At 39.0% G+C, this 288,358-nt stretch overlaps 3 protein-coding genes across 15 annotated transcripts; 2 read left to right on the forward strand and 1 right to left on the reverse strand.

Moving 5' to 3' along the window:
• Positions 1 to 3,770: 3,770 nt before the first annotated feature.
• Positions 3,771 to 21,283, reverse strand: STX2 (syntaxin 2). 4 transcript variants are annotated; one of them, XM_080407039.1, is made up of 11 exons: positions 21,033 to 21,283; positions 14,990 to 15,061; positions 14,407 to 14,506; positions 12,854 to 12,928; positions 11,798 to 11,871; positions 11,490 to 11,598; positions 9,701 to 9,774; positions 9,456 to 9,593; positions 7,940 to 8,050; positions 7,320 to 7,392; positions 3,771 to 5,842 (listed from the first exon to the last, which is right to left on the reverse strand). In XM_080407039.1, exons 1-11 carry the CDS (start codon positions 21,060 to 21,062, stop codon positions 5,709 to 5,711), a joined length of 990 nt encoding a protein of 329 aa, XP_080263165.1. In that variant the 5' UTR covers positions 21,063 to 21,283; the 3' UTR covers positions 3,771 to 5,708. The 4 variants fall into 4 exon arrangements, 3 of the variants coding, with proteins under 3 accessions (XP_080263165.1, XP_080263164.1, XP_080263163.1); XM_080407037.1 differs by having other exon boundaries at positions 5,741 to 5,842; positions 7,265 to 7,392; positions 21,033 to 21,276; XM_080407038.1 differs by lacking the exon at positions 7,320 to 7,392 and having other exon boundaries at positions 21,033 to 21,271.
• Positions 21,284 to 24,344: 3,061 nt separating this feature from the next.
• Positions 24,345 to 29,119, forward strand: RAN (RAN, member RAS oncogene family). The gene is made up of 7 exons (XM_080407526.1): positions 24,345 to 24,490; positions 25,397 to 25,439; positions 26,332 to 26,416; positions 26,506 to 26,631; positions 27,642 to 27,829; positions 28,370 to 28,540; positions 28,635 to 29,119. Exons 2-7 carry the CDS (start codon positions 25,404 to 25,406, stop codon positions 28,677 to 28,679), a joined length of 651 nt encoding a protein of 216 aa, XP_080263652.1. The 5' UTR covers positions 24,345 to 24,490; positions 25,397 to 25,403; the 3' UTR covers positions 28,680 to 29,119.
• Positions 29,120 to 29,259: 140 nt separating this feature from the next.
• Positions 29,260 to 201,962, forward strand: ADGRD1 (adhesion G protein-coupled receptor D1). 10 transcript variants are annotated; one of them, XM_080405453.1, is made up of 28 exons: positions 29,260 to 33,844; positions 34,995 to 35,258; positions 44,565 to 44,824; positions 47,466 to 47,502; positions 51,457 to 51,540; positions 54,838 to 54,933; positions 57,806 to 57,928; positions 62,525 to 62,704; positions 63,930 to 64,184; positions 67,705 to 67,769; positions 68,550 to 68,705; positions 71,931 to 71,990; positions 73,252 to 73,369; positions 74,273 to 74,383; positions 76,075 to 76,150; positions 79,546 to 79,687; positions 133,851 to 133,924; positions 135,836 to 135,959; positions 151,482 to 151,585; positions 154,357 to 154,468; positions 158,469 to 158,622; positions 165,681 to 165,747; positions 166,773 to 166,839; positions 174,536 to 174,627; positions 196,497 to 196,623; positions 197,864 to 197,905; positions 200,608 to 200,700; positions 201,372 to 201,962. In XM_080405453.1, exons 3-28 carry the CDS (start codon positions 44,747 to 44,749, stop codon positions 201,465 to 201,467), a joined length of 2,733 nt encoding a protein of 910 aa, XP_080261579.1. In that variant the 5' UTR covers positions 29,260 to 33,844; positions 34,995 to 35,258; positions 44,565 to 44,746; the 3' UTR covers positions 201,468 to 201,962. The 10 variants fall into 10 exon arrangements, with proteins under 10 accessions (XP_080261579.1, XP_080261577.1, XP_080261581.1 ...); XM_080405451.1 differs by having other exon boundaries at positions 29,260 to 35,258; XM_080405455.1 differs by lacking the exon at positions 54,838 to 54,933 and having other exon boundaries at positions 29,260 to 35,258.
• Positions 201,963 to 288,358: the final 86,396 nt, after the last annotated feature.

Here is a 288,358-nt window from a genome sequence, read left to right on the forward strand (position 1 = left end):
TGTTTTGCAGTGATGCTTTTTTATTATTATGATTTTTAAAATCAACTCATACTTGAATTCAAATTGTTTTGAGTTTATACTCACCTGTGTGCAAATTGGTCCTTTCTTTTAAACGTAACTCAATTCACTTCCACGGCAAAAGGAGGCATTAGCCCATTACAAAATGAGGTAAGCAGAATCAACCTTATATATATATATTTATGTGTGTGTGTGGAATTAAACCTCACAAATGTTTTCTTGCTCCCACACTCATGTAGACAGCTTAATTTGCTCATTTTTTGAAGAGCTGACCTAGGTAGTTCACATTATAGTGAACCTGGACAAACTAGGAGTTAATCTTCCAATTCTACATGTAAGCAGAACGGTTCTGCAGTAGCTCTGGGGAGTCTTTGATTCTAGAGTGACCTACAAATAGGAGCCAAATAGAGCCTTGAACAGGCTTTCAAATAGTTGCAGTTCCTTCACTTCTACTTAGCAGTACCTGACCAGACAAAGATGCATTTGAGGTAGTACGAAACTACTCATATTGAAGAAACCACTGTCTTTGTTTCGAAATATCATAGCCAGTTACCCCTCCCACCACTCCCCTTGTCTAAAGCTCATATATTTGAGATATGACCTTCAAAGTAACTATTTATATCCTTCAGTTTAAGAGAAATTTATTCCACAAAACAGCCCAATGAAAAAATTATTCTCAAGGCCAGATTCTCTTCTTACTGATCTTAAGACTAGCAAAATGTTAATTTTGTTTGATGGACTTCCTGTAGAAAACCAATTAAATTAATCCATAGAATATTAAGAGATACTGTTCTACTATACAAACAGTCATGACATTAAAAGTTAGCATTTTTAAAAAAACAAATTCATGCTTATATTTAAAAGATTCAGTTAATCAAAATCAATGGTATTCAATTTTGTGATGTAGAACAGTATGAGAATCTGGTCTGATCTCACCCATGACACTGCTTTGAGCAGGCTGCACCAGATGACCTGCAGACATAGCTTCCAACCTGAGTTAACTCTCCAATTCTATGATATATAGATGTTCACCACAGGCTCGTATCACAAGTCAGCAAAGCAGCCAAAGATCTCCTTACAAGCAGCTGTCAGTATTATTATACACCTGTACACCTTCTCATCTACAAGCCTCCACATCTCATTTCAGAAATTTTAAATGCAATTCCCTTAACAGACTTACCCAATGTTAGAAACGTTGACTACGTAACAGCAGACTCAATAAAGTGTAACTAGAGAAAATAACAGTTCTGTGCAATACTACCAAATAACCTTGTCAAATATGTATTGAATTTGCTTCTTCATTTCCTGCAAGATTACACAAAAGGACTATGAAGCGGGCTGTTACGTAAATAGCACCTCTGCTGAGCCCGTATTCATTCTGACATATTCTCTAAATGGAGTTGCACTCTGTGTTAACATTGTCCAGCTCAGTTTACTTTCAAGTGACAGTAACTGGCATGGGCTGACCCAACAGTCTCACGTTCTCTCTGAATTATGGGCATAGGAAATAAAATTTTGTATGCAAAAGAATGTCCTTCCCAGCCCACAAAGTCTGCTCCACGTTGTTAGCTATCTGTACCATAACAACAATTTTTTAAGAACTGTTTACTGTTGAACATCAAAATCCTTCTTTCTGCCTATTTGCAGTAAAATAGATTCAAATGCAGCAGTAAAAGCAAACCTCCTGTACATCAACACAATTACTTTGTAATTACTTACCATTTCCATGTATTTCCCTTTGTAAAACCCTTTATTCCAGAAGTACTTTTCTTCTTCAGAACCTAGTTACAAGCTTACAAATTGCTTTTAATTCCCAAATGTTCATTTGTAAGTGCTTTACTACCTGCAGAAGGACTTGGCGCATTTGACAGAGGCAGCTAAGAGGGGCTGCGCAGAACCGGGCAGCTAAGCACTGTCTGTGACAGAGAAGACTGAGCTGATTCACAGGTGCAAAGGCTGACCCACTGACTGCAGTGGGAGGAAAAATGCCATGGTTATTTTCAGAAGTTGCATACAAGTGACATGAATTCATCAAATCGAATTTAACATTGGGCAAACAAAGTCCTTAAACCCCCCTGATCCCCCTCCGTCAGCCCCCCCCCCAAACCCAAGAAAACCCCACCCAAACCAAAACGCACACCCGAACTGTTCTCTCAATCTACATTAAGCACAGGTGTCTGAAAGGGTATGGGCTTTCACAATGTAATTTTTTTACAGGAAGAACCATCCTTCCTCATAGAGAGCAGCTCCCTCCTTTCCCCTTGTCTTCTAAATTTTATTTATCAGGCTTGTATCCATCAAAACTCATGTAGTGCTACGCTAAACAAATCCCCCACTGCCAAGAAACGTCTGTTCTGTGTTTTACACTACAAAGCAGAGAAGCAGAACAGAGAGAGATTAATTTTTGGAATGGCTTTAGTTCATTCTGTTGAGTTCATTTATGTTCAGATTTGGTGCTTTATCCACAGGTGGTATGGCACCACTGCGAGAAGCAGCAGCAACTTGCGCTTATGAATCATCTGAGCACTTCGGTTGCACAGTTCTTTCTAACAACAGCCATTTGACTTTTTCCTTACGCTAAGATTTTGCTTTTAATCCTTTCACCTTTTTATTTTTAAAAATACTTTTACTTTATCAAAGATTTTTACTTTTATTTTTACTTTTTTTTTTTTTTTTTTTTTAGCTTTGGTTTGCCTTTATGGACAAGCCTGCCTTCTTAACTGCCAAGTTCAACATGCGCACCCCCGTCCAATTTTTCCAATACCACAAAGAAGTGCCAAACTAAGACTAATTGCTCATTTACCTTAATTAGTCATAAGCTGGCCAATTTCCAAGTGGTCCACATGGATAGCCCCATTGGTGTTAGACTTACAAAAGTTGTAATGACAATTTATTTCTGTATAGATAGCACCGACTCAAATGAAAGCCAATGAAACCTTGGGCACTCGACCCGCCCTCCCCCCCCAAAGATGAGCACAATCAACACACACATACCCCCCAGTAGCACACTGACACTTGCATCACATTTGCCAGAGCACTGGCTGCATGAAAGGCTCTGTACCTTGATACGCGACGTGTAGAGGAGGAAGATGCAAGAGAAGAGACCCCAGGAGACAGCACCAGTCCCCATGCTGCCAGGCGCAGGGGACAGCTGTTCCCCCCCACCTCTCACCCTTGTGGCTGTCAGCTCCCAGCAGGCTGCAGTGGGAAGGAGCCAGCTCCCCCACAAGAGGACAGGTCCAGCATCACCACTGGTAGACCACCACCCAACGCTGTGCCAGCAGAAAGCTGTCAATGGCCATCTCAACCAAGTCTAAACAGCAGCACAGGGGCAACGACTGCAGTAAGCACCTGCACAGCAGAACCCTGAATGTGTTCCAGAAACTCCAGTTCTGGAGTAGGCAGGGAAGAGGAAGCTATTTTAATTCTTAGCGTGGAAGATGCACTTCTACGGGGAATGTTTGAGAATACATGAATGGCTTTATTCAAATAAATAATTCCTATAGTTTTCAAGTTTAATACTAAAGCAGAATTCCATGGACATAGTTTAAATAAATCAATCCCACTAATGTCTTCAGAATCATCTCTGCACCTTTTTTGGTAAGAAGTTTCAGGAAATACACTACCTTTACTCGAAGACCTAGGCATCAGTTGTTTGACAACACGTCATTGCGAAAACACACCAGCCTCATCCACTTACTGGAAATATTCACAAAGGTCACAACATCATGAATATAAAAACAAGGCACAAGTTATTTGCTTAGATAAATTTATTAGTGCATAGGTTAGAGATTTACTCCCCTCCAATATTAACAGAACAAAGAAATTCATGTGGAAAACAAGTTTTGTATTGTTCTAAAACAAACCCATTCAGGCAGCTATATAACATGTAAAAACCATGGAGTGGCCTATTGAAATACCTGGTCTTGATGGGCAAATTATTGCATTATAAATAAAATTCAACATGATGGGATCATTTTGGGGGTCTCTTTAGGCAACCAGCTGTCAAAACAGCAGAATGGATTCCCCCCCCCGTCTAATTTGTGTATCTGTATAAATATTTACTGACAAAAATCTAAAAAACTATAGAGTAAAAATACATTTTACCTAGAATGAGTACTAAGGCAACCAATCTTAAGTAAACTTCCTCACAAGCATCGATGAGTGTTCTGGACTTAAGAGGTAAAGCAATCTGTTCATTAATGAAGCCAAAATTTTTCAAGCTACTTCTTTATGGCTGACTTGCAAGACAACCAGTAATATTTAGGTTTTTTTTTTTTTGTTTTTAAATGTGTGACATCTGAATAGCTCTAGCACATTCACAGCATGTTCAGACACCAACACAGGAATATTCATACATACAATATAAATTGTAAACTTTGCTGGATTTCATCAAGTCAGACTGAATTATAGTTTACTGAGTAACTTGGATCTCAGACACTTTCAAAAAACCCTAAGTTTAAGTATTCTAACCTTTTAGGACCAAGTTATTGCAGTTAACATTCTAGTCGAGTACTAGGAAACATTGTCAACTGTAATTTTAGACTGTGTTTAAGGCAGCACACATCATACTTAATTTCTCTTACAGTGTAAATGTATCTACATATCTACAGGGATATCCTTAAACAATGAGAAGTCAAAAACTCAAGTTACAAATATTTTACACAAAATACAAAAATAACATGTAAAATTAAATGCAGTTATTTGGTTACATTGGAAGTCTTTCAAGCTTTCAAGTCCTGCAAGCTAGCATTACAACAGGTATGTATATACTAAAACACTTCATACTTGTTACATAACATATATTTCATAACATATCAGTGCCTTAGTTTGCATTATATTTCAGACTTTTCTCAGGGAGTTTATCCCCATGTGCTATATTCACATATCAACATTAGCAAACCTCTGACAAAGAAATCTTGACTTGGCTTTATAGAGAAAAAGCATGGGTTTTGTCATATTTATATGAACAATAAGGCTAAACTGATCTATCAGCTTCCTTTGCACAAGGGTTATTTGCAGAATTATCTGCTCAAGTTCAAATTCAGCGTGCATTCTTTTGTCAGAAACACTGCAACTTAACTTTTTATTAAAAAGGTAAGGAAATATTTAAGGCAATTAAACCTTAGTCATATTGACAGAAGTAATCAACCTGGAAAGTGTAAAAAAGCTTTTTTTTTCTTCTCAAGTGCAATGCAATAGGCAGATAGTTAAATAAGTAGTCTTTTCAGAATAAAATATTTTAGCACTTGTTGGAGAAAATAAGTATAAAGCATAGATAGGTTAAGGTGACAAAATAATACACTTGAAGACAAGGCTACATCTCAAAAACGTTCAAAAGAGTGCTAACAAAAGCAGCACTGGTAAGGTATTAAAATTCATAATTAGGATTGTATTAGCAGTAGGAAAAAAAGCCAAACAGTCAAAACTCAGTATTGTCTCTCAATTCCATATTTAAACTGTTTGTAACACTGAGATATGAAAAAAATCCTAAGTTACATCAGAACAATTAAAAAGCAAGTTTCAGCCTTACAAACATACAGTTTGAAATGAAAATCCATACATATCCTAATACATTCTGATCTTCATTTACGAGTAAACATCGAGTGATTTTTTTCTTTTTTAACCATTAGTGATAGGTCATCATCACGGGGTGGCATAAGGCATCATTTATTAAAAAAGGTTTGGTTTTACTCAAGGTGTATTTTGGAGTTTCTGAAGGTTCGTAACTCTTGGAATGTGCTTGCTATGATAGTGTTGTTGCTAGGATAATTCCAAGTATCAGAAGCAATACAGTTACACATATAATTATGAACATCAATTTCTGCAAAGAAAGAGAGAATAGTTGAGATTTAAATACCTTGTCAGATACAGAACGGTTTAAATACATGCAGATCTACAGAAAATTAATACTGACACTCCATCTGAGTGTTTGGATTTTCCTTCTCAAGAATGCTTACTGCCACAATTTCCTTTCATTAGTCTTTCTTTTCTAACACACATGTACCCATAGTTACAAGATGGAGCTATCTGTGTAACATTTTTGTATTTTGTTTCACTGAGTAATTGTTACTGCTGTACCCAATTTCTGTAAATGTAGTTACACATTGAAACAGTTGCAATAGCGAACATTTACTTAACAAGTCTAAGTGCAGCAACGTTGCTTACTGTACTGCCACCCTCCTTGGATAAATATTTGTAGCCTGCTCAAACCTTCACGATTACACACTTAGAATTCAATAAAAAGTCAGTAAGAATATGGTGTAGGTAATAGCTCAGAAGAGTCGCAAGGAAAAAAACCCAACAAAACCACAGAGACAGGTTCTACATAAATGCACCTAAGTCTGACATTAGGTTACGTATTTCTGACTATAAGCAATGATACAGTAAATCCTGTTATCTGCCCATAACCCAGAGAAGAAACTGTAAGATCAAAAAACTTTGATATAAGATTGTTAGTACAGAAAACTGAATTCCTGATTAGCTGCCTAAAATGACATCCCTCTCATAGCGCTTCGTATTTAGTTTTAAGATACCACATCTGTCTATTTTCTCTTGGACTCAGAAGACTTAACTGCTATTTTCTACATAGCCTGGCTAGGTGTTATATTTACAAGAAACGGTAGATTAGTACAGCGAAAATCTCAAGACTGAAAGAATTCTCAAACTTATGTCCTAAAATTCCAGTTGGAATCTGCAGACTGCTTTTACAAATACATTGCTATTTCCCAGTGTTTCACTTAGTCTAGTATTAATAAACAGTTTCAAAGTCAGAAGTTTTAGGATGCTCTGCAAAGCATAATCGCCAACTTTGTGTTTGTATTCTTCTACTTTCATGAGAACTCAAAACCACAGAAAAGTCCACTTGATAACGTTCCAAGTGTAACCAGTATTCCCTATCTTACTGAAGATTTGTTTCCTGGTGTGAACTTTTAGTGTTTAAAAAAATAATAATCATGGGACTGTGAGGCAATAATTGGATTTTTTGGCCTTGTTTCCTTCTTTTGTTGGAGTCTGACGTAGTAATTGCATTCTGCAAATTCAGCAGCTTACCACCAGATGTCAGCTTTCAATATTCACATGCAGAGTGCTGTTCTGGAGTATGCAGAGACAGAGAAGATCCACCAGTGCGGCTCAAGCCTACCCCCTACCCCCTACCTGTACTAACTGTAGATATTAAGGGTTAGTACAACAATATAAGCTACCGCAGCAAAACAAGAGAAAAATTAGTTGATTAGTTACTTACTGCCACAGTGGCAGGAAGTCATGCATGCTGAGGTTATCCAAGCATCACCGAATACCAACAGACAAACCAATAATTAGAGCAATTAAGGCAATTGACACCAATGACACAATGATAATTATCCACATTTTCTGTCAAAAAAACAAGGTATTATTTTAATATTAAGTACACTGAGACTTGCAATTACTTTCAATTTTTAAAACAGTTGTTAGATCCACACTAATTTTTATTGAAGCCTACAGTATTCTCAAATTAAGACCGATTTATCTGCACACTTTTGTGTACAAAAGTTTAAACACTTTTAAGTGCTTACATATAAATTATTGTGATTAGGACCTATATAGTTATCAAAGATGAGAAAATCATCATTTACAAATACATTTGAAAAATTATTTAAGTGTCAAAAGAACCTACTTAATGTAACAGCCATGTTATCTATATGTAGATTTTTGTTTTTGTTGTTTGTGTGTTTGTAAAATCCTTTGGTAAATCTTCCTCTCACATACTAATTTGTAACATTTTAAAATCTGATTTTAAATATCACAGCTACAAAAAAAGGCATGTATCAATCCTACCCTGAAGGACTAAATACAAGAAAAATTCAACTGAAATTGAAGGTTGCTTCATACTGTGCTAAATTAACATACTAACTGGCACAATTACAGAAAGACAGCATACCCTTCGTGCTTTACTTTGATATTTAACTGCTTTTTTTGTCTCTTCTTTTGCATGTTCCACGTAATCTGATGCGTTCATCACATTCTTCTCTATGTTGTTGACCATTTCACCCTTAAAAGGAAATGATGAATTAAAAAAATATTATTGGAATCACAGATCCCTGTTTAATGAACCTAAGAGAAGGATAGTACAGAACACTAACGATTATTTTAAACAAGTGAATAATGTACGTATTAGTGGCTGACATTTTTTCTGCTTTAATGTGTAAAGGAAAAAGAATGAAAAGCAAGGGCTCAAAGTTCTAAGCAAACAAGGAACATACATGGGCAGGGCAGGCGTATTTCTCCCTTTTGCAGAAACAAATAGTGAACATCTGAAAACATACCTTTGAATACGAGGCATGTTTTAACCACCAAAACTAAAACTAATATACTAAAGAGATCAGAAATCCCTGACGTGTCTGGAAGTAGAAAAGGGTATTGACAATTTTGACACAAAGTTCAACAGTTATCTAAGAAAATGCACACATATAATAGCAACTTCAAAACCCTCAGAACTGAAGGTTTCAAATGTAAATACATAACAAATTCAAAGTAACTATGATGAATGAAATTTGGTAACGAAATGGAGGATTGGTGAAAAATTACAGTAAGTTTATTACCTGTGTTTCTGTCCATCAGAAGAAATAATAAGCAGCAGTAAACAGCAAAGTGTTAAAGAATGATACACAAGTAATTTTGTTCACTTTAATTCAAAAGAAAACTGCTACCGATTTGCCTTGGTTATACATTTAATATCAAATCATCACAAGACTTCCAGAAAAAAAAAAACAATACAAAAATAAAATAGTCCTTTTCTGGCAAGCTTCTCGCCTGAACATTATTCTTTTCGCTTTCCAGCATAAGTCAAAGAACTTTAAGAACAGAAGTTAAAAATATTTTTATTAGATAACTGGTATATAAAGACTACAAATAGAACAAATATATGTAAATTTCAAGCGAGCTTATGAACCTATAAAAGACAACCTGAGTGACCTGTCAATGCCTTTACAGTCACATTGTAACAGTAGTCACACCTTTGTATACACTTACACACGTTGCATACATCCTTGTTGATGCACATCTTACTCTAGCACAGTAGCCCTTTCCCATGCCTGTGAGACTCCCATATTCCTGAGGTATTGGCCAACATTCTGGGAGAGAGTTGTTCTTAAAACATGCACAAAATCTTCAAGCATATTACAATGAAACATGTTGAAGAAACTAGTAAGTGCACCAGCTGGAAAGAAAGTCTATGTTCAGTTTTATTCGTATCAGAGTACATCTAGACTACCTTTGTCTACAACAAAATAAAGAGACCTTTAGTGATTAACCTTCATATATTCTAATCACAGCCAAACCCAAGGTAAGCCTGTATTATCTGAATATAAGTGATTGTTTCTGCATATTTTGAAAAGGAAGAACGGGGGGAAACAAAAATCCCACTTACATAAATGTGTTCGAATTTGTTCACTTACCTGAGTCTCAACAAACATCGCCATGTCTATAAACATTTCATGTAGTTCCCGTATGCTAGATTCCAGTTTCATAATATCCTTGTGACGTGACTCTATTTCATTCAGAGCTTGCCTAGTTATTTGAGAGTCTGATATAATCTTTGTGAGAATGAAAAAAAATACGGACGTAAGTATGTGCTGACACACTTCTAAATAGCAGAAGCAGCTAAAGAGAACACAGACATAACTGGACCAGAAATACATACATCAGAAGTGAAGATTGAAGGATTACCACTCTCCAACATTTCTTCCAGTTCCTCATCAGTGGTGGTCTTTCCAGCTAGGATAAAAACAACAGTACTTCACATAACATCACTTATTATTGAACATAAAACTTAACCATACCAGAAGGATGACAACTCGAAGAAAAACTCTTCTACTGAGTGTTTTTCAGGACAAAACAATGTAGCTTTTAGACATTACCAAGTGCCATTTATCATATAAAAACACTAGAAAATATCAACTAATAGTCAGAAAGCAAATGCAGATTCAAAGCTACAACAAAGAAATCCTGGTTAGTGGCGGGGGTTTGTTCATTTTGGTCAAACTGAATAGTTTTATCGGAAACATTTACGATGTACATAGGAGCCTTCTAAAGCAAAGTGCTTTTCAGAAGGAAGAACTTCAAATGCAGAGTATGTATATAACATTCAGTATTTACTTATTCAATCATGTCACACTGGCACCCAATTCAGTTACTCCCCACCACTGTGTGGGCAATAAAATCTTCACAGAAACTTGGTTTTGCCAACACAAGATTGCATTCATATTCCACATAGAGAAGATGATTACCCATCTTCTTGCATCCCTTCACTTCTACTTTTCATAGCACATCTAACAATTGATGTAGCTTATTATTGCACGTTTAAGCAAACAGAATCCTATTGATGACGCTGGTAGGACAAATGCAAGCATTATGAGTTCCACAATACATTCAAGTGATTTGTATTGTACAGTTTTAAAGATTACTTATAAAATCTCTGTTCTTCACATGTAAAATAAGTTGAGTATTTGTAATAACTTATACAACTCTGTCCTATCAGATGAAAGTTACAGTTTGAATACTACTTTTGATGTTAATACCAAAGAATGCTGCAAAATCTGCTTTAAAGTTTTTAGTGCTGAGGAAAAACTGAAGGCTTTAACTGGGTTATAGCAACACTAATTTCAAATGACCTGACTTACAGGGTCCCTTCCCTCAAACATATAGGTAAAGAACTTAACTGGCCTGATAAAACTTCACTGAAATGCTGAACTGAACCATTAGCATGACAGGCTTATGACAAATTTGAAAAGCCCATGAAAAGGAAAGTCATCCTATAATTTGCCAACTTTTCTGTTTGCATTTCTTATTTTAGCAATGTATGTACTTGCTTTTACAGAAGGCATTTAAAAAGGGTAATTCTAGGTGCAAGGTGTCATGGATGTTTTTAGGCACCTTCCAAGGCAGAAGCTGTGGTTCAGAGTAGTCAGGTACCTTTCTGAATACTCCTTTTAATAATCAATGATTAAATAAGTCAGATGTGAGTCAGTCAACAAATACTTAAAAAGAGCACATAAAGCAGCAGCACTGACTTTGTTTAATGTGTTCTTATTGACAAAAATAGCATAGCATAAAAAGAGACGTCCTGTTTAGCATGTTAATTTTGGAATGGCTTTTAATAACACTTGCTGTCTTCACAACACAGCTTTTTTTAATGTTTCATTTAAAGTTGCAACATCAGAAAAAATGAAACAAAGGAAAAAGATATTTTCTTTAATAATTTTCAACATAACATATTTAGCAAGTTGTCTCTATTTTCCTTACAGCTGTTCTGAAGAGTAGTAACAAAGAGTTTATGCCATCCAATAAAACTGATTCTTTTCTCTCACATGTTTCAAGATGTCCAAGATGTACAATGCTCTGTACCAAGTTTAAGCAGTAAGAAACAAGGTGGTACTAACACAATCTTAATTAAAAAAAAAAAAAAAAAGAAGTGTATTCAGGTAACTTACTTATCTCCAATTGTCTCTGTATCCGACATTTGCTGCGTTCTCGAAAAAGAGTTTGGGTCTCGTTGTATTCAGTCATGACCTCCACAAACTTGTGAGCTAATACAGAGTGCTGTTTTTTGAGGATTTAAAAATGTGGAACAAAAACATTTATTTTCTTTCTATATAGCAAACACTACTGCACAACTGAAAGCGGTATTTGCATTCCAACAAAACGGAACATGAGGTTCTGACAGTACTTCAGAAAAAGTGAAACTCATTCTCTGTTTTACTAGAATCCTTTCGTTTTCTTTAAACTTAAGTGATCATACCTGTGTTTTTCTAATCCTGAGGTCCACTGACGTCCGATTAGCATTCTCACCCTGATCAAAACTTTGTTCAATAGCTAAGAACAAAAAAAGAGTATTATGAGTCAAGGTTCAGTATAATTATTAAATACTGTAGCTTAGCCCAGTTACTTTGTAAATACTATCAATTATTACTTTTTTCATGTACTAGCTCCCCAGAGACACATTTAACATTTCAGGGGGAGGAGGGGGTGGCAGTGATACGTGTGTGTATATATATATATATATATATATATATATGTACACACACACACACACACACACCACCCCTAAAATAATTTCAACAATTTGTGCAGATCTTAAAGATTATTGGAGTAGTTATTGTGTGTTAACAGAGTCATACTACTGCCTATTACTCTGGAAAAATTTCAAAAGGTGTATCAAAACAGGCTGCTCTTAGAGTTTAAACAAACACCATACCCCAATGTTTATGAAAGACGAGAGCATATAGTAATTGACATATAGTAACATTGAAACACTCAATGTATTTCAAAACCTATGCTAAATAATTAAGACATACAACAGAAAGCCACAGCAAAATTAGGTAGTCTGAATACAACAGGTGCTCCAGAGCAATTCCCTTTGTAGACACATGCCATGGAGACTGCCTTTTTGCAGTTAATCTTCTTCCAGAACATCATGACCAAAACCCAGCTTTTCAGTTGCAGAATACATTTATACACAAAGGAATTACTTCCCATTGTAATTTTCTAGGTTAATTCTGAAGGCAAGCAAGCTCTTTGTCCTGTTCCACAAATTAGGTTGTGCTGAGACCCGGCATTTATCAATGGTGAAGTTTGCCAAGGAGGAATAAGTAGAAGATGATACTGTTACTGACATGGGCTGTACGTTAGCTGGCAAGGAAGTGGGTGTCTTTTTTTTAGCTGTACAATGCAGTTTATACAAACAGAATTCAGCTTTTAAAGTTTAAAAGTTCACCTGCAATGCTTAAGTTTGTAACACTGCTACCATCCTGAATCATTACAGGTGACAGTAGTTTTATTTCTCTTCACAACCTACCTTTTAACCTGGCTCGGATTTTATTAGCAATCTTCTTTATTTCCTCATTTAATTCTTCAAGTTCTTCCTTTGTTCCTAAAAAAAAATATATATATTTTTTAGAACAGTTAATTGTTGGTAATAGTAAGCCTGCAACCATCTACAACTCTACCTTGCAGTCTCATAACTGTATTCAATGCAACCATGCAGAGAAGTTTATTATACTCCCCGTGTACTTTAAATATGACTTTTATAACAGCACACTACCTGATTCCTGCTTTTTGTGTGAGGCCCTCACACTTGGGACATGTTATTACCAAGTCACCAACTAAAAACCAGCTCATAAAATATTCCACTTTTTTCCTTAACACAACACTTCCAGGCTAATATTCATTTGCTGATCAAAATGAAAGTTCACTGAAGTTTATCAAGTGAAAATACAGATCTAGCTCACTTTTTTTAGTTCTGTCTCTCAGACTCATAGCTTTTACCTTTATTAACCGTACCACGCACCACCTATATTTTTGAAGAATACTATATATAGAACTAATTGTTCACGAAGAACTTGGCTAGTTCTATTACAAGGTTTACCGAGGACACTAGATTAACAAGAGCAGACATCACTCACTTGTAAGTAACATCGTGTTCCTACACAATTCAGATGCATTACTGTGCACGTTTTTTAGCACAAACACAAGCTGATAAATAAGCTGAGAGCACAGATTTTGAACATTCAGATGAACCCGTATTATACCTGAGATTCACTGGCTCTATGACTGTTAAGACAAAAAGCTGTCTGCAAAATCATTGTTAAGAATACAAACATTCATAAACAAAGAAAACAGGGGGGAAAAGAAACACTTCAGTTTTTTAATCAACAAGAAGATAAATGTCAAGCTAGCATTGCAACACCCCACAAAAGTATCTCAGCAACTTTTCTTCCCTTTTCCTTAAACCCTGCCCCCAAATCCAGACATGTTTTGAAACACGAAGTGTTGAGAACAGAGAAGGTTCCATGCTTCTGGCTAAGTTCCCTAAACTTGTGAGTTTGCTGTTCAGAAAGCACATCCTGACTTTCAGCTTTGGGGTTACAGCCTCTAAAAATAGGGCTCCAGTGCGGAACGCTCACTGCCACTGTAGCAGCTGACTGTAGCATTAGTGTTAGACAGGATCTTGCCCCTGCTGAATAAAAAGATGATGGCTTTACTGTATGAGCTTCAGTTGACAACTTCAACATTTTCACTAATTATAAGAACTGCAAGTAGTCTCTTAAGTTTCTGAAGACAATCACTTCCACGATACGGTACTAAACTGAGTTTTGGTCTAGCAAAGGTTTGGACAATGCAACAGATATTCTGAGAATGTTTTTATACAAGCGAGACTTCAAAAAGGTAAAAGTAAGCAAACTAAAATATTAATTCAATACTAAATATGGAAATATTTAAATAAATTGTGTTACATTTTGCATTCTGAACACCTGAAATTCCATTCCTATAGACTGCTAAAACAATTAAAAGAATTATTTCGGAATATCCAGCCACACATATCTGAAGTCAAAAAAAGCAGTAACTCACTTCCTTCAGGATTTGGTGCCGACAGGATAATGCTGTGCTGCTTCTTCACTTCTTCCACATTTTGTGCTATTTTTGCAATGTTATTTCTAAGTTCCTCAACCTAGAGGAAGAGAAATACGGCCATGTAAACATTAAATTACTCAGGGCAACAATCTAAACAGAAATAAAAATTCCATTGCAAGATTTGTTAAGTATCTTACAGAAAACTCTGCAGAAATGTTGGCATTTTAACAGCTTGCTTTTTTTCCTCCTTAAGAAAAACACGGTATTCTTAATAGTAAATCTATTCTGCATGGCCAAAATCTTAAGTGCTACTATTCCTAATAAAAAAGATTTTAAAATTCTCTAAGCAAATTCCTTGTGAACAGGGAGTTAAAAACACTTCCATGCAGTAAAGACAGAAAATACCCAGAAATGAACAAACGCAGGCGTTACTGACATTTGATTTGTCATACCACTGCAAAGCATTCAGGCTGGTGGGGTGAGGTGTGTGTAGACGAATCATTAAACCTAACTACAAAAATTGAAAGGCATGAAGAGAAAACTGGAAGTCTTTAATGCATGGTGAAAACTGTAACTTTACCTGTTGGAAAAAGTCATCCATAAAATGGTCTTTTTCAACAATAACTGTCTCCCCATCCTCGGTTCCTTTATACTGTAAAAGTCAACAAAACAAATCTGTGAAATAAAACTCAGGATACTGTTCCAAAACAAAGACTTCTTCTGCATTGCTACTGCCTACACATTTTTGCCAACAGCCTGCAAATACAAAGAAGTGAGGACTACTCTAAAAACAAACAGAGGTCAAAGAATGTCACCTGACTACCATGAAATTATGAATGTTAAGGCATGTACTCCTCTAAACAACCTCAAGACAGGACAGAACCAGTCTGTAAGCAATGTCACAGTTTTCATTACCTATCATTAAAAAAAAAATAATACAATTTGACATGTAAATATTCTCTCACAGCATAAAGATACTTCCACAGTGAACCCCACGTGAACTGAAAGTAACATCAGGTTAACCGAGACATCATCAAACCCTGTCAAAGAAGCAACAAGGGGGTGTCAGAGTCACCTTAAGACATCTAATGAAAGCTACAACAAAAAGCTATCAACATCAGCTTACTGGTTTCGCCCTTGGGTGTTTTCAAGGCTGCCATTCCAGACCAGTTTAGGCATAATTAGCTGCACTAAACTACACATCCACTACATAATTGCTACACCCTCAGAAGGCAGCCCAGGAGGCAGGAGCTCAAGCTGACAGGGCTCACACACCTCCAGGGCACACGGCCCAATACTTCTGAGTGACACTTCCCTAACCCTTGAGCTAGTCCAGCAGCATCTTCAGATCTTGACAGTAACAGAAATTCAAATTTTATCAAGGGAAAAGAGAATCAGCATGCATCACATAAAGGCAAAGAGTTCCAGCTCCCATGTTCTCTAGTCCCGACTGCAGACTGTCTGAACTGCATTAAATCAAAATTGGAACAAAATACTATTCTACCATCTAGTCAGTGAGTTATCTGTTTGAAAAAACAAACTACAAGACAAGTATTATTAAGGGACTGTCGTGTCCAAGATGCCTTTTTTTTCTTACAAGCCCCTCTGCCTTTGACGTTCCATCACCCACTTTCTGCTCCTAGACCCTAATCCTATTACCCAATAAGCCCTTTGTTTCTGGCTTCATTAAATTAGACGAGATGTGTATTATTTGCATGACAATTCTGCAATTTAATTCTATGTCAAACACTGCTATTATCTAATAACAAAGGTCATACTCAATGAAGATCTAGGCACCAAAATCTAAGAATGCCACAAATTTCAAGGAACATTATTACTTATACTTTGTGACAGTTCCTTTACTGCAAATTCAGGGAGTGCACAAAGCCCTTTGACAATACGCATGTCAGGACATACCCGGTGTTTATGCTCAGGGGAAGCCATAATGCCCCAGATGAAACAGGAATTTATATGTCACTGCGCTCCTGGGCCACCCTCCCATCACTCGTAGTGCCGTCTGTCATTAACGACTTTTTGTAGTTACTCATTTTGGGGAGATGATTGCTAGAGCTCAGTATTAAATAATCTCTCCTTAGGGATTTTGATCAATTAACAGTTTTGTTAATACGACTATGTGACGAAGTCTGTGAGCACATGAAGTCACCCCACTTTTACCCATTCCTCAAACCACAGTGCTACAAAGTTACCAGTTGCAAGTTAACATTTAAGAATGAGCTACAGTTTAAAGACATTTAATTTCATCAGAACACCTTCTGCTGACACGTACCGAGTAGAGAATAGTTTTTCTGATTGTTTATTACCACATCCTACATTTAGCTAATTGAACTAAAAAAAAAAAAAAAAAAAAATAGTACCAGCTAAGAAATTCAGCATGTCAGCTTTTAGTTTGATCAGATGTTCTAAGTAAAATATTAAACACCTGAGTGAAACTTAATGAAAGATAAAGAAAAAAAAAAATCTTACTCTGAAGTCCCCTTTACAGATGCTAGGCTGGAAGGAAACAGTCATGATTCCCTACACTGCAGTCTGTTTAATTTCAGTTTCACATTTGTTTGCAATGCCACCCCTGACAGATCAATGGGCTGTCTGCTGATCGTTGCAGGGTTTATGGACAGCCTACTTTGGACATCAGCGCTTGAGGCGCCTAAGACTGGTCAGCCTCTGTTCTCTATGTTCTTGAATCATCACTTACCTAAATAAAATACATCTTATTTGCTAACTGTTCAACTTCAGTAATGCACCTTCATTTGACAAGCACACAATTCAACCAAGAACTGGCTTTTATCATCAAGTTCAGCAGAAACAAATTGTTTCTCCTAGACCTTACCTCCCCAATCTAAGCAGTGCCAACAACCAGAGCCATCTAAGGGTCTGTTTGCAGCTCATACCTTGACCTTGGGACTGAAAGCCTGGGCCATATGACTCCATAGATATTCATACACTATTTATAAAGTTCCCTCAGAAGTTTTTTTATATGACAGAATCCAGATATTCAGACAATATCAGTTCTCAGCTCCAAGTAGGAGCTACCCCTGATGGTTCATGAAACTTCTGACATAACCCGTATCTCAGAGAAGTGCAGAAACAAAATCTAGCTTGAGATATATTACCAAATTAATCACTGACCTTTGAAACTGAAACCAGCTTTTGACTAAAACCATGCCTATTTCTCTCCCTTGAAATTCCACTCAAGGTTAGTTATTTCTCAGCACAGATTACGTGTATTCCTCGGCAGGCTGCAACAGTAATAAATGACAGCCATCACCCCAAGGAGCAGGTTGCAGAGTGTGGGTTTCTCCTTACACCATCAGTGTTTCCAGAAATTCTTTTATATCAGAGTAGCTGAGGAGATCTGTCAGGCAGCTGCAGCAGGTCAATCATTAACGTGCATTTAGCAGCATTACTGTACAGCCAGAGAAATGTCATATGGTAACCACCTTCAAGAAATCACTTTATGTTGTTACGACATGGAAAACATACAGCTCATCTTCAGTAAATTCCATGTCTGAACAAAAAGACTAACTAAGAGGTTAACTTGGGGAGGGGGGGAAGAGAAGAAGAACTCAGTAATGTTTTCCTCCTTCTCAGAAGGTTTGTTTTGCATTTTTTCCACACCCCCCAATTCTACCAATTTTAACTTTTGTGACTTTGTGGTTCTTCACTCATTCATAAACCGTTCTGGGGGCACTAAGTGAACGCCCAAGAAACAGTTTATGAAAAATGTAGTTCTGTAGAAGTTACAAGTCCTTATGTTACAAAAAGAGAAAGCATATAAAAGCATATTTTCAAATGTTATGCCTATGACATCCTCAGAAACACCCAAGAATAAAGAAATACAAAAAGCACGTATTGAAAATGATTAACCAATCAAACAAGAAAAACTGATTTCACCAGACAGCTCTGCATCCATTTCAGCATAGAACAAGATGGTAATTTTTGAGCCACAGGAACAACGCAGCCCAAACTCGAGATATAAAACATCATGCATATGTGTAGAAGGGTTTACATCTTTACCTGGTTTTTAAATGATTTAACAATAAGAAAGAAGTCTGAATGAGTTTTATTAACAGACCTTTTAAAACGACATCAGTTTCCAATATCTGACACTAGCCAGAAGTGCTGAACTGAGTGTCTGAACACAGATCCTACAGCTCTTCTTAAGCCATTTTAAGATGGACTTGCACCCATGAACAGCAAACCACCGAATGCTAGGAGAATATTTTACAGTCATTGCTATATACTTGCTCTGTTGATTTTTTTTTTCTTCCCTAAATATCTCCTATTCACTGCTGAAAACAACATACTGGATCAGAGAGGACCTTTTATTCATCTTTTAATCTTACACTCATTTATGCTCAAAATAACTAAAACCAGTCTGGGATTTGACCAATTGCACAGTTAACCATATTAAAGGGTAATTCAAACAGCTGAAAGAAGTTCATTTTGCCTCAATTAGAATAACTTAAGAGTGACATTAAAATAATCCCCTAGAAGTGGACAAGTACAATTGCAGATGCTATCCTCTGAAAAAGCACATGCAAGACGTTTTCTAGCTAGAAAATAAGCAGCAGCAACATCATCTGAAGGCTGTATCATCTGCATGTCTTTGACTTCTTTCTCCAGCAACTGTTCGAGTACCGTTTAACTGCCTAAATACAGTGTATTAACAGAAGTATCTAAAAGTTATGATTTTATGTTAATGAAACACAAAACTTGATAAGTAACTTTTATCCCTCTCTATAAAGGGAAATCTATGAGAAGTATGAAAAAGCTACAACTTTTAATGACAAAATAGTTCGCTTGCTATCAAATAAAATCCAGGAATAGACAAATGAGGACATGTTAAATGAACTTTTCCGCTAAAAGGAATACAGTATTTAGTTAAAACAGGTCAGTGTAGTAGCAGCTAAAGTACTAGCATCTCTTAAACTAACTGTATACCACATTGGGTCTTTAGGGGAAATGAGGTGGATGGATTTCACATTTAAGGTAGAACCAAAGAAAGACAGAAGGGAATTCTTACGTTAAGGGAAAGAGGCAAGGCATGGTCATTCCTGAGTTTTGCAGGCGCAAGCCTGTTTAAAAACCACAACGTATATATCTATATGCTTGGCTCTTCGCTTCATGATACAGGCAAATAAAGTACAATGGAACCACGCTAATCAAACTGAAACAGTTTGGAAAACAGGCAAATAAATATTAATACGTTATTTCTCCCAGATTATTTATTCCTTTTCAAAGCAACCTTACCCATGTATGATCAAGGATTGCTGTTCAAAGCATTTATGCTAGTAAAGGAAAATGACTTCACAAAAACATGATCTTTTTTGATATTTCAGATGAAGATGGAAGTTGCTGCTTCTACAAGTTCCCTGTGGAAATCAAGTTTTACCGATGACACTTTTCAGTGATGAAACATAGACCAGATCATTAGTAACTCCTACCTTCATTTGATGTTTAAATATTTTCTTCTAGTTAGAAGAAAACTTTGACGTTTTAAGTCTCTAAGCTCTTTGTTAATTGTACAGACAGTGAAAATACTGGTGATGCACATATGAAGCACTTCATCAATACTGAGTGTCATGTTTAAAGAAGTCTCTTGCTGCAGGAATGTTTAAGGTAAAGTAGCTTGCTGCAGTATGGTAATCTTTTTGAATACTAAAGCTGCTTTAAAAATCCCTATGTACCGCTACTTTAAAAATTTTTAACAATGTCTAAGGGGGGGAGTAGGGTTTGGGTTTTTTGTTTTTAATTCACAACCCCATACAACAGACCAATGCTGCTTCACTTCAGTCACAAAGAGGCCTACGGGTTTAGGTTTGTAAATTAAAAAGCGAATTCAGACCTCCGTTTGCTGCTTCCTGCTTCTGGGAGGCGTGCACCGCCGCGGCACATACCCCCCAGCCCGGCCACGTCCACGGCCAGGAAGAGGGAAGCGGTACCCCTGGGAGAAGTTCCCTTTCCCCCCCGTAACTCCAGAACTTCTTTCCTGGTCAAGACACGGCGGTCTGACGCCGAGCACACGTTCCGGACGCCCACCCATCCATCGGGGAGGCCCGCGCAGGCCGCCGGTCCCCGCACCCCGCGCCGCAGCTCCTGGGCGGGACCGGCACAGCCGCGCGCGAGGGGGCCCGGCGCTGCCGCGCGCTCTCCCTTCCCGCGTCTTTTCGGGGCCGACGCAGGAGGCCGAACCCCCCGCGTGACGCTGCGCCGCGCGCAGGGCCGGGCCGGAGCCGCCCCCGCTGCCATCTTGCCCGGGGCCGCGCTCGCGGAAGCTCGCGCACTGCGCCACGCCACGGGCCGCTCGACAGGGCGCGCGCCGGCCCCGCGGGCCGGTACTGGCGGCGGGAGGGGGAGCCGCGGCGGGAGCCCCGGGCGCCGCCAGGTCCCGGCCGGGCCGCGCCCACCGCGGGAGGGAGGAAAGGGGCCGCCCCTCGCCCGCCGGGCAAGCGCCGCGCTCCGGCCCGGGCATGGCGCCGCGCAGCCCCGGTCCCAGCCCGCCGCCGCCCTCGTCACCTCCCGCCCGCCCCCCCCCCCCCAGAGCCTCCGCGCTCCCTGCACCCGCCCCGCCGTTCCCACCCGCCCGGGGCCCGAGCCCTCACCTCTGCCAGGTCGGCCAGCCGGTCCTTCATCCCCGCGGCGGCCCGGCGACGCCCCGAGACCTCCCCGACTGCTCCTCGCTCACTGCCGCCAGGGCCGCCTACCCCGCGCAGGCTCGCTCCGTCCCCCGCTGGGCCGGGCGCTGCGGGCGGGCCGCGCCGCCACCCCGCTGCCCTGCCGCGCCCGCCCGATGTCACGGCAACCGCGGGCCGCGCCGCGCATGCGGGGAAGGGGCGGGCGGGTGCGGCAGCCGTCCCCTGGGGGCGCGCTCCTCGCGCCGCTGACGTCACGGCGGGGTCGTTCACCCTCGTGAGGTAAACGCCTCAGCGGCGGGCGGCAGCGCTCCCCTTAGCGGAGCGGCGTGACAGAGCGGTCAGGAAGGTACGACTGAGCGGAGTGTGGCCGCGTACAGGTCCGAGGGGGCGCCCCAAAAGAGAAAGGATCGGCTTCGGGGAACCGAGAGGTCTGAACCGTACCGCAGGCACCTGCAAGGGAATTCCCGCCCTTGGAAGGGCCTGGAAGCAGTGCTGCCAGGCATATTCCAACAAGGAATCATAACACGCGATTTTGGGAGACTATTATGAGACAAAAAGTTGTAAAAAGTTGCGATACAGTTATTTTTAGTTGCATTTAATTCTTTTCTGGTATGTGATGTGGGCAGGCTGCCTTCTCTTTGCCTTTTCCTAATATTAAGCTATGGCTTGCAGTCCATTTCCCCCCCTCAGAGCAGCTGAGAGTGATGCATACCGTGACTGGAAATTAAAAGAAAGCTGTATCCTCCCACTCCACGAAGCAGAAGGTGACTAACTCTTCAAGGAAAAATGTTTAAGGTTCCAGTAAACCACCCTTCACTGGAGTCCTAAATCCATACAATAATAGATATGTGTTAAATGCCTGGGAGTTTCTAGCAAATAGAGCATGCACATACTGTGGAAGGCAGAAAATCTGCAGTGGTATTGTGGTCTTAGGTGCTTGCTAAGAACTGCTACTTCAGATGGCAATCAATTACCTGTAATAATTTGTATCTCAGTGCTATCATAAATAGACTTTATCTTCTAGACTACATGTTCAGCAACCACAAATTTAAAAAAAAAGTTACTTTTGGGTACTGAGCATAACAATGCAACGCATAATTTTCCTCATTTAAAGAATTTTATTCCAGTGATAGATCAGGAATTTAAAGATCCTGAATTAGTAATGTAAGCCACTTCAAAGGCACTAAATGGCTGAATTTTTGGTTTCTGAAAATACGTGTATCTGTATCAGCCCTTCATCACTGACCTAGTAAATGCTTATCTTCCAAGAGTGTAGTCTGCTAACGAAACCTAGAGTCAGACACATTTTAACTTGGTGAAAAAATGAGTAAAGTTTGTCTTTGGAATACATATTTTGATTGCATTTTGCTACTGTACAATCCATTTTACCTACCTATGCTGAAAGTGACTAGTTTCCTTTTCAAACCTTTCAGTGTAATTTCCAGTGTCGCCTTGAACGCCAGTGTGCAGATCTGCGTTCCTGCCAGAGCTTGTATTCCAGAGACGTGTCTGCAGCCGCTGCTTTAACTGGGAAGTACAAATATGGTCCTTTTCATTGCTTGCTTGTGAATGTTGTTACCTTCATTTACACGTTACAAAATGATCTTGCTTCCTATTAATATAGCAGTTGTATTCAAATATGTTGTTTAATTCTCTGTTTATCTCCAGTACTGCCTTTTACACCATTCCTCATTTGCATCTTCAGAGGCTTACTTAGTAAAGGCTGCCTTTTTCTTTGTGTATTTATCTGCCTCAGTGAGTTGCTAAGGTTGTTCACAGTTGACCTGAGTCAAGATTCAGGAAACTTAAAAGTAATTATTCTGCAAATCATCCAGTGATATCTATATGTACTCTTAGACAGTGATCTAAGGCAGCTGATGAGTGAGTGCTAAGAAGTGTTCTGTTGCCTTTGCTGAATGGGGTGGATGTTTTGTGGATCCTTTGAACTGAACACTTATACATGATGATAAAAAATAGATTCCACCTAATTTAACTTACCTCCGTAACAACAAAATAAGTATTTTCCAGGAGCTCAAATGCTATGATAGGGAACTTTTTAATTAGAAATCTATTTTAATTATTTCAAAATAAAGTATTATGTAGTGCTACTATTTGGTTTGCACAGAAAAAGAAGTAGTTTACTAGTAGATTTGTAACAATTTGGAGAAGTTTTTAAAGTAGACGAAGTGTGCTGTATGCAGTTGCAGATTATGCACCTTCCCCCCCCCCCCCCCCCCCGAAGTGTTTATAGTCTTAAAAACTGCCAAACTCCACTAATGCGGCTTTATGGGTTCCTATTTATAAATGCATGCTTATTTGTCGGGAGGCGGAATTCACAAGGGTTTTATAAAGATAGCATTGTGCTGTGAAAAACTAGATGAGTTGCATGTTCTGAAAAATACCCTTCCTGACACCTAGAGGTGATCAGCAAAAGTTCTCAACAAGCCACAAACCCAACTCATCCAAAAAAGTGAAGGCGTATTCAGGAAGCCAGTGATTTTTCCAAAATCTTATGCAACATTTGGATTGGCATTATGCTATCAAATAAGCAAAAATTAAGAGCATAGTGCAGCTATTGTAAAACTTTCCCTGTACGTTGTAGCTACGTCTGTAGAAAATGAACAAGAGAGATGTTTGTATACAAGACCTGCCATGAAATATTTTGTTAATTCAATCCAGAGATATTTAAAGAAATAATAATCCGTTATTTATTCTCGATTATGGGCTGCACCAAGAAAGATTATGCAGACCACACAGAACTTGTTTTCAGTATACTGGAGCAAGAAATACTGGAGACCTTAAAAGTCAGTTTGAACCCATGAACTTGGCATTTATAGACCTAGGCGAAACACTTAGGCTCTTTTGACAGCCAGTTTTTCAACAGCTTTGTTCCACTGAAGTTTGGGCTTGAGAGGTTGGAGAACTTCCAGGGCTCAGGAAACGGCCCTATTTTAATGAGCGCACTCCGGGGAGCGCAGTGCGTCTGTGCGAGGGGCTGAACAGCGGCGATGAGGGGCCGCAAAGGCAGCGCTGGCGAAGGCGCGCGCTCTCCCGGGTGCGGCTGCGGCCCCGCGCGCGCTCTGACGCGACGCGAAGGGTCGCGCGGGGTGGCTGCCGCGCGCCCCGGGCCCCTCCCCGGCAGAACCCGGGGCTCTGCGGCACCAGGCGCTGGCCCCGGTCGCCGGGCGGGCTACCCGCGCCGGGCGGTGCCAGCCGCGCTTCGCGACTCCCCCCGGGCGGCGGCCGGCGCGGCACGGGCCCTCGGCGCCGCGCGGCCTCCCGCCCGCCCCCGCCACGTGACGGCCGGCCCCTCCTCCTCCCCGCGGCCGCGCGGCGTCGCTCTCCGGGTATTTGAACCGCGCTTCCGCCATCTTCCTAGCGCCCAGTCACGGAGGGGAGCGACGCGGAGAGAAGCCTCGCGAAAGGTAATGGGGCCAGGGCGCTCTCCGCCTCCTTCCAGCAGAGAGCGCGGCCGCTCCGAAGGGCGTGAGCGGTGGGGGTGGCGGCCGCCCTTAGCCGGTGTCCGGCGGCGGGGCCGGGAGGCGGGTCGGGCCGCGGCGAGGCCGGGCCCGAGCGCGCGGTGCCGCCGCGTTACCCGCCCTGGGTGGCGGCCTGTCCCTGCCGCAGCGGGAGGGCGGTAGCCGTGCTCGGCTGCGTCCCGGGCGCCGGGACGGGGGAAGCGGAGCGGGGCCTCCGACGGCCCGGCCCCGCGGGGGGAGGGGAGGTGGTGCGCGCTGCTCAGTCATGGTGGCTCGCGGCGGGGAGCGCGCGCCAGGCCCGTCGGCGGGGGCTGGTGGCGGGCTGAGGCCGGGTTGGCGGGAGGTCGCGCCCGGGAGCCCCGGAGGATCCGCGCCGGCCTCCCCCACACCCCGCCCGGCCGGAGGGCGAGGTTCCCGCGGGGGCTGGGGCGCTGGGCGGGCCGAGAGGACTTGGTGCGGAGCGAGGCGGGGGCTGGCTTTCGCTGAGGTGCCTTTGGCGGCCCCGTCCCCGTCTCTGCTTTCCGGGGCCCGAGGGGCGGAGGAGTGCGGCGGCAGCCTGCCGTTAGCAGGCTGCAGGGGCGGGCGGGAGGGAGGTGCCGCCGCCATTGCCGCGCGCGCTCCCGCCGCGTGTGGGGAAATGTGGAGGCGCTTCCTGCCCCATGAATGGGCCCGGGACCACGCGCGCCGTAGTGCTGGCGGGCGGGGGGCGGTGTGGGCCCAGCCTCCGCGCCGGCGGCGCCGACTGGCGCGCAGGAGGCGATTTGGGAGCCGCGAACGGCGCCCGGCCCCTTCCGGCTGGGCCTTGAATCAGTTCGCCTGTTGTGAGCTCACATGCTTCCATTTCCCCTGCAGACCCAGCATGGCCGCCCAAGGAGAGCCCCAAGTGCAGTTTAAGGTAAGGGAGTGGTTTGGTGTTTTGTTTTCTTTTTTTTCTTCACGCACACCATCCACACCTGCCCTTCAGTAGAGAAGCAGCACGACTGACTCGAGTGCTAACGTGGATGGGAGGTTTCGTTTTGAAGTGATGGTCTTTCATTAACGGTGCAGTTTATTGTAATATGGCTGTAACCTGTAAAAAAATATTCTGTTGCACAGTGTCAATCTGATGTTGTTTGTAGTGTAATAAAACTTAAATTTCACAAGTGAAGTTCACAGCAAAAAGTGCTTAGAGTGCATTAGAATGGTCTGTTTTCTGTTTATTATCTACATGTCAATTGTTCGGCGAAGAAAACTTCCAAACGTCGTGGTGCAGAATTTTGTGGTGTGTTGTGTGGTGTTCTTTATTTTGCTGGCAGTCCTTAAGACTGCTTCATGAAAGGTTGTTACTTGTATTTCTTACAGTGCTTGGCTACAGTATTCTAGCTTTTAGTAGTACAGTTGTTTGGGGGCTTTTTGTGTGGTGTTTTTTTTATTAAAATGTAAGATTACAGTGGATTTCTCCAATTTAGGTGCTTAAATGAGCTCCCCTCAAAATATGGTCACATTCAAGTTGAAATTCCATATTATTCTTGATACAGTCACTTCTAGTTTAGTAGAACCATATTCAGAGTGCATTGGAGTTTTCAGCTACAGGAACTGGGTAAGTCTGAGTGGAGTTGTAGTACAATAGGCTTAAATTGGGTCCCAGTACAGTGAGTTGCTTTGTCAGGAATTCAGTCTTTTGTTTACAGCATCTTGTAGAGCTGAAGTCTTTGTAGTAGTAATTAGTATTTAACACTAACATGACTGATTAAATGTCTCTGCAAGTGTATTGCTCTGACTTCTTTTTCCCTTCGTCTGTCAAACAGCTTGTTCTGGTTGGTGATGGTGGCACTGGTAAAACAACATTTGTAAAACGTCATTTGACCGGTGAATTTGAAAAGAAGTATGTAGGTAAGTCTGAAGAAACATTAGAGATTCAGTATCAGTTAGCAGGCCATGAATTGCATCTCTAAGTGCACTGTTTTTTCTTATTACTACAGCAACGCTGGGTGTTGAAGTTCATCCCCTGGTGTTCCATACTAACAGAGGCCCTATTAAATTTAACGTATGGGACACAGCTGGCCAAGAGAAATTTGGTGGGCTGCGAGATGGCTATTACATCCAAGGTAAGATAAATGTATATGTGGGAATATTCTGTATCTTTTAGAGTTGAATCCTTCATTCTACTCATGTTGGCCACTTTGAAAGCTGTTAGTGTGGTTTGCAGTGATGAGCTAGTTTCTGGGTCTTCACACTTCTCATGTAGCTATGATAATTTCCTTTGCCATCCAACTTGTGCTGATGCAGGAACATCTTAAGATTGTATTTCACTATGCTCTTGCAGGCTTTGGTATTAATGAGGAGTAATGGTGCACCTTATTCATATTCATAATACTAACTTATTCAGTTAGTACCAATTCATATCTGTATAAGTGTACTGTGCTGAGGCAAGGACTTGAAACACACAAAACTGTTAAGATTTTAAATATGACAGTGAAGTTGTACATCTCCATGCCAGAGTCTAGTCATCTTTTCTAAAGGAGTATTGGTAGTGTCCCTTACTCTTCTTGGCTAAGCTCTGTTCTTTGTGTATTTCAGTCACCTTTCAAACTTTGCAAGGGATTACTAGTTTGACATCGTGGCTTTTCCTTTAGAAATGCCAGGATCGAGTCAAGCCCCCATGTTTGTTGAAGAACTGTTTGGGACAAGGGCATCCTGAAATGTGAACTACAAGCTCTCAACCTACTTGAAAGCCTCAATAGGGTGCCTGAGATTAGTTAAATAGATGTTAACTAATTCCAGGTATTTGTGTAAATCAAAGTTGACTCCTCTAATCCTTGTGTGTTCTCATACAATGCAACAGGGTTATGCAGTGGGACAGTTGCATTCATAGAACTGGCTGGTCTTTAAGACTGGGCATTAACAAAGTGAAATAGTGTGGTCGTGGGCTGAGTTCTGTGGACTTGTGTGTTGAACTTGTTAACAAAACATGGGCTCTCAAACTGTGTAGCTGAGGGGGAAAAGTTAATGAAGACGCTTAACCCTAATGTGGGATTTCTGTTGGTTTCTCTTCTCTCTCCAGTCTTAAATACTGCTTACTCTCCTGATGTAACTCTTGACTGTTATTTTCTTGCAGCTCAGTGTGCCATCATAATGTTTGATGTAACATCAAGAGTTACTTACAAGAATGTACCTAACTGGCACAGAGATCTGGTACGAGTATGTGAAAACATCCCTATAGTGTTGTGTGGCAACAAAGTGGATATTAAGGACAGAAAAGTCAAGGCAAAATCCATTGTCTTCCACAGGAAGAAGAATCTCCAGGTATGTTGGCATGAATTTGTAGGAATTGAATTTGTTGGATCCAACTGAAGTTGGGTTCTATGCAGTAATAGTGTTCCGCCTTTGTCACTGCGGGCTGTACTATTTCAGCTTTACATCCTGTTGGCTGTTTGAACCTAACTTCAGGGAAGGGGGAAGTGGTGATGTTAAAGATGATCACCTCTGGGCTTGAGCAGAAGCTATGTAAGTTCTTAAAGAGCTTGTGTGCATTTTCCTTCTGCTGCTCAGAATCTCACCAGATGACAGAAGCAAGACTAAAGTAGATCAAGTCACAGGAAAAAGATAGATGCAGTGTTGCCTCCTAAGAGTTCTGTCTTTGATCAGATTGGATACCTTTTCAGTTATTGCTGCTTATTTACCTGAAACTGTGTGTTTCTGGGCACATAGATCATGACTTTCTGAAAGCATAAACAGAAGTCATGTGGTCAAAAGAATACCAAGGTAAAAGTAGAGCTGATTATGTGTGTGTTAATCTTGGTATGCCCTAAATATCAGAGGTGTCTTTTATGTACTTTTTTGCAGTATTACGACATTTCAGCTAAGAGTAACTACAACTTTGAGAAGCCTTTCCTCTGGCTTGCTAGAAAGCTAATTGGAGATCCAAACTTGGAGTTTGTTGCCATGCCTGCTCTTGCACCACCTGAAGTTGTTATGGACCCAGCACTGGCAGCACAGTATGAGCAAGACTTACAGGTAAGTGAAGAAGGGCACAAAGGTCATATGATTGTTTGGGTTGCTGGGGCAAATAATTGAAGAACAGTTCTTAAGTGTAACTTATTTATTCCAGATTGCTCAAACCACTGCACTGCCAGATGAAGATGATGATCTGTGAGGGATGAAGCTGGAGCCCAGCGTCAGAAGTCTAGTTTTATAGGCAACTGTCCTGTGATGTCAGTGGTGCAGCGTGTTTGCCACTTTATTATCTAGCTGAGCAGAACATGTGCTTAATCTTTGGGATGCTGAAAGAGATGAATGGGCTTCGGAGTGAATGTGGCAGTTTAAAAAACAAAAAACAAAAAAACCACAAAAAAAACAACAAAAAAAAACCAAACAAAAAAACCCCCACCAAAACAACCAAACAAAACAAAATTAAAAAAGACCCCACCTTCATATTTTGGATCTGCATATTTAGCTGTTTCTTGGACTGCAATTACTTCCCCTTTTGAGTTTCAAATATAAGACTGCTGCAGTCACATCAAAGTGTTAAGTGTAAATCTTGTTTCTGTCATTCCCATTCTTTTTTGTTTAGATAATAAAGTTGTATTTCAAGTATCTCTAAGCAAGTGAACTTTCATGCATTGTTAGGAAAACTCTTCAAAGTGTCTTCTGCTCTTCAGTTGAGGCTAACACTCAGTTCTTAACTGCATTTCTCATTCTCTGTTCCCCTTCCTGCTTCTCATGTTATGCTCCTCTTGCTAAATCAGAGCTAATGGTTAACCTTCCCTTGATTTCCTGAAGCATATAATCTAAGCATCTGAGGAAAGCTGAACTAACTGCCAGGTAAAACTAAAGCAGTGAACACTTGGCTGGTAAGTGTGATTGAATCAATATTCCTATGCAAATGGGAATGTTTGTGGTCTGAAGGGTGTCTTGAGAGAAAAAAAAAAATCTAGTTCAGCTTGCATGTGCTACCATTAGATACAGTCTTGTCTTTTAGTAGGTTCTACGATAATGCCTTCACAGAGCTGTGTATTTCTAGTAGCCAGAAACAAATGGCATCTAGGTCTGTTAGATGACTTAAAACTTGTATCTTTGCATGGAACTTCATTCAGTAGACTTACAGCTGATGAAACAAACTGAGCATCTTAAAATTCACTAAGTAGAAGACAGTTGTTGTTTCAGCTACAAGAGCTCTTGGCTACAGAACGGCATATTAACTAAAACCACATTTATGTAAATATCTAGACTTAACTGTAGCTGCACCAAGTTCTTAATTTGAAGCTAGCTTATTACAGCCCAAATGGTGGAAGATGTCAGCTTTAACACTACCTTGTAGAGATAAATCTTGGTCTATTAGTACTGCTAGGAAACAAAACTAAGATAACATTTCTCAGTAGTAGTTGGGTACATGAAGCCTTGAACTCTTCAGTTTTGTGTTTTTTGGTTTCTTAATAAAGTGGAGCATTTCATTTATTTAACTTGCATGTTTGTGTACATAACTCCTACTTGGAATTTTCAACTGTTCAGGTACATGGTAGCCAAAAGTGAGCTGTGAGCATTACTTCTGCTATACTATTGTAAAGGAATTAAGTTGGTGCAGGTTGGAGTTATGTGGTTTTTGTTCTTTAGCTAGTCATTGAGAAGCTGAGTTGTGGTATTTAGGACCTGAAACTCATAAATGGAAGTAAGGAATGTTGTAGACATGGTTTGTAAAAACTCCTATGATAACACTCTGTTGAATCTTCTTGCTGCATCATCTTGCTTTTAAACTTCATATTGTAGGTTCTTGCCTGTAGTGTTTACTAATTTACCTGTGCATATCTTTGTTAATACTGCTAGCTTGGCTGTCTGCTGCTGCTTTACTAGGTGTGGTAGCTTTTTTTGTCTCAAGCTGTCTCACTTCTGAAAATGCACTGCTTAAAAACCCCAACAAATTGATACAGACAAACAGTAGTTCTACAGTATTGATATGCCTTAAAAAGAAAAAAAACAGCAGCACTGAAGCTATATTTGTATTGTTTCGTAGTGTATGGTGTCATCTTTACAACTTGCCTGCTACACGCAGGTACTAGCCTTAGTATGAATTCCTACAAAACAGCTGGAAAGATTAATGGAAAGTGTAATAGCTGTTGAGAGACTAGTACAAGCACTGTGAGCTTTGCTTTGTAATCTTTGGTGTTGCTTCCAAGTCCACAAAACCTCATCTCTAAAGTAGGCAGTAATACTAGTCCTGTAAAGTAATCTGTTAAACTTCATATGTTTTGAGAGTGGAGTTAAGTCCACCTGTTGCAGCGTACTTGGTTTGTCACATTTAGTTCTGGTTAGTTGATTACAAATGAGGTAGGTAGGCTTACTAGCCATGTGCAGATTCCTCGGTTGAAAGTCTTCACACACTTTAGAAGTTTTTCACTATTTGGGTTTAGGCAAAATTAAATCTTGTGTATTGGATCAAGTAGTGAGGAAAATAAAATGAGTTCTAAGAGCCTTTGTACTAAATAGTCACATCAGTCTCTACTAGAGCTCTACAGTTACCTGCACTGAATTGGTGAGACTGAAATCTGTTGTTGCAGTACCTGTTTCGTTCTACCAACTTGAGTTGCACAGTTAGATCAGATTAATTGTAGGAGTTCTTGTGTTCCCTGTGTGCCGTTTGGTAGGTCTTGCCACACTAAGATCTCTGGTTTCAGATTGGGTTTTAGTGGCTTGTCATTACGTATCATGCTCAGCTTTAGCTTTCAAAAATGGGATGAGATGCTGAGCTGTTTACTGTTCGTAGTTCCACAATAAAGCTGTGAGTTTTAAGTGTCAGAGCCCACACAGGGTTCTATTGGAAGAGTAGTTGAGAACTAGAGTGTGTGTGCAAAATAGGTAAGGCAAAAGCATTAGTTAAAGCAACTGGCAGAGGTAATATTTGCTACTTCTCACTGAACCTTTAAATGAAGGAGTGTTAAAGCCTTCCTTAGGAAGGCTGGATTTGCCCATGGATCTCAGGATTTCAACACAATTTTTTTTTTTAGAAACATTGGAGAATGCTTCTCTGCAACAACTGGAAATGTGTATGCCAAGAAGGCTGAAGTCTGTCTCTTGTGTCTGCAAGCTATGCTAAACCAAAATCTTTTTATTTTAGAAATGTGTTGTAGACATTTGTTGTTAATACAGTCTTAGTCTAAACTAGTGGAGAAAACACTGCCGAGACTGATTGTTCTGCCTTCACCTTTCTGAAAACAAACACCTGGCTTGATTGAAGCCAGTTTTCCCTGACCTGGACTGGTAGTACTGATGACTTTCTCTCACTTGAGTTTTGGCAACAGTTGGTTGGGCCCTCTCAGACCAGGATTAATAGCAATGTCTTACAAGTAACTGAAAAGCTAAATCTGCTTTGATCAGTTTGTTTTCACATTGGTGTATTAATTTATATGCTGGCTTTGTCTATGTCATATTTGTGCTGAGCTGAGAAGTTTTCCAAGTACAAGCTGCTATGTGAGCATCCCATGAAGGAGTTTTTCCTTAAGTGTCCCGTAGCACTTCCACTCATCTCTGCAAGTGGCCAGAATCACTGAATGTTTTCAGCTGGTGATTAACCTGCTGTCCTAGGCCAGTAGCTTTTTCAGGCAACACCCACTTCATAACGGTGGAAGCAGCTGTGGTGATGATTCTGAGTCTTCGTTGCCCTTTGCCTTGTTGGTAACTGTTCTGGTGGTACAAGCTATTGGCTCTAGCAAAGATGGCCTTCCTCTTCCTGATTTGGAGCTCACTTGGCTGCCTGGCAAATAATGTGAAGCTAAAGTTGGGGGAATTCTGTGCGTGAAAGGAAGGCTTAACATGATAATGTGTTTAACAGACTTGGTGGGACTTAATGAGCTAAACCTCTTCATGTATCTAGTTGATAACTGTAGGAATGCTGAAACATAAGGTCATGTTATTTATACCAAGGCTGTCGCACAGACCCTAAATCTTAGGTTACAGATTTGAGTGTACAAGGCAAACACTCCCATGTGAGTTGTGTGGGTAATTCTGCTAGTTCACAAAGTGACCAGATTGTTTAATGAATAAACAACACTTCCCCAGAATTCTAGTGTTTTGTAAGCTGCATCACTGAAGTAGGCCAGTGTTCATATTAGGGCCCTAGCTCAGTATAGGAATAGGCTGTTTGATTTGTATTTTATTTTTTTGTAGTTGGGTACCTGTCTTACTGCGATCCTGCAATTAAAATAACTTAATTTCCGTGTTTCTGCTACTTGCTTTGGGGGGAAAAAATTGCAAATATGATGACAAATTTCCCCAAATAATGTTACATAAAATACAAAATTCTGTTTATAATGTTAACAGAAGTTTTAAAGTTTTTCCTATTATCTCTGAAGTCATAGTTTTAATATATTTAATGGAAGCATTAAAAATTGAATTTCATCAATATAGTTCCAGGTTAATAGGAGGCAGTGAGCTTGGTTTACTCTGTTGCCTGTTTCTGTGTTGACACTTCATGAGTGAAGGACCAAAAAGGGCAGTTGAAACCAAAACTAGGTGTAAAGTAGGCTGTTAGGAGGCTCATATGGTTGTGATCAATGACATCAAAGTAGAAAATTTTAACCAGTGTCCTTCCTGTTGTGACAAAATGACTGACTATATTCTGAAGCCTGTCTTTCTTGATACAGCTATTTAAGTCTTCTGTACAAAGTATTAAGCTAAAGGTAGCAAATCAAATTACTAATATAAGTGGTTGTTCTTTGCTTTGAACTTCTTTTTCAGGTAGGAGCTTGCATGAGCCAGTATCACAGTCTTATTTTGCAGTTGTAATACTAATTCCTGTTCCTGCTACTTCAGAAGCTTTTCACCACACACAACCAGTAGTAACATGATGATAACTCTTCTGTGTCTTGGTGATGCTTGAAAGTAGTACTGGAGGGAAGCAATGTGCATTACACTGAGAATAGAAAAGAAAGCTAGCTTTCCCAATCACACTTTTTTGATGGATTACATCATAAACTGTTAAATCTTCCAGATCTCAGGTTGGGTTTGCAGGGCAGCTATTTAGGGGAAGAGGTCAAGCCAAAGAGCTTTGTTCCATTTATAAATAAAAAGGTGAGTCATAATAAACCAGAAAAGTGTAAGTTTTTTTGGCATTATTCATTGCCTTTTGATTCTGGATCTAATATTTTTATTTCTAATTTGTCTGGATATTTTGTTTGTGCTTGAATACCTAAACTGATCTCTAGTTACAAAACTTATTTCAAACTATAGCAGGTGAGAGACAATTGAGGTAATTCATCGAAGATGATGTATAAAAGAGCTTCTTGAGACCCATCACCTGGCAGGCAGAAGTGCAGGAGTTGTTGCCAGGTACGTGGTGCTTAAACCAGATGAGAGTAGTTCTTAGGTCATTAGCTTTTTCTAAAAAAAATAAGAAATTAAGGTGATGGAGTGGTTGCAGCACACTTCTTTTCTCTGGCTAGCTAAGCAGACTAGTATCTAGGGTCCACTTTAAGTAGACTAGTAATTCTAGGGTTCAGTGAAACTGCTTTTGTGGTACCAGTTTCAGCCACGCGGTGGGGCGCGCCGCCTGTGTAGCTGGCCGGATCGGGGGATACTGTGTTGCATCGAAACAGACCTGTTGGGGTTGCCCAAGTGTCGTGTATCCAAGGAGGCAATTGGATGCTTTTAGGTTTATTAACAGTAGAGAGTGGCTATAATGCATGTGCAGTGACAGATGCTAGTTGATAAAAAATAAAAACAAGTTTGTTCTCTTCTACGGTATTTATTCCAAAATACAATAAGTGTAACTGGACTTTTAACATGATTATTTTTTTTCCTTTAAGTTAAATCCACTAAAAGTGTGAAATAGACCAAGGCAGTGAGTTACAGGAGGATTTTTGTCATCCTAAAGCTATTAGCATAGCAAAGCTTAGGCACTCCTGTCATGTACTTTCATATCTTCTCCTGCTCTTCAATTTAGGTTTAAAAAAACCTGAAAAATTGGAGCTTACTATATGGAACCAGTCAATGTCTTGATAACTGGCATTGAGCTGAAGTATAACTTCACTGGAAAAAAAATCTGTGCATTAAGTGCTGATAACCTAACTTCGATGCAAAATCAAAATCTGGTGAAGGATCTACTTTAGCCCAATCTAGCGCAGTGTCACATCATTCATGGTTTGATGTTGTAGTCAAGTTACAGTATGAATAGCAAAAAACCAGAAAGCTTGAGGGATTGGTGTCCTGAGTATTATAGTTCCTGTTTTGCTGTAGAGAGACCATAAGTAAGGAAGAAAGGTGTTCCTCCATTCAGAGCTTCAGATTTGAAATTAGGGTGGCTGGAAGAATTGCTCCATGATAATTCTTTCTAGTTATGCTGGAGAATCCTGTCTTTAAAAAGTTCTTCAGATGCACTCTGCATATTTCATAAGTGATGAACTGCATCTATGCTGTCCAGCTGAGGTCTCCAGCTCAGAGTGCTGAATAAGCAAGTGACTCTCTCTCTCTCTCTCCACAGGCAGATTCCTAGCTGACCTAATGGCAGCTAGCTGGAGCTAATGACAGCTATTGCACCAGAGAAGCCTGGGCAGTGTGACACAAAACCAAAGTGTCATCTTCAGAAGCATAGCCTAGACTGTTGATAAGATAAAGCAACAAGCAAAATGTCACGCTAGGCAGTGAGTCGATGCCTCTTGTAGAGGGCTGAACCTTTGGGAAGGAATATGAAGGAACTCAAAAGCAGCACGAAGAAAGCATGCACAAAGTTGGGCTTCTAGCAAAGGTATGGAGAATAGATGAAGGAAGACAAATTATGACTAGAGCACAAAATGCTTATATGCTAATGTGATAATGATTAATGCAACACTCCAAAGCATAACTAGTAGCAAGTATGCTTAATGGAAGCCTGCTACTAGATATCAAACCAAATAGAAGAAAGCAGTAGGAGGAAAGAGATGCAGACTGGAGAGGGAGAGGAAATGCAAACTCTGGCAACTGAGAATTTCGCTAAATGGTTCCCCACCATGGGGAATTTAAAATAAGACCAGCTTGGCATCCAACAGATTGGAAGAACTCCCTGTACCCATGTGTGAGAGGCTGATCATGTACCTATGCTTTGCTGGAAAGCAGTTTAGGCAGTGCTGACAGGGTAGTATATCAAAAAACTTTACAGGGAAGAGATGAACCTAACAGAAAGTAATTGAGTTTGTCCTATCACTAATCTTCATTGTGCACAGGCCAGTTGATTTTGCTAGAACTTCTGTGATTTAAATGGAAACTGCTTGAGAAAATCTACCTTAACACACTGCAACTTGAAGATTACTTGTCAGGTAGAGTGTTTTGTCACTTTCTTGTAGGTGAATACCTTGGGTATTTCCAGATCGGGTGTTAATTTCATTGAACAGTAGGGACTTTTAGTAACTTGTAAAAGATAAATATGATTTAGGCATATAACATTCTGTGTCACAGTCTGAAAGACTTATGCGCTGGGGCAAGCATCTTTCTGTGACCTGTTTTGTTACCCCTTTCTGTTACTTCAGTTGGCTACTTTCACAAGTACTCGTTCAAGTGCTTTGGTTACAGGCTTTTAAATGAGTAGGTGCTCTCTTTTTGGTATGTGTGTATACGGTGCCTTGTACAACTAAAACCATGTCCTGACCTGGAAGCTTCAGTATAACACGTGTGAAACAGTACTTTTAATTTTCATGTAAATCTATATCCGCCTTGCAGACTAAATGCAAATGAAAATATACAGGTATAAAACCTTCTCTTCTGCCTTTGTAAAACTGGTAGAAAATAATGCTAATTATTTATTGCAAATTTGTTAGTTACACTTTCAAAATTTATTTGTATTTCAATTGCTGTTGACCTCTACTGAGTGGATACTTGCTACTAGTGGCTTACCACTAGCAGGGGACTAGTGCTTTTATCTCCTCTGAGCAATGGATAAACCCTACTTGCATATAAATGGCACGTATTACTGGCTATTTAAAATTTGACATATTAAGCTTTATAATGCCTTTCACAGGTACTAGCTTGACTACAGACCTGTTTCTTCCTTATTTAATTCTCTAGATGTGAATATTGGCATGGTAGCCATTCCTTGATGACTCTACCTCCTGCTTTTCACCCCAGATGACTTTGCATGTGCTAAAAAAGGCTTAGAGCCTAAGAGAAAGAAGGGAAATGCTTAATCTCTGAAAAAAAATCAGTATTTCTGACTAGTGAAAAAGGATCTGAATGAAGGTCACATCAATAGTCAGTCTTTAGTTGCAAGTGACATCTGAAAATGACAGTTACTTAAGAAGCCTGTGAAAAGCACTGCAAGACTGACAAATACTCTAGAAAAAGAAAAGGGGGGATTTTTTCATCCCCATATCCTATCTGTTCTCGTATTCAAAATCGCATTTTGAGTAGTTGATTTTATTTTAGTTTGCTTTTCTGTAGCATGCACTAAGAACAGTGACAGATACAAACAGGATTTTTTTGTGTATTGCTTTGAAAATATGTTTTTAGTCAGTTCCATGATTCCAGGGTGTGTCTTGTGATTTTTAGGATTTTTGGGATGGCTGTTGCAGCCAACAGATGTGATTTCTCTAGTCATGTTAAGCATTACTGCAGAATGAGGAACAAACCAAGAGGAGTCACAGTAATCAAGAGAGTGCATGGAAGAGAATTTATGCTAGGATTTGGTTTATGTATTGACACTCTTCTATCAATGAAGAGCTAAAATTCCAAGACTCAGTACTTGAAAGCATGGGGCTTAGTCTGGATCTTAATTCTGGAATACAGTACTTCTAAACTAATTAATAGGTTGCATTTCAAATTTGATGACTCCTCATTGCTTCATAAGAGTGCAGTTTTGGAAGCTACTGCCAGCATTTTAGCAAGCACTCTGATTTCTGCCCCCACCCTCTCATTGCTTTTGCCACTTAAATCTGAAGAAAGAAACTATAAAAGACAGGGACTGTGTTATTCCCCGCAGAATGAGAAGTCTTTAATAGGAACATTTAAGACTTTTATATATGTATATATTGAGAAGTAATTTGCATTGGCTTCTGGGTTTATTCTCCATTTCTACTATACACTTGTTTTACAAAGCAGTTGAATGAAACTGAATGAAAATGGAGTTGCTTTTACCCAAAAGGGCAAAAGAAAGTTTAGTAAGACTGTAAGAGGAAAAAATGGCACAAATTCCAAAAGCAAAACTTCTATCATTGTGAAATATTTCTGAAATAAAGAAAATCAGACTACCTGAATGATACCAAAACCCATGCAATTACAGGCAGTGGCTCTTTGCAAAATAAGATTTAGCTTAATCGTGTTTAAAAAAATTGCAGGTTTTATTTATACAATTATGCTATTTTATTTAAGCTTGACATTAAGGCTGAGATAATCAAAGTTTTGATTAAATTAAGTCTTCGGGATTTAACAGAAACCTAAACTGCTTTGCAGAAATCAAAAGTCATCTTCAGTGTATGGAGGACGACTTACCACAATACAGAAAAAGTCTCATGAAAGGATGATTCATTAAATACACAATAAAAAGAGTAATCTAATAACTGTTAGTGGGACCTCATAAAGAGAAAACTTAAATGTCTAATGTATTGTATGTTACTCACCTGTTTACTTAGTCTTTGAATCATCAGGCTCTTAATGTTTTCAGAAAGAATATATAAATTGAATCAGTTTAACATTACATACATAACATGATAAGGCTTAAGTCTTATTGCCAAAAAGCTGTATTTTGTTTTCTGGTATTGGCCAGCAACTTCTCATTTCCTTAATTAAAAAAATATTTTCCATGATAGCATTAGCCTTGTTAAATTAGCTCCAGGATTTTTGGTTTTTTTTTCAGTCCGAATTGTTCAGTTTGTGCTTTTCAGTATAGTCAACTCAATTTCATGCAATATTTTTTTGTGGTCTACTTTCTGACTAATTTTGCCAAAAGATCTTCTACTACTTGATGTATTCTGGGGACCAGAATCATGCAATGGCCACTGCCACCCTTTGATTGTTTCTTGTTAGATGGCATTATGAAAATTAGAATTTCAGGGATTACAGTTCCTTGTACAAAGCTTTCTTTCATAGCTTTTGTGGTTCTTTGCTGATCTGAGAGGAATGATGCTCATCAGCAGCTGTCTTTGTGCAGGTGATTCCTGACAGAGCTGGGGGCCCAGTGAAGAGCTCATGAAGTAGCTTGTTACATCACATCTGATAGCTGTTCATTCAACGTTGCATTTCACAGAATCAGAATGGTCAGGGTCAGAAGGGGCCTCTGGAGATGATCTGGTTCCACCCCCTGGTAAAGCAGGTTCTCCCAGATCAGGTTGCACAGAGTTATGTCCAGGCAGGTTTTGAGTATCTTTAGAGAAGATGACTCCACAACCTCTTTGGGCAGCCTGTTCCAGTGCTCTGTTACCTCCAAAGTAAAGTTCTTCCTCATATTCAGTTGGAACTTCTTGTGTTACAGTTTGTGCCTGTTGCCCTTTGTCCTGTCGCTGGGCACCACTGAAAGGAGCTGGTCCCAGTCCTGTTGACACTTGCCCCAAAGAACAGGCCCAGCTCCTTCAGCCTTTCCTCATCAGGGAGATGCTTCAGTCCCCTCGTCTGTGTAGTCCTCTGCTGGACCATCTCTGGTAGTTCAAGTCTATTTTCAACAGGGGAGCACAGAACTGCTATTGTGCAATTGAAGGACGCAACTGAAGCTGTGCTTGGTCAAGTATCATCCTATTGTTAATCACAGTAATAAAGATGTTAATAAAATATGTATTTATAACTCTCACACTAGACACTTCTATGTCCCTCCCATACCAAGCATTCTTTCAAAGGCAGTACTAGCTTCTATAGACTGAAAAAAAATAATCATAAGAAGGATAACAAATCCTTCCTTTCCCATAAAGTCAAGAAAGTCTTGATTTTATTCTTTAAAAAAAATTAAAGTCCTTTATAATGCCTTGAAGGTTTTTGTTTGGAGGTGTTTTTTGTTATGTATTGGAAATTCGAATTTACTTAAGAATTTGCACTGGAAAGCTTAGTGTTTATGCTAGACAAAGTTAATATTGTTTTATCATGAAGAAAAATTGAAAAAGAGAATATACAAATCTGTCAACTAGCTCAGAGGTCACAGAATCATGGAAAAATACAATTGGAATTGGCCAAAAAAACTAATGTAGCTCATCCTCGTGCTGCAAGGTAAGGCTGACTTTTCATAATCTCTGACATGTTTTTTCCAGCCTGTCCTTGAAGAAATCTAACAATGGAGATGTGACAGCCCTTTCCCTCCTTCACTCCTGCAATACTCTACACTAAGACCAAGCCTTGGTATCTCTTATTCCTCTGCAGTGAGCATGAAAAAGATTTGATTATTTTCACATAACCAAATCCTTCTGTACTTCCTGGCTTGCCACTCTTGACTCCTGTTCTGCTTGTGACCCCCTGTGGAGCATACTGATTTAAAAAACATTTTTTTCCTGTGTCTTCAGAAATGGCTTTAGTGATCTGTTTCTTACCCTGCATTTATGTAGTGAGTTGTGTGTAAATACAGAACAAATATCTATTCATTTTTATTATTTTGGCAGTTGTTGCACCAATACCCGAGACCCAGAAGAGACTGGTTTTGGTCTAGGTAGCGTATGAACCTTGGAAATTATGGCTCTTTTCAGGGAACTTCAGGCCTATGAATTTCTGATTGAACACCCCGCTCCCCACCTCCAAACCAACAAAAAGAGCCTCCAACCCAGCATCTTTGTAATAGATGACTTAAAGGTAGATAGGAAATGAAATTCTGTATACATTCTCAATGCATTTGAGTTTTGTAGCTCAATAATGCATTAAGTATTGCACAAAGCAATAAGCAAAGCTATAGCAGGCTTTGGCATAGTGTAGCAACTAAAACTGATTTGATGCTTGGATATAATAGATCATGTTTGCTGGCCTGTGCCACCCACAGTATTTTTGGTTTTGCTACTACAAGGGCTACAGCCACGCTTTTTATTGTGAAAACGTATCCTTAATTTCAGCTGTACAACCCTCTTCTTTTTCTAGTATCACACATGATTTATTCATTTCAAAGTTTAAAAGTAAATAGAAGCAACTAATGTTGTTGGCCAGATTTTGTGGTCCTAGAGAAAACTTATGAACCTAAAAAAATGTTCTGTTAAATTTTCTAGCTGTTTGGTTGGGAAAGTGCTAAAATAAAAGGGACCAAATACTTAAAATGTTTTTTAATATTATGAGAAAATGTGTACAGCATACTTAACTGTTCACTTGTAGGCATCCACAGTTCAGTGGATGCTTACCATTTAAAAGAATGTTACAGGGATCATAGGAAATGCTGTCTATAGAGAATTTAGTATGGTAGCATGAGATGATGGTACATCTGCAAGAATAAACACTAACAAACAGTTTTCAGATAACAAAACCCCCCTCAGTTATATATTTTGGGTTTGCTTAGAATTGCAGAGTCCTGAGTTATGAAAGCACAAGAGACTGTGCATGTTTTCCGTTTAAATAAAACTTAAGCATATCATAGACTAGATTTTCACTGGTAGTTAAGTATAGCCCCGATGCATGTTATGTAAGGGATAACAATGAAGAGGGGCGTGTAGTTGTTAAATGCCTGAGAACAGATGCCACATAATTCTTCCAGCACACAAGAAAAATTCCATAGTATGTTACCATAGCCATAGGTGCACTCCATCCCATGGGGAAAAGAGAGAATTTGTATGCTGGAAACATAAGGAAAGCAAGACTCATTTTTTACTGCCTCATCCCCATCTAATACGCTTTAATGATGATACCATTTAAAAAGTGCCAGTTGGCAACTTAAGCAACAGTCTTCTGTCTTTGAGTGAAATTTGTGTTCTCCTGCTTTTATTTAGAACTGGGGGGCTACAGTGTTATGTTTGTAAAGTGAATCTTCCATAGATACTTTGCCAATTAGTATTGCCTATTGCCTATCATCATGATTTTGTTGTATTACACCAAGGAAGAACACAGGGAAAGAAACTTACTCTCCAATTTCTTTGAAGGTGGTGCAGCTGGGAAATTACTCCCCCGCTCCCCAATAATTTGTTTTGGGCATCCTGGAACAGTGGCTATCCTTAGATGGTATTAAATCTTTACCTGGAGAAAATTGTCCTTTTGAGGAAGAGGAGGACTTATTTGCTGGGATTGAAACAAGCTGCTTTAAGAGCAGTAGTTGTTTTAAATGAGCAAAACTCGTGAGAAAAAACCCAAGTGTGTTGGAATGACTAACCAAAACAACCAATATGCAGTATTCTAGATAACCAGTTCACCTGCATGAGCAGTTCTCTTCAAATCACATAGCTTTTGCCTCTTGGAAGTTTTAATTTACAATATAGAGATAAATTACCCATGCTATAAAAATGAGAGCTAAACTAAGTGTTAAGTCTTTTGAGATACCTAAAAACATGGCATTACTTGCATACAAAATACTTAGAGTGAATTGACTGAAAATATTTCTCTCAAATGACAATTTTCAGTTCCCTTGCTCAAAGAAGAAATGAGAGGTTGGAAAAGGAAAAAAACCCAGCTCTTCATACTACAGTGCTTCTAAGTACTGCTAAATGCAAGATGGACCTGTCTGTCGTGATATGGGCACAGCTTCTTTTAAAAATAAAAGTAGATGTCAGCGTCTCAGTGAATTGGATAGAGCTGGTGTAGACTGAGCGTGATGGCTCCTTTGAAAGGCTGTAACGAGCCATACAATGGAAGAGACAGCCTTAGGTCTGCATGGCAGATAGATGCCCACAGTCTTCGAATACATGACGTAGCTAGTAGAAAGGAACAAGAGTTCTGAAATGCCTTTCTTGTTTATAAACTGCACTGTCAATTTATGGCTTGGTCCTGAGTGAGTGTTTGAACTGTGGTAAAGTGGCTTTGGTTGCAGCTGGTTAAACCTTAGAATGGGGCTGGTGGCAGGGAAAGGCTAATGAAGCAGCTGAGGGCACAGTCCCTGGTTTGGGAAGGTGACTGCAGAATCCAGACAGAGGTGGTGGGACAGGGATGCATAAGTAAAAGAAGAACCCAATGAATGACACAGATTGCTTTTCCATCAAATGTTGGTAATGCAGTTATCGGCAGATAGAGCTTCTTCACCTTGTATTTTGTGCTTGTACAGTAACTAGAGGGAGAGGACTGTTCACCAAGTCCTTCATCTTTCTGTTGAGTGTGAGCGCTGCAGGAGTTTCTAAATACACTGCCAACATGCTGCTTTGCTAGTAAATATATTGAACTTGGTCTTAGAGTTAGTGCAATACCTTCTTGTTGTTACAGTCATGTCCAAGACCAACTTAATTTGTTTAGGAATGACTTCTTTGTCATCAAAGTGAATGTAAAATACCCCAAAATTCCTCCTTGGTATGGGCTCACAGTTCTACATTGGAATAAGGTTATATAAAGAAAAGGTAATAAACTGTGTTAGAGGTGACCCCTTTACCTGTGAAACTGCTTCTGCTTTAGAGTTCTGTGAGTAAACAATTTATATTCGCTACAAAAATAAATTGTGCTAGTATAAAGGTGTGTATTGAGAAGACGGCAAGTTTAATACAGGATCTTGTTCTGGTTTCTTGCATATGTGCCAATCTAATCAAACTGCACCTAGGTACATCTGAGTAGTTCCAAGAGAGCTGGTAGAGCTGCCCTAGATGTTCCCTTTAGCAAAGGACAGCTGAATTAATTTACTAAACTCCATTTAATTAAATAATTTAATTAATTAACATTAATATTTATTTAATTTAAATTATTTAATATTAATGATTATTTAAATTACTAATGAATGTGAAATAAATACAATCAGTTCTACAACTACTTACCTTGGATGCCCATAAAAAGGCTGAAAAGTTACCACTAAAATTTCAAATTTAAGTGGATAGGTATTGATACATCAGCTGTAACCACCTTGTTAATAATTTCTATTACTGATGGAGAAATACTTGACCAGGAATTAATTTTAATCCTGAATATTTATAGGTGTATTAACAGAGACTGTGATACTAGAGAAGATTTAGGAAATCTAGCTGTTAGATTTATTCTTAAAATACTCCTTTGTAAGATGTTTGTTGTAACATTTTGATCCCAATTATGCACCAGCTCTCTTGTGGGAAGTTAATAATTCCAATGAAAACAGGAAGAAAACTTGTGTTCTACAGTGTAAAAACATTCTTTAAAGGATTATTCTCTCTGTTTGTATTTACATACCTAGCAATAAAGATTTTTAACTTGAGGTTATTTTTCATTTCCTGGTAAGTGTTGGTTATAGCATTTGCTAATTTTTTGTTTCAATAATATAATCATCCTTGGTGAACAAGGAAAGCTGAAATTTAACTTTAATTATTGCATGATAGGGCATACTCATGTTGCTGTGAAAGTGGTGTTGCAACTGATATCACCAAGATGTAACAGTTCATCTTTCTTTTTTGTTAAGCTGTTCTCTTCGAAAGCCCCTTCTACCTCTCCCTCCCCACCTGCCACCCCGCCAAAAAAAAAAAAAAAAAAAAAGGTGGCTAGGGGAGAAAAGAGAGAGAAGCCTGGCTGTGTCATTTCCCAGTGCTGTTTGCAAGCCTCTGATGGTTGCTGCAGGTCTTCAGGCTTTCTGTTCTGTTCAGGGAACTCATTCTACCTGTCAGTAAATGTCTGAGCTGCAGAGCAGCTCCTCCCTGGCCTTTTCGCTGCCCTACTTAAGTGGGACTGAAAAACCTAGAGGCCTTTCATGGACACCCCCCCTACCCCCAGGTACTGTAACACGTGGCTCACAGCTTTTTCCTTTTTCCTTTTTCCTTTTTCCTTTTTCCTTTTTCCTTTTTCCTTTTTCCTTTTTCCTTTTTCCTTTTTCCTTTTTCCTTTTTCCTTTTTCCTTTTTCCTTTTTCCTTTTTCCTTTTTCCTTTTTCCTTTTTCCTTTTTCCTTTTCCTTTCCTTCCTACCTTAGCAGGGCCCCAGGGCAGCAGCGTAGGAGAGCTGCACTGTGAAGAAACCACGCGTGGGCTGTCCAGTGCCCCCACGTGTGCAGACTTCGTGATTTTGTTGACATGCAAGTACTTTTAATGAACACTATTTCATCTGCAGGTCCTTCAAGAGCAATCCACTGTGATTACTTGTCTTCTGAGTGTTGGATCAGTTACTCTGGTTTGCATGTAAGGTGCCAAGTGCTGCCTTTGGTTTGCGGTGGAAGCAGTGTGGCTTCTCAGACCAGGTTTCCAGAGGATCACAGGAATAAATTCAGAATTTGTTTCTGCAAATAATCTCAAATGTCTGCTTGCAATTTGCTGTTTCCACAGAAAGTTTTGGCAGTGAACATGTTTGCTTGGATTCTCACAATTGTTTTGGTAAGCATATTCTTTCCCTTGACAGGCCCCTCTTGGCAAATATTTCAGATTCCTGTCTTTCTCTTTTTAAGTTTTGGCTGTTCTCAAGATTTTTAGCTGCAGCTCTCTATTATTTCTAAGGGTGGCTCTACTTTTCAGTAAGTGATGCAGAATTTGTAGGGTTTATACAGAATTCCTCTTCTTCCTTCAGGATATGGAGGAGTTTGTGGCTAACAGTAATGAGGGAAGGAGTCTAAAAAAACCTAGAGGGAAAAAAGTGAAAGTCAGACTGGTTATAACTAAATGGGAAGCTAAATTTTTGTAGGAACTGAAATCCAAATTTTTCAGAATTATTTTGTTGTAGACCCTAAATCAGCGTTAGAAACACAAGACACGCTTTATTTCAGTACTGAAATTTTGTAATAGTAAACTTTGGTAACATTGAAGTGTTCATGCAGCATGAATATCTTAAGGTTTCCAAAATTAATTTTGATCTTTTCAGTTCTCGGACCCTGAAATCCCATCTATTTGCCAGTCATCTCAAGGAGCTAGTTACCACCAGAAGCTTCAGAAGTTCGGTGGGCATCTGGGGAGCCAGCTGGGTAAAATCAGGGTCACAGCCACTACCAAGCTTGCTGGGCTTTCAGCTATATAACCTCTATGTAAAGTGTCAGTGGAAAACTTTCATCCTGAAAGTTATGATCAACCCTAGCTAAGAGTTTGGTGCAGAAGCTGCAATTAAGTAGTAGATAAGTAAGAGGGCTAATATACTGGAAAGAATAGAGCTAGGAAAATGAACTGGGCAAATACAGACTGATAATAGGTACATGAAGAAATGGGGCTAAGAATCACGGAATGGATGGGTGGGGAGAATAGCTAAAGGTCATAAGCTGAGTTGCAGAGGGGCAGTGGCATGCATGGAAACAAATGCATGATCATTTTTCTATAGATCACTATCTTGTGTGTCCAGTGATTTTAGGCAGAGAATGTTCTGCTGCACCAGTAAGCATCTGGGGCTGAAAGTAAGATCTAATCTGTTGATACAACTTTTGGCAAATGAAAAGGTAAATAAAATAATTTGAATTTTGCTGAGACAGTAACATGGTTTGATTCTGATTTTTAGTTTCTGATCTTGCCTACATCAGCTTTAAATGGCTTGTGTGAGGATAAAGAAGGGGTTGATATAGAAATGCGGGGGAGAGATGAACAGGGATGGAAAGCTTATCAAATTTTGTTTAAAATACTGTTCTTTCCATTTATTTCACTGCAAACAAAAAAGAACTTGGAGGGAACTGAAAACAAGATTTTACTGTAAAGGAGCAGATTAAATGAAGAATATCAACTAATTCTAGCTGCTATTTTTGTTTTACATATAAAATGATAGTTATTATATATGATGTAGTTCAGAGTGTAGTTGGGAGGCTTTTATAAATACTTAAATGCAATTTTTATTTTTAAGAAAGTGGCAACTATAAAGGTATTTTGCTGGTGCTTTTACTAGTTTTGTTGTGCGACTGAGCAAATCAGTGAAATGAGTAATGCCTCAGTTTCTCCTTGATACAGACATAGTAAAATTAATCCCTCAGAGTGCCATGTGATTTAAATCAGTATTTTTTATTTGAAGGTCACAATTTTAAAAACAGAAATACAATCTGTTATTTTAATAAATAGATCTTAGCTTTCCTACCAAAATTCCTGTCCAAAACCTGTTTTCTTTTTCTTAAGCATTCAAATTATGAGCACTTGTTCTGGCTTTCGTTCTTCTTTAAGCGTGCAGATTGCTAAGAGCAGTAATCTCTATTATCTGTTTGCTGAAGCACATTGACTTGTTTCCACTTGTTCCTAGCTGGCTGGTGTTAGGACCCAGAAAAGAGACAGCAGCAATGTGATATAAATAGAGTACCAGAATGGGACAAAGTTTGAGAAGAAAGCATGACATCACTCAGACTTGCTCTCCACCCAAAAAGATCTGGGATGGAGGTGCAAACATGAGCTGGGCAAGCAAGGAGTTAGGAACTCTTCTCAGCTCAGTTTCTGAGGAAATAGTGAGAGTTATATGCCTTATGCTATGAGGAAGTACATTTTCGTACTAGCAAAACTAAAACTGGCTTCAGATCTCTGACAACGTGAAAGTGATTGAAAAGAAAAGACAACTATAGGAAGAAAGTTGAAAACAAGATCTTTTCTTTTTGGCACAGATTGTAACAAATATTTGACTTCTTTCCATGGAACAGTACAGCTTTCGGATCTGATGCATGTTTCTTTTAATTTTCTTCCAATCATGGAAATTTATTTAGAGTTAAATGAAGAAATCAAAGTGTGAAGCAAGCAAATCCTACTTAAAGGGTCTGGGAGGATATTTTGCCATCACTGAAGGAGTGGACTTTTTGAACCTGCATGGAAAATGTCCCTTTTAACACAAAAAGTAGCAAAGGAAAACTTATGATTGAAATCTTACAGGAATTTGATTCCAGTTGTACTTTTAACCTTATATAGACCATGGAGAATTTACTATCTCTGCTATGTTGTCATTATTCTTTGCTGATTTTATTTCAGTACAAATATCAGGTAATGTTCTGAATATGGTCAGTACTGAGGTATATTTGGATTCCTCAGGAAATTTTACCTCAGTATGTCTCATTATGTAATGTTTTATGTGCAGGTGTATGGAAATTATTCCCAGCTGCCCAAACACCCAGGTAAGGAATGTTCTGTTTACTTTTTATGACATTGTGCTTAAATATATGTTTGCTTTTTGGTTTGCATTTTTCATTTTCTTAATAGCTCCAAAGAAACTGTGATCCTACATTTTAATGTCAGCTCTGTATTAAAAATGTAATGAAGTCTAAAGTATCAGACTGTCCCAGTCATTTTAAATTCAGTAACCTACTTACTAAATATTCTGCATAGAAATATATTTGGAGAAAAATGGCTTGTATTTGATATGTAGAAAAATCCTGTTTACACTGTTTTTTTTTTTCTCTGAGCATGAGTTTCTGAATCACGTCTCGACATAGACTATTTTCTACCCCCCCCCCCCAATGCCTTAGTGTTCAGCATTTTCAGTTCAATCATTTACAGTTAGATATGCCAACTTGTATACTTTGCAGTACTTTGGCATGGCTTCAAGTCATCTAGCCTCCTCTCAGCCTTTGTGCTGAAGTTTAAATCAATTATAGAACATATTAAGGGTTGCTCATCTGTTTTCAACGTAGAAAAAACTCAAAGCTTACTTGGGGTCTGTGTGTGTCACTGCAGAATTCTTGTGTTTATATAAATAGTTTAATTTCAAGCCTCATGGTGGTGTACAAGTACAATTTTACTGCTTTACCGATTCATTTATTGGTTTGTGCTTTTAAGTTTTAACCATAAGTAATTATTTTCAAATAAAATCCAGAGCGATGTGAAAAAGCCATGTTGTCTGCTATTGCAGTAGCTTCAGCCCCATTAATTTCTTTTGTTCTACCTTCACTCAAAACCGAAGAAATACAGTCTCATTTCCTATAGATGAGGTTCACTGGCTTCTAGTGGATGGAACAATAGGGGGAAAAAAGCCCTCCCACAATAAGGGGGCAAATTACACAACATACATTTTGTGTGTGTATGCAGAAGCATAACTGTGAGTGATGATTTCTGGATTTGAACTAGGCTGTAAACAAGTCCTGTGATTTTGTTCTAAACACTGCATGGTGTTGCCTTTTGAAAGGATATTGCAAGTGTAAGTTGAATTCAAGGTAGCAGGTATTGGTTTTCAGAGGTCTTTTCAGGGCTGATGGGCTGGTAGCGGAGTAACAGCATGGCTTTATGTAGTTCAGAACTGGGAGCTGGGAAAGCCACTGACGTGCATTGTGGCTCTAGGCAATTCGTTTTGCTATGTATCTGTTTCCCTTCCCCCCTTTTTTTTTTTTTTTGCCAACTTTTAAATGTAAGCTTGTTAAAATACATCTTCTCCTTATGAGTTTGATACCAACCATGGCAATGCCTTTGTCATGCTGCTGCTGCTACTACTACTACCAAAATAATTGTGCCATGTTGTGACACAATTGTTTGGTGTCATATAATTTTCTCCTGAGCTTTTTGTTTTCTATTTTTCTGAAATTTCTTTTCTACCACCTCTCTTAACTTTAACCCTTTTTTTGACCTTCTGCAAAAGGCAGATGTTAGTCCGAGCAAGAGATATTTGCATATAAGCACATTGTGAAACAGCAGGCATGTTCTGTGCTCTGCAAGATTGAACTGGTAGACTGAAGGAAGTTGTCTGGAGGTACATTAGCACATTTAGCCTATATGGATGCTCTTAATACCACAGAAATTTGTAACTCCATTTCTTCTGCAGCAGCCAGAATATGTTCTTTGAAGGCAGAACTAAGCATATACTCAGATATACTTTATGTACATGCAAAAAACCTTGTTCTTATATGCCCTTTCCTCAGTGTACTTTGCCATGCTCAGCTTCATTGAGTTTGGGTTGCTTGGAATTTTCAGATTGGGTTTTGTATATGCATATTCTGTGTCATTATTCTCTTATGTTGACAGTAGCTTTCTCTTTTTGTTAGCAGTTGTGCATTTCTCTCTATCTTTCAAATATTCAACTGCAAACATTTCTAGTTTGGTAGCCCAATTCTGCTCTGACCAAGATCCTGGACAATTATGAATCATTTGTTTAGTGTAATCTTTGGTGTAGTAGAGTTTGGAAGCAAGTTTGAATAGTTTGTATCCTCACAAGATGCAGACTTTCTTTTAGTTCCGTGCTCTGAGCTCTAGAATTGCTTGTTTTGATGTTCAGCAATTTTATTAACTCTGCACTGTTATTAAAAAAAAATGGTTTTTGGGGGGATCCTGTCTGTCACAGCTCTAAAACTACACCATGAGGATGCAGAATCAAGCTGATCTCCACTGTGTGGGCTAGGCAATTGAAGGATGCAAGTAAAATTGCTGCGTCTTCATATCTACGATAAAGAAATCCTGTTTGTATCAGGATGTTAAAATGATGGAGTAATTATCAAATAGGCAAGCTGTTTTGATCTCGGGAGTGAAGACAGGTGTAGGATAGACTGTAAATGTTATAGGACACTGCTTGTGATGTGTTTTAATTTGCACACTAGGTGTAGGAAGCTTTTGTATGGTGTGTAACAGCTGAAATGGTTTTTAACAAACTTAAATCTAGCAGCTTTGCACCTCCATGTTCTTGAAAGATTTCTTGGGAATGAAAAATGATTGTAGGGTAAAGAACTACAGGTATGGTGTAATATAAATATTTGCGCTCTCTGTCCCTGTTGTCTGTTCTGTCATTTACCCCCCTCAAAAAAAAAAAAATTCTAATAGGATGAAATACCATGATGGTGAACAAAACATGTTCTCATTGGCATTCACAGTAAAAATTCTGTGTCGGCCTTCTAAAACTTTCTTAATAGGAGATTATAAATTTATTTCATCACAGCTGGTTAAATTAATTATTTTGAGAATAAAGGATTTCTTGCAGCTAATAAGATAATAAAAATTACTGTTCATGTTTTCCTACATTATTAATGCTATACCATTAAACCAGAATTATTATCTTAACACAAAATTTGATAGTTTTGGGCAGCCTGCTTCTGGTCAGGTTTGAGTGCTCACATCTAAAACTTCAAAGTTGTCGGTCAGACTGTGCAGATAATCTGCCAGTGGAAACCAGCAGATGTTTTGTTTTTGTCAGCTTGTCCACCTGTTGCTAAGGAGGACATCTAGGAAAACAAAGTATTCTCATCAGCCACAAGGAGTTGTTCTGGTTTTGGTGTAGTGGAGAAGGTTATGAAGGAACAGTTAATGCTGTATGGGGAGGAGTGAACTCTTTATCCATGTGTTGCTTAATAGTCTGGATGGAACCCCTTCTCTTGAGGAATGTCAAATCTCTTCTGTTAAAGGAAGTTCTGATGACTTTGTTAAGGTGAGAGTTATCTGGAGATGTCAGGAAGACTAGACTCTGCAGGCATCTATGCTGTCATTCACATGGCAGGTCTTCCACCACTGAGCTTTTTTTCACCTTTGGTCTTCTATGGCTGACAAGTGTCTCTCCATGGAAGACCAAAAGTGAAAAAATGCTTGGGTTAATATAACCTGAAGGTGTTGGACTGGTTTTTCAGTGGATTTTGCAGAAAGGATAAGATTCCTGGTAACTCTTTAGCATCTTCCCCTACTCCCTTGAACTGAAGAGATCTGAGTTACTTATGGAGGAGTCAGAAGCAGTATGCTGTAGAGGATAAACATACCCTGTGCATTTCCTTCTTGGTGCTTTGTGTTATCTACCATGTGTTTAAAATCTCAGTAAAATCTTGAAATTACTCTTCAATGACTCCTTGACTGTTACTTCAACAAATGCTGCCTGATACGCTAGCAGAGATTTAATCAGAGATTATTATGCATTTTAAGTGCAATTAAAATAAAAATCAGTTGAGTTTTTAAAACAGCTGTTTTCTGCAATGGTCAGTCAGATGTGTGGCTTTAATCTACTCTGCTATTTTGATTTATGATCTTGCTTATGTGCTGTACTTGATTTACATAGAATATCTTGTTTTACTTAACCTAGTGACCTCCATTATTGTTTTCTGTGGAGCCTTGTTCCACTCCTTGTTGGTCCTTACTTTAATAACTTTTTCATGTGTGTTTCTTGAAAGGGTTCAAAGTTCTTGCATCAGCTTCCCATTACTGGCCATTGGAAGATGTGGATGGAATTCATGAGTTTCGGGATACGAATGGAGGTAGACAAAGGATTCATTGACAGTGGCAATAACATAAGTATTTGACATAAATATTTGTGGCAGTCTGTAAGTAGAAAGGGAGCAGGAGAAATGAAAAGGGTTAGTTTTTGTACCACAGCAGCTGAGATATTTTTTTTCCAGTTAATGTTTTTGCAGTGCTTCAATGTCCAAATGATATTGTATTTGTGAACTGATTTTTACAGAGTATTTTAAGATATTTTATGGGCTGTCTACACATTGTAAAGGTTATAAAGAGAAAAGGTTTATGATCCAAAGAGTCATTGAAATCACATTGTTATTAGTTGGTTTGATACATGCATAAAATGCACTAATGCACTCAGTGACTGAGATCCTTGGCTATGCCAGCAGTGAAGACGCCTGTTTCTTTTTGCTTTTTGGAAGGAGTTAAATGCCCACATTCTTCATGCACTTTTGAAAATTGCATTAGTATCTGTAGAAAGAGAAGTGTAAACCCTTATCTGAATGCTTTTTACTCATTTTTATGTGCTTTTGGGTATTTCCTTAAGAGCAGCATTGCAGCATTAGTTCAAATTCTTTTCTGATTGGGCAAAACAGAGAGAGGTTTGGTAAGGCAAAACTCTCACTAATTTGAAACACTCAGTTGTCAGGATTGCAGGATCCCAGAGGGAATGATATTAAAAGGCAGTCTGGTTGGATTTGGCAGCTTTCTGGTTCTGATGTTTCATATCAGGATCAAAAAGGGAGGTGGGGCTTCCCGGACATGTGTGGTGATGTAATTAATGAAGCTTCGACCAAATCACTGTATCCCATTGCAGCATTATGAACAGCATAAGGCCATTCCTTTTAGAAGAAATTTTTAGCTATGCCCTGCCTCCTTCTGAGACTCAAAGGTCCCTTGGTAATTTTCACATGAACTGTTTTTTCTCTTCTGACGTTTTAGCCAATTCCAAATTGGGCTGATGTATATTCCCTAGTATTTCTCACGGTATGGCTGAGCAACTTGGCAGTTGAGCTAAACTGTTTTGTACTAGTGCAAGGGGTAGCTGCTGTGTCACTACTGGTGACTGTAATAGCTTCACCTAGAAATATCACTGGAGAAGATTAAATCAGATGTTAGAGACCTTTACAGCCTTACATGAAAAATGTTACAAAAGCGCAAAGTTATTGCTGTTTATTACACAAAAATGTTCTGAAGTGGAGAAAAAGATCCATAAATATCTAAAGCCTTTTATTCCAGAGGTGTTCAAGTATTTTAAGCTTAAACTTTGACACATCTTTCCACAAAGTCTCTTAAAGGAATGAAATTGCCTGAACAGAAATAAATCTGGGCAATATTCTGGTCCTGTTAGAGGCTGATGACAGCGTTCCTATTGAGTTCAATAGAATCATAATTTGGCTTACAAAGTTACCATGTGAGTTCTCTAACAGTGTGTTAAAGTAATTTTCTGACACTGGACTTCACTTTGTATCAGGAAGAGTGAAGTACTCCATATCTAGCCCTGTTTTGGCACTCAGGTTACAACAAAGTTGTTTTGAAAGTGCTTGAAAGTGATACATAAAATGCAGCTCTCAGAAGAATGACAATTGATGTTAGATTGTTTTTCAGACTGTGTTAAATGACATTATTTCAGCAAAATTCAGAAATCTTTTCAGTAGTATCTTGGCAGAGATAGAAAGCAGAACACATACAGTTCCTAGTCCTACAAATCTTCACTTAAAGGAATGGGACTGGCTCACATGAGCAATCTTTGACTTGTACTGTGATGTTGTGTTAAATAACTTTATAAATGAGCCAGCTGCATGACTTTGCTGAAGAAGTTTGCTGGGCATTGTCTTACTATTATTTGCAGGGGATGCCAGTAGCAAAAAGTCTTTTTCTCTGCAGTGCAGTTATGATAATGATGAATTCTTTCCCCAGTGTTGTAGCGGGTAGTTCATGCTCTTCTCAGTTGCTCATATTGTGTCTTATAGCACACAGATCTTCTTATTTCAGCTGCCTCCAGCAGAGGTTTTATGTATCTGTCTGATATTTGACTTTGATATACAAGAAGTTTTCTATATGGGTGTAATGTAATGCAGGTGACAATTTGCTTGTTTTTGATACCATTCTGATTACACAACTCTTCTGTTTATTGCTAGTCTTTCTTATTTTTCCATTCGTCGTATCATGCGATTATTTTCATTCCATGTTTCTCCTCTTAAATTCTTGAGGCATCATACTCTGTTCATCATGTTAATCCATGTTATTTGTTGAAGTCATTGTGTGTGAAGCCAGATTTATATCTCTCAATGCATTTGTGTTGTGAGAGTGTCAGCAAATTAATTTTCTTTTGTTATCTCAGCAGTAGAAGCAATTGAAGGGAAACAATTAACTTAAAATGTAGCAAACAGAAAAAGATGTGGCCGTGTTCAGGTTTTTTATTTGACCCCTTGTTTTCCATGCATTTTTCTCTTGAGGTTTTTGTTTGGTTTTGGGTTTTTTTTGGTTTTTTTTAAGAACATTTGCCTTTCCCTTCTGTGAGCTCAGTTGGTCTAAAACCCAAATCGATGTGTCTCCATTTACTTTCATGAGCTTTCCATCAAGCTCTATTTGCCTGCCCAGGGTAAATAATTACAGTGCGTAAGATACTGTTAATTATCAAAATAACAAAATATTAGAGAATATAAATTTATTTTCAGATATAAAAAGTTCCATTTTTTATTATTTTTAAATGGAATTTCTTGTATTTAATTTGTGCCCATTGCCTCTTTTCTATTCACTGGATACAACTAAGAAGAGTCTGGTGCTATCTTTACACCTCCCATCTGGTGTTTATAGACACTGATAAGATCCCTCAGCCCTCCCTTCTCCAGACTGAGCAGTCCCAGCATTCTTAGCCTTTCACTGGACTTCCTCCAGTATGTCCATGTCTCTCTTGTACTGGGGAGCCCAGAACTGGACAAGGGATTTCAATTGCCCATAGATTTTGCACCAGTATAATGAATTTTGTTATAATTGCAGAGTTGCTTACCAGCATGGCTGTATTTCAGAGCCCTTCACCTGCAGTTGTATTTTTTTTATATTTTTTTCTCAGTTACTGTAAGGAAAAAAATGTTTTAGTGATACAGTATTTACTTAACTTGTGTAATCAAAGAATGTAACACTCACATGCATACAAGTCCTTGGGAGAAGGGGTTGTATGATAATTTTAAAGGCTGCTGACCAACATCTGTGATTTGTGCTATGTTGAGAGATATGAACTGGCCAATTCATTACTGATTGTGTTTATTCATTGTTTTTCTTATTTGCTTATTTTCTTTTGTTGTTCCACCCAGCTCTAAGAATCCACAACTTCACTGTGCTTACTTCCCATAACTCTACCTTTGTATATACCAATGACTCTGCCTACTCTAACTTCTCTGCAACTGTAGGTGAGGATTTACATGTTTTTTGTTCTGCATTTGTCAAGCTTGGATGGTTCTTGTAACACTGGATTAAAACTTAACATTGAGTTTAAGTTCAGATCATTAGGTAAAGATCTGTTTATACTTACATTGGCATATGTTATTGAAAAAGCACTCCTGCAATGTTATCTGAATTACTGTGAACTACTGGGAGAGGCATCCCCATGCTAAGCATACCATGGGAAGATGAGCCTCAGTGGTTCTCCAAAACGTAAAATATTTGAAATATTTGTATTAAGCTTAAAAGACACAGAGATGACACGTAAGAGGAACATGTAAGAACAAATAGGTTGATTTTTTTTCTTGTCTTTCAAGGTTATAAAAGGAAAAAGAAGCCATCTGTTTTTCAACATTTCATAGTAGTTTTTAAAGGACATATTAAGAAGGACACGTGCAAGCAAATTTGCAAAGCCCGGAAGTAAGAACTTGTCAATCATGACATATTTTGATTAACATGCCTTTTTTTCAAAAAAAAAAAAAAGGCAAGCAAAAATCTGCATATATATGTCCTTTTAATGGTATTTTTTTTTCACATCAACACACCAGGTTATAAAAGGAAGAACAGAAAATGACAACTCTCCAGGCAGAAACCTGACAGATTGGAAACTATTTACATCTACACCAGCATAAGTTTAAAGTCATTTAAGTCACTAGCATTTACATTTGTGTACGTACAATTGAAATATGACCTCTTGTCCACTTTACAGTTAGGTATTAACTCACATCTAGTTTGAAAACCTGACCTAAGAAGAAGGATGGAAACGGTCAAACTGTCATATGGGCTGCTCAAATACTATGAGGTTTCTATTAGAGTAGTAAACCCACTATTTTTCTACTCTTAACAGTAAAAGTTTGCTGAAAAATGGGAACTCTATTAATAATGAACTTCAAATGACCCTAATTCCTTACAATCCTTTCTTATCTGCTTTATAGAGCATTTGCATAGTTCTCACATAATAAGATATATTCATTATCAACATTAAAAAGAGTGACATCAGTGGCAAAGGAAATTCTATGGAAACAGAAAGGCGTTACTTTATGGGATTTATTCTGGCTAGATTAATTTAGAATTCAAGTGACTCCAGAAGAACATAGAAATCTTTGCTTCACTCCATAACACACACTCAAATTTTTGAAAGAAACTATATTTTATCTGTCAATTAGAGACAGAACTTGATGACTTCATGCTCAAAGGGAAAGGAAGACACCTGAAACCTGTGATATTCATCTTGAGATTTGGAATGGACTAAGAAAATACTTGGACATACATTCACTGAGGGCTATGCCATGCTGTTGCTGTTACATTGAGTGTTGTTACCCTACAGATGGGTCAGCACTATGACTGCTGTCCTCATGCCTGATGGTTGTCTACAGTTTGAAAATGAGATGCCCTTTTGCCCATGTCCCCATTGCATAAAGGGGTGCACCGTCTTGAAGCAGTGACAGGTATTTGTGATTATCACTGCAAATAGATGGTCCGTCCCTAGCACTGAACGTGCATCTTTGGTGTGATTTACACTGTGCTCTGCTGTGCAAAAGGCTTCTGTTAAGTCAGGTAGATATACAGTGATAAATACAGAGGGAAGTACCTTATGTCCCACCTTTTATGTGTTTTAGACCATTTGTGTGCCTTCCTTATTTCCTCTTATGTTCTCATTACATTTTTAAAAATATCAAGCAGCATCTAGCTGGCAATTTCTTCACCTCAGAGCAGGAAAAGACTGTATTCCCATTGTTGGTGTTTCCCTTAGAGCAACTACTAACACTTTCAGAAGAAATTATAGAGAAGGGTCTTAAACCCAAGATCCTGAACCTTCACAGTCCTAAGAAATGCCGTCACAAACAATGGTATTAACGTGAAATTCCAAACTGAACAATTAAATTTTGTCTGCTCAGAAACAGATGATAGAATATTCTTTGTTTTGTGGAATGCAGGCTTTTTAAGGCAGTGGATTTTTTTGATTGTGATTTCCTATTGTTTTCATTGCTAAAATTAATCCCTCTTTTTATCTTGGGACAAATGAGATCAACTTCCTGTCATCATCTGTCGGCTAGACTCTTAGACCTTAGTGAGGTTTCCTGTAGTAAACAAGGGTCATGTTTTTTTAGTATTAAGAAGGCTCATGTGCTTTAGCTAGTGGGAGATAAATCAACAGTCCTTTTCTTTAGGAGAGAACACAAGAATATCACACTCAAATCACAAGACAATTAGTCTTTATCCATGTTAGACAAAGAAATAGCCTTTCCAAATGACAGTGGTGCCATACCTAAGGATGTCCGGAAAGGATATATATTTCTGCCTTTTGACTATAGCTTGTCAAGTATATTTCATTGCATTGTATTTTTAAAGAAAAGTGGCTTTTGATCACAAAATTGCCCTTTCAAAAAATGAAAAGAAACCCCTTTATTCTGTGACATTTTTCATTTAAGAATTTCTTCATTAGCAACCTAACCGTATGACAGAAATACCTCTATGATGTGTCTGGTATTCAGGGCTCTGGAAAGCATAAGGTTTATTCAGATTACTTTGAAATAATGGGTTTTGGATGTATGGATTCTGTCAAGCAGTCTTAGTTAATCAAGAATCTGATGGATATGAGTGTAATTTTTGCAGTCTTGAAATGAAAGAGTTATGGGTATGATTCTTAAAAAAAACCTAAGACAAACCACCAACAAAACTCCCACAAAACCCAAAAAGAAAAACAACAAAACAAACCAAAAATAGCAAACCTATAGTTGGGACAAGATAAACATATGAGGTGTATGAATCTATTAAAATAATTTTTCCAGGATGTTTTGGTTTATATTAATGTTAAACTATATCTTGCTTTTCCTTTAGATATTGTAGAAGGAATGGTGAACAAAGGAATTTACGTCACTGAAAAGAAGGGAGTTACCTTTCTCTTCTTTGGAAGCTATCAAAATTCTTGCATTAGTAATCCAGAAGTCTGTGGACCTGAAGGTTAGTAAATTTATGAATTACTATTTACTTTTCTTTTGCTGCCGAATTACGTAATTCAATAATAGTTTCTTTCTTCATTGAAACAAACTCTTTTTTTCATTTTTTCCATAATAAGGAAAGCTTGACGTCTTTATTAACTTTTAAAACAATTGAGTGTTGATTGCTGAAAATTTAGTCTTTTCTAACTGCAATTCAAATTAGAACTAATCACCAACTACTCAGGTCAATGATCTACAGTATAATTAATACAAATAAAACCAGAAATAAGCTTACAGTGCCCAAAATCTTGCTTCTGGCATGAAGATTAATTCCTACAGGAATTGCAGTTTGACAAACAATGAAGTTGTCCTAACAGATTTCAAATTTATGAGACAGTTTTCTCAATGTGGCCTCTTAGCATGAATGGGGTTTTTTGGTGATTTTTTTTTTTTAATTTATCGTTGGAGATAACAAAATCTTTAAGTCTCTGGTGTCTTGGAATCCTGTTGGTCCTCGCAGGTGCTTTAAATCTCTTAATTTTATTTCTCTTCAGTTCTTCTTGGGCTATGGTCACAAAACGGGCTGTGTAGTAGGGGTTACAGATTTGACAATATACCAATTACAGAAGATAATTAAAACTCTATACAGCTGTCAAACCAGACATACAACTACTCAATAGCATAAAACATTCACTAGAGATTTACAATTTCATGGAAATGGAAGGATAAGTGGCAAATGGTGGCTTTCTTTAGTTGAACTCCAGTAGTCCCTAAACTTAAACAGTATTGTTACCATTGAATTTTCTGGCTTTTATTGATTTAGGCTGTTCTTCAAGTGGGTAACATTACTTGAAATAGGATTTATTTATTTTTTTAACTGCTAAAGCAAGAGCTGTGTACAAACTTTTTAAGAAAGTAGGAGAAACTCAAGAGAGCAGACGTTACGTGGCTGTTAACTGAGAGTATTAGAAAAACTGATTCAGTATCCTATTGTTGGTATATTTTCTGATACATGCTGTATCTTTTCATACTTTTTTTTCTACCACTGGGAAACAAAAATCGTAAGTCATATTATTTCTACATCTATAGTATAATATAATAATCAGAATAAATTATAGTACTCCCAGTATCTCTCAAACAAGAACATTAAAATCATAAAACACTGAAATGTTCAGCAGATAAAATGTGAAGAGAAAAATTCATATAACAATAAAGACTAAGTCACTGTAGCAGGGGAAAAAAAAAAGGAAAAAAGCCAACACCCCTTTATCTAAAGAGTGTCTTTGTTTCTGAATCAAATACAACCTGTAGCATTGATAAGATGTGATTTTATTCAAGTGTGCTATTGCTTAAACATCCCTTGATGTTTGTTTGTTGCATTTGTGCGAAACATATTAAGTACATTTAGGCAGGGAATGCTTTCTGAAACAATCTTGGGATACTTTTTAGATGAAGTATTACAATCTATGAAACAAAAATGCCATTATTTTTTCCTAAGATAAATTTAATAACATTTCAGAACTGTTATTTTGACTTGAGAAAACAAATTTGTGGCTTCTAGATGTTGAAACCTTCTTCCCTGCCTTCCTTCTTTCTTAAGTAATTTTTAAACAATGGTTTTCTGTAAGCAGTTTTGGGCATATTAAAGTGGCATTTTCAGTCAAAAGAAATCTTCATGAAAGATGCAAGAGAATGTTCTCTTAATCAGTAGTTTGAACACAGTAGGAGAAGTTGGATTTCGTCAACACATGCGAAATTGAAATTAAAAAAAAAAGGAAAAAAAAGCAGCTCTGTGCACAACATAGCATTCCATAAAGCTGTGTGTTGTGTGCCTTACTTGAATTTTTAATTTTAGTTTCGGCATTTCATGAACCAGAGTGCACATAAGGAGGATTTTGATCCACAGGTCTCTTGTGGCTACAGGATGATCAGTATCTAGAGGATAGACAGTCAGAAGATAGGGGAAAACATCTCCACTGCAGACATGCTGTATAACTTAGTCTCTCCGTCTACATCACTTAAACTTCATCTCTCAGCCCGTAAAGAAGGAATAGCAACACTTCCATGCCTTTCAGAGGTGTGGTGAAGCACTGGAAAAGGTTTTGAGACACTGACAGAGGAATTGCATTAGTAGTGGTAATAGCTTAACATTAACAAGGGCCTTGGTGGCCCTTTCATTGGGGTGGTGAAGGATGGTGTGCAGATACAAGGGAAACGTGGCTTTCTGGAAGGAGGGTTGGATCAGCGTTTCAGCCTGTTAGTGGTGTGGTAAAGAAGCTGAACTCAGACTAACTTGCTGCTGAAGGTATTGTAACTTGCTTACAACAGACCTCAAATCCTTCAGTTGGGAGTTCACAGGATTTGTAGCTTTAAACCCATATCTACTAAGATCAAGCAGACTGAGATTGATGATGTTCATATACTGATTGATTTCTAGGGGGCCAATGATAATTGATTAGCATTTCCGTGGTAGTTATTTTATCATGTATAAAGTGTTAAGGAATTGTATGTAGATCACATAAATTGATGGGTGTTGTCATCAGGATAAACAGAAAGAGCAGTTAGACAGGAAGATACTATATAGTTAAATTATTTATACTGCAATAATGTAATTTTTAATTTCTCTGTTAAGTTAACATGATAAAATTAATACGTGAAATAGTACAAAAAATATGTTCCAGATTAGTAGTGGGGGAATATTTCTGATGACTGTCGTGAGCTCTCTGAGGCTTTTCCATCTTTAATCATAAAATTATGAAACACAGAAAACCCTGTGGTTTCAGCAAGAATTGTACGTAATAGTTTGAGTGCTTCATTAATTACTGCTGGGCTATCTGGTAGCAAATTGGCAAAGTTCATACTGCCTGGTGGGCCTGAAGAACTGCTAACTATAAGATCACCTAGACATGTATTTTGACTACATGTGAAAAGAGCATGGTCAGCAGGTTAAGGGAAGTGATTATTCCCCTCTGTTCAGCACTCATGACAGCATATCTGAAGTGCGATGTCCCATTTTTGTCCCCTGATACAAGAGAAACTGAGAAGCCAGAGTGAGACCAGCAGATGATTTAGGGGGCTGAAAAATATGATAGGGGAGGGCAGGCTGAGGCTTTTCCTTCTACCATGAAGAAAAGAGAATGCGAAGGACTGTCTTCAGCTACCTGATGGGTGGTTATAGAAGCAGATGGAGCTAAACAATCTTGGAGATGTACAATGAAAATGTGACAGGCAACGCAGGCACATTGTAGCACAGTAGATTCTGACTAAATCTAAGGAAAAAAGTTTCTTTGCAGGATGGGTGGTCAAATATTGGGATGGTTTGCACAGAGAGGCTGTGTGATCTGCATCTGTGGTGACACTAAAATCTCAGCTGAGCTCTGAGCAACCAGATCTAGTTCTGATATTGGCCCTACTTTGAACAGGCAGTTTAGATAATCTTCAGGCTCATTGCCAAATTAATTCTCTATGATTTTTTTGTGGCAAAACCTTTTCCACTTCTATACATCATAAAGTTTTTCTCAACATGCTCTGAACTCAGATTTTTATTGTTAGCACTTTGTATCATAAATTCTGAGATGAACATTTTTAGGAGCTGTTCAGTCAAGCCATTTTCTTTGTAATTCTATCTGACTGCAGAACCTCTACAGCAGAGCCACTATGAATTTCCATTGTGCAAGGGAGGTTTGATTTGCTGCTTTTTTCAGTCAAGCCTTTTGAGGTAACCTTTATTAAAGAAACAAGCCATTTTAAAGAAATCATATTTCTGTATTAATGTGCAATCTGAAGAGCTCTTCAATTTTACAGTGTAATGGTAAAATTTACTGTGACTTGATCAGGATTATTTGTGGACAAAGTGAATCACGTGCACTTGCAGGATTGCACTTGTGTTTTGTGAAGAATTCTTTGATTTTTGTGTAGGTGGGAACCTCAGAATTTTGACTGTGGCTCTGCATATGTTGCTGTCCCTTTCTTTTACATTGATTCTTTGGTTTCAGTGATTATTGGAGCACTGAAGTGTGAAAACACAGGTAATAACATGCTTAGAAGAATTAAAGTGTAATTAGCAATGGATGCTACTCAATAAGCATGGGCATACTTGCAGCCAGTTAGCACATCAGTAGTTTGGAAGCAGCCAATGTACTGCTTCTGGCTGTGCTGGCATTTGGTGAACATCAAAAAAAAAAAAAAAGTAGATGCAAGTGGAGGATATGAGGTATGAAAGCAACTTGTCTTTTGAAATAAAATAACGGGAGGAAAAGGGAATCATGACAGGAGAATGAGAAGGGTCAGGAGACTGGAGGTATAAGGCAAAGGGAATGGAATCATAAATCTGTAAGAAATTCATTACTTTCGGTGCTCAAAGAACTTTAGTTTGTGAGAAGCTACTCAGGAAGCAATGATTACTACTCTGTCCTGTGTGTGTGATGTGAAACCAAGGAAAAGATGTTTATTGGGTTTAAACTCTCAGAGCATTGTTGATTTCAAAAATGCTGTCCTTGTTTATGCTAGTGGATGATCTGTCCTCAAAAGTATTCCCACTCTCTGTATTCTACAGTATTGGAAATTTTTAATTCCACTTGTTTTTTTTTATTAAAATCCTCTTACTTGCTTTCATCAGGAGTAACATTTTCATTTTTCTGGAAGACTCAAGACCAGCACGCTAAGTCTCTCCCTGCCTATGGTGGACAAGTTATTTCCAGTGGTTTCAAAATCTGTTCAAATGAAGGTGAAGGTTCAGTGGAATTTTATACCCGTGGGAATGCAATGATGAAGTGGAAAGCAAGCTTTAGTCCGCCAGGTAAAGTGTTTTTGTTTTGTTTTTTTTCTGTTAGTTTTTGGTTGGTTGGTTGGTTGGGTTTTTTTGGTTTGATTTTTTATTTTTTCTTGATTTCTTTGTTATATTTGTTCTTGCGGGAGAGATATAGTGGTAAGAGCACAGCTTCAAGAAAGCAGTGGATATATAAAAATAGCTACAGAGCTCTGTGCTTAAGAACTCTCTTGATGTGGAGAGAGACAAAGTACAAACTGAGAAAAAAGTTATATAGTATTACAGAACGTTTTCCATTTGTAGCAGTCCATGGACCCAAGTCTCATTTTTTTCCAAAGTGGAATTCTTATTGACGTGAATAGATAGATTGCTTAGATGGAAACATGAGTGAAGAATTAAGGTTAATCCCTGACAGTTCTCAGTATATTCTAAAACTAGATATGTATGCTGTCCCCTACTGCCTCCTAAATTAAGACTTTGTTTGGTAGCTATCTAACTGGATGTTTAGTGCTTTGGTCATTTTGTTATCTATTGAGAGTCAAGTTTTGTATGCCATGGCATAGTATTAATAAACACATTGGTATATCACATATCTTACTGCTTCTATCTAAACTGTGTATTGTTGGGGAGCAGTAATACCTAGCAACTGGAGCGAATTTAGGTCTTCTGGTAATGCCAATCACTTAATCTTTTCTTGCCTTATTTTGACTACCTGTACATCGGTAAAATAGGACTCTCTCACCTCATAGTAGCAGAGTTTTCAGAAATCTTATTTAAAGAGAAAAGCAGCTAAATGGTAAGAATAATTCACGCATTTATGGATTATCCAATCCAAGTGAAAATTAATACTATGTTTTCAGCATCTCAAGTGTAACAAAGAAACTGTGCCAACTTTTAGTCTATTTTCTTGTTCTCCAGTTCTTGCAGTCTTTATGCAGTTCTTGCTGAACTGAGTTTTGAGACAGTATTGAAGAGACTTCAAATCTTGGACAATAATACTTGGCAAGCATAATTTATGAAACTGCAGTAAGCCAAAGTAAGAGTTCAGACAAAAGCTAACAGGCATTCTGCCAAAGTGTGAGCTTCCCCATGGGTATAAAGATTAATATACATGACATCAGCATCCCATAATTCACTCTTAGCAATTCCTATACAGCTCTATAGCGTTGTGCAAGTCAGCAAAAACATACTGAACAGGAAAAACTCTAAATGGAATTGATTCATGGATTTTGCTGTGACTTTTAATGTTTTGCAGGTCCTTATTGGACTCATATTCTCTTTACTTGGAAATCAAGAGAAGGACTGAAAGTCTATGTCAATGGAACTCTAAACACAACTGATCCAGATGGGAAAGTTTTCTATGATTATGGAGGCCCCAGTGCAAATCTACTTACTGGGACAGAGGGGGATCAAACCAAGCGCTATGTGAACGGGGCATTTGATGAATTCATTATATGGGAAAGGGCACTCACCCCCAGTGAAATTGAGCAGTACTTTACAGCTGCCATTGGTGAGTGTATGCACTGTTGTCATAATTCATCTTCTGTAAAGATGCTGATTTGATGTTTAGTGTGTAGAATTTGTGTTCATTTTGCATCTTTCAGCTACTGAATGTAATTTTTAGAGGCAGAAGAAGTCAGGTATGAATGTCACTGAAATGCTTCGCTGTCTTTGGGTGTGCAGTCTTTTCATCCTGCGATTTAGCTCCTTAAAAATGCAACAAAAATTTACCAGGACCTGAAGTATTTGGCCGTTGTTACATGCCCTGGTATAAAGAGAAGAGGAGCAATAATTAGACTTGAGGCAGAACAGTATTAGGAAAGACTGACTCCAGATTTCTAACTTGCGTTCTGGTTATTGTGTAACTTAGAGCCAAGTCACTCTGTATTCAAGCAGATGTGGATAATAAAGGTTATCTCTCTAGTTCCTGGAATGATAAAGACTTACTAACTCATATATGCTTATGAACGAAAAGAAAGTTCTCAGCTGAAATATAATATAAAAGGCAAAGAATCAGGATTAGAACAAAGACTTACAAGACTGGCCCGTAAACCCTGTCTGACATTCTGTGGATCTTTATTATAAACTTTACAAGAAATGCTGTTGCTATTAAGTGCTTGTGTGTGAACAGCAATTAGAAAACATCCATCTTGGGGATACAGCTATGAGGCATCTGGAACATTTGGGTTTGCTGGCCGTTCCCCTGCTTTCATTTATTCTTACTAGGTTACTGAGAGCTAAAGCAGTTACACTCATAACTCTTGTGCTTTTAAACCCATGGGAACCATTTTCACCATGGAGACTCTTTGGATAACACAGAACTTTGATGCCTGCCTGGAAATGAGAATATATGTGTTTGACTTCCAGGTTTGATTATAGCAATCAAATATATACAAAATATATTTTACTGAAAAGAAAGTATCAACTAGTTTATGTAGAACTGAAGTCACTGAAAAAGAAAACCTTCCATCTGGTATGTAATGAAGCAATCTATTTGCTTTGCCACACAAATAATAGCAATTTCATACAATTTTTTTTTTTTTAAATATTTTTATTTAAAAAAGTAATTCCTATGAAAGTCTTCAACAATTCTGATTGGGAGGGTATTCATTTCATACAGGCAATAGTTTCAAAATAAAAAAAGTTTATTATAATCTAGTAATGTTGGAAAAAATGCTTTTGTATTTGGCTGTTTTATCTCTCACAACAATCTAGGATTACTGTAACACTGTCCAACTAAAAGCTACCATAAATCACATTGTTTGATTTAGTGTAACTCAAGAATGTTATGTTGCTAAACTCAACAGCAGTAGATTTTCAGATTGACCTGATCCATCAACAGTGTGCTGTGTTTCATTGTCAGAAAAATGTTATAGAAAGACAAACAACCTTTTTTTTTTTTTTTTGATTCCTTGAATTCTTGTTAACTCACAGCAACAGTTGTCTGAAGCCCTCCACCCTCCCATCTTCACTCTAACAAGTAATCAAGGCATCAGGAAAAGCTTTTTCCACGAAGGCAAATCCTATTCAGGTCTTAGATTTATACTTCTTTCCTCTTTGCTTCTGTTTGGAAAGACTATTACTGGTGCTCAAAATATCTGGTCACTGGACATGAACGTTTGTAGCTGGCTTTTGAAACAGTGCAGAAGGAGTTGAGCCCTTGGGTTCTGCCAAAGTCTAAATTTTTAAAGAGTTGTAAAGAATTTTGCCTGTATCCTACCTTTCAATCCTGGCAGATTTTCAGAAGGCTGTATAGCAAATTCCATGATGTATACATTGAGATGTGAGCTTTTGTGAGTTTACTGCAATTTGCATGATGTTAGGTGGTGGTTTTTTTTTCTAAAACCCATAGTTCACAGGTTTTCAGGGTCATCTGAAACTATCAGTTTTCTGTGGAAAAATGAATTTCTAGACTCTTAATTGAAAGTGAAGCTTCATGTATTTTCTAGGGCCTTAGGAATTAAAATGTAAAGGGATGCCAGGTATATATATTTTTTGTAAGTGAAGAATTTCAAGCCAGTTTTCTTATAAAGTGCTCAGGTGATTTGGAGCACTTGAGAAATGTGGAGTATTGAATTTTTTGCTTTTTCCTTCAAAGTAATGGACAGATCAGATTATATAAAATTTCCAATTTGATGGATGAAGTTAGAATGTTCTCAGAGGAAGCTATGTATAGCACAATACTAATCAAAATAGTAAACAAGAATTATTCTTGTTATCTATGTATTGACTTTGGAGGACTTAAAGCAGGGTTGAAGCTGAGCTAACGTGGTTTAACGTAAGAAACTTAATAGGACAGACTGGTATTTAATCAAATGAATAATTACATTCCTTTTGGAACTGTGAAAAAAATGTGTCCTATATATGCAACTACTGTTTGACTGTGCTGAAATACCACACTCCTGGCAAATATAAAGTCTTGGTGAGACATAGAGAAATAAAATTTTCTTCTAATCTATCATAAATGACCAATAAATCCCTTTGCACAGAAAGGAATCAATATTTTTAAAATGGAGCAACTGGAAGCCATTCAAAATCTAGTTTATTCTTTCTGTCTTGAGAAATCATTTATGACATGTTCATCTGGTAATTTTCAATGCATATAGTGCTAGTGGGTGACATTTATTAGTAAAGCCTCCCTGATTAATAGCAACCTCACTGTTGCTTGAAATTAGTTTGAAAAACACCTAATACAGGCATTACCTATAATATGCTTAAACTACTAATGAAGGTTTTGTTTTGACTCCTTGACCCCTGTTGTTTGTTTTATGCAAAACTGGTGTGCCCCAAAAGCTTTAGTATACCACCATTTCTGCCAATTTTCTTTTATTTGAAGGCGCCTTAATTTATTGCAAGCAATGAAAGTATTCCCATTGGCTTTGAATAATTCTTACAGTTTTTTTTTAATGTGGAGAAGTCTTTCTGAACTTGCCTTCATGGGTGTGATTTTATTTGGCACTCAAGCAGTTTAGACTCAAGATATAAGTAAACATTAGCATTTGGAAATAGCTGAGACCTGCGTCTCATTTCTTTCCCTAGTGTCTGTGTCTTCCCAGTCCCAGTTTATCACATATACAGTAACAGAGCAAGGTTGTATATGAAATTGTCTAAAATGCCTACAGATTATTACCTATTTCTGATAAGACATAGGATTTTTTTTTCCTAAATTTTCCCTAAATACTTTGCATAAATGTTGGGGGAAGAGCTAGACAAGGAAGAGGGTTGCCAATGTTTTAATTGTACAGTTGTCCTTTTTTTGAGTTATAACATCTGAAATTTCCTGTTTACAAAGATCTAAGTGTTTAAGACTCAAACCAAGTTGCAATTCTCATCTCTTTAAAGATGATGAAGTAAAATTGATGAGAGAATCAATAAATAAAATGCTTTAAACAAGCCTGTATAGCTACAGTACTGTGGATAAGCAATATGCTCAGAACAGCAAGTATGTTACCTTCAGTTAGAACTGATTCAACCTGCAACGGGAATATCAGATTTGTTAACACTCTTGTTTGTGTATGTATCTTCCCCAGGTGTGCAAGTTTTGCTGTCTTCAACGCTTCCATGGTCTGTGATGACAACCACTACAAAACCTGTGGTAGGACAGCCCTCATAACTGTTTTCTATAATGTCAGAATGTGTATATATAGTGGAGTTACAAACCCTTCTTACTTTACAGTTTTCGTTAATGACACTTATTTTAGTATCCCAATTATAAACACTTTCAGAGATGCATAGGGATAATTTTTAGCCACATTGGAAGATGGGAATACTAGAGATGTCTTAATGTAGGACATATAATGGGAATTCATTGTTAAATAAAATTGTTTTCTATATTAAAAAAGGGAAAAAAATTAGAAACTTCTGTAATATTTTGATGAACTTTGAATCTATAGGACATTCAAAAACACTTTGCCAATTTTTCCTCTTGTTTCCTTTAAAATTAGAAAAAAAATTCTCACCGCAATAATAATATTAGTTTTCATCTGTTTAGTAAATGTGTAATGAAAAATATTAAAATGAACTTTTCATATGCAGAATACGTACAATTAGCTGTAATTAGACTATGTGCAATTAGCTATTGCAGTGTATTTTCAAAGTTGTATTAGTTTTCTTCTTGTTCACAGAGGCTTTCAGGAAACCATGGCAGATAGGACCTGAATTGCTAATGAAAAAATGAAGCTGTGCCTGTACGTTCTGTTTATCCTCTCTGTCTGTCTGTGTGCTTTCCGTTTCCCTTCGCTTACGTAGCCTCCTGTGTGTAATCGCAGCAGTCTGCTATACCCCAGACTCCCTTTTATACTCCCTGCTCCCCCAGATATTTTAAACAATAAATAATGACTGCCATATGGAACAATTTCTGTGTTCTCTCTTGTAGCTCTCCACAAATGCCTATTGTCCCATCATAACTAATCTGACTGAGGAGAGAGGGAACTTCCGCTCCCCCGACAGCATGCTGGGCTACCTGGAGAACATGTCCTTCAGCTTGCCCAACAAATCCTTGTCAGAAAATACTGCTCTAAGCCTGACAGAGGTAAGTATCTTTCACATCTGTGTGTGGAGCCAGGTGACCCTGAAATTTTTGCAGAAGCTGGAATAATGAATGCAGCTTTGAAAGTTTTTTGCTGATTGCAGAAAATACATGTGAAAAAAGTAGGTAGCTATTTTAGGAAGTAGCAGAAGGTGAATCTCAACCAGAGAAAATAGCTAAACGTTCTCGTTAGTTCTTGGGGATGATATTTAATGCATTTGGGCCCCTCACATCAAGAAATACATTGAGGTGCTGCTGGAGCATGTCCAGAGAAGGGCAGCAGAGCTGGGGAAGGGGCTAGAGCACAAGTCTGATGGGGAGCAGTTGGGGGATCCAGGGGTGTTCAGCCTGGAGAGGAGGTGGCTCAGCGGGGACCCGATCGCTGTCTTAAGCTGCCTGACAGGAGGTGGTAGGCAGGGAGGGGTGTCTGTTTCTTCTCCCAGGTAACAAGCGACAGGGCAAGAGGAAAGTTACACCAGGGGAGGCTTAAACTGGATATTAGGAAGAATTTCTTCACAGAAGGGGTTGTCGGGCATTGGAAGAGGCTGCCTGCGGAGGTGGTGGAGTCACCATCCCTGGAGGTGTTTAAAAGATGTGTAGGTGTGGCACTTAGGGACATGGTTTAGTGGTGGGCTTGGAAGTGCTGGGTTAATTGGACTTGTTCTTAAAAGTGTCTTCAAACCTTAATGATTGTATGATTCTATAAATTATAAATACCTAGCACCATGACCACACATCAAAAACAGTTACTTAATTAAGCCAGAAATGGAAGAAAAAATAACTGGTCAATTTTTTAAGTATATCTAATGACGATTATATAATTCTGGAAAAAAAATCACCATTTTTCTGCATAGCCCAGCAGCAGTTTGACAGTTGTCTGTCAGGTGTAGGACATAAACACTTTAATCAGCGTAGTGACAGCAGCGAAGTGGAGGCATGGAAGTAGCCTAGTGATCACTATCAAGGACCTAGTAATCACCAGCTTGGATGCAGGGAGCTCTATCAGTCTGGCAAGGAGTAACTGCCCAGGTGTAAACTTGTAACTTAGTATCTTCGAGTTTCGCACCTGCACTAGAGGGCTAAAAAGCTCTCAATTGCTGCTGTCTGCCTGACCTTTTCTTGGCATTGATTGCTCCTGTAGTAAGCAGAAGGAAAGTTTTGCCTTTCCTATGGCTTCTGTTTTGCAAAGTTATGCATTATTCTTGTGCAATGGCAGGCACACACGCTGCTCTGCCAGCTCTGCGTGGGAGGTGGAACACTGCGGGAGCGGGCCTGTTTGTGGTGGCGGTGTCCTTAGTTTGTGTGAGTTAGTAGCTTTATCTTGTGCTGGGTTCCAATCATAGCCAACACTCCTGTGCAGACATATCACAAATCTGCACTGAAACTGGTTCATGGAAAGATCAGGTCCAAAGCTTAACTAAGTAATTTATTTTTGTTTAAGCTAATCCACAAGGGGTGGGGGCTGGGGGGAAGCAGTTTTTTGCAGTCTAAGCTGAGGATGAGGACAAGTGGTCATGTTCTGTTAACAAAGTTTGCTTTCTGTAAAACGATGGACATCTAATTCCCCGATTTCAGCAGGCTAGAAAGCTATTATTACAGTACTCCGCTCTGGACTCAGTAGTGATTGTTCCTTTAAGCCTGTGGGTAATACCAGAGTGACAAGGCTTATTTACTCAGACAATATAAATAAATGCTTCTGAAAACTACATGGACAGCAATTGATAGTTTGTGTAAAAAGCTTAGCAGTTGCGAACTGTAAAGCTTGGATTTCATGGATCACATTTAATATGTAGCAAAAGCCCTTCTAAAAAGCTCTAATATGTTATTTCCTTTGTTTTGCTGAAAATTTTGTGTGGGCTTTAAATTGAAAATGGGACATCATCCTGTCAGATATCATACCTGTTTCCCACATCATTTCAGTTGCCATTTGGTTGCTCATTCATGCTATCTGATGTGGCTTTGTGTGCCATGAAAGTGATTTGCAGACAGAAATGTGGGACATGATTATCTTTAGCAAAGCTGTTTTGTGAAGTAAACACAACAGTCCTGATCAGACATACAGACTCTGTCATTTGTCTGATTGAGGGTTAGGCTTTGTATTGTCTGCAGCTAATTCCCTGTAAGATGGGCACTGAGCAGAACTGTAAAATTATCTCTGTCCTGGTTGTCATACGCCTCACAGCACAAGAAAATTTGATTTAAGTGATATGCAATAAACTTTCTGATTATTGACACACATATATAATGCATTGCTTCTTACAGATCGGGCTTGTGCTTTCTGTTATAATGCTGCTCTACTCGGGAGCTGCAGCACTCCTGCTTTCCCTCCCTTTCCAGTGGTCTAACACATCCTTCTTGGAGTAGTTCTGGAGTGGTGCTGTGTCCTGAAAAGAGATACTCACCAAGTGCTGTGGGCAGTTTGGGCTGGGTCCTGGGTTTAGGATGACTTCTGTGCATGCCAGGTAGAATTCCACACTGAATGAGAGGGGCTGTGAGGTTTATGCTGCCCAAAAGCAAGCTCATACAGCAAAGCTCTGGTACTGCCTTGTGTATTATGACTTGTAAAATTATGCTCAGAAGTCTTGCAGCTTTCTTCCATGTTTCTCAGTAGAACTTTTCTATATTCAGTTGATGCTTTAAAAACATTTTAACAGGGAAGTTTAAGCGAGAGATGTAGGGATTTTCTTGTGTAATTTTCTGTGCTCCCTTTTCTCCTGCTTCTCTTTGTCTTCATCAGTAAGACTCCTTAGGACAGGGACCGTATTGTGCTGAGCAGTTGAGTGCCCACCATGACTCAAACCCACCCTTTAAGTACAGAAGTTAAGCAGATAATAAATTGTACAGGTGATGCAACAGAGATATTTATCTACTGCTGTTGCAATAGCTAGTCATCTTAAGATGAAAAGAAGTATTAATGTCATATGAGTTTAGATAGAACAAGAGCGTAAGTTCACTTTAGTCTTAGTTCCAGTGTTGTCACCTCAGCTGTAGTGTAATGATTGCAATTTAGGAGTTTCACAGTGTTGTTAGTTTTAATAAATAAAGTATTACTTGAAAATGTCACCATGCAGAACATGATGAGAGTGCTGGCAGGCAGTGATGAATCTGTGACTTGAATGAAAATGGGACTGTCATCTTAAAATAAACCTAAGAAAACCCTAGCAGAGATCTGCCTTGGATCATTGCCAGGAGATGTAATCAAATAATATAGTTTTATTTATCTTTTAGGCTTTTTTAAAAGCTATTGAAGATTTTCTGTCATTGCCCAACTGGACTGATGTACCAGAGGTAAGACAAATGGGATTAGATTTGTCAGTTACTTTGGTTGCATAATCTCACGTGGATAGTGGTGAAACTGGTTACCTCCATTATTATTCTTGTTAGGACTTTTTGGCAGTATGACTTAGTATTTTCTGATATGTCACTTTCATATTTACAGTAAAGGTCCCCAGACAAGACAATTATGTAATTTTCTTTTATAATGCTTTTTTAAGGGTTAAAGTAAGGAAATTCTATCTGTTGCTGTTTTCACATATTTCAGGATGAATTAAACAAAATTGTATTTATAAAATAACAGATGCTGTCACTAAAGTAAGTGTTTAATCACTCCTTTTTTAGCACTGAACTTTGATATTTAAAACTTTGTATTTATCTTGTAGATTTATGTTTTTCAATGCATGTGAAACATGATAATAGCTGTTTATGAACTGAAGCTTTGAGAGAGATTTTCCCTAATGTAGGGAAAAGTAACTTTTATCTATGTTCTTTTGCTTCTGGTCTGCCTTTTAGAGTGCAGAGAAATAATTGCAGGAGGAACCCAGGAATTTCCTGAGATTTTTGTTTGAATCGTAAGGGAGCATGTATTTCAAAACAGAGAGCTTTTTAAACTGAGAGAAGGAGGGGTTAAAGTAAATTAAGATCTTACTGAAGCCTAAAATGATTTTAAGATGGAAAGATGTCTAATTGATTTAAGTTCTTAGCCTAAAAATCCTTGAGCATGTCTGATGTAAATAGATTTCAGATAAAATAGATTTCCTTTTCATTGACACATAAATTCACTCTGAGATTTTATGGATCAGGTTTCAGCCTGGAGGTTTGTTTTCCAGGGGACATACAAACTCTTCAGAAGTAGTTTTATACTGGGGACCATTTTGATAAAAGATGAAAGAAAGGCCAAAGTGCAGTGTCTCAGCTTACATTCCAATAAGGATTTGATACTAGTCTCTATATATTGTCAGAAAAATCTGCTCAGTTCTTGGCCTCATTCTGCTGAATCCTGAGTGTAACTGACTGTCAAATGCTGATGGGAGAAGAGAGTAGTTTGGAGGCATTCTATAAAACATAGTATTTTATAAGGTCAGGCTCAGGGTGGCATCAGTTTGTGTTATGTTTTATCCACTATATGTGGAAGAGGTTGTGGAGAAAGTCGTGTTTGTCTTCGGACAGTTGAATGGTCAGCCACATGGGAATATAACATGGCACCTTGGCAGTTTGTGCTGTAAAGTGCAGTTTCTTTTGTTGTAGAGCCTTGTCTGTCTTCTTCCCCCAGACTGCTCGCATATTTGGAAGTTTAATTCAAACTATTGACAGTGTGATGGCTCATATGACACACAATCTGGATGAAAACTTATTACCTTTAACTGTTGAAGGCACATCATCTGTTGCAGGTAGGATTTAGTAGAAATCTTCTCTCTGGACTGTCTGGATGTCCTAAATGCTTCTGTGCTTGCAACTTCTCCTTTGCCAACATGAAGGAGGAAATCAAAACAGATACTTTTCTCTTTTAAATGCATAACAGTATTTCAGTTGTAGAAAGATGGCTGTGCAGTCATTCCAGAGGTAATCAGCTCTGACAGTACTTGAGATTATTTGGGGAGGGAGTTTAGAATATGAATTCCATTAAATTAATCTAGTAATACTACACTAGTAGGTAGTTGAAGAACCTAGAGCTCTTATGCAGCCCTTTGAAGCTGCAGATGTCTGGATGCTACAAAACCTTAATTTTGCAAGGTTTTTGCAAGAAACTGCAAAATAATAGGAATAGTTTTGACCTTTTAGGAGAATTTTATTTTACTGCTGTTTAGCTTGCATCTGTGTCTTTGGATGTTACAGGTAACAAAGATAGCTTATCTATTCTGGCATTCTGCTCTGCCTTGGTGAGACCCCTGTGAGGGGGCAAATAACCTGAGCAGTCAATGGTACCGTTAATCACTGCACATACTCACTTGGACACTGGCATTCTCAAATGGAGCAGTGCAGGTCTGAAATGCCTTCAAATGTCAGTGGAAAAGTGTGTTATCAATGTGTTTTGCTTGCCTTTGCAGGCTCAGTATTTGAGCATGGGTGGAGTGATCCATGGTATATTAACAGTGCATGTACCACCTTCTCTGTCATAAGAGTCAAATATAAAGGACGTTTTTTTATACTCAGGGAATTTGCAGTACTTTCTGCAAACATCTGGGGTTTTAAATTCATGTCTTCCAATAGCTGTTAGGAAAGTCTGGTTAAATAATCAAGTAGGTGGTAGAGACTATTGATTTTATCATATTTTTGTTTGGGTTATCACACAGATTATGCCTTGGTCAAAATACATCCTCAGACTCTGAATTTGTCCCACTATCGATTTCCATCTCGAGGACAGAGTTATATTTCCATTCCCAGTGAAGCTTTTAATGAAAAAGGTAAGGAAAAATTTAAAGGGAGGAGTGGAATGATGTAAACAGGATATCCAAAAATGCAGTTTTTGAAATTGCTTGAAAACAGGATTTGGTTTGCTTTATTTTTCCAAGTAACCAATTTGATCACTGTTGATTGTACTAGCTCTAAAGAAGCAGCAGTTGTCTTGTCATACTAATGAATGATTAATGTGGTAGAATTTTCGTATTACTTAAACTAATCTTGAGTAATACAGCTGGGCCACGGAGACTGGAGCCATTTAATTTTGGCATCTTTTTACATCAGAGAAGTCGTAATTTCATAAATTGTTATCATGTGAACTGGTGATATTTAAGAAATTCCAGGATGTCAGATCAGGTATTACTTACTACTTCATGCAAAATCGCTCTTAAAATTTTTTATGAAATTGAACTATAAAATGACAGGTTGAAGCAACAGCAGCTACAGAAACAGAATGAAGGTGTAGACTACAGTCAAGGCAAAAATGCAGAAGTCACAAATCCATACCTAGGCTAAAATTTTCAGTCTCAAAAGCAAGGTATAGCAAAAATCTGAAGCTTTATTCATGACTCTAAAATAACAGTGTTTGAAGTTAATTATCTATGTTTTAATCAGGGATTGAAGGAACCTATTTACAAAAATATCTACCTACATCCTCAGATCTTTGAAAATCTGACTTTACTCAGTCACCTCTGTTAAAGGAAGGTTGGTCCCAATTTGCGAAGAGCAAAGTTAGCTGCAGATAACCTATGCAGTGAGAAAGACTCTTAATAATTACTGAACAGACTACCTGATTTGGGATGATAGCTTTGTTTCTTTGCACTGGCAGGGGACGCTGGCTGGAGACTTCTTTGCAAATGCTCTGAGGCTTGAATAACTATAATTGTTAACCAGCTTGTAACGCTAAAAATAGCATGTGAGGGGACTTTTTTCCTTTCCCGCTTTAAGTCTCTCACTATGCATTTTTTTTCTCTTCAGAATATTACCATGCTTGATATTTTGAAGTAATGCAGCCCATTACATGTTTAACACTTTTTTTTTTTTCTCCCCCCCCCAGCTAAAGCTCACTTCTGAGTAGTTTCAGCTTTCAGGCCACACTTCTACGCTGTCCAAATGAGCTAATGTGAACCTTAAACAGTTGACACTATAAATGTTTGGAACCTGGCAAAAGAGATAGTAAAAGACATCTGCATCACTAACACTTAGAAAATACTCACGTCTCTTCACTGAGATGCTGGTGTACCCATAAATACTTGGAATGCAGGCAGTAAACGGACAGCCAAAGCGGAAAGGGGTTGCCCATGTCTGGGTTTCATAAACTGCCAGTTAAAGTAGGTGGTCGTGTAGTAACCTTGAGATTAGTGTAGCTACTATTGAGACATTGACTGGTATATCATGTGATACTTTCTAGTGCTATGTGGGGGATTTGCAATTGCAAACGGATTATTTTAACAACTCATTTTAGAGGTACAGTTGTGCAGGGCAGGCATCCTTCTGTTTTGCTTTTGATATCTGTCCCTTGTGCTGCACTGCAAATGTTCGTACTTTTTCACTTACTTAAAGGAATAATAAGCAAAGATATGAAAGTCTACAGAAATCAAGGGTCTTAATTAACGCAGAGTTTCAGGTCTAGGAGAGAAAGGTTCCTTGCATAGAACTGTTGCTCTGGGGAATAACTCCTGTTTCCTTTCCACAGCTTGGATTACCATTGTTGGCCTGCTTTACCATGAAGTGCATTATTTCTTTCATAATATTAACCCTATGGATACCAAGTAAGTATCTCAGACTTCTCATGCTGTAACAGCTTGTTTGTTATCTTAGTGATACACCTTCAAACAGTCATTACCAAATGGCATTATCAACTGTAAATAAATTACTAGCCATAATCCTGATTCTGCAATATTGAGGACATGTAGAGAGAGAGATTGAAGCTTCCTTTAGATATTTTATTTTATGTTGTAGTAAAATAGATCCCTGTAGTGACACATTTGTCTTTCTTTGTCTTTTCCTTCCATTCATCACATCTGGTATTAGAATTTCATAATTTTAATCTGTCTCATAAAAGGAAATTACATCTTTTCTCCTGACACACATAAAGATAGATCTTGCACTTAAAGGAAATGAGTAAGAAAACATCATGTAGCTCTTTAGATAAAATCTGAATCCTAATCCTAGAAACCCACAAGGTAATTTTATAACAGGAGACCAGGCAATGTTTTAAAGACCTTTTGTTTTATAAGCTGCGTCAATGAAATCACTAGCAGATGAGACAAAGTGCATGCAGACCTGTATACCTCTCAGCAATACAGTTCCCCAGGGAATTTTGGAGACCATTCATGTAAATTATTATATACTTTCCTTTTAAGCTAGTATGACTTTATGGTTTTATTTGATCTTCACTGGGGTACACAGATTAGTTTACACTTCCTCTCAAGTCTTTTCCAGTCTGCGACTTTTTGCTGTGTTTGTGTCAGAGGAAGGAAAGATGCAGCATCTCAGCTGTCATGAATGTCAGGGATTGCCCTCCTTTGTTTATGTACAGTTACATGGAACGTCATGACCGCAGGAACTCACTTGTGAACTTTAGGGTAAGGTAAAGAATCCTGGTTTATGACCAGATTGATCACATGAGGTAATCACACAGCTATTACTGAATGGCATTTTTTAAATCAAGTAGGCAGCTGTTTGGTTGTTTACCCTGGTCTCTCAAAAATAAGCTCCTAGCAGGTGGATGTAAAGGAACCTTTACATTAGTGTGCAATATTTCTTACTGACATGAAGAAATGGAGGCAATAATTTATGGTGGCTTAAGTTTTTCAGGCAGGAGGATCCGTGTAATTTATGAAGATAATAAGCTATAATCTCAGCTTCTCAGAGAAAAAGAAATGATATGGTCTTGAGTTAGGTCTAAGTTTAGCAAACATAGTATGATTAAAGATGCTGCATGTCAAACCACTGTATTCTAGTGCATTGTCAGAGTCTAAATCTCCTGGGGCTCTGATATAGCAAAACATAACAGTTACATCATCTTTGAGTATATTCTCTGAATTTTGTGGTATAGAACAGCCTGGAGACCTATTCCTGTTCCACTGAGTTGTATGTATTTTTTAACACTCATTTTTGAGAAGGAAGGATCTGGCCCTGCTGCAATGTTAAAGAGAAACGCAAAGACACTGGAGAAGAAACATCTTCTAGTTTTTGATAATTAATCCAAACTACTTGAACTGTTTGCAGTAGGTAATGCACTACAGAATCATGTCTATAAAATTCTACACACGGATCTGTCCAAAACAACATCTAAACCACTAGTAATACGGGGAATGCTAGCTTAGCGATTTTCCTCTGTAGAATCAAAGCCCAGGTATTAAAAAAAGTTTTAAAAGTGAGTCTGCACTTCTCTTCTGGATGGTTTTCTTTCTTGTGCTGTACTATTATAACTTTTTTTCTTACATTTCAGTAGAGTAACGTTTTTCCAGAGTAGTTTGTTTTAAAGACTTTATGTTTCTTCTAGCACTGGGCTACTTGAACACCTGTAATTTGAAGCCTGTCTGCTTTCTTCTTAAGGGCAATTTTTTTTTTCTTTTGTGGTGGAAAGCTAAAACCAGAACTCGGAGCATTTGTGCTGTTCAGGCAGATGACTTCTGTTTTCAGACTACATAAATAGCAGTTTCTAAGAGGAGTCGGTTTTGATTCTTTACCAAAAAAGAATCAAAACAAAAAAAGGCTTTGAGCCCTGTTCTGTTTCCAGTCATATACAGTTTGTGTAGCTCTGTAGGAATCCCAATGAAGGTATTCAGATGATGGACTCACTATCATCTAAATTCCAGGGCCACGGTGAAGAAAGACCTGCATATACAAGCACGAAACACAGAAACATTTTTTTCTTGCTTGTGTTGAAGTTTTTTCACACTTCAAAATTCATCTAGCTCTCTAAAGTTAAAACGGCAGATAATGGGTGTAGAAGAAATCCCCACCCTGTTAATCTGTTTAGGGGAAATCTCACAATGTTGCATAGTGGTCTTAACATTACTAGTCCTTCTCTAAACTTAAACTTTTCATATCAGTGTAGCAAATTCTGCCTTCAGATGAACATGCTGGTTACTGGGAGCAGAAGTAATCTCTGATACTGATGTTTTTCTGGGGTCAGAACTAAGGACTGGTGCTTGGGGTTGTGCTAAATTAGTTCTGTTTCATTTGACCTTGCTGATGAACTGAATGAATTTATTTTAATATCTGATATGATATTTTTTTTTTCCTGGGGAAAAAAGAAAAGAAACCATTGCAAACAAGTGGCAGATATAAATAAGGTATTTTTAAATGTGCTTTGCAAACTGGCTCTTTCCAGTGGTGTGCTGTTTGGAAACCCACGGTGATGGTTAATTTGCTGTGGCTCATATTTCTCATAGTAAATACCATTCACCATTCATACTGAAGAGTTAGATGACAGAGGCCATTTTACTCCTGCACAATTTGTTACTGACAGCCTAAAAAATTTTGCCCTACAACCAGATGGATCTTAGTTACTTCTAAATGTGTGAAAATGCCAAAGTCATAACTTCTGTCTGAAAGCAGAAATGAAAGGGTTCTTACGTACTGCAAAATTACTTCAGCCTAGAAAAAAAACTTACCTGGACTAATTAGATGATTAGTCAGATTCGGCTGTTTTTATTGTGACCTGACTTACTAACAAACCTAACTGGACATAATCAATTTTTCAAAGTAAAGCTATAAATTACTTTTAAATATATTAATCTGTGTAAATTTATTTGCATTATATATAATGTGTTTTACACACTCACATGTATGTGTAATTAGCCTGAAACCCCCAGAAGTTTTCTCCTCACTTAGATTGCTTTGCTTAGGTTATTTTTAGATACTTGTAGGATTCTGTCTAATTATCTAAAGCACTTTCAGCAACCTTTACAGAAGAGGAGCATAATGAAGTAGTACTTATGATACCAAGTCTCCTAATGCCTAAAGCTGTTCTCTGTACTTTTTAGCTGTTGTTTCTAGTCCTGTAGGATCCTGAGCACCAGATCTTGCTCCCCTATAGAAATTCATTGTCTTGAATGGAAAAAGGAGGTTCTGTGCTCCTGCTGTGGGTGTTGTGGATGAACTAAAAAAAATTTATTGTTCTGCTTCCTTAATATGTTTGTTTCTTTCCAAGGATTGCTGAAGCTGCCGCCTACAAAGGTTGTATGATCTCAGCAACCAGTTATCTCATCTCTATCAGAGTGGAACCTCCACCCAAGTTGTCCCACAATCTGTCAGGATCTCCTCTTATTACCATCCATCTGACCCACAAATTGGTAAGTGAAATGGAAACTACCTGTTTAGGTTATTGTCAAAGCTGTTCAAAACTTCAGTATCTGTGATGACTTTTTTGTATTTCTCTTGTAATTTTTATGGGCGTTTTTAGTAGCAATTCAGATGGCATTTGTGACTACAATATTATGTTTTTCCAGCCATTACATTTCAATGACTTCTGTTTCCATCACTGCAAAAGGCTGATTAGTGTACATGTTGAAAAAAAAGATGATGTGACAAGTAGAGCTTTAGGCCTTTCTGTATGCATTGCTCTGTGGATGTGTTTGTCCAATCTACAACAGGATGGTATGAATTACCGCTTTCTTGTTAGAGCTGTTAAAACCAAGAATGCACTTATGGTTTTTGCTTTTGGTCTTAATCCACACTGAGACAACTGAGGTGTTTTGAATGTTCTCATGAATAAACCTACAGAAGGAACTCCTTCAAGGGCAGAGACAGGTATGATGAGCACGGTATCTCCTGGAATAGGAGAGAGGCAGGTTTAAATCCCTGTTCAGGTGTGAACTGCCCTTTCTAGAGAGCAGAGCATTCTGAATCTGAGAAACAAGAGACAAGAAATGTGAGGATCTGAGAAAACTTGGAGACAAGTTATATTCAAACTGATCATTTTTGGTAAGACATTTCAGTTTCACTAATTAGCATATTCCAGCCAGAAATTGGAAAAAAAACTGGTTTTGTTTGCCCTTGGAGAATAAGATACCTCTTTTTCTTGTCAGTGAAATGTAGAATAGTTGAGTTAAAACTATGAGGTGCTGGCATGAGACGTGTAGCATCTATAACCTACTTAGTGTTGAATGGAAAAGAAAGATTTCAGTTACTAGAAAACATCTCTTTTATGTTCTTCTGAATATTTTATCATGTTTTTTTCAATGGCTGTTTTCAAGCCAATTTATCTTCTTCCTGTTGGGCTACGGATAAAGATGGAGTAGGCTGCAGAAAACAGATATATGACCCTAAGGCATAGAGATGAATAGTGTGTTGCTGACAGTTTTTCAAACTAAGGACTCTCTTCAGTGTCCCTAGGGGCCTTTTGGAGGCGGGCACTTGCAAAGTGAAGACTGTATTTTGTGTAGGTCATTTATAAAATGTACTTTGCTTTATTTATGCAGGTACCTTCTCATGATTTACTGTGATAATTTACTAGCAGGCTGTTAAACCAGTTGGTTTTTATCTTTATGCCTGTTGACTTTCACTGTGAAGATCACTAGGATCTTGGTATACAGTTAAAAATTTTGCATTTATCATCGCTTTCTCTGGTTTAGTCAGCAGAATCCATGAGAATGTGGTATGAACATGTCTGTCTAATGTATCCTGTGTGTAATGGATACAGGTTGATTGGGAGTTTCATACTCCGCCTAGAGCAGTATGTGCTTTGTATGAGCAGTATGAGCTCAGAGGAGTGGCTGTTGTCTCTTACAGACCTATTACTGCTGATTGGCAATGCATTCACAGGCAGCCATCTATTATCTACCACAGTATTTATACAGCTACTTCTATTCTGGGGAATGTTCAGGTCTGATCATAAGAACACCTCTTCAGGTGTGACTTTATTTTGGTTTGTGGTGGGGTTTTTTTGTGTGTCTGTGTTTGGGGTTTTTTTTGTTTGTTTTCTGAGTTTTATTTTATTTTTTAAAAGCATTGCGGGAAATGGGGAAACTTACCCCGTTGTGTTAACAGCACTGAAAAATTAGCTCAGTGCTGTCTGAAATCAGTCCGTAAATACATGTCAGTGCATTTGCATTTAAAGTTCTCCTAATTTATAATGAAAGGGGGGGAGTATTTCTAAATGTGTAGTGAGCATGATCTTAAACTCTGTTCAATAAACTATGTTGGGATAATTGTGCTAGATTTTGCTCTTAGGCATACAACCCTGAAAGGAGATGGATAAAGCACAAAAGGTGCATCCCTCTGAAAGGCAGGGAACCCTTCATCTGCTTACCTATTCCCTCAAGTAATAATCTGCTGCTGGCTTTTACATTTTATTAACTGGTACCATTCTGTTACTTTGACAAGAAATTTAAGAGATGCAGTGACATTTTTGCTTCACAAGTACTGTTAGAAAATTCATAATCTCATTGTGTTTTTTACCCCTGAACAGTTTGTGGACTTGAATTAGAAACAGCTCCAGTGGTGGACTAAACATCCATTTCTCCAGTGTTTTTCAAATCAAAATTAAATGCAACTGTGTGGGATATTTTCTATGCCTGTTCTAGAACCTGATTTCAGTGTTATCTGATGGTGAAACACTTTGTGTATCTCCTAGCTTGGTTTCTAAAATTCCTTTTAAAATTTCAAATTAGATGTAAAAAAATCCAAATGCTAAAACACCTTCAAATACCAAAACATTCTGAAATCATCAGATGTGTGAAACAGAAAATCTGCTTTGACCTCATAAAATATTTTATTTAATTTATTTGCCATATTTCATTTATATTGTTTTCCCAGTGAAGAGTATAATCTAGTGTCAGAATAGGTGTTTAAAAGGAGAACTTGGCAAAAAAGTTTGTAAAGAGAATTAATGAAGCTATAGTATGAGATCTGGGCAATGGGAATACATCTAGTTATCTGCTCTGCCTTTCTTGTGGTTTTTTTTTTTTTTTTTGCTGATGGTGTGACTTTGCTAAAAAAAAAAACCTATTAGTGAGCAACAGAACCAACCCAAATGCCTCTGGCTATCTTGTATATGGATTCCAAATTCTGTGAGTATTCTTTAGAAACAAAGATATAGTGTAGGTAGAAATAAACTGAATTTTTGTCTGTGAGGAAGACGTGCAGTGAGGAGTTGTGAGTAGAATGTGTGCAGCTCTGCTGAAGTGGTAAATGCATTGAACTTGATAGGAAGACTGCTTGTCTCTGACACCTATTGCTTTGGGAATATAATTTCTCTTCTGGCTTTTAATTAGTAGGTATGTTTAATATCAGGGAATGGATGAATAGATTATACCTTCCAGTTGTTATACATAAGTATGTCAACAGTGGGCCAAATGTGTTCTCTTTAATTTTGCTGTGTCTCCAGTGAATTCCATGGAATAGTTTAAAAATATGTAGATTTAGATAATTGTAAATCTACTTAAGTAAATTACTTAAATTTACAGAAGTTAGTTCAAGCAGCTCAGGAAATGACTACATGTCTCTGAAAGCTTTCATATGATAGCAGCATGGGTCCTTTCTATCATACTGCATATTATTTTACTGTCTGAAGCAGTTTCATTCAGTTGAGTATGATTACTTATGAAATAGAAGTAGAATTTAATATGTAAAAGAAATTCTGGCTGCAAGATCACTATGTTCAAGTACGTACTTTAAAGTGTAACAGTCAAGCTATTTATGTAAGTTTATGACTGAATATAATAATTAAACCAAGAGCATAAAATCTGGCTTAGAAACCTGTTTCATCCATTAAAATACTGCTTGCTTACTTGCTTGTAATAATGGAAGAAGCATTTGAAGTGGATACCAGTCCCATAGTTGCCAGTTTGTTCCACATAATGTTCTCAGTTTAAGAGGGAAGTGTAATAAGAAAAAGTAAAAAATAAGTCCAAACAAATAGTTTTTCTCTATTAAAATTTAAGTTTGAGTCTGACTTTTTTCGGCTGATCTGTGGAGTCTACTGGATTTTACAAGTACAAAAATAAGAGGAGTGAAAGAATATTGTTTCTTGTACTGATTGTAGCGGTGCTTGGCCCAGCTCAATTAAATTTTATATCTTTTTCTTCTACTGTGTCTAGTAGGAAAAGTGTCAATCATTGAGCAACAGAAAACAAAAGGAAGTAAAATAAAATGTCTTGTTTAGGAAATAGGTACAAAGAAAATGTCTGTGAACTGAATATCACCTCTTGAATCAAAACTTCACAGAGCATTTATCATTCTACAGCCTAACTCACTGTTAAATCTCCTCTCGAGCAATGATTCTCTGGGTTTGTATGAAACTGTCTGTGTTTCTTATCAGCTTTTAGGACCTCGTCAGATGATCAAATTTCTGTTTCTCATTGAAACATGAGGCAATACAAACTGATGCTAATATCTACTCAATTAGGTAAGGATGCAGGGCATATTTGTAAATGACACGTTAATGCTTCCTTTTCTAGAGAGCACCATAGGGCAGTGGGCAGGGTGCACAGCCTGAGGGGGAGGCTAAACTGGTGCTGTGGGTCACAGGAGCTGAGAAGTTGATACATAGGCTGTTCACTTCATGGATATGAGGACTAGGGAGGCTAGACCACAGACTCACCTCCATCAGAGAGGAAATTAAAAGAGGACATCAGTAATTACAGCAGTTAGCCCATGATGTTCAGGCTCACAGCTGGATTCTCATGGAACCAGTATTGCTGCTTGACATGCTTTCTATCAACAGAGCAGGCAGAAAATTTTCTGGTCAAGCTTCCGTTAGTGGAAAATGGTTTTCTGACTTAAAATAGAAGTTCTCATGGATCAGGATGAATGTCATCCCATTTTTTTCACAGGATAAAAATATTACTTATTTAATTCTTCTTATGAAGTAAAGACTCCCTACAGATAAGATAGATATGTACATTTTACTACTTGTAGTGTTATTTTTGCTTTAATTGTCACTATTCTAACAAGTTTGTTTTGTTGCACAGTCCTCCAAACCAATTATTCTGTTATTCTTCCCTTTTCTTTTGTCTTATGAAAATATTAATAGCTTTAGAAAGACTGTTTTGCAAGAAGACTTCATCAGGGATTTAAAATTAATTTATCTGGATCAGAATATAAAGTGAATAAGTATTTTATTCTTTCTACCATTGTGAATAATGCTCTGTCCACTCTTCCTGTCCACCATGTCAATACAATACAATACAATACACAATGACATAGCTAGGGCTGAAAAGCAGTTCCTGTTTCCATTCTCTGTAGATACAAGATAGCTTTTCCTGTGATAACTGGGGATCATTGAGGGCCTTTTTGCTTGAGACTTCTTACATATTGAATTACATTCATGGATCTTTTCAATGACCGTCCCTTCCTTCCCGCTGCTTATGGTACAAGATGAAGATGAGAGAGAACCAAGTAGTACTTTGTGACACTCTAGACTCAGCTCTATCGTTGTAATTCTGCTAAGCTGTTTTATTAATAGTCAAATTTTAAATATCATTAAATATTTTATTCTGTTGATTCAATGTTTGTCACGATAGTCATGCCAGTCAACATACACCCATGCAAATAATGGGAAGAGCTTGCTTAGTATGTACATATTGTTTTCTTTCTATAGCTGACCTGGAATACAGTGAGGCAAAGGTTGAAACGCAAGATGATTATGTTCTTTGACAGCTAGTATTGCCTGTAATTGCAGTATATTCAGTGTGAACGCGTGTTTTCCTCTAAACTTACCAGCTCCCTCGATGTACCTGCTGACCGTAGTATGTGGTAGTCTCTGTAGTTCTAGAAACTGGAACACTTCTGGCCCATCAAGAAAAATTGGAGTAATAATAAGGTAAATAGTGAGAGGATCAACAGTGGTAAGCATTGGTCATGTCTAGCAAATGTGTGTTATGGTGGAAAATGTGGCTGCATGGTACTTAAGGGAGCCCTTGGTGAACTTGAACTGAAAGAAATAGCTATGTTCCTACTGGGTAGCTACTCACATCAAACTCACTGTTACAGCGTGGCACATGCATTGGTGATTTTAACAGCAAGTCCAAAGACCAAAACAGTAAAGATACAGTTAAGCTAGATCCATGCTCCTTAGTGGAGCTACCCTGAGGCATATAATTTTGGCTTTAGTATTGAATGGACATAAAGAATTTGAATGTGGGCTTGTATTAAGTGTTAAACTTTTGCAAATTGTCCAGGATTTCTTCGGAAAAGCTTTAGATTATATTCCTAACATCCTGGTCAAAGAAGATCGACAAAACTTCAGATGTTGGACATACAGTGTCTTCAGAAAGACATCATTCTTCATAACTGTAAAGATGACAAGTTAAATTAAAGATGCATTTTTTTATTATTTCTTTTACATAGGTTGCAGTATTTGTTCTAATATAAATATTACATTTATCAGCAAAATTTTGCCTAAGCCCTCTAAGGGACAAAACTTGATATGTTACCATAGTCAGTTGTTAGTCAGGAACATTTCAGTGAAAGGCAGAATTTTTTTGACTGATTTTAAAAATGATGATGCTCTGCTCTTCAGCAACTTACCGTCTCCAGCAAAAAAGATAACAGGAATCAACTAACACCTTTGGTGTGTATGGGATGGTGTGAAGACTGATAGTAGTTTGCAGCTGGAGAAGGCTTAATCTTGAGCTGTCCAGATGTTTTGCAGTGGAGCAACAGTACTTTTTGTAAAATGATTATCCTACAAAAAAATCTGTTTCTAGCAAGATGTTTTTCCCAGCAGGAGCAACTAGAGAAGAACTAACATTTCATTTATGTGATCCAAGAAATTACAGCAAAGGGTAGAAATTTAGACTAGATGAATGTCAAGGCTGAAATGCATACACAACATGCTCTGGCAAGTGTCAGAAGAGGTAACAGAGGTAGAAATGGTGCAAAATTGCACCAACATTTTGGGGAATCCATAGGGCTATGTACCGTAGACCTTGATCTTTGTCAACACTGAAGTCACTTTTTGACACTGTCTTGGGCACAAAGTAAGTAGCTATAAATTCTTGTCTTTCCTGACAAGGAAGCTGACCATCTTTCAGCACCTTAGAAATACCAGCTTGGTATAAATCCAGGCATGTTTGGTGCAGAGAGGGTAAAGGACAGACTGAGGTCATGAGACAAAAGGGGGAATATTCCTACCCTGGGTAATGCACCAGAGCACACTGTGCTTCTCACTGCCTTGTTGATCCCTTGACTGATACCATAGAGAAAATTGCCTTATGCTGGAAGCAAAATTTTTGTACTCAATTCAACCACATTGAGGCTTCTGTAGTTTTTTCCAGGGCTTTATTTTCCCTTTCTTTTTTGCAGAAGTGCCATGTGTGCAGCTGCAGTTTTGGAGAATTATAAACTCTTGGCTGTTAGAGGGCCTCACTTGAAGATTAGATACAAACTGGGAAATCTTAATGTAGCTGTTTTTTCCTCCAAATCATAGAATCATGGTTTTTAGATTATATATATATATATATATATGTATGTATGTATCTGTATAAATATGTCTCTAATACAGTTAATGCAAATGCCACATTAGAGATTTGTTTGATTCTGGGGGAAAAAATGTGTTTTACTAAGATACTACCACGTTAGGACTAACTTTAGTGTTGTTCCATCTTATTCCTTTGCTCTACGTGGTTCATTTTCACAAATGTAGTGCTTGGGGAGCTGTCTGCATGACCACGAAGCGTTAATCTTTCTTACCATATTATTACACTGAATCATTCAAACAAGCTGCTTCTCTCCTCATTTTTTGACCATCTCCTCTCTCAGTCATTTCTTTTGCTTCTGCTGTTTTACTTTCTGCAATGAATGTTTCCCATCAGAACCCCACAGTGAGCTGCTTTCTCTGCTGCTCTCTAGAGTGCTTCATCAGTGCAGCTTTACCAGCTTTTCCTGTTAATCCCATCTCATATTCTGGCTTCCTTAAACCTCAAGAACCAGGAGTCATATGAGAGCATCAGCATTCATTGTTAAGTGCAGCCTGCATATCTGGGAAGTGCTCTCTTGGAGTCCTCCTTTGGAGATGGTAAAGTACAGGGAGAAGATAGACCTCCTCTCCTCTTAACTGTGCTCCCATTATAAAAAACTGGTGGTAGTCGTCTTGCAGTTCAAGGGGATAGAGAACAAGGTTAAGGAACTTCACTGAGCTTTTAATGAGGCAGTGGGGCTTATTCCTCTAAAAGGTACCTGAATCTCATCCTTCTATCTGTTGCCTTTTGCCTGGCCAGGAGCATGCTATATCCCGAGGTTTGTTTAACATCATTACTGATAGGAAAATAAAATGAGAGAATAACCAATTCCCATTTGTAAACAAATATTAGTGCTACCATGAGAGAGACAAATCAATATGGAGCCAATTTATTTTTATGGCGAGTTAAGTGTTGACTAATTTATATATGGATCAAGGAAAAACAATGACTTTTGCCCACATCTGCAGATCAGGGGTGTCATTTTTCACAGGGTGGACTTTGCCAGGAAAAACTTGAATAAAATACAATTAAAACTATGACTCTTACAGATTGTACTGTAATTAAGGAAAAAAAAAAGCTCGTAATTTAAAAATCAATACAAAGTTTAGCACTTTGTTGCAAAAGTTAAATTCTCGCTATAAAGAATACAAAAAATCCATTGAGTTCAAATGAGAAATGGACATAGTTGCAGCTAATTTTCTTGCTCCTGGGCAACCTTAAAATACCAGTAGTCATTATGATGATATATGGCATCTCTTAACAATACAGCAATGGTTCTGTATTGTTAATGTTATTAACAGAAACATCCCAAGACTTATATTCTCATAGGAATCCATTCTAAAAGCCTGGAAATGTGCAGTAACAAAAAAATTATAGATTTTCATTAAGCACATTGAAGATTGCCCGTTGAAAGAATCGGGATTGCATTGTAATAAGCTGTAATTCATAGAAGGTTTCATTTTCATGTCAGAACAGACTTAAGCCTTTGGAAGTGCAGTACTTTCCCTGTGTTACCACTCATTTGTCATGAAACAAGTCCTCAATATGTCTTTGAAATGAGTCCTTTGCCTTTGAGGTGGATATTGCAACAGGAGCGGGGACATCATGAAGTGATTTAATGTTTTTGGAAGTATTCAAGTAAAGTTTGCTTTCGGTTTTAAGTTTAGTTGCTGACTTTTATTCTTTGGGCATGCTAGGTTCCACTTAGTATCTATAAAATTACCTCTTGCCTAAAGAAAATAACTACTGGTGACTGGAACCAAGTGTTATCAATCTACAGCAAAAAGCATCTGCTTTTTCTTTCAAATTGCTGCTTCCAAGTGACAGTGCATCAGGAGCTGGAGGTCAGTCAATACCAAGCAATAAACGTTGAAAAATCTTGCTGACTTATAAAATAAACCCAGAACATAATTCCACAGTTATCCTGTTTTACAGAGCTGTGGCATCTTGTGCCTCTGATTGAATATTTGTCACAGGAGGAGAAGAGAAAATTATGGGGTTTATATTTGACATGATCAAGTCTGGTCCAGTGGTGTAGAGTTCTGTCGCAGCTGTGAACACCATTTTAAAATCCAGTTTAGTTCCTTCTATTTAAGTTCCTCATCAGTGACTACATCCTCAAAGCATCCTTGTGTGTGGTGATGGCTTATTGCAGGAGTTCCAGCTAGTTGTGCTACACTTAACGAACTGTCAGTGTTTCTGCTATAAAACATTGTGTTTCTTTGCACAATGTTAATACAGATATATATTTAGATGTTATGAAAAAAAGTTACTGCGGTGGTGAAGTAGCCAACATTCAGTTGGTAAGTTTGTTTAAAATTATAAACAGAAAAGTAAAAATAACATTCCACCAGTCCCTAATCCCCAGTGTGAGCACAGATCCTGTAAAACATCTCTGGATGAGGTCAAGCTGTTTTGAAGTTGCAGAAGTAAACTGTAGGATTTTAAACAGAAAAAGCTGGATTTAGACTCAAAATGCCCAAATTCTATTTCGTTTTTCTCTTTAAGCTCAGAAATAGGTTTGCTCATTGAGAATTTCAAATTCACTAGAGTATGGCTCTTGGAGAGAGTATCTTTCTAAAACTGTTTTGTAGAGAGATCTATTAAATATAAAGGGTAAAACTCTGATTTAATCACAATCCGTGGTAGAACTGCTGACTCCCATGAAGCTGAGCTTTCACTCCTCACTATGGTGATCTTATGTTGCTTTCAGACTGGTACAACTCCATTCTCCATTATTCATAACAATTTGAAGAGAAAAAAGAATCAAGTCCAAACACTAAAAATAAATACTTGTTTCAGATAATATGTCTTTTGATTTTACTGCCAGTGTTTTTCAATAAGTAGAAATCTAATGCTAGTGCATTGCTACCTCTCCTTTAGTTACGTCTTGAATAATCCATGTAAAAGGAAGAAGAGAAACAACTTTCTGGATCCTCTGGACCTATTAACTCAACTCTAGGCAGGTTCAACTCAGTTTGTCTTCCAGATCAATGTGACCGAATTCCAGATAAGGCACTGTGGTGGAGGGATGTTTAAAGAAAGATGTTCTTTTCTGTTTTCCTTGATTTGTTACCTTGATCCTTCACATTTCAGCAGCGTCACATTATGTGATATCTGGCTTCGTACTAGAACTCTTACACACACTGGCAAGCTTTTAAGATCTAGATTTTCCTGAGCTGTTTATCTTATTATTTTTTACTGTGTTCTCACATATGAGAACCACAGAGAAGACGATTGCTCTTAAGCCAGTTTTCTGTCTCTAACACCTTATGTGTATCTCATAGGCAGAATTGCCATGATACCACTTGTTGCACAGGATGAGTCCTAGCGGTTAAATGGACCTGTATTTATGAGGAGTACAGTAAAGGAAACCTGGACTAATAATTTCTGAAAATGGAAAGGTCTGTCAGCATGCATATTAAGTAAATGAACAACAAGTAGAAAGTGCACTACAAAATTTTTCACTAGTTGTTTCAGCGGAAGAGCCATCTGTGACTGTATTTGTTCAATCTAATTTATATTTTACTGCTTTCAGTAGTCTGGGGTTTGAACAACCTGTTGTATAGTCTCCTTGAGATAGTTTGGTGTAACAGTTGCTGGTTTTTTTGTACCGGTGGTGACTTCAAAACATCAGCACTGAATGTCGAGGAAACTAGTCTGCTTTTATTAATTGTGCATAGTTTGAACTCTTTGCTCATGCTGTTTTGCCTTTTAGATTGTGCATTTACATTTCTCGGTTGCCAATCCAAGACATTATCATATGGTTCTATTCAAGTTTCTAGTCTTCTGGCCTGTCTGCCCATGTCTCTGTGAAACGTTTTAAGCTTGCGGGAATGATTTATATGGCATGAGTGACCAATACTTAAATGAATATAAACAAATGATGCTTCATGCAGAAAATAGTAAACATACAAAATCTGCTTTTGTCTTTCTGATTTATGTTTAGCTGCCTTGGAAACATATGTAAAAATTACTTATAAGGGTAAGGTAACGAAAGGCTAACTGTTGTGAAGATGGAATATGTTTTGAAAAGAATCGGGTCTTCTGCATGTACTCTGGTTTAGAACGCACTTGTGGAAAAGGCCATAGGCTGTTTTTAATCACTTTTTTTGTAGGTGGGGAGTGTCCGAAGGAGTACAAGGTCTAGAAGGTGATTATAAATCATGGAATATTTGAGGTTTCTGAACATGAAGCTCCTCTGTGTGGTCTTGCAATTAAGATGGATTTGACCAGGATTTTTTTTTTTTAAGTTGCATGTTGACATGTTACACACATTAGACATTAACAATGAATGCAAGGGAGTTTGGTATAGTTTTGTGGACCTGAAAAAGCTTTGTTTGTGGTAGTGAGGGTTGCCAAGTTGTCTTCAACTTTTATCTGGTGATAAAATAGTAGTGGATATCCAAATAGTAGTTAAATAGGATGAATTTATGGTTAGGAAGAGGAGGTTTGGAAAACTCTTGCAAGTCCACTTAATTACAAATTGATTTTTTAAAATTTTTTCTTCTTTTTAAATAGTCACAGTTTCTGTAGGAAAATGCTGTGAATATTGTCTTGGGCCACTAAATGGGAAATCTAGTATATGACACACATTCAGAGTGGAGTCCTCACGACCATAATAGTGAAATGGGAAGGGTTGAAAGAGCGATACCAGTTATACAGCCTAATAGAGGCAAAGATTATTGCTCTGCTGCTGGTGATGAGTGGCATTAGTACAGAAATAATTGTACAGATTTTGGAATGATTTCTCCTCTTTTTATTATGGTCCTGAGCTGTTCCATTTAACCAGCAAAGGAAAAACAAGGCACCTGCTCAGTAGTGATGAGTGTGATCTGCCTTTGCCTTTCCACAGTGGCATTTCTTCTAAAGCAAAAGCAAAGTCACCTGATACTGCATTGTGGCTGTGACGGTACTTATTACAAGGCAGCATTATGGCTAAGTACAGGCTGTGTTACAGTAACATCACCAATCTAAAACAATGCACATACGTAGTTCACAACATAAATAAAAACTTTGGCTTAGAAAATAACGTTAATTTTAGCTCAGTAATGTCAGAGAAGTCATACTTCAGGGAAATCTGTGGATGGTAAATTTCTGGTTTTGCTTGTTTCCCTCCCCACCGCTTGTTACAGAAAGCATTTTAACTCACCTCCCTCTGCTTTGCAACAGAGCTTGTAGATAATGGTATTAACAGCTGGTAATAGAAGCTTGGAGTTGTTTTTCTAGCAGGAAATAAGCAGCTGCTAAGGAGGTATTTTCCCTCTTTTTTTTTTTTTCTTTTAGAAAAAAGGGGTAGAGTCCTTCCCATTTTAAGAGGCTTAACACAAGCTGGGTCAGCAACAAGATTCCTATCAGGACAGGGCCAGCCAAGAGGAACTGCTTTTCAATGACTCACCCTGAAGCTAGCGCTGCATACCTTCCTCCTCTCATAATAAATTTCAGCAATCTTCATCTGTTCAAGCTATGATTTAATGAATAACGTATGCTTTGAAGGGGAGTGTACTGTAGATGAAGGCAGGGCTTATGATAACACTTTCAGTATGATAACCAGAGCATCACAGTTTAGGAGAGCAAAGAATGTAGCAGCACGTTTTATAGGGGTTACTCATGTGATTTGAATCAAGCACATTGCTAAGTGCTTTGCTGAAGTTGGGTATTAGACGGTGCTAAACAAGGAGAGGTAGAACACATGAAAATCACAAGACAAATCCCATGAACAAATAAAATGAAGCAGAAAGAAATTTAAATAATTTGCAGTGAATGAAAGTTGAGTAAATTTAAGGTTCTAATTCAGAATATTAACCTGTTATTTTGTTCAAAAAATCCTTACATTCTCCTTCTTACTTTCTTTTTCCTGGGTTTTTTATTTTCTAAGTGCTTTTTTCTTTGAGAGTTCCTTTTCTCAGATTGTTGGATTTCGATGTTTTGATTTTATTTATTCTTCTAGGGTTGAGTCTGGAGATGTCATGCATGTAACTAATGCAGGGGGTCTATAAAATATGCTTGATATAACAATCAGTTTGGAAATCCTCATGAAGATAAGTGTAGAAAGGAATGTCTTGAAGGCACAGATATTTTAAGTAAAAAACCTGTTGGTTGATTTTGCAGAAAGAAATAGATAAGTATTTCCAATATTGGTTAAAATAAATTCTCAGGTTTGGTTAGAGCAGGTCTGGTCAACCAGTATTTTTTTTTTTTTTTGCTTTCTGTGTCTGTATCTATATGTCTGTCCTAATCTAGTCATCCTGTTGCCTGCTTTTTATGTATTTATATGTATGCTTGATGTTAATATTAAACTCCATATTGCTGAGTAAAAGGCAAGAGCTGGAGAGCTGTGCCAGATAATGTGGGGCTTTAACTAAGCTTGAGTACTCTGACAGAAGGAAGATGTAATGCTCCCATCCTAGAATTATACCACTCCTTGTATTTATATTATATCTGGTGCACTGTGGGAAGAACTTACAGGGTTGTTCAGATGATGTTAGGGTTTAGGTGGAATTAATCCCTAGATGCGCAGTTTTTCATCTAGTAAAAAATGTGTAGTCAATAGCTTTTAGTCCAATGTAAGTTATTAACTTCCTTATTTTGCATTCATGCTAAGCAAAGAACTGTGAAATAAATGAATCCTCTATACTATGGCTAAATCTCATTGTTCAGTGTAATGATGTAATAACTGGTGATATTACCAGAAGTTTGGAGATCCTACTGTAGACTACCTCAGGACTCCCACTCTGTAAATAGGAGGAAGGGGAGAGGTTGTGTAAAGCATCGGAGTGCCTTTTCTCCATGCTTTGGAGAGGTTGTTGTGACACACGTTATAGGTGGGTACAGAAAGCCTCTGTAAGATCGAACATTTTTGCAATGTACCCATGCACAGCAGACACTTCCCATTTGTACTCTGTCTGTGGCTATAAGGTAGAGAACGTATGAACTGAATGCTCAGAGATATTTTTAATAAAGTTACAAGGGAAAAAAATACCCTGTGGCACCTAAGAAGTGGATTGATCCATGTTAGACTGTGTGTGAATTATGCTGCTCTTCGGTAAAAACTTTTGCAATAGACTTTGTATTAGCCTAAAGATGTTTTACATAATTTCAATTGTGATAATTTCAGGAGAACTGCTGTCTGTATTTTTCATTCCTTGTCTCTATCTGCTGTGATAGTTGATACCAAATACAGCTTAAATAGTCAGCAAAAGAAAAAAATTTGGAGAAAGCACAAAACACACCAGGGAATTAGGTTTTCCTGAGTGATGATTGTAATTATTCAGCTACACTGATGAAGTCTTCCTGGTTCCCACTTGTTATTAGGGATGACAATTCTACCCTCAACAAGTTGTGGAATTTCAGATTTGGAAGAAAGGTTTGTTTTTTGTTTGTTTGTTTGTTTGTTTGTTTGTTTTGCATGTGTGTTTTCCCTCCCTCAACCTGAAAATAAATTTTCTTAATTTTTGCATATGGCAGACACATGATAGTTCTTCTTCTAGGAATATTACTTACAGATCCTCAGAACTGGATCAATTTTTCTTTAAGACAGTTAGCCTGGCAGTGTAATGCTACTAATGATGCACTCCAACTAATTAAAAAACTAGAACAGTATTGAATTTTTGTTTTGATCTTTGATTTCTCAATTTCACTTTCTATGTAATGGTTGTGTTGTGATTCATAAAACTTTCTCCCTAGATTTATGTCAGTGTTAAAAGTCCTGACTTCCCTTGATTTCAATACATGAAATCGTGTTCTATTTTCTACTCCAATGGTCTTATTTGTTCTTGCTCCAACTGGGGATAGAACATGGCTGTATAAACTGGCTAAACATTTAGTGGGACCAGGTTCTCATATGGAGTCAAGCAGCAGGAATTCACATAAGTTAATAAAATGATGCCAGATTGTACTAACTGAGGGCATCTTCTCCAAGAAAGACATTCTCAGACTCAGCCACAGTGGCACCCAGAGTGTTACTGTATGGTCATTGTACCTCAAAACCTGCTAAAATTTGCAAAATTGTGACTACTGTGAACCTGTTGAACACCACTAGTAAAAATGTGTTTCAGACCATTATTTCCGACTGGCATATAAAATCTTTGAAACTTAAACTAAGTCTTAAGTGAAGTTGTTTGAATGACAGAGCACACTTAGAGGGGGTCAAAATGTTCCCTTTCTTGGTCCTGTGAATGCAGTGTTGAGTCCTCCTAAACTGTCACCAAGGAGCTGTGACACCTTCACGCATTTCTCCTTTGCAAAGCAGTCAGGCTTTATGTAAATTCCTTCAAGGAGCAGAAATATTTACATTGAAAATCTGCCAAGAGTTAGACAAAGTGTTAGTCGGTTAAAAGAGGTGTGGGTGAAGGAAGAAAATCATCCAGGGAATAATTTAATATAGCAAAAGAAAATATAGCATAAACACCATTTCTTTTTCAGAGAAGCATTACTTTACTCTTGGGAACAGTTGCCAGTGTGAGGCAAATAGGCATAAATTCAGCATCCTCTGTGGGACTGAGTTCTCTTGCAGAATGGCTGAGTGCTGTCAACTCATTTACTTCAGGCATGTGATAAGGTTAGGTTAACTTTTAATCTTTCAGGTCAAAGTTTTTACTAAGTGAGGTTCAGTTAGATGCTCAAGGCGTGCTTATCACTGAATTCATAGCCGAACTGGCAGGAGCAACGCAGCTGGGAGAGGATAATTCTCAATATGGCCATCACCTCGGCATGTGCATGTTTCTGCTTGGAATCCTCAAAGCAAGCTTGCACAGCTACAGCACCAAGCACAGGTCTGTGTCTGACAATGAACTTCTTGCCCTTAAATCCTAACTAGAGGCATGTAAGTTGTCTAACAGGGAATTTTTGCTTTATTTTCTTTTGTAGATTTCTCTTTAGCATTTAAATGTACAGGAGTGAAAAAGCAGCATGGGAATGAATAGTTGGGAGGGGTGAAATTATTCAGTATAAAAGTCCCACACAATCCCTTGAAGGCAGCATGGAGAGAACAAGCTTGTTATAAATGTGTAATTAAGCCTGATTTATTTTAAGAAATGTGTAACCTCACACTTATCTAACCACCTTGGAGCATGTGATGTCACTTTAAATGATGTGTTTCTCAGCTAACCACACAAACATCAAACCTAAGTTTATCCTGTGAACATCAAACCTGATGGAATGATAGAAATATTTCCAGTAAAATTTATAAGAAGTTGCAGACACTTAGTGCTTTATTGTGGTAAAGCCTGTACCAAAGGCAACAAAAGCACAGCTTCAGTATGTAGTATATTCCTTTATTGTCTATTTCCTTTCTTCTGGTGTTGTCTGAGACTGTTGATTAGCTTTTTACTTCCCTCAGTTTGAGTATTTTGTATATCCCAGGACTAGATTAACATATTTTAACTCATTCTTCGGCTTTCTCATGAGGGAAGTTAGGACTCATAAATGCTATTTTTTTAAAAAGCCCTAAATATCCTGCCACTTAAGGAAAAAAATAAAATTAAAGTTTGCTTCCTGCAACTATCAACTAGGCAGCAGAAAGTAAGTGTACTGGCAACAATATTTAGCAGAGCAGCAAGTTTTGAGTGGTTACTGAAGACTGTTCCTGGAAGGCAGACTCTGAAAAGCTGATTGCTTAACTGTGACTCTTGACTTAAAATTAGGCTGCTTTCACTGAAGAAAGGAAGAATAATCCATGACTTTGGGGATCATCAAAGGCACTGGTCTCTTAAATTTTACATGTTGTTGAAATGCTCAGGACAGATGTATATTCTGAAAACCGAAACAGTTAAAAACCTCAGAAAACTCAGCCAAATTCTGAATATAAAAAGAAAGAGTTACTGAGTAACTTGCTCATTGCTTCTTTGAAAGCCTATGAAACATCCCAAATTGGTCCTGTTATTATGCCTCAAGATCAAAAGTGGTGGCTGACCAAGCCATGTTTCTCTTACGCTCTTTGGACTTTACACTGCCAGCCTGCCATCTCCTAGTTTAGTGGGAACAGTCCATGGAGGCTCCTTATGCTATCTGAGGAAACCTAACAAGATTTTCACCTTTTGGTGTTAGAAAGACATTTTTACAATAATGATCTTAACTAATGCATAAGTATTTTTTAAAGCCAAGGTACAATGTATTACAGAAAGGCAACTTTTCTGGTAGCTGCATCTATCTCAACTAGATGTAACATCTTCAAGTTACAGAGTAAGCAGAGGGGCTGAATTTTTGCATTTCTTGCAAGCTGTGATGTTTTTTTCCTGGGTATCTACTCTTTCTTGATGCTTCATATGTATTTGTCTGTCTCTATCTTCACTAATGACATGTCAAAACCCCCAAAGATTTACTGGATTAAATATAGCGATCAGTTGTATAAAGGCACTTAATCAATACAGTGACTGTACCAGTGCTACCTTTAAGAAGAGCTGTTTTTCATTTATGCTTTCTTGATGCACATATTTCATCCTTGTCTTTGCTGCTGTGCAAGTCTTGTGGAACATCATTTTATTGCTTGATATCTAAGCTTCTATGTCTTTCTCATTATATTTTCTTTCACATCATCAGAGAATTATACTACCATGTCACAGCTTTCTGTGTTGACTTTTCAAGTGTGTGTTTTAATGATAGCAAAGGGTTAGTTTGCTTCTGAATTGTAGAATATTAAGCCAGAATGTTAGAGGTGTATTTGATGCCCGTCATGCTGGAAGAAGAGCAGAGAAAACTCTTATTTGGCCTTCTAAGGATCATGAGATAAAAAGAACAGTCCAGTGACTGGGGCATGGAGTTTCATTGACTGCTGTTCCAGTAGGTCCCTATAGCAATTCAGAAAATGCGTAGGGCCAGATCTGTAAAAGTATTTGGATATCCGGATACCCTCTATCTGAACGAAGCTTGCACCCTGTTTGCATTTGAAGACCTGCGCTGGGGTATGTTTTAGTAACACTTTTGTATTTTAACATCCTCTACAACTGACATCTCCATCTTTGCGCCACAGCCCAGACTACCTGTGCAGTCAAGAAGAGATGTTAGTTCTTCTAGAACATGATCAGTCTCATGCCAGAGTATTTGTTTAAAATGTGGTGGCTGAATTACTTCTGTTGTCTCCACTGATATGAAGGGAACCTGGAGTGATGAACACCTAGATTTACTCAGCTAGAACCCACCCTGTCTGTCTTCCTTCACTGCAGAGTTATGCAGAACTTACAGGGAAGTTCTTTGCTGTGGGCGATATGGTGAGGGGAGCAGCAGAGATACATCAATGCATTAGAGATAGTATTCGTGCTTAGTGTAAAACTGTACAGATGAGATATCAAGATTTATATTTGTAAAAGTTGCAGTTTGGATTGCTTGCTGAGGAAAACTTGCCCCATTTTGGTTTTTTTTCTAGTATGCAATATTTAAGCCTAATGAATGCATTTGGAAAGATAGAGAAAAAAAATTAAGGGACAGGTACTGAGACTATGGAAGTCCTTTGGTTTTCCTCATATTCTTTCTTGCGTGACTGAACCAGATTTTGTATGTTTTGATGACACCACAAATGTGACATTTCAGCTGAGAGCTATAGAGCCCTGAAAATAAAAATGTGTCTTGGAACCACTGATGGATCACTGACGAGGCTGGAGCTTCCAAACTAATGGGAAACGATGACAACCCCTGCATACAGATTAATTGTTGCAGTCTGAGCTGCAGTCTCTCTCATTTGTCTTGACAGCATTCTTTGTATGACATTGCCTTGTAGCACTGGGTTTCTGAACAGGAGATGAAGACGTATCATCTAGTTGTACTTTGTGCTAAGTTAGGGGATCCAAAATTGGTTATGACTTCAGTTACACAACTCCTGATGAATGGATCAGGGATTGGATGCTGCTTTTTTTCCAGGTAGGAACCAGACTGAGCCTACACCCTCAGCTGAATTCTCCCTGTGTGCTGGGTGAGCTTGGGTTTGTGCGTGTTGAATTTGTCTTGGCTTAACCGTGCGTGGCATGTGCCTGCCGGCACCTCTCAGCTCCCTGCAGAGGGGGAAAAACCGCCCTGTACAAAGGTGCCGCCTTCCACACCGCTGCTGCTGGTGTGTAACAACTTGCTTGGGAGATGGCTCAAGCACTTACGGTTTAGGAATATGAGGGACAGTGTAGATATCAATATTTTGAATTTTGTACACAATATCTCCATCTGTCACAGAACCTATGACAACTTCAGGAAAACAGGCTAAAAATAAGGGTAAATTTCAGAGCGCTTGGAAAGAAAATAAAATTGTGCAGCTAAAACACAGCCTGTTGAGAATCTGAGTATTTTACATTTTAAGAAGAAAGTATACTTAAGTATATTCAAGTACACTCTTTAATTTACTCCAAACTTGAGAGTGTGGTGGAACTAGCTGCAGCTTTGGTATCTATTGGTGAAAAATAGTGTTACGTTGTTACTGTTATTGGCAGCAAGACTGATGCTATTGAAACATCATCTGCTGCTGCAGTTGTATTATGATCAGTATGTGATCCAAGAGCTTTCTGTTCTGCCCTTCTCGGTCTTCTGGTTTGGATCCATCCCTCTTACAGAGGAATACGTCAGGTCATGCTAAGGTTGAAGGCTTCAAAGAGAGGCAGTTGCCCATGCAGCTCTTTCAAAGCAGAGGGGTGGTTCTGGCTGCCACCCTAGCTGGCCGGTAGCTGACATGCAGATCAGTAATTTATACCACAGTGATAATACGTTGTAATGCCAGCAACTTTTTATAACACACACAAAATTCCTTATTCCTGTGGGGAAACATTCCTCCAGCGTGGGCAGTAAAATGATCACTTTCAGATGTCAGTGTGGATTTCTACATTGATATGTTTTCAATTGTATGTATTAATGTGACCAGTTTTTCTAGGCACCAAGTCAAGGAGAAGTAGGTTGGAGAGGTAGAAGGAAGAGGAATGTAGACCCCACCTGGGATATCATGCAAGCCTTCAGGCAAGCCAAGAGTACCCTCCTCTTTCTCACATCTACCACCTACTCCTGTTGTATTTCGTAAGTCAGATACTAAATAACCATATCAAATGGCTGTCACAACCTGCTGTGTTATTTCATTTAAAGTCAGTTTAGTTTATAATTTAATCCTTGCCCTACATTCCTTTGGTATAATCTGTATAAGTATTTTCCAGGGTTCATTCTGTCCTGCTCATGCCAGCTACAAAACCTCCAGACTAAGAAAATGTTAGCAATGAGGCAGTGCCTTACAGCATGGCTGTGCCTGGTGGTGCCAGGTCAGGCTGGGGAAGGAATGCACTTGATGGAGAGCACCGGGCAACAGAGATGATTTTTCTCCTGAAAATGTTATCACTGGAGATGTGTGTTGAATAAACCAAACACAGCTCAAATATCACATCTGCTTAACTGTTCCAGTTCTGGGTGGGTCAGCTTGTAATGATTGCCTTCAGGAAGAGATACCAGCACAGCTAACCCTTTAGTACCCTGTTTGTTTTCTGTTGTCTTTAGAAAGTCTCTTTTGAAATCCCTTCTGCCCCCCAGTGTAACAGAGTAAAAGCTGTTTGTGAAAGCTTCAAGTTTCTTGCAGGGAGTTTATAGAGGCACAGGAGTCTGCCCACTCTTAAGATTCCACAGTCGGTCATTCCTTTGAAATTTGCTCTTATGCTCTCATTTTCATGATATTTCTAATGTGTTTGTAAGCTTTTTTCTAAAAGTCTTCTAAGTGATTTCCTGTCTGCTCCAACTTAAAAAGAAACAATTATAATATTACTGCAATAGCAGATGTGCTTATTCCTACAATTAAAAATGGCAAAATAAGAAGCAATTTCAGACTGAAAGCCTGCAACTACCTGTATTTAATTTCTCCTATTTAACTAGTACCTTGAAAAGTTAGGGTCTTGATTACAAGATCCAAACAATAATTCCATTCCTTCTTCTGCGTTTGATCAAAGGTGGTGGGTAGACTGTGACTGACTTCAGAGAATTTGGTTTAAGCTGTTATGGATACACAGTTTTTGAAACTAATGAAAATATGATCCATGGAAGAGAATTGTCATCTATATATAAAATACATTAAAGATTATGGAATTAAGAAAGGATTTTGCAGTGTCGTTTGAGTAGACCAATACTCAAATAATGCATCTAGTCTTCCTGTTTTGTTACTATACATATCCATTCCTGACAGTTAATGTAATTACAGATTATACAGATCTACTTAGTAGTATAATGGCTACTTTCTGTTAGTGGCATTTGAAACAGCAGTGTCCTTGTGAAAAATCTTGTAATATACTGTGCTTTTGTTTTAATTAAACTTTGAGTAACCTTTATCTTCTAAAAATCATGAGTAAGAAAGATACCCGTGATCTTTAATCTGCGATAGAAGTAGCATCATTTTAGCATCATCTGTTTAAAGATATGTGTACATAATTCTTTATGGGGCTGAGATCTAAGTTGGTAGTTTGTTGTTTGGGTTTTTGTTGGGTTTTGTGTTGTTTTTGAAGTATACGCATAACCATAACTACTCTCAGACACCAGTTAGCATGCTTACTTAATTCAATGAAAGGCAGAAATATATTGAGGAGTACAGCTGTGGTCTTACTTTATTTTCATTCCTAGATACAATATTCCTGGCAAGCCATTATGTCGGAATCTCTGAGCTCTAATGTAAAACTTGACAAAGCAGACAAAAACTTGATTTATTAATAAGTCTTCATACTCTGGTGCTACTGGCATTAAATTTCTTCTAGAAAACAAAGACAAACTGAAAAAATTAATATTTTTTTTCTACAGATGCTATAGACTGGTACTAATCTCAGGGAACAGCACATCACAAGGCTGAGTTTATTGAACGAGTTCATCATGAATGGCCATTGTGTAGTGGCAGTCACTCAGATGTAAATTAAAACCATATCTTCTGAAAGAAGTGCCTTGCCTAAAATACAGCATGAACAGAATCAAGATGATTTTTTTGAAAGCGATGAATGTCCCAAAAGGAGTAACATAGGAATATACTTAAACATGTAAATGATTTCTTGAAGTTGGGAGTACTGTATTTAACATACGTGGGTGGAAAATACAGTAGAGGTGGAAATTGGGCCGAAAATTTGGATGGGGGGATCTTCAGCTCAGCTTTAGAACAAACATGTAAAGAGACCATTTCACTGTGAACCATGTTAACATGTTCACAGTAGAGCTACGTATGAGACCCAATGGATATTAATGTTATAAATGCTTATGTAAAGTCGAGGAAGATTTTCTCTGGTTGTGCGTGGCCAAAACATTGGCCTAAGGTCTTTGTTCTGTAGCCATGTTCTGTAAAATGTGGAGCCTTCTTCTCATCAAACCTGACAGCTGTTGCTTGTGAAGAAACAAGAGCCTTGTAAAATCTGTTAATCTGTTTTAGGAAAAAAAAAAAAGAAAAAAAAGAAAAATACCTTTAAAGTTATATCAGCTGCAAAAGAAAGAGAGAAACTCCCTTTCAGGAATGTTCTGTCTTTAGTGGCGGGTGGTAGCATACACTGCATGCTGTCAAATTACATTCTTGGAGCAGGAGGTATAAACATGGGCTGGTGAGTCAACCCTGAATCTGTGCTCCATCCAACTAGAGGCTGAGGCAGGCAGCCGTGCTCTGGTGCCACTTAGGAAATACCTCAGCTATTATTTGGCATTTGCCACTTTTGCTATGGTACAGTAGGAGACCGAGGTCAACTCCAAATCTTTTCTTCTTTTAGCTGCTCTAAAAATAGGAGTATTTATCTAGTTTAGAGAAAAGATCAGTTCAGACTTTGTTTTCTGAAGGGATACCCATTCATGGTTGTGCTTCACATTACATGAACATACTACAGTTCTCATGTGAATATGTATATCCCCAAATTTATTGTAACCTGAAGCAGGTTGGTGAAAGCTTTTTTATTTTTTTCTTCTGTTAGCATGACTATATGTGGACTTTGAGTTGCATGAGAGTTAGATCTTTCCAGTTAGTTCTGCAAAGAGACCTAGGTTGCTTGGGATGAATCTGTAAAACAAAGCACTCTTCACTGTGATATAATCCTGCCTTTATTACAGGTTCCTTGGACCACCCGCTGTGGCTAGAGTTAGATTCTTAGATGGTGTATTGGAACTGCAGTCAGATTGGGCTATAACATCTGGAAAAAAAGCCCCTGGGTAATTACTGAATTTTAAATAATTACCTATTCCGTATTGTTCTTTGTTTTTCCACCCGCTTGAACTGTAACAAGAGATCATCTCAAAGGTACAAAGGATTGTAAGATTTCCAGTGGTTCAGACATTGCAGGATGTTTCTAGGATGCTTTGTCTCAGGAGGCTTTTGGCTGAATATGGGATGGCAACAAAAATTGCAAGGCTTTTTAAAATTTTACTTTATTGTTTAAGAAGGACAGGCGAGGCAAGGACTTAAATAAAATGCTGGAAAAATAAGAGGGAGCATGCAGCCTGAATTATGGTGTGGCAGCATTAGTCATAAGCACTGCAGTGCGTATTTAGTCTCCTAGGGTATATGAATCTCTTTACTTTCTAAATGGGTACTAAAACATCTGTTGCTTCTTTATCATCTGCATTGTTCATCTTTCAGGTTGGAAAGAAAAAGAATGAAGGCAACTTTTCTCAGCCTGTTCTCACTCTGGCCAAGTTCTGCCTTGTCCAGCCTTTCCAGCAATGAGAGACTTCTCAACTTCCCTTGAGAAGGAAACTGTAAGAAGCATGACTCTAGCATGTCACAAAAAGGCACCCTGACCGTCAGTAATTGTACTGTCTAACATTCAGGCACTCACTTCGCCTTTTTGTAAAATTGGCAATGGCCCTGCTCCAAGCTCTTCTTTTGTTGCTTGGTTTTGTTTAACATATGGATATATCCACATCACTCTGGTTCACCTGCAGATGGGGGGACATCCATCATCTTTCCTCTTACTTCAGGCCAGAACTCTTAAATCTAACTAGTTGTGGCAGAAATTCACAAAATACCGATCCCTCTTTCTGCTTAGCTAAGAAGAGGTACTTTAGATGAGGAGTGCCTGCCTGCATCTCCTGAAATGTGCTGTCATGGAGGCTGTGGGACCAAGCTCCAGGAACTGGAGAAACTAGTTTTGTGATGAAGGTGGTAGGGGCCCAGTGTAAGGAAAGAATTGGAAATATTTGCAAATAAAGATGTCAGTTGTTCGCTCAGTCATCTATTTGATTGTGGCAGAACAGAATGCAATCTGTTTTGTACATTAAAGTGCCTGTTCCCAAGGCACCTCACTCATCTGTTTATAAGGCAGCGCACATCTGCAGAGCTGTACTGGCCCCTGGATAGCATGATTTCATCAGGAGTGGTGGAGGATAGCCAAATGGGTGCTCTTGTTTTGCAGTCAGCCTGCAACTTTCCTCTGGCAGATCAGTGAATTCAGCTCTCCCAAGTAGCGTATAGGTTAGCTCTTTAAGGCTTCTCATGAAATCTTTCTCATTTGACACAACCAGCCACTTTCAATTACATCTGCACCTGCTTTTTAGAGCACAGCAGCAAATACACTTCAAACAAAAAACCCCAAGAAATTACTCAGAAGAGCAACAGTCTGTCACGTACAAAGTACGTTTGCTTCTTTACATCTCTCCATGCACTGAAGCATTTTTTTGGGGATGGTTTCTGTCATCACAAATTATAAATAATTTCAAGGTATTTCTTAGGAATGCTTCTTTAGACAAATGGATTGTTTGCTCATGCTAAAGTAATTTGCTGTGTCCTGAATGCATATATGTGCATATGTATATACTGAGTGTGTTTCCATAAAAAACATTGCATCGCTGTTTTGAAGGAGATTGATGATATATTTTGTATTTTGTGAGTCGTACTTCAGTGTACTGACAACTTAGCTATTTGTTACTTCTGTTTTCCATATTGCCATATGTGCACATAGTGATAAACAGGGACAAAAATATCCGCAATACCCAACTCACTGCTACCTGCAGGAGTCATTTATATTTGCAAAGAAGGGATGTAAAACATAGTACCTGATTTGTGCACTGATTTTTATAGGAAATCTCTCTTTTGGTGCAAGGTAGAAAATTCAGACCATGTCTCTGCCCCAGACAACGTGAAGTTTCTTCTTCTGTTCCTCCCTTTGGAAAAAGTAAGCTGGAAAAATATCTGAGAGTTGTCACTGGGGAATGGCGTAGAGGAGGTAACCAGTTCTTCTGTCTGTGTGCTGCCTTACCCACAGAAAACTTAACGTAGAGTTAGCATGCAGTAGTATTTTAGGGGAGAGAGGTTCATTGCCTTTATGCTTGCTTGCATCCAAGTTCACAGTTTGTAGCACAAACTGTGTAGCAAGTCAGCAAAAGGCATATGTGGCATTAATTTATGTGATTCTTTTCTAAGAAATTGGATTGCACTTTAATGCTTCCTTAATGATTATGTAAAAATGTTAGTGATCCTGGTCAAGTCCAGCTTTGAGTGAAGTGTGAAATTAGCTGAATAACAGCCCATTTCCATTAAATTGTAAGAGCATATGAAAAGATGTGCTTGGTTCTCAGAAATGTTTGGGCCATCACCGTGCTACCATCATTTTCTCTTTACCCCAAACAATAACGCTTGTGCAGGCCAGCCTGCCTGTGTCAATGCAAAACCAGCCTGTGTCATTCAGGGACGGGGGTTTACTTGGCTGATGCATATGTTTTGCTGGTATAAATGACATGTCTACTAGGAAGTTCTTCTGGTGTCAGTGCATTGGCAAAACCTTTTCAGTGTAATTGAAGTTGTCGTCCCAAAATGTGTGTTTACAGTGCTGCTCTCCATGCCCTGAAGCCCAGCGGTTGAAGTATTTCACAAAACAATTTAAGAAATCTCCCAGAATTATGTTTGTCTGTTTCTGTTGAGATTGAACTAAGATCCCTTACTTAAGTTGCTCAGCTTGAAAGAAAGATTATACTGAAAGAAGCTGTCTTTTTTTTTTTTTCTTTTTAATTTGTTATCCCCCCTTTGAAAAGAGGAGCAGTGGACTTGCAGCTGTGCTGTTTTAACAGGCTCCAAAGATCTTTGTTACTGTACCCTCTCTTTAAGAACACTAGTGGTACTGATGAGCTGAGAGGGTGAGTGCTGGAGCCGGGAGGTGCTGCGTTGTGCTGTGCTACCTTGCGTGGGAGGGGAGGGGAGCACGCTCTGCCCAAGTCAGAGCAGCAGGACCAGGGCTGGTGGAGCAGCACAGGGCTCTTTGGTGTCTGTGCATAGGGCAAAATGCCCAGGGCTCCTGAGGCAGTCAGAGGGTGATGCAAAATTAACTGTGCTATATGCTAAGGAAACATTTTCATCAACTATTTTTCTATTTGCTAAACCCCATAAATTTGGATTGGCTGAATTAAGTGTCATTTGGGCTGAAAGTAGTGAATAGCTCTGGCTGAGTATTTATAAAGGTGTGTAGTATATTTAAAATTGAAACATTTCAGTATTTGAACATGTAATGTATATTTTTAACATGACATTGAGTCTGAACGTTTTCAGAGTGTTTTCTGTTTCAAAAATGAAACAGTATGCAGTGTTTTGTTATATGCATGTAGAGGGTTATTGTATCAAAGAAGAAAATGTTTTTTTTTTGACAATCTAGAATATCTCACTACAACTCCCCACCCTGTTTGCTGCTTTGAATCCTCAGCTCATCCCTACACTCTGCTTGTTGCCCGAGCTACCTTCTACTGGTCTTCAGGAGCTTCTGCTACTCTTCTGTTTCTTTTTCTGTGAGCAGCACCCAGGTAGTGCTTGCTGCTTTTTGGTTTCTAAACCAAATGCAGACAAACCTCCCTGAAAGGCCAAGTTTTCAGAGTGTGTTTTGTATTGTGATATCCCACTTGATAAAGATTAAATTTAGTAGGCCTCTTTTTAGATTATTTTTGAGTATTCTTTGTGGGTCTCTGACACTTGGATCTGTTTTTTTTCTTTCATTTTCTGGGAGTTGCAGTGGATTTAACTGAAAACTTTAGTGAAACAAACAGTTCAGTAAAGTGCTTCCATAGCATTTTTATTCATCTGCAATTCTTCTTGTCAGCGCTGAGACAGCATATTCGTGAAGTTTTGTATATATGTTTGAAAAGATAAGAATCAGTTTATTTGTATTCTCTTTCTTGCTGCTTCATTTATAAAATCAGTGATTTCTGATTTTCTTAATAGGTCTCTGAAAATCAAACTTCAGTTTCTGTACTGCATATCAGGATCTAGTCTGTATGAACAATGCATATAGGTATAACAACTTGATTCTTGAATTATAAGGCTGAACATAGGAACGGTGTCTATATAGATGAGTTGTGAGAAGATAAATACTGAAAGTCTGTTCATAACTGTGTATGATACACACCAAATCTACAGTTTGAGTTTATCCAGTTATACTAGGATGTTTGCTCAGAGCAATACTAATCCTTTTTTTTCTGACATGTACATTTGACACTTGATTTCATACTAACAAGAAGAGGTTCCACACTTGGCATGCAAACTGAGTAAAGTGAGCAGTTATTGTCTTACAGTCCTTGTTGGACACAGCAGACTGTTAGAGGGGTAAAGGGGCAGTTCCATTGTAGGAGAATTCTTCGGGAATATTTACGTAAGCAAGATAATTCAGGAGAAACAGGGAGGTACTGTAATCAGTCCCGGCTGTCAAGAAAGGTCTAGGTTGATTAACTGCGAGATGGAGCAACCTATTCGGTGCCATCTGTATAAAGTTACAACATGGATAGGACTAAGGAAATAATAGAATGGCAAATAAAACCCAGTAAGGTGTAGCAACTGTACAAGGCCAGAACTTTGTGAAAAGATACATAATAAAAAGAAATGTATCTGGAGGCCAGCAGTTGAATATATTTCCACTGATCAGTTCTCATATTTCTGTCTGGAGTTCGCAGGTGTCAGCAACTTCAAATGTATTCACCTTTCCATTCCCTCTTAAACAGGGCAAAACCTGTATGTGTGCCTTCCTTTAGGGGCGAATAGGATATTTAATCTGTCATCCCAGAACTGACAAATAGGTCCACGTTGTTTTAAGGCACCAAAATGAAAGCTTGAAAATTTGCGGTTTACCAAATGCATAATGAAAAGGGTAAAGATTAAGTGGTTATTTGAAGAGTAAAATAATTTAGGACAATATGAAAGGAACTGGCTGTCAGAGCTGACAGATGAGATAAACCAGGACGGTTGAAAGTGGGGAATAAACTAGTCACTATATAAGGTGTAGAGAACAGCAGGCTATTGTAGAAGGTGACCCACCACATCAGGTAAAGGTGTGTGGAGTATACCCTTAGAAGGCTATTTTAGAAATTAAGAGCTGGTGAGTAATCTCGTGTGAAGGATATAGTGGGCCTTTTCTTCCTAGGGATAAATCCAGTTTCTTTTACAGTATTATCCTGAGGTTGGGTTTGTCTGATCCTCTGTAGCTTATTGGAGATGGATTCATAAATGGCTTTGAAACGTGGTTTAAAAGAAGAGCAAAGAATAGTTACTGAGAATATTCTGGGGCCCATCAACCTTTTCTTTTTCTGTCTGCATCATTTCTCTTTGAGGTGCCCTGCTATTCCTCTGACAGAATTGCTTTGTGTCTCTTACAAGTGCCTCAATTAACAGCCAACTTTGCTTCAATGGCACAGCACAGTATTATTTTTAAACAGCATTTCCTCAGTGCCATCAATGCTTGTTTCATCAGAAATTAGTCATGTTAATTGTTACTTTGCAGGCAATCATCAGGAGTTTTTAATTTTGATTCAGTTCCCTCTTTGAAACTTTAATTCTTATCTAGGGGAGGAGTAAGTGTCTGGGGGTTAACCTGGGGGATGTTAACAGAGCACCAGCTATCACTACTTATCCCATAACAATTTTTGTTGTTAATAGTTGTTAATTTAATTGAGGTGGTGGTCTCTCTGTCTGAATGGTCACCAACCTTATTTATATACATAAAGAAGATAACAGAACTAACCTTTTCAATTATAATTTTCTTTCTGTCCTTTCCACTTTGTCCAAGACTTTAGTACAAAGTGTGCATGGGCAGTTGTAGGATTATAATGTACCTGTGGCTGTCAAGCAGTTTTCTGCCTTTCTGCTTTATAATGCCTGAGTTCCCCAAGGGTCATCAGAGACCCCCACCTCCTAAAATCCCAGACATCTGGTTTATTGGTCAATGATTTTCAAACCTAAACACAACACAAGCGTTTGACCTATGCTTGAAGTATTCTGGTTTTGAGGGCCCTTTGCAGTTGTTTGTTCTTAGGCTGGGGTTTTCTTGGGGGAAAGCAAGAGATTCTTGGATCTGTACTTCACTGCAAGAGGCTTCAGTGTTGTGCTTTGCTGTTACGCTGACTCCTGACTCCACTGAGCAAGTTTGATGAGAACTAGGCAGTGGCCATTGTTAGGGTGTTTTGAAAACCCTATACAATGTGATTCTGAAACGTTCTGGCTTCAAAGAAGAGTCCAAACAGTGCTCCAAGAATCAGGGAATCAAGAATAAAAGGCTTTTCTGCTCTCAGCATTTCAGATTAGTCGTCTTTCTTCTCTCTCTATCTCAAATACACATGCTTTAATTGTGCCTTCATTTCTGGTGCAGTGGCTCACTCCTTGGAGACTTGTCTCCCTGATGTGAGAACTCAATTGGACGTCAGTGAGTTTTGCATAAAGCATTATGTAGGACAAGTCTTCTGGGCTTCAGTTGGGCAAAAAGTATGAATTTATTAATATGAGGAAGTAGAGCAGAAATTAACTGTAACAGCGTAAGGATTTTCTATCACCTTATTCTCTTTTTTTGAATATAATACCTTATGATGTAGACTGGATTTGGCTTCAGAGGTGTTTGGAGTGCAGCAGACAGGTGAATCTTGGTTCCAAAGAAGAAATGTCATAGATTATACTCAGGTAGAGGCATCCTGAGTAGTGTGCAGCTTCTCAGTACCAGCTCTTTGGAAGGCAGATGCAGTATCCACATATATAGCCTTCTTCCTGCCTTTGCCTCTGTTGGGCAGCTCGTGCCTGCAGAGGACCATCAGGAAGTGGCAGGAATTCTGTTGTCGAGACATGTGGCAGGTATTTCCAGCACCAGCAGTATCAAAGGAAAATAACTTCTTCCCTGAATTGTGACTTAAATCTGTTTGAGTGCATAATTTATCATATATCGTTACTGTGTGTTCTCTTTTCTTTAAGACCTTCTGAGATCCTCTAAGCCTTAGCTTGCCCCGTTGTTCCCCTATTGCTGCTTGTTTTAAGAACACATATGACCCATCCTCAGACTGCATTTAGGAGACTGAATTTATGTCTCTTTCACAACCATCTCAGGCACAGCTGCTAATTGAGTCTTAGTTTCCCAGCTTCAGCTCCTCATCCCTAGCATGAGTATAACTAGATGAGATCCCTGGTTTATGTTACAGAGACTAAATGAAACAGTAGTTCTGAAAGGAAGAGGATCTTATAAATAGCTAGGTGTCATGGTTTAATCTGGCAGGCATCTAAACACCGCACAGCCTTCCCACCCCCCACCCCCCCTCGGTGGAGTGGGGGAGAGAATTGGGGGAAAAAAAGTAAAATTAGTAGATTGAGATAAAGGCAGTTTAATAGGACAAAAAAGGAAGAGAAAACAATAATGATGATGAAAGAGTCAGAATATACAAAACAAGCGATGCACAACAGAATTGCTCACCACCCACCAAACGATGCCCAGCCAGTTACCAGCTTTCCCCCTAGTTTATGTACTGAGCATGACATCATATGGTATGGAATATCCCTTCGGCCAGTTTGGGTCAGCTGTCCTGGCTGTGTCTCCTCCTAGCTTCTTGTGCCCCCCAGCCTGCTCGCTGGTGGAGTGGCGAAAAGCTAAGAAGTCCTTGACTTAGCGTAAATACTGCTTAACAACAACTTAAACATCAATATGTTATCAACGTTATTCTCATCCTAAATCGAAAACACAGCACTGTACCAGCTACTAGGAAGAACATTAACTCTATCCCAACTCAAACCAGGATGCTAGATAAGGTCTTTCCTAGCAACATGGCATAATTCAACAGCAATGTTGAATTCACATTGCACAATATTAGAAAATATAGATCATGAGGGAGAATAAATCCCCCACACCCTGGTCTTAATTTATTTTAAACAGCAAAACAAATGAAACCCAATTAAGCTCATAAGTCATAGTGTGAATAGAGTCCAGAAAAATGTCAGTTCGAATAAATATGACAAATAAAAGTATTGGCATAAAGACCAAGGATTTATATCATTGGAACCACAATAAGGCCTTCTTTAGTTGATCTTGAGACATGACTCAAAATGTGAAGAATGAGAAGATAAATACAAATAAAGGGAATTTTTTCTCCCTAAATCTGAAAGGGTTATTTTTAACACAGTAAACATTTTCGTTTTAAGTTAATGCTAGCCAGTGCAGTTTGAGGAACTTTTCAGTGGGTTAACACAACCAGCTGAAGTATTCAAGATAATCTGTCCTGAACTGTCATGGAGCTGGTTAAAATAGATCATTCTACTAATCAGGTTGTAATAACCCAGAGCATGGTTCACAGTCGTCATAATCAGCTCCTGGTAATGAGTTCTGCATTACTGTTCCTTAGATATAACATTTCTGGAGAGAGAGAATTTATCGTTCAGAATATGAACTCTACACTCGTATTATTTTTTTTTATTGCAGCCTAGGCTATAATAACTGAGTGGTTGATGGACCGTTGGTGGGGGCCAACTCAAAAAAAAAGTGACTAGGCTTTTCCTGGGAGCCATTTAGTATGAGTGAAATGCAACCCATGCAGATAAGTGCATTGAGGAATTACTTGTGCTCTACTGATTTACTTCAAACTGCAGACCCTATGGCTGCTCTTTCCAAAGGATATCACCTTTCTGTGTGGCTGTGGGCTTGGTGTTACAAGCTGCTGCACTGCCATCCTGACATTAGTGAAAGAAAATCAGCCATGGCCTTGGCTCTGCGCTTTTCCTTGTGTGTAGCTCCATGAACATTAACAAAACTACTTTTGAGACCTGGGACTCAGACCTCAATGGCTGAAAGACCCATTCCAGAAAACAAAACGGCGTATATGTTGAACAACACTAATTTCAGTAGGTTTTTGATCTGAAGTGGCAGAGATATTTTTCATCCTTTAATTAAATAACATCTATGTTCAAATAGCAAATATTGTCTGTGAAAGAATACATTTATAGTCATTCAGGTGATCTCCACCAGAATAATCGGCCACCAATCAAGCTGTAATTTGTGCTTTCAAGTAGATTGAATGGTCTAGATTGATTTAAAAAATGGAGCTCCTTTTATTTTAGAAAATAAAATAAAACATTTCACATTCAACATTTTAAAATATAATTAATCATGAAATATCGTTCAGCTTATCTGAAAGAGCTTCTGACAAAAATAGAAGGATTCAGCACATAGCTTTAAGCTTATACTTGTGGGTGTTAGAAGTGCATGTGTGTAAGCTAATTATAGTCTCTGTGGCTTATTTCCAATGAGATTTGTCTCATCTTTGGCTATTTCAAGTTATATTGAATTATTGTATCTCAAAACCTAACCACAAGGTAAATTGCTCAAAGTGTCGACATCAGGCTGCCTTCTTCATTTTCCAGTAGTAGTGATAAATTTCCTTATCCAAATCCCCTTATTCCTACTCTGATGACTAGTAATTGATAGAAGCATCTAGGGAAAATGCCCAAGCAAGAAGGGTCTGCAGTATTTTACAAGATGAATTGCCTAGGGTCAAGCTTCTCAGTGAGTGTGAACTGCTATAAAATATGCTGAATTCAGAAGAACTTGGCTTTCTTAAACTGCATTGAGAACATGGACCTTATTTTCCATTGCCTTGCACTTTGTGTAGCTATGTACAGTGAGCACTGATGCAACTCTGTTTCTGCTTGGTAACATTTGAGGCTGACCATGCACATACAAACATGACTACAGACAAGGCTCTCGGTATTTTTGCCTTTGCAGGATGTGGTTCACATTTAGTCCTGTAAAAAAACTAACTTTTTTTTTAATCTGCCCTTTAAATTTCTGTTTAACTCTGACTTTTATTAAATCTTAATGCTATACAAGACCTCTCTTGAGTAGATACTTGTTTAAATCAAAATATTTCATTTGAGAAAAAAAATAATTTTGTTGTGATCCAGAACACTGAGAGCTGGGAAAAAGCCAACATATAAATGGCTGTATTATAAAAAGCTAGGAAAAGTACAAAATAAAGAGATGCAGAGAAAAACCTAAAGCAAACAAAAGACTTGGCCAGCAAGTTAAATTATAAGGGTGAAGTTTAAACCCAGCTGTTCCAGAAAATCTTGAAGGCTTTGAGGAATAAAGCAACTTCTTCAGTCCTGAAGGACTGACTATAAGAACATAAGAAATTTGAATAAAATTAATCAAAATGAAAACTATGTAAACCTTAACTCAAACTCTGAGCCAAACAGCACCTAAGTTGTAATGATGTTCAAAAAGACGTTGTTAACTTAAAGCTACAGTGTAAGGCTCTGCACTTCTTGATTTGTGTTTGAACTGGACGTAAATGCTATGAAAATAGCTTTTCATGTGGCGCTTCTGGTTTGTGGCTAACCAGGCACTATGGTGACTCTCATGCAACTGTCATTCCCGTGAAGTTGAAAAAGATGCAGCTTATAGGCCAAGTTTCAGATATGCTATAAGTAAACCATGCAGTTTTGGAACAGTGTCCCAGATTTCTGAGCCTTCAAAAGTTAAAATAAGAAAAAAAGAATGGAAATAATCTGGTTTTGGTAGAGTTCTTCTTTCTGCCGATACACTGCTGTTCGTTATTTTCCCTTTCCTGTGAGATGCCCGCTCCAGTTTTAGATAGGCCTTGTGACATTGTTGTGTCAAACTGAGCCCTCAGAAAAATCTGTCTTCATCCTAAGCAGCTGTTAGGGGTCTGCCTGTGAAACAACCCCCCACACCTGGAAGTCCTGGTTCTGGGGAGGGGGAATTGAGATGCCTCGTATCTTTCCAACTAAGCTTTTCAACTAAGTGTATAGCTTCTCACTGTCTTTTTGGTTTATTGTAACTCTCCAAAAGAAAACCATGGATAATCTTCTGTCGAGCTTATTCAGCATTCGCTTGTTTTTATTCATCTTACCTGCAGTTTTCTAGAGTGTTGCTGAAGTAATGTATACATTACTGTCGTTCATAATTGCAATCCTCAATATGTAAATCTGCTTTCTGTAAGGATAAATATTAAGATGAATTATTTGGATAAGAAGCTTATGTTCATAAATTTACTCCATCTTTTTGCTGCCTTTAAAATCCTTATGTATGGTCCCTCAGTTAAGACCCTTGTGATACCCTTGATCGTTATGCTAGTGAACTGCAGTTGTATGAAGTTAATGATTCTAATTACAAAAGGAGGGTGAAAGCATTTTATATCTAAAATTTAGCACATAAAAATCAATTTCTGTCTCTGGCATAATCTGCTTCTGTAATGTGGAACAAACTATTTAGTGTTCACTGAAATAAGTAGTAGTATGATGAATTATCTCAAGAAGGGAAATATTCCATAATTTTCATAAATTCAGTGATTCAGTTTTCACATTTATGAAATGGACACAATGATCTTTTAACATTTTTTTGTTGTTGTTCTTAACCATTCTTTTCTATTTGGATATTTGGCTTTTCACAGCTGAAACTGTGTGTGCTCTCAGTGCTTGGCATACTGGCACTTAACACAAATAAAGACTTGGAACAGAGTTTTTTGGATATATTGCTGCTGCATCACTGGTTGAAATTAATTGGCAAATAATATATGATATTGGTTTTGAGGAGTCTTCCTGTTCCAACACACAAATTTAACAAAAACCAAACAACTTCCTACCCCCACCTTCCAATTAAGGAGGCCACGTTCTGGTCCTGCTGAAGTCAGTGGCCAAGTTCCCACTGATTTCAAAGAGACCAGGAGCTGGCTGTTTATGTATAGGGATTATTTTTTCAATAAAAGCAAGCGAAGCTAACTGAAAACAATCTGGGGAGATCACATAGTTGCTGTTCCCATATGCCACAAATATTTTACTATTTGGTTTGTGCCCATTTCTCATCATAAATTTGGATCAGACATTTATTTTTCAGCTTGCTAGTAGGATCTTTGGAGTAGAAACTGTTATGCAAAATAAATCCCTTAGCTCTGTCTTAAAATTGTTTTCTTAATGATTTCGTATTTTTAGCTAGACTTCTTGTGGTATACAAGTATACATGTAATGTGATCGGAAATACTTTACATTAAAGAAGCAGCCTCCATTTTTCCTCAAGTGGTGATGTGCTTAGTTTCTGTGATTTGTATAGGATTCACATATGTTTTAATTTATTATTATTATTAATTGTAACTTTGGTCTCTTGGAGAAACTTCAGGAGAAAATTTATTCTTCTGTTGAAGTCACCATCTCAACAGAAAGATTTAACTGAAACTGGAAAAGCCATTGCACTCTTACTAGTTTCTGCTGGAAAAATGTATTGTCTTTTCTCTTTCCCAACTACTATTTGCCCACACAACAAGCCTGTATATTTTTATAGCATTGACTTGTTCCTTCCTGAGCTCTCTGGAGGGTAATGTCAAGCACTGGAGTTTCAGAGTTATCAGCTGTGTACTGTGGCTGGGCCGCTCAGATCTTGAAGTCCTATGGGAAATCTTTTTTCTTCACCACGTGAATCTCTGGGCATCTAATCTTACTGCAAGCCTGCTCTCATTCTGGACACTTAGAAAGTTCATAGGAAAGGCATTAGTGACCAGGTGAGCTGCCCAAATTAATTTACTTGGTTTAACTCAATTTTACTGGAAATAAAGTCCTTTCCAGCAACTGAACCAGGGTTTCTCCAATCTGGAAGTTTACAATACTTGTTATTTTAGTCCTTTTTATTTCCACAGACTTATAGTTTGACTTATAGTTTAAGAGATGTTTTGGGAGAAAAATAACTATATATAAATGGAAGATATTATTATTACTATTATAGGGTTCTCCACAACTTTTATAGTTCATAGGCTGTCAGCATTTTCTTTAGAAACCCTGTATTTTAGGTGTCTACAGTTTGGCCTTGTAGTTGTCCTCAGAGTTAAAAATTGAAATACTAGAAACAAGTTCAAAGCAGAATTGTTGCCCTCCTCTCCCTTTTTATCATAAAATGAAAACAAGCTCTTTAGAAAGTTTTACATCACAAAGACTCAGACTGATAAATTACACTGTTGGCTTCAGGCTTAGTCCTGCTCTAAAACTAAAAACAACAGCAGCAGCAAAACCCCACAACCCACCAACAAACCAGCCCCCAAAGCACTGTTTCTTTTTTATTCTAATGAAAATCTCTGGAAGTCATCACCCCCATGGGTCTGATCTCATAGTTTAAATGAATTTGGTGGGTTTGCTCCTCTTGCCACCAAAATCAGTGAATGAACTGCCTGTGCTGGAAAAGAAAAAAAGCTTTTGGTAAAGCAGTAGGATAACTGTTAGGAGAAATGTGCAAAAATAAAAATGACATGTATGTCCTTAGAAATGGAGGTTATAAAAATGCCTGCAGGCTTTTTCACTTATGCCATGGGGAGACATGTTGGGCAGTTATGTTGTCAGACTTTGGGCTGTGACAATGTATATCTCTGAGATACCAAGATACCTGTTCTGGGCAATGATTTAGTATGATTGAATTTAATAATTTGCTGTATTACATATAGGCTGAGAAACAAGAGAATGTGTCCCAGAAGAGAAATATCAAAATGTCTTGAAAATGTCACAGTATTTTTGTTCAAAATTAGGGGGCAATTTTTATCACTCAGTGATTTCTTGGGGGAAATGTTAAGGAAAATTAGGACTTTCCAGTGTTTTGATTTTTATAATTTCATGACATTTTTATTTTCCAGTCCCACATTACACCAAAATGAAAAAGCTGAACAAAATCAAAACAACTTCCCCCACATCCAAACAAAATGTAGAGAGGAATATTTGTTTCATGTAAAATTTCAGGAAAAACAGGAAACAAGTCTTCATGAATCTTTGATGAGTTTTCTGTCCAATGCATAAACTTGGAAATGGGTAATTTCCAATTTCACAGACAGGCATACATGTGGTTTTCTTCTTCTGTTCTGTATGTGTATGAGAAAGCTATCCAAATCTCCCCAACAGGTAATTTTCTATTTCATCAGGCTTCTGACTAGGCTGAGCACAACTATTTGTGCACTGAAGATCTATAGCTGTGGCTCTTTTTTGGATGTGATCCTTTTTACTATCAGATAAACTGGTGTATAATTTGATCTTAATTGGAGAGAGTTTGTTCCATGAACAGAATGTATTTTCTGAGACTCTCTCTCCCCTCTGTTCACCCACGTGTTTGTGTACTTTCCAGCCACAGTAAAAATACTGCTGGCATCATCCAGAGAATGTATTTTAGTTTGGAGTTTGTGCTGTGCCCGAACACATTATGTATTTCAGCTTAAGAATGGAGTAAAAAGAAACAGTATACACATATGAAGTTAGAATGCCATTAGTTCTGTTTGAATATCCACCCCATTTCAGCCTAACATGGAAGTATTCTCTCAAAGAAATTTTTGTGACCTCAGGGAGTGTGGGGAAACAATCATTTTGTTTTGTTTTCACTGAACAGCCCTTTAAGAAAAATATGTTTAAAGCCATAACCAACCAACAGGATAAAATAAGTTTTGGGTTTTTTTTAAAAGGAAAGAAAATTGTAAATGTTACAATCAAAATTAAGAGAAAAAAACATTGATTTTAATTGTGAGAAATGGACACATGTTAGTTTTCTGAGGGTATTTTAAATCTTCTCTCAGCCCTCAGCATGCCAGCAAAGTGCTTTATATAGTGTGTGTGTCAGAGGAGCTCTGTTAGTAATTGATGCTGGGGAACTGGAGACTGACATGTCAGAGTCTCATGATTGCTACGTTTGTTGGCCTATGTGCATTATTAACGGTTGGATAGCAGTCCCCTGCTGTAACATACATTAAAGGCTGCTTGCATTAATTACTAGGAAGAAGTAGGGAAAAGTAGGTATTTGGGATGTCATTTTTTGTCAGCTGAAGTCGACGGATCCAAGTCTAGCGAGTGCTGTAACCTATAATATCCATGTGCCACATAGTCATGTGCTGCAATTTGCACAATGTCTATAGCCATCTACAGTAAATCTAATGCATGGGCTATGTCACTACATATGCTTTATCTCTAGATTTTTCAGTATTTTGCCATGTTCCCACTGAGGCAGAGTGATTGTTAGGCACCCAGTGAAAAGAACAGAGAGGAGCCCCCCCTTTCCAGTTCTTCAGCATGTGGTTGATAAAAAGATGCAATCTAATCGCAGTCTCATTTATGTACAATACGTCAAGGATGAGAGTAGATTACTGCTGTCTGGACTGCCCAAGGCTGGAATTAGTTTTACTGTTCCTTCTATTAAAAGATAATGTGATTGTTATGATTTCAGTTCTTGAGGGCAGGGGAGAAAGAGGAGCTAAAAGCAGTACAAGTGACATGTGGATTTAGGGAGAAACAGTATTTTAATAGCCTTGATTATTCAAGCGTAAGACATTTGTCTGTAATACAGATTACATCTAATAGCCCTCAATAGTGCATCAAACAGCTACTCAGTACACCTGAATGTTTACATTTTGCCTTCAGATGTCTTCACTTGTATTTTATCTTTTTGACTTCTCATGCAAGTTCTTGTGATAGTTATGTTGCATCCTCTAAAATACCTCTACTAACAAACAAGTGGTGCAGACCAAAGGATGTGCACGATTTTGATGCCCGAGTAGCCCCTTCCTTTCTTTGGAAGACTCAAGTGGGATTGAGCCTCATGTCTTCATGTGATGCAGGATCAGTCCCTAGGTTTCTCTTCCGTGATGCACAGTGCCTGAGCTCAGTGCAGGTGGCTGAAGCATTCTCCAGCAAGCCTGCAAATTCCTCTTCACAGGAAAGTAGCTTGTACTTTTGGGAAGAGGATACAGCTGGAACCCAAGGAAGAGATTAAGGAGTGGGAAGGGCCGTTGCATACAGCACTTGCTTTTCTGTCCTGAACATTGCCTTACACAGATTGCTCCTTTGAATCCAGCAGCTCACATTCATAAGCATTAGGGCAATCTGTATCTAAGTCAATCAAAATGAAAAAAACTAGAAAACAGTGCAACATGGAAAAACAACAATAAAGTAAAATTACCTTTGAAGTGGGCCACACCTTTGGATTGTAAAAGTCTGTGGTGCTGGAAAGCTCTTGTTGGGTTGGCAGTACTTTCTAGTAACGTAAACTGGCAGAATCTGAAGTCTCTGAGGGTGTTAATGAGGAATTTTGCTGGCCCTATAATGGAGACAATGATCCAAAACTCCTTTAAATCCAAAGAAAGACCAACTGACTTAAATGGGTTTGGGATCAAGCCATGAATTCTGTAATGATGTTGACTTTGTAGGCAGATTGGGTTGGACACAAAGACACTTGCTGATTTATGTTCCAGCCCAGTCTTAGTTACAGTTGCACTTGCCCTGAAGTGCCTTGTAGGACCAGTGCAACATAAAGAGACTAAGTGTGGTGAGGACAGGTCCATTTATAAAATTGCATTAGATCTCCTTGCATTAAGTCATACTGAACATCCTTTATGACCAGATTCTTAAAAGCTGCTTTTACAGGTAGCAGACATTAAAGGTTAGATGTTCCTGAAACATACTGACTCACCTGAGACATTGGATGTGGCCTTTTGATGTTGTTGCTCTTCGTGCTCCGCTGAGATCGAATGTCAAAAGAACTAGGAGAATTTGCTGAAGGAAAAAATGAAGAAGACAAGTAGATCAAAACTCTGAAGAAAGTCTGGTTGAGTCAGTAGTTTGCTGGTGGGACATAAGTAGAAATGAGTCACTACTGTATAAAAAGGAAATAAGAGATTTGGCTGTGTTACTGAAGTCCTGTTGCAAGTGCTTAGAAGATTCCCTGGGCTACTCTTTGCTCTCCACTGTGTTCGCTGGGTGCATCTTATTTAATTTGTACCTAACATACTGGGCAGCACCAGAGGTAGCTGACTGTTGTGCAGCACAGTTTGAAGAGGTATTAGTGATAATCCTGTAGGTACATAACATTTCAGATGGGGTTTTACTGCTTTTGAGAGTTGTATTTTCTTGAAGTCCTTTAATGTGAAGTACTCTTAGATTACAAAGTCATCGTACACACGGCTGAGTCCAAGAGGAAGAAAGGGATGTGTTTTTCTTTCCCTCTTCCATCTCCCTGTCTCCTTCCCCAGGCTCTTCTGCTTTGTGATTCTGTGTAGCACAAGGAGACCATAATGAAAGGTTGGCCATAAACTAGGAGATTGCGTTTAAATTATGTTCCTTTTCTTTGTATTGAGTTTCAAGGCTGTCTCACTCTGATGCTTTAACCTTCAGATTTATTAGCGGGCACAACCTGGGCTATGCCCTACGGTGATCATGGTCCCTGCTAGGTGAATTTTAGCCTTACGATACAGTTTTATGAGAGTGCTTCTGTGATGCTCCCTTTAACTGCAGCAAAGTCTTGTGTGTGCAGGGCAGTCCAAAAATTCCAGTGATAGCACTGATGCCTCTGATAGCTTACTGTGCTGAAGAGAATCTAATTACATCTCCAGGGAAGGTTGTTTTTCCTTTTTCTCCTGTTCTCCGTTTTTAGAAATACTTGGTTTTGAATTACGTACCACAAGGGTTTGCGAAAGAGCCTCTCATCTATGTAAGAAATGACTTCGCATTTTTTAAATGAACCACTTTTTAAGTATTCCTAAATAAGCAGTAGATGGTACGGATGTGGGATAGATATGCATAGCATGCGTCATTTTTGGTTATCAGTATACTGAAAGTTCTTAAATTATAAGTAATGGTTGGCAGGAATCTCTTGACTTACTTGGACTGCATGTCATTCTGTGACAGGTTAACCATCATCTGCTTATTAAAAAATACATTTTTTTTTAATGCTGACAGCTGCTTACTAAAGTACTTATAAACTACAAAAATGAGTTCTTAATTGGAAGTGTTGCCCCATTGGAAATATTCCCATGAACACTAGCAACTATGTTTCCAAAAATAACATGTATACCAAAAGAAAGAAATCTCCATGCTCCATGTATAAAGCATCCCGAACTAGCACTCAGATGGCATTGAATAGTTGCTGTGATGTTCTGAGACACTGTGTTCCTAAAACTGGGTCATCTTTCTTTGTAATAACTCTTAATCACAGCGGAACAGGAATGTTGTGCCTTGTAGCTGCTGAAGTCACTAGGAGTTTCCCTACTGGGTTCAGTGGGAACAGAACAGGAGCCACTGAGCCCTATAAAGCTACTGTCACGCAGCCGTTTGCTGAAGGCTTTTGGGTTTTGGTTTGCAATTTCTCTGAAGTTCTGTAGAATTATCCTAGTAAATTAAACTGTGCAGTCAGCCATTTCTGTTTGCATATGATTATAGTTTTATTAGACGTGAAAGCATTTCCCCTATTTATGTAATATATTTTACTTAAAAAAACTCAAACAAACAAACAAAAAAAAAAAAGAAAAGAAAAGATGGCAGTTGATTTACAAGGTGCCTGTGTCACAGGAGCTTACTGGAGTGTGGCCCTCTGGTACGTTGCTTGATTACTGGCCACTGCGTCTTCTCAAGATGCTTAAAAAAACAGGTTACCACACAGTGACATTTCACTGAGGTACAAGAAAGGAAGGGGGTGTAGCAGCATTTCCATTGAAGGGAGAGCGTTAAGATCTCGCATTCTTTGCCCATTTTAAATTGTTGTACTAAGTAATTGACAAGCGAGTTTGGAGATTTTGCAAAGCTCTAATGACCATAGCTGCATTCCTCAAACCAGTAGATCAGTTTCCAGAGGGACTCATGGCTGATTTCAGGAATCACATGGAAAAACTGAGCTCCAGACAAACAGTGCAGACTGGGAGCTGAGTAATTTTGGAGGTATTCAAATTTATAGCAGAAGACGCCTTTATGTGGTGCTTTATGATATGCCCAGATGAATCAGCCGGCAGGCAGTAATACCTTATCAGGCTGCTTGCTCCTCTTCGAGCCTGCTGCAGGGCGCTTTGGGTTTGCGTAGCTGCACACAACTGTCTTGACTGAACGTTCGTGTGGACTTTTAGCTGAAGAAAAAGAGGAGAAGCTGGTAGTACTTGCAAAGTGTCGAAAGACTGAAAGGTTGAATGTACCCCTGCTTTAAAACTTTCATCCTGGTTATCCTGAAAAAAGCCCCATACAGTGAAAATTCAGAGCTCCAGCTTCTCAGGAGTGCTGCATCTATCGTGCTTCTGAAAACACAGTCTTGAAGTCGCCTTTGTAGTGTTTCTGCAGTGCCAGGGCTCCTGGGCAGCTGGTGGAGTGGCTCCCCCTGGCTCGCCAGCCCCAGCTGCCCAGGGCTCCGCGAGGTGCTGGAGGAGGGCGGCTGGCTGTGCCAGCCCTGCGGCCACCTGCCACTGTCCTTGTGCAGTGCCAGAGCCACAGCAGAGCAAGGGGCCCTGCCTTCAGAGTTGGCTATTTTTCTGTCACTGCTGTATTAGCAACAATATCTCTATCTGCATTATGTCTAGAGACATACACAAAGCTCCATAACTTCCATTTTCTCATCTGAAAAATGAACTCAATGGTTTAGTCTCCTATTACTCAACTTTGTAGCTGGAGTTAATGGACCAGGCCTAATTCCAGACTGGTTCTCAATTTGTTGGACGTGGCTGATGCACACATCAAATAGTTCTGGCACCCTGACACTTCCTGTGAATGAAAAATTACACTAAACTAAACAGTTGTGTGAATTTCATCCCCATTCATGCAGCAGACTAAAAGACAACTCATATTTGGCAAATGTACACGAATGGGAGAAAAGATTCAAATCAGAAGAAAAATGTGTTCTTGACAGAGGTTTTTTTTCCCACGGTGAAGGAGGGGGAGGGTGGGGAAGAGCAGTGGAAACCCATTAGCTTAATCCTGGAAAGATCTAGTTAGGAGAGTGTAATATCTTAATGGGATGTTAAGGTCTAGGAAATAGAGAGTCTTGCAGGAGGGGGTGTTACATCTCTCTGCTGCTTAAGAAGCATTACAGAAGAGCTTTTTTGTCTCAGGATGAGGATTAATTTTAGACCCAATCAGAGGTGTAATCTGGGTTGCATCTGAACAGAGCAGTCCTGCTCCTGTCCTCGTCTCCCTTGCCATGGGTTCTTTGTCTCATTTATTGACTGTACTGCTTAAGACAGCAGCTGTAGCTTATTAATGTGATAGAAGACTTGCATTTTTGTTGGGGTTAATTTTCTTTTTTTTTTCCCAGATAATTTTCACTCTGTGGTTGTATGTTTGCTAAAACTGGAACAAGTGAAGTAATGGACCTATATCTGTCCACCTGGAGTTTGGGGAGAGAGGTCAGGGGAAGAAAGCCCCCAGTTTCACCGGGTACTTAAAGAGGTATTCAGATGATCCATGGGTGTTACCAGAAAATGCCACAGTATTCAGCTGTGCGTGAAAACAGGTTTCTGCACTGCTCCCTGCAGACTTTAGTTGGATTCCCACTGTGCAAAGCATAACAAGATATAGGAGTCATATTTTAGTCTGAGACATTACAGACCAAATAGATAGGATAACAAATGTAAAATGAAACACACAGAGACAGGAAAGAACCTGTGAAAAGTCATGTGGGGAAAGTGAATTTGGGGATAAAAACAAGTGTCCTGAATCCATGTGACTTTTTGGCTACACAGAATGAACTTTACCTTATCTCATCTAGTGGGCCTGAATAGCTTGGCCTTAAGGAAGAATAAATTTTTTGTCATATTTTCCAGTCTGCTTACAACAGTCTTATTGGAGAAGTACTGTGCACTGTATCTTTCTGAAAGTCTTTGTTATGAGATGTGCATTGCAACTGGAATGTTTATTGTACTATGTCATTATTTATACTTCATTGCTTCCATTGACTGCCTGTCCCACCCCACTGCCCAGAGATTAGCAGAGTCAGGGAAAGGATAAATGACGATTAGCAGCTAGTCAAGAGATGCAAGGGCTGAAAGGGTCAATATAAAACAAAGGCTGCCACATATAATTCACAAACAATGTGAGGCACTGCTTTTCAGAGGCAACATTGGCATAGCCGGGATTTTAATGAGAATGGAAAACACTAGCATATAAATCCAGTCCTAGAAGAAAGTATTAGCAACAAATGTACTGAGTGGTAAATATTTTTACCATTAGGCTTGATACTCTGTTTTTGATGTGAACTGTTAAAACTCCTCCTGAAGCTATCATTAAATCACATCTTCAAAACACCGTTTAAAACATGGTTCTTTGTTTAGAAAGAAACGTTAGCAAAGATAACTCTACAAATGTATGATGATGAACCAACTGAATATCTTAGAAGATCTTGTTTTTTCCCAAAGCATGCTATGCACACCTTATCAAACTGTTGCTGGAGCTGACAAAGGGGCTTCTGACATCTGAAGAGGCTGGCATTTTCCTTCAGGAGTACAATTTTATTCTTATTAGCATATCTGTGTCACAAATTGGAGTCGTGTTACCTGCTGTGCACACAGAAAGCAAAAGGATTTTTGTGCTTGTGCCTTGAAGACCTTACTGCTTGGGTGCTCACTTAGCTCTTGCTGTTTTGCTGTCACCTCTATTCCTCCTTACCGGGGTTTGCTATAGCCCTTGCTTATGCAGGTGTGTATATGGGAGACAGGACTGTGCTTCAGCTGGAGTCCTGGGTCAAGCCTCACTGGCTTAACTGGGCTCCCAAAGGAGGCTCAGGGAACCTTCCCCAGGACCAGCAGCCCTGGCCCTCTTGCCGTATTCCTATTCCCATGGTGCCTTCTGTCTTTCGTGGGTGAGTCTTGGCCATATCAGACCTCTTGTGTTCCCAGACTCCCAAAGTAACCCATTCCCAGAAGCTAATTTTATTCTTGGAGGTGAAGTGCAGGACACTGAAGTCTTCATAAAGAAGATAAATGTTTTATTCCCAATTATTCCATAAACAGTCCATTATTCCTGTTGTTATCATGCAGAGTACATGAAATTTTAATGTTTCACTGCTCCAGGCTGTTGAAGTCCTTGTTCTCTTGAAAAATAAGGACGCAGGCTGTTTGGTGTTTATGCGGGAAAATTAGAGCATCTTTGTGCTTTTTCTTTTTACCTGCTTAGAAAAGGTTATACATATTGATTCTTCACTTGGAAATCCATCTTGGGTTAACTACTATGTGCTCCTTGTGTGAAAAATTGCCTAGATAGTCTCTAAAGCCTTTTCCATAATAGATATGAGTGAATATTGATTGATTCTTCTTATAATTATGACTTTCAGTCTTGTAGGAAACAGAGATGTTTGCTAATTCAGAATTCATTTGTATTTTGGCAAAGTACCATGTAAAACTGAAACTAGAAAGTGCCAGTGAGACTTGCCATTGCTGTTGGGGTTTGTGGCTTCACATTATTTCTGAATTTGGTGCAGCTTCCTGCTGTTGCTTGTTATTTGTAGGTACTGAATCTCTGTTTTATGAGGTTTCAGTCTCAGCTGAGCTTTGTGAAATCTAGTTATCAAAGATCTAGGCATGTCTTGTTTGGGGTGTGGGTGACTGTACTGTGCAAATTGGAGCAAATGCTCCCAGGTGCTGGCTGCCTGTCTGTCCCGCTGCCATCCGTGGGCTGTGCGACACAACGGGCAAAGCGCTCAGCTCCTATCCAGCTAGTGCTGAGTTGTCCCAGTTTCTTGTTTCTGATTTAAATTCTCTCTACCCCGGTAACGTGGGGATTGTGAATCACAACTGCAGTTTCAGTGCTAAATCTGAGTGTCTTGAATGGTTCTCATCTGATGCAAATGTTTCCTTTCTTAAAAAAAAAAAGAAAAGCCATCAGGAAGAAAAGTCCAAGCACTGTTTTGGAAACTAAGGATTGTGGAAATATTGCATAATGGGAGAAGTATTCTTAAAGATGCTTCTAGTCCATGCATCCCTTTAAGGATGCATAATAATGCTTTATGCCTGCCTTCTGGTCCCTGTCACAGCTCTTGTCATTGCCTAGGCGTTGTTTCCTGTTATGCAGCTCTGCGCTGAGCCTGGACAGTTGTATGGCAAAGGAAAATATCTCAGCTTGTGTCAGAATACTACAGGTGAACGGGGCCAGGGGTAGCTTTGTTTACCTCTTTCATTATGGTTCTGTTGGATCAGAAAACATGTCCATTTTTAAATAGGCTTTTCAATATCAATCAGACCAGTTCTTTTCCTTTAGTAGTACTTTCACACAAGTTAAGAAAAATAGAGGTGTTTAAGGAAGGGTGTATAGAAGGAACATCTGCTTCTCGTTTTAGAAAAGCAATACATTTTTAATATAATAATGCAGAGTAGCAAAAAAAAGCAGAGCAAAAGGAAACAAAAAAATTAACAGAAGACTTTGTCATCTCTTTTACTAAGCAGTTTTGGAAATGTATCATGAACTTGTATCAGCGTGACTACAAAATCTACTTTAATATGCTGATTGTAAGAAGGGTGGGGAAAACCTGAAACAATATCTTGTTCCCCCATCCAAAAAGGCTGGTAAGCTTCTAGCAGTGTTCATGACTGGAATACTGCAAGGCTGGTGGATGTTTGCACAGACAACTTTGTAAGTATTTGGCTTTATTTGCATTAAAAATGGTGTTTTCAAGGGCCTAGGAGTGCAGAAGTAGTATAAAGCAACATAGTCTTGGACCAGAGGTATGAATATGACAACCAGTTGCATTAATAGTCAGCTTTGGCAAGTACTACCTCACAGAATTTTCTCCTGGAAGAACCAGGCCAAATGCCTGGGTTTGGGGTAGTTTTGTATTGTTAGCTTTGCTTCATCCATGCTCAAAGATTACTTTCAGCCTGGCCCATCTAACTTCAGATTTGGTAAAACAGATCAGAACATAAAAAGACATACATGAGATCTTGGTTAGGTGAGAACGACCCCGTAGGATCTGGTGTTTACGGCCTCTCAGCAGTCTCTGCTTTGGGTAGGTCTACCAATGAAAACAATGATATATTTCCTTTGATTTATTTATTTGCCAGTCAAACAAACGCTTCCTGAGCCCTGACAATCAAGCTGGGTTCTTCTTCTGTCTGTTTTGAAGTCCTGGTAGCTCTGAGTGTGTGCCGGATGGGAGCGGAGATGACAAAAGCAGAAAAGCTGCTCTGCTGGGCTTTGCATTACATTAAGAACAAAATAAGGTCTTTTAAGCAATGAGTAACGGCTTCAACATGGGCTCCCTGAGATGCATTTAAATTACTTGATTTAAATTAGATCTTGTTGGAGCCAGACTGCATTCATTAATTTTGGAGAGGTAATATCTAGTTGGAGGTTACACCCCGAGTCATCTGGAGGCAATGCAGAGTGTCCCAACAAGTTTGATGACCCTGGCTTTGTGTAAACAGTTCTATCAGTAACACGCAGGAAGGAAACTGGCTCTCACTCTCATGTGAATTGACTTGCTAAAACTTGAAGTGGTGCAAAGACGTGTCCCAGGTGTTTCAGTATCGATGGTGACTTAACTTTGCACTCCTTAGTCCATCCTTAGATGTCTAAATCATGTGCAGGTTTAGAGGGCTATGTATTTGTAAATTTTTTTCTTACATATGGATGTACTGTTTTAACTGTAAAGACATATCAAAACTGTCTGACTGCTGTATTGCTGTTTACCTAAATGAGACTATTTCTAGTGAGAGAATATTAATATTTGCACTTTGTCTTTCTTTGGAACAGAGCTGTGTTTTAAGGGACATGAGAAGTAATTTCTTCAATTAAGCTTTAAGGCAGCTTTTCCTACAGGTCATCAGTTCAGTCCTGTGTTTATTGGAGCTTATGGAAAGGCTGCCATGCTGAGCCCCATTTCTCACTGACTGGCATTTAAAATTTTTAAACATCAAATATTTACTCATGTAAGTAGGTTGCTGCCCAAATTGAATTTCAAAGGTCCTTATCCTGCAGTTTCTATTTGTGCATGCTTTCCATTGAAGTCAGTTCCATGCATCTCTAATATAAATGAACCTTCTTCTTTCTGTGGCTATTTTTCAACCTTTCTGTGCTTTCCATTTATTATCATGATTTACAACAATATGGTAAATATTATTAATCCAGATTGCAGTCAATGGGAGTTTGGCGTGGTTTTACACTGTGGTACTGCATCTTCAATAGTTTTGTCTTCCAAGCTGAAAGAATTTGGCATGCAACTGCTTGTCACTGCCTTGTGTTTACAAATACATACAAAATGCTCATCATGCCCATATGCATCAGGCCAAAGAGAAAGAAAAAAGGGAAGAAATATATTGTGATATATCTGAGATCTTTGAAATTGAGGAATGTATGGAAGCATAGTCTATAGAGGATACGCGGCTTAATGAGGCTGAGCAAGGTACTTTGTGCTCAGAAATTCCTGAGTCCAGGCCTCAGTGCTGACCCACTGATGCTGTGCTAACTGTCTGAGGGATCTATGTGAATATAACTTCTATGTTAGGATGGGGATTTTTTAGCTGTAAAATTAAAGCCATTTGGGAGCTATGCATGTGTGTCGAGGGAGATTATAATTTTAACTCAATTTTGCTGAAATTGTAGCTTTCCTTGAGTAGTTTGGGAATAACTTTTATACTATTTAGCACCCAAACAGAGAGAACAGCTACTGCTCTTTTAATGCTGTCATGACATTGCACCTAGAATACATTCAGCAATCACTGCCTCAGCTTTTCTAGGTGCCACGAAGCCTATCTGTGCTATATGCAGGTAACTTGAAGTGAGTCAAAGAGAGAAGCTGAAGAAAGGTGAGCACCAAGTAATAGTTTCAGTTCCTGTAGCTTATAAGGAACTGTCCTACAGATGCACAGTGCCTGACAGCCCACACTGAGATCTGTAAGTGGTTGAATGTTGTCTTGGCAGCTGTTGGATGAAACATGGGATGAAAGATGGGATCCTGTTAAGAGGACGGTGTTTTTATTCTAAAGGGATGTGGACTTTCTAGTCTAAGAAAAATAGCAAAATCCTCTGATGCTGTAGATGTTCAGAAGTAACATTTTTTTTTTCTGTGCACAATAATAAATAATAAAAAGAAAAGTACCAGGACAATTTCCTCATCCACTCCCCTCCTTTCTTTTCTCTCTTTATAAAGTCCCTGTCTAGTAGAGTAGCCAAGATATTTTTCAATCTGTTGCTCATGGGTTTTTTCATTACTTTTTTTGTTCTCACACTGCTTGCCCAATACAGCAGCTGTTAAATGGAGAACTCTTGAGAACTAAGGAAGGCTATTGGTGCAGTATTTGATTAACAGTGTTTTTACAGGAAATTGATGCATCAACTGTTCTGAATCTTAGACAAAGGAAGGATCAAACCTGATCCATGTTTGGTTACATATGCAACATTTTCTAATTTCAGATGTCTTTATAGCCTCTGATATTTCACTGTTTTTTTCCTTTATATTGTTGTCTGTCTCACTCTTGCACCCTTTGTGATAGCATGGATTTTTTTTTTTTAGCTGTATGATTGTATGATTAAGGAATACATTCAGTGAGCTGTTGTGTTGACCCTGGGAGCCTACAGTGTTTTGCTCTTGCTTCAGTGTGTGTTGGCATAGCTCTGACAACAGTGGGGCAGCTAAAGGTCTGGCTTTTATGCATAACACACTGAAACTCCTTATTCGTCAGCTAAATTAATTTTTGTACAATTTGTAACATTGTTTTCATTACATATGCTAGTTACATCTTGGGGTGAATGAGTCAAACAGACTCTAAATTGAAACAGTTGAGTGATCAAAGCCCAAGGCCTGTTGCAATGCAGTTTTCTCACAGCTTGGAAGAAAACATAGAAGCCACTATAGAAACAGGTGATTATTCTTTCTGTCTGTCTGTCTTTTTCCAGGGAACTGAGCAGATGAATGTACCTTAAAGTTTTAATCTTCTAGGGAATTAGAAGTAGATCGTATAAGGTGGAAAGGAAAGTCAGTAAACCGTGTGACCCTGCACAGGTCATGCTAACAGGATGTCACAGTCAGGACAGGAAATCCTTAAATTAGAAGCATCATTTAGTCTCCAATTTGATCCATAAACCAGAATTAAAAGTGCTTTTGGTTCATACACCTGTAAGAATATTTCAGCGGGGCTGTGGACTTGCACAACAAACACAGGCATACTGACAAGAGGCTTGTTTGTCTTGGTGCCTTTTCTTGCCACCTTCAAAATAATCCATGGTATTCTTGGAGATTGAGAAGACAGGGCTTCAAAATCTCTGAATTAGGCAAAACACTGTATATTTGAAACAGGCAAGTGAACTCCAAATTGAACTTAATAGAGTAGATTATCAACTGCTTTGGACAAGAAGTCCAACACCCAACGTTTTGGGCTTGGAGCTGCTGAGTTTAGATCAATGGCAGGTTTGGCCCACAGAGTTGTCCTTCACATTGGAGAAAAATACATATTGAATTAGAAGGTGCACACCCTCCTCCCTTGGTGGCCACCACTATGCAGCTAAATATTTGCTTTTTAAATTCAGGGGAGGAGAGGACAAACAAGCTAATCTCATAAAGGTTCACCCCACCCTCTTCTTGGCTCCTCTTCCTTGGCCAGCCTTCCCAGCAGCAGCTGGCTGACTGTTTTTCTTCTGCTGTTGTGTTCATGACATTTCCTGCAACTAGCTTTTCCTGAAGGTTTCCAGCAGTCCTTTGAGCGGCCCCGCTGTTCCCCACCACCTCCCCCATCCCCCCCACCCCTCCTGCTTTTTTAGCCTCTTCACCCACAAGCCATGGCTCTGTGCCTAGTTCCCAGCGGTGTAAGTACCGTAGCCCCATCACACATCCATGCATATCCTCCATATGCTCTCAAATCATACAATGAGTTTCTGTGGTTTGCTTCTAAGTCTGACTAATTTACTGAGGGTCAATGGTTAGTGTAAGGGATGCTGAACAGCCTTGATGTAAACAGAGACAGTCCTTCCTCCAGATACCTGCGCCATCAGGCAGACATAGAGTTTCCATTCTTTCTCAGTGACAAGAGGTTGATTTCCCCTTTTAATGAGGAAAACATTTCTTAGTTTCTTTTTCTTTGAAGAAACTGCATGTACCCCTCTCCACGCAGAAGGACTGATGTAAAGAACCCAGAATAGGGAGAACTGATGCACAGATCCTGGATTACTTAGCATGCTGGTACTTTCCCTCTCCACACTACTGAAAGAAGCATAAACTGTCCTTTCACAGGCTTTTATAAAAATACTTAAGTGACTTGATATTTTAGTGTAAAAGCCTACTTGTATATTAAACTTTCTGTTATTGATGTCATGAAATCGATATCCTCAGTGCTACACTGTCCAAGTCCCATATAAGCTGTCACACAGTTTAGCTTAAGAAATGCGGTATTGAGGTACAGTCAGTTCATTTTTCATAGGTTAGGGAGTGCTTTGAAGTAGAACTGTTGAAGATCACAAGAGGGTTTATTCCATATTGTATCCAGTTTGCTATATATTGGGGGGGCTCTCTGTTCTGGTGACGGTTTTGTTGCAGAACTTTCAGTGAAGTCTGAGAAGGCGAATATTTGATGCAGTTGTCATAAATGGCACGGAAGATCCTTGTGAGGCCTATGTCATGTGTGTCAAAACATGGGACGCATAAGAGAAGTAAACAGGCAGATTGCTATGGACCCTTCTTGTATATGCGTTCTTTATCTGTTCTTTTTCCATGTGGGTACACACACAGTTCTGGACAGCTCAGACTGTGTAGCCTCTGTTGGTGTAGTTCTTTGTCTAATGAGTGACATCTGTGTTTAAGAGTTAAAGATGGAGAAACCCAATATTTTTTCCCTTGTCAGAGATAACTGAGGGTAAAACATACATCTGGGTTTTATTTGTGTAATAAGGTCCACAACTAAAGTACTGCATCTTCTTCCAACCTGACCCTGCAGTGCCCTTTCCATTTGGTGTATTAAGAATCAAGATTTATTTAGAGATATCTTACAAATCAGAAATGACAGATATTGTACAATCTTAGCTGTTATTACAGCAGATCTCTTTCCCCCCCGCCCCTTTCCACCAGTGTTTGTCTGCCATGGAAGTGAAGTAATTTGAAATACAAACTGACTGTGGATTCTTTCAGTTGCGTACTTCAGGAAAGCTATAGACATGATGGACATAACATTATACAGCATAATGGGCAAGCATTATGCTGCCTGCCCTTGCTGCTGGTAAAACAGAATGAACTCTGCCAGCAAAACTCCAAAGTAACTGCAGTTGCAGCAGGCAGTTTTCCAGCTGTGGGTTATGGATCATTAGTTTTCTGTAGTTTCTGAACTAGTGTTCTTCAGGAACGCTCTTGAGCAGCGAGAGGTGGGATTAAGTGAAGGAAGCAGTTTCTTAAAGACACCCTGTATTTCATAGGTGGTTTGGCAGGTGTACAGGACCCCTGCCATTGTTAAAGGTGAGGTTTGTGGGGGGGCACTTCCTGAAAGGAATGGGAAGTTCAGAACTGATGGATCTAGCAGGGACTGTACCAGTTTGATGCTGAAGCCTTGCATGGGGCCTTCACAGGGCAGCCAGCGATGAGGAAGGGCTTTCACAGGTGAGATTAATACACTCCTCTGTATTAATCAATAAATCCATATCATATACTTGGTTTTACTGCATCTTTCAGCACAGCAGGAAAGTAAGTGGCATGAGCAGATTGGGGGTTAGATGAGTGAGATATTTCTTGGTGATGCAGGTTGTGAATCTTGTTCCATTATCACTTCCCACTGTGGCACGCTTGCGAGGCTGTGAGGCTTCACTGTTTCCTTTGCTCCCCTTGTGGAAAAAGGCTACAGGATGTCACCAGAGCCAAAGAGGACAATGGAGGCCCCTGGCAGATAAGTGGCAGTCTTTCCTCTTCATGAAGCTCCACTTCTGTGAGTGCCTGACCTGCAGTCTCAGCTGTTTCTACAATGAAGGCTTAGGGAAAACAGGGTGGGTCAAGGATCTAGAAATTGTGTGGGGATGTTGTTCAGGCAGATAAGGAAATTCCACTTACGTTACCCAGAGATGTGAGTTAAGAAGAAGTAAATGGCCTTATCTACAGCATAGATGCTTGAAGTGTGTGGAAATCCAGTATGAATGTGCGAATGTCCTGGGTTAGGCAGAAATGGTTTATTATCACTGGTGAGAAGGGAGCTGTGCTACCTTGTGCCTGACACTCGTTGGACTTGTGGGAGAGGAGAAGGAAAATTGCATCAGGGACTTCTTGTACTTGGTTGAGTTTTTTCAGCATGATCAGGCAGTGGGGTTTTTTTTCTTCTTTCTCTAAAACAAGGAAATAAATACTTGGTTATCTTTTGGCTTGACAGCAGAATTGTGTTGCAATAATCCAAGGGCTGTTAATTCACCAGTGATTTGTTTATGTTGAAGACTCTTGTAATTAAAAAAGTGCCTTAAGGTAGGGTCTAACACAATGTGGACTTTGGGGATTTATGTATTAGAAAGGATTGAACAGATCCTGGAAATCCTCTTATTTTGCATATTTTATCTGTTATTTCATTCCAATATAATCTGGATTATTTTGTCACAAAGCTGGTGTAACGGGAGTGGAGAATGGAGTCTCAAAGCTTCCTGAATGGAAGAGATTCAGTTAGTGGCTAGATCTGTTCATGTAAGATAGAAATGATGTGATTATAATGCTAAGGTGTGTTAAAATCCTGAATTATGGCATTGTTCTTTCAGTTTGTTTTGAAATAATCACTGTTGTGGGAAGAAAATGTCTGTGAGTTGGTCATTGTAATACACATATTTCAGTATTATTAATCCTAAAATGTGAGATTTTTATTACCCAATGAGAACAAAACCCAACAAAGCCAAATATATGCTGAAGAATAACACCCCAGTCCTGTAAAAATTAGTGCATATATTTGTGCTTATATACAATAAATAATCCAGGTTTGCTATTTACTTAAATGAGACACAGATTTAAAGTGACATGAGTTTAATCCCAGACTGAACATCAGCCTTTGCATGTGTGGAGTTCGTTGTAAATCTATGAAGACTGACAAAATTTGCTTTCAGTTATGGTGTGTTAATCCAGAATAAGTCTATTGAAGTTATTATAGCAATGAGAATTTAAAGTCGTTGAATGGTGGAATTTAGTTCTTTTTAAGCATTCCTTCAGGGTTTGTATTTTCTTTCTTGCAGACTCCCAGACAGTACAGCCAAGCACTAAATAAGAGTAACAGAGTTCATCTTTACTGTGCGTTTCTGGACTATAGGTATGTTATGCAATTTCAAATTATTTAACTTGGTTTAATTAAATTACACTTAGTCTGTGGTGATATATGTTACCTATATTCTTCTTGTTCTCTTTCATTCATGGAAATAGTGAAAGAAATGAAGCCACTGGTTTACAAAAAACACAGTCTGATAGTGGCTTCTTACCATAAACAGGAGACTTGTTATTCACAAACCCTTGTTAGGTAGGTAACTGAGAGACTGAAAAATTTTGGAATCACACCTGCAGACTGATACAAACTGTGCTTATCTTGGTTTATGAGTATGTCCACTTGGGCAGATGCTTGGATGTTTTAAGATGGCAAACCTCCAGCAGAGCTATTGCTTTCACTGGATCTGTGCCTGTGTTACAGCATCATGTGAGATCAGTATTTCAGAGCTGTAAATTTTGGCCAGTGCATAGAATGGAGAAATACTATGCCTCTGAATGCAAATCAGAAAATAAAGGAAATAAATACCACCTTAAATTTCACTCAGAAAATAGGCACTATGGAAAAGCAGTAGCTCTTTGTTTTTTAGCTCTGAATATATTTCATCTGTGTTTTATTTCCAAACACGCTGCTCTTACTGAATTAATTGAGAAAGAATAGAAACTGTGAATTTTGAGTTTAATGGGGATTAACAGTTTTTGAGCCATAATGGTATAAGCTAATTGATGTAGCAGTGGCCCGCAATGCTGTGTTCCCTGCTATCCGGCATGCACATGGGAAGGTCACTGTAATTGTTTTATTGAAGTTTTGTTTCAAGTATGTTGAACTGTCCCAGCTGTTGGCAGTTACTTGTTGTTATGGTTACTCACAAATTACAACAGATTAGAAACAGATTTTACTGAAGTGAATTAATACGGTTAGGGCATTGTTCCCGTTCTGTTTTCCGTTGGGGCTCGGGCCCTTGAGGCTTTGCCTGAGGATAGAAACTGAAATATGAAATCTGTGCTTCCAAATGAGTTTTGTGTCAAGATGGTCTTATTCCCTAGCGCATGGTAGTTAAAGAATAAGCAGTTGGTTTTTGACCTACAAGAGACTCCCTTTGAGAACTTAAGGAGGTCCCAAAGGACAGAAGAAGAGTTGAGTAATATCTATCTTTATAATAAGCACCAAGAAAAATACAGATCACTCAGTCCAGCTTCAGAACCCAGAATAATATAAAACATAATAAATGGTTAAGAAGCAGGCATTTTGAGAGGGTGACCTACGGTGCCTGAGCCCATGGAGCCCCCCTAGATGCGTGCCTGTGGCTTCTGTGTCCACACTCCACCGCAGGGCTGCGATGGCACAGGGGGTTCTGGGTTTCCCTGGCCCCATGAAAAGGCAGGCTCATGAGGACCACTTTGTGCGCAGCCCTGGGCCCAGGCCATGTAGCCAGCCTAGCCATATTCCCCTTGGAGCAGGAGCTGCTCTTGCTGCCCCTGAGGATGAAGTGACAAAAAAGAATTGGCATGGATGGGTCACTAGAAATCACATTCAATCAGTCTGAATTGCTTTGACGGGACGAGTGTGCCGGCGGATAAGGGAGAGGCAGCAGATATGAAACGTTGACCTTTTTGACTTGTGCGAGATTACTGACCTGTTTGATATTACAGTTCTCAGAGTACAGAAATTTGGATCTAGGTGAAATACCATAAATGCGCTACACAATGTAAAGCAAAAAAATGTAGCTATCATTCATTGGTTATAAAACTGGGAAGGAAGCTCTAGAGACACTCATGTAGGGGTCTGACCTGTGTCCTGTTCCAGTGTTTTTCATGACTATTTTCATGATGAAATTGAGATGATCCAGCCCAAGATGGCTTTCAAACCTTTTTATCTTCTGTATACTAAAATGCACATCAAATTAGCCTGTGTAAGATGCATTTTGATAAAGCTTATGTTCCATTTTTGTGTGCTTTGCAGCAATGGAACTGGTGTTTGGTCTAATGAAGGTTGTGTGCGCCGGAGCGGGGACCTCAACTACTCAGTGTGTCTTTGTAACCACCTCACTAACTTTGCCATTCTGATGCAAGTGGTGCCTCTGAAGGTGAGATTAAGCAAAGGGGTAAATCTGTTAAAAATGAAAGCATAAATACATCAGTTGCATCCTCACACCACATCAGTAAGTGATTGGAATCGGACTAACTTTTTGCCCAACTCAGGTTTACTCCACATCTTGCTTTCTGCGATGATATTGCAATACTTCTTGGTATTTTCTGCAACTTTTGGTTACTGAAACGGAGCAAGAAGTGAAACACGTCTGAGGTGGGTGGGAATTCTCTTTACTTTATTCTCACCCTTTTGACATGATTCCTTAAAAAGTACTAAGCAGGAAAAGCATACAGCGTATTAGAGGATGTTGTACAGATGATCCTGGCTTTTATAATTCGTTTTCAAGACAGACAGCCAAGATGTGGCTGTTTAAGGGTTTTGGTAACTAGATTGGTGGAATATGAATAACTGAGCTTGAAGTCCATGTGAAATAAACTCTGCTGCCAGCTGGCCCCTGCCATTGTCTCTGCCAGCTTTCCAAGTGCCTCCCTGCTGCTCTTTCTTCACCTTGTTGCTGAGCAGGGGCTTGTGTAGAAAAGGAGCATGTGAAAGAAAATGATGCTTTAGAGCTGGGAGTTGAACCCCTTAGATATAGTTTTCACTATGCTTGGTTCCTTTGTCCAAGGAGTTATCAAGCCTCTTTGCAGTTGGAATGTGACACTTTCCCTGTTTACCCAGGACCTTATGCTTGCTATTTATACTCATCACTGGTTTCAGATGAAGCTTGGATGGCAAACACATTGCTCTCCCCACTAGACATGTTCTTCTCTTCATGATACCTTGCTATGCCTTCAGATTTCCTCAGAGATGGAGCAGAGTGTCAGCTCCTTGCTGGTGAAGTGCTGTTTTGTTTCCGCTGGAGGACTCCCTCTCCAAAACTCAGCACTAAGCAAGGTCAATCCCGTCCTGGATCTTAGCAGACAAACAGCACTTCCATAAGCATGGGAAATATATTTTTTTACTGTTTTATTTGGGTGTGCTACTGTCAGGGAGGATTCAATGGAGATATTGATGAAGCCTTGCTCCAGACAGCCCTTGGTTAATAAATTTTGAATGTATAATATAAATAATTTACAAACTGTACATTTAAAGAAATGTGTATTAACTGTCTGTCAAATTTATACTGTCTGGCACATTCTCAGCTTTCTACAGACACCATCCTAATAATGTGAATTAATAGACTGAAGAAGAGCTTCAGTAGGACAGTAGGAGTCCTGCTGTCACATTTATCACTGTGTGCTGCTAACAAGCGTGGTGTCCTCTGTGGTACAGCTAGAGGGTTTTTGTCAACGCTGTTGGCACGGATGCACCAACTATATCGGCCATGTCTTAGGCTCCTGTTAATTGGTTTGAATGATGGGTTTGGTCCTTTTTTAGGCAGCAGCTTTGCCGAGACAGCTACTGCTGCAGGATAGGCTGCATATGCTCGTGAGGGCGGCACAGAGGTTCCTGCAGATAGATAGAAAAATTAGCTTACAGCGTAAGGGAGCTCTAGTCAGGGTTATATCACTGAGCAGCACCGCAGTCTCTTTGAGGAATAAATCATTCCAGACTGCTATTAGGAGTTACTGATTCAGTAACAATGTTAGCACAACTACTCACCTGGTAATCCTGGTTACATAGTGTAATGCCATTGAAGTCAGGGTCACAGTCTGGAACAAAGAGCTATCCAAAGAGCTTGATTAATACCCACAGCCCTTTGTATTAGTCAAACCGTTTGAAGATGTGGGGTAGCTTGTTCGGGTCACCCAGTTTTTATCTAAGCATTATTACCTTAATTACTTGTAATGGCCCTCATGACCCCGGTTGGTTTCCAAGTATCATTTTCCTAGGTACTCTTTGTACTGATAATAAAATGCAGCTTTGCCTGAAGAGCTTCTCATCTTGTGAGACAAAAGTAGCATGGGAGAAACGGCAATTATTAACCTTGGTTTAAAGAGCAGTGTACAGAGATTTAGCCAGGATTAAACAAGGCATCCACCAATTAAATGTCATTGAAAGATTAGTGGACTCTCCACTGCGGAATAATTCTGAAAGGTCTGACTTTCAAACAAATAGATTTGAGATTGTCATGATTAGTGGGACGCTGCAATAAGTTTTAGTATTACGCAGTATTAGTAATCGGAGATCAAAGATACTTCATATAAAAGTTTTTGGAATTAAGCTTTCCTAAAGAGATCTGAAATGCATAACTAGGAAAGGCTGGATGCGAATGGACTGTCCAGTTCCTCAAAGTCATTTAACGGTTCTGTTTTAAATATTTTCTCCCTACTTAACTTTTTGGTCTAATGCATTTGCATCTGCCAAAGTTTGTGCAGAATGTTTTTGCATTGCTTTTTAATTTTTTTCCTTTATGATTTAGAAAACAAAATGAAAGTGCTGCTGAGGTGTTACATGGATGTGTGAGATACAGAGATAGTCACTTTGATGCATAAAAGCCTTCCTTATGTGACATAGTATTGTAAAAGTCTGGATAAAATAGTTCAGTTTTTTTTTTAATGAAACTTGATTCCCATCATTTTCTGTTGTATTGTGACCCCTCCCACCTAAAATCCCATTTCTGAACAGAAAAAGAAGGGAATTTATAAATTTTTGGCAAGAAAAGTGAAATGCTTACAGGTGAGAGACAAGTATTTCCAGTACAGAGTCTGTATGTTCCTAGTGCAAATCCATGAGTATCTGAAATGCTTGCTGCAGATTTCAATGGAGGATTGTGCAGACTAGGTAGAAAAGATACATTCATTTCTAACCTCTTAAAGTTCACTTAAAACCAAATTTTGAATGCACCTCAATTGGCAGAATTTATAAATGCATTGTAGCATGGAGAAATTTGGCTTTGCAGGTCTGCAGAGTAATGACCCTGAACTACGCCTTGACATGCCTGCTTTGCCCTGCCCTCCATCACCTGCACTAGCTTAATGTTACAGCAAGGTGGCAATGAGCATGGGCCCATGGGGAGTCTCAAGTGATGCTGCTGCTTAGAAGCCAATGAAAGATGTCATCCCGTCAGTGTGCTTTGACTTCAGTTCCTCTGGTTTGGCTATTAAGTAGTCCCTCTCTCAGAGTTCATCAGAAAATCTCATCCCAAATCGTTGTCAAAGACACACCCTTTAAATGGACTGTTCAGGATTATTTTATGATCCTTTAACCAGTGAAAACAAATGCTATCTTCATTGTGCAATTGGCATGAAGTTAAGATTTGGGCAAAGAAAATCTTCCTGGCTTTTGAGCTATACAAGCACACTATGCTTAGTTGCAAATTCCTAACACATTTGCTAAGTATTTGCTGCACGTGTCTAAGCAATAGAGCCTACTGAATCAACTAGACAATTGGAAACTTCACCCAGGCGTCCTTGGAACCCTGTTCAGTAAATGTTAAAATGCTGTGGATTTAAACACACTTACATGTTTATTCACCATGTTCTGAAATTCATGAGCCAAGGTTCAAAGGGCCCATATAAACCACCCATTGAAATACTAGGTTGTCAGTGCTCTAAGGAATTGTTGCAGTGATGTTGTACTCAGTCTTGAACTTCTGTATATTTTATTTTTCTTTTCATAAATGAAGTCCACAGATAATATGAGACAAGAAAAAGAGAGGGTGGGAGTATGCAATTGCCCACATTTGAATAGTTCTGTTTATATAGCAATTATATATATGTGGTCTTGTAAGTAGAACTGGATGAAATTTTTTGACATGAACACTATTTTTGACAGATCATTTATTTTTTGTCTAGAGCCTGTTTCTTACAAAAAGGGATCTGCTTTTCATGAAAATGTAAATAAATTATTGGAAGTGGATTGCCTGAAAATTGGAGAGCTTTCATCAAAAGCTGTATTTTGGTACAAAACCACGACTTCATTCTTCATGGGGATTCTGCTTTGGGTGCTTTATACTTCCATTCTGCTGTGCAAAGTATCGTTTCCCTTTCTCTGCATGGTACTGATGAATGCGGCTCTGAGGGTAGCCCGAGCAGGCAGACATCCTCTCCAAGGGCACTGTAACAGCCTTTAACCTAATGCACCAGTCAGCACAACAGAAAAACCAGGCATGAATAGTTCTGCCACCCCTTGCAGAAAGGCAGGCAGAGGCACAGAAAACAATTAAAAAAAAAAAGAAAAAAAAAAGAAGGGGATATTGACAATTCTAAAGAGAAGTACGTATGCAGCAGCATCGGACCTGGGAGAACATCCCTAGGGGAGAACATTGTTGATGTGGAAATCCATGAACTCTTGACACCGGTTCAATGTGATAAGTGTTCTGATTCTCGCAGCTCCTTTTCATGAGATTGATTTCCTTTTCACTAAAAAAAAAAAAAAAAGGGAAAAAAGAAAAGGAAAAAGCATACGTTTTCCATTCATGAGGCACCGCAGTTTTTTAGAGTGCTGTTCACAACTGGAGAGTATGGCATACTGTCTGATTTCAGAGAAAGCCAAGGTGTCTCTAAGCAACGAATACTGAAAATAAGTGACCTTCCTCAGAAGTAACCTGCCACATAAATACTTGTGGTGAGCATTTCTACTGGCTAGAGCGCTGAGCTTGTATGATAACTATTTACCAAGGATGGTGACTTTTTCTTCTAAGTTATGCTAAACTCAAGCAAGAATCTCCTTGCTTAACTTCTTCTCTTTGTTCCTTCATGTGGTCAAGTCTAGCTTTCTCCACTTAGAGAACAGCAGCATGATTCAGACCTCATCAGCTTTGATGCACTTTGAACCTGTCCCAGCGCCTCCCTACTATTACCGATCCAGGTCATTTCCACACCTTTACCAATATCCAGCACTTCTCGATATATTTACACAGTTTGTGCATTTCTTGTGGGCATAAATGTCTTTATACATTCTCAATATTCTTATCATTGTGATTTTATTATAAGGTACAGAACTATGTTAATGATTTATGCACCTGGCTTGGGGAAGAATTACGATGTCTCACATGGATTTAATTTTGTTTCTGTGAGACATTCATAAGAACAAAATTGCAGGATATCTTGCATCTGACAGTGCTTTCTCTTGAACACATAAAGTATTGTAAGAAGGGGAATGCTGACAAATGGTTAGATGTTTACGGAGCAGACTGTCAGGTGGGTCTAATTTCCAGGAAGCATAGAAATGCAAGAAAGTTCTTAGGAACAAGCTGTGAGTTCTTGATTTTTCTTCTTGATCTTTGCTCAAAACAGGTTAGATTAATTCTGTCACTATTCTGCAGTATGCCAGCTGGAAGTAATCTCCAGAGACCGAAATCTGCAGAGATGAAAAAGCAATTTTATTCCAGTATTTCAGAGAAAGAAATTGAAAGAGAGAAGTCACAAAGAAAAAGCTTAAATTCTGGAATGTTAGCTTAAATGTGACAAAAATGAACCTCTTCTTTGATATCTGTGAGCTATACAGTGGTGTGTGGAGAAAAGGAACTTTGAATGCTGTGAATTAACTAAAACTGAGCTCGGATTACAAGTGTAGTTGAATTCTACACTAGTTTCAGCAAGAGCTTGAACACAAAGTCACAGTGATTGTGAAAGGCTGGTATGAACAATACTGCCGATTAGCTTGAGGTACACGTGTGCAGTTTAGCTACTTTCTGTGATGCAGGGGATTAGCAGCTGTAACAAGTTTATTTCAGGAATGAAATAACCATCTTGGAAAAACTTACAACCATGTGGTGCTCAGATGTCAGCCTGGCACTGACCTGTTAGCCTGCTGATAAATTGGCCCACCTGGAATGCCAAAATTATTTGTGTTTTTATCACTCTGCTGTTATGTCTGTATCACAGCTGGCCCAAATTCATGCTTGCTTGCTGAGATTCATTTATGAGTTTGGTTTTAACTTGAGAAATGGTAGCACTTATTTGGAGTTTTGGATATTAGTGACCATCAACTGGTTTAAATGACTAAATAAGTTAATTAAAGGTAAAATGTGACTGAAGATGAGCAGAATGTTCCTGAAGGGACACGTTCAACCCTTGATTGCCTTTGTGAAGTTGCACAGATGTAATTACGGTCAGCACATGATCAGAATTTGGGAACTCAGCTGAGAAGTCTTTTCACAACTCTGATCAAATTTTACAATTGCATTCTCCCCAACAAAACGTGTCAGTCAGACATTCGGCATCATGCAGATATTAACTAATTTGTGTACTCCTCCTCTGGAAAGCTCATTGCTCTGATCAAGCATCTCTTTCTGATGGGGGAACCTGAGGTAGAGTAAAAAAGTCCCTCACAGCAAATCATTGCTAAAGCTGCGCTCTTGGGGGTTTATGTCTGTCCTTGTCCTTCCCTGCTGCAGAGAACAGTGTTCCTTCCAGCTTTTGCTTAGTCTGATGCAGTCAGAACAAACCCGTACTGCCAGCTGCCCTGCAATGTTACAGTTAGGGAGACAACAGTGCATTAATGTAGCTGTTTTAGGAAAAATAAATAATCCATTTAGTTTGATGTGTTTACACTGGTTTATGTTTGCTGCTTCTGGAGAAAGTCTGAGTAGAGGGTATCCAGGGTGATATGCTCCCTGTGGTGGTTCTCTTGTAGTATATAGTACAACAGTCCTCCGCTGTGCCGCAGGCTGGAGCCTGGATAGGAAGAGCACGGGATGGGAGATGGGATGTTCCCTCAAGTAGCCATCCTCTGCTGGTGCAGAGCCTGGGGAGATCTCTGCCTGCAATGCCGCCTCCTGCAGCCAGCACCCAGTGGTACCTCTGGCTGGAGGGGAAATGGTGGAGAGGTCCCATTCCTGGGGTGGGAGGCACAGGTGATGTCTGCAGGGGAGACATGAGCAATGCTCCTCTCGGGTAGACAGACGGAGGGATGTCACAAGGTGCTTTCTCGACAGCAGAAATCAAACCCAACATGAGCAAGCTGCATTTCAAAAGCACTCCAAAGAAAATTCAAATGCTATTATTTTATTTTGGGCAGCTTTACTTCTTCTCATCAGTCAGTGGGGCCCTATACTCCTGCCAGGAAACATGCCAGCCATCTGGCAGCTTTTATTTTTATAGTGATCCAACAACTACAAAGCATGCCAGGCTATTTGTACCATCTGCCACATAAATGTCATTTTAGCAAAAGGATGGTGGACACCTGGGGACCCCAAGTTCAAAAATCCCTTTAAAGGGGAAATCGTTGTCTCCCACAGCAAAATAGAGTTTGAGGTTTGGGTCCCCCTCCCCCAAGTAACCGATGCAGAACAAAACTATAATATTTATGTCTCCTAGACCATTCTCTTAAATTGTGTTTGTTGGTTTTTTTTCTCCGTTTTCCCTCTTTCTGTCTTTTCTAGCTGCGAGGGTATAAAAATGACTACTATAAAGTTCACATGTGGATGGACATTTCCAGCGAAGTAATAGCGTCATACAATCTGTGGTAGAAGTTGCTCAGGTTTTTAAACAGATTTTTTGCATTTATAAAGCTAGAAATGGCTTTGATTTTCATCCCGTTTGTAGCTCTTGTTCCATAATTCAGAAGGGAGGATCAATCAATATAGTTCAAGCTGCTCACCAATGGGCTTGAAAGCAGAGAAGCATTTATAAAGGGGAAAGTAGTTAAAAACATCTGATCTTGCAGCTGGAGGTATAGAGACAACCCATAGCATCTTTAGAGAGCCCAGGATTTTGAAAAGGCCTGGTGACTTGGCTGTGAGCTTCTATTTAAAAAAGGAAAGACATCTTAAATTTCTGCTTTGCGACAATGTGTGTGTTTTTATTTTTCACTGTTATAGTTGAGTTTGTCTGCACGTTTTGACAATGTATGGCTGACTGAAAACAAAGTGCATCTCTTCATGTTTATAAAGTTTGTTTCCAGAATGTCCTACTATTGTGAAATGCTTTAAAAATATGGGGGATAGGTGTGTAATTTCTAAGTTTGGAGCACTGTTCTCCTAAATCTAATATTGCAGTTATTAATCAAACGTTGCACTCAGGGGGCATTAAAATAGCAGTCTGAAATGGTAACCTTTTTTCTTAAATTTTTCAGCCAGCTGAGGCTCAGATTATATACTCTAATAGGACAATGAAATGGAAATAATGTGGCATTCTCTGATTTCTACTGTTTTGTAATTTTAACATAATTACATTTCTCAGCATGCTTTTCATTGCTGGGAACATAAAGATAATAATGCCTTAGTCCAGTAATTTTTCTTTTGTGTTGCATATTTTAAAATTGGATAGGCATTGCAATTTTTTTGGTCCTTGTTTATTACCATTGACAGTTTATTTCACTGACGAGATCTCTACAGACAGTTTAGACAGCCCTTACCCATCAGATGAACAAAGATAAATCAGTCTGTGTGTTTATTTTAGCATTGTTTTGCAAACTTTCCTTGCTCTTTCTCACTCTCTCTGCTTCCCCCTCCAATTCTATTGCACTGAAAGTTATCCCCATGGAGGAATACATCTTGCTGATCTCTTCACAGTATGATTGTGCATCATATTTCTTTTGTCCTTACTATGCTCATGCCCTTCTTTCCTGAAAATTGAGCACTAATCTCTTGATTTTTAACTCAGAACCATTGTTCATTGTTTTGCTATTCCATTCCTGTGCCAGTACAGCTCTGTTGATTTTGATGGGAGAAAATAGGAGACTTTCTGGTTCTGTCCTTAATCCCATAGAATTACATGGAAAAAACTGGACCAATGCTGACGGATACTAAACAATGCCTCAAATTCCTTAGAGAATTGTTTGGCAGTTACTGAATTTCACTCAGCAGAGGAGAACAAAAAATCACTTTTCGTTTTGGAAAAGGACAAATATTTAAGAGTGCCATAATGGTCAAAAGAATTCTTTTGTTTGAGGAGCATGAAACAGGACCCTATTTTAATTGGAATACTTAACAAAATAACATAGGCTTCCTTTCTGTGGTGAAAATGAAAGCACTGAGCCATTTGGCAGCTAGGTTGTCTTGCTGACTAAAGGATTTCCCCATGCTGCATAAAAATGTTATGGTACTGCACCTTTATCCATCACTGTTCTCTGTTGAATATCTTCAACGGAGATACTTAAATTTAGTCATTCTGTATTCTTGAGTTCAGTCTGTGTCTGCATTGGCCTTTTTATGCCCTTTCTTCCCAAAGCATGGTGTAGGGGATATTCAGGACTGGGTATGTGGAGACTGCTGGCTGCAGTGCAGGCCACAGCTTAGCCACAGTCCTGAATCGAAATCGATGTTTCCGAGTCAAAGCCCAAGCCTGGGATAAGAGAGGCAGACATACTGATTTTCATTGAATTTTACTGGGAGCTGGGTATTTAATTATCCTCACTGCTCTGCAGAATCTCAGACTTGAAGCCTGGCAGGAGATCATCATTTCTCTGCCGGCAAGAGCCTGCTGGACCCAGGCTGGGTTTCATTCTCCTCATAGCACTCTCTGATGGACTTCGGTTTTGCTGTTAGTTGGAGAGCAGGGTGAGTCTGCCTTTGTTGGAACAGAAAGTAGGGAACAGATGTGCAAGTCCTAGATGTATGGGCAAAAGTAGCTCCTTCAGTTTCACAGAGGGTAATCTGCTGTAAATAGAGCTTTTAGCATTTCTTGGGAAACACTGCAAGTCTTAGGCCTGAAACAAAGGCAGAAAACACACCCTGCTTTGTGTTACACAGCGATGTGAGGAAGAACTTGCAGATACCTGCTTTTCTGATCCCCAGACTTCATTATAATCTGGTACCACTTTACAATTTGAGTCTTTCCTCCCTGCCATGGTTCCTTCAGGCTTCATTTGAACTAAAAACTTGCTGTGCAAGATTTGTAATGAGCAGATTACCTACTGTTTGATGACATCTTGCCCAGAACTATTTTAAAAGACGACGTGGGCTTTTAAAAATACTAATTAATACCTTGGCAGAGATATTTGGAAAATCTTGATTTTTTTTTCCTGTCACAGTGAAAAGTTTTAAATAAGCAGCCATCAGGCTGGGCTGGCTGTAGGAAAACGTGCCTTTAATCCTGGAAAGCCCCCTCCCTCGCACTTCATTGCTGATCACTAGGGGCTGTGGACTTAATAGAGAACGGGAATTCGAAAGCAGTTCTGCTGGAAATGGCTGATAAAAGACGATTGTGCTGCTAAGCGTGACTCTTGGAGGCCTTTTTTTCTCCAAACATGTGGTATCTGATACATTGTGGCTTCAGAAAAGAAGTCTCTGAATTAAGTTAGACTTCCCCCCCCCCCCCCCCCCGAGTGGTGATTACACAGTGCCATTGAGGATGGCCCCGCCAAAATTACTCTTGTGGTCTCAGCGAGTAGACTGAGCCTCCTGAAGTAAACACGGATCTTAATTTGAAAAAACCGTAATGTTATCATAATGATATGTCCCTAACAAAGTGCTTGGCAAGCTGAAGGAAAACACAGATTTGTAGTGTTATTATTTAATATCTAAATAAGGGTCTCGCTGGACTAAAATTGAATTTCAGCAGCCTTTCTGGAGGCAATTAAAACCATTAGCTTCATCAGCCAAGGCCAGCGTTTTAACGTCTCTGAAACATTCAGGCTGCCAAAGTTAATTATTCATCCTTTTCTTAATTGGATTCGGATTGCATTTTAAAGGTACAGCTTTAATAGGGTTGGCTGAGCCTTAATTTTTCACCCCTACCTCTCCTCCCTTCCCTCCCCCCAAGAAATGTCTCATAAGATACTGTTCCAAGCCTTTGGCAGAAGGGTTTGAACGTGGATTTCAGCCCCGGCCAGTGGCTGATGGCGTCATGGCAGATCTCAGTTGGTTTGATAAACAGGATAAGAACCATACCTCATTGTAAAGTAACTCGTGGTGGGAATGCTTCTTTGAGATGGAAAGCTGACCAAGAAGGACACTAAAATATAGCTTGCTCTTATGGTTGGCCTTAGGACAAAATACAATTGACATGTCTTATATTTCCACCAGTAATCAAGTAACTTTGCTTTCATAAAATTTTATATGCTATATAAGCACATGCAAAAATAATTATATTCTGTGTTCTGCCAGTAAGTAACACTGAAATACAAATGATAGGTAGGATATAGCCCTTAGGTAGCAGGGCTCATTTTTTAAGACTGTAAAACATTCTTTGGTTCAAGAACTTTGCTTTTCAGGAAGGAGATTTCAAAAGTAGTTTAGACAATGAAATTACTGCTTTTGATGGCTAAATTGTGATGTAATTTGGTATATGGACAAACCCTTTCAGGATCAGCTATGAAAAACCTTGTTTTAAGTATTTGAACTCAGCGCTTCATCTGTTGTGTTGCCTCTAAAGGCAGACATAGAGGGATATTTTGCAGTATGTAAACCAGAAATTTTTAGCTTAGCACTTCCCCAAAATGTCCATTCCTCTGGAGAAAGGTATAAGCAGAAAACAAGCAATCAACTGCCTGAGAGATGAATAATAAGAAAAAAAGGACAGGAGTACAAATTTCACCTGGAAGGGGACATGGAGCAGCGGGAGCCCTGTGTCACCCAGACAGATGCTCTGATCTGACCAGCTGCTATTTTGTGGTCCTATAGCCCATTTAGCTTTTTGCCAGGTGGTTGTGCTGTGTTGTATATACAGTTGCTCATTAATGTTACATGAATAAGTAGGTTTTCTGTTCTAGATCAGTTTTTCATATATAGCCTGCTGAACAAGTCTTTCAGTGTCAACTGACCTTTTCCAGATACTTCAGAGATGAAAAGTACCATCCCATTCATTACTGTAATATATGAGCATCTTCCTATGCGGTATTTTTAACCAGAGGAGTTAGATGTCACTCATTTTCTTGTTATTAACAACATCATAAAGGAAAAATATGTATTTGGAGTCTGAACTGGGATCTTTGCAGGATCATTCCTGGGTCCATCCGGTTGCCTGTGAGTTTCCAAAATAAAAATGTTGAGCAATGTACTAACTTCTTATACGAGAGAGAACAGGGGTAAGACAATAGACTATGTATAACACTCAAATGAGTGTAACTACTTAAACCATCAGATATCTGTCCATGCTATTACTGACACTTGCAAGGTAAAGGGTGTTACAGCCCAAACTGAAAGGGTGAGAGTTTTATATGGAGTATGAATTTTTAATTTGACTCTGTCAAAGCTGACACTAAGAAACATCTGTCTTTTAGTGTTCATGATTACTAACGCTCACGACTGTATGAGCTTGTTTCCTAACTTTTCAGCTTGCTGCAGAGTAAGAGAATGAGTGTATAAACTCAAAGAAGCAAAACCTTTTAGAAGAAAAGAATAATTTAATGTAGAATGGGACAAGTATGAGATTCAGGCTCTTGGGACTACTTCATAGATTATTCAGTGTTTTATTTGGTAGTTTTTAATGCTGTTTTCTCTGGTAATAGCAGTAGAGTCTGATTAGCATTGTGCAGACAAGATCATCCCAAATTACTGTCTTGTATTTCACATCATGCACGAAAGCTGAAAATTTTCAAAAAGGCAAGCTGAGGTAAGATGAAATCAGCTTTTATCAGAGCATTGGAATTTATAGGAAATTGTTTCTTAATTCATGATGCATAATGCTTTGACAATCCAAGTATTTCTAAAAATCCGCACGTTTGCTATCCCTTATAGTGTGAAGACAGACACGCACAACATCCAACTGTGCTGTAACAGCTGGGTTGTGAGAAGTTAGTAGAGAGCTGGTAATTTAAATACAGGTTCTCTTCTCTCCTGCACCATATATCTGTATTTAGAAATGAGGCTCTACACCCTGGAAGTCATTCCAGGCCTCCTTTTGATGCTGTATTCTTCCCCCTGCAATTCATATCATGCACAGAAAGGACCTCGTTTCATCGGCTGGAGCTGCTGTGAATGAACAGGGAGCGCTGCCTTGCATCCCTCCAACTTTGAGAACAGCTATCACAGGCTCCGCCTTTTCCTTAATAAACAAAAAATGGTTCAAAACTACCTACAGGCTTTCTGTCCCTCACACTAGGCAAGATGAGAATGTGAACTGCAGCAATGTTGCTTTTGAAATAGTTGTTAACAGACTGACGTGGGTGTTGATTTAAGAGTGTCATTCTTAAAAGCATCGTCAAATTTCAGTTGTGATTGCTAGAGCAAGAGTGATTTCCAGTTCCTAGATGTGGGGATCTGTGCAGGTTATTTTAGGTTTCAATGAATCTTCTACATTTTGTTGATAATAGATATTATTTTTTTCCCTTTTCATTTCTAAATAATACAGGCTCCACCTGGGAGAACTTGATTCATGTCTTGTCTTGCCCTTCAGGGGTTTCTGGAGGAAGACTGAGCTAAAACCCAGAGAAGGACTTTCTTAGAGGCATGTTAGGCGTGACTGAAATCAGTTACAAAAAGATGTTTGTGTGATTGTTATCTTCTCTCTGATTATTATGGAAAAAAACAAAGGCTTTGATTTTTGCCCATTTCCACTAGATTGATCCTCTGTATCTTCTGTACTTGTATGTGATAGCAAGACATTACCTTTCTTTTGCAGATCTTATCCGCTTTGCCAAGCACAAACACTGTGATAGACCACTGTAAATCTAAATGAGCACCGAGCAGCTTTGACCTCTGTAGGGAACGTTTGCTGGCTGCCGGTGTTGGGAGTGAAAGAAAGCTTTGAACTGCTGAGAAATACTGATTTCAGAGCAACCTGAAGCTAGAAAAGCTTCCTCTGCTCCCCTCCTCCCTCTGTAGAACTGCAAGCCACCTGTAGCTAGAGAAAGCGGTGTGTATTGGAGCAATCAGGAAATACGATCCATGCATTTTGGACATGAATATCCCTGATGAGGAAATCACTTCTGAACTGCCCAATTTACCATACAAGTTATTCCTACTTCAGGAGTAATCTGTGCAGAATGGCTATACGTGGCTTCTCTGGGGGATGAGGTACAATAGGAGCTCTTTTGTAGAAATTATATGGACCTTTTAAGCTGGTCCACCACACAGAACCCTTTTGGTTCTGTAATTGATGCTATCCAAGTCAGGGAAAAGAAATGTGACTTTGGCTGAAAGAGAAAAAAATACTAAAGGGCTGTATCATATTTCCTAGGAACTGAAACGCCATAGCAACAGTTGTCTTTCAGTGCTACTGCTGCATCGCTTAATAGTTCTCAGTTTGCTATGCGAGCCACAATCTATTCTGCTGTAACACTTGCTGCACATCAGCTGATACTGTTGGCAGATAATTAGGAGAAAAATGTGCATATACATCACATCGGTTTTGTCTGTATTTAAAATTATTTCTTTTTCTCATAACCACATGACATATTATTTCTGTCCTTTAAAAGGAATTTAACGGGAAGTTTATTGGTAGAACTGGTTGGGTTTGAGAACGTCTAATGAAATTCTTTGGGGGAGAATTTTTATTGTGTATGTGTAAAATAATAGAAAATCCCAAACTGTGAGAAAGGATTATTTTTTATTAGATTGAGTTACTGTTCCAAAAAAATTGGAAAATATATTTTTCCTTTCATTATTTTTCAGAATAAATAAATATTTTGAATGAGTTTCCACCAAGGGATTTAATTCATAGTGAATAGACATTAAAATAAAACCACAGTATTTCAAGCATCAAAATTAAACTTTTTGATTGACCACATTTATTCCCCTCCCCCCCCCCCCCCCCCCCCAAGATGTTCCATTTATGAAAATGTAAACTCTATCCAAATTCAACTCAGGAAAAATGTCTGAAAATTCTTCTGAGATGAGAAAACTTTTTCCTGCCTAGCTGTGTTCTACTTATTATATATTAATATTGCCTGGCTGCCTGTGTTGGGTGTGGCTTTTTTGTCATTCTTTCTGAGAACTGGCATGGAAAACTGAAGCACGCTTTCTGATTAATTTTGGATGAATGGTCAAAACACACTGTCCCTCGCCTGTTGAATTGGTTTTAGCATAGATCCTAGTGGTGGGCACTATAGAGTTACAGATTAAATGTTCATGAAAATGGAATTACTTCTACGAAAGGTGCCTGTAGATAAAACCAGAGGTTGAGATGAGAGGCTGAGGCTGACTGCTCATGCTGGGTCTTTTCTGTGGTTTTCCGTTCTGTAGATCTCAGTCCAGCTTCTTCAATGGGCACTAAAAATGTGACACATTAAACAGAACAAGTGGGCTATAAATGGCCAGTAATTTATGGGTTATCTTGGTTTGTCAGTTCTCAGTGCTGTGAAGCACTTCAGGTATTTACACAATGATGTAAATTATTGCAGCGTGTGGGCATGAGCAAAGTGCCCTGCGAGCTGTGAAAGATCCTGTTGCTGACACTGTTTGTGCAGCCCAGTAAACTGCTCTGATCTCGGGCTTGACGATATTGCAGCAGCAGAGAAACTAACTTACTCTGAGGAAATACTGCTTCAGGAAATAAAAGAGGGTTCCTTTTTATTTCTGTGTATTTTATATCCACTGCTCAAAATGCAATGAGCATGTGGATGCCCTGGCTGTGTGGCTGAGTTTTGAGCTGGCTTTTCATTTCATGTGTTAGAAATGGCATTAAATGGTTGTGAACATCAGTTTATATATGGTCAGATGGAGCAGGAAACACTATGTACAGGGGGGCTGACCTGTGGTTCTGTAGTGCAATCAATTAATAGTTCTTGTTTTTTTCTTTGTGTGCAGCTAACAAGAGGACACCAGGTGGCCCTCTCCTCCATCACTTACATTGGCTGTGCTCTGTCCATCTTCTGCTTGACGATCACACTGGTCACATTTGCTGTATTGTCGTGAGTAATTTTAACTTAATACCTGCTGAGCAACTATGATGCAGAAAGCCAAGCAGTGCATTTCAGGCCACTGGTTAGGATCCCTTCAGGTTCCCAGGATAAAACAAAGGCTATTAATTCTACAACCTTCCTTAATTAGATTCTGCACATGTATTTGTAACAGTTGGTTGGTTATTTCTGAATTACTTTCATTTCCTGAAATGGGGTGGTCTTTATATACCAAGCTGTTTCCATCCTGTGAGGGCGTTTCAGATTTTTTTTAAACTCTCCATGCTTTGCTAGTTCAGGAATCTTGCAAGGAAGCTGTAGGAGGGCTTGATCTGGAGCTCAAAGCAAGTACAATATGAACAAAGACTGCAGGGTCAACCCCTCTTCCCCCACTACATACATCTTTGGATTGCTTGGAGTGTACCATCAGTACTTTCTGCTTTTTAGCTCTCTTGTCTGTAAGGCAGTGTGTTTATAAAGGTGTCTCCAGAAAGGAAGGCTTGGTCAACATTAACTGCCTCACTTTTGTTTCATACAGCTTATAAACAATTACATCATATAACCCACATTTATTTTCAAGTATCCTGCTGTTCTGTTAGGCTAGTTTTCTAAAGTGTTGCTTTAGTACGGTAAAGGATGCCATAAGGCAGTGTGAAATTCAGTCCATGGCTTGTGTTTAAACGCTCTGGATCTCTGCAGCCTGCTGCAGTAACACGGCAGCTCCTTCAAGGGCTGCCATGGGGCACTTAGGGTCTTTGTGCCTGTTATATTCCGGAAGTGACAACTGAGTTGGAGGCCCATCTGGGCTTGATGTAAACGTTTCTGAAAAAGCTTTCATAGAGGTTTCTCTCTAAATAAAAAATAGAAAACCTGACCGAGGGTGAAGCGTAACTTGTCTGAGGTTGTGCAGTGGATTGGGAGCACAGCAAGGAATAGGATTCTTCTCCTCCTCCACACATGAAACCATGTTCTTCCTACTCAAGAGTTCAATTTTTGATTTCTGTGCCTAAGCATGTCTTTTGGACATCCTGTTAAGAGGCCAGTTTCTAGGAAAAGGGACTTGCTGAAAACCCAGTAAACTGACTGCAATGTTTGTTTGTTCCAAACCCCGTGTTATTTCCAAGTCTCAATCAAGATCTGTGTTGGTCATACTTGGATTAAGTGTGCAACGCGTGGCAAAATCACTCTAAAGAAGTCCAGCGCCTGCCTATCATCTGGCTTTGCACTGCTGGGGTGTTTAGGCTAAGGGAAATGATCTGCTGAACTGTTGTCTGAGTGCAAAACTGGGTGTTCTAGTGTTCAAAAAGGAAAAAGGAGCAAGAGGAGATGGTATTGCTGCAGCAGGGCTGAAAACTCCTCGAGAAACGAGGCAAACAGGAGGTGTGGAAAGAGAGCTTGGACCCAGCTGACTGTCACAGGTTTAAGCACTCCACCTACATACAAGATCATTCAAACTGCAATTAAAAATAATTTGATTAGGTTTTCACTGGAGAGCAGGGCCTCATTAAGCAGCTGAAGTGGAATTTTGCAATGTAGTGTTAGATGACCATGAGGTAAGTGGAGAAGAATCTGGCAAGTTCTTTGCTACTCTGTGTACTGGCAGCAACGGCCACTTCCCAGGGGGGCAGTCCCGATTGCCTGCAGGGTAATGACATTCCAGTCTGCACCCGCATGAAGTTCCTTGTTAGAAAGCCACCAGGCAGTGAACCTGTCTCTTCAAATTACTTTTAGGACATCAATACTTCTGGTTGCCTCCCTCTTCACTTCCTTCTAATCGAGCACTGGCTACAACAGTGCTGGAAAAGCAGGGCTGAGAGCAAGCCATCATCTGTGTCGTCCACTCTGTGTTACCCTGCTACCAGGGGCACGCACGATGTGTCACCAGCGGCTGTGAAAGACATCACCAGCCACAGTGATATGACAAAAAGACGGGAAGGTGTACTGTTGTGTGGAGGAAGCATTGCCATTCACAGAGCCAAATGGCCCAGGGCTCGTGAAATGATGAAAAGTGACAGTAGGGGCTGGCAGGCAGTATGGATTACAATAGAAAACCCATTAATCACCAGTACCCTTCTTCTTTTAAAGAGAAGAATAAAATTATGCTAAAGGCCTGAAATGTTCAGATAAATGTTTTTGCTTGTTTTCTACTTCCTATTTCTGGATGGAGGTCAGAAGACTCCTGGGAAAGCAAGTTCTTGGTCAGATTTCCAGTCAGTTTTTGCAAAGCCAACACAGATAATGTTCAAATGATGCTGTAATCAAGGCTGGGTCTTGCGAAGATAGGCACTGCCCATCCATCTAAGCAGCTGTAGTTCATGTGCTCAAAAGCTGGTAATAGTAAAGTCAAAATTGTAACCAGTGCCTTTTCACGTTCCCTTATTTGTAACACAGGCAAATACCAACAAAATAAAACCAGAAACTCGATGGCACGGTGTGGGCTAGATGGTGCAAGGTGCAGTATGCTTTCTGTGAGGTGGAGGTCTGACTTCCTTGAGGGCACAGCACTATTCAGGATCAAGCCCTTTGTTAATATTCTATCACAAGTCATCAGCAGAGCTAGTTAATGTGCAAATCAGTCTTCCTGCTGCCTTCAGGACAGCAGCAGAGTATCAAAAAAACCAGCTAGGTACCACTCCATCCTGGTGGAAGGAATGCTTGAAAGAGATCATGATGATCCCAGCAAAATGAATGACCAAAAGCCAATCAAAATGCTTGCAGATAAATCATAAGCCCATGCTTCTTGGAATACTGCTTTATTCATGTGTCTTTCTACCTTCTCCCAGGTCTGTCAGCACCATCCGCAACCAGCGCTATCATATCCATGCCAATCTGTCCTTTGCTGTCTTGGTGGCTCAGATCCTGCTTCTCATCAGCTTTCAGTTCAGCCCTGGGATGGTAAGTCCTAAAAAGTGTGATTGTGTTTTTTGCAGGGCACCTCCATGGAATGAATGCCATGTGCCACAAGCAAGAAAGCATCGTGCATGTGGCACCTCCTATTTTCAACATGCCTTAGCCAAAAATGACATCCTACAACACTGCATAAAGCTGCCTCTGCATCCACATAGTGTTATCATAGTATCTGGCCATGTCAAGATATTTGCAAAACTGAAAGATATGCACCCATCAAATGGAAAAATCACCAGAGTAGTGGAGTACATTTCGGTTGTGTGTTCAGATGGCATGGCTGACTTCTGCCTGATGTGGCTTGTGCTTTCTCTTATCCATTCTCTGTATTGAAAACTGTAGGAATTCTGGACTGGAGAAAAAGGTTTGAATTTTGTATTTAGGTAAGGTATTTGTATTTCTGTTAGGATTTTGAGTTGTTTCTTTTTTTTTTTTTGGGGGGGGGGGGGGTGTTGCTTTTTTTAATTGTCTGTTCTCCGCTGTGGTGAAGTGTGCTGGGTTTTGTTTCCACATTAAAAAGTCATCTTATTCTTGTGGAAGCCAATAAGCTTCCTGATGGTCCCGTGGCATTTCTTCTGCTTTCTTGGAGAGCTAAGCAGAAGGTCTTTGGCTTTTGCTCATAAAATTTTATTTGTATGGTAGAATATGCTGGTTTTATGAACAGCAGATTTATTGACCATGATCTCAACTCTGGAGATTTAGAAGATTTTGAAGTATCACTTATGTTTATTTTGCCTGAGTAATAATCAGTGAGAAAGGTATAGCAAATATGAGGTGACAGAGAGCATCACCTCTAAATATCGCTGTGTAACAGTTTAGTCTGAGATACTTGGTATTGTAAAACACGTATATACTTCTCTAGGCATCTAAGGCAATCACTTAAGCAAATGACAAACACCTTCATACTGCTTAAATGGTACTGAAGGTCTCTGCATGTACAGGTTTTTTCTGCCTGGTCACGTAGATTGGATCTTGAAATTACATATTGATTTCATGGATCTGCTACTACAGGTGGGAATTCCTTATGCAGAGTACCAGGATCTGCACCATTAGAACTGGCATCTAAAACAGCTGCATTAGATTAAGACGAATATGCCAAGTTAACAATATTACACACAAGTAAAACAGATTTGTTTCCACTGTTGTGTTTAAAAAATGCTGTTTAAAGTAACGTAAGGTCCGTTGATAGGAAGTCCCACCTGCAAGAAGCAGAAACAAAACCTGGTTTAAAAATAATCTTCCAGTGTACTCTGTTTTTGTAATGGTCAGAACTTGCCTACTTTGATGACCAGCTGTTGCTCCACAGTACTTTTCACAAGCAGTGAGTAGTTTCTATTAATACTTTATTCTTTTTCTTCTCGGTGCAAGTAAATACAAGGTTTGCACACTCTTCATTTTGCCAATACAACAGCTTATGTATTCCACTCAAATGGGATCCCTTGAACTTCTGTTAAGTTTATAAATAATAATCACATCTGTTATACATAGGCTATTATTACCTGAGGATCTAAAAAGCACTTTGTAAAACTGAGTTCATACTCTTTTGCTGCTTAACATTCAGGTTAAGTCCTGAATGAGTAAGATAATGTGGAAGGGAGAAAATGGTAGGGAATGGTTTAGAAAGGAAATGAAATGAAGACAGTGGAAAGCAGCAAAAGATTTAACCTGAAACTGAAGACTATGGAAATAAGGCGTTAAAAGAATCCTGAACACAGCCTCCTCACACCTTATCAAGGCCAGCATCACCTCCAGTCCTTTTAAAATGCTGTGAAATACTAGTTGCATTTCCTGGTTTTAGCTGGATGTAGGTAGAGCCCGTGTTCTCCAGAGACCTGTCGCAGTGCCCACCTACATGCATACTGTGCCTCGCCTACACATGGGTGCCTTGCTTGTTTCGCTAAGCTTGTGAAACGCTCACATAGGCTTAAGTTGCAGTTTAATAGGTGCCCATTTTCATTCCTTTTAAACCTATTGAAAACTTCAGTTAAATTGAAAGTAGCACACAGAAGCCAAGAGCTGTTTTATACCATGGGCTTTCCAAAGTGAAACACTTCACAGAATCCATGGATATTTCAGCCCTATCCCCTCTAACAGCAGTACTTGTAGGGCACAATATGGTAAAGTCTTACAGTTGAAAAAAATCATGTACATACCGTCTGCTATGGGGCAGCTAAGCTAATGCAACAAAGGGAACTAATGATTAACCTCTGAAGACCACTGTGGCAGCAAGCTGGTTCCTACTGGTAATGCTTCCTCAGCACACAGACTCCACCTGCCTGGATACCTTGCTGTGACTTGCCCAGGTGAGGAAGGGAAACCGTGAAGAAAAAGAAAAAAAATATCTTCCCATTTACATGGACTGTATGCAGGCAACCCCACTGAAATTCTGTAGGTGTCATGGAAGGGGTGTTACAACTACAGAGCAGAATGACTACAATCGGTGTGCTACAAGATGCAAAGCTGAGATATAGCTGGGACTCATTCCAAGAGTGTGTTTAAAGTGTACCTTAACTGAAAGCAAACCAAACAAGGTTAGCTTGTGGTAAAATCGTTGGCAGTCACATCTGTTCAATTACTGTATGATGAGCAAAACCACCTGTGGTGAGACATCCTCAAAAAGCAATTAGTGGTGAAAGGAGAATGTGCTGTGAGGAGTGGGGAAGAAGAAAGAATTAGGTTTTCCTGTTTTTGTAAGGTCGGCTGATAAGACACTTAAAGAAAAATGTAAGGAACTCTTTGAGGAGCAACTTAAGGAAAAGCCAGGTCTTAAGCCCAGACTGCATTTCCTGTAGCCCCCAGCGGGCTGTAAGCACCGAGGCAGGTGTGAACAGGACTCGAGAGGATGTTTTTACTTTGTGCTGCACTGCCTTAGTCATGGCATTCCTTTTTTTAGGGGCAGCATTTGTTTCACTTCAAAACATGTTATAGTTTAAATTGAAACAGATAGTCCAGTTTACACCAGGTGGGCTCACTTTCTAGGTGGTATTTTTCTGTTGCTTAAACTTTCATATTGGCTCCTATTTCCAGAATCTTGATAGCACGTAGTGAGTAAAGGACTATTGAGGAGAATTCAAATAGTCTGTAAACACCCTACAGAGAAGGCTTCCAGTTCTTTGCCTGATTCACTAGAAGTGTTCTTGGCAAACATGACTTTGTATACAGCTGGTACATCAGCTATAGGAAACTGAGAATTCCAACAGGTAGGCAAACCAGATGCCCACCACAGAGCAGTTAGGGCTGGAGAGCCAGTGATAGCTTGCTGTAATTTTTTGAAACGGCTATATTGGTATCACTGATGGAGGATCATATGAGACTTTTATAGGACTTCTAACCAGGACATAACCTGGAATACAATGCAATTTATTTTATGTGTTACCCTATTTTTGATATGAAGAACAGCACAGCAGGAAAGCCACATGGTGAAGTGTAACTAAAGAGCAGGTTCAACATGGCACCTTATTTTAAAATTTCCATGTTTCACTCAAGTTTAACTGATACACTGACTTCCTACCATTTCTTTGTAGAAAATGAACTATGGCTGGGCTTTCTACCATCACAGAACAGGGAGCAGGGTACAAGACAATGCTTGTACCCCCACTTCCTTGACTCTCCTATACTTGCTACAGGCTCAGCAGCAGGATGTTGACCCTTCACTTTTGAATTCTTAAGTATTTTGTATGCTTTAAGGAGGAGTTTTGCTCCTGCTGTTATAAATAAGTGATCAGTTTGGATTTCCACATCACATTTGGCAATGTTTTTTTGTTTTTTGTTAAAAGGTAAGAGGATTTGTTACTCTGAAGCCATCTGAAAACACTGCATAAAAATGAAATTTTCTCTAGTGCTCTGTTTTTAAAACTGTTTTATTCCAGTAATTTAGCATTCAGTATGTAAATGTATACAAAAAAACCCCCAAAAAAACAAACCCTAAAATTGAAAAAAAATGTGACTGCATCACAAAGAAGTAAAGTATTTAATTTTGTTCTTAATTTAGGTGCCTTGCAAGATCTTGGCCATTCTCCTTCATTTTTTCTTCCTGAGTGCTTTTGCATGGATGCTGGTGGAAGGATTTCATCTTTACAGTATGGTCATCAAAGTATTTGGATCAGAAGAGAGCAAGCACTTGTATTATTATGGAATCGGATGGGGTAAGCATTTAGTAGCTTCTTGCTTTAAGTCTGCTTACTGTAGCACAAGGTTGTATTCAGAAGCATATGTAAAATTGCCACTTATGGTCATAGTTTGCCTTACTGAGAGTAGGTCTGTTGGATAATTTTCTGACTGTAATCAGACTTTAAAATGTATAGTCCTAAACTTAATTCCACTGCAGTGAATTCCATGACCTCACTAGGCCAGATCAGATCCTTAATTACCAAATCAGTAGCTGGAGTGTGGGAGGGAGGTCTCACTGTACTGGCGAGTTCTCTTTTTGGTTCTAATTCACAACACAGGCGTATTCTATCCATACTCTGCAAACTACACCTAAAAAGCTGGCAGACTAGCACAGGAGTATCACGAAACTTCATTAGTTGATGCTTCGTGCCTTGAAATCCTTAGATGAAAAAGGCTGCACAGAACCTCAATATTACTATTAAGAATAAAAAAGTCGTCCTACGACACAGGGATCTCACAGATAACAATTCACAGCTTTTTAAATGCAGTAAACGAAAGCATAATTAGTGCGCATATTGAGGAGTCGAAACCAAGTATTTTGTTTGACTTTTCACAGCAGATGAAAGCTAGCTTGCTTTCACTGTCCTTGAAGTGCAGCAATGATGCTTGACAAACCTCCACGTTTAGAAGAAGAAAACCTCATACACTGAGTCAAAAGGAGACATGTGAAAAGATAGCAAAGGAATATCTATGTAATTACAGATAATTTCAAAATAATGTTAAAACATGCATTATCTTCCCCTCGAATTTATTTGGAAGCTGAATGAAAACCAGATATACCAATAATAAAGACCTACTGCCATCAGAATTGGAATATTTAGTATCTATTGGCACCATGCAGACATGGGTGATAGTAATGCTGTTCACTTACAGCTGCTTACTTGTCCTTTTTTTAATATGGACTTTTTATTCTGTATGTTACTCCTCTTTCATTTTAAAATCTCTTTCACAGCAGTTCTGTCTAAGGGCCATTTGATAGAGTGCTGTGGTGAACATGGTATGTGCTAGATTGAGGGGACAAACTGCAGTTTCATTAGTTAGGAGTTTTTTTCTTTACCTTCATTGTTTCTCTGCAACAGGTTCAAGAGTATCGCATACGCATGTCCTTGTCCTGGTTGCCTTAAGTTAGTTTTTTTCTCTGGAATGGCTGGTTTGTGTGCCAACAATATGCACCTTAAAGCTTTGGTTGCCGAAAACATTTGAAAGCTGTTTTTGCTGAGTTTTCAGTAGAGTTGTGTAAAATATTCTCCCCCCCCCCCCCCCTCCCCCGCCCCCATTTTTTTTCAGGTACATAGACCAAAAAGTAAGAGAACCTAGATAGGCTGAGGGTTGAAGACATTGAAGATTTGTAGATTCTTCTAGATTCAGTGCTAAATGTAGAGAAACCTGCTGATTTTAGTCTGGTTTCTTCTGTATTTCTTTAAAAAATAAAGAGCTTACTCATGGAATACAAATATGAGTGCATCAAACTAAAGAAAATGTTCTCATAAGCCCCTGAGAACTCTTTTCTCCTTCAGAAATACTATGTAAAAAGCTTCAACAGTCAATAAAATAATTAAGAACTGACATTTAATTCAGTAGGGTATTCGCTTATAGCAGATGCTTTGATTAACTCAATTTACAATCAATCATTAATTACTTTATGGAAATAAATTAATGGTTTATATGTGCTGCAATGTGCCTTTACCTATTTTTTCTGGCATTTTGTGTAAGGTTTACTTACTGTAAAATGGCAGTGATCAACAAAGTGATTTAGAAGACACATGGATAAATATGGCAGCTGACTGCAATATGAATAGTACTAGAAATTGCATTTTGCCTCATTTAATTGCAATACGATTGCTACCACTCAATTAGTAGTAATTAGCACAATGAGTACATAGCCTATTCATATGTAACCCAATGGGATGTTAAACATGGTTACTAAAAAGTCTCTTCAGTCTTATTTTGAATAATGCTTTGGACCGTAATCCCTCAGCCCCAATAGTTGTTGTCACCAGAACAGATGTATGTGGCAAACAGAGGAGGCACCAGCAGCACAAGGTTCAATATCAGTCCTTCTAGCAATGCCTTTCTTGGCAAGGATGGGAGAAACCCAGTGGCAAGCTGTTTAAATGTAGCAAAGGTACTGTTGGAGACAAATAGTGGAAGACATCATCCATGCAACAGTAATACGCTTCTCTGTGTAAACCTTTTAAAAGCCCTTTTTTGACAAATATTTTGATTTTGGAAAGCACGTTCCAATTATTACTCCTACAGTGACTTGGAAAAAAAAATGTTTTCTGAAATCCAGTAAATCTACCATGTTGCTAGGAAAGTGATTTGTGTTGTTCTATTTTTTCCGATCTCAATCTCAAACTATTTGCATTTGAATTAAACATTGAATTTCCTTAATCATATCTGACATCATGTCATTGCTGCAAGTGAGTCTGAACATCGCTTAGGTAATTTTGCTAGGCAATGGCATTCCAAATTATTTATCTCTTGATAAGTATCAGGGCGACCTTCATTCAGTCAACAGCATCACAGCTCGCTGTTTGGTATGCAATTCCAATGCTCATTCAGCTGGTAATAAATGTTGCTGGACAACAGTGTTTTTAGGGGGAAAATCCACATTGCAGTGTTCACTGCTTAAACACTTAAAAGGATGCCTAAGTTTGTCAGTTCCCATTTTCTCTTTTGTTAGCATGTTGGCACTGAATAGGAATAGAAATGTTTAGTTAGAGATCCAATATCAGTACTGCCTTCAGCAGCAGGGTGAGCTTATGTTCTACGGGGTAGAGTCTGAGTTGTTCCTTCATGAACCTGACGAAAGTATAGTAAGAAATAATTATATATATTCCATAAAATCCCCACATCTGAACAGAAGTCTTGCAAGGCTGGGAAAAGGGGCTAAAAAGGTTTTGTGCTGTAATTATTTTGTTTGGGTCTTAAAATGAGGGTAGGTTTACATTGAATCAAACTGTCAAAAGAAGCTGAGCATTCCTCTGCCATCCTGAGACCATGTTAGATACACGTTTCAGTATCTAATAAAAATGGCCATTTTTTTATACTTTGGCACTGACCAACGATGGTCAAAAAAAGTTGAAAAGAAGGATGTTTCATGTTATGTTACTCAAAACAGATAGTTCATTTCCCCGTTCTTTGCTTTTAATTGAAGTGTGAATGCATTTGACTTTTGCAAACTCATAGTTCCTGGAATAATGACAAACCCCAGTCCTGAATTTAAAAACTCAGCCCCATCATTCTTATTTAAGCAGGAACACTGGACTAAGTGCATGTGTAAGAGTTTGCAAAGTCTGTATTTATGACCAGTTGACACTTGAGGCAGGGAATGGAGATGGGGCCAAGGAACTCCACACTGAGTATCATCGATCTCCTAACGTCTGTTGAGATTTCTGAGAGGTATGACTCTTGTAAAATGAATTCAGTGGTAATCAGAGAGAGAGGATACCAAAGGCGCAGAGTTGATTGAAGTTTCTGTGTATTATCTTTAGTCCCAAGGGTGCTAAAATTACTTCAGAGACAGAAGTTGTCAGGAATTCAAAGGAAAACAATTTGAGGAAGGTGATAATATCCTACCTTTAAAACTACATTGACACTGGGGGGAAAAAAAATACTTTGTTGCCTTGGTGGTTCAGCATAACACACAGATTATTCTAGCAAACTTTTCCCACCCACCTATTTGTAGGACAGTGATGACAGAGTTTGTGATACTCAAGATTTTGTTGTGGCACTTTGGCCTTAACACGTTTTTTCTGTTTCAGACAATTTCCTTTCCTGTAGAGACTGCCTTAAAATGGAGATTTTGTTCTGAGCTGTCAAAAGACCTAAATTTCTTTATTTGCTGTTGCCTGTTGTAGTCCCAGACTTCTGCACAGATGTAATGTAACGCAGCAGAAGAAAAAGAAACTCCCAGAAAATTAACTTCTATTTTATAAATGGAAGAATATGCTTTCCCCTATTGAGCAAAGTAGATTTTTTCAGTATTAGAAAAAAATATATACTTTCATTCGTGTCTAATGCTCCATCTTTCTCAATCAATGATGTATTTATTTATGCCTTTTAGAATTAATGTCTTAAAAATGCTTTGAGTTGTCTGCCATGGAGTTTCTATAGCCTGTCTGTGGTTTGTTTTTGTTTTTTTGCTAGGTATAGAAGATACAGAAGCTTTCAAAATACAGTATACAGATTTACAGGCTTTTTCCATTTTATTTATCATTAGTGCCTAAGAAACACGAAGCTAGTGAGTTAGATGTGAAGTTTAATGCTGAAGAAGAGGACCTAGCTGACGTTAATTTCAGGCTTCACCCTAGTGACTGTATTTGGGCTGAATTCAGGGAGAATTTTGTCTGAGCAAGAGTTGTGTTATTTGGCTTCCTGTGCGAGGTATTAAGAGCTTATGCCTGCTCTGCAGGCTGTATTTTGATGCTGTGTTTGGAAGGCAGCTTTAAATTAGCTCGTATGGGGACCTGGAGTACTCGAGCTGCAGCAGCACATGGCTCCATGTGAGCTGATTTACCCCGTTTGAATGTGATGCTGTATTGCTCTAGGACAGCAGAGACACAGGTGACACCAGTGCCATAGATCAGCTGCCAGAAAGGTGTGCTAGAACATTTTCATCTGATACTGTGCTCTGGAAAGCGTGGTCTGTTGCATCATAAATCTGGCCATTTGGAATAGGGTTGGTGAGTGTATTTGTAGCATCTGCTAACAGAGACAACATTCAGATAAAGTAAAAAACCATAACCGTAATTCTTTCATGGATTCTCACCAGTGCCAGCACAACGCTTAACATTACCTGTCATGAGTGTAGACTAACCTGCACAGCCCTCATGTAATTTCTAAAATTTACTGACAAAAAGATTAAGCAAACACACTTACTTTGTGTATAATATATAATCCATATGAATTCTTCAGCCCAGATCAAATCTTATGACCCCCTTAGGCTAAATACATTTTTTAAAACTTTTACGGAATTTATTGAGTGGTTGTTTCTTAAGGGAAAACTACTCCAATTTCACTGTAACAAAACCTTCAAGCTCCCGTTGCCATTATTCATTTAATATTTTGTCAATGCGAAGAAAAGGCAAACATTGTGCTATAGGCCGCAGACCATTTTATTCTCACTGACTTAGCTCATTTTATGCAGATGACTGCTCTATGTTTCATCTGCATAAATTTTATTATCTTCCAAAGGAACTCTGTATTTAATTTTCTTCTTCAATGCCATTTAAAATTGATAAAAGAGTCATGCCAAATCCTTCGAATATTCAGCACTGGACTGCAGGGGAAAAAAAGGCAGACTAGCTATATAAAGGAGAGCATCTGGGCACAGGTGTTTTTGCTTCTGTGACAAAGTCCCTGTCGTGGGAGGACAACCTGCATCAGAAGACAAACAGTGCCAACCCACAATGTCTGCTCGGCAGCCGAAGAGGTGACTGGGAGTGGGTAGGCATACCCGAGGGACCTGTAGTCCAGGTAGCTCACATACCCATGGCAGACAGAGTTTCAGCAGGCAGGCTTATGTCTGTGCTTAATTGCTCTGCTGAATGTAATTATTCTGCATTTTCTTCAAATGTGTGTAGGAATTTCCTTTCTCAAATAGACAACTGATATAAACTAAAATCTTGCCTTTCCTTAAGTCTTACACAAATATTACTTCTAAGGGGTTATTCCTGATTCATACAAGCATGGGAGAGCAAAATCTAATTCACAAGATATTAAACTGCATCCTGCAGAATGGATTCCAAAGTTTAAGACCTAAACGGTGCTTATAGGAGCTGCTTCTTAAGTACTGAGTGTCTTATTTATAAATGCAAGGTGCTTCTAGCCACAGTCATTAAAGAATGAAAATACTTCATCCAAAAATTATAGTTCTGCCAGTACAGGAAAACTTCACAGAATTTTCTGAGGATGATATTGGTAAGATTAAGCCGAAATTACTTGACAGAGAATTTTGTAAAAGCCTCATGCAGAAAACCTGAAGAATTCAAAAGAAAATCAAAACCTTAAGCTGTCATGTCTAATACTCTGTCTGGGACCTGGTTATTAAATTCCATAAGATGATAAAGGCCCAAACCTTCACATTTTATGAAATCATAAGGGAATTAACAGACAGCCATCTAATATTTAAAGGGATGAGATTTTCCTATATTCAGAACTGCTGGCAAGATAAACCCTTCCTTCCTTCCTTCCTCCCCAGCGCCTGGCCTGCCAAGCTGTGCTGAACTGGCAGGCCGGGTATGGCAGTGCCGGGGCCCGAGGCACCAGCTCCCCGGACAGCAGGACCATCACTGCCTGCCGCGGTGTCATTCCTGTGTAGTCCCATAAAGCAGCACTCCACCTCCTGGGGTGCAGGACACTGGAACGGTCAAAACCCCTCTGGAAACAGAGTCTAGTTTAAACGCAGAAATCTTGTAGACCTCTTACGTATTTATGTTAAAATAAGTCTTGGTTGGGCATCTGAGCGGGATCTGAATTTGCTTCTCTCTTTGTAACTTGTCTCTTGCTGCTGTCTGTAATGCTCTAGATAACGAAATGTTGTCGATTCTGTCCTCATGCCTGCTGGTCATGCACCCCTGTGAGAAACGCGACTTCAGTTTCTAGGTGGTTTTGAATTCTTGAAAAGGTGCGCTCACCTAGGGGAAAGCGGCTAAAACAAGCCTGATGTTGCTCCACAGGATATCACTGCTGGAATAGCATGAGACGGAAATTACATAAACAAAAACCTGAAAAAGGACGATGATTCTCAATGAAATTACGATGATTCTCGATGAAACTAGTGCTGTCGGTTTAACTGTTGAACTAGTGCTTTATTGACAAGTCATTTTGTTTGTCTGACATTAATTGATTAAAACATGTTGTATTGCACAGCTGCAGAAGGATGTCAAGTTAGAATTAATTCTGAAATTACTCTGAGCTGTTCTGTTGTCGGTACAAAATCTAGCTGAACTTGCAGGGTTTACTGGAAGATGTAACAAACAAACCTACTTTTGTTACTAATATCACCGTTGACTTTGCCTTTTTGCAGGCTGCCCGCTGGTCATTTGTGTGATTTCTACAACGTCGTCCCCAGACAGCTATGGAGAAAGTGGCAAGTGAGTATGAAAATGTCTTCACTCCAGGTGCAATAAGGATGAAAAATATGATGGGGAGAAAAACTCGTTGATCTGTTAACAGGGCTGTAGTTCTGCAAGATCCTGCTGAGGAGTAAGGGAGACAGCCTGCAAAAGCCCAGCTGTTGTATAGGCATATTCTTAGACCTAGAAGCCTCAGGTTTGCTTTGTACTGCTGAGATGATGCACAAAAAGCTCCTGACGCATTTTGCCCATTTTTCCCTTTTGCTGCAGAGGCGCAGGGCCTCCTAGAGTGAGCTCCCAGCTTAGCCCACACAGAGTAGAATGCAGGCTGAAACATTTCTAACAAGATGAGAATAAGCTTTGATTAAAGATATTTAATCTTTTGAAGAAAACTGCACTTAAACATCTGAAGATCTAGAATGGATAGTGTTGAAATCTTTGAAAATTGAGTTACTTTCTAATTTGGAAAAAGAAAAGCAAATTTATCTGAAATTTGCCAGCATCATAGGAATCAGTCCTACCACAATGTAAGCAGATCTGGAGCAAGGGTTATTCTTGTGTGTGTGTTAAAACAGCTTGTATCATCACTGCTGTAGGAAAGACATGAAGCTGACAGCACATTTCCCAGCCTCTTCCTCACCACCAGCCAGGCAAGGCAGGGAGAGCTTCAATTTGTCTTTTGCTACAATGACATCGCTCACAGCACTTAAATGATTGCCTGTGATACAGGACACAAGAACAACAAATAGCAAATAAAACCTTTCCTTTCTTCCCATCTTTCCACCCCTAATGCTATTTGAAGGCATGCTGGGGCAGGTAGCTGTCACTGACTCTTTACAAGACACAAATCAAAATGAGATCCTGCCTCAGATTCCCGAGGGTGAGCGGAAAAGAGCTTATTGATGCTCTATCATGTCTCTTGCTTTTAAAATTCATCAGTCTTTTTTTGCACTCTCTTTTAGTCTCCTTTTTTTTTACTTAAGAACATTACTAATTAAATGACCATGTGTTTTATCTAAAATCATTCTGATTTTTCTCTGCAGCTGCTGGCTTTCACTAGAGAATGGAGCAATCTGGGCTTTTGTGGCACCAGCGTTGTTTGTAATTCTGGTAGGTAAAACCACGGCCGCTGCTGTTCTCTTGTTGCACGTCTGTGTCAGCCACACAGCAGAACTAGCTGAAGGTCTGATGTCAGTCCTTGTGCCAGGCCAGTGAAACAAGAGAGGTGTTTGGTCCAGAATTACGTTGTTCCTCCTCTGATTTTTTTGTGTGGTACATGGTTGTGTATTAGTTGATGCATATCAATTCTCACACTATTCATTTCACTGTTCCAAGGCAAAAATACAACCTGAAATAGGGGGACAGCCCTCTTCTGAAACCGCCCTGCTGGGGCCATTAATAACCATGTGGAACCAAGTAATCTTGGCAGTTTTAATAATTCGCAGAAAGATTTTCCAACAGAGCAAACTCCGTGTCTTGTGTTTCATATACACCAGTCAATGCTGAAAGGCTGATTCCACCCCACTGGTGTTTGAGGCTTTTGCTTTTGCAAATGCCATCAGTGAGGATGATCAGCAGCAGAGTTTGCAAGCTAGCAGGAAAGGGTTAAAACAGTAGCATGAGCTGTCACCCTTTGGGTGAGCTCATGAAAGGTGCCTGTCTTCTTGTCTTCTTATGGTGGTGAGGAATTTGTGCTATCCCTCTGCCTTTGAATTCCGTGCCCGCTGATGAGGCAGGGCTGTTAAGGTGAATTTGCCAGGGTTCAGGTGGCTACTGCAAACAGCTCTGCCAGCTATAATGAACATCATCTTTCCAGGGGAGGGTGCAGATTCCTGGCTTCGATGATGATACATGGATGCTCTAGCAGTTTAATTATGCTCACACATTAAATTACAGTGAGTTGTAGCTTAATCACTATGATTACTTAAGGAGTCAGGGGTGCTTGCAGGGATTAAGTGGGAGATTATTCCTCTTCAGCGCTGTTTCCGATACTTTAATTGATCAGGTTATCTACGATTTTTGCTGCAGGTTATAATGTCAGAGTGACAATATGAACATGGAATAGACTCAGTCATTAGTGAAATCAGGTTGTCTTTAAAGCTTTAAATAGATTTTAAAGGCATGAGCCCAAATCTAGACCACAGTCTGCCTGCTGTGGTGTTTAAGGAGTCAGGTAAAATAAGATCCTCAGTACCTGCATGGAGGAGCATCAAAAGGAGCCAATGACGGTACCTTGTACTTCCCTAAGTGAGCTAGGATTTCTGTGGAAAGCACAAAGAAAGAAACTGCCCCAAATTTCATAACACAGGAAACCCCCCCAGATCCTGCTCACAAGCCAAAAGAAGGAAGGAGAGCTATTCATACAGAACTAGCGTTTACCGTTGCGTATCTCTACAGCTATTTGGCAAGCAGAAGGTGGCTCCTTGGCTGACCTTTTCCATCACAGGCAATTTTACACTGCAGCTGAGTGGACATCCTAACATTTGCCTGGGATACAGTGAAATCAGCACCTCTTTTAAGCAGCCCAGCCCAGCATCTTCTGCTCAAGATACAGCCTCTGAAAAATCAGGCTATACAAATGTACATTAAAAAACCAGTGAAAATAGTTGCTGTATTGATGTGACAGAAATTGTCTCATGTTAGCATTTTAATCAGATTATTAATGACAACGCTTGGCAGTCCCTGTGCAGTAAGGGCAGAATTTCTTTTACCTAGGTGAAAGCATGTACATATAAATAAGAAATGTTGATCACTGGATTAGAGCTGGCTAAACAGGTCCGGACTTTGTTTCAACAAACTTAATACCTTGGACGTTCCCTATGTGTGTTTATATTCAAAGATTCGTAGATATTGATGGCTGGAGAACAACTAAAACAATCTTAATATTCAAATGTCTCCTCCTCACATTAGCACTTGCTTTCTGGCCATGGTTCAGCAGCAAAGGAGGAAATGAGATGCGACCAGTAAAATCTGATCTTTCCCAGATGCTGTCCAAAGATGATATTAATCGAAACATGCCAGATAGTGAAACGCTTACTCACCTGAGTGAGCACAGCTTTCAACAATTTGCGTGCGTAGCTGTTCGCCAGTGAAAGTAAGGGTTTAACTGTGTGGCTCTCGCTTATGACATATAGTATTTGTGCAGCTCAAGTTATGTTCTTGTGTGGATACAAATATTTTGAGAAAGAGAAAGGAGTGAGCTCACAAGGTTGATCCACATAGAGCAATTTGTTAATGGTCTAAACCCAGCTCTGCGCAAAACAGCAGCAAGCTAGCTGACAGATTATTCTCTCTGGGCATTGAATGTGCTAGCTGAAAAATGTGTTGGTGCCTATAGGGAAATAATGAGGCTAAACACTATTTTGTGTGTGCATGTGTGCCTGTGCTCCTTAAATAACAAATTAGCCACTAGTTGCATGAATTAGTGTTTAGCTCTGAAAAGACTTCTCAAAAAGCACTTTTTGCCTACTTCTGTGCACAGTTGCTCTCTGCCAAGAAGAAGGATTATGCTGTGAAGAAATCAGGGGGACTGCTCTTTTCAACTCCCACTCCCTAGAGACTAGGCAGACATAGTCGTCTTTTGTCCTGCCACAGCCTCACAGGCAATATAGACATCATGGAGCCTTAAAACAGAATGATGTGGTGGGAGTGTGACTGGGAAAGACGTACTCATGCATACTTTTCTGAGGTGTAATTCACAGCACCTCCCAGTCCTATATGGATTCCTCTACCCAAAGTGCTCTTTCCTTGGGGTTTGAGTCAAGGGATGTGATGAAGCAAATAGATGCTTCTTCGTGTAGGTCTTTTGGCTTCTACCTGCATCTTAAGGTTTAAAGAATGCTCTCCAACACCCTCCAAAACCACAGCACCCAAGCCTCTATTGCATCCTCTTAAGGAACCTTTGCAAAAAATTGTTGCAATTAATTTGAATTATTGAAAACCAAACTAAGCACAGCCAAAGTTGGCCTGGGTCATGCCATCAAAGGAAAAAAAACCAACCCAGCCTTGACAAAACACCTGAATTTTTGGAACAAAACATTAACACTTCTGGCAGAAAGCTTTGTTTGTTATCAACCATCTGCTGCCTTGGTGAGTTTTCATAGATACGGCAGAATTAATGAAATTCTGCAGAAAGCATCTGTGTACACACATGGGTGTGCTGCAGACAGCAAACAATCCAATGCAGGGGGAGATAGCGAGCTGTCGTGGGAAGTCCTCTATATTGTTTTCCCTGTAAGTAGCTGTTTTCCTGGTGATTCTTTATAAGTCTTTTGGATAAACAGCATTTTTATGGAGCTAAATGATTTTCATTAGCATACTACTAACAGTTCTCTGCTGTGGGGACATCAGCTTTGTAACCAGTGACTTCAGATGGGAGTCTGTGGAAGTCAGGTCCCAAGCACAGATGTCTTCAGTTGGTACTTGCTTATGAATATTCAATATACCAAAAAAATGCTCTCCTTTATACCTGCTGTTCAAACATGATTTAGTACATTCTGTTGCCTCATGGTATTCATTCATACTTTTGTGTAACAGTGCAGAATTAGGATAATTTCCGTATGTTGAACAGTATATTACTCGGCAGGTAGGCCCAATGATTGAAAAGTGACAGTCCGTGTCCCTTATTAGACATCATTCATCATGGGAAAAGGTGACAGAATTGGACCCATAGCGTTTAAAGGCCCTGAGACAGCAGGATTCCTTGGAGTCACTGAAATCAAGTCTGTAAGTGCTGTGGTGGATTAGAGCACAAATGGACAGAGCTACTGTCCAAAAAAGAGCACAGCTACTAAAGCTTCTCATTTTTTCTTATTAGCACTCAGTTGTGAGCACTTTTACTATTTTGAAATTGAATTCCTTCATTATTTTAAAATTAAATTCCTTCTTACTTAACCAATAGGAAAGCATGCAACATTTTTTTGAACAAGGGGACAGATGGTAAGAAATTTAAAAATCAATGATTAATATCAGGAAACAGAAGTCAAGGATCTGTTATACCTTAGATTTAGTATTTATTTTCTTGTCCAACCTCAAAGTTTTGCTCTGATACTCAGCTCTGACTGGTGTGACACTACATGCATTAATATGAAGTCATGGACTCAGAAGTCTAAAATAACTCAGTTTAGTCTATTCCATTTGTAGTTGCTCTGGGATAGCGACAAGTGAAATTAGGCTATCCAAAATCATTCTCCCAAATTTTTACATTGATCTAATTGAATGAACTAGCTGTGTTTTGAAAGGCATAATACCCAGTAATGATTTCTGATGTGCCCCAGCACTGGGCTGTAACTGCAGCACCTTGCAGCGTTGGTGTGCTACCAGTGATGTTGTGGTAAGGATCAAACGAACGGGCACCATGAGAGAGTATATTAAACCTCAGATTGCAAGAGACAGACAGTTATAACTCCCTGTACCACTGGCCAAAACTGAAGTGGAGCCTAAAATAGTTTGTGGTTTTAGAGGAAAGCTGGTCAATGGATTTAATTAAGGCAATATGTTTTATCCTTTTTTTTTTTTTTTTTTTTAAGTTCCTCTGTGCTGCCAAGCCTTTTCTTGGCTAGGATGCAACACACCACATCAGAGGATTTTACACATGGGATTCCTCCACTGTACTGAAGAAAAAAAATCTCATGAGACTTGGAGGAAATCTAGGTGAAATCCCTGAAAAAAAAAAAAAAAAAGAGGGAAAGAATTTGTCTCACTGTAGCTGGTTTGAGAAAATTTTGATGAGATTTTCAAAGAGGTCCTTTTTACTTGTTTAACTGTCTTCCTGATCTGACAATTTTTAGTCAGATGAAGCTGTCACTAGAGTGAGCCAGAGCTCCCTGACATCATTGGGATCTTTCCAGGGGCTCTGGTGGGCTTTGGATCAAGCCTACAGTAATGGGAACTGGCAGCTCCTGCTGATTTCACAGAAACTTGCAAGTGCCTGGGGTTGGACAAGCTGCCTTGAAAGGAGTCCTGTGAGTTAAGAAACAAGCTCTAATGTTATTAGCTATTTTATTTTTTTAAATCAGATTGCGGCCAGTACCTGCAAGCAAAAATATTCTGTCACTGTGCAACTTTAAGGCAAAATAACTGCAACTGTCAGGTAATGTGGCCTTTCAGAAAAGTAAGAAATAGGAACTATGTACAGTGAGTGCCCTTATCTAAATGTTCATTTTCCTAGTTTGAACATTCTGATATAGGTTAAAGCATAATGAGTGTTTGATCAACTAAGCATTCCCTTATTGAAATCACTGGCCACGTACTTACGTCAGATGCCAAAAAAATCATTGGAGGAACAATTCAGTGGCTGTATTTTGGTTTCCCATTATAGGGGCAGGGGAAATACCTCTATGCTTTACTTACCGAAACATTAACAAAGGAAGACATTTGTAGCTAATCTGTTTATTTAGGCTGGATAAGATTAATTTCTCAAAATAACTACGCAAAAATTTTCAAGTGGTTCAGGAAATTTAAATATAGAACTTCAGGACTTGAGTGTGATGATTCATTGCTAATTTTACAAGTACCTTGTTTTTTATCAGCAGTGAGATCACAACGTTTCCTTCTCATCTTTCAAACATACTAATAATGCACCCTGGAAAGGGTACAGTCACACTGACTGCACAAGAGGAGAAGCTCAAGGCCTTTTTAGATTTCCACTTTAGACCATCCAAAATACCTAGGAAATTAATTTCCATTTTATTTTATATAAAGAAGTTAAAATTCAGCTGCAAACAGAGAACAGTTTGTGCTTTGGAAAACCATCCGATTTGTCTCCTTGGAGAATATCTTGCTTGTGCCGTTTTCATGGCCAGATCTTAGGGTTCATGTCCAGTTTGAAAGAGAGGTAGCAAGATTCTGAGCAATTCTTTGTTGGCGCTTATACTTCATAACTTCTGTTGACTTCTGTAAGATGTAGGAAATGCAAAATTTGAAGAAGGGGGTTTCCTCTTTTTTTTACTTCATTGGATTTTTGGGGGGTTACTGTTATAATATAGATTATTTAGGCACAATCTGTGTATTTTTAAAAATGCTATGCAGAAAGAAAAATCTAGGAGTGTCCAAAAAGCATTAGGAATGGAAGAAAGCATTACAGTTAAGGGCTTGCGAGGCTGGCAGGAGCGTGCTGTTGTCTGCAGGCATCAGGAAAAAGGATCATGGAGCAACTGTGCCAGAATGAACTTGGAACCATCACTGAGACATCTACAAGGAAGTGTCAAAAGGGATGACTGATACTTTGGATAAAAAACTAAAAAAGGCTGCTGAAAGATAATGTGTCAGGAAAGAAGTTAAGGGTATAGAAAGGCATTTTCTTTGTGATTCCCATGAAAAGCAGGAGTAATGATGATGATCATTTGGACATGCAGCAGAAAACTGGAGAGTTTGAAGGAGAAGAGAGAAAAAGAGGAAATGGAACGTTCATGTTCATCATCTGGTGCTTCAGTCAGCGTGCATATTTAGCATATAAATGGGTTTCTCAAAAATGTTCACTACCACCTCAAAGAATTTATAAAAGAAATTTACAAAATAAGATTTGCTGGGAATAGGGAAAGTGAACCCAAGACCACTGAATTTCACCTCTTGTTCATCTCCATAAAGCTGACTGAACAAGTACACTTGTAATTGAAAAGCTGTCAGTTCCACAGGGTATTCTTTGGACAGGCTAAAAAGCCGCAGCAGAAATCAACTGTCACAACTATGCTGCTCCTTTATACCAGCTGATGATCTGCCCTTAGAAATCTGGTATTAAGGGAGTGGCCAGAAGATTTGAAAAATACCAAAGGAAATCATGAGCATCAAACACAAACATTCGTTAGTTGACTCATTCTCAGAATTAAAATATGTCAGAATAGAGTATGATTATTGAGTTTTAACTGAGCAACAGCACTACTTTGAAGTGTCTTTCTTTTTGTTCTGTAGTTTAGGATAGTTTTGTTCTACCCATGCTCTTACCTTGATGCTAAGTATCAGCTTTGTAGCTGGTGTGTAACTTCGGAAAGGAAGCTGGGAATATGTCTTTCACCTTCACATTCTCTCCTTTGTTTTTATTTTTTCCTTAAACCCAAGATCTTTGCACAGCAAGACAGTCTTTGCCACATTTCCTTTAAGTGATAAAGATTTCCTTTCATTCTTCACCTGTGACTCCAGAGCAAACTCTCCTTTGTTAGACATTTTCAGTGTTAGTCTTTTCAAGATTTCCTACTTTGCTGGTGGGGGTTCTTTTCCTTTTATTGATGTTTCTGCTGACATCAAAAAGAGCAGGACTTCTGAAAAACAGAGTTCAGGCTTAACGTATTTTCTTCATTGCTCCTTAAAAATAATCTTGTGCTTATACTTCAAGCTGACTTTTGTAAGAAACAGGAATTACACAGTGAAGTCTACGCAGGAAAGGTGCCTTCTGAAGTCTGTGCACATGCAAGCACAAAACCAAAGAGCATGCAGACACATGCCCCTGTTTACTGAAGCTCTTGTCTAAGTTGTCAGCTGGTTGTGTGTTATAAGGGTATTTATTGTGCAGTAGAGACACTGAGCGCTTCTTCAGCTGTGAAGCAATGTATCAGTCCAGCCTTATCCTGAACAGGCAGGGACTGCTCCTGAAGGAAAGTAAGCACAAGCAAGAACTACACACTGTGGGAGAGACATCCACTGACAAAGGTCAAACTATACCAGTCCAAAACTGGAAACCTCTTTTGCCAAATACATGCAAAGTTCATATTTTCTGTTGTCTTTGTAGAATACACTTGTAGGGCAGTTTGGCCCTCTGACACAGTCAGCACTTGACTTTCCTGACCAAGTCTTGTTCCTTCTTTTTCTTCAGGTCAATATTGGTATTCTCATTGCTGTCACAAGAGTTATCTCAAGAATCAGTGCAGATAACTACAAGGTCCACAGAGATGCCAATGCCTTGAAGTAAGTTTTTCTCATTCAAATTACATTATAACAAGTTAATAATCTCATGCTAGCAATGTTATATCATGCAGACGCATATCATGGACTCCTCCCAGAACACTGATATCATTCCTCTTTAGTAAAAAGCAAATAAAGGTGGTGTATCAATCTTTTGAATGCACCCAGGTAACCTGGATTTTATGAAAGCCAAATGTGCAGGATGAAGCCTATGGTTCTGCATGAGCTAAGGTGTTTTCTGGATTACTGTAGTCTCCAGCATTTGCTGATTCATGATTTTCCCTTTTATTAATGGTGTGTTTCCTCTTCCTGCAATATTCGAAGATAAATCTCACAGAGCATCATTCATCTGTACTGGGGTATTGAAACTTCAAAGGATACACCTTGTTTCTAGCTCCAGTTCACGTATATTTAGGCATATGTTTATCTTTAAGACTCTCTTGATACTGCAAAGCACACAAACCTATGCTGGATTTAAACATGTGCTTAAATTCAAGCAGGTTTTTGTATCAAGGTGCCTGGAGCCTCTTGGGATGGTGACCTTTTCTTAGAGTGTATCATCTTTAAAATGTAGTGCTAGCATGGCTAGAGGGGAAATGTAAGGTAGAAACATTGCTGCATCTGAATAGACAAGGACAAATTCTGATTTCTAAAAGCTGTAGTACATATGGGTAGCTAAGAAGATAGTTTAATCAATTTAAAGTAAGGTGCTGAATATTCCATTTTGCATTTTGTATCTCCTAAAGATGCTGTAGTCCAAGTATAAAAAGGACACTGTATGTAACTCAAGGAATATGCAACCTAGGTCAAAGAAAAATGTGTTGATGATTTATGTTTAATGTCTCTGAGTCACAGGCTGTCGTATGGTAAGGATTTGGTGCCACTGCTCTGAAATGGTATCATAAAGGATAATTTTTATGCTCGGCTTACGTAATTTTAAAAATGCCATTAATTTTTAAATACAGGTGACAGTTACAAAACTGAAGTTAGTTTAGTTATTGTATACTTACCCAAAAGAAAAAGAAAAACAGTAAATAAGGTTACACAAAAATCTATAAGAATTACATTGTAGTGAAATGAAAAGACTGGGAATTAAAATGACTGTTTCTGGTTTGGCTGAGCCCCTACAACCTTCAGAAATACAAAGGAAATACAGAACCTTAGGAAGCAAGTAACTGTATATTGTCAATGCCAATCTGTATACGCTGTCAGAACTAGGAGGACAAAGGAACAACCTCCATCAGTAGAAGAGGAGCCACAGAGAATGCTCTATGCACTTAGGTAGTTCCTTACTTGCATTATAAAGAATTGATTCAATACATACTGCACCCTGCACACTTATTTTTTGAAAGAAAATTATGTGTTTTTGCGTAAGTAAAACAGTTTATGACTGGTTTGTCTAGGAATAAGATGAAATCCATTTAATCGGGAGTGTATGTTCTTAGTTCAAATATTATCAGCTGTAGATTTGGAATGGTGGAGATCTGTACTGAAAATGTGACTTCTCCAGACACTCTGGCTAAGAGATGCTCATTGTGCCAAGTAGTTTTAAAAATAAAGTTTTAGGATTTGACCTAATAAAAATGATGGTGCTGGAGAAAAATTATAATCAATGGGAAGATATATCTGGAAGCATTCAATTGTTAAATTATTGGTTATGCAGAAATATGCTCTGATAGAACAGCTTTCCTCATAGAACTAAATTAATTCAATAAAATAAAATTGAAGGTAAACAGAACATACAGAATAGCTCTTTTTCTGTAGATATTAGTACAGAAATGGGTCCTCAGAAGAAACTTGAAATGAGAAGGGCCTAACTAGCTGTCCAAATCAGATCTTGGGAGGGTATTTATGCCCTGGTTGAACAGTGAGCACGATGAATTAGAGTTTCACATACAGAGGACGTCGTGGAGAAAGTAACTGGTCTGTTGGAAAAAAGAGGAAATATAAGGCCTTTGTACCACTGGATTTCATTTTCTTGTCATCAGTATTCCTTATGCAAGTGAGAAGGTTTTATGTCTAGTATGAAATCATTCTGTCCATGGTACTGTTTTCCAAATAAGAAGAAAACAAAAGAAAAGAGAGTTCTGTTCTGACAGCTGCATGGAAAATGTTTTTCATAGTGAAAAAAAAACCATGCCCCCAACCACTGAAGGATCCTAGATGTTGATTAGAGGTTGTTAACATGTAAGAGTGGATACGCACAGCGAAAGGAATCTGTGACGGAGAGCACGGAGAAATCAGAAAAACGCAATAACCTCTGTAGTTTGTAAAGTCACTGTCAGCAAGGACTACAAGGTAGGTTTTTAATCAACAAGTTCAGTTGGCTCAGGGAGGAATCACTGAAGACTGCAAAATGCTTTGTGCAATACGAGCAGTTGATAAAGAGCCTGTCGGGCATCCATCTGAATAGTGCAGTTCATTTGATATTAGCAAAGGGGAAGCTGTAATATGTTAGAAGGAATTTATCACGCGCTTCTTAGAAACACAGCTGAATTAAAATGGTACAATGTGATTTTGGTGAGACAAGAAAGGACTTTGTCACCATGCTGTACTTGTTTGTGGTACATAAGGTAGAAGTAGCTTTTTAAGGCCTGTGTTGTTCATGGTTTCAGAAAGCCAAAGACAGAAAATGGGAAGTGCTGTGCAAGGAGCTGTGGAGGGAAAGCCTGCTCAATCCAATAAACTTGAGAGGGAAAAAAGAGGGATTTCAGTGCTGTCTTTTCAAGCTGGAATGAAATCTAAGTGGAAAGCACAATGAGAAGCAGTAAGTTGCTGTCTACAACAATTTGGATCATAGCACTTAAGCAGCAGGGTTTTGAAGTTTATGAGCAATAATGAACCAAGAGGCATGGCAAAACTGTCTGAAGAATGACAGAAGTGCCTGTGGCAGAAGCACGAGGGAGATGCCAGTGCCAGCCTGCTTCCCCTTGGTCACTCAGGCCAGTATTTACGTCTGCCTTTAAGCACCTGACAAAGAGCCTCGCGCTTGCAGACGTTGTTGAGTTCCAGTATGAACAGCTGTTGCAGGCTGAAAATCCCAGCCTACAGGTTCTACAGAACAGGCTCGTCAGCAGGCTTGCCTCTTGCCAAAGGAAAAGCTTAATCATGCTGGCAGGGACTGGTTTCCATTTCTGCTGGAGCCTGGAGGGGAGGGCACCTACCCTGGATTCGTCTCCCCTAGCTCTACAGCTTGGTAAAGCTGAAAACACCTCCACCTGGACTCCCCGTCCACGGAGAAACAGCTCCTTCTGCCATGCAGTTGATCTCGCCTGTTAAAGTGTTCATCTCACCTGCCTTAGAAGTTCTGTGTTTTCCCCAGGAGCTGAGGGAAGCCTAGACTGCCCAGTTTGTACTCGGATACTGTCTGTGCGCATCTTGAGCCAGGTGTGACAACACACCTCTGAGGCCATCAACCCGTAACTGAGCAGAGATTACCTTAGGAAATTGTCCGAACAAAGATGCAGTGATGAGCCATGATGGTATCAGTTAAAAAGGATATTTACTGTTTGAGAAGTGCTGGTACTGGAGCATATTTAGTCTCCCTAAAGATTAAGTTACTTGGCAACACAACTGGATATTACCAACAAGGCTTGTTTCTCTTGGCAACAGACAGCAATAAACTGATGTAATTATCTAGAGTAATTTTTCCTGATTTTCCATATGGCAACAGGTCCTCTCAAATGTGACTACAGAATATGCATCAGGGTGAGCCAGTGCTCCACTCTGAAGGCAGCATCCGTCGAACTTCATGTTTAAAAGCCAAAACAGAAAAGGAAGTAGTGAACCAAACCTCCCTTTTTAATCATACAATTAATTTATTATTCATCTTCCTCATTCACATTTTGCCCAGAATAAAGTGCAGTACATTATTGGCTGATTGACCTCTTCAGGTTCAGTTGTTGCTTGTCACAGTGGAGATATCAGACAGTACTTGCTGAACATTTTATTCTAGTTTCAGAGACACTGATCTGGACACGTCTGTCTGTTAAAATGAAATAACAGTATCACCCCCAAAATAAAATATAGGATGAACTGAAGAAGCAGCATAAAAGAACAAGTTAATATGATAAGATAAAATGCAAAATACCCAGTAATTTAAAGCAAAATTAATATAATCAGTATATGATCAGAGATGCTTAATTAATACATAATAGACTCCTGTGACAGTGTGAACAGTAAGTGGTTGCAGGAATTTTTGTATGTGTGTGAAAAGAAGTCACTTTTTTTGCATCTGAAACTTAAATTGTGCAAGAGGAGTAAAGAAATGTTACCAGCTTCTATTTATTACTTGAATTTACTTAAGAACATGCTTTTTGTATAGTTTCTTGAAGCATATCGAACAGGTACAGAGTATGAGCTGTTTCACATAGTTGTGACTGATTATATTTGAACCTTTTATTAGATGGTTAGCTGCTTAATTTTGTGTCATAATTCCGATGCTGCTTTCTGAGAATGTTTTGCATCCAGGGAACAGATTTTCCACAAAAAACTAATTTGAATGTTTCTGTTTATAGAGAATGGTGAGTCAAATACCTTGTAACATTTAAATGCACATATACAGCATTTTTTTGCATTATCCATTCTTTTTTTGGGGAAATAATTAAACATACATTCGAGTTTAAGCGTATGAGTAGTCTCTCTAAGCTTAATGCAATTAAAGCCTATCAGTTTAATGGAACTGCTCACGTGCTTGAAAAGGCACATGATTAAATTTCTACGTTACGGATCATTTGAACTCTTTTTCTAACTTACATCTGCATGTAAAGTTTTCATTCTACTTGGTGCATTCACTAACTCTTATTAGAACCTAAATAGTTTTTTTCTTGCTGCTCTCCCCCTTCGAAGTCTTACTGCTGTGTTTACTTGGGAAGTTAGTTCTCTGTTTACAGTGAGAATAGATCTCTAATGTGACAGTGGTTTAGAAATGTGCACTTTTCATTACCCATGGGGAGAACTCTTCCTCGATTAAGCCTGTTACAGGTAGTCATTTGATTACATGAGCTACCTGGCACTTGGATTACAAAGGGTTAAAGTAGAATACAGTTTTCAAAGATCTTAGTTTTGCACAAAGACTAATATTAATCATAATACAGGAAGAAATGCAAAGCATGTCTCTGTTGCAGGAATAGTAGCTTTAGCCTAGAAACGAAGATATCATGTTTAGCCATACCACAGTGCTTTCCCAGCTAGTTCACTGCATTGCATTATATTGTCCAGAAGAGACATTAATTTCTCTTGAATACATTGCCAAGTCCAACTCTTATTGAATACTTTCTCACTGCTTCCTCTGAAATGGTCCAATGAGTTGGAAAATTCTCTATCATTTTTATAGATTGTACGCTTCAGAAGCTGGTGAACCAGAAATGACAGCCATCATAATCATCCACGGAGAAAGCAATTACAACAAAATCAGAAATATTTCTTAGCTTTTTAGCCCATTCTTTCTTCCATTTTACTCATTTCTTTCATCCCTCAAAGCCTGATCTTCACTCAGTAAAATAATAAAACAGCCTCTTAGTTTTCTATTGAGTGAAGGGAAAACATATTTTCTGTTTAGTTAAATTAGTGACAGAATTGGAACAAATGGCAGTAGTGGCAGTGCATGAAAGCAAAACAGGGCTTCAAGGAAAGCTCAGCAGGGCAAGCAAGTCACGTAAGCTGTTGTGTTAGTCTGTTCCACATTTTCTAATATAGCATAAACCACTTTGCATGAAACTGAAAACAGAGTATGTAGGTTTAATGCAAAACCATTCCTTTGGTGGTTAAAAAAAAAAAAAAAGCAAGCTGTACAGAAAGATTTTCCCTTTGACAGATATAAATACAAGAGGGTTGTCCTCCAGCAGCTCATGCTGCTGCAGACATCTGTATGGTTTAACCGTGTAATTGACCATTCCAAAGCACTTTGCAAAGCCATCCATTATAGCCCTGCAGCACACGGAATGCACCATGGCAAATTGCTCATCCATTTAATCAATGATCCATTCCATGCCATGACTCTGCATCAGTATTTTACTGTTTACAAACATACCGCCTGCCTTTCAGCCCAGTCATCTTTTGTCTCGGATACTGATCTTATGAGTTAGTGCTGATAGCTTTGGTACGTTTAACATCAGGCATTATTCTGCAAGAGACAGCGTATTGCGTTTTGCTCTTGTGATTCCAGTCCCGTTTCATCTGGTGTCCAAAGACTTCTCTTTCTAAGGATTATTTGCAGCTGTTCATTTTCACAGAATGTACTTGTCAATCACGGCACTTGCTTGAAGCTCTCGTGAGAGCTCTCCTGCCAGAGGAGATGCCATAATCTCCCTCCACAACTAAATTCTGCCCTTTTGCCATACCATTAGGGAATTTCGTTTTTTCCCCCCTCCAGGAGGGGTGAAGAGCAAGTTACGATCTGCAAACTTTTCCAAAATTCTACAGGGCTTCACAATCCATAGCACCAGAAAACCATTTCTGTGCCTTTCGGGTGGCAGATGCTGCAGTGCAACCCCCCCCCCCCCCCCGAGAAACGGAGCCCCTGCTTTGTGTGCTCTGTTGAAAAAGCCTTTCCCATTTGCTGAAGGAAAGCCATCGGTTAGAAGGAGCAGTAAGGCAGGCCAGATCTCCTTTCAGCAATTCCTTTTCCTGACAATTTCTAATGGTGTGTAAGGAATCATGTTCATTGAACATGGCTTCAAACAGCATGTTTGTACCTCATGGAAAATCTTGGAAGGAGGAGCCTTGACTGGCAATAAAGGAAATAATTAAAATCAAAGTATTAAACAATGACAATTAGTGAGCTGAAGCTCTACTGCCAATGATAATGTCTTCAGCCTAATTAAATTTTTGGCTCATTGAATATGACAAATACAAATGCAGTTTGGGTATCTCCTTATTAGACTTAGCGTTGCAGACTAAAAATACATGGGTTTGAATGTTGCCAGTGAGAGTATTAATGAGGAAGTGCTAATCTGTTAGAAACCATAATGACAGTAATGGTAGTGCTCTCTTTACCACAGACGCTAAGAGTCACAGTGCTGCAGAAAGGCTCAGGCCATGCTGTGGTTGTTCAGGTGCATTTCAGGCCCATTTTGGGAGGAGTAATAGAAGCTTAAAAATACGTAAAACACAGCTACAGAGAGGAGGCTTCTCTGCTAAACCACAGAAAAAGCGACAAATGGTAACAGGCTTAAATGGATGGAAAAATATCTTTCAGCTGCCAATGGTGGGAGGGGAGTTGCGAAGTGATGGAGCCGATCACCTTGAGAGCTGCTGAGCTTCTGCCTTTGAACAGCTTTCAGAAGTGGTTGCACAAATGTCTGTCAAGGCTAATTCCAGTGCCAGGAGCGACAACTGATCCTGTCTCATAACTGAGCTGGACAGGATGACATTGTGAGCCTTCCACAGCTTATTTTTTGCTTGGTTGTCTCCTCCTGAGCCAAAATCATCCTCTGTGGGAATTGTTTTCTACCTGTCATTTCTCCTTAAATACGATTTACTGCTTCAGGGTGATCAGGGCCTGTTGATTATGGGCTCTGAAGGAACGAGCAGCTCTGATACTTACGTGCCTGTTTCTGTATTGTGATAGGAAGGCCAGTAAGACACAGCATATAGGTACAAAATATACTAGAAAAACATGGTATTTAAGAGGTGCTGAATTTTCTGAGTATAAAGATATAATACTTTTCATTAGAGATGCTTAGGCATGTTTGTTTTCATATCTGAATGTCAGGATAGAATGAGATTTATTAAAACTTGGTTATTAAATCCCTATGATGAAACCTTGCTCTGAGCATAGCAGAATCAGTAATGGAAGGGACGGGTGTGAGAGGAGGGACCATACCAAGCCACCCTGCAGTTGTTTCTTGTCTTCAGTGTCTGGAAACTAATGTTGTGCTTATTGATCTATTTCTTGATTCCACCCTGTCGGTCCCTGTCAGTCCCTGTCAGTCCCTGAGAGCAGTCACTGCAGGTGAAAGCTCTTCTCTGCAGGAGCTGGAGGTGCACTACACGGAGATGGGGCCTCCTGCAGTCAAATCGGGATTTATAGGGCATCTAATGAGAACAGAACTCGCTGCTGGCCCCAATGTCTTTTGTGGTATACAAAGTGCCAGCATACACAGGAGCTGGGTCAAAGATATCGTTAGCGATAGAATATTGTGCCATATGGGCACAATGCAGGTGCGGTGTCACCCTGTATCCTCCCTCCAAAGTTCTCTAAAGAATAGCATGTCCTCCTCACTTTAGAATGATAGCAACGGAAAGTTTCAGCTTTTGAAAATCTACCACAAAAAAGAGCTTTGAACTTCACATTCTTTTGTTTTAAAAATGTCCTAATGTATTTTAGGTTTCTATTGTTTGATATCGGATTTTAAGCCATGAAAATACTGGTATTACCAGTACAGTACCATGAGTCATAGCTTTATGCCTGGTACCAGAGTAACCATTAAATGCTGGTCATCCATCATGAAACGGTACAACTCACTGAGAACAGCAATAACTTCAAGAGTTTGCTTGAACTGCTGCATTTACATTCTTGGTCCAATTTATAATCCTGGAACTATGTCTCAGCTTTATGCAGAATAATAAGACAAATATTACAGCTATGGCATTGCAGAAAGTAAATGCTTATTTAAACATGCACCTTAAGCACAGCTCTAGGCAACCTTGTAAATCACTCCTCACCCTGACACAGCTCTTAGCTAAGTGTGATTTACATATTTTCCTGACAATGCTCTCTCAAAATAAAATTAAATAAATGAAAAATATGGGTAACTAAAATAATGAAAAGGTCCTATTTTAGAATTAAAAGTCCTTTTAAGCTTTTAGATACTATCTTCAGGTAAGTAATAAAATGCCATTAACTATAGATATGTTACAGATGTTTTGGAGATAGAAATTGGAAACTATGCCCAATTCTTTTCAATTGAAAAAGATGTGAGGTAGAAACATATACTGTAGTGAACAAAATGGGGAAAAAAAAGCGTTTTTCTTTGGGAACAATATGGGAAATGAGGAAGAAGGCAGTTAAGGCAGATGATAATTGAAAGCATGAGCATGTCAGGAACAGTGAGATTTTTGAAGTGCGGTGATGTACTCACACCGTGAAGTGCCATGTTCTTTAACTCTACTGTTCTTACTATCCCCAGTGAGTCTCACGTAGCTTCTCCAGCCACCCTCCCAAGTTAGTTGCCTTATTTTAATAATGATATTAAAAAACTAGGGAATAACTGAATACAGTGACAGAACAAAGAAGCCTTGGGTGTTCTCATGTGAGTAGAGATAGTAATGATTCAGGTAACTTCTCCAAAAAAGTAAGCAGCAGTAAGGCAGGCATAAATATGGATGGAGCCACATGAAGGAGCTTGTCATGAGCTATTGTCTGAGCCCACTGTACAGAACAAGAGAATCAGCAAACCCTCAGCTCAGAAATTAAAAAGAACAGAAATGACCACAGAGTGTATTTTCATTTTCATGATGCATATGGAACTGCAACTGTACCCAAGACTGCAGCATCTTACAAAAGCACAGGGCTTGAGATGGTTCCAAAAAGGCAGCAGAGCCTCAGAGACCAGCGCTGGCACTGGGGCAGCTCCCCAGCAGCCATAGATCTCTGCAGCCAGCCCACAGCCCAGGAGACAGCTGGCCCGCAGCCTGCAAACCTCCTGCCCCTGGAGACCTCCCAGGTACTGCAAAGGGGTGAGGGAGAAAAGAGGAGGGGACCAGAGCCTGGCACGACAGAGCCCCTGGGTGCTGTAAGGAGGCTAGAGAAGTAAACAGATTTTTCTGTATTTTCCATTTACAAGCACGTCCTTGGGAGAAGGCTGGAATCAAACCAGTTAGTAAAACATTTTGATTTTGACAAATTAGAAAATATTTCTTTGGAATTTTTTTGTCTGGGCTTTTCTGAAGTCACAGCATCAGCTATGACATTAACTTTGATAAACACAATAAAAACCGTATGTTGCCTGGCTTTTTTAATGCCAGCTTAATAAGAAACCAAGTTCCTCACATCACAGCATTGCGTAGCTGAATGCTTTTCTGCAGTTTGTGTTATCCTCCGAAGCTGCAGCCACTAGTAGTTTTTAGAAACCAGACAGCAAGGCAGCATGACTGTAGTTGTACTCCAGCAAATCTTTTTTTCCCCTTATGTACATCTGAGACAGGCAATCAAGCAAGTATATGGCTATTTATTTGCCACTACTGCAGTTAAAACTCATATGAACCATTACAGAGAAAATTACTTTCCTTTCTCAGTTTATATGCCTGACCTTGGTAGCTTTGCTGTTCGCTGGTACTGTTGCCATGGAAATAGGAGAATGATCTTTCTGTTGGTATCATTGCATAATTAAGGGTCACTGAGACGGTTTAGGTCAAGAGATCATTTTCAAAGTTCAGCTCCTCAGGGGGTGAACGTGAACCCACAGAAATTTTCTGTATGGGTTGATGCGATTGTTACTTTGTCATCCTAAATAAAACTAGGAGCCCCACTAACTTCAAGCCAAGAGCCAGAACTTGCCAAACCTACAGATTTCCAGTGAACCCCGTCTCTGTGAGGCTGCTTTTTCCGGGTGTTCCCAGGCATACAGAACTACCAAGCTATGAAGTTCATTGCCACTTCCCAGCTGAACAGTTGCAGCTGGCTATGTAATTGCTCCTGACCATTCTGAATTGTGTTTAAAACACAATCACACTGGTAAAAGCCTCTGATGATGGAAATTTGTGTCTCTCCAGGATGTAGCTAGCTCAGAATTTTTGTTCCTAATGGTTTATCTTAGAAAGCTTGATGTTTCTACAAGGGCAGTTTAAGAAAGGACAAATAGGAGCCTGTCCTTCTCCAGCGGACACTGACAGTTTCTTTCTTCCCCTGCGAACTTATATATTCAAAACCTGTCCCACTTTTGACAGGCCACTTTGCTAGATTACCAGTCATTTCTGTTGCTTGCCTCCAGTCTTCCCAGAGGACCGCACTTTCCTTGAAATCTGGTACCCGAACTCCAGCATGATGCTCCAGCTCAGGCATCACCAGCACGGAGCACAAAGTAGGGGCTGCTTCCTATTTTTAAGGTATGATGTTCCCAGTCCGACATTCCAGATTAAGGGGTGGGGGGGGAAATGCAGTGGGGTTACATCACTGACTGCAGATTTATAAGTCTTAAAGAAACAGTTTTATAAACTGTATTTCATTATCATTAAGTGAAGCTGGGTGCATGTTAATGCCTAATCCTGTGGGTTGGACAACTCTTTGAGATGTTTAGGGGGAAAAAAAGGGCCCATCCTCCTGTTTTGCCCAGCCAAAATGGACGTATGCTGGCACAGCCTTACTGTTCTCGTTTCCCTTATCTTTTCACAGAGATTTTTGGAAGGTCTGTCTGTCTTTAGTTCCTGCTCTCTGAGCAGGTCTACATTTTTGATATACCCTTTCTGTTTCCCTGTGTGTCCTTTCTGAACAAGCTGTGCCCTTTCATATCAGTATTCCAGTCATGTGAATTCTTCCTTCAAATCTCCTGTTCTGTAAAGGAAAAGCTATGAGGTGCTTTTCATAACTTCTGTAATTTGACAATCCCTCTTTATTAGCACTGTGCCTGTCACCTTTAGTTTACTGCCAGGAAAACAAAGATTTTCACTGCATGATATAATAACTATAAAAAAGATTCAGATGGCGGTAAATAGTGCAATAAGACTAATTTTCAGTATATTGTTTCAAGATGACTTGCAGAGATTTAGCCAATTAAAAGCAGTAAGTGCTGGGCTAATGCAGATTCATGCCTCAAGCTGACAGTACACCTAGGGACAATCCATAGCGAAAGCTTTCAGGAGATGGAAGAAGTCCTGCACTGAGAGCTTTGCAAATGGATAAAACAATGGAGACTGTAGTGGAAGAAATAATTAGGTTCAAGTGTTAGAGAAAAGGAGTAGATGACATCTAGCCTGGTCCGTCTGGCACCCACAGGCAGGATCTAGCCCTTTGGGACATTTCCATTGCCTTGCCCTTGGAAGAGACAGGTAATGAGTTTTCTGGGAATAAGCTGTCGTAACAAATTCCTTCTCCTGGGTTGAGTCCAATGCACAGCTAGGCACTGGGTCCCTCTTAGGAGAAGGGGCGTGGGTGGCTCTGAAGGAACATCTGTTTTTGCGTATGCAGAGTGTTCTGAGCAGCCAAGGTTAGAGTGTCCTATTAATATGTTGCTCCTATAACTTTTTTATTATATATAAATATATGACTTTAAATAACTTTATTTATGGTCATATTTGGCAATTAATTATTGGATATCTTTGTCTGACCTAGAAATAGAAATATTACTAAACCCATAACCTTTTCCAATGCAGAACTAGCTCATGGCTAACTGATATGGATAAAACCAAACCCTCCTGCTTAGTTTTTGTTGTCTGTCTGTGAGAAAAAAATGCTGCTCTTTTCTGGGGTGCTTGCTCTGTAAGGTCCCAACTGAAAAACAAGATGACTGTTCCACCTCTGGAAACACACAGACCCTTAACAATAGCGTGCTACATAAAAAAGACCTGACCCATTAGAACATTGTGATTTATTTTCTTTTTAAAACAAGTTAAACACTCCAGACTTACTGGTCAATCTGCTTTTGTGAGGCTATTAAAGAACCTCTGAAGTGGAAGTGGGTAATGTTTTCTTGTCTTTTTCACCACCTCTTACTGCCTTTAAAGTAACTCTAGAATCAGCTTTTAAGGACAAACCAAACGCTGTAGGAAATACTGAAGTGAACCTTTTGTGTTCAAGAAATTCATGAATCCTCACTATTGTAAGGATCAGGGCTTGTTCTTTTCCTTTTCAACTGCTTTCATTTTCCACATGGTTTTCTCAGAATTTGATTGTTTTGGCTTCTGGCCATGGTCATCGGTACCAACCGCTGGGAAATTTGTTCTGTCACCCATTACCAGAATCTCCCAGAAAACCTTTTTCAGCAGCTACATTTTTTGGACTTCCAAAAGATATGCATTGTGACCGCAACAAACAGGCAACCCTTCAGTCTACCTAGTTTTTAAAGAAGTGCACCAGGATTGTGAATTTATTATAAATGACTGTACGCAGAAGGACTGTGTCATTGCTCACCTTTGATGGTACTCAGCAGATCTGAAGTGATTGTCTAACTGGAAATAGTTATGCTGCACGTTCTTTTAGAGGGTTGCTATGGGAAAAGAGAAAACATATCCTGTTACACTGGGGCTGTTCCTGAGGTTCAAGTGATGCTTCAAAAGAAGCAGAGCATGAAAGGGAGCACAGAGACACACAGTGTTTTGATGATTAAAGCAAATATGCAACAAGACCATTCACTAGCAAAAGCTCCCAATCACCTTTTAAAAGCGATGCTTCTGGGTGTCTCTTGGGAATAAATACAGCTACGGCTGGGTATCCTGTGGCACAAAGCCTCTCAGCGCAGGTATGATAGCTCCTCATCAAAACGCAATTATTAATATTCCTTGGTTGGATGTGGAACGTTCTTCCACGGTGAGAATAAGCTCTTACTACTTTCTTTGATGACTCAATAACAAAGTTCAGTAGATAATTAGTTCTAACCTTGGGCTTGGGGATTGAGAAGCAGAGAATGCTGCCTCAGCAGTAACACAATGAGAGAACTAGTGTCCAAAATGTTGGAGAAAGGAATTTTAGAAAGAGAATGGAAAAATCCCACAGCAAATTCAGTTCCCCTGAGAAGATCCTAAGCACCGAAAATTCAGCGTGCCAGGACGTTACATTTTAATTCTTTATATTCTTTATATTCTTTTAATACCTTGCATTAAAGACAAGGAGAAGGACATAATTTAGTTAAGTACTTAATGATTTCTTTGGAAAGTGTGTTGTTGGGGTTTTTTTTGTAGTTTTAGAATCAGGAAGTGATGGAGTTGCCATGGGACTTGATCTGTGGGAGGCCTTAGCAAGGCATGGATTCCTACATCCCTGGTTAGGTGCTGAGGTCAGAAGTCAGCCCCTGGAATTGCCTTCTTAGCATTAAAATTCTTAAGGTACTTTCATTTCTGGTCATGGCCATAATTCTGTCAGGCTTGATGGGGGTTTAGAGGGAGATTTGGATTTCAGTCCTTGCTTCACTTAATATTTAACACAAAATAAGAAATATCAATAAAGCAAGGATTAGGTAGTACTCCTGTCTCTTAGGGGAGTGCCTCATGACTAATCTGTGGAGTACACTCCCTCTCTGACCCAGTGAATATTTAATTATTTAATGTAAGTGGAACAGGTTCAATAGGCAAGAATGAGCATCAAGCAGGGAGTCAAAATGCTCTTCTAGAAAAAAGGGAACTGCAGCCCCTCACGCAGAAGAGGAATTTGAGCCCAGACCTACATTCTGGGCAAATGCTGTATCTACTAAAGGCAGCTGCAGCTTTTGGGAAGACTGATGAGAAGCAGCACTGCTTCAGCAGCATCTGCCTTCTTGTGAGGGTCTGTGGTAAGAGGGCTGGGTATTGTACACTGAGCACAACAGAAAAGGAATAATGTCACCCCCCTTTCCCACTCACGTGATAAACATCAATCTGAATCTAGTTGCTGTTGCAGCCCAGATTGTGGGGGGGTTTATACCTGCAATATTTTGACTAGCAGCATCTTCCCTGGATTATAAATGGCACCCACCAGAAAACAGTGATCTGAAGTGTCTGTAAGTATTTCTTACTCAGTTTCACGACATCACTGTGAAAGGGCAAATAACATTTAGGAAAACTGGAAGTGGCATCTACAGTTATCAATGGTTTTGTCTTTTTTTCTTTAAATTTATTATAGCTGTGCCTAGAAATCACCTGAGATTAGGCTAGGACCTGTGTATGTGCTAATGAAAAACATTCCTTTTAGCATCAGCCTTATTGTCTACACAGCCAAGACAAGGTATAGGAGGAGAAAGATGTGCGTGTATATTTGTAGGAGTGCACGAGCTGCTGCTCAGTGGCAGGAGAAGAACTAAAATCCATGTCTGTCCTTTCTGAGATGGGAGCTCTACCCAGACAAGATCAAGATGTCTAGCAGAATTCAGAGATTCATTTCACTTTGAGAAAAACCCAAACACCTACTCTTGATGTCACTTGCATGCAGCGTATGGAGTAAGTTGGTTGCTAAGTTAGAAGGGGGCCTGAGGGATTTCACTCAAGCCTGTGCTTTGGCTGATCTGCTAAGCTGCTTATACTGCCCAGAAAACAACTTTACTTGGTTGTTTTCTATCGAGGAGTGAAAGGGAGCATGACCCTGTAGACTCCAAATAGCGTCGGTGTCTTTGGATCAGCCCCAGAGACTGTTGTGTATGTTTTCATTTCTGCTCATTCTCTAGTTCACCAAAAAAGATGAGTTGTTACCAGTATTCTTCCTTTTGTCTGTCCGATGTTGGTGGCAACTCAGCACCTAAGTCACTTGGCATGGGGTTTGCTCCCTGGAGAATCAGGTAACAAAGCGAGCAGCAACACTGCCATGGTCGGAAGAGCTGCCACTGCTCAGCCACCAGCAGGACCGCAAGCCCGAGCGCTGTCTGGGTGCACAAGGTGTGTGCTGCAGCACTGCTGAACGCCGGTGAAAAATATTCTCAGCCGCAGTCAGAACTGTTGCATGGATTTCCCAGGAGCTCTCCAGCTTCCAGCCCAGAGGTTAGTGAACACCACTTGTAACAAATGGGAAGCTGAAGCTAAATTCAACTTTTCCCAGCATTGGTCTGAAATGTTAGCTACAGCTTCTTAAATTTATTGATTTTTATATAAAGTACAAAGGCTGTTGCTGGAAGTGCCTAGTGAAGAGTTCAAGAAACAGGAGAGAACTTTTAGTTAAAAGGCCTGTGTGTCAGGGTGACAATTTTGGTGAATTGTTGTGAAGGATTTTTACTTTTTTTAGACAGCGTTTCCTCCAATTATTACATAATCTGGGTTTATAGGTCTGAATTTAGTTCTTACTTCAGCAGGTATTGTGATTAAAAAGTGGATGTCAGAAGTCTTAAAAGGATTAGTGTTCCGTATTTAACCAATAAAATTGATTTGTGAATTAGGGGTCCCCTTCACAGAAGTGATGAAGTTTTCTTTCTGCAAGCAGTGAAATTTCTTTCTCATAGCTGTCAGTGTTGTTGTTCTGCATCAGTGTAAGATATCGACAGTGTTCTCAGGGCAACAGCAGAACTGGGCAGAGATTAAATAAGGGGAAGGGAGCCATCTCAGTTGAGTAGAGCTGTTCCAAACCAATTGCAAATACAGTACAACTATAGGGCCCAAGCCCGCTCTTGGAAAAAAGATCCTAGGAACTTCGGTAACAGTGCAATGATTTTATATGATGTTGGTAATGAAAACACATCTCAGAGGTGCTGAAACCTGTACCTCTTGCACACCAGGACTTCAATATGGCTGTGATGATTATCCCACTCAGAAAATTTCCCTTCCTTGGTTGATTGATTAGCACACGCTTCGGGATCTCGGCTGGTGTAAGACACTGGCTAACAGTCTGTCTTTGACTGAGTGAGATAGAGAGAAAATACCAAAATCCTGCACTGAAGTGAATGCTAAACCCAAAGCAACCAAGCGAAGCCAACTGAAGGAATTTGGAGTGGAAGATCTCTGGTAAGCGAGGTTTATTTCTCAGGAATCAGAATTAAACAGAACAGGAAACGGGAAGAAAAATCCTTTTTTTCAACAGGACATTTAAAGAGTGCATGTTAAGTGGACAGCTTGATTAAAAGTTAATGAAAGAAATTAACGCTGTTCTTGCAAGAAGTGTAACAGAAAATTTTCTGAGGATTTTCGAAGAACTCCACCCTTCCCCCACGGCAGGATTCGTACAGGAGTGCTCAGCTGAGTGGGGCTACAGATGAACTTGTAGGGGCCAGCGAAGCCTGCAGAGCAGCCTCTGCAGATCTGACAGCACGTGTGTCACAGCACAGTACTAATTCACTGCTGCTTGCTTTCTGCAATAAACCACCACGCTAATCTGAACGACATCAAGTCATGCCAGTGTGGTTCTTGGTGAGCGGTGCTTCAGAAGTTCTGCAGCCCAGCTGGAGAGGTTGTTAGTGTCGGGGCAGGGTGAGAAACAACCCTAACTGTACACTGAATTGATAGATAGGCTATGTACAACTAGTCCTATCCCAAAGGCTATTCCATGTACACGGGATATAAAAATTTAATCAGACTCAAGGTATTTCTATATTTTCCAGAAGTTGCCCAAGTAATAACAGGTACATACCTTAAAAATTTATATTGACAAAAGGAAACACCAGAAAGGAGAATTAAGATCTGTCATGCTGGTTTTGCTTTGTTCCTAATTAATTCTAGGACTGATTATTCAGTGTATATAAATTCAGAGACACAAAAAGCTCATCAAAATTAATGCTATTAGACTGCAGAAGAGTAATAATATCTGAGCTTTTAAAAATGCATATGAGAAACAGGCTGTTAGGTTGCTTCTAACTTCAAAGGCCGGAGCATGAGAAGGGGGACACAGGAGAAATTCAGAGCATCCTTTGTACAGCATTGGCTATTCTGTTTTCTGACACATTAGGGCACAAGGACAAAGAAAGATTTTAGGAAGGTTTATGAAGTCCTGGTGGGGCTGGACCTCAATATATGCAAAGTAAGACCTGCCCTTGCCCCAAAGTATTGCTACTTCATGTCACGAATTTCATAGTCAATATAAAACTGAAGCGATCCTAGTGACTTCTTTTTTAAGGTTGCACAGTTTAAGTCATGCAGTATTCCTTCTCCAAAAACAACATTTATTTGATTTCATTCTATATCTTAGTGTACTAGAACTAATCTACTAAAACATTCATGTAGCAAAGAAAAATGGGAATAAAAAAAAAGTATGTGCAGTGTGTCGGAATTAATGTGCCTAGTGGAACATTAACTTCTGTATTTCCAAGATTTTTTAACCTTGCCACCTTAATGGTGTTCTGATGCACCATTTTACATTTAGTATTTTTCTTTTTTAAAGTTCAAAGATAAAATGAAATAAGGATGGGAAAGGGAGGGGTAAGTAGAAGAAAATAAAAGAGCATCAGGAACAATAGAGCTGAGTCCTTTGCTTGGTGAGTAAAGCTCGCAGACATCTTGAACTAATAATTTCATACATAGGATGAAATTCAGAGCATGCAAGCACAGAAAGTTATGCAATAATTAGGCAAAAAAAAAAAAAAAAAGACTTGAGATTTAAGTGATACATATGCAGAGCTGACCCTTAAGTCTTAAATGAATTTCACCCTCACATGGCTGCTTTTCTAAATGGAGGCACATGAAACATTAATACATTTGCATGAAAAATCTCATGTCTGCATTTTGGTTTCATTTTAGCTATGTATTTCTGCTACACATGTGCTGAACCCTGTGCTTAATAGCGAACACACAATTTTCAAAAATAAGGCAATTGTGATGTTAAAGGCTCCTGAAAATTCAAACTGTAAGAATGGTTTTGAAAACATTGAAATTGAGTACCTAACTATTATGCCGCCAACCACAAATTACAGATGAAGCTTTTTATGCTCTGACTCAAAAATAAATAATGACAACTCATTTCTGGTAACAAATCAGCTGTGGAAAATTATATTCCAAACTGCAAATCTTATAAAAATTGAGAGTGTGAGAACAAAAGAGAAAAAGAAAAAAAGGGTGGTTTCTAATGAAGACGGTTTTGCAAGTGTAGCTGTGTTAGGCATACTGATTGCCTGCTGTATCAGGTTAGAGAGGACATCTAAACTATCATGGAACCTGAATGTAACTAATCCATCTTCCAGGCGGTGGTGTGTTCTCCCTCGCAGCCTGCCCTGAGTCCTGCACAGATGCATTTTCCTGCAGGCACAAGGGCTCTGCAAGAGAATGCAGGTCTTTCTGCGCAAAGTTGATTGCAAGAGGTGGTCTGCTGGGAGCTCCCCAGTGGAGCACATCTTACATTGTGGTTGAGGTGATGAGCTTTAATCTTAAAAGAACCAAAACCCCAAAGCATCTTTGATTCATAAAAATAAACTCATATCAGTTGTTTTAAAATTGTATCTTTTAAAATGCATTTTTTAGTTAAATAAGAGAGCTCAAGCTTTAAGGAATTCCTTCATTTTCTGGCTGAACAAACTCTTTGCACAGTTAAACTGTATCGTGCAGAAATTCATGACCAAGGACATAAAGATCTGAATCAATGCAGAAAAGAAGTATAAAAAAAATCCAGAGTCTTTGTTGTCCCAGATTTCCTTATAAACCTGAAGTCTATGCAGTTCTTCATCATACACTTTTAATCAGGGATATAACAAAGTGTGTGCTCAGGTCACTGAAACGAGCAAGATGTCTTGTCTCTAAGTTTAATTAAAAGATTTCTTCATTGAATTGTGTTGTACAAAAAAAATCTCATTTGTTTTATGTTTGTTGTAATTACAAGTGATCTCTTGTCATGCAGCTCTACGCACTTGTCTCCTAAACCTGTACTTTAATCTGTGCAACGGGGGTAAAAGGCACAAGCAGAACATTAATCTCCCTGAAACAACCTTCTCTCTTGCACAGGTTTCTAGCTAAATAGAAATCTGCAAACTTGTGGAAAAATGTAACTTTATCGAGCATGGACTGACTTTTAGTTTCTCACTACCCCTGATCCCTTTACTGCCCTCTTGGCTTCTTCATCTATTATTGTACCGTAGACTAACTTAACTGAAATATTTTAAACACATATTTAATTGTAATGGTAAGCATGTACTTAAATCCTGCAGGCTACACAAGAATTAAGTTCAGTGTTTGTAAGTGCTGTGGTAAGTAGAGATTAGATCTACCTGCCTTGTTGATTGGGGTTTCAAATGGGGACAGGTCCTGTCTTTATTCTTTCTGTCTTGTACCACCAGAACTGAACTCAGCTGCCTTGGAGGAAGACTTTGTTCTTTGGTAGCTGTCACTGTAGATGTGGTGCCTGGGTGTGCAAAGGCCTGGCGGGTATTCATCCTTGACAGGCAAAATTGCACTGGGCTGTCTAGTGTCTTGTGGGCTTTACGGGTGTTTCTGAGCAATACAAAGTGGACAGATGCAAATGCTTCTGGGTTGCCCCGTGCTGTGAGCTAGATGTGTAGCAGTTACTGGGGAAAAGTGAGTGATGACTTGAATCTGTTATTGGTCACCTGGCCCTGCTCTATTTTACATTTGCCTTTACTGGGTCAAATTGATGTGAAAATGAGCTGTGGAGGTGTTTGTTGTTTTAATCAAAAAGCCAGATGGATTAGGCTAAGAACAGAAGGACTGCCACCTCGGATTAAACCAGATGGGCTTGGGGGGTCCATCAAACCCTGCATGCCCACTACAAAGGTCAGAGTGACTCTTATCTGAATACATGCTGCCACCTTTCACCACACGAAAAGATGAGGGACTTCCTGCACAAGTGGTTGCATCTTACTGTCACATTTAGCAATCCACAACAGAACTATCTTCCGTGAATTTATAGGATCCTATTTAGATGTCCATAGCATCCTGTGGCAAGGACTTCCATGGAGTAATCCTGTTGTCTTCCTAACGCTAGAAACACTCTGTTGGGCTATTACTACACTCTTGAAGTCACTATTACAGGGTATACACAGACACAAAAGCACAAGTCTTTCGAGCAATTATTTAGCATGAATCAGAGATGATACTTTGAGGGCTTCATAAGAAGACAGTTGTGTGGGATAAGCAATAATCTTTGTGAGTTAAATTTCATCAGTTGTGCCTGTCTTTCTTGGAAGTGACTGCATGGTATTCAGGTGCAGAGAGGTATTAGCAATGTTGCAGCAGAAGAAAGCAGAAAACCAGTGCAAGTATTGCCTGTACCTCAGAAGAAGCAGGGTCCTGAACACTCAGTGAGGCTCGGCTGCCCTTAACTCCTGTTGGAGATGAAGGAAACAAGCTCCTTGTATAAAGTGCATAGTTCTTCGGTGTTTAATGTAGGTGGCTATGAATACATCATAAGCACACCACATTCATCTGAATATGAAGAGACCTAGCTGTGCTCTTACAGTTCAAAACATGGTGTCTTTGTTTTCTCTGTGGCTCCCTTTGTTTACTCTATATAGATTTGGTCCACAGAATTCAGCTGCTGCAGAAAACTTTCCGTGATCATTTAATTCTGTGGTATACTACAATTTCTTTTCAATTTTCCCTATAACAAATATGCTGTACATAAGTCATTAGGGCAAATCCCCAAATCTCTCATTTTCTCAGTGCTATTAGCTTTTCAGCTGTCATATCACCTTTTACTGAAATTCTGCCAAGTCCTCCAAGCTAGGCAGAGCGAACGTATATCAGTAGGGACCTCCAAGAAACACAGGCTATTTCAATGTTTGGCGTAAGTTTCTGTGAATCAACTCTGAACAAAGCAGGGTGGTAGCAGAATAATACTGGAGTGTTTTGCATTTGGCAGAGTTACATCATGTTTCTTCCCAGTTGTGGTGAATAAAAATCCCAAGTCACTTTCTTTAAGAGAAATAGCATGTTGTCTTGACTCAGCTGCAGTGCTGAACAAATGTGTCCTGGATGTACTGCACAGCGGGTAGTGTTTTTCTGTGTGATGCTGCCTTTGTTCTCAGTTTCAGCCCTCTGTTTTTGACTCTTACACTTGACTCCTCACTGACAAAATGATATTTTTGGAAATGGAAAATACGACTGCAGTAGTTATATGATCATCTCTCCATCTCTTCCACTGCACCCTCAGTTACTGACTCTTGATCTGTATTTATCACATGTGATACCAAAGTTCTGTTATCCCCATTTTCATAGATGAGGAATGAGTAAGTAAAGAGACTTGCCCATGAAAACAATTTTATGGCAAAGACAGTCACACACACGCTGCCTTGCTGCCAAGGCATAATTTGACAGACTCCCTGGTGTGTGGGCTGAAATTTGTTTAACTGTCTCATCACGTTTCCTATTTTTGTTTTCTCTTTCAGACTAACAGCTAAAGCTGTTGCTGTTCTCTTACCAATCTTGGGAAGCTCGTGGATCTTCGGGGTTTTGGCTGTCAATGCCCACACATTAGTATTTCAGTATATATTTGCTGTTTTCAATTCACTACAAGTAAGTACCTGGTGGGAAAGTTTATGGCTACCAAACCGCTGCTGAGATCCAATAAATGGATCGTTAGTAATGTTTTCACATGCTTGTGTTTATTGGATTTTTTCTATGTTCCTTCCTCTGTCTTTCAAGTCCGTGCTGACCATACAGTGCTGGAAATTGTTTAGTCTCTGTATGAACAGATCTTTTATCCCACTCAGTGCTTCCAGTAGCCATAGTTAAATAAATGAGACAGTGAGCTTGAGAAATGAAATTCATTTTTCCAGCACCATGTACCACAGGCAAGATTCTGCAGCAGAGATAACAGAAATTTTTTCAGTGTTGGTTTGTGGCTTCATTACTGAAACTGAATGAAAGCAAACAGAAGTTTGTGGGAAAGGTGCAGCATAAGGAGAAAAGTGGAGATACTCTGCCTGCTGCACATGACTCTTCCATGCAGGCAGCTAGACCCTCATCTTCTGAGCACACCAATCCAGGAAAAAAGCTCTGTCCAAGAAGGAATGTAAGCATCTTGCTTAGCTTTAAGCAGACATTTCAGTAGAGGCCTAAATCTATAGGTGCATTATAATTCTTTCCTGAATAATGGTTACGAAAGGGAAAAAAAAATGAATTCCTGTAAATCCTTTTTTTGTCTCAAGAAGTAGTACTATGGTCACAAAAAGAGGGCAACAAAGTTCTCCCTATAAGCTGATAAGAAAAGTTCCAATTTTCATCCAGAATAAAAACCCAATAGTTTGGGTTAATAATTCCCGAAAGAAAATAAAATTATTTTGGGAGGGAAAGGGGATGGGACCTTTTCACTTTCCATTTGACAAAAAGCCCGAAGATAGCAAAATTCTGTTCTGAAAAATTTCCTAATGCTAATACCTTGCTTTTCTAATGTGAAAAATATTGACCTTGTACTTCCCAAAGAGCATTTCCCTCTGCCTTTATCTTTGCAAGTACAGGCAAAACGTTCTTTTGTCATGAAAACAGGAGTCCAGCTCCGTTGCAGCCAGATGTCTCCTTTAGCACCCCGAGGTTTAGGAGATGGTGCTTTACAGGAAAAGGTCCAGACAAGCCTCGTGGTATCCTAATGCTGCAGGTTTCTGCAGTTTGACATGGGCACAGTTTGGCCTGCTCTTTGATATTTATAGGGCTCCAGCTATCAATACTTGCTTTATACAATACTGTGAGAGACACTTTACTGTATTTCATCCTTCACAGTCAGTCTTCACCCTTCTCCCCCTTTTTTTTTTTACAGGGATTTTTCATGTTCCTGTTTCACTGTCTTCTGAATTCAGAGGTATGTAACCAAATGGTGTTAACAAATCTGGTGTTACCAAATTCAAGTAACATGAGTGTAAAACAAGAAAAGACTTCCTCCTATGCCACTATGTCTGCTAAGCCACCAGTTTCTTTTTTCTTTCAATTAATGTAAGACCGTTAGTGACTTTGACTTGTGGCATTTTGACCCTGAACTGACATTTATTTCACTTGACGCAGGAAAGGTTTAAAAAGAGAAACATCGTAAGAGACAGCAGCTTAAGACTAAGAAAAGAAGCTCTCCCAAGGGCGGGAGGGGCTGAGCAGGGCATGGGCTGTGCTGCAAAGGGAGGATGCTTCAGCAGTGGGAGCAGGACTCACTCTGGCGGTCCCTGTTGGGGGGCCTCTGGCTTTGTTACATCTGCAGTTCCAGAGAGGAAAATAAATATTCTCAGGAAAACATACCTTTGGACATTGCTCATTCAATCCTTAATGGGAAGACAAACAGAGTAGAACATATTCCAGGTATTTTTCTTGGCAGGAAATTCAGGTTGCCATAGTGGATCAAGGCATCTTTTTGCATTAGGGCTGTCTCAGAGCAACTGGGGTAAAGCCAAGGCAAGGCTGATGTAAATGGGGCTTGTGGAGACCATCTCTGCTGGGCCTGGAACTTGCAACATCCCCTCCTCCCATGGCAGATAGCAGAAAATACTACTGATAACAACAATTTCTTGCGAAAACCATTTGCAGCATGCTGATGAGGAGTACTGCCTAGCGAACCCCCAGCTCTCAGCTTTGATTCTCCCACAGCTGGCTCTTCTGGGCACTATGAAGTAGCTCTGCCCCATCGCCGGCTGCTTCTCTCTGTGCAGCAGTAGCACTCCAGCTCTTCTGTGGAGACATCATTTATTATTTGCCAGCCAGGTCTGCCTTAGCGCATTGATGCGAACCTTTGCTACAGTCAGTCTGGGGAGGCAGGACTGTCTGAAATTCTTGATCTTTACTGAAATCAACTAAAGTTAAGCAGGCAGGTTAAAAGTAAGGAGGAAAAGTATTTCTTTATTCTGTTCTCCCCCAGGCTCAGAATGCTTTCTTCCAGCTGTCAAGCTTCAGGTATCTTACATTAAATACAAATATTTGAATTGCTTCTAGTTTTACAGGAACCTCATGAGAAATTAAATTCAGAAACTTCTCAGAATTTGTATCCTCAAACAAACAGTTTATATAGAGCTAACGTGAACTGTCATTTTTGGAGAGCAGGTCTTATTGGCTCCACTGTATGCTGTGATTATCTAAAATACTTCTTCAGCTGAACCATGAGAATTCTTGAGAATTTCATTCTTACCATAATAGTGAAACTCAAGATACTGTAAAGCAGCGAAATCTGCAGATATTTCCAAGTGGTTGTGTAACGAAGAGAGCTTTATTCCTAGTGTGCCTGGGCAAGGAATGCACACACACTATAAAGAAGCACAGGAGAATGGGTCTGACGGGGACCTGAGCAGCCTCTCCTGCAGCGCACCCAGCGTGCCAGCGGCACCCATGGCAGCTCAGTCTTTGGAGCCCCTTGACCTCCCTCGGCAACTTGGCTCTGTGCCTCACTTACTGCCACTCCTAAATTGTAGATTTTATCTTTCTTGCTGTAGTCTGAGCTTCTTATTTCCTGTGTTAGCTACTATGTGTATAAAGACTAGGCAATTCCCTTCCTCTCCACAGGAAAGGAAAGACTGCAAGACTTACGCTGTCTTCCCCCAGTCTTGCTCTTGCTTAAACAACCTCAGCTTCTTGCAATGTGTTCATGCATGACCTGTTACCATCCTTACAGCTCTCTTCAGGGCTGTCTCCAGCAGGCCCGTTTTTCCCAGGATGCTGGACATCGTACTGTAGCTGAGGCCATGCCAGTGTAGAACACGGAGGAAAGATTACTGTATGTGTTTTGCAGACTATGCTTCTCCTGACAAGATGTTCTTTAACACAACATCGTAACACTGGTTAATCACTCCCAGCCAGTAATCCTTGATAAATCTCACCTAGTTGACTAAGGAATTACTGTCTCACCGTCTTTTCTTTATGCAGCTGATTATTTTTACCTTGGTGAAGAATCTTCTTAGATCTATAGGGAATTTCATCCACCATCTTTCAGTAATTTCAGTTTTCAAAAGGCTGGTGGCTGGCTTACATCCTCATTGCGTCTGGATACCATCAGGGCCACGTGAGCTCCAGGGAGAGCCTGCCCGAACTGGGGAGCTTGTCCAGCCCAGGGCTGCATATTTAGTTAGAAAATGTGAAAGTGTCCTAGGGAGCTGCTGAAAAATCACTACAATGGCACCTTATGAAATCTTTAAAACCAGGACTGCAAATCCTGGGGATGTATGCTTATATGCCCTGCTGTTTTGGTTTTTTGCTGTTATTATTTTTAATGAAATGAATGGTAATACAGTTATACCTTGGACATCTGGGCGGATGGGATAATCCAGATAACTTTAAAATGTTGCCAAAGAAATGAGAAATAAGTGAGGTTTTACAGTGCTTTGTATTTAAAGTATGGGTACTTGAAAAGTAAAGTTAAACTTTAAAATAAGAAAATGAGTATAAAGAAAAATGTAGGGATGGATGGATTGTTGCTTTTTTGTACAGTGACCTTAATGGGGAGGAAGAGTAATGGGGAAATGTTTGCACCTGTGAAAATAAACACAGCTTTTTCAAAAGAAATCTACTGGGTTCCAATTTTTTTCCCCAAAGGTTAGAGCTGCTTTTAAGCACAAAACCAAGGTCTGGTCCCTTACCAGTAGTTCGACTCGCAACATCAATGTGAAACCCTTCAGCTCAGACATTGTGAGTATCGCTCCTTTCCTTTTTATTCCTCCTATTGTACTTGAAAGCGTTCCACATTAAATTCTGTTGGAAAGAAGAGGACTTAAGAAGGCACATGGGTATTTTTAGTAACTAACCTAATGCATGGTGTAGACAGGTGGAACTGCAAGTATTGAGTTGAAACTCAATAATGTAGCTGAAGCTACAGTATGTTTTGAAAGCAAAGGACAAAATTCTGCTTTCTGTAAACTATCAAATAAAAGTAAACAAATGTTTATGAACTCTGGAGTATGGTTCAATATTCCCACCCGCTGTAATGGACTTCATATTATGCATTCAAGCAGTATTTTGGCAATGGATTTGTCTGATGATGATGGCTTTTTGATAGGGCACTTTTAAATAAGTCAGTATGTGAACATGCTTTTCTAGCTCTCATTAAATGTTCTTGAGGCAAAAGGCATCTTGTTTTCATAAAGAACCAGATTTCTGAAGTGATAGGTATTATTAAGTGATTGCTGCCAATCTCCTTAGATCCTGGCAATAACTGTTTAAAAATCCTTTATGGCATATGCTCTCAGGACTCTGTGACAACACTGTAATGTAAATAGATGCTTTCAAGCTTTTATTTCATCCACACAAGAGTGGCTTAGCAAAATAAATAAATCTATTTTCAATATTATGTTGTCTTCCAGATGACTGGGAACAGGCCAGGCACAACGCCCACGAAGTTGAACACCTGGGATAAGAGCACCAATTCAGCCAACCGCATTGACTTATCAGCAGTCTGACAGTAATACCAGCTTCTCAGTGAAAATCAAGCCATCCATTCAGGACCTCTGACACAATGCCCACCAGTTTCTTTTCACTGTTAATACCAGTAGAAAACTGCTTTTTTAATCACGGCCTAAAAAAATGGAAATTGCTATATTGTTTTGTTGAGTAAATAGCCCTCATCTGTTTGCCTTCAGAACTGTAACATATTCTACCACTTGGCTGTTAGCAGACTCTGTAAGAATAACTAGCACAAGTGTACACGGGACGGGTTTGTCAGCAATGATGAAAACATTAGGTGTGCGAAAAGGGCTTATTGCTATCTGAATTGTTCCAGGTCCCAGAACAGAGGAAAGGCAACGTACCTCTGCAAAGATGGACTGTTATGCTCTAAAATGAAATGCTTCCCATTGTGCAGTTGTAATGGGGCTATTCTGGTCTTGCTGTGCACTCTCTGTTTACATCTATTATCTTACAGAAGCCAATTATCTAAATGAAGCTTGCTCAAAATACATAGTGTGGTGATTAATTTAAATGCTACAAGGAAGGCAGGACTTGATGGAGAAGCATATTCCAGCTACTCAGATCCCAGTACAGGCACAGAATTAGCAAAGCTAATACACACATACACCTCTGTGCACATAAACAGCATATGGAACATGTAAATCTTCTATATGCAGCCTGTTAGTATCTTAGATATTACTGTTTACATCGTATCTATAAAAGGCAGAAATGGTTAAGGTTGTCCTATAGCAGTCCACAGCATTTCTATTGATGATTTGTCTGCTGACATATCACAATATAAAGCCTGAAGCTTTTGGATGCAATCAACAGCTGTCCTTCAAGTGCATTTTGCAAACGCACTCTAGCTTTTGGAAATCAAAACCTGGCACTGTGACTTACCTTTCCCCTTTTACTGATGAAATCGAGACACTGAAGTCCAACCACAAAAATGTAATGACGATACGCTATGAAGACAGCCAGACTACAAGTAAGTCTGTGCATTGCTACCTACAGCCATCTGTCGAATAGGTCTCTCTAGAGGCCTTTGTGGTTTTAAACTCTGCTCAGCACTTAATAGCTTCTGCTTTAGTGCAGCTATGAAATATCTTTAAGGAGAAAAAAAACACCGTAATTTTTCTTTTGATCAGTGTTTTGTTGGTTCTCAGAAGTGATGTCTGGAGCACAAAGGGGCGCAATCTTGGTTGCACCAACGATGCACCTTTCCAGCCGGAGGCAGAGCAGAGTATAAGCCCCAGAGGTGGTCAGAGCCCCTAAATATGCTTCTTTAGGATTTACTCAGCAGACAGCAACTTGCAAAAACGAGGCCCCCTTTGCCGCGTGGCTTTGCAGCCATGTTTCCTTATTTGCAGCCTGCCCTTGTTAGCTGTAGCTGTCTCCCTAACAGACCAAGCATACTGGTTGGCAGGAATCACCAAGGTAATTAGCTTTCCTAATACACTGGACTATCAAGATACTACAAAAGGAGGGAAAGATGCAAATCTTCAACATCATTTTTTGCTAAAAGGTTTTCTGTTGGTTTGTTGTTTGTTTTTTTTTTTTTCTTAATTAAAGGTTTGTGTCTTTAGCAGGTCAGACTATTTCTGGTCCCAGTGAATCGGGCAAGATACCTGCTATTGATTTCCAAGAGAAAGGTATTTGCACCCTAATGCGCAGGGTGGGAATTCTTTATTGGATAGTAAATTTAAAAAAAAGAAAAAGGAAATTGATCTTTGGGGAACAGGAAACATTAATCAGTTAGGACTGAATTTTAGTGAAGCATTTCATCCAAAGGAAAGGGATTTGAAAGTTTATAAAACATCAATGCATTTCATTTTTGATTTATCCAAAACAAGTTTGCTCCTTGCTTCCTTCCTGCACTAAGGAAAAATTAGCTGTTTCAGTTTGGCCCAATCTTTTCCGCCTTCTCCCCTTCCTGGCCAAGACTTGGTGCGGTCACCAAACTGAACACCCACAATCCACCAAGTTTGTCTGTGGCTACAAATTAAAACATTCTCCAGAAATTATCTTAGTTTCACCAGATAAATGCTGGATTTATGTAGCTGGAACAGAGCAGAATGTGACATACTGCATATCACACATACACATGATGAAATATATAGGCTTCTAATCTTGTGTTTCCTATGGCTAAATAAGTCAAATTGTTGCCAGCCAAGTCTAAAAGGCAGGTCAGTAAAAGCTAAATATCTAAATGGCTGTGTCTTATATTTTGACTTTTGTGTATGGCTTTTTCCTAGCCTTTTCTCCATTGGACTGTCTTACAGCTGTGCAAATATATCAAGCTTTTCTTGGCCTGAGAATGGTTTTTTCCCCCCTCCCAAAATACACAGTAAAAGGAGTCCTCGGAATGTATGGAGGAGATTGTAGCAGAACAGTACTGTGATAACAGAGTTCAGTGTTTGTATTGTGTGCAGACAACATATTTAAGCATATTTTTAATACCGGAGCCTGTGTTTTTTGGTGTTTTTTTTGTTTACTTTTTTTTTCTTCCTACACTGACCATTGAAACCCTCCTTGATCATTTCTCTTCTAAGCATTGTAGGACAAACAGTTCTGGGAATGATCCAGAGGACATATAAAAGCTTTTTTCCTCCCCTTTTAAATCTTAATTGTTAAGAATATTCCCCTCTACACAATTTTCATTGCCTGCACTTCCTCCTGTGCTGATGTATATTGGCCACCTATCATGCGACATACATATGACAGTATGAAATGACAGTATAAAGGGCTAAACCTGCTTTTCATCCAGGTATAACATATTTTAAAATTATTCACCAAAAGTAAAATTATTCACCAAAAGTAAGAAAAGCATGAAAATGTTTTTGATTTTATACTTCAGAATGTGACATAGATGTATTATATACTGAGGGAACAGTTATTATCCTGTGTCTACAGAGATCACTGTGGATAATCTGTATCCCATGCTGTAACTTTTGAATGTTACTTGTGATGAAGCAGTTTGTCTTCTTGTTTATGTCACATGAGGTTAGGAGCTAGAACACTGTATTTGTACTAGGTTGGTGGTGGGGTTTCTTCTGGTTTTGGTATACTAGTAAAACCCCCCACAAAATCAAATGTATTCCATGGCCTTCTAGATCCATTCTTTTTGTTTAATTCAATGTATTTTTGTTGTTGCTGAATGCAGCAAATGTATTGAATAAGAAATGCTGAAATGAATCTTTAAACAATCTCTTCCTGTCCTCAGTCTTTTGAAGCCTGAAAATCTTGCAGTTTATTTATGGGCTTGTATATAGCAGCTATTGCAATACTTTTTTTCAGGACAGCTTCATTTTGCCAACAGTATGAAATCTTAATTGAATGAGATGTGAGTTTTAAAATAGGTAATGTAGCAAGAATGACTTTGCCAGTAAGTGGTGAAATAATTTAGTTTTGGTTTTTTTCCCCCCAAATAAATAAGAACTCTTAATTTCCTAAAATAACTTTGTATTTGTTCAGTTATTCTTTTGACACGGGTTATAAACAACAGCATAACACTTAGGCTCCCTGTAAATACTATTGTTGTGATTAAACAAGCAGAGCTTTACTCATATGCAGGGTCCTACTATACGCATCAGGCGTGCCTAGGTAATGTACAGACAGTATTTTTGTATCAATATTTATACCCACAGAATATACTGAAGAAAGTAATTCCCTCCCCTTTAAGAAAGGAGCCTATTTCATGAAATGACTGCTGCAGATGATTTCTTCTAACCCAACCTGGTCAAGGTCAGTTCCTAGGTGAAAAAATGGGATTTATCAGTACAATTCTGTCTCAGTGGGGTTGGAAGTAGATGATCTTTAAGGTCCCTTTCAACCCAAACCACTCTATGATTCTGTGAATATACATACATACAGACACACACACTTACAGCTAGATAAACACACATATTTTTACATATAAAAATATATATATATATTTTAAAAAAAAATATATATACACACAGATCTTTCAGAAGTCTCTTCCTATGACCACAACAGTACCTTCTTCACCTCTGTTTTCTGTGCGGAGGGGACAGATAATTTGCTGGTCAGAAGGGGGATGCACTAGCAACAATTGCCTTTCCATGGCAGCTTGCGCTCTCCTGCAGGCAGGTAACTACAGCTATCAACCGCCACTAACTCTCCGTGTTTCGGATGCCTGCGAGCACAGGCATGGTCAGAAAGGATGGTGTTTCAGAAATGCCAGGGGGTTTGTCAGTGCTCTGTCGTTAACCCTCGTGCATGACCTTCAGCAAGTAACTTTTCCGGACTCTCTTTATCACATCAGTGAAATGAAGATACTGTCCTCTGTTAAGCACTACGAAACTCACAATTGACAAATGGAGCATTTATTATTGAATACTAATGCTACACAGTAATTGTTGTTCTTTCACCTATTGCTGTCTCCAGCGCTGAGGGCACAAGCATCGTGTGCCTTTGCCTAACCTTTGCCTAACCTTTGCCCTACCCCCTCAACCACTGTGTTACATATTTATGCTCTGCTGTGTCCTGTCACAATGGAAAGCATCTGCTAATTGCTACAGCATTAGGGCAGAGACTTCTCCACTTCACTAACAGCTGCAAAGGTGTCCTTATTGTGTAACATACACATGGGTGCATCCTTGCATCTGAAGTGGGGCTAGTGGGTCCACCAGCCATGCCTGCTGCATCAGAGCAAAACCAGGGAGTGACTCTGATGGTGCCCCAGAGCTGCATCAGCTAGGTGGGATTCCTCTGCACTTTCAGGACTGCCAACCTGTAGCCTTACCAGCAGGAAGAGAGATTCTAGGATTTAGTAAAGCCAGGGCTGAAAACCAGCACAAGGTTAAGGCCTCACCCGAACGGCTCGGAGACCGAAGCTTTGGTTCTAAGACTAGTTTCACTCTATAGCAAAGGATCATAATGAAATGCATTACCAAAATAGTGATTTTTGTTTTAAACTAATGCATACTGCATTATAACTTTATTACTACTACGCTTTTATCTGAAAATGATAACGTAAATCCAGACATGTTGCATCTCAGAGAACAAACAGAGCCAAAAGCTTATCATCACAGGGGTGCAAACCTCTAGATGACATGTTTTCAAGGTTAAAGCTAGTTCTGTTATGATTAATAGGCTGTCAGCTGCCTCCTCGATGTTGCATAGCTGTGTAGATGTAGTGGGGTGATGATGGGAAGTTAAATAGCAGGGGAATTATGTGATTAAGAATAACTAGAGCAATTACATCCTGAAAAATTAAAGATTGGAATTTAGATGAGAAAGGTGGTTCATCATCTTTCAATAGCTATTACGAAGAAACCTTCCTCCCTTTGTATCCCTCCAAATCCTGTAGCAAGGCATGCACAAAAGAACGCTTTCTTGCTATTCTGTGAAATGTAGAGGGTATTCTTAACATTTATCATTCATGACAGAATAATAAATTAGATCATTTTGGTACTGGTTTGCATCATGTTTGCCTTTAAAAATACTTTCCTTATATCTGTGTTATGCTTGGATAACTCAGTGTAGTAGTCATGGATAGTTATTGCTATAATTGCCCCTGTTCACACAATTTTCTTTCTCAATAATCGCATATGGTTTTGGAATTTGGAGGCCATATTTCATCTTGTCAAGGGTGATTACAATACTAAATGTACCACTGACATCAGCGTCTTCACCAGGTACTGACACACGACAGAAATACTGAGTCATAAGGCACTTCTAAGCACTGTTGGGCGCACCTTTACCAAACAGCTTCCTTGACCAACTGCTAATTTGCTGTGTAACTCCCAAAAGAGCAGTCTCCGGCTGACCTCTACCAAAGTCAACAGAAATTTTCTCTCCCTGTTATTTTCTGTGGTTACTGTACAAAAGCAGGCTTGAATGAGCATTGTATGTGTTCCTTTAAGCATTCTTCAAGCTAAGCATTTGCTTATAGCTACTTAGAAACACAAAACAACGCATAAAACAGTTCAAGCCAAAAAAAATACACTGAGGCACAACGAGCAACTCTGTCACCGCAAAAGCTTTAAGTTTTAGTTTGTGCTCAGAATACTTGGGAGGAGAACGCACAACAAAACAAACCCCAATTTCTACTCTCCAAAAGTTTCTCAAGTTAAGCAGCAAAGATGAATGCTCCTGGAAAACCTGGGCCTTATATAGTAGAATTTTGACAATTTAAAATTCATGTCAAGTTGACTATAACATGTTTCTTTATGGCATTTTTGTTTCAGATTCTGCACAGTTCAACTAAATGTGAGCATGTCTTCTCAGTTCACCAGCCATGTATCACTTATCTGTCTTATTTTGCAGTCTCCAAAAGAAAAAAAAAAAATGTGAGTGGGGGAATATGTGGGCATATGTTCACAGAAGAAAAAGGGCAAAGCTCAGAGCTCATACTGACCCATGGGTCTTTCATACTCGCTGCTGATGACTGTGGGGGAGGCTTTAGGATCTGAGGCTTAGCATCTGTGAATGTTTGCACAGACAGCTTTCTGCAGCAGCAAAGAGCATAATTAAAAAAAAAAAGTGTCTGTGGACTATGTTTCACAAATTGTGGGTTGAATATTGTGTATTTAGATTGTATATTATGCATTAAAATCTCAGATGTGTTGTCAATAGATCACACTGCAAGTTTATGTAGTAGTGCCCCATGATGTAGGCATATTTTTCAGTCTTGTATTTTTATATGCCTAACAGGCTGCTCAATACTGCCTGCTAGTAACAGCAAATCAACAAAGAGCATGCAAAAGGTCTCCCAGAATTATTTCTTACAAGCCAGACTATCCATTATTTGGTGATGTTCTCACACCTTCAAACTAAGGGGTATCAAAACTAGTGGCTGATTATTACCTGGGAAAAAAATTAGTTTAACGCTGGGAACTCTCTAAGCAGCTTGCCTAAGCCTTTACTGCTCATCAGTTGTTATGAACAGTGTTCAACCACAGCCTGAAAAAGGAAAGTTAATTACAGATCTCAAAACTTCTGTGTAGGGCAAATGGTACACAGAGAAGTATTACCATGCAGAAGATGTATATTGTGTGGGGAAGAAAACAGTCTGAGTAAGATGTTGGTAACACCAGCAACTAACAATTGACTAAATCATTCTGGTGTGAAAGAGCCCCATCTGAAGGTCTCGCATCCAGAATGACTTCATCGGTCCTCTGGAAATGCTGACAGCCAAATCTCCTTGGAATATTAATCTTTCGAATATGGTGGTTATACACACACACAAACCTCTACTGAACAGAATAAAGTTTTGAATAGACAGACCCATGAGCCTCAGTGGGTCTTTGCAGCAAAATCTGCTGCAGAAAGCATTTTGCTGCTTTAACTTGCCCCGACCAGCTGGGGAGGCTCTGATGTTGGACGCAGCTCCCAGCAACACCACCTTCCCACATCCATCTTCATCAGCCTCCCCCCAACAAACCGACTGTCCATGCACTGGCAGCAGATCCCATATAAGCATGATTGTTCCCACTGATTTCACACGTGCCCTTGAGCCAGCGAGCGTGTGGCACAGCGCAGCACCACACAGCATTAGTCACGAAGAGCCCCTGAGCATGACAGCTGTTCCAAGGTCAGCACAAAGCCCCACCAGACGTCCCTGCTGCCGCTCCCGGCTGTGCTGCAGCAGCACCTGAGGCAGGTTTGTGCAGCATGCTGCGCTGCCAAGCGTGCATACACAGGGACACCAGGCACGGCGAGGTCAGATGGTGACCCCCCACATTTGTATCAGTAAATGCTTCATCATTAGCTCCCTGAACACGCGCCCGCCATGTGCAAAGACGTGCTTTTATTACATTGCATGTATTAAATTTCCTGAACTGTCCTTTTTTCTTTCACCGCTTATATCACCTTCAGGAGCGATCCTCCCCCAGTTAAAAACAGTGATTGCCCCACAGCAGGCAGAATTTGCGTCATTGCTTACATTCTGCAGGGGAGAGCTCAGTGTTTCATTCTACAGCACAGCTGCAGAGCCAGGGTATATTACACACCTTATACCTCCTCTCCTGACACAGCATAGTTGCTGCTTCTTTCCATAATACTGTCAAGGAACTTTCTCTCAAACCCATAAAGGAAAATGAATAATCACAGAAAAAGTCATGTCAATACATTTGTCACAGACAAAAAGCTACAGGAGTGAAGCAGTGCGGTCTTTGCTGTTTTTTTCCAGTAGGGGAGCAGGAATCAGCCCAGAGTGTCACAAATCTGGATTCCCACATCCTGTTCTACAATGTAGCTGGAAAAAATGTGTGAAAGCTGCTCACTGCTTGTTTGAAGGGTCTCCAGTGTACAACGCATTTCTGTCAAAATCAGTTATTATTTACACTTACTGAATTGTCTGCTTCAGATGCTCAATACAGGATACATTTGTGCTGCAAAATAAAGTAACTTGTGCTGTGCTCTGCCATCTTAAGAATAGAGCTTATTTGGATCAGAGTTGCCACTTAGAAGGATTTCAGTGGACAGTAAAGGGTAATAGTTGTGCCACGACTTCAAAAAATTCACTTCTATGAGTAATTTCTCCTTGCATCCATGGCAGTTGAAATCAAAGCAACTTCTGAATCAAACTTATTTTCTAGTCTATCAACAGACTCGATCCATGAAAGCAGCAGGCATTACAAACCCAGGCACTGAAGAGCCTGAAGTCCAGCACTTGCTGCCTTGTGCAGTAGCAGCTCTGCTCCGGGGCTCAGACCTGGATGACAGCAACACACAGGTGTTTCCCCGGAGTCCCCACAGAAGCTGGCACACCCAAAGGGACCTGCCTAAGGCAAATGGAAGAAATCATCCTTATGGCTGTTTCCTGCAAGCACTGCAGTCTTGCGTTCAGGCTGAAGCAAGGCTCTCCCCCTCAGAGACTCCCCACCCCTGACACGGCACCGGGTGCCTGCTCTCCTGCAGTGGTGCCATGGTGGTACACCACTTGCTCACCTGCACCCTGCATCCTGCTCTGCAGCCCTCTTCCTGCAGCCACCTGGACCCTTCTGCAGAGCTCATGCGTGTGTGCAGGGCAAACTGTCTTTCCCCTGTAACTGTTACATTACCCAAAATCTGTAATGACAAATAGCAAAACATTTTGCAGAGCAACTTTTAATAACCCATTCACATTAACAAAATGTTTGGTCCTATGAACACCTAACTGTTCTTTCTGCAAGAAAAATACAGTCCCTCCTGGCTGTGCATCAGTATAATAATTTAACATGGAAAGAAATATCAGATAATTTTCTTCCTAAATATCAAAGCTCAATTTAATAGAGCTATTTTTCAGATAACAGCCTCTGTAATGGCACTACAAGAAATGCTCACTGGGAAGCTCAAAACAGCTAAACCCCAGTTTCCTTCTGTGTACTATAATTTGTGAAACATTGTACTTTCCAAGATAAGTAAAAACTTAGAGATGCAGTTTTAGGAGAAAAAATGACAACAATAAAAGCCAACCAGAAAACTGCCATGCACAAAGGCAGGCTGCAGCCTTATTCTCTATTTGGCCAAGGGCCACAGACAGCAATTCACTTTGCTCTACAGAATCGATGTATGAATTACACACCACATATGCACATCTCCAAACTCTCCCTGGTTGCCAGCATGGTAGGAGCCTGGCCAAAGATACCTGCTTTCAGTCAAGAATCATCCCTGCAGCAACAGCAGGACACACAGGATATGCCGATGAGTCAGGGTGCACATTAAGCCCCACTTTTAGAGGAATGGAGCTACCTGCCTGGGAGGGGCAAGGGTAATGGGGGGGGGGGGGGGGGGGCGGCACCAAAAGGAGCAGTATTTACTATTCTGCTAAATAAGAAATTGCCATAAACCACAGTAGACTTGGTCACACGCTGTCATGACCAAACCCACTGTCGCTTCTTCAAGTTATTCCTGCCAGAACACCGTAAAATCCTCATACATGGTTAACAGTGATACTAAAGCATAACCACACATCATCTGTATAGGCAGGACCTCTCTGCTTCTAAGACACAAGCACTCTATCTACCATCCGTGCTACAACTGTAAAGCTATTTTGTTTCTACCATTCATACAGTTTCAGTCAAATAGAGAGCTCCTGCCCACTGCTGACTTTTACTGAGTTGAGAAGTATAAAAAATTTGTAAACTGTGTCTCTTTGTGCCAATAAAATTGCAATTCATGCTAAACCACCCGTGCTCAAGCAGGCTTCAAGACCATTAGGTGTTAAAAGACCTAGTAGCTTGACAGTTGCTTGAGAACTAGAAAACTTTGTAGAAAAAAAAGCCCGAAGCTTTGGTGTGTTTCATGTTACTTTAGTGTTCCTCGTAGCGACATTAGTTACTGTGTTTGGGTCTGTATGATTTCTCTGCAGACCACCAGGGCTGAACCAGAGCTGTGGCCCCTTGTTTTAACAGTACAAATGGACAGCATCCTGGTTTTGAACAATTTGAAAGCTAGATTTCTAATCTGACCATTAGTTGCAAATATTTTTTAGTCCTTACTGCACTTTCAGTTTGAATTGTAGTTTTAGTTTACGACAGCTTAAAATAAACATATTTAAAACTCCTGAATTCCAGTTATCTATCTGGCAATTAATACTCTTTTTGAAGTGCATCACTACCACTAGGTGCCTCCCACAATGCTTTAAAACAATATGTTTTTTTTAGTCACTTGTGTTGTCACTCCCCAAACTCTTCTGTTTCACTTATCTGGCATTATCTATACAGGTGAAGCCAGAGTAGATGTCATAAACTATAGGCATTTATCTCCTGCATGGTCTACGGTTACTGTGGCTTTTGCAGCATTAATTCAGGGACTGGCATAGGGAAGGTAGACCTTCTGCTTTTTCTTCCTATAGGTGGTGGGTTTTATACAATGAAATTAATTACAATTCAAACCGTATTTGTCTAGAATGTGAGGCAGCTGGTCTCTGTTTATGGTAATCAAATATGTTCACAGGTCTTGTTCCCTTCTTTATTCTTTCAAGCTGGTTATTTCCCTTCCCATAAATACCTCTTCAGTTTATTTAAGTCCTTGAGCATTTCTTACTTGGTCTTGCCAGCACTTGCATCAGATGCTGTAAATATCCATTTCTGCAAAGCCTACATTTTACATTTTCCCTTAACATTTGCATCTGTCATTGCTCTGCCTCACTGGGGAGACTGAGGTTACATGATAAAGAGATATTTGTGGCTATTTGTAAAGCCCAGGTGGTAAGTGGCTTCTTTGTAAACACTCATTTACAGAAATCCATACTTGGCCTGCAGCTTTCTGAAAACATCCTCTCCGTGAGCCCAGACAGTTCAGTGAAGTACATCCTGGAGTGCTGCAAACTGGCGTCAGTGAAGTCAGAGCAACGGGTGCCACCCGAGCGCCTGCCTCCGGCTGCCTTCTGTAACCGACTGCAGCCCTGCCCCGGGCCTGGGCTCAGCTCCTCCCCTCCCCTCTCTGCTTTTTGGCTTAGGGTGGTTCTAGCCCCCCTGCCTCCTTCTGGGCTGGCTTGGTGTTTTGATAAGGCAGCTGCTGGCTAAACACCACCTCTCTGTGCCTTGCTTGCTTTTATGTTTTGAATTTGGCATAAGACAGATGTTGGGGCTATTAAGATACTGATTTCTATGGAAGGTACTTTTCCCACACAGATAGATCAAGGGCACAAACTTCCAAGTAGCTGGTTTGAATTTATTAAAACTGGTTCTCTAACAATAATTAATATTGCAAAATTATGCTTAGTTGTGGAATTTTCTGAAGCCCCTCGTAAGCAGGAGCACAGAAAGTCCAGTCGCTGGGGCCAGCTCCCTGCTATCCTCAGCACCATGCAACGGGCGCAGGCAAGGGAAGGTGAACAGACTCCCACAATGAAGGTCATTTCCCCCTTTACTGTTCAAAACCAAGCAGGGTACTGTGGGAATGTGGCCTCCTCCAGGCCTTGTTTTACACTCTTGACTCAAGGCGGGCTCTGCTTGGATGCTTCTAGCCACTGCTCTCCAAGTTAAATTTTCCCTCTGCCATCCCAGTCTGCAAGCATAGTTTGCTGCAAGTGCAGCAAAAAAAAAAAAAAAAAAAATAAAAAAAAAATATCTAAAGCAGAAAACCATTGATCTTGAGATTTGTGACATCTGCATTTACCCTGCCTCGGATGTGCACAACAGCCATTTGCTGCATTTTTATCCAAGTCACAGAACATGCTCAGACAGCAGCAAGCACACAGGGGCTGCTCCCCAAGACTGCTTTGGTGTAGCTGCAGGTCAGCAGTCTCCATGGAAACCCAAACTGGGAGCAGCACTTAAAATCCATCTTCTTATTAATAATTTCATTGGCATTCAAAAGAAATAAAGGGGCCCCTTACCGAACGTTATGTTAGGGCTCCTCTGACATAAACTACCAGAAAAGCATCTTTTAATTAGCAACTTGCCCCAGGCCAGCAACACTCCACCTCCTACCACTGGTTAGACTCGATCACCTCCAACTGCTACCAGAGACCCAACCTTCCTGATCTCACATTAGCCCCCGGGGGCCTCAGTGAATAAGGAATTAAGTGTCACTGTTCCAGGAGCGAGGTATCATAACAATAAGCATGACAGAAATACCTCGATGGATCTACAGGATGATGGATGCAGTAAAACCCATTCCATCTCGGTCAAAAATGAATTCACTGCTCTCAAGCAAATATCAGGAGATTTAATGAAAGAACGGTAAACCGTGCCCTAATCTATGAAAATTATTCTCTTGAGCAGTTTTGTGGGCAGTATTTGCAATGCTTACTTAATCTCGATTAAACTTGCTTAATCCAAGAATTACCAGGGAATTGCTAACCGGTGAACGTCCATGACATGAAAAATCACCTGGCCCTGGATTTAGTTCTATTCCTGAGTCTGGTTTCTTAACAGATACTCCTGTAGACAGTTGTGGAAGAGAAAACAGGGAAAGTGGGAAGCAAAGAAGAAACTGTTGCTCTGGAAAGCAAAGTGGAGGTTCAGTTCTCCAAAAAGTAGAGGACAGATATGCACTATGTTGACACCCATCTTAAAGTCTGGTTTTCCTGCTAAATATTTGGGGCTTTCTTTTTTTCTGCTCCTTTTCTCAGCACTTTGCACACAGCAGCTCTCTGTGCAGTCTGTTTCAGAACTGTTAGTATCAGTCTTAAAGGAACATTTGAGCATCTTCCTTTGGAAGTCATTCTTAAGCAAAGCCTTAAGCCAGGAATCCTATCCAAGGACCCAAATCCCTCACTGCAGCCAAAGATTCCCAGTCGCATTCAGCACCAGCAGAAGATGACAGAAATTTTTGTACCAACAGCAGTAAGCTTTAGATCAGGCCTCGACTCACACTAGTATCAATGAAAAAAGCCCTCTCCAATTTTTAGCTAAGAAGGGAAAGACAACATGTTAAAACAACCAGACATAGCAGTCAGAAATGAAGATGATAAAAGGCTTTTGTTTCGGCTTCTTCTATAGAGTATGAATAGTTCCCAAATCTATTTTGAAACATCAAAAGCTTCAGAACAAAAGAAAAAGAAGAAGCAAAAAAGAAAAATATCCTCACAATTTACCAGCCATTATATTATTCAGTGTTCCTGGAAAAAGACAGTCCTGGTTTATGATCCAAATTACAGATAAGAGCTGGCAACAAAGCAAGTACAATAAGAAATGTTATTTTTATATAAGTAAAGTGGGAGAAAAAGCACATGTTTGTTATCTTGCTCCAAGCAGCCCAGTTCTCTGTCACAATAGGTGACATTTACAATCAGCCTTATGAGGAGAAGCAGATAAAAGAGAAAAATAACAGAAGAAAGGTGGTTGAAGAGAAAAGGAGTATTTTTTCCTCCCTTCTATCTGAAAGGCCAAACTGAGCGAATCTGCTGTTCTGCACCTAGCACGTGTTTAATTTTATTTAAGCAAAGGTTTACTAGAGGACCTAAGGGGTTTGTAACCCTTCTCTCTCTCCCAACGACTGCTGCCTGGTGAAGCATGCATCCTTCAAATATTGTGATGCTGAAACAAATACATGCAACCCAACTCCACTACCTAGACTAGAGCAGCATCCACTTCTGTTTCCCGATACCTTCAAATCTAAGTGAAGTTAAGATGCTAACACAATGCAAAATGAAGACCTGCCTATTCCAGAATAAGAAACAGTTCCCGTTTCCACTGTGAGAGGTTTCTTACACCCCTATCCAGTAGGGCCTGAGCATGTAAAACTAAGCAAAGTACACAATGTTAGGTACACGCACGAACACTATGCCAGTACAGAGGCTAGACCGTAAGAACAGTACTCCTTGGATAAAATTAAAATATACCTGTATCTTTCAATGAAAGATTTGATTGCATAAAAAACCTTGTGTAGCTATGGGTCTTGAATAGGATAGTCTTTCTATATAAGTCCCTTTACTCAGGCCAAAAGGTGTCTATTACTCATTTTCAAGTTGTCCAACTCACAGACCAAACTGTTTATAGACTCCAATTACAGAAATACACCAAAGAGGCAAAGGTTGCCTTTCTGTTCTCCTCCAGATAAATAAATTCTATGAGATAAATGGACTGTAATTAACTTAAATGTGTTGTATTATTACACTAGTTCGCTTTTTTTCACTATTCATCTATTCTGTTCTATTTCTGTATCTATTTCTGATAAACTTGCAGTACTTTTTCCATTTTTCTAATTATTGCCAGCTATGACATGGTAGAAATTTCCCTTCTTAGAGTTTAAACCCTTAGGATATTTGTTGCTGATGATACTTTTTTCCTTACAGTTAAGAAGAATTAAAATCTTACATCCAGCTGCACATAAATGAGTCATATACATCGCTGTCAGAGTCTGTCTAAGGAGTGATTTGTGACCACCCTTTCTCTGCTTCTCATTCAGGTAGAAATCATTAAAAAAGATTTAATCAAGAAAGAGTAATGAACTTGAGAGAAGCTGGCCTGACAAATGAGAAAATCACTTGACTTCTGTTAAAAGATGCTGGATTTTTTGTTAGAGCCTACATTTTTTATTGAGTTAATATAACCTCAGTTGTCTATTTCAGCTGAACTCCGGTTTCCCAGCTGTAAGTCAAATTGTAAGTCAGATGCAAGTTTGCTGTTCTTCAGAGATTTCTGTATGCAGAAGGCTATGTATCTATATGTATACATACTGTTAAACTTGTAGATTTGAAAATCTGAGCTATTCAGGCCATAACATCAGACTTTTTAATCTGCAACCTTGCTGCAAACTGCAAATCCAGAAGCTCAGTCCTGGCTTTGAAATGTCAGGATGCCTATGAAAGCTGCCAGTACACTTAGACATTTGTGATGTTTTCAAAGAAATGACTCTTAGGAGGATCACCAACCAAAGAGAAACAACATCAACCAGCACAACACAGCAGGGCAGCCTGGGCAGTATTTGCACCAGAATGAGCATCAATTCAGGAAGATGCCAGAATTGACACTTTTTTTATGAATTAACCCAACACCTAAGAGGGAATACCTGTTACAAGGAGATAATTCACGTTGTTAGATCTGATTATACCCTTGTGTGATACCAGCAGTGCTGCTTTTTTACCTCTGGAGGTGCAAGTGTTGTCCTGGTGCAGTGAAGACACAGATGCTGCCCACATTATCTGCTTTGAAGCAGTGGAAAGAACCCTGCTTAGGAAATGCATGGATTCAGCTAAAGTGACTCAGATGGGGACACAAGCCAATGCACTCCTAGGAAGGTCCCTACCCCTGTGGATAGTTGATACTACACCTTTCAGATAGTTCAGTCCTTCAGTAGAAAGGGCAGGCAGCCCAAACTGTGCTGAGAGACAACAAAGTTTCTGAGATGCCAAATACTATTCAGAAGACCCTGGCAGAGCTATGATAAAGCTGATTTCACACTTAGTAGGAATATTAATGCAAAGTAGGCATTTATCCCAGATATGAAAAGCCAGTATTTAATCTAAACGTTTACTCTGTTTACTCTTACAGTGCTAATGTATCTCAATGCTATATGGACCTAAGCATATCCAGTACTCTTAAAAGTACCCATCCCACCCTGCTTAGCCAGAAGCACTCTATGTAGCTTTTGTGTTCTAGTTAGGAAGTTTACTGGTTAATTATGTATTCAGGAAGGAGCATTTGATATGTGAGTGAGGAATAATTTGGCTGCTGAAAAATGCCATTTAACATACCCTCCCACTCCACTGTTTTCGGGAACTGGAATGTACAAAGATGTAGGCATTGTTTGCTTCCATCTCATTTTTGCATTAGCAGCATATACCTGGTGTAATCATTTAAGATCATCACAGAAAATTAACAGAATAAGAAGGGAGCAATACTATTCTTTTAAAGCAGCACGGATTTTAAAATAATTATTTTTATATGAGAATTTATACAAAATTGGAATTGGATGCATGACAGTGGTTAGCAATGACTGCATCTAGGGTACCTGAAATCTACTGGTTTCTTTTTCTGAAGTACTTATCTTTCTGGATGGATTATAGCATGGAAATTCTAATGATAATATTATCATGAGCATGCTGAGGTTATTGTATCTTATTTGAGGAATGCCCCAAATCCCCAAAACAGAACAAAAAAAGTCCTCCTAAAACTTGACTAGAATTCTTATCTTGCATTTGCATTATTTTTAATTTCCTTGTATCTCTTCCCTTTCCATTAAGGACAGGAAGGTGAAGCAGTAAAAAACCGGTTGCCAAACGGCTGTCATGATTTGACTGGCAATTTACATCATAAGAAATCTTGGGATTGAAAGATTTTTCACATAGAAAAGCTGCAGACATTTTGAATAAACATAATCTGTGTCATTAACAGATTATTAACAATAAGCTACAAATAATATAAATAACTGAATACATCCCATTTTAGTTGATGAGCCCTCTGATCTGAAGCCTAATGGTTGAAAATGGAGACAAATGGTTGAAAGACTTCCAACCACTTCAGCAGGATTTACGTCATGTCTTGTCCTGGAACTGGATGAGATACTGACATTTATTAACTACCATTCTTCAGGCTGTTTGCTAAAATCTTGTCATAAATGTTCACAGTTTGCCATTCACATATCTTTTTTAGTTGTGTGAGTCAGGTGGAAGTGACTAATCGCAAAAATACTGAATACTTACAAAAATTACAATAGAATACACATTGTGCCAGCTAGGAAACACTCAGCTGCTTGTTGGGTCTGTTTCCTCATTTAGTAAAACATGCAATGAACTAGGAAGATGTGTATCAAACTCCTTTTGGTAAAAATTCCAACACTAGAGTAAACCACCCCCACACTTCCATGACTACATTTTGTGTTTAGATCCAACACTCAAATGTTGTTGGGAAACAAATGTACAAACAGACGCCCTTCAATCAAAGTTTTCTGCTGAATTCAAGTAAATAATGTGATAATCTTTTGTTCCCATCATATATTTGTTCCCAGCATATATTTGTGGTTCGCTAGTCACCAGCAAGGAGTCCAGAACAAGTCATTATTGTTTAAGATAACAGTTTACAATACGTGCCACTTCCCTTCAAAAAAAGAAAAAAACATACAAGGCCTTTATACAGAATTGCAATTTCTGAATGGAAATGCAAGAAGAGGAAAAAAAATATTCGTGTAAAGCAAGCACAGATACTGTATCTTCAGAGTATTTCTATTCCAGACATGAAAGGAATTCCTTTCTCTATCTCATAATTGTGTTTTCACATCTCCTGGTGTGAACCTTATTCTGGTTCTGTGCCATGTTGATCCATTCACTCTCTAATGAATAAACTGGGGACATTTCCAGGCAATCTGGAAAAAGCAAGGTGAAAAAACTAATGTTTTGCAGGAACATATATATTCTTTGAAGTATAATTGCATCTTATCATTAAGAAAATCATGCTTCAGAAACAAGGCCTAACTTTTCTAAAAAAAAACCACCATGAGTTACACAGCAGTCCATCAGCCTTAAATAATTTACCTTGCCCTGATGAATCTGTCCTGAGAACTATTTAAATGAAATGTGTCCAACAGAAATGTGAAGGGTATGGTTTAAAGGCAGGACTGAAAGCAGTGGTAAGAAGGTCACTCCTGCCCCTCTGTTCTCACTAGACTCAGAGCAGAACAAAGTTAACTGAGCAAGTAGTATCAGTCTTGCATAAAGATGATTTTCTGTCAATGAACTGTACCATTCCATATTTGCTTAAATTCAGATGTAAAATTCTTCCTTTTGTCTATTTTTTTTCAAATTCATAAGATGTTTTCTACCAAAGTTATTGTCTTGACTTATCTTAGACATGTATGGTCCAAGAAAGCATACACAGACATCACAGTGACCAAATACGCAGTGGCAGTTACCCTCAGAGAGCAGAAGCAGAATTTGGGGTGGTTTCACACTGAATGGGTGAAAATAGAATAGAAAAATAAAGATGATACTACTGATAGCATCTTCTGCTACACCTATTTATCTAGAAAACGTTTTGTGGCAGGACTTGTCTACCCTTATGATTTTTTAAAGCACAATCCTTTCATTTTTTTCTGCTTCTGAGCTCTCCTGGATTATGAATGAGGGAAACTTCCGCAAGAACAGTAACACTTTTCTGTGTCTCACAAGATCATTTCAAAGCATGATAAACCAACGACTTTATTATTGTCCACACTAGGAACACCATTGACCCTCGACTGTATCTCCAGAAGATCATTCTCAAAAGATTCTTTTCTGTCTTGCAAAACAGGGTAGTGAAGTTCATACATCGGTGTCTTTTGTGAATAACATAGAAATATAGTCCTCCCTAACATATACTGTCATAGTACAAGAATTTCCTTCATGTATCAGTGCTTCTCCAATCAGAAATTGTTAAACAATGTAAGTCATTTTTATTTCCAGGGCAAACTGGAAAAAACCCCACCTTGGTCACATTATCCAAGCAAGATGTTATGAAACAAATCACTGGAGACTTTCCCAGTCCAGGACATTTTGAAGCAAAAAGCAAAGACCTTACAGCCAAGAGCTGTAAAAACTTTGGAAAAGTGGGTATTTAATGTTGCAGAACCTAAACTGAAATGCCTCATGGAAAACATTTTCCTTTCTGCCCTCTCACAACTTCAGCTGTTGTGATCCCAGTAAGGATGATTCATCCACAGATCACAATCCATCTCTCACAGAATACAAGCGTGCAAAAATAATTTTTAAAAAAGTAGGAATTGAAACAAACTGCCACATTTAATGATGTCTGCTACTTGCTATTCTTTCATTACCATTGGTCTCCTACTCTTACATTTATTCATTTTGTCCCTCTCTAGCACCTAGTTTTAAAATGCAAGTGTGCATTTTCTGCTAGAGCATCAAATGTTTACTCCACATACGTACTATCTACACACAGTACTCCAAATCCTGATTTCTGCTTAGTGCCTTTTGTAACACAATGCAGTGCTATTGTAACACAATGAAGACAACTGTAATAATACTATCAGAATAATTACAAAAGGATGTTAAGAATGTATCTCTAGAAACAACATTATTATTGGTAGTTCATCCACAGTTTAACAGATCCCTTCATCTCCCCTAAAATCACCACTGCAGGTCTGGTAGGAAACAGAAGAGCGAGCTACCTTTATACTAGCTTACAAATTTGAGTCAAATTTATGAGTTTCAGCCTCACAACAGTCTGGTAAAATGCAGTCTTGTCTAACAGCTGAGGAACTTGGAAAATCCACCTTATTCAGGGTCACACACTTAAAACAGTAAAGCTGGGATTTTAGCCCGGGTCTCAAGAAAGGCAGGTCTTTTGCTTTCCACAAAGCAGCCCTTCCCCCCACACCACCCCTGTTCTGGGTGACAAGTTCAGCTAAGCAAGTATAGGACGCCTGCTTATCTGCGTGGCCAACCCTGCCACAGCCAGGAACATGCTTCCAAGGCATGCACGAAGGCTTTGGCCACTGAAGCTGATGTGAACATTCCAAACACAGGGAATTTAGATAAGGAAGAATCTTGAAAGCAACAGGTAGCATTTGTTTTGCATTTGGTTTTCTTTGGTGTTTTTTTTAGGACAAACCAAAGGTAAGGTTGCTTGCAAAAGATTCCTCTATGGTCACAAATGACAGCTAATGGTTTGCCTTTCCTCTCCCGACCCCTCTTAAGGATCTTCCCTCTGACAACACCAGCATTTCTGAAGGTTATGGCACCTATGTGTGACATTATCCAAAGATCTAGAAAGGATAAAGTAGCTGAGTTAACACATTTAGATTAATTCAGTTCCTTAATCTCCTAATAGGCTTCCAGCAATGGATGGGTTTCAGTTACATTTTTAATAGTGCTGGAGAAGCAACATTTCAGATATTAAAAGGAAACGGAATTGTTGACAGCTCGCGTTAGTTGACAGACACTATAAAGGCAGGCATCTATCTACCCACTCAGGACAGATATCAGTTTACATAAAATGTCAGGATTATTGTCAACATCTAAAAGTCTGACTCAAGCAGAGAAAGGGAGACCTAACCCTTATCCAAACAGTGCCAAACTTGGAGAAATACTAGAATAAATTCAATGCAATCACTGAACACTTGATCGTTGATCAATCCTCTAGCATTAAAAACTGATCAAAACATCTTCAGCTTCAAATTCAGAGTGTGATTCTCAAATTTTAATAGGTGACTGTGACCTACATCTCTAACTAGCCTGGTGGCTCAGTCACAAATGGAATACATCATGGTTATTCTCTCTTCCAAGTCCCCGAAAAAGGCCTGAGCAGTCCATGGCAAGCAGAATATCAGAGTTTCTCCAATTCATTCAACAAGTTCCCATTTTTCATTTTTACTCCAAACAAAAGGGGGGAAAGTGCTAAAGACTGTTATGTTACGCTCCAGAACACATGTATACTAAGATGAAACCTAGAGTTAGAAAGTCAAGTGAAGGTCCCTCTCAGTCCTCCAAAACCCTTTAGAATAAAAGCAGAACTCTGCAACCAGCCAAATGTTAAGAGCACAATCTAAAATCTATTTATTACTGGAGCAAAGAGCAAGCAGCTCCCGCACTTGCTGACATTTCAGCTGGAGGCTCCTTCTCCCAGTCAGGTATGAGCAATCAAGACTATTACCAACAAAGAAAGTTGGAGTAGTTGCTGGCTTTGACTCTTTGAAGTGCTAAGGGTTGGAGCACAATGTGCAGGATACAGCATGATCTGCTCTCATGCAAGCTGCTCAAAGTTGTACTTAAAAAGAGCATTAATAGCTAGTGTCTTCATGCCTTTTATGAGAGATGTGAATAGGTGGCGTTATCAGGTGGTGGCACTGGACAATCTCCAGAGCACCAAGCAGAGCATTATCTTTTTGGCCTGATTACTTTTTCTGCAGGTACTTTCCTGCAACTATATACACATTTCAGAACAATACATCAGCAGAAAATCATTCCTCATTTAAGAACGGATAAAAAGCATTTGATCACTATCCCCATACGCTGATCAGACCCTCACCAATAAACAGCACTGGCACTTGTGATTTTTACTTAAACTGAATCCAAGCCTAACCTGTGCAGGCATTTCATAATATACTGCTGATTACTTAGCTGCATCTTTAGGCAGCCCGGTTCAATTTTTTCATACCATTTCACTAAGCATCATCAGGTCTAAAGGATTTGAACAGCTAAATCCTGCTTTCGTAAGTGACTGGGCAGCTGGAAGCCCAAGCAGTAAAAGGCTTTGAACAGGCCTTAAAGTATAAATCACATAGACACAGACATTAAAATATGCTTAACTCCTCAAATGCAAATGGATACCTAGAAAAACGTTCAAAAAGCCACTGTAGTCCAACTACTTCCAAAAAATATTTTTGAAGATATAGCTATGTGGTTTTGGCCCACATCACCTCATGATATGACTTAGATTCCTAAATCAGCTAGAAGCTTTCAAAACTGTTTCCTTTTTCCTTTCTGTTAAATGCAATTTATGCTATTTGGGGGTGTGTGGGGGGGTTGTTCTAACATAACAGGTGTTACTTATTTAAACTTTTTACACAGCTACATACAGCTATAGCTAGGTAGCAACAAACTTCCCTTCATCACAGATTTCATGGCAATATTTATTTTATATGCTTTTGCACCTGAATTTTAGTCTCTAAAACAATAATAGTCAAATTGTTTTCAGTATTCTCTTTGCATTCTTGCAAAAGGAAATCTCATTCAAGTCAAAATGGCTTTTATTGTCCATTGATCTGTATAACCAAAACCTACAGCACCTACTTTCCCAGATTAAACTAAAAAATTAAGATTGCCTCACTAGAATCCTGACTATTACAGACAACAGGCACTAAGGGAAAGAGATTTACTGAGATGTAAGAAATCTCTGTTTTAGCTACATTTTCATAGCTCCACTCCTTTGGTCAGGACAAGTTGACAGTTATCAGAATCCAAGATAAAGACATATGATGTTTAGAGATGGCAGCTAAGTTATTATTCCAGAGAACGAGCAGAGTGTATTATTAATCTGGAGTTCTTAAGCCAACTTAATTGTTGTCAGTAAATCAGTAATTATTTAAGTAGATTCTTTACAGTGAGTAACTAAAGGATTGAAATTATTTATCACACAGTTGCTCTGCAGAGTGAATTCAATAATTATTTTTTGCTAACATATAGTGTATGAGGACACATTTACTTGGGGAGCTTCTGTTGTCATACAGTGCACTATGATACATTGCATTCTACATTCAGCACAGTATTTTGAGTGAAGGCATTAGTTACCGACCAGCCTCTGTTAATATGAATTCATCTCCTCTTTGCATGAACAAGGCAGAACAGATACATATGTTACACTGTTGGTATTTAGTATATTGCAAAGCAGTGGGGATAGGTTTCACTTTAAATCAGAAAGAAAATTAAGCTTTAATTTGAGAAGTCAGAAATTTACTTGGATTCATTTGTCAGTCAGAAAATCTTGACACACTTTCTGAATTACTATTACCATGTTGGCTCCGGCATCATTGGCTAAAATCAGTTGCAGCCAAGCCCGAGTGCTCCTGTTCACTTTGCATTCACCGGAGAGCCAAGGTCCAGCACCATGCAGTATCGCCCCAAGAAATTTTGTATGCAACAAAATCTGGTCACCATCACCTACTTTTGTGGCTGCAACACTTTGTCCAAGGTTGGAGGCAGTTCCTACTGAGAAGGGTGGATCTTCTATCTGTTTACTTACCACCAGCAGCAGCCAGAACAAAATTGAAGAATACATTAATCTGAGAAACTTGCCATACACAGGATTAAATTCATAGCTCTTGAACAGTATGAAGAAGACATGAATGTATGAATTAATTGCCTGTGCTATTCAAAAGTTCTCAGACGAGGGATCTCCATGCAAGTCAGAATATCAAAAATAGGTGAAATGCAGCAGGATCCAATACACATATTTTTGGTATAAACCCAATTTCTCCACTTATTAATTTGAGCAGACATAAGAAATAAGGAAAACTCCAGACTGGCAAAGGCTGAAGGTGATGAAAAACTGAATGGTTTTTTTGAGTAGATGAATTAAATAAAGAGACTGTAACTGGAATCTGCAACAATTCAGACAGCCAAGACAACCCTTTTCTTGCAATCCCAGTTCTGTAGCTATTTCACAGAAAAGAAAATTCTATCAGAAACTTGAATGGGTTCAAATCACTGTCATTGCTGACGGAGGTCAGAATAGCTATACTGTTATTGCTTGCACACCTGCATGTCCCCAGGTCCAGCATGGGGAGAAGGCCATGGTACTACAGGTACATGTATGAGTAACAGAAGTATTGACCTGATCCTATCTTGCTCTTGTGTTAAAACAGTAACATTTTCTATTTACAAAAGCCTGGAGACTATACAGACATGAAGTACATCAAAACCCACAATGACACTGAACAGAATGACCAGAATAATACATAAATTACCAGTAATAAAGACTTTAGAAATACAGTGAACACCTATGAATAAATGGCTGTACAAAGTATAACATACTCGAGGCTTTAGGAATATGGACAAGCCTTATTCTTAACACTAAGACCATAGCACCGATGTTCAAGAGCTGAGAACAGTCCCTCTAAAACCTCTGCAGGCTTTAAATTAGAGACTCCCTGTTGTCCTTCTTTTCAAACATGCAGTCTGTTCCAGTAAAAAGAGGCCAGGAACTCCTGAGGAGAGTCTGCCAGAATACAGAATTGCTGCAGGAACTAAGGCCTGCCATTTGCTTCAATTTTGCTATTCATTGCGAAGAAAGTATTAGAAGGCATTAGTTACGCTGTGCAATCATGGAAGCTATTTTCCAGGCAGGATTTATGAAACCAGCAGCATCTTGCAGAAGCCAAGCTGGCACAGCTCTTGGGAAGTTTTCCTAATGGCCATCTACATGGAGGGAGGAGGGAGGGAATCTGCAGAATATCATCTGGATCTGATTAAGGAATTTAGATGTGGCAATAAATGAATAATAACCACTACAGAACATAGCAAGTGAGTGATTCTGCTCTGCAAAATCCTCTGTGTGTCTGTTAAACATTTAAACACTATGTACTTTTAATTTGCATTTAAATTAAACTGGAGTCATGCAGTTCTGAGGCAAACATCCATGAAAGTTGTGGAAAGAGTTTTCAGTACTTCCAAATGCAAGGTAATAGTACTGTCTTGCAAAAGTACTACATGTTGCTGGAAATGGCAACCAAATGTGATTTCTTTAGTGATCTAATAGGTATGCTATTGCCTCTATTATTTCATTTTGCTCAGTATGAGCATAACCAGATGCTGGGTCTTCAGAACAGAAAAATGATGCTTTAGATTTGTGAAAGTGAAGGGTTGGAAACATGATAAAACCAACTCCTCCAGGAACTGGTAAGAGCTCAGAGCAGAAAAATTAAAAAGTTAAATGATACACGTAAAACCGTTGTCCTTGAGACAGCATACAAGCATTGTGAATTAGACTACAGCCCAGTCAAAACTAGGCTGAATTTAAGATTCATTACATACTGGAAACTCAAAAGAGGTTAAAAATGGAGGGGGTGGGGGTGGAATCTTGTTTATGTTCAAGGCAACAAGGTCAATTTTCACATAGAATAAAGCTCCTGAATGGTTATACATTGAGAATAACATGAAAAATAGTACAGGGTCACACAGAAAGGTTTGGAAATGCAACCAAAGATTGAACCTACTCACAGAAATACATTTGGTACTAACTGGGAGTAAAGCAGGAATTGAACCCCTTAATCTGCTATTGTCTGTATCCTGCTAGAAAGAGCAACACGTCCATGCTTCCACGATAGGCTACCTGTTAACTACTGGTGTGGCTCCCAGACTCTTATGAGGTCATCAACAAATGCCATGGATTTCTGGAAATTTCCTACTTCAATTCTTATTTTGATGCTTACATGCGCGTTCACTTCATGGTTTGATTAGTTCAAAGAAAATTGGATCTTTCCAAGTAAGTGTGTAACATCAATGTCTATCTGCAGCTCTGAGAAGGAGCTATAATCTGAGGGCTATGTGGCCAGGAGGGACATATTGCTTCTCTGTCATCAGCTGGCCCTGAACAAACCTCTTGCCTTTCAGCTACCAGGAAGCAAGAGAAATTACTTTGTGGACATGTATAGCACCCAGTCCGTACTTCACACATACCCACCCTCAGGACTGTAGCTGAATTCAGAACGATAGGAAAATTCAAGAAGCAGAGCAAGAGGGAAGAGGAAAATGTATACAACTACATGTTATATTAATGAGCACCTCTAGCTGTAAAAATCTAATCTAAATAATTATAAATACTGGCGAACATGCATAGCAGGAAACAGAATGATCAAATGCAAAGAACGATGCCATATCCTACCTGCTGCTGAGAGCAAAGAGCTGCAGTCAAACTGGCTGCTGTGATCACTGGGTCTGCCTTTACCTTAGAACTCAAGGTCTTAAGATGCACAGAAGCAGCTCACATTGGCTCAGGCTATGTAGTTAACTAACTGACATTTTATTTGCATTTCTTTGCTACAAGATCAGCCCCAATTGTTCCTCTGTACCATCTGCAAGTACAAAATGTTATCTTGTCTTAATTTTAATTATTATAACAAGCCCATTCCTGGTATAAATTCTGGCAAAATTTCAGATCTTTGTAGAAGGCCAGAACAGAACTTATGGCCAGGTTAAATGCCACATACACTTGGTAAAGTTTTGAACTAGATTTAACTGTGGCACAGTCAGTCTACTACATTTTCTGTTCAGAGCTGACATACCTTGCATGGGATTCTACACTGCAGCCCAAGTATTTTCTATTTAATAGAATGGATCAATTTTCCTATCTAAGGTATATGCTCTCACATCACAAACTTTAAAAAAGTCAGTTCTCGAGTAAGTATAACAATTCCAGCTGCTCAGTTACGCTGTCATCAGACACAACACAGGATAAATACATAATGAAGATATGCAGATACAGGGAAACTGGCAGGGCACCGATCTGATTATTAGCTGGTAATCCCTGCAATGTAATCAAAAGTGAGAACTGCTGCAGATCAGCTACTAAGGCATCCATTTTATGGAACGGCATTGGTGGGCTCCTGTCGTGGTTTTGTATAGATTTTCTAATGGGGATTTTTAGTCATTCAAGCTGAGGGCCTAATTTTTTGACTGTTGTGATCCTTGAAGGTTGGAGCACCTTAGCATCATCTTTCAAGCCCTGTGTCCTTCATGTAGCCTTGGCACTCGTCAGCTTGAATTATAGTATATTCACTTAAAAGAGATCTCCTGGTGTCATGACTGTTCCCAGCAGCTGGCTTTGCAAACCAATGTGTTTATTACAGGGTAGTTTATTTAATTACTTGCTTTTATTTTTTGCATCTTCCCACCCCAGTGAGCCAGCAAACTGATCTTGTTCACAAAGAAAGCAGTGTTTTGTATTATCTGTAAAGTTCAAACCGATGTATCTAAAGTGGTGCCAAAAGCTGTATGGACAGGCTAGTTATATTGAGTATTAAACCTGTTCCTATGCAGTGCAGGCAAACCGAGAGACTGTCCCTTCACAGGGAACCAGAGGGCTAACAAGCCCTTTGGAGTGTCTGAACTCTGCCCATCTGAATGCACACCAATGCTGCCCCAGTGCAACTTTCTCACCAGCTTTTAAGTAACAGTCACAAACATACACAGAAGTTACAGCCATGCTTATTCTTCAGCGAACTTGTGTTTCCTGCTTGCCGACTTGCCCACAGGTGAACGTGCATTCTCTAAGAGAAATCTAGATATTTTATGAAATTTTTTATTCAAGTCACATAAGGCAGAACTATCTGAGCAAGAAATAAAATCCGATGGCAGGATGAAGGCCTGCAATGTGCTAGATCATGTAAATTACTTAAACTGCTATGATTAGCAAACAAATATATACACAATTCAAAGTATACTTTCAGACAATTCGTCAAGGGCTATAATCACACACCAAGTTATTCAGTAAGTTCCAGTCTGGTATGCTCATAGCTTTCTACAAAGAACACTGTCATGTTATCTGAGCCATATTCTTTTAGCTATCGGTCCTAAAGCTCTTTTTCTTCCAAACCTAATTCTCACAGTTCTAAGGGTTCCCTCCCCTGTATCTCCATCTGCAATTACAGTGTAATAAACTTTATTTTATTTGATCCATGTTAAGAAACACACTTCTCTATGTGCTGCAAAATAGGAAGGAATGTTATTTCCAGCTGTATTATTCCCAAATGCAAAGCAAACCCATTCATTTTGTGTCTCTGATTCCATGATAAGCTAAATCTATGTATTTCTTAGTTTAAGAACATAACTAACTTATTTGCATCTGTAGGTACTAATGCAACAAAATGCACATTTTAGCCTAAATGATCAGGAAGTCAACGTATTTCCAGGCATGTCAGGGAAGAGTCTGTGAACAGAGAAGAGCAGGACTTGCTCACAAGAGCCCTGGAAAAGTTAGTAGGATAAAAAGCTCGCACAATACGTAACAACACTGCAGGTTACCTCTGAAGTGTCTGCAAGCCTAGTGCCTATACAATCACAGTATAGAGAATTAAACCAATTTGAGCCCCAGTCTGCATTCCTGATGGATGCAGTTGGCTATACCTGTTCAAGGAGAACACCCGGCATATGGTACCATATTGACATGTACAAACAAGCTCTTGAACCTTGGCTTATGACTTTCATACATCAATCTAGAGCAGAATTGTTTCTGGTATGTTTCAATCACTTGAAAAAAAAATCAACAGTGTTTCTTCCTAAGAGATTCTCAAAGAAAAAAAAAAAAAAAGAAAAACAACCGCAAAACCAAACGAAACAAACAAAACACCAAAAACCCCTCACGATACCTAACATGAGCATTTGGTTCATACCAGTCTTCCCCATAAAGAAGCAACAGAAGCAATAAAAGGTTCATCTAAATGACATTTTCTGATCAGATATTAGCAATTACATTTTGATGGAGAGAGGCAAATGATATAGAGATACGCACAGGACACAGAAGATGCAGAGCTGGAAGTTACCTGAAGGAAGGAAGGGGCTTACTAGAACTGTGGATGTATACTTGGCTGCAAACCTATTTCTCTGCAAACTAATACAGTGGTGAAAAAGCATGATACTAAACACTCAGCACTGCATCATAATTTAATAAGCAAAATATTATTTCTATAAGTTTTCTGACAAGGAAAAACAAAGTTTATTATCCCTAAAACGTTAATTTTGTCCAAGACAAAGCAGCCAGGGGAAAAAAAGCAACGAAAACCAATTTGCCGATGAAAAAATTTGTTTATGTTTCAGATCTGGAAATTTTGTTCTCCTACCTTCAGTTATCCATAATTCCCCCCTCTTTCAAGATAAATGGAAGCTTTTTATTTTACAAAGATTTATTTTTATACTCAAGTCTCCAGTTGAGAATGGCACCTGCAGCCCTGACAAACATCTCCAGGCCTCACTAACCAGTGCTTTTGTTTTCTTTATAGCAAATTTAATACTAAGGTCGAAGAGAGAATCACAGAGACTGATGACCTGCATTTAATGACAAATAGGAACAATGCTGGGAGTATCAGCAGAGGCTGCTCCTCACTGATTAAACAACATGCTCTAAGCCCAGCTGAGATAGCTCATATGTTAAGGTGAGAGGTGAATTCAGCTTTCATGTCCATTTAGTCTTTGGTATGTCTAGCTAATATAAAAGCATAGGCTCCAATTAGTGACATCAGTTGTCTATCCCACTACTATTATTTCACAACAACCTCCTCATTTTGGCTAAACCATGAAACAGTCCTAGCTGGTGGCAAATAGATTGCCCTTTTCACATTTGGAGTATGACTTCAAAATAGGTTTTGTTGTAGACAAGAAGTAATTTTGACAGATATATCTGATAAATGACCTGGGGAAAAAACCAAAAGTTTACATGTTGAGAATAAAGTACTGAACCTATTAATTAAAATGGGCTTTGATGGATGTAATCATTATCTATGAAACAAAGGTGTATAACAAGAAACTATAAGAATAGAGTGAATGCTAACTGCTAAAGCTGAAAGACTGCTGTAATTATGAGCTATACAGACAGCTGACCCCAGAGGACTGGGTGGCTTTTCTTTATCAGTACGGTTTTGAACAGCACTGAAGATTAAAAAAAAATATAAAATCATGCATATTCCTCAGGTGTTTTTTTAAATCCTGTCCCTTAACTTGGACCACAGGCATTTGTGTTTATTAATGAGACTTCAAATGATGTTTTAAAATTGTATTTAGAGTTCTGCACATTTTCCTTTTTCTGCCCTTTCCTTCATTACAAAATACAATAAAAGATATCTGGAATGTTATCCAATGAGATAGATCATTTATATTCACTGACACATTCCATATAATACTACCACACTCTAATATTATTTCCATTAAGTTAAAAATTTGCAAGATAAAGCCCTTTAGTTCACACTCATCTGATTTGCACCAGAGGAAACTCTGAATAATCTACATCACAATAAAATGTACATAAATCTGAAAAATTTGTTGTTCAGTGAAAACGTAATTATTTTTTTTTAAAAACTTGGGAAATCAGTACACAATAAGCAGTCCTTTCTGTCTGTGCAAAGTGCACAGTAAGAGAGCCCCTACTGGAAGCTAATGAGTTTGTTACTGTAAATTCATGCCATCAGGTTTTTTTCCAGACCAGCCAGGGGAAGCACTTCATGATTTGGGCTTATAATAAAATGCCCTATTACTGGAAACCTAAGAAACCTGAAATAACAACTGTGCAGATTATCTAAAGAAATGAGCACAATATGTTTTTGAAAATCTCTCCAGATTTTGTAGTATATTCCAAAATGTTCCTCTGAACTCTTTAGTTTTGATACAAGTGGTTAGACCGGCTGAGAAACAACATGCCTCTCCTCCCCCTTCCCTGCTTTCACCTACAAGCAGAGATGTGTCTGCCAGCACATTCGTCTGAGGGACAAAGCTCCTCTGATCAGTGAAGGGATTAGCATCCCTTCTTTCTTTTTCCACTCAAACCAAAATGCCTTATCTCCTGGGTTTTTATTGATCTTATTTTTCAAATAATGCAGCCACACGTTAAATAGCTTGAAATAATTAATTGCAGACACCTTTGGCTTTCTTGTTCTACTTTGATAATTACAAATATTAATATGGCGCACTGTACTCTCCCATAAGCTCCTAGAGTATAATACCAAACTCTAATGAAACTCTGAAGAACAGTTGTCAGGCCTTGAAAAGGGAAACCTTGCTGGACCTTGACTGAAAGTCTGGCATCGGGCTGCTACAAAATACTATGGGGGATGTTAGATGACGTCCCTCCTGCCTACTCAGCCTTAACCTTCTGGTCTCCTGCAGAGTGTTGAATCTGTGCTCCTCCCCTAACAACAGAATAGCTCATAATCATGTTAGAAAGTAAGGGTTGAGAAAGCCCATCATAGACCACAGATCACCATTCACTGCTACACACCACCTCTTGATAACTAATGCAAATGAGTCCCCAAAGATGTACTTACTGAACCAGACAGCTGCACAGGAAAAGAAATGGCAGCTTACAGCTTCTGCCCGTAGGTGACAGTAAAAATGAGTTGCTTTTCATAATTATGGTACAGATTTAAAAGAGAGAAGAAAAAGCGTTCTTCGCTAAGGCTTAAAACCAGAGATTTTAAACTCTTTCCTATCATGATGCTTGGCAATAAGCCAGACTAACTACAAGTGGTACCTAATCCATCTGTAATGCCAGTCTGTATCAATGGCATTTCTTTGAAACATAGAGGGTTATCAAAATGTAGTTAATCAGATCAATGTAATTTAAAAATGGCAAAATATTATAACCTGTTATGCACAAAGTGATTAGGACTGTATGCCTGTAGCACAGCTCTTCTGCAGCATAAATGACATGCAAACAGCATGGTGTCATGCAACCCTGTGTCACAAGACGTAGTGAACCTCAAAGCAAACTCTTTGCTTGAACCATTTTCCATCTCCAAGGGGCAAGGTGGTACGTGGGGAAGAAAGCCTTTGTTCTTTTGTGTATCCATCTGTACTTGCTCTGTGTCAGAGCACTTGAGTTTAGTGGACTAAATTCTCTGTGCATCACTTTCAGTGCTGCAGCTTCACTGCCTGGTGTAGGTAAGATGCAACTGTTAGCCCTCTCATGCGTACTAAGTTTCTAAGGGTGGAAAAGTCATGTCTTTCTGGAAATAAACTTGGCAACATTAATCTTAGTGAAATATATAAGGACTGAAAACTAAAGAGTCGCCTATGTCATTGCTTTAACACAAATATAATGGTCATAAATTATTTTCATTTACCTTTCAAAAGTGCTTTTCATCTTCTCAGTCTCCAAAGTGTTTTATAACCACTGATTATGATTCTGATTTTATGAAGTATAATGTCTAGCTTTTAGCACATTTCAGCTCACCTGAAATGGGCACAGCCATTTAGTATGTGTTTAATTTTCAGTGAGGCTGATGTCTTGCTGGATTGGACTGCAAACCTTCAGTGCCTGAGACCATTTGACCACTGCTAAGGTGCTGAACCTAACAAAGAGGGTGTGGGAAAAGAATGGAGACTAGAATGCACAGAACTGGCTAATGGTCTGCAAGTATCTCTCAGCTGAGGTTTCACTGGACTCTTTCCTTATGAATTTCCTACACAAATTCCCACTTCTCTGAACCTATTCTTTGCAGGAACCCAGCAGGATTAATACCTTAATGCATTGCCTCTAACACACCTGTGTCAAACAGTTTAGAAAGCTTCTAGACTTGTACAGTTTAGCAGAACAAGTAAAACACGTAACCAATACACAATGTCTAAGCTACTTTGGAGAGAAAAATAAAAACCTTATTTTTTGACAAAAGCAGTTAATGTTCACTTGCCTTTTTTTTCCTCTTCAACTCTTGGCTTCAGCAAATGCTAGAAACCAGACGTGGATCACAATTACACCAAATTATTTTACTGACTAAACACTGGGTCGATCCATTTTCCGAACACAGCAATAGAAATTCTTCACATTTCTTTTAGAGCACCAGGCTGATTCTAAAGAAATTATAGTTATGACAATGATGTTCCAACTGTATAACCTTTTTCTTTATATTTTTTGCAGCAGTTTGACTGAAAAAGCCTGAAAAATCCCCAAGGCAACTTAAAATACTCCTGACATTATTTTGCCTCACTTAATTAAAAACACAAAGCAAACTGTTACTTATTTCCATAGTGGGTTTTGTTCTTGTCATGTACTAACTTGAAGACAAAAGGAAGTTGATGCTTTAGCAGTCACGAATCCAAACTCACTTCAACAAGTCTAGCAGCTGATTTGAGGGTAGATTCAGACTGAGTGATAAAGGCTGTATATGTCATTTGCATTTTAACAACAGTTTTGTCTACTGATTTTTAATGCATGATGTGGATGTTAATTCTCTGAACTACCTCTGTAAATAGTCTTCCTCGTTTTTCCCATTTATTTCCATTCCAATCTAATGCAATGCTCCTGACTTCACGAGCAGAAGAAACATGAACTTTTAAGCTATAGGATGGTAATTTTGGAAGTCCCAGTCTGAACATAGCAGGCGGTAACTAATTTTTGAATGCATGTGTGAGAAGCACTGCTCATGAAAACTAAGGAGAAAACCCTGAGGAAACCTGAAGACGTTTTTGAATAGGAGATTTTGCTGATGGATGTGTCCAAGACAGATGTCCAAATTTGGCACACTGAACTATACAGATGAGAGGCAGAGCCCTCAGGTGCAAGGAATTGTTTCTTCGCTAATGCACTGATGGACATAGAATTGTGCCCTTATCTTTAATGTAAGTAATTTCTTCTCAAAATCGGCAGAGGAAACCAGATGTACTTACTGTAGGAGTAATTGGTATGCATTATAAAGAAAACCCCCACATTTAAAATATAATTTCAACTATCTTCTAGCTCTTTCCTTGGAGGAAGAAAATTCTAAGACTTACATCCAATTTTCCCATCTTTTGAGGAAAGCTTCATTTTAGTTTCAAAATTATTTGCAGCCCGCATTAATCTGGTGGGGTCTCAGTTTTATTGCTAAAAGGTAGTTACACAAGAAATAGCCAGTAAACTGCATTTTGTATGTTCCAGCAGGAAGAAATGGATGGGGTTTCCTTAAATTTCATTTCTCTCATTTTCAGGTTTCAATTCAGCTTTATAGCCATTTAATTTTGACTGTTGTTTAGTCAGTTTAATTAGTACTTCCTATTCTTTCCAGCCTTTTGAACATAACTTAAGCCTTTTTTGAAGTGCCAATGTCCAGTTTTATCCATTATGAACTGACTACTTTGAAGCTTTAAGCTCTTGTTGACACGTCTTGCTACATTATCATAAAAATTTCATACAGGGAAGACAGTTGAAAGTTTGTTGTTGCAGTCACTGGTGTATGACTGGCACATCATCATATGCAACATCTTCAGTGTAGGAAAAAGGAGGGGAAAAGCCAAGGTAATTGCAAACACAAGTAAGATAAATTGATAAACGTATTCTGTCTCTATACATTCAAGACACCTTTCTTACTATAGATCAGTATTTGGCAAGCAGTGTGTACACTGAGCTGAGAAAACAGAGTGTTTGGCCACAGAGTATTGCATTTTCATATCTTTTCTTTTTTCAAGATTTTCTCTAATACTGCATTCAAATAATGATGAACTAGGAATTTAAACTCCAAAAGAGATCCCTGAACAAGCCCATGACAATACTCCAGTATGGGACAATGACCACTTTATTCTGCTTGAGCAGAGTCCACTTTTGAAAAAGAGCATGGAAGCACATACCTGAATTTCAAGATCTTCCATGCAGAAATCAGAATCCGAATTTGTGGCTGAGATTCCCCTTATAGTCAAGGGAAAGAAACAGTGTTTGTTGTCTCAGCCTCACAAGGACTGCCACCCTAGGAACACCTCTCTCTTGCCATGACTACGTAGGTGACTAGTTCAGATGCAAATACCTACATTGTCACACATTTATAATTAGGTGATATGAAGCCTGCCATGGAAGCTGTAGACAGAATTATTCAGGAACAGTTATCTCTCAATGAAAAATGCTAAAGGTGGACAGGCCCTGAGATCTGGCAATAATTAAAGGGATTGCTCTCAAATCTGCTCCGAGTTTTGTACTGTTTATATTTATACTTTCATGATACTCTCTGAAAGGTACCTCTTTGTACCTGCTCTCAGTACCACAGAACCATCCTCTGATGAAAATACAGACAACGGTAATGCCTACTATGACTTACACGACTGCAAAACAGATAAAAATACCTGGGCCAAAGATCGTCTTTCTGTAATGGGTTACAACTGGCCCCTCCTAAATTAATCTTGGGGAGAATGGCAGAATTACTGAAATAATTCCCTTCTAAAATAGGTCTTTTAGCATGTAATATTTTCTTTTTAAAATACAGGCATATTTCTCACCTTTATACATTTGATACTAAACTCTTTATTACTTCTTTAGGGACATCTAGAATACAGCCATCTTTTACACAAAATCCCTTTCTTCCTATGCTGGCAATTTAAAAAGGTCAGAATAAAGCAACAAATAATTTACTCCCAGTGTAATGCTCCTTTAAATGGCCAGAAAAGAGTTTCAGTGCAAAGTACAGTCAGATCTATTGCTAGTACACAGCAGCACATCATGAAAGAAGACATAGCTAAGATTAAAAAAAAAACCACATAAAAATCATCAACAGAAAAGAAACTATGAAAAGCTGTTATTCAGTGACTGGCACAGAAAATGTATTCCCTACCTGAGACTAGTAATGAGTCATCTAAGCAACTTGAAGTGAAAAGCATACAGAAGGGATATTGAAAAAAATTTAGAATTTAGAATCCAAAAATGAAGAAAGATGATGACTCCAGACAGGTAAATACTTCGGTAGTTTACCAAAAAAAAAGGCATTATTATCAATCTGTGCTGCTTTTGGCTGAGATAGAGTTAATTTTCTTTGTAGTAGCTGATATGGGGCTATGTTTTGGATTTATGCTGAAAACGGCGTTGATAACACAGGTATGTTTTCATTCTTGCTCAGCAGCGCTTACACAGAGCCAAGGCCTTTCTGGTTCTCACCCCACCTCACCAGCACACAGGCTGGGGGTGCACAAGAAGTTGGGAGTGGACACAGCCAGGACAGCTGACCCCAACTGACCCAAGGGATGTTCCACACCATATGATGTTGTGCTTGGCATATAAAGCTGGGGGATGTTCAGAGTGATGGTGTTGGTCTTCCCATGTAACTGTTATGCATGATGAAGCCCTGCTTTCCTGGAGATGGTTGAACACCTGCCTACTGACGGGAAGTAGTGAATTTATTTCGCTGTGCTTGCGCACATGGCTTTTGCTTTGCTTATTAAACTGTCTTTACCTCAACCCACAAGCTTTGTCACTTTTACCCTTCTGGTTCTCTCCCCAGTCCCACCAGGGGGGAGTCAGTGAGCAGCCGTGTGGGGCTTAGTTGCCAGCTGGGCTTAAACCATGACATAACCTCATCTCCAAAGCACAGAAATTAAAAGTACACATGGAAATCTGCTGGTGTTATCAGTATCAAAATTCATGCTAAGTAACATACAGGGGATTGTCATGGTTTAACCCCAGGCAGTAACTGAGTACCACACAGCCGCTCACTGTTTCACCAAAACCAGGAAAGGGATTCAGAAGAGACTTCCCCCCACCCTTAGATAAAGAGGGTCTGAAAATGAACAATAATAACTCAATATGTGATAATGTGGACTGGCAGAAAGGTGAAAACACATAGAAGAATTCAGGTTTCCATTAAAAATGTATCTATATGCAGGCTTCATTTCACACAGTTTTAGAAATCAAGATTAAGGTGTGGGATGCAGGGTCATAGCATTCTGGGTACTTCAAAACAACATACTGAAGTACACTGTAGGTCAGATTCCTCCAGAGGCAAGAGAGAAAGTAATTTTCAAAAACTAGAAAGGACATGTGAGAAATACAGGCTAAGAAAATCACATTAACTAGGCAAAAAATGTATAGGTAAAAAGAAGAGACTATTGGAGAATATTAATGTGTACACACCACAGCCTACTTGACTGCCAGGGGAGGGACAGCAATGCTAATGGCTAATTGGAACTGTAGGTAGATACAAGTGTGACAAGTAAGTTCTGCAAATTGCAGACGCTGTAACCAGAAGGTCCTGGTCCCCCACCAGGGAGTTAGGGGGTGTCAGTAAATTCCAAAACCAAATCCAGTTCTAGACCTCCAGTATCACTTATATTGAAGGAAATAAGAAAAGATACCCTATCATAAGAACATTAATCAAGATAATGAGAATAACCAATAACTAAGAGAACAGAACTGCCCTTTTGAGTGCAGAACATTTAAATTCAGAGAAGGATTCCCAGATGGTGAAATCTCAAGGGAAACCGCTCCGTCTGTAGAAAAAAAGAGGATGAATAATGTGTCAGACAATGGCTTTTCTCAAGGTACAATTATAATTAGAACAGAAAGCAGTATAGTACATGATATGACAGATTTCCTAACATCTACCTATGACAGATCCATTTAAATATGTTAGTTGATGTGGTGCTGCAACGTGACAGCACCCACCCAAATGCAGACTTGTGTGACAACAAAGTCCTTTTTGCTACAAGCCAGGGTGCTGCAGTGTAGACAACTATGGGCGCTGGACAAAGCCTTTGCAGGATGCCACAAGAAGGAATAGTGGCTTCATCCAGGCGTCACGTTAGGAGAGAGACAAGAGAAAATGAGGGATAAGTGACCAAGAAAGGCAGCGGGACTCCATGTCTTGATGCCTTCTGATTCAGAGTGCTAACTTTAGGGAAGAGCTGACTTAATCTAACTCAAGATACTGGGCTCAATAAATGAGTAATAGAGTAAAATCCTACAGACTGATTTAACAGAGCTCAGGCCACGTGATGTCAGGCTCCCTTCAGGCCTAAAAAATCTACGAGGGAACAGTAAGTTCCGCGCAAATGTGGTAATGCCAGAGAGAGACTCCTATGAAGTGGTTTCAGCCACAAGAACTGAAGCTGGGAACATACCACTTAATGAGATTATGCAGGAAAAAAGCAAAACAGGAAGAGAGGTGGGAAATCATGAGAAGAGACAACACAGAAAGATAAATGTGCCATGGACTTTTTATGTAATTCTATCACATGGGTCAGAAAGGTCTCTAAAAGACAGGTCATTTGTCTTGGACAGAATCAAGAATGCCTGATTTAGAAATGAGAAGTAGTGGAATGGAGAGTTTTCTGATTTTTTTTAATCAGTTTTCAATTTTTGCAAGACAATTTTTGAACAAACAATTCTGCTGTAATCAAGTAGATCACTTCACGGGATTAGGGCCAAATTTGCAAACCTCTGGGTACCTAAAGGCGAACATACATGTCTAGCTGGGTTTGCAGAAGCTCCTAAGCAAGTCAGGTAGACAGAACGTCCAAGAGTTAGACTCCTGTTAGCACACTTTGGCACTTGGCAAATGGCAGGAAGTGCCTATCTGAGCCTTCAGGGGCTTAACACTCTGCAAATCTGAACCCTGGCAGCTAGTGGCCTCTAAAGCCAGTGATGAGCCACCAGGAGAGGAAAGCCAAAAATACTATATCCTACAACCTTAAATTGCAGTTTGAATTTCACCCACAGATCTGGATGCTCTACATTATTTTGAGCTGCACCAGATGTACAACTACTCTGAGTAGCAGCAGTAGCCTGAAATAGACCAGCAACGCAGCTGTATCTGGTTCATTTTATAAAACCCACAGTGGTAAAGTGAGTAGTATGATGCCCCTGAAAGGTTTTCAATAATATAGACCAAAGCAATTTAACATCTAGAAAGCACATAAGCTTTTGCAACAGACAACTGAAGTCTCAGTAGAAGAACGGTACAACAAAAAAGAGCATCTGTCCATTTATATATATCCATATACTGTTAATACTCCACATAAAGCTGTTTAAATACAGGTACACTGTGACAGTTCCTGTCTAGATCTCCAGCCAAAATAATTAAAAACTATGATTATTTGTATTTTAACTAATAAACTATAACCTCAGGGATATCCTTATAATGCATTAAGATTCCATTACACCTGTAAGGAATATATAAATCTATGACATACAGTGGTAATACTTAGAAAATTGGGAAAAAAGGGTAACAAATACCCTAGAATAACAATTTCTGCAGAAGTTCTTTAATCAACTTCAGAATCCACACACTTGAGGTATCCTTGCGAAATTTAATGTGCTTCTTGTTCTAATGATATTTTTTCTGTAAAGTTAATGTAGTAATTTTCACATCATTTTACTGTGTTTGTACTGTTCATTAAAGCAAAAATTAAGCTGCCAGATGATAGCATGCTATTAAGTCTAAAAAAATGTAGAAAAGAAATTAACTATTTTGACACTAACTAGGCATAATTAATGGCTATTTGAAGTGGGTTTCCAAATAATAGTACACAGCTTGTTGACAGCAGAATGAGAAATTCCATAAGAACAAATGTGTCAAATTTGAAGCTCTTTAGAGGTTTGGCTAATATATATGTAAAAATTACATGATTGAAGTTTGAACTTCCAAGTCTTGTGACTGCACCATGATCTATGTATATATTTATCAACTGATGTATCAAGCAACTGCTAAAGGCTGCTAAGCAAAAGGGAGAAGGAAAACAACCTGTATTTATAGGTAATCCCTTGCCCATCTGAGAAAAGAACTGGGTGAAGCTTTTTTCAAAAGACCTTAGGGTATACTTGTAAAAAACAATTATGTTGACAGCGATCCCTAATAAGCATTTTTCTCAGCTACTGTAATTAGAGAAAAAAACTGTGATATAATTGTTCTGCAGCCAGAAGCAAGTGTCTGGAGAGCTCACTGGGGGTCAATGACTGGATGTGGCAATGCCAGTACTTAATGGAGAGAGAAAAAGAAACAAGTTGTTCTGATTTCTTTTTAGGCCTGAAGGATCTGTGATACCAAAGACTGATTGCTCCTTTGTTATTTTTAGTGCAGCAGACAAATGTAGGCACATAGATCTTGTAAGCAGTTAGTCAGTGCTAAGATTTACAATGCAGACAGGTGTTAATCACACATTTAAATACAAATACAAAACAAAACATACAAATTGTTACCAATTCCACTGCTTTTTTCCTGCTTATATGGTATAACTATAGGTAAAAATGACAACAGTGAAGGTTTCTGTGACTAGCTAACTGTCAGTAGCTAATAAGGGGAAGCCAGGATTCAGGCTGCTTACTATCAAATATATCAACAATAAATTTTATCTGTCAAGATGACAGACAATTAGCAACACTATTACACACATGGATGATTTTCCTGTAGAAATTAATTTCAGTACACCATTTCTTTATTTCAAGTTTTGATACTGAACATGTACATAAGGGTAAAGAGCCAATGACCAGATGCAAATAATGATCCTATACCTTAAGAGTACAGTGCATTAACGAAGGAAATTGTGCAAGATACTTAAAGTCAGTGGCCTTACACATCTGCTTAAACATTAATGTATGGGCTTCGGGTCTGCATTTTCTACCAACTACTCAGTTCCAGCAAAAATATCCTGCTCTTTAGTTGCCAAACTCTGTATCGGCTTGCATGCTTGGAGTAATGAACAGCACAGCTATTGTTAATGTACCTAGGTTTTTCAGCTCTACTTCCATGACATATGATTTTATTATTTCTTTGAAGTACTAAATTCCTCTTACACATTTTTTAACAGCAAAATAATCCATCTCAGACCTATAAATCTTTCTGATTATTCTCCCTGTCAGGTATTTGTATGTCTTTACCTTTTGTAGGAGTGTCACATGAAAGAACAAACTTAATAATAGAGAACATTAATAAACACTCTTGCATGCCTGGCTTTTTCAGCTTCTCTAACCCACTTTGTTCCCTCTTTTAAGCAATACACTACACAAGACAGTCACCAGAAACCATTCAACTTACTATCATATAGATTGCCTTTAAGAGTCGAAGCCTTCCTCAGCTTCTGCCTCCCTAAACTTAGTGGAAGTTACTTTTTCTCCTTCTAGGAATTCCCTGAATAGCTGAATCCAAGAAGAGGCCTTGGTGGCACCTCCTAACCCTCTGCTACCCCAGATTCCACACCAGTGAGGTGCCAGGAGCACAACACACAGAGCTTTAATCACACACTAGTCCACACAGTAAGCAAAGAAAGGCTCACATCTTAAATGCTTCACTGGCCTCAGTGGCTTAAGAAACATTTAGAGTTGAAAGAAAAATCTTAGAAACTATCTTTATATTACAAATGTTTTCAAAGGTTTCTGCACTCTCCTAATGGCACCTTGATTCAAATTACTTTAAATGAAATGTCAGGATTGTATGTTGTTGATGGTGCTGTTTAGTCCAGAAACTGGTGTCTAGTCTGGAAATCAGCACCTTACCCTTGTTCCTTTTTGAAAGCCCCTACTTTCCACTCTCCCAGTGATAGCCCACAGCTGTCACCGCTGCTCTCTGTAAGATGAAGGAGAGAAGCTTTAACCTGAATTTAAAGCTAATCAGAGGATAAACTTAAAGAAATTGAAGAATAAATCACAATAAACTGGGAAGCAGCCAATGTCTCTTCCAAAAACCAAAGGTGATATCTCAGCCCCACTGAAGCTCCTAGCAAAACTCTCCTTGATTTCAACAGGATTAAACTCATCAGGAATGTAAATCCTTTGTGGCCTATCACTTTTTTTTGTCGTATGGAGTGAGACTTGAAGCTGGATGAAAAAAGAAAGCTCCAGCACACACCTACAGAGACCTCTTTTCCCAATATACAGTACTATGACCATTCCTCTAAGGATCCTTGGCTTTACTGGCGATTAGTTTTAAAATGTGCTCAAAGAATTTGAGAATAGACCTCCTGATCTCCACTTCTCATTGAATTTAACTTCTCCACACTGTTCTTAATGGTTTACAAAAGTGTTCTTCCCTAAAATGACACAGGTGAGGAAATAAATGCATTGCTAGCTGGATGGCAAGAGATCTTGGGGTGGGGTGGGGGTGGGAATTAAATTAAAAAAAAAAAAGAATAACCACCACCACCCATTAGAAAAAGTAATCAGTAAATGTTTCCATGTCTTCCTGTTATGAATTTGATTCAATGGTCACTAAATTAAAGCAATAATAACTAAAATCAACCTTTTGTGTAAAAAGATGAGAAAAAGGAAAGTACAAAGTTCTCTGACACAGTAGGTTTGTTAATCATCTAGAGAAACCAGATTTCAAAACCATCTATTGCACCTTACGTGAACAGCAACTCGGGTTTTTTTATGTAATTGAGACATGTCTTTAGAGTTATAAAGACTATCTACTCTTCACCAGAGGGACTTGGCTAATTATTAGAAGTATTCAAGCTAGTAATACTTAATGAATCCAGATCTAGCTGGCACTGTAAATGCCCCAGGCTTTTGACAACATGCTACGGATGTTTTGTGAGTTGCTGGAGGAACCCGTTTCTTCGTATGCTCAATGTAATGAGGAGATGGGGCTTTTCTTATTGACCTTTGGAAAAAGAATTTTTCATGAAAACAAAACTCTTCTATCCTTTCACAGCCTGAATAGCCTTCCCTCTCTGGGAGAGAGAAAATGCTGGACTGATTCAGAAAGGAAGACATTTTTATAGGGAAAGAGACACTTTTACCTATCTTTTAGTACCAATTACTCATATCCAGCTGATTGTTATAGCTTTGGTTTCAAGAGGATGGACTATTACTAAATGATTTATACAGAAGCACACTTAAAAACGAATACTCATTCTAAATTAAATTGAACAAGAAGGATAGGCCCATATCTTGGCGCTACAGGGGATCTGAGATCACTTCCCCACTTTCCCACATACTGATCTCTGCAAGGAACTAAACTGTTCTGCATCTTACTTTGCTGTGGTACAGAAGGGTAACAAGCCTTCTTTTTCCTAGCTATTTTTTGCTTCTTACATAAGAACTGTAAATGCTTTGGGACAGTGATATGCATATACAGCTCCTAGCAGAGCTGGCCCCAGTCTTTGAAAAAAAAACATTGCAATCACAATATAATAAGTAATAACATCATGCAACAAACCTGGACAGACTTGGAGGGACCAAGAATACCTTACCAGAAATAAGCTTAGATAAAGGTTCTTCAACAATGAAACTCCCTTTGGAAACAATGAGGAGAAAATAGTATTATAGCTTTTGTAGCTGAGAAGACTTTTTCCTATACGACAAATATAACCACGTATGAGCTTAGTCCCTAGAAATCTCTATTACATTCACTGAGACATTAAGTCAAAACATTAAAAGCTGTCCCCCAGCACATGGAACCACTATGGCTGTATTAATGGTGATTGTTAAAGACTGACTTTCAATCAGTGTGCGATGCAGCTGAATTCCAGTAAACTATCTGGTTTGCATCACTTCATTTGGATCTGCTGAAAGCCTGAAGATCACTAATGGGGGATTCTTCCACAAACAAAATGGTTTCCTTTGCCATCAGAAGATGGGAATAGGAAGCTGTAGTAATATTGACTTACATGGATACTTCTAAATATTTTACTAGCAATACTGCAAACCGCAGTTTTATTTGCATTAAAGTATTATTAACATTCTATACAGTTTTATTAAAAAAAAATAAATCAGTAGTAGCCTCCTTTGAAAACATAGCAAAGAAAATACCTCTCAGAGGTGAAGGCTGAAGGCATGAGATGAGAGTTGAAGGAAAAATGTATTGGTAATTTTGAAATGTGTAACTTCTGGAGTCAGTATTTAATGAATGCACATTACTTGAAATCCAGGGGAAGAATTTTTATCAGCTGGGCACGTTACTTTATATAACTATGAGTCAGAATGCATGTCCTCCTATTCAGAAAAATCATGTTATTGAAAGTATCATCTAGCATAAAATGTGTTAGGCTGTCTTCCCAACAGGTAACTCACAATCTCAAGTGAAATCTCCAAATAAATTTATTTGCAAATTTGCCATATTCTTTCACCAGAAGACAAATAGTTCTGTTGGTCTCCCAAGGGATGAGGCTTCATTGCAGTCACACTGTCTCTGGTCCCTTCAAGCATACAGACAGGCCCATATTTAATCACATTAGTAATCCCAAATGATTCAGTATATGCAGAAGTCTCTGTGGAGCTGGGATCTACACTGTACTCCAGTGAATCACATAATCTCAAAACAAAAATAGCATCTGACAAAAACATACTTTTTCAGGTAAAGGCGGGGGGGGGGTTTAGTGTTGTTTTTATTTTAAATGAAAGTTCTATTTCTTGTCCTCTCTGGATTTACCAAATAATTTCATTTAATTCTTACACATCACATGAGCCTGTGGCTCTAACTCAGTCATAAGACTATGGGTTCTAAAGCATAAAGGTCTTTATAAATTGAGTTTCATATCTGGGACATGAAAATAGATTACTCATGTTAGCCCATCTTTTGCTGTAAAAATCTATACACCAACAATACTGGGCACTTAACAGCTGAATTAGACACTAATATTAGGGAAAATTAGGATACTTCAGTAGAACTTAAAAATGTCTCAAAATACGGATTTTTGAAAAGAACAAACCACTTTATATCCCTAATACATTTCATACCTATTGAAATTCGTATCTTTTCTGTTTAACCAGTTGTAGAGTACTTTGGAGAAAGAGGGCCTCATCGGGATACTAAGACAGCTTGTTACTTGTTTAGGGTAACTAATGTTTGCCTGTTGCTGCTGTACTATGGACCACAGCAGGCTGAATCAAATAATTCTGTTATGCTTTGCAGAGCTGGATTTTTACTCAAGTGTGTGGATGAACGTGAATTTGTTCATATTCGTTTCCATTGCTATTTTTTGGTCTATAAATGTGGATAAAAGCCTAGCTTCCTCTGAAGTACGGTTTGAGATCTATGTTTAAAATGTCATTATGAGTTTGACACAAAGGTAAATGCACGAAGAGCCAGATTTACACTATGGAATTTGAATCAGAGCTCCTAAGAACTATATGACTTAATAATCATCCTTGCAATATGAATATAAAGATCAGTGATCAAAATACAGTCAGTTCAGAGAGTGACATCCCAGTCAAACTGTTAGAAACTCTCATCTTTTCATCCTCCCAATGATTCAACTCCTGAATCCCCTCAATGACTTTATTAAAAACTTGATTTTCCCATCAGTTTCTGGTCTTTGCCAGGGTAAAATTTGAATCTGCTTTGATTTGAGGTCCAACCCTTCACATACTGAGCAAAATGCAAATGGTAGTATACACATAAATGCCATTACAATGCATAATACAAAAGTAGAAAAGAGCCAAAATTGCATTACCATTTCTCTATAGCTTTATATGCAGCTATATTAGTTCTAGCAGCTAACTGAGCCTACTGTGAGTCTTTTTGCATTTCTGAAACTATAAAGTATATGGTGTGCCTTGTTTCTACACCACATCAATCTGTGGGTGAGTTACAATGGTTTACAACCTTTAAAAGACAATTTCTATGTAGTGTAAACTCAAACCATACAATGCTTTGCTCTCCTTGTGAAGACTGGGCCACACACTGGAGACGAGATACTCCCATCAGTATCAACTTGGCCAGCACTTGTGATATTGATATTGATATTTAGATATTGAGGTCCCAGGTGTAATTGCCATGGCTAGTGACTTCTGCAGGGATATGGTGCTGCGTATAGCTCAAGCTTAAAAAACTGAGTGACTCTCATGGGAAAGCTGTTGAAAAAAAAAACCAGCACCAAAACTGGCAGGAGAGAAATTACAGACACTATCTACAGTTGCCGATCTGACACAAGCTGGACTCTAGACAAGTTGGAGCTTGTCAGTGAACACCAGGCAATAGCAATAACTGTGTTTTTCAGATATACAGGATAAGACAAGATTAACATTTATCTGAAAATTGGGAAGAAAATAGCATTATTTGGTTTGTTAGCCCAGTCTATCCTATTACAATATTTGCATTTTCTCATGTTTTCATGCATTTTGTTTTCTCCAAGAAAACATAAAGTCTGCTGCAGATATTAAGGCAGTGAGAGGCTGAGACAAAATTAATATTGAAGAGCATCTAACCACATGTCTATTGTGGGCTTTTTCCTACATATCCTGCAGAAGCAGAGTCCAGTTGTGGATTGCAGATATTTTGGTCCTGAAAGGGTCAGAGTTCTAATTTGAAGTTACCTTTGTTTATGGAAAAAATAGCAGATGCTTTGCTAAGTGACAGAAGGATCCTGACAGAAGAGCAGGAGCCACAAAGATAGTTTAACTAGGATGCCGTTTGCCACGTACTGAGATGGCAGGCAAACCAACCTAGCTGCAAATACCACAACTTAAACTCAGACAGACTCACCCAGTATGGGTTCTGTTGTCCAGGAAATGCTGAATTCATTTTCTCCTTAATGTAGCATATGCTCCATTTTTTTGGCTACAAATGACACCCCCAGGTTACGCTTATGCTACTGCATGGCACCACTATGGACAAACACATTCAGAGTAGAGTTAATCTGGCTTATCAGTAACAAAATGTTTTTTGTCATAAAACTTGCTTATCTTAAAAATTTGCCCTTCATTATCCCCTTTTTTCTCCAGCAAAATCAATAGCCCTGATTTTCTAAAAGATGAAAATGAAGTATCCATTATGCCTGAGGAATAATGATGCTTCCACCATGTGATGTTGTAACTGGCTGCCCACTATGAGTGAAGTCTTTCATCTGGATTGTGAGACTCTAGAAACAGCCTTCCAAACCAAGAAAAACGCCTGTGTCCCGGTCATACACTACGTCCTGGTATGCACTATAAATGACAAGTTACACTCAGCAGCCAGCCCTGCTCCATTCTCTTGCAGCCTTTCAATTTCAGCCAAGTTCTAAGTGTAAGATCACACAAAATGAGGAAGGTCTATAGTTGCTAAAATAGTGTAGGCTTAATTTCAGCCTTTTTCATCCCATTTTTCTAAAGCAGTTCAAGAGACAAGGTTGGCCTTGAAGCATGTATCTACTTTTAAGTTCTGTATAGATTTAACTAAGTCTCTTGCTGGAAAAGCAGGGGGCGCGGGTGGAAGCAAAGAGATCCACTTCTCTAGATGGGCAATTCATCTCTTAGGTAGAAGTGGGCTCATGTGGTAAGCAGATCTAAGTGACAGAAAAGAGGACAATGTAGAGACAGAGAAATGTTGTTATTACCATAGCAACAGCAGAATAGCAATTACGTGAAATACCATAGACAACTGGGGGCCTGGGATTACTTATTTTCACCTGGATTCTCATATCCTATGGCATATTTTCTTTAGTTCTAGATATTACACAGCATCTGATTCTTTCCTTTCAATTATCAATTTAATGAGAGAATTCATCAAATGCTTAGTCTCTTGAATCACACAGGGGACGACAGAAAATAAAAGAAGGAGGGGAAGGGAAAAGAAAACTTCATATACAAATGGGAGGAAAGAATGGGAGACAAGTGAACAAAGATGGGAAACCTCCTGTACTGCATATGTGGTGGACTTCTGGGGAGAGGACCTGGAAGGAAAGAACTTACTCGTCTTCCACCTGCAGCTACTTGAACACAGATGGTTGTGGTACCCATGCAGTGCTACTTTTCTTACTGTTTGCCTCACAGATAGGCCTTGTTTTCAGCGTCTCTTGTCTAGTCTGAGAGGTTTCAAAATCTTCCTTTGTCAACAAAGGGAATTCTCTGTGCAGTTCGTTTGGAGGGTGCTATATGCCCAGGCTGTGTTCTGCTGGCAGTCCATGCAGAATTTGCTAATCCAGACCAATATGCACGTAACCCTGTCCAAACCACATGATCATACCTAAGCTGACTGATGGTTTAACTCAGCACTGGACATCATCTGCTTCAGCCTCCTCAAGCTTCTTTACTTGCTCCTTTTCTGTTGCTTTTTCAAAGCACTGGGATGAGGAAGGAGCCTCAAAAATCTCTGTTCATACTGCCAGATGGCCTCAAGCTAAGTGGTGTTGGGGATACAATGTGAGGATACATCTACAAAAAACAGATTTGTGACAATCTCTTAGAGAAAAAGGCAGCTAAGCAGATTGGATAGACAGGATTTCAGTGGATGCATAAAATGAATTTTGAGGACGGTCTGTAAGACAGATAATAGCACATCCAGCATGATCAAAAAGATGACAATGTAACGATGCTGGCTGTCGTGGGTAGTCCCAGTTCAGCAGTACAGTCTTTCAAACACTGGGGTAAGAATGAAGAGGAGCAAAGCATAGCAAGAAATGAGGTAGGACAAGGAGGAGATCCTGGGCCTGATCTCACAATACAATGACAGTATCTGGAAAATCTCCTGAAATAAGAGTAATCACCGGTTATCATGAACCAGTGTCAGGATTGCACTATCTTCTGCAGGGATGTTTTCTTAGATAAGGAATAATACAGTGAAAGGTACTGTACCTATGCAGCAAGAGCTGCTGTCAAAAAAAAACCACCCCAAAGCCAACCAAAACCAAACACAAAGAAAAAAAAAAAGGGGGGGGGGGGGGGAGGGGAAAGAAAAATAGTTGCCAAAAAAAAGCTTCAGTTAGGAGTCAAAAAAAGCTCTATTTTGCTTGACTACTTCTCCATCTCTTCCTTGCTTTGCATCTCTAACTGTGTATGAAAAAAAAAAAAAAAAAGATTAAATTCTAGCAAGAGTATTTCTGTGGGTAGTAAATGATGAATTGTGGTGGCACATGTTGCTGTAAGGCTACAGAACAGAGCTTATGCTCATAAACATTACAGTGCGATGCCCAAAAATGCAAGGACAGTAATGGCACAAACACCTGTTCTGTTTTACCGGGTGCTTTTTTTCTCATGTTGACACTAGTACAACATATTCTTGGAGGCAGCCCATATATTATTGATTATCAATCATGGGGGTGCATGTACAGACAAAAAAATAATGTGCATGGCTTTTCAAAGCCCATTTGTGAATAAGGGCAGTGGTAGAGCTGGAGACTGTCAGCAAAAGATTCCTAGAGCCACCAGAAAAAGCAGTATGTCACCTGTCCCATGGAGAGCCCTTTCATGATACTACCTTCCAGGGGCTGACCTGCTCACTGCAATACACGCAGAGATGTTGCATGCTCTGCACAGTGCATACTTTGATTCACGCCAAACTTAGAAGAAGGCCATTTAATTTTGACAATATGAATTAATTCCTTGTAACTTATAAAACATAAGAAGCTGAGTTTATTTCATTCTAGATGGATTCTTTACTTATTTTAGGCTTTTTATTAGTTTTCAGTTTTCCCCAGGATTGCCAGATTGATTGCACTGGATTTGGCCTTTCACCAAGAGCATGTCAGGTTAAAACCATGCTGAACAGTGGTAAAACCAATGCACTGTTCTGAATCACACAGATAGCTGGATAGAGCACCTGGATGCCAATATATAAGCACTCATTATAGCTCTCTTGGCCAACATTTTACATCATTATGATAGCTTTTACATAATGAGGACATGTAGACACACAACTCACAATTAGTAGGCTGCATGGCACACCCATGTTCATAAGCATCCCTCTAAAAAAAAATAATTAAGTGTGATGACTAAGTATTATCTTTTTGGATTGACATTAGGGGGCAAGTTATGGCCACATATGCCATCAATGACTTAAAATTGTTGAAGATGAAAGATTTCTCTAGTAAAGTCAAGTGGATTTATACAGGAATAAGCTACAAAACAAGTCTAATGAAGTGATTTTTGCAATAGCAAATGGCTCAACTTAGCTTCAACACTTATTTAACTGGGAAAAGCCTTTTATAGCTAGATAGACTTCAACATCTCATCAAAATTGCTGATAACTGCTAGTTTGACCATGAAAAAATATCTATGTTATAATTCCATTAATCAGTGTATCTTATTGTACTAGAAAAGGGTTGCAATCCCTATTAATGGAACTAGAGGAATGGTGTTTTCTGGATGGAAGCAAAATTGGGAGACAAAACCCCTAACCATCAACATCTCCAAACAGCAATGTAGCACTGCAGAGAGAGAGAGAAAAAAAATAGTAAAAAGATACTTTACTGTCCCACTTTGTCATTCAAACAACTATCGAGCAGGCTGACCTACATCTATTACTGTCCTTCCTGGTTAAAGAAAAAAGACTTACAGGACTTTGAATACCAACACATGAAGTCTCTATTTACTTCAAGTGGAAAATATTACAAACCCTGACCTGTTTAAAACATTCAAACCATTATTATGCCCTTCCATCATTCTTTCCATATTCTATTCTATTTTTCTTGCCAAAACAAAACCTCTTATGTAAGTTTTTATGCCTCATTTTGTATGTTCCTTCAAATACACTTCTATTAATTGGTTTTCCTCTGCCTTCCAAATTTAGCTGATGCTACTTTTTTTTTTAGCCCAAAACTTCTTGCAGTCTGCTGTTCATCTGTTTTTAAATTAGTTCCTATTTGACATTTCCAGATCATCCACTTGGCTAGCGATAGTATGCATTTTTAAACAATAGCAGGGAAAACAGCCTCTTTCCAACTGCAATACTTTTTTTCAGCCCTTTGGGGTGAATGCTGATTGCTCTGAAAAATAAAAAAAAGCCCAAAATTGATTAACAATAAGCCTGGGTGGACACAGCTGAAATTATAGATGTTTAGAGTTCAGTCTGGCTTATGTAACTAAGAAAAGGAAGATTTCACTCTGAAATTATATAAGCTTACAAAAAAGATAGTGCTTGTGATTCAGGATAGTCTCCTTCTGCTAGAAGTTGGGGGTATTTTTGCCTTGGGCTGACATCGTCACCATGTTCTTTTCTCAAATACCCATTCCATTTCTGTGAGCCAGGAGGTCAGATGGGTGACTTCAAAGAACATAAAATATTTTGTCTCTACCTCTTTGCACAGGAGTTTGAGACTGTACTACTAACAGCTAAATGACCTTATGACAAATCCTCCAACTTTAGGGAGTAACCTGAGTAACTTTTTTCACTAACTCAACAAGAACGGGAAGAAAAGACATGATGTCTTTGAATATTTTCACATCTTCATAGTGCAAAGTCCTACAATACAATGTGTTAGAGGGACAGAGTATGCACACTTTGGGGCTAATGGAGATAATCCATCCTGAGTTTGCCTGAATCCTGATTTGGATTTGAGAACCTCATTTTCAGCAAAGTCCTTATGCAAACACAAGATTATGTTCACTGAAGTGTTAACATGGTGAGCATGAAGGTCTTGGCTTGGCCAGCCATGTGTTGGTAAGCAGCTACATTGCAATGACACATGTCAATGTTTCCTCTCTGCTTGCTTCATTCATTTTTGTAGATACTGCTGTTTCATGGAGAAGAGCAATGTGCCTCAGGCAATATTTGTTTCCCAGTCTGATGCAGGAAAAATAGTTATTTCCTCATAAGGAAGAAGACACAACTCACTATCTGGACCTGAATTACTAATTTCGCCTCCTCATGAGAGACTGGGCATGCTGCTATTCCCAATGGAATGGACTTGTGGTGGCTTCTACCCCCATTAGTCCAGGTTTAAAGTACCCTTCAAGACAGATGTGAGAATTTGTTTATAAATGCGAAAGATTTGGGCATTAAGATCTGTATATAAACGTAGACTAACACTGCAGTTAAGATAACCTGTAACAGTTCTGCTGAACTGAAGCCTTAACAAAAGGTTGTCGTTTTCCCTTGCTAATTGTACTTAAATCTCAAAAGCACTGTTGATCTTTCCCACAGCATCAGTAAAGTGTACTGCCTTTTTTACAAATATGTAGATGTTTCTACTGGATTTTACCATCTGTCTATTCAAAACTGTTTTAAATATTCATTATCATCTCTACTTAGACATTTTCTTTTTTATAGTGCCTACTGATTTTAGTACTTATCATATCCCCTGCTACAAGTGAGAACTGAGGGAAAGAAAAACACATTAGACTGGGAAACACTTAAAGGCTTAATTTTTTATGCCACCAGATTTCTGCTAATTTCTGAAAAACAAATCATATGCCTTAGTAACACATCACCAACTCTTGGTGTTAGCTAACAAGAATGCAATGAGGTTGTCAGATGATGGAAGGATTAAACTGGGTTAAGCAAGATTGCTCTGTCATTAGGGATGATACTGTCTGTGACAATCAAACACTTCGTAAAGGCTTCATTCTGCAATCACAGCAAATTTTTCAGAACTTGCCAGCCCTCCTCAAAGTGCATGAGATCAGCATCTTTCCCAGAATGAAATCAGAGCTGATCCTGTTGTTTCTCTGCATCAGTTACCACTGCAGCACGTCCTCTGCCTCCTTTTTTTCAAGGACATGTATTTCCTTTTGCTGGGAATTCACATTAATGAACCCCTTGGCTTTGCTGAGTCCCCCCCTTTACATTGCCCAGGGGTTACATGTGAGGTTGAGCACTGCAAGGAAAGGCCATCCAAGTGAGTTGTGTTCCCCCTTTGTGGGGAAGCACACACCCTGCTGTCAAGGTCTCGGGACTGGAGAAAAACGCAAAGTTTATTGCTATTACTCCTCTGCCTTTTCAAGCCTTTATTTTCTAAGATATTCCATACTTAGTGATTTGGTCTCACATTTATATAACACAATATCTAATAAAAGACTATCCAACCAAGAAGAGAGGGTTTTTTAACTACCATTTTGTAGAGAAACACTCCGCACAGGAGGTAGCAGTGCTCTCACTATGTAACCCTACTTCATCAAACTGGTATTAAACAACATCTTAGATACTCAACTTCCTAACTTACTGACATCTTCAGTTATTGAATGCTGCGCAGTTTTTTAACATCTTTTTTTCTTCGTACAAACGTTTTTTTTACCTTCACTATTCTCAAGTATCTTTCTGTAGATGACCCCTTCCATCCCTCACTGTTCTTCATGTGAGATATTCTGTCACTTGACAGCAAAGCCACCAATATATAAATGTTGTTCTTTTAAATGAAAGTCTACTATGAGAGATTTTAGTTCTGCTCTATCCAAACCTTAATTCACAAAACCCAGCTAATTATTTTGAGATTTGAAATTCTTTGTAGACCCCAAACCATCCAGTAAAACTACTTATGTCTCCTTAAACAACTGTAAAAATTACCTGCAATTTCTATCCATATCTCTTACAATGCAATATTAAGAAATAATATATTATTAAACATAATCGAGTTCTTTATCTCTGACAATGTAACATAACAGCAAATAATAGAACGTCGACAACCAGTGATTAATAAATACCACAACCTGGTCTAGTGGAAGGTGTCCCCATCCATGGCTGGGGGGTTAGAACATCTTTAAGGTCTCTTCCAATCCAAACCATTCTACGGTTCTATGATTTGCAAAATAGGAGATATTTATCTGTGGAGTTTACAGCACTACTTACAATGGAGAAGAAAATCAACAGAAAAAAATTCAAGTGGCACACCAGAAACAATTCCTAAAATCAAGACCTCTTAATGGAAGAAAACAGGGCTCCAAGCTGTTGTATGTTTTTCAACCAGGGATCTCAAAGCACTTAAGAAAGGATGTTAATAGTGTCTCTTCATAAATAAGCACCTACAGTGCACAGGAACAAAGTGACATGCCAGAAGATCAAGGCCAGATTGGCTTCTATCTTAATATTGCAAAAAAATACATATTGTAATGATAAAATAAGACCATAAGTGAAACCTGAGCTCCTTCAAGGCTACTTAAGGAGGCCATGATCCATGGATAAATGTCTCACTTTGTTTTCAACAGCATTATCTTCTATTAGACACAGAAACAGTATTAATTCACTTAAACCTGACTTGGACAAATAAATGACCAGTTGTCTAATAAAGCCAGTCCTCTTCATGTATGTACAAAATGCAAATAAATTGAGAAAGTGTAATAATACCAAAAAGACCCTGAGCCATCCTTCAGCTTTTCTTTAATGCATGTTCAGCTACATACCCATCCCATTGTGCCTTTTGAAATTTTAAGAAGAGCTGAAATGAGAGAACGGGTGGTTCTGACTGCAAAGACAGTTCAAAGCTGAAAGTTTTGCTTCTCTGCTGGTATTGCCTAAAATGCTAACGTAGTCTAGGAGGAAGCAGTGACTTCGCCAGCGTGGCACCTCATAGATCTAAGGTGTGCAGTTTCTTGTCCCATGGATGTGAGATTACATTAGAGATGTTTAGATAAGGTTGGCTCAATAGCCCATTAATTAATGAACTGTACTTTTAAATAAATAAAAGCTAGAGTAACTGCAATACAAAGAATATTCACTAGATTAAAAAAAAAAAAAAAACCAAAACAACAAAAACCCCACATCAAAACAACAAAACACAACCCCCCATTTCTTTAAACAAATGAACACTGAAGAAGTGGTGCAGGCTAGGATGGTGGTTTCAGTGATTATCAGAATGTGGAGTGAATGCTTTATATTGCCATTAAAATATCATCACTACTTAAATGATAGGATCTTTGTTTTAAGAGATCCATACTCATAATAGTCTCCTGATGTAGAAGAAATCTTTTGTACTTGAGATCCCTAACTGCTCAGCAGTTGCAGTACTTCAAGAGCTGAAATGTAACATCTACCTTTGCGGAAACAAATGTTATGCGCAGTGGAGATTTAAGGACAGAAACTATTTATGCTGAAGATGGCCAACAGATTCCTTAAGGCCATAAGGAAAACCAGATCATTTCCTAAAGTTTCAAAGCAACCTTGATCAGAATGGTAAAACAGCTGAAATTTCAAACAGCTCACGTCAGATCTGTTGGCTAGGTGGTCAGCAAGTGCTTCCACAGTCACACACTGGAGGGAGAGGACAAGAGTCAAGAAGGAAAAAAAAAAAAAAGCATAACCTAAAAAGTTGCAATGGAAATACATTTTTGTATAATTCAGAACTACAGTAAGATTGTAAGTTATGATCTGTGTAAACATCTGGACATTTTCCCTGAGTAAAGAACCAGCTTTCTATTTAATTAATAAATATATATTTGGGCAGGAAATAATTAGGAATCATTAATCTCTATGAACGTGCATTATAATTTGTCTAATTTGGCTTTATAGCATTTGCCACTGCAAAACAGCACTCAAAACAAATTAGAACATTCAATTGCAGCAGCAATAGCCGATTTTGTAAAGTACAACATTAAAAAGCTCAGAAGGTCAAGAGAATCAGAGACACCTGAATGTGGAAGTGAAGCTTTAAAGTACTCAGGAGGCTGAGGAAATTACATACACACACACACACACAAGCATTGTACTTCAAGATGCTTAGCGACTCAGTTTTTCTGAACGGCAACTTCAGCTGCCATTACAAGTCATACTGAAGTCATAGGAAATTCAAAAGCAATTTTAATTTTCTTTTCTCAAGTGACACCATGTAGCTCTGGGATAAATTACTTGAGATGTTTTAAATGTAATTTAAAACATACCACTTACAATAAGGAAAACATTATTGTTCATGAATGTCTTATAATGATATTATGGAAAAATACATCTTTGCTGAGATGATGACAAAAAAAGAAAGACTGAAAAAAAATCTTTGGAACGATAATACTTGCCAGGTTACTCCCAATTAGATCAGGAGATTGCAATAACCCTTTTTATTTATACCCAGCAGTATAGTTAGGAAAATTGTATCAACTTATAATATCTTTAACAACTTAAAAAAATATTATAATTGCTTTATTATAATGGTATTAATTAAACCTTACTTCCCAAAATGGATCAAAAATAATTTGTACATTTACTAAACCCTGCAGGATCTGGGAATGTAGAAGTAATCAATACCCAAAGAAATTAGACTTAGTAAGGTTTGTAGCACTTTGTTCACCTCAGTGGAGATACTAATAACACAGATCAGTAATTTATGATGATTTAAATTTCCTTTTGGACAATACGATGAAATGGCAGAGGATGGTAGGCACAGCATAAGGGAAAAGGCTGTGACCTGCGCTACCAGCCTGGCTGGGCTCTGAGAGTAAACAAAGCAGCAGGTCGTGTATTTGTGTGTGCGCTGAACAGGTGGACCTGGACTGGATGAGTCCTGGATCTGTCCTGCCAGCATCCCAATGGGTCTCCAGGGCCACCGCACTGCTGTAGGCAGAAACCTCTGGAGGCTCAAGCAGGAGCCTGAGGGCTGCGCCAGCATGAGTACTCTGACCGAGGTCCTCTCCAGGACAGGATTTGTACGGTTTAAACCCAGCTGTGCACACGCTGACCCAAGCTCAGTGTGACTGTAGCACCACATCTGCCACCTGACAGAAAAGGTCTGAAACAGGAGTGGAGGGGGGATGGAGCATCACAGCTTCTCCAGGCACTACAATGCCACAGGTCTCCTTGGGATATCTAGCCACCCTTTCCTCCCTGCTCAAACAGCTTTTTTAAGAACCATTTTTTATGAAACAAGTAAAGAAAATAGCTGTGTTACTGAGTGAGCTAAGAGAGAACGATGCAAAGCCTGTTGGCCTTAAGTATCTGAGTTACCTACTTTGTGCAGTGGTGCTTTGGCATCCCTAGATTCTGGTATTGACCACTTCTTTAGGGCAAGACATTTGTTTTAAATTGATTTTGTTTACAAAACTAAATGACAATATTGGGGGGGTCGTTTTGTTTGCTTGTTTTTCAAACACAGAGAAAGATAACTCAGTTTTCTGTTTCCCCAAGCACACCCAGGTAGTCTGCTTATTTCTGTAAACTTCAATAGCACAGAGGAATCATGTAGTCTTTGTTTATAATCTGATTATGAAATTAATTTCCCTTCTTTTGTACTTGTATTCCTAAATTTTCATCTGAATGAAAATCTCTCTCTCTCTCTCAAGGCCACATTTCCCATCCATGGAAAATCAGAAAGCATCAGATCTCAAAAGTCTCATTTTTGAAAGCTTTACTAAAATATAAAAGACCACCCACATTTTCCTGTGAAAGATAATTCTCATTTCATCAGGAGGGAAGCTGCAGTTTGCAGGTTGCAGCTGCAGCAAACACAAGTTTGCCCTGAGAAGCAGCACTGTCCCGGGGCAGCTCTGATGATGACCTGAGGGAAAGCCACAAGGTTTCTCTGATGAAGAGGCGGCTGTGGGCCTCCTGCTCTGTCCTTGCTCGGGGACAGCAGGTGCATTTAGTGCCTCCCCTCTCCCTCCCCAGGCAGGCTACAACCAGGCATAGGACCCAAGGATACAGGGCAGGAAGATAATAAAACTGCGTTATATCACTTGTTTATCCTAATGGAGAGGCAGCGGCAGCAGCGCCAAGGAGGAGGATGGTGTAACACAGTGCCATTTATCCTCAGCTCCTCACAGGATAATGCAGGAAACTCATCTGATTAAAGAGGTGGCTCTGTACTTTATTGCTCTTGACTTCTTTCTTATTCGTGAATCTCTAGATAAATCCAGAGTACTCTCCAATATCATCAGAACAACCCCAGGTACATCTGATGGCTAAAGCAGTAGCACGATGTAGCAGAGATACAACTTTAGCAGCCACAACATTGTGCTGATAGAGACTGAGTATAGACATGCCCTTTAAAGCCTGAAGGGAGGAGAAGCAGTGAAATTTCTGTTTATGAAATCAGTAGGTCCAAAAAGCTTAGCATGCTGAGACATCAGGCTATTAGCAGGAGCCCTGCTGGCAGCCCGCTTAGAGAAAAAAACAAAGCTGTGACAGCAGATTAGGTTGAGAAGTTGGATATTTTTTTTTTTTTAAAGATGTATATAAAGAAGTCAACAACTGATTTCAGTGGTTGCTTTCTCCAAATCTAAAAATAACATAATGCTATATGTCTGTGGTCAGTCAACGGCTCAGGCAAAACACCCAGCAGATGCAAATGACAGCTCCCTACCCATGGGGACAACGTAGAGTTTACCAATGGTAAACAGCTTGGTGGCAATGGGCAGATGGCTACGTGGGTAAGCAGTCACTTAAATATTTAGTTCTCCAGCAGACTAGGCTAAAATTGTAACATCCATATAAACTTTATGGGAGCTGCTGAGGTCTTTCTTTTTAAAATAATTGATCCTTTTATTAATAGATTTTCCCACAGTAATTACCAGGATTTGTGGTAACTGTTTCATAGCGAAGTATCAAAAAATAAATCGAATACACATAACTGGTCACCAGATGTCACTGTCTCGTCGTTCTAACATGGCCAAAAAATATAAATCCATCAGCAGAAAACAAAACCAGACATACAAACAAGAGGTGAGAGAAAATCCGGAATATGAAGAGACAGACTCCTTGTTATTCAGCAGAACTGGAAGAACAAGGAGTCATGGTTTACTTTGTAACACGTTTGTCAACTCTCTTATAATCACTGATTTGTTATACTCATTTCCTGGGGATTTCCCCACCCCCCATTGTAGATATCACCGATTACCTTACAGTTGAGAAACTTAGAAAGATCAGTGACTGGTGTGAGCATGCTTCCAAGGAAATTAGATGGGCCTTTACGGTCAAGATTACAGTAACTGATTCGACTGGCTTTCTGCGTAGTTTCTTCCATTGCACATCTTTTAGGAAAATTCCAGTTCTGTGAATATGTCTATCAGGGTTAGAGGTCTCCTGGAGCGATGCTAATATTGAAGGAATTTCAGTAGCTCCTTGTCAAATAACACATCATCATTAAAAATACTTTACAGCTTGCACGCTGCTTTACTCCCTGCTGCTATAGGGAGGGATAGCTATACTAGCACCTTGTCCTGCAGCAAGCTGTGGTTCATGTCACAGGTTGTTTTGGCAAGGGCAGAGCTTTCTGGGGTTTTAAACACTACTGCCCTCCACAAGAGGAATGTTTTACTGGTAGAATCACATCCCAAGGAATGTATCTTTGAGCTCTTATGAAATTAATAGGTCCAAAAAGCTTAGCATGCTGAGACATCAGGCTATTAGCAGAAGCCCTGCTAGCAGCCCACTTAGAAAAACGAATATGTATTCTTTGCACCATTTTGGGAAGCATTATATAATGTTTTCAAAGGCACAGGGCATAGTATAAATGGGACTATTAGACTGAAATCAGTAGACTAGAAAAGTGAGCGGATATCTATCTGTAGTTGCTCTTATACCAGATAACATGGTCAAATTCGCATTGAGGATTTTTAAAATACCTACTTGGGCAGCTGGTTCCTTGTGGAAAGGAAATGATCCTTTGTGTTATTTAAAAGCAGCACACACCTCAATCCTTTTCCACCTGCCCCACAAATTAAGTGATTAATTTTATTTGAGCTAAGAATGACTTCTACAGAACTGCTTTTTCCACATAAGGGGTCTCCTTATGCTGAGTGCTTTAGCAACACAGGGTAATGACAGTCAGTCTGATGAATACCTTGAAATGTGAACGCAAAAGGCAGAAGGAAAGGAGTTTTAATTTTTTTTGAAGAATGAAAAAATACAGCATTAGAAAGACTAGTGGTCATGTTTCCAAGAGGAGTCATCAATTAACAATTCTTTCCTGTTTCTTTAGCAATTTCACTACGTTATTATTGCAACTCCTCGTTAAAGCTGATAAGTTTTAATGGGAATTCTGAGTCCAATAATATTCCATCTACTTCTAATACAGCCCTTTACATAAGCAACGTCAAAGATTTAACATCCATTTAAAAATGGGGATTAAGACTTCTGACTGATTTGCCTACCATGACCAAGAAGACCAAAGGCAGGACTGAATCCCAGTCTTTATGACTCTCTGTCTAATGTTCTGCTCAGGCCAGCCTTAGTGACTAATAACAGCATTACCTTCCAGAATAAAGTTAAATTTTACAGACCTGGAACATTCACATGCATAGAAGTGTTCTTCCATAAAGATGGCGTGTGGCTACAATCTAATAAACTGCTGAAAATATCCATGTAAAAACTGCGTATTACAGCCTAGGATGCCTGTGAGTTATCTAATTACAAATATTTTTACACTTAAAACCGCAAGAGGATGGCACACAGAGAATGAATAATGTAACATCTATGTGTATGTACTGTCAAAAGAGAGAAACAAAAGCCTCTGAAATTCATCTTGACGCATGACAGCATAACAAGCACAATGAGACAAACAGCGCATCTTTACATGAACTAGCAAGTCATGTGCGTTTTCCCCAGTGTTACAAGGCATGTGACAGCATTATCAGTCGATCTCTATGATCATCCTTCTCTCACACCTCGCTTTGCTTTAGAGAAGCTGTTAATCTAAGGGAAGCTGCATACACCTGAAGTGAAGCAGAGACTTGATAGCTTGTGCTTGGGGACTCCCAGCTTGGTTTGACATAAGGTTAAGTGCTCTTAAAGCTGCCAGATGTACTACTAAGAACTGCTGCCTTTATCCATTTTCAGCTGCTGCTGTAAAAATTGCTTTAGCTGACTCTTCAGTTGACAGATATCTTTATACATATGTAATTAACTCAGAGACAGGTAGATGGGGATATTGCTTAGGCACTCAGTATGACGTTGTCTACCTTGGGCTTCTTTTTTTTTTTCTTCCCCTCATTCCAGTTTACTCTATGCCTCCTCATTCCAAAGAAAAAATTGGTGCTGTATCAAAATGAGTTTGATATATTTTTACATTTTGCTCATATTGTTTATACTGGACTTGTATAATGTTACCATTACGAATTTTAGACTTGGACACAGATTATCTGGACAAAAAATTAAAAACAAATCTTCTGCTTATTATTTAAAGTTTTGCCTAAGTAACAATTACAGCATCAAGGCTACTTTGAAGTTTGTTAGGTATTACAGTTTTCAATATAGCTAAAGGCTGTTAACATCGGTCCTGTAAGTTTTCTTAGTGATAACTGTGTGAAATGTTTGCTGACAGTAACAAACAGTTGCAAGTTAAGTCTTCTTGCTTAGGACAGGCAATAGTCAAGTACTTTTATAAAGGTACTGCATGTCACTACAATTCAGAGAAGCTATGATTGACTCAGAAAACTTTAAAAAGCTGAGTAGGAGCTTAGTCTGTATATTAATTTGAGTTCTTAATCTGGAACAAAGTAAAAGCTTTCTGGCTTGTAACTGTTACAGAAATGTATGTAATTTTTTTTTTTTTTTGTGACAGTTTTACATCCATTAAAGCTCTGGAAAAACCATCAGCATTTGCCAAATGGAAAAGGCTAAAATGCTAGAGAAAAACATATCGCGCAATTTGAGAAATTATGAAGGGAAAAATGCCACCAAGCTTTTTTGATTATGATTTCACATTCAGATCTCATAGAAATTTCAATCAAGTTACAACCCCAGCATGATAGGCATTGTCCAACACCACAGCAAGCAACAGCTCCTGTCCCAAAGAGATCAGCATATTAATACCACCAGATTTAGAAGAAGCAGTAATTACATTAAGAGTGAAATTTGCCCTTAATACAGCCAAGACCTAGGCATTGAACTCCAAGGAATGAAATTCTGTGCTAGTATTCAGTTACACATTCTCTACTGAATGCATTTGTGAACTATGGATATTCATAGTGCATCACTAAAAGTAATTTCAGATGACCTATCTTATTTTAAGACAAAAAGCACATGGAGTAGCTTTTATTTAAACAAACACATTGGGGCTGAAAACCTTATTTCCTAGTAGGACCACTCAGAAAAAGACAGTATCCATGGGGTCCTTAAAGTGGTCTTGCACAGTCCAGTGCAAGCTTCATTGAAATCTAAATGAAAGCAACTGGACTGAATTAGATGACATAGAACCTTAACTAGAAAAATTAAAATGGATAAAAAAGGTAGTAGTTGTGCAATGCACATGATGATAGAAATGCCCCACTACCTAGTCACTGGGAGCCACAAGGAGAAAAATAAAATAGTTAAGCGGCAAATGCTTCAGATGATGTTGAAACTTATCAGTGGGGTTTTTAAAAGGGCTTAGTGTTTGGCTCCTTTTCCAGTAGGGCCAATAGAAGTGTCATCACTGTCAACAGATGTGTTCCCACTGGGGCGTTAACGTGGACAGATATGTCACATGCATTACCATCATCACTTGCCATCACTTGCCCCACCACAATCTCCCCATCCCACTAAAAAAAAAAAAAAAAAAAAAAAAAAAAGTTAAAAAAAAAATACTCAAACCTGTAGAATCCCCTTGCAGAAGATTCATGCACTGTATCCTTTCCAAGTCTGCGGGTATGGGGAAAGTACTTCACCCCTTTGTAGAATGAGCAGTGATGCCAGCCTCAGGTCTCGAGCTTTTCAGGGATCTACACAAAGACTCTTCAGCCCCAGCATCTACCTTCCTCTTTGAAAGTTCAGGGAAACACTGGCTCCCAAAGTTGGTTTATAAGAGTGTGAGGGTTAAACAGACTGAAGTAGACAAGAAATCGTGGCAGCAACCTCAGTTCAGCACAAATAGTCCTCACTTTGGCAAGACTTTAGAACTTGCTTAAATGCTTTGCTACCCTGGGGAAAAAGTAGAACACAAGGCACAAGTGGTAAGTTGCATCAAAATGTCATATTTTCGGTCACAAGCACTATGGTCACAAGCCCTCTCTATCAGGGTACTGAAGTTGATCTTGGGAAAAGTTGGGCTCTTTTCTCTTATTCTCACGGAAGGGCTGCTGTTGCACCTCAGTGCTCTGGGTGATGGGAATCTGTTCCCAAACAGTCAGTCTGGAAATATTAATGTCTTGCCTACATCTATTTATTCTTGTATCACCATTATTCTTCTCTCTCTCTCTCTGTTTTTATTTATATACAACGGTGTTCCTGTTCAGACTTTGTTCTATGAGAATGAATGACAGCTCCTAGTTTCCTCCTGTATGACCAACTTTCTGTTCTCTTAATTAAAGCAATTAGCAATCTCCTTTTGCTCCTTCTCTGATTTTAGCTTATCTTTCTTGAACATAAAAAAAATGGAATTGCAAAGATATGCCAAAGGAAGCCATATCAATGCTTTGTTCGGTGCCTTAAAGCCACCATTTTTTAATCAGTAACTTCTCTGTTACACATTAAGTTTTAATGTACTTATTTTGGATGATTTGCATGATGCTGCAAAGAACCAAGCTTCTTTTAAAGCAGGAAGGAAGTACTTGCAGGAGAATCCAGGTGTGGAAATTGGATCCAATTTGCACTGTGTTTTCACGTTAACTCAGCTTCTCTCAAAATAAACTCCCCCATTAATGAAAAATGAAACATAAAAGGAAGAGGAGGGGAAGCAAAGCATGTGAATTCTGGTGTCATTTAAAAGTACCTCTGAAGAACATGGGCTAAAATGTCATAATATTTTCTTTAACACCATTAAACTTTCTAAGAATTCAATCAACACAGTCATTGCAATTACATAATTAAAACTCAGAACGAAATAGTATAATTGCTGGTTTATGGTCATCATTACATAATGAGTGGTTTTATAGCAATCTCAGCTAACTTTGGATTTGTGTAATTTTAAAGACTTGTTGATTTCCACAAAATGCTCATGATTTGATCCAGAATACTTCAAAAAAGAACTATGTCAAAAATGTTGTTTGTGGTTTCTTAAGTGATTTGAAAGGGGGTTCTTTTTGAAAGGATTCAATAGAAGCTTAGAAACTTAGAAAGTGTAAAAGTGGAATTTTTTTAGAGGTCTAAACAGCCAGCTTTGAGCTGATAAAATAATAGAAATGTTAAGCTCAAAGTGATTTTTAATGAAGATGATAAGCCCCAGAAAATAACTATTTATGGGCAAGAAATAACTTAAATCGGCAGCTCAATCATGGAGTTTCTGCCTCCCACACACCAAATTACGTGCTGTGCATCTCAAGATCTGAAGAATAAAAGACAAAGCCTGAGGAAGAGAAGGAAAAACAAACAAAAAACAAAACCCCAAACCCCTCCAACTTTCTGTTTATCGTACCTCTCAAATTTTCTGTCCTACGTGTGCCTCTTCCAGCTACCTAGGAGATGTTCTGCAACTCAGTCTTTCCTTTTCCTAGTTCCCTCCTGTCTCTGTGCACACCCACCAAGCACTGTGAAGGCAGTGGAGCACTGGATAGCATATGCCAGGTCTACCTCATTCCTGTTTTGTGGGAGTTGCTATGGGGCCTGTTAATCCCTGCAGGTTTCGGTTTGTTTTGCTTAAGAAGAGTATAAAGAGCCCGAGACAAATGGTAGCAATCAAGCAATGCATACAAATCCTTACAACAGCATTTCTGGGCATCACAACACAGAAAACAAAACAGGTAACCAACTGCCACTTTTTATTAGACCCCATACAAGCACAATCACATAAATAACCCCTTGTTATACAGCAATTGTCACTTGCCTAGATGAACTAGAGCTAACAAAACAAAATACTGTAGGCACACACAACACCAAGCACAAGATCTCATCGCAGGCTATGACTCTGAGAAAGTCTGAAAGTTTGGAGGGGTTAGCTTGCACAGTTTTTACCAGTATCCAGCTTAGGTGGGGTAAAGCTGGCTAAAATATGTCTACGTAAGCTTAATGATGAGCAAATATATTTTTGGATGATCTCTTTTATTGTCACTTACCAAAAACCCCCCAAAAACCCATAAGCTAAGGTTGCATGGAAAGCTCATCTCTTCTCATTTTATATACTACAGAATATTTGATGTCAGTGTTTGGGTTTTCCTTCTTTGCAAAGGAGAACAACATTACAGACATGTCAACAGAAAAGGTGGTGTATATTACAGAATATGTTAACAATGAAAGCTGAACTCTTTAAGAATATTTATAATGTAAGAATACTCAATATTGCAGTACTGAGATTGGCATGGATGATTCGAAGTATTTCTCAAATTTGTTGATAACAGAATATTAGTTATAATTAGAAAAAACAGTTCCCTATATATACCCTAGTGAGATAATAGTAAGTGTTCCACTTGGGCAATACTGGCAAACCAATATTCTCCAGGTTAACTAAAGCAAATTCCAGTTTACAGTGTGTACTGGGGAACAGGAGAGTTACCTCTTTAACATCACTTGTGTGTCTAGAAATTTGCATGTATTCTGCTCTTCAAATAAGCCACAAAAGCTTCCCCTAAATACAATTTCAGTGTTACTGAAGGGAAGTTTGCCCCGCAGCAGTGGGTGGTAAATGCTTATTTATGACTGTAAGGTAAAGGTACTATCATCTTCAGACCATGAGACCTTCATGGTTAAAAAAAGCTGATTAAGGTTAATAAGTCAATTAATTTTGCACCTGGTACCATGACTAGTGGGTAACATTTTGCACTTTTTGTCCTAGGAGAGTATATACCAACCTAAGACCAAAAATAAGGATATTTGGGTTAGAAAAAGATATCGTCATCCCTACATCTCTCAAGACTTGAATGAAATCAAAGACAATTGAAATATTCACACAGTTGGTTTTCTCACCAGTTTTACAACATAGAATTTTTTTTTCCCCACAGCATCATCAAGACTTATGGCCTGTGTGTAATATCTGCAGTACTTACTGAATTGATGAAGTCATGTTCATGAACTGTTCATGGTTGGCACCACAGGTGTGCAATGAATATTTTAATTGTATTGGCATGCATGCAATTCACCCAGTCCTCAGCCTGCACTTGCTAATGTAACTACAGCTTAAAAATATCAATATCAAAAGATTATATTCTACAGGACTAACTGAATCAATACAACGGTTTTAATTTGATTCTTATTGAGTAAGCATTCAATTTCATGGGTAGGGGAAGCTTTAAGTTCCTGCTTCATTCACTCTTTTATTACCTAAAGTCACCCTATTTAATGAATATTCATTCATGAATGAAATTTTAGCCCTTTGGCAAAGAAGAAGATTAATTTGTACATGCCTCTTGTATTCAAAAGCATAATTTATTTGCAAATCTGATTTCTAAATACACCCAGAAAAGAGGTGTTAGCAGTTCTTTTACTAAAGTGTGATTCCAAGCTGTTGAATGACATCATGCAAATGACATCAGGTGGTCTCATGTTCAGCCATAAATGGCATTCTAGTCAGATTTGCTTAATATCTCATTGCCAGTAACATACATTAAACCTGGGCTCTCATATTTAAGCTTGGCTTTTACTACCTCATCCATTATAAGCAGTTGCCTCGTCTGCAAGTTATTTTAAAAGGGTATTAAAAGAATAAGGCTTTATTTATTTATTTATTTATTTAAAAGACAACCCTGCCGATGCAAAGATGTAACCTTTATATGTCATCCTCTGTGCGGTAAACTGTGCATCAGCCATCAGAACAAGCTAGTTCTCCCCCTGCTAATGCTGCTTACCTATCAAGAGATTTGACAAACAGAAATATTAATATATGAACAATTACTTCATCAAGAAGTTTGTCTTTTTCTTACCCCGTAATTCTGATACAGAGGCTCTCTAATTTCTTTCTCCTTCTACATTTATAGAGCATTTCCCCCTTTTTACAGCTAGATTTATATCACACGATGTACAGTATAGGAGTTCTTTGTTCCTTTTCAAAAGAAAATTGGAAGGAGGGAAGAAAAGGGAACACCACAACTCAAAGCCAATATACTTCTTGGAAAGCCTCCAAATTCTTCAGTTATCTGATTGATTACATGTTTCAGTTTTTCCATTCTATTTGCTTTATAAATTAATTGCAACACCAAGTTCATAGCCACTGAGAGCAAGATGGAGCTCAGATGTCCCTATTCCAGCCCACAGCACCAGGTTGAGTTCTGCAGCTAAAGACAGCATAGAGATAAGGCAAAAATGAAGGTATCATATTCTGTGTTTGAACTCGAGAGGCCTTTCTGAACTTTGATGGTTATGAAAACAGATACAAAATAAAACTCCTGCAGATGTTACATTTTAATCCAAACATGATGTAGCTCAAGTTCAATGGCTAAGTTTGGCTATGAAGAGATGCAGTAGAAGAAAGCAATGAAGACCGCTGTTCATAACCTGAGTGCTTAGTACACAGGGAGCAGCTGCAAGGATCTGTACTCAGCATATTTTCCTGTTCTTTTTCTGGACTGTGAACAGTGTCTTAATTTATGCTAAAACAATCTGGCTGGAACCATTCATTCATCTCACTTCCCAGGTCCATAAACATCCACTCCTCCTCTGGATTTGATATTCTGCTTTTTGTTTTCTTTCCTGCCTGCACATGAGGTAGAAACAAAGACTTTTGCAAAGTAAGCAGCAAGAAATTTCTGCAGGAATGTTATAATTCAATGTCTTTATGTGCTCCTATTCAAATGTGAATGCATTGGTGTGTCTTTCCACAAATCTCCCTACCTTTTCTAGTAGCTAATAGCTTACATTTGAAGCAGAGGTACTTTACATAGTGGGAGCCAAAAAGTACATTAGTGAATTCATCTAAGAGAAGCGTGCTGTTAAATAATATGTAGACTAATTAATGTAAATGCAATGTTGAGAACATGCTGACATTATTGAAGTTAACGATCCAGCTGCATTATCACTTCCATCACCATCATATCAAGAAAAGCAAAGAATTCGGCCTTCTGCATCCTGGAACAGTGTTTTCACTAGGCATCTTGCACAGACAATTAACAGTTTTTCTATACTTTACTAAAGACCACTGTGTGATTTTATCATGGAATTCGGGACAACAGTTTAGCTTTACCTACAGCCTTGAGCAAAATGTGACACAAAGGTTGTGTTATGCCACAAGTAGTTTCCAAAGCCCTGTGATTCAATGACTCAGTTCCCAGAGTCCCAGCTTTCCTATTGCTCACTTATTTTTTTGGTGGCATGGCTGACATGCGCTGTTGGGTCTAGTAGATTTTAACATCCTCTCTGATGAGTCAGGGATATTAGCTGCCTCACTGAGATGGTGAGGCCAGCCCTGGGCCCATTTCCATGCCTCATCCCCTGTCATGTATGCAATAGCTATTTACTAGGAAAGACATTTTAAGAAATGCAGAGCTTTGACCAAAGCTCATCGAGGTCTAGATGGAACTTACACTATCATATAGTACAAAACTACCACCTCTTGTTATTTCATCCTATTGTGGCAAATTAACCCGGTATGGCTGCACAAATATTTTAAATACAAGTCATATGACAAAACCAGCCTACTTTATTAAGGAGCTAAATTCAGACTGCATTTTAACCATGTTCAAGTCTGGTAATTTCCATGGAGTGTTGTTTACTTACAGGGGTGAAGATGGCAGTATATGGCAGATGTTTCTTGATATAAACACCTAACCTTCAAAAGCATCTAGGCATCTTCACTTCAAACTATGAGATGCTGATGGCCTCTGATGGAACTTTCAAATGTAGGCATTGAAATCAATAGGAAGTCAACATGTAAAAATTTGTAAAGCCTAAGAGAAACTTGACATTTGGAGTCTAAACTCCTAAGGATCTTTGGTAACTACCCAATAAACAACCTATGTCCTTTGACTCTCAAGTAAATTTGGGTCAGAAGTGCAAACTTCTTTCAAAAAAGGACCCTGACACTGAAAAAGCCTTCAGAGCAATGAAATGCAGCAAAGAGACACCAAGTCACTAGACAAGCTGCCAGCTCTGGTAGTGACACAGCAGATAAGCTGCCCTTGCACAGTGCTGTACCTAAACCGATAAATTGAGAAGAAACAATTATTATGTTTGGGCACAGCACCACACTGACTTCCAGTAATAATTTGGGACGGCCAGTATCTCAAACAGGCACTGTATGTACCATGAGGGCACAACAGCGTGAGAAGATGTCACCTTTAGCATCTCTGCCCTCTCCTGCTCCTGCACAACACAAGCTGCCCATAGATCCTTTTGAAAGGTTTGTCCTTGTTTTTGTCTTTGTTCTCTTTAAGTTATTGCCAGAATTCCCTCACCAATCCCCTCTTGTTCTGTGGATAGTAAGGCAAAAATCTTTACCAAAAGACTTCTTGTGAAAAAAACCCCATGTTGCTACTTTAACATTACCACCTGTAGCCTTTTTTTTTTTTTTATAATTATGCTTTAAGATAAAAATGAAAAAAGATCAGTAGTGCCAGAAGTCTGGACAAATCGAGCATAAAACCTAATACATTTGGGAGGCTGGAAGAGATACAGATTGAAACAAGTATTAAATGCACAATATGAAGAAAGACACCTCTTTTGCAAGGGTGATCTGGCACATGGAAAACCAAGCAATCTACTTTTTGCCTAAGAATAGGCTACAGTAAAAACATCACTGATAGTTAGATGATGATGCACAGGGTAGAGGGGAATGCACATGTCCTATATTGGTTCTTTTTCAATAACAGTAGAGGAAAAAAAGCACACATTTTACTTGTTAGGCAAAATAAACAGATGTGTTGCTTCAAGTTTACCAAGGAGTTGTTCTGTTGAATAAATGCTTGTCATTTATATAAAATTATTTCTTGACTTAAACTGCTCTTCAGACAAGGCATAAAATCTGAAGCACAGGCACTTCTAGACCTTTTGCATGTATGCGTGGCAAATGAAAGAGGCTTTAGAAAATTCAAAAATTTGCATCAGCAACACACGACGCTCTCAAAGAAAACGAATAAAAGAATATGTGCTCTAAATGGCCTAAAGAACAGAACAGCCAGTGATGAACTTTTGGTTCATTTCACCAGGAATATTTTTGTTGCTAATCTTCACGGTTCAGAATGAGGGGCAGTACTTCTTAAGTAGTACAAAACTGCAATGAGAACAATACAATATTGTGCCATTGGTTCGTATTTCACAAGCCAGAAATCACTACCATCTTATTTATGCAGGGCTAGGATTTGTCTACAATCCTGATTCACAAATGCATTTAGCCATCAAAGGACTTTTTTCACTGTGAAAATGAAGCTCATATGTTCCGGCCCCTGTCTCAAGCAGTGCCAGCGTATATTCCTTTTCTACTCAAGTATGATTCATTTTACAATTTTAAAATTTCCTTCCAGCTACAAGTCCTGCAAAGGAACTGCTACTTAGAAAGAATAAAAAATGGCAAGCACAGCTGGCCACTTTGCCTAAAGCCACTCAGTCACAACATCTCTTTAAAATCACAGCAACACAGATTGCATTGGCTAAGTGAGAGCTGCGGCAAGGCCCCAGGCAGGCAGACAGACCTATTCCTCTCCATGGCTTTTCCTATGACCAGACAATTACTGAGAAGCTTATACTCTAGAAAGAGATTTTCTAAAGATCTCCGCTCCCCTCTAAATTCCAAAATAAATGTGAGGATTCTAAAAAAGTGCCCAGTGATAGAAAAATACCAAATGCAGGATAAAGTATTACAATAAAAACGCATTTTAGGAGAAAATGGAATTATCAAACTATTTTTCTTTTTCTCTTTTCCCTTTCCTGTTACTTGTGTTTTCATTGATAAAGTGTGGCAGTCAAATAGGCACAGGTCTATTTGTGACTGACCTTCATGGACAGCCCTTCTTTTGTTCATGGACAGCCCTTCTTTTGTTGTTGAAAAACACTGTCAGAAACGGAGGGATCAAGTACCCTTATACCATGCAATCTAGCCTTTCAACAGAATATATTTGCTTTCAGAAAAATAGCAACTACAAACTTTTTGGTTAAAAAAACCCACCAATATTTGGAAAACATGTCATGTCAAGTCCACTTCTCACAAGTTAGCTGGAATTTCCAGCCAAGCCTATTTCATATGGGGCATCACACCCAGCAACTTTTGTGATACATTGCAGTAATTCAGTAAAAGAAAATAATTTAATATGACCTGGAATATAAAGCCCAGCTGCTGGAGGCATTTGGAAATACACAGCGCTAAGGATATTATATCTGCAGATGGGATTTATATATATGCACCTTTTCAGCTGAAAGGTAAAAAAGAAAAAACCTTCTTATCTCCTAGTCAACTCAGCTACACATATGCATTATGTATATGAATGGATGATAACTGGTAAATATATTTACCCTAGGGAATTACTATACATAACAAAGCAAACACAGGACCTAGTCTCCATTTCACGTAGCTCTCACAAAGATAGAGAAAAAACCACTGAATTTCTTAGACCATATAAATAGAAGGGGGGAAAAAAGGAGAAAAGAATCCAGTGTATGTGCAAACACTTTTACAGATACAGGTAATTTTCTACACAGTGCTCAGTTACTATGGTGATCAGCATGAATCAGATTAGATAATTTCTCTGCTCAAGAAAACCTTCTACTAAAGCCATTGGCAGGTTTTCCACTTGATCTGCAGTGTTAGGTCCATATTTATTATTTTTTCCTCTGCAGAACAGATTGTATGAAAGATTAAATGGCAACACGTGCACACAAAAACATTATCTAAGTGAAAGACAAGGTGGGGTTTAGACATTAGTTACACACTGGCTCAAATGCTCATTTGTAACCAAAAGAAAAACACCTATTAATCTTGGATAACTTTCAACAGAGCCACATGAAAACACAGAAAACCTATAGGGGGGGGGGAACCAACAAAGGCAGAGAATTAAGAGAGTAGATCAAACTCCTTTGATATATCAGTATGACTAGATAATTGCAGATCTTGTTTAATGGACATCCCCAGCATCTTGAAGTGCCTTGCCTAAAGAGGCAGCTGCCACCTTCACTATGTCTATACAGTATGGAATTAAGGGGGACCCAGCTCAGCATATCCTGACCAGAAACTGTCCTTCAAACAAGAATCAGAAAGAAAAGGCTGGCAGAGCATGCAGGGAACAAATTTCAGTGATCTCCTCTTCTGAAACATGCCGCTTAACAATACGGATAAATCCTTTCTTTTCTCTGCAGAAGATGCTATGGCAGTACAGCATAACAGGCCAGGGCTGCATGGGTTATGGGGGCAGAAGGAGCCTGGGGCCCGCATTTACTCTCTGCTCCCATGTCTGGATATGCTGTTGAATGTAATCACGTAGGAAATTCCTTCTGTCAGAACGTTAGCCAGCATGTCAGCCTACTCAAACCATAAGGTAAAATATACTGACTTAAATTTCACTTATTCTGCTATGAAGAAATAAAAAGGCTTGCCCAAAATCATGCAAAGTAGGAAGAGCTATATGCTGCTCTGAGGCCAATGCCTACATCATTTCAACACTGTAAACTTCATGTAAGATACTTGAGCTATCTGTCCAATTCCTCAGTTCCCAGTTACCTACAGAAAACTGAACCATTGTGGATCTTACTGAAGTGATATTTCAATCCTTAGCTATCAAACCATCCTCCTTTTCTGAAGGCCACTAAAAAATCTTTCCAGAGAGATGCAGAGAGGATTCAGAAGACCAGAAAGATTTAATTTTGTTTTGAAGTCTACAATGCAAGTTATAAAACAATAGTTTTACTTTATTCCAAAAACAAAGGCTCATCACAGATTTGATGCTCTTAGTGGAGTGCCTGTGCAAAGAACCTTTGGTTGACTACACAGCAGCTAATTGGAGGATACCAACATATCACAGTGTTTCTCCATGGATTTTTCAAGCTGATTCTTTCTTGCCTCTTTTGATCTCTTAAAAGCCAGTGTCAACCAATGTTGGCAAGCGGGTCACTGTGTAATGCTTCTCACACACAACAGCCTTTCGAAGTGCATTCCCATGGTAACACTTCAAACCCTGATGGCTACATCGTTTCAGCACAGTAAACTTAATATCAGATGCTTGAGCCATCTGTCCAGCTCCTCAATTAACATAGTTAGTTAGCTACTGAAACTTGAGCAGTTATGGATATATTGAAATCACATTGCAATCAAGGAACAAATACACAGAAACCAAAAAGCAGGACAGAGGAAACCCTAAAGCAACACTGAAGCAGAGCTAGTATGAGTGAAAAGAGAAGGAGGGGCTCTTCATCCAGCACTGAATGCAAATTAGAACTTAATCTGGCCCATAATTTCTGTCTGGAGTCGTCATTTTGACTGTGGAGCAGTTGGAATCCTGTTCTCATTAGTGTAAATGACAGTGTGGTGCAAGGGAAAACCAAGCTCAGCAGTTGTCTCCCCTATAAATAAGCTAAAGAGAAACACCTTTGGACTGAAATGGAGTAGCCTAAGGCTAGGCCATGAGAAGGAAGATGTCCTTTTCCGCCGGGTTTGGATTTCAGCTAAATACTGTGCAGTCATCTGAATTTATTAAAAGCAGGGTAGGTGAAAGTGTCTGGGCACAATCAAATCCTGAAAGTTGGATCACATCCTATGGATGCCTCCTTATGCATGGTCTGTGGGTATGGGGTATAAATCATGGGATTACAGCAGGTAAACAGGGCCCTGAGGGGACAGTAAGCCATTTTCCTACATACCGGCTCTCTCAGGGAGACCAAAAGCTGTGCCACATGCTATGTGAGGGGCAGTAGGCCCACAGGTAGTGACCTGCAGGGAAGCTGAAACAGAAAATGCAGGAAATTACCTTGCAGGAAGGAGCAGTGTTGAGATGGCAGCAGCCGGGCACACATGGCTTAGAAGCTGTCTGCAGCTCCAGTGCCCGTCAGCAGTTGTCTCACTGTTTTGCATGAGGGCCAGGGAAAGGGTCTCACCTCACCTGCCTATTGATGGGTAAATCCAGAAGTCTTCAACGAGTTATCTACAACATCTTAATAGTCCTTGGAGAGACATAGGCATTTCTAAAGCATGATTTACATGGCACTTTATACATTTACTGTAGAATAAGACTAATCATTCCCTATTTCCCTCCATGGACTATAAAAGTACTCTGTATGCCCAACTCAGCTAGAGATGTCTGTACTGCAGATGTCTAAATTAAGGCAGTAGAGACCTACCTTGGAGAGCTCTGATGACTGCAGTATGAGGAAGTTTTCTTAGTTCACAGGGGTCCACTGCTAACAAACTTCCATCACAGTACTGAGGAAACGATGTTTCCTACTAGAGCTGTAAGGTCTGATCTGCCAAGTCCTTGCTAAGGTGGTTACAAAAAGATGCTCAAGACTCTGCCCTGTCAGAAACAGCAGCCTGTTATCACACCTGCACTCAACACAGCCTTCTTTCTTTTTGCAGTGAGAGAATTCTGTTCCCAGTGATAAAAAAAACAACAGTATGAAACCTAAAATAAAGACATCAAATAAAAAAGTATATGCCAAAAGACATTATAGACACACGTCAGCAAAAGAAATGCAAGGCACAAATGAAGATACTTGTAGCAGTTTGTGCTCTCACAGCGAACACTGCTGCACAGCATTTCATTTTTCAGTTCATGCTGGTTTTGATATTTAAGTGTTACTGTTAGCCCCAAGTATTTCAGACAGTGATTCTGGTTTTTTCACATTCCCAGAGTCTCCAAGTCTCCACCTTTGCACAAGAGCTGAAGGATCTCCCCTCTGTCAGCAGCCACTTCCCAGGCTTTTCACCCAGGTCACCTCTCAGTCTGCAGCACCAATAGCCTCTCCTCTCCTCACTGGTCCCTCTGCCTGTCTCGTAGTTTGCTATAGCCCCTCCACCTGCAGAAATGAGCCCTTAAATCACAAATATCACTTTTGTTTAAAGGAATTGGCCAAAAGTAGTCCTTTCCACAGAAACTCAGAGCTTTGCCAGCCTCTGGCAAGCTCTCTGCAGTCAGACATCAGTGTCTTCAACTGCAGGCAGCTTGCATGCCTTCTTGCTTTTCCTCATCAGGCTTAGTTCCCATCCAGGAGGCAGAGAGATGATTACAAAAAGGCTGACTCTGACTCAGATTTGTATGGCTTGGCTAGTTCTCCCCTAAATGTTTATCTGTCTAAAGGTGTTACTCTATTTCCTTAAGAAAAGGATATCATGGAGTAAATCCTGTTTCTCCTTAGAGGGATACAGGGCATTTTGATAGCATATCAAAGCTGCCTTACGTTCCTTATGGTATCACAATGGTCTTCTGTGTTTTTGCTGCAGACTATTAAGTCTGCTCCTTCTTACAAGAGACATTTTTCTAACTAGAGCTATTCACAGCAAAACATTAATTTTTATCCTCATTTTGTATGAACGTATTGATTTGACCACAGCTACCACCCATGATTTGTTTTGCTGCTGCTACATTCAGATACTTGAAATAATATTGCCATGTAATGCAATGCTGTTAACTGCAGCCTAGTATCTACCAGCCAGTGATGTGTGATAGAAAACCAGGGAACTATCCCAAAGGGAAAACTCATATAATGTAAATATAGTTTAGTGATTCAAATAATTGTACTTGTTTTCAATAACATTCAAATGCAACATTCGGATTATGAAGTTAATTCTCTGTACCCACTCATCCATTGGTTTTTCAGTTATTATAAAACCCAGCTATTACAAGGTTCTTTGTACGGCTTAACAGTAAATGAGCCGTATGTGCCAGACTGACCTTTTGTCCCATTCTATTTATGAGCTCAAGCTTAGAAATAGTACTCATTGCCTCTAAAATCAATTTTATGCTGATAAAAGACTGTCCACCTTCTTGTAATCAGAAAGATTTCCCATATTTTAATTCTGTGTATCGTCAATATTGGGGACTCTGATATTAAAAAGTAAAAACTAGCCATTGCACATTTTTGCAGATCTTGTGGAAGTGACTTGGCTGGAGCCACTCCTCATTTTTGCCGGCTGAATTTGCAATACTGTAGTACCTTTAACTCCGGCCAGCAACACTAGCCACATATGTTTCTAACTGAGAGAAACCATCTGTAAAGAAAACCTGATTATAGTATGGGTTCACTTGCCTGCTCACAGGATTAACCTTGCCTCCGAGTGCTTTCTGTGATTGCATCTTTCCCAGGGAGTTCTGTGGTGCTCTCCAAGGAGGCAAAAGGCCTGAGCTGCTGTATCCTGCACATCAGTTATGATTCTCCTGGGTCTGGTGAGGCGTAGACGGATGAATAATTAATGCACTGTCTTTTAAATCCAAATATATTTACGAGGGAGTGGAGTTTTTTGTTGGTGGTGTTGGTTGGGGTTTTTTTTGGCTAATCTATATATGATTTAGATGATATTTTCCCTTGCAATTTCATTGAGTGACAATCACGCAATCAGTAACTGTGACTAAACTAAGAACAGTGAATTGTTAATCCAACAGTACTTCCCCGTGAAGGTCTATAAACATCCAGGGTCTCACCTTCTCATTTATTTCTCAGCAGATTGTTATTAAATCAGACAAACATACGCATACATTAAACACTTCATTGACCCAATATAGCCTTAGGAATTATACCATAAACTAGCATATGCATAAGCTTCACAAGTCATTACAAAGATGTCCACAGGTTTTCAGCAGTAGCACAATACCAGAGGGTGAAGTTCTGTTTGACTCTTCCATTGTCACATAGCGCAAAAGCCAGAGTATAGTTAGGTCAATAACTTCAGGTTTCAACCTAGCTCATTTTGTATCATTAAATTGTAGAAATAGTTACATTGATTGGTATTACTTATAGTACAAGTTCTACTGTTAAAATTTTTAACTACTGTTTTAATGCTTCACTACTCTTGCAGTTTTGTGATTTAAGAGGAAGCCTGTTGTAATTTATTAGGTCTCCAAACAGACCACTTTATGAAAATATTGACTTTTCTTTTTAAAGAAGTGAAAGGAAAGATTAAAGTTTTCATGATGGTAGAGAAAATACTTAAAATTATCAAAATGTGTGCCCCAAAGGTCCAAGTAAAAGAGAATTATTAATTTTATTTTTTTCTGATTTTAGTCCAGTTTTATGATTTGGAGACCTTAATCATAAACTTAGAATTATTAGGGTTGCCATGTCTACTCCAATGTCTATCTTTTATGGAAATTGGAAGCCTGTCCAGAGAGGCACAGAGACTGCTTCAATACCAAGCCATGTCCTGAAAAATGATTTTATGCTACTCAACTGATACAACAGGATGCAGCGAAAATGTTATTTTGCATGCTTCTAACTTGACAGGGACTTTAATGGCGAGCATGGAAAACAGCAGACCACTGAAGATGAGCAAATACATGATACACTACCACTTCATATACCTCTTCCAGCACCTCCTCATGTGTATAGTATGCATTACTGTCCCTTTCTGTCTTGCACTCTCATCTTTTATGTACCCATACATAAAAAGTATGATCCTTGTTATCCTTTTCAAAGCCTCCATATTTTGGCCAAAAGAGTGGCAGGGGGAAGACTGGAAAGAAGAAGCCATTATAAATACACTGACGCTACTGGCCCTACACGTCAGGATCATCTATCATATTCATTGCCTCAGTAAAAGTGCTTGTGTGGACAGAACACAAATTCTGTTACAGCAGAAGAGGTATGTGAGCACCTGTTTGCGTACCAGACACCTGAGGACACAATTAGAGCATAAATAAGACCATTTCAAAGGTAATGCTGATTGTACTGTACCAAATCTGCTAATAAAACCCCTCCATGCCTGAAAGCCACAGAGCCTAAATAAATGTGCTTCCAAGAAGAGCTTTAGCGTGAGCTGCTTTATAATGGGTGTGCAGTCATGAAGTAAAAATGGCAAAGCAAAAGTTAACACAAGACTGGGTGAAGTCATTAGGAGCCCTACTAAGCTGTACGCAAAAATTAGAAAATAAGGGCATCTGAATTACATTGCAAATCTGATAGACTGCATGCTGGAAGGAAAGAAATGAGATGAACAAGGGCTCATCTACATTAGAAAGTTTTACTGCTTTAATTAATCCAAAAACATAACCAAAGCTGTGAAATCTTTCTAGTGTGGATGCAATTTTACTGGTTAAATGAACAAGCACTCAGAGCTTACTACGGTTCAGATATATCATTTACCCAACTGTACCCTACTCCGGCATATTTTAATATACCCAGTTTTCTTGCATAGATGTTTCGGGCTACCAGTCTAAAGCACTAGGGAAAGCCACCTTAATTTCACAGAAAAGCAGAACAAAGAAGTGCAGTTGTTTGCCCAAGTCCCCACAGCAAGTTAGCAGACTAAGAGTTCTGGCTCCAGCTGAGCATAGCTATCAAGAAGGTACTCACAAGAATCACAGGATAGTTTCCTCCTCAGTCTTGAGCTTAATCCTAGGGGTAGCCCCGTCTCTCTTTTTTTTTTTTTTTCTTCTTAAGAATCTACAGATATTTCCATTAGTCGTATTTGTTTCCTTCTGAGAAACCTGAAATAGAGAGCAAGATGTAACCTTGCTGTTGCCTACCTTCTCTGTTTAGTGCAGGAGCGGTCTGGAAACTAGGACCATGCGCGGCAATCAGTTAGCTGAGGGGAATTTGCTCGAACTTGTCTAGACAACAATTAACATGATGAGGCATGTTTACAGAGCACAGGGGAGTGGGAGACGGATGGCGCCAAGGAAAGGTAACACCTTGCTGTTAATTGATGGTAGTTAACCACCAATCAGGGATTGCCTAGTATGCAAGGCTTAGCTTCAAGAACCGATCTGTTTAAAACGCGCAGCTTCTGAAAGTGTATAAAAACTCGTGCTTCTGTACAATAAACTGACATTTGCTTGCATCAAGCTGCGTCCCGTCTCTTCATTCGCCGCGAATTGGTGACCCCGACGTGACGCGTTTAAGGATCTAACGTGAAGGGCTCTCGAATTGCCTATCTGAGTGACTTGCAGCGAGTCCCACAGAACTTTGAATGATCTGCTGAAAGGAAGCAGGAGCCGGCCAGAAATCCCTCCGGAGCTGAGAGGTGAGCTGTGGGAAATCCGTAACGGGGAATCAGGCTTCGTCCCCAGAAAGAGACGTATATGGACTCATGAAGGGTCTTCTAGTCAGATCCGGGAGTCCGTGCCTCAGTTTCCTCAAATGGTGACCCCTATGGTGGTGTTCCGAAGCCTTGGAAGAATAAGGACGGAAAAAAGACAGCTCGTGGAAGAGGGCTGCGTTCCGGAGGAGACGGCTTGGCTGAACGATCATCTGGCTGGCCGCACCAGGCGGACAACCTGCATCGAGACAGGTGAGCAGCCAAGAAACTTTAGAGACTTTGAAGCTGTAAATTCCACCGACAGCGTGACTCTTTGCCACAGTTTAGTGCTCCCATTTCAAGCAATGCTGAAAGAACTCCACTCACTTGTGAGGGAGTGGGAGTCAGGAAGCTCAGCACCTCAAAGACAGGGGCAGAGTGCTTGGCAAATAGCTCACCTGTTCTGGAGAGATGTCATCTGTAGACAGCCTCTGTCCCATTGAATAACTATTTCAGTGCTGAAATTCGAAAGAAAGCAGAACTTAGGACATTTTAGGTTAAATTTGGCTGCTTTGGAACTGCCCTAACATGCAAGCCTTTCACTTACTCTTTCTCTCTTAGCTCTTCCAGCTTTAACTGAAGCAGACATAGAAGATCAAAAGTTTATTTTGAGCATGAAAAACAAGAAGTCCACTATTTCTGCTATCTCTTTGATCTTTTACTGAATACTTGGTTTGGGGCAAGATAAAAGGTGTACGAATCAATATTATTTGTACATTCTGAAGAAAACAGAGGTGGTAATTTTTGGTTTCTCCTTCTGATGATCTTCCCCCTCCAATATTTATATTAATCAAATAGAAAGTAACTTGACTTTTAATTAAAATGACGTTTCCTTTGAGCAAACTGAAGCAAAATCTCCCTGTTCAAACTCTCCTTCCCTACTTTCAAGAAAGACATAAATTTTGATAAATTATATTATGGACTTTTAATATGAAAGAGACTCACAATCTTTAAAGTCCTTACTGTTTTAGAAGCAGCAACTCTTCTTCTGTTCCTGTTTTCAAGTCATATTTTATTCAAATCTTTATGCAGAAGTGATAGTACATAAAGGCTGCTTCTTTATGGAGTGCTTTCAAATTAGACCAGCAACATGCTGGGCATGTGATTTCTAACATTGAAATAATCAACAGCAATTAAGCTCAGGTTCTGCTTTACTCAGAAAAAACATGCAAAACTGACAAAACATCGGAACCATTTCAGGTTTGCAATGAAGACAGAAAATCTTAGCATGTATTCATGCTTTACTCCAAAGACTTTACACAATCTGGTTTTCACACATTATGCTTGGTATCACATCAAAATTCAGTTCTAAGTGACTTGCTTTTACTATTGTTAAGTACCTTTTAAAAAAAGGTGTGCCTATCTATATATAGACAAACAGATGAACACATACATTCCTGCTCTTGAAAATGGAAGCACAAATCAATTCCTTTTTAAAGTGTCACCCACAATATGTAATCAATGACACTGTATGTTGCTAAGTGGACAGCATTAACTGCTTCTTTCCAAATGTCCCTAAGGAAATACAAAGTTTTTTCACCTAAGACAACTTTGTCAAGGCAGAGGACATTCAGTAGTCTAAGTAGGCTAATTTAAAGAATGAAGGACAAATCATTTCTCACTTCTGATATAATTTTGAAGACTATATGGCAACCTAATTATATCAAGCTGTAATGAGAAGCTTTGTTTGAGCTTTTCACTACAGCACAGTATATTTAGAAATTGGAATTTATAAACAGAGTATATTAAGAATCAGTGCATACATGGTCACCAACAGCCACATAGACACAGCGATACACCAAGGATTCGAGTAGCATCCTGTTAGTATTTGCAGGTACATATTGCCTGAGCCCAAAATGTAACTATGAGTCACTTTTATTTATATAAGTCTGTTGGCAGTCCAAACACAGCCTCCACCAAACAGATGAAAATGAAACAGAATTTGCATACATTAATTTTTGTTCAGAACTGATTTTGATTTCACCTAATGCAATGAAAGAGTCCTGAAATAACTTTAGTCTTTAAGCAATATTCCTAAAAGATGTGCTCACTCTTTTCTGAAAGTAACATCAACTTGCAGAGCTATGCTAGAGTTGCCACTACCGCGTTCAGTCACACCACTAAATGATATGTTATGCTGACAGTTTTTTAATTGTACGGAAACCTGACTGAAAAAAGTTACTGAAGATTGATGAATCATAGTAAGATCAGAAACTGCCCTCTCCTCCAAAAAAAGGGGAGAGCTAAGGTAAGTTCTTTTTGTGGAGAACATGGAGATTATGAAAACGTTTAACTCAATGTAAATAAAATTCCTCTCAATACTGTTATCAAGTTACTGGCATTTTCTTTTGAAAAAATTAAAATGTATATTCAAGTTGAAATACACTTTTATATTGCAACAATCTAAATATTTCATTCTGAACTAAGAAAATAAGATATTGTTGAAACTTGGTTTTGAAAAAAACTAGCCTCTGCTATTTTACTACTTATTTCAACTTGATAAATGAGTTTGCCTCACAAAACCCAGCTCCATCAGGATATAGTTGTTTAGCTTAGATTTCATACACTCGCTCAGAATGGTGACAAAAATGAAACATATATCCCACTTTGAGGCAGTTATAACTCACATAAAACTACCCAAGAGTGTAAATAGATGCTTTTCATGGTTACAGGCAAACGAGTCAAAATAGACAAAAAAACTTTTTCAAAATTCATTTCCCCTCCTTTTCAATGTATTTTCCAGCCTAGCTCCAAAAACTTTTTCCTAAGGTAGGAATAGGTCAAAGTGATTATCTTCAATTATTCTACATACCTAAAAATCATGATTCAGCAATGCAATGAAGTGTGATTAAATAAAGTCCTATTAGTATTACTACTAACTTCAGTGAGGATGTAAGCAAATGCTTGAAGTTGAGCATCACATATGTGCTCCATTTCTTACCATGGGCCTAATTATAATGCCTTCTCATTACCAAGCAGGACTTTACCTCAGCCTTTATTAAGACCCTCATTATTTAGCATGAGCAATGTCAATTGGCAGATGTTTCCACTCTCACAAAATGAAGATTTAAAAAGCTTTCTTTTGCACATTACAGCAAAGCCAAGGTCTTTCAAAGGATTTTGTGGATGCGCAGATGAAAGGATAGACAGAAAGAAAAGCCAATCTAATAAATGAGTGCTCAAGATTCAAGGTTATGTTGACTCTTATTGAGACTGGTTTCCTCAAATACAGGCTCTCCATATCAGCCTCCATTTATCTATCAATTTGGTACAGATCTCTTTGGTTTTCACCAGAAATCCTATCCTTGAAGAGAGATGTCTCTTTGAATCTGTGTTCCCACAGCTGAGAAACTAAAAACTTCATAATCAACCTTTTGCAGTGAAGGCTGCAAGAAACACTGGAGAAATGGACAGCTAATCTGTAAATTAATACAGGCTGATAAATAATGAACTCACATAAATAGTATGTGGCACTGTAATTAGTCAGCACTTGCTGAACAGCACAATTCTCATAAACTCAGACTTTGTCCAGACCACTGAGTGTTTTTAATTAAATATAACAATGAAATGGCACTTGTTTATGTTAAAATAAATAAATAAAAAATCGAAACCCAGTATTAATATGCTAATATTGACAAGTCTAGGAAAAAAATTGTGAAGAAAAGCATCAGTTTTCAAAAATGGAAGTTTTTCTCCTTGGCTTCCCTGTCATTTGCAATTCAAAAACCCCCAAACTGCTAACCTATATTGTTTAGTTTTTCTGTGGTTGTTAAGAAAAATCATAACTCGTTCTATAAAAACTTCAATAAATAATTGAATTAGGTAACAGAACTTCTTCCATAAGCCCCGCAACTGGGCACATTTCCATTGTAAGTATTACCATCAAAACTGAGGAAGGTTACTGGTGTACCTGAACGATGCAGGGCCGTTAAGAATGAGTTTGTTTCATCTAACAAATGCCCCTCTGTAGTCAAAGAACAGAGGTAGAGGTTGCCTGCCTATGACATTAGATAGCTAGCTCAGGAATCAGTTCACTGCTGTCAGCTTTCTTCCCAGATTTCTACTGTAGAGATAAATGCATTTACATTAATGCATATTTAGAAATTGAAATATAATAAAATATTATAAAATATATGTTAGAAAATAAAACTAGAAATGCCATCAAGTCACACAGTCTATCCCTTTTCGCAAAGAAGCTTGAACTACTCCTTGACACAGGTTTTCCAAAGAACACTTTTAGAAGATCATAATAGTTTAGGTTGAAAAAGACCTTTAAGATCATCAAGGCCAACCACAAAACTAGCTTGACTGAAATTCTACTTTCTTCCTAAACCATAATCATACTTCTCTTTAACTGACAAGCCAAGAGAAACAGCTAAAGCAGCTAATACTATTCAATTGACTCAAGGTTAGCAATTCTCCAAAACAATGAAAAAGTTGGGAAAACCCAACCCTCTTATCCTCTTCCCTCTCTGTACCTAAATCTAAGAGACAAAACTTAGCAAGGATTTGTTATGTGTACACAAGGAAGTTAGGTGCCTCATTATCTTAAAAGCACTGTTGAAATTTAGTTAATCTCTCAAAACTACTTTGAAAATCCTCATCTAAAAGAATGAGAGTTACCTGTTCATTAAAGGAACCGTTCATTATAACACTATTGACTGTGTATTAAGGAATCTGTTATATACCCAGCTACCTGCTAAGTATGAGTGACTCCATAAGCATCAATGAGATTTTCACACAGGTGTCACAGGCAAAAGCTGCATGGGTAGAACAACAATGGAAAGCATTCAAGACAAAAGGCTAATCACATGGAATACTTAATCACAGAAGTTCAATAAAGCAATGAGTTCTAATAAGCTTAAGAAATTGCTCAAGGAGACTTCAAACAGGAGAGCAAGGTGGAATTATACAGCTGAGGATTAGTAACAGGCAATGCAATGTATTATAAAAATGTCTATTTAATATTAAACTCACTCAATCCTTTAAGCATTCCTTGTACAACGTGTTCTACTTCAAGGGTGAGTTTAAACTCCCTCTATAGCTCTGGTGCTGCAGGGTTTGTTTGGATCTAGGCTTACACATTGACTTGCTGAGACCAGGGCGTTATGTTTTTCAAGCTCTTTATTTAGCACATCTTTGCAGATACAGTCCTTTCTACAACATTTTTCTATAATGTCATGAACTTGGGCATTGAATTGGTTTTAGGAGCAATATCAAATAAGCATAAAGCAAACAAAACTGGAATTTCAGTCATTATTTAGCTGCTTTCCCCCTCTGCCCCAGAGTCTGAAACCCAATGCACAAATTTGTATTGGCAATGCAATAGCAGAAAAAGTGAAACAGTTTTAATAAATTATTCTGAAAGGTATTAGATAGAGGTCAATTCCCAATTCTTTTGAACTCCATCACAGAACTCTCATTTAATTTTCTGGGAATAGAATTTGGCCACAATCACTTACAAAATGGGATTACATTTCTGGCTTTCTTCCCAGAACCTGGAATGAAAGTACACCCATGAAAATCTGCACAGTCATAGAACATAGCTTTCCAAAGAAGGGAAAACCTTCTCTGTAGCTTTATGAAACAGATTTTTTAGTTCCTTAGATTGCCACCATCAACATGAGCCAGCTTAGTCTGTCATTCATAAATTAATTAAAATGCCTGAAGTCAGAAACAATTTTTTGAACTTGCCGTGAATCTCTGGGCTTTTCACATTTAAACATTTTTCAGTGTGCATTTAAAACTGAAGAGTGAATATGAGCAGCTATCATTTCTGTAAGACCATAATAAAGGTCAAACATTTGTTAGATTGAAAGCGACATTAATACCTTCTGAATTCTTATTAGAGAAGGTCCATCATGGTATCATTTTCTTGGAGAGTAATAGGTCAGCTGTCAAATCTATCACCATGTCTGTCTCTATTTTCCTACTTTCAAGCCAAGACCAAGCAGAATAGAATGAAATCAAAGAAATACACTTCTCAGAAGCACCAATTTGACACTTTAATTAAAGTCACAAGTTCAAGCATATGGCAATCCATTACCTATAAATCCTAGAGTTGATTTTTCACAGCACACTGACCTAAAGAGACTGAATTCGAGTATAAGACAGCATAAAGCATTTGTATTCTTACGTAACTACCACCTCAAGGAATCTGAATGATTTAACCCAAAAAATACGAAAGGCTAGATTTCAGCTGGGGCTGACTACTTATTCAAGGGAATTAAGAATCATCTTCGTGCTAGGCTTGATATCCTGGCCTTAGATTCAAACAGATTACAGAGAGGAGTTATGCTTTCACCTTCTCATTTACTAATTATAGAGAGGGAGTTGGATAAGAGACCAGGTGCCTTGCTCCCATACCCTGCGCACAGTGGAATACTTCTATAGACCTGACATTTGACATTTGCATGATAAACACTCAGTAAATGCTGACACAAGAATCAGGTGTCAGTATAATCACTATATACCGCTGAAAGGCATGATCTATCCTCCTCCAAAACCAGACCTGCAGCTCACATAAATTGGTATGACTCCTTACAGGAGACATGGATGTATTATACCTACTCTGATGGCTGGCCATCTCAAAGCATCACAATATTTGTTTAATAGATTAGTGTATACTTTTAGAAAAGTATTTACAGTATGAGAAAGGCAGTAAAATGAAAAATGCAGTGAAAAGAAAGACATATTTTACCTAATGCAGTCACACTTCTGATTTTAAATCTCAATGACAACTAGCCAAGTTACCTCTTTTTAACGTGTTTGTGCATGTTGGTTTAAGAAAAACATAAAATTATGTAAGTGGAAAAGATATTTTTTTAACTGCAGAAGGCAAGTCAAGTGAGGAAAAAAGAAAATCGAGGAAACTACTCCTGTGTTGCTTGTCACTCAGAAGTAACTGCACCTTCTTTTAAATCAGACCAAGATGCAGAAAAGCTTACAAGAAAAAAATCCACAATTAATGGGGTGGGGTGGGAGCGGCTGTGGCATAGAGAGAGAGCAAGGAGGCACCAAAATTTGTAAGAATCAATAAAGAATGAAAATTTGATGTCAGCGTAGCCAGAGAAAATCAGGAATAATTTCCATTTATGTCAAAAGAAAGTTGAGTTTCACACCCATTCTAATTCAGTGAAAATGTAAGCTGCACACATGACAGTTAAAAAATATGAAAGTAATGAAAATTATCAGGATTCATAGAAAAAAAGAACACCAAACCATGTTGTTTAAACAGGGTGCTCACTTCTATTAAAATGTTTGATAAATAGAAGTATACTGCCCCAAAATCACCACTGTTCTAATGTCTTCAGTGATACAACACTGATTTTTACCAAGTGAGACAGCCAGTCTTCCTGTCTGTAATGGAAGCAAACAAAGCTCCTTCCTCTGAATTCCCACATCCAGATCCAATACAGTACCAATTTTTGCAGCTCAGATTCAACCATAAATACAGGCATTTTTAGTAGCGAGTATTCCAAATTCCTTTATATAAAGTTATTTGACAAAATATACTATTATGATTTATCGTGAATATACAGTATACCACACCTCTTAGCAGCACCCAGACTCCAGAGTGTTGATAGTGATAAATCTTACAAAGAACTTTCTAAAACCGTGATAAAAGGAAAGGTCCTTATTAAATTAATTCTGTTTGAGAAGGGAGGAAGACAAAATTTCTCTCTATATTAGCCACTTGATAAAGAAAGACTCTGCCTAAAATAGGGTAATGCTGAACTGAGATCAGTTAAGTCATTTGAAGTGGTTTACAGTCATGATTCACAGAATGTACAGCTGAATACATGACAACATAGATTGTAGGAAGGAAGGAAAGCTTTAATGAAATGAATGGAAGCTCTGAAGATTCAGAGAAAAATACTGTATTATTTAAGTATGAACATACAGGAAGTTTTTTTGACCTGAATGATTTCTTGTACTGGTCTAAAATACATGTGTCATGAGTTTGGCTTCTACAGGTCTTTCACATCGGTTTCTACAGAATAAAAAGCAAAATGGACATGAAAGAAGTAGAGTAAAACTGATACAAGACTAGTAATATGGCACAATTAAGGAGGGAGCACAGGCAAACCTCGCAGTACACACGTAACTGCCCAAGTATCCTTCTCTGAAGCACACTCTGTGCTAAGATTCACATATAATATATAACCTGAGAATACAGGTTTGTTGGTTTTTTTTAGCTGTTATATGTAGTAGGTCTGGCATCCTCCAGGTTTTATCCAGTGCTGTAAGGCCAATACAAGACATCTGTATCTGATACATGTTAGTATTATGGATTTAGGAAGTTTTTCCTGGTTTTATATGCCTACTAAAAGATTGTAGAAGACCGTATCATGTATTTAAAAATCCATTATTAACACCGTATTAGCATTCTGAGTCTCTAAGGAGGTAGATATTATTGCAGGTTACCCAGTAACCGAGTTACTTTCAGTAATGAGGATCAGAACTCTGACATCTGTCAACTGAGTAAATTCTACTGTTTTGTAAATATTGATCAAACAATCATGGTTAATGTTACAGCTCCGTAAGTGAATGAGACAAATGTTCCCACATGGCTATCAATTTAATTTCCCAGACTAAATTAGCTTCTTTTGTAAAGCAAAATGCTTTTAAGGAAGATAAATTGTTCAGTGACATCCATGTCCATTTCAATTATGGCTTTATTCTCATAGAGGCCGTTCTGCATAATACACCTGCTGTTCACTTGGTTGTACTATAAGAATATACAGTGGGAACCACAAGACGCTAACCTTGAATGTTTATATCCCATTTCTCTAAAATATGGGATAGCTGATATAAATAACACTAAAGGAAGCAATTACCTTTTTTATACCAGCCTATGCAGTCAGTTGAGCAGAAATCACTGCCGTTAGGGAATATGTTATTTCACCTTAGCACAACTGTTTCAAAACAGTGCTTGGAGATAACAGCTGTCAACTGAGCATGAACTAGGTGCAAAAAAGGGGAGTCAGGATGCACCAAAAGGACAACGGCAAACAGGTAGTGAACATATCTTAAAAACAGACTGATTACTTCTCAGGAGAAATTCATGCATCACTCTACAGCCTACTTCAGTGGAGACAAAACTGCTTGGGCTTTAGCTCAACTGGCCTCTATAAATAAAGAAGGGAAGGGCAAGGAAGGGTTTAA

The sequence above is a fragment of the Falco punctatus genome (genome assembly GCF_963210335.1).
Source record: "Falco punctatus genome assembly, chromosome: 1".
Classification (NCBI taxonomy): Eukaryota; Metazoa; Chordata; class Aves; order Falconiformes; family Falconidae; genus Falco; species Falco punctatus.

What these genes read in the sequence shown, in the direction of transcription:
- ADGRD1 (XM_080405451.1), top strand. Translation starts at nt 44,747, where the DNA reads ATGTCTGCTTGCAATTTGCTGTTTCCACAGAAAGTTTTGGCAGTGAAC. An exon ending in CTGCTCTAAGCCTGACAGAG is followed by an intron (nt 68,706 to 71,930) that starts GTAAGTATCTTT and finishes TTTATCTTTTAG; the next exon opens with GCTTTTTTAAAAGCTATTGA. An exon ending in TGAAGCTTTTAATGAAAAAG is followed by an intron (nt 74,384 to 76,074) that starts GTAAGGAAAAAT and finishes TCCTTTCCACAG; the next exon opens with CTTGGATTACCATTGTTGGC.
- RAN (XM_080407526.1), top strand. Translation starts at nt 25,404, where the DNA reads ATGGCCGCCCAAGGAGAGCCCCAAGTGCAGTTTAAG. An exon ending in AGCCCCAAGTGCAGTTTAAG is followed by an intron (nt 25,440 to 26,331) that starts GTAAGGGAGTGG and finishes TCTGTCAAACAG; the next exon opens with CTTGTTCTGGTTGGTGATGG. An exon ending in ATTTGAAAAGAAGTATGTAG is followed by an intron (nt 26,417 to 26,505) that starts GTAAGTCTGAAG and finishes TTATTACTACAG; the next exon opens with CAACGCTGGGTGTTGAAGTT.
- STX2 (XM_080407039.1), bottom strand. Translation starts at nt 21,062, where the DNA reads ATGAAGGACCGGCTGGCCGACCTGGCAGAG. An exon ending in GGCTGGCCGACCTGGCAGAG is followed by an intron (nt 15,062 to 21,032) that starts GTGAGGGCTCGG and finishes TGACTTTTACAG; the next exon opens with TATAAAGGAACCGAGGATGG. An exon ending in TGGATGACTTTTTCCAACAG is followed by an intron (nt 14,507 to 14,989) that starts GTAAAGTTACAG and finishes CTCTTCCTCTAG; the next exon opens with GTTGAGGAACTTAGAAATAA.